The following is a 288,358-nucleotide window of genomic DNA, read 5'->3' as shown; positions in this document are numbered from 1 at the left end:
ATGCCACAGAGCAACAAAGCCCGTGTGCCACAACTACTGAGCCTGCACTCTAGAGCCTGAGAACCACAACTACTGAAGCCCATGAACCTAGAGCCCATGCTTCGCAACAAGAGAAGCCACCGCAATGAGAAGCCCGGGAACCACAATGAAGAGTGGCCCCCGCTCACCGCAACTAAAGAAAGCCCACACACAGCAACAAAGACCCAATGCAGCCAAAAATTAATTAATTAATTATTTTTTTAAAAAAAGACATTCTGCCTTAAGGATCTAATCAAAATTAAGAACTGATTAATAGGAAAGTCACAGTACTAAAGGACTGTTAGTGAGCATTAATCCAACTCAAGGCTGCTTACAAATGACAAATCTAAAAGAAAATGAGGTATAAACTAATAGGCTGAATAAAGCTATACCAGGCAAAAGTAGAAAAAGAGAAGGGGAAGATGGTATTGTACATACAAAACATAAAGGAATTCAAGACAAAAATTATTAACTAGAAAGGGTTACCTTCTGAAGGTTTTCTTTTCTTTTTGTTTACGGTTTCCTTTGCTTTGCAAAAGCGTTTAAGTTTAATTAGGTCCCATTTGTTTATTTTTCTTTTTATTTTCATTATTCTAGGAGGTGGATCAAAAAAGATCTTGCTGCGATTTATGGCAGAGAGTGTTCTCCTTATGTTCGTCTCTAAAAGTTTTATAGTATCTGGCCTTACATTTAGGTCTTTAATCCATTTTGAGTTTATTTTTCTGCATGGTGTTACGGTGTGCTCTGATTTCATTCTTTTACATGTAGCTGTCCAGTTTTCCCAGCACTACTTATTGAAGAGACTGCCTTTTCTCCAATGTATATCCTTGCCCCCTTTGTCATAGATTAGTGACCACAGGTGCGTGGCTTTATCTCTGGACTTTCTATCCTGTTCCACTGATCTATATTTCTGTTTTTGTGCCAGTACCATGCTGTTTTGATGACTGTAGTTTTTTAGTATAATCTGAGGTCAGGGAGACCGATTCCTCCAACTCTGTTTTTCTCTCTCAAGATTGCTTTGGCTATTTGGGGTCTTTTGTGTTTCCATACAAACTATAAAATTTTTTGTTCTAATTGTGTGAAAAATGCCATTGGTAGTTTGATAGGGATTGCATTGAATCTGTAGATTGCTTTGGGTAGCATAGTGATTTGTACAATATTGATTCTTCTAATCCAAGAACATGGTATATCTCTCCATCTGTTTGTGTCTTTTATTTCTTTCATCAGTATCTTATAGTTTTCTGAGAGAAAATATTTGCAAACAAAGCAACTGACAAGGGAATAATCTCCAAAATATACAAACAGCTCATGCAGCTCAATATCAAAAAAACAAACAAGCCAATCCAAAAATGGGCAGAAGACCTAAATAGACATTTCTCCAAAGCAGACATACAGATGGTTTCAAAAGCACATGAACAGATGCTCAACATCACTAATTATCAGAGAAATGCAAATCAAAACTACGATGAGGTATCCCCTCACACTGGTCAGAATGGCCATCATCAAAAAATCTAGAAACAATAAATGCTGGAGAGGGTGTGGAGAAAAGGGAATACTCTTGAACTGTTGGTGGGAATGTAAATTGATACAGCCACGATGGAGAACAGTATGGAGGTTCCTTAAAAAACTAAAAATAGAACTACCATATGACCCAGCAATCCCACTACTGGTCTTATACCCTGAGAAAACCATAATTCAAAGTGAGTCATGTACCACAATGTTCATTGCAGCTCTATTTACAATAGCCAGGACATGGAAGCAACCTAAGTGTCCATCATCGGATGAATGGATAAAGAAGATGTGGCACATATATACAATGGAATATTACTCAGCCATAAAAAGAAACGAAATTGAATTATTTGTAGTGAGGTGGATGGACCTGGAGTCTGTCATACAGAGTGAAGTAAGTCAGAAGGAGAAAAACAAATACCGTATGCTAACACATATATATGGAATCTAAGGAAAAAAAATGTCATGAAGAGACTAGGGGTAGGATGGGAATAAAACACAGACCTACTAGATCATGGACTTGAGGATATGGGGAGGGGAAAGGGTAAGCTGTGATGAAGAGAGAGAGTGGCATGGACATATATACACTACCAAATGTAAAATAGATAGCTAGTGGGAAGCAGCCACATAGCACAGGGAGATCAGCTCGGTGGTTTGTGACCACCTAGAGGGGTGGGATAGGGAGGGTGGGAGGGAGGGAGATGCAAGAGGGAAGAGATATGGGAACATATGTATATGTATAACTGATTCACTTTGTTGTAAAGCAGAAACTAACACACCATTGTAAAGCAATTATACTCTAATAAAGATGTTAAAAAAAAAGACAAAGTTTCAGTTATGCAAAATGAGTAAGTCCTAGAGATCTACTACTGTACAGCATAGTGTCTATAGTTAACAATACTGTATCATATACTTATAAATTTGTTGAGAGTGTAATCTAATGTTGTGTTCTTAGGAGGGAGGGGTGAAGGAAGAGAGGAAGGGAGGAAAGGAGGGAGGAAGAGGAAGCTTTTGGAGGTGATGGATACATTTAAGGCAATGACTGCAGTGATGGTCTCAAAAGTGTATGCTTATCTCCAAACCCACCAAGTTACATACATTAAATATATTCAGCTTTTGTATGTCAGAAAAAAGTTTTATACACAGAAAAACGAGGAGTAAGAAAATCTGCCAAAATTAAATCCATAATTGCTATCTTTCTTTTTTGTCTTTCTCACTCAGAAAATCGTAGGATGTCAAAGGTAGAAGGAACCTCATTCTGAGGTGCTCAAACTTCAGAGCACATGCTTGGTCAGCCTGTTCAAAGGAAGATACCTGAGTCCCATCCCCAGAGGTTCCAATCCTGTAAGCCTGTGTGGAGTCCAGGAATCTCGACTTTTAACAAGCCCCCCTAGTAATTCTGATACATATCCAAGGAATATATTCTGAGAATCATTGATCTGGTACAAGCCCCTCTACTGCCAGATGAGAAAGCTGAGGCCAGGACAATAAAAGTCATGAATCTAACCGCAAGAAGTTCCAGAATTCAAACCCTAGGTTCCCAATTCCCAGTAATCTTTACACTACACATCTCTTACTGCCCCCAAACAACCCGAAGTCAGTGTGGGCCAACTAGATGAAACTGGAATAACCAATCTATAAGAGACACAGGGTCAAATTCTGAAAGCAAGAATTTTTGGGGGGTGGCTTTGGTCTCATGCATGCAGGTGACAGCACATTCACCTCAGCAGTAGACCCTTCTCAAAGTGTGTTCACATTCTGGTAGGCTGTTCATAGCCATTCTTCTTTCCATGCCTTGGGCAGCACTTGGTTGGCCCATTCCAACAATGAGCTCAGCAAATTGCAAATACCCCAAACCCCGGGTATCAGCCATGTCATATAACTTAAACTCTTAAGAGTCAGAAACTGGTGGGAAATATTTTGCAACACAGCATTTGACCGTTAGAGCTGTGGGACTGAAAGATGCTAAAACTGCAGCTAACTACTTATAATTCACAACCTCCTTATGCCTCAGTTTCTTCACGTATCAAAAGGCCATAATGAGACCTTTCCTACACACCTCAGAGACATGCTGTAGGAAACAGGTAGCTGTGAAACTGCTTTTCCAAGTTTTAAAAGGACTATACGAAAAGGTAAAATCCTTTCTTGTCTACTTCAGCTGCCACTATTGGATACTTTGAGAGGTCCAGGCACAAGGAGAAGCATCTGGAAGAAATTTGCTTTTGGTTGGGCTTTAAAAGAAGGAGAAGTGAGTACTGATGGAGTGACACTGAGGATAAAGAAAATAAGGTGGACAGAAGCAGAGACCACAGAGTGGGCAGTCTGATAAGACTGCTGACAGAAATTAACTTTTTTTTTTTTTTATTCCTATGGGCTCTTGGCTTTCATAAGGCAGAATGTACCAAGAAAATAAGACACAGAGGAAAGACCTTTTTTCTCGAATTCTGGCTACTTACTAAAAGCTATCTATAAGATAATATTTCATTTTTAAAATATTGTATTTAAAATTAGGTATGGCTTGATTGTTAAAGGTTTTAATGTGAGGAGGTGTGTTGATATTGAAGGGAGTTTCTCAGCTTTTGTATCTCTTGACTCCAGCATTTCAAATTAACAAACCTTACGCTGCACTCGTGTTTTCACTCTATAAAATACACATGACTTGTTTTTCTCCTATCTAAACAGGCCAAGACAACTTTCATCAAGTCATCATCAAACAGCATTTTATTAAGCCACCACCTGTGCACATCATATAACACTGCAGTAAGTTAAGGAGCCTGAGTGAAGAAAGGACAAGTTCACATCACAGCTACTTCCAAAAAGTAGGGAGAGTTTTGAAAAGCATACACTTGTTAAGCTTTGGCACAGTTTCAATAAGATGATGAAAACTGAACTAGACCTTACTGGTAATCTAATTCAAGCATCTGTTCTTTTATTTTCACATCTTTATTGGAGAGTAATTGCTTTACAATGGTCTGTTAGTTTCTGCTTTATAACAAAGGGAATCAGTTATACATATACATATATCTCCATATCTCTTCCCTCTTGTGTCTCCCTCCCTCCCACCCTCCCTATCCCACCCCTCTAGATGGTCACAAAGCACCCAGCTGATCTCCCTGTGCTATGTGGCTGCTTCCTACTAGCTATATATTTGACATTTGGTAGTGTATATATGTCCATGTCACTCTCTCACTTTGTCCCACGTTACCCTTCCCCTTCCCCCTCCCCATGTCCTCAAGTCCATTCACTAGCAGGTCTGCATCTTTATTCCCGTCTTGCCCCTAGGTTCTTCATGACCTTTTTTTTTTTTTTTTTAGATTCCATATATATGTGTTAGAATACGGTATTTGTTTTTCTCTTTCTGACTTACTTCAGTCTGTAGGACAAACGCTAGGTCCAGCCACCTCACTACAAACAACTCAGTTTTGTTTCTTTTTATGACTGAGTAATATTCTATTGTATATATGTGCCACATCTTCTTTATCCATTCATCCAATGATAGACACTTAGGTTGCTTTCATCTCCTGGCTATTGTAAATAGACCTGCAATGAACATTTTGGTACATGACTCTTTTTGAATTATGGTTTTCTCAGGTTATATGCCCAAAAGTGGGATTGCTGGGTCGTATGGTAGTTCTATTTTTAGTTTTTTAAGGAACCTCCATACTGTTCTCCATAGTGGCTGTATCAATTCACATTCCCACCAACAGTGCAAGAGTATTCCCTTTTCTCCACACCCTCTCCAGCATTTACTGTTTGTAGATTTTTTGATAATGGCCATTCTGACTGGTGTGAGATGATATCTCATTGTAGTTTTGATTTGCATTTCTCTAATGATTAATGATGTTGAGCATTTTTTCATGTGTTTGTTGGCAATCTGTATATCTTCTTTGGAGAAATGTCTATTTACATGTTCTGCCCATTTTTGGATTGGGTTCTTTGTTTTTTTGATAGTGAGCTGCATGAGCTACTTGTAAATTTTGGAGATTAATCCTTGGTCAGTTGCTTCATTTGCAAATATTTTCTCCTATTCTGAGGCTTGTCTTTTCATCTTGTTTATAGTTTCCTTTGCTGTGCAAAAGCTTTTAAGTTTCATTAGGTCCCATTTGTTTACTTTTGTTTTTATTTCCATTTCTATAGGAGGTGGGTCAAAAAGGATCTTGCTGTGATTTATGTCATGGAGTGTTCTGCCTATGTTTTCCTCTAAGAGTTTGATAGTGTCTGGCCTTACATTTAGGTCTTTAATCCATTTTGAGTTTATTTTTGTGTATGGTGTTAGGAAGTGTTCTAATTTCATTCTTTCACATGTAGCTGTCCAGTTTTCCCAGCACCACTTATTGAAGAGGCTGTCTTTTCTCCACTGTGTATTCTTGCCTCCTTTATCAAAGATAAGGTGACCATATGTGTGTGGGTTTACTTCTGAGCTTTCTATCCTATTCCACTGATCTATATTTCTGTTGTTGTGCCAGTACCATACTGTCTTGATTACTGTAGCTTTGTAGTATAGTCTGAGGTCACAAAGCCTGATTCCTCCAGCTCCGTTTTTCTTTCTCAAGATTGTTTTGGCTATTCGGGGTCTTTTGTGTTTCCATACAAAATGTGAAATTGTTTGTTCTAGTTCTGTGAAAAATGCCAGTGGTCGTTTGATGGGGATAGCATTGAATCTGTAGATTGCTTTGGGTAATAGAGTCATTTTCACAGTGTTGATTCTTCCAATTCAAGAACATGGTATATCTTTCCATCTATTTGTATCACCTTTAATTTCTTTCATCAGGGTCTTATAATTTTCTGCATACATGTCTTTTGTCTCCCTAGGTAGTTTTATTCTAAGGTATTTTATTCTTTTTGTTGCAATGGTAAATGGGAGAGTTTTCTTAATTTCACTTTCAGATTTTGCATCATTAGTGTATAGGAATGCAAGAAATCTCTGTGCATTAAGTTTGTATCCTGCTACTTTACCAAATTCATAGATTAGCCCTAGTAGTTTTCTGGTAGCTTCTTTAGGATTCTCTATGTATAGTATCATGTCATCTGCAAACAGTGACAGCTTTACTTCTTCTTTTCCTATTTGGATTCCTTTTATGTCTTTTTCTTCTCTGATTGCTGTGGCTAAAACTTCCAAAACTATGTTGAATAGTAGTGGTGAGAGTGGGCAACCTTGTCTTGTTCCTGATCTTAGTGGAAATGATTTCAGTGTTTCACTATTGAGGATGATGTTGGCTGTGGGCTTGTCATATATGGCCGTTATTATGTTGAGGTAACTTTCCTCTATGCCTACTTTCTGCAGGGTTTTTATCATAAATGGGTGTTGAATTTTGTCGAAAGCTTTCTCTGCATCTATTGAGATGATCTTATGGTTTTTCTCCTTCAATTTGTTAATATGGTGTATCACATTGATTGATTTGCATATATTGAAAAATCCTTGCATTCCTGGGATAAACCCCACTTAATCATGGTGTAAAATCCTTTTAATGCGCTGTTGGATTCTGTTTGTTGAGGATTTTTGCATCTGTGTTCATCAGTGATATTGGCCTGTAGTTTTCTTTCTTTGTGACATCTTTGTCTGGTTTTGGTATCAGGGTGATGGTGGCCTTGCAGAATGAGTTCGGGAGTGTTACTCCCTCTGCTATATTTTGGAAGAGTTTGAGAAGGATAGGTGTTAGCTCTTCTCTAAATGTTTGATAGAATTTGCCTGTGAAGCCATCTGGTCCTGGGCTTTTGCTGTTGGAAGATTTTTAATCACAGTTTCAATTTCAGTGCTTGTGATTGGTCTGTTCATATTTTCTGTTTCTTCCTGGTTCAGTCTTGGAAGGTTGTGCATTTCTAAGAATTTTTCCATTTCTTCCTGGTTGTCCATTTTATTGGCATATAGTTGCTTGTTGTTATCTCTCATGATCCTTTGTATTTCTGCAGTCTCAGTTGTTACTTCTCCTTTTTCATTTCTAATTCTATTGATTTGAGTTTTCTCCCTTTTTTTCTTGATGAGTCTGGCTAATGGTTTATCAATTTTGTTTATCTTCTCAGCAAGCATCTGTTCTAAAGTTCAACTTCTCACTCAAAGTAAAACTCCCACTGCCATAGCATTAATTTATGACTACCCTCTCTCTGCTTGGAAATGTCCAAAAATGGGATGCTTACCACCCCAAATGATAGGTCATTACACTTTTTATCAATTTTAATTAAAATAATGTTCTTTTATTTGCTGTTTACCTGTTCACCTCCCTGCAATATAACTTAATGAAAAAAGCAAGAGTTTTAGAGTTATACAGGATTGGGTACAATCCCCAATTCTGCCATTTACCGGTTGTTTGACCTTGAGTAACTTCTTTAAGCTCTCTGATCCTCGATTTCCTCACCTATAAAATGAAAACAATAACCCCCTACCTTAGTGGTTTGTTGTGTGAAGTAAACTATGTATATGAAAAGTAAATTGTATGTGAAAAGTGTTTAGCAGTGTACATGGCACTTAACAGCTGCTCAATAAACAAAGTATTATTCCACTCATTTGTTCTAGCTCTGTCATTTGCTGCTAATGTTTTAATTCCTCTTTTATATGCATATAAGAGTTGTTTAAACATATGATGATGGTGAACTTCTTCTTTCCTAACACTGGTCTTTAACCATCTCCAGTTCCTGCCTTGTGTTCTGTTGCCACTTAATCCCAAGTCACTACGCTGCTGGGGTCATAGGGATAGTCCAACATAATGCGCTATAGGTAGGTGATTGGGTTATTCAGTGACTTGGAACATCTTTCCACCAAAGGATATGATACAATCCAGATCAACACTTCAAACCATGACAAGATGGAAGAAATAAATCCAAATACAGGTATAACTCATTTTATTTTACTTCGCTTTACTGCACCTCACAGATACTACATTTTTCAACATTGAAGGTTACTCTGCATCAAGTAAACTCTATCAATGCCATTTTTCCAATAGCATTTACTCACGTCATGTCTCTGTGTCACATTTTGGTAATTCTGATAATATTTCAAACTTTCGATTATTATTTGCTACAGTGATCTGTGATCAGTGACCTTTGATGCTACTGTTATAATTATTTTGGGGCACCACAAACTGCACTCACTTAAGATGGCAAACCGACTCAATAAATGTTGTGTGTGTTCTCACCGCTCCAGGCTGTCTCCCTTTCCTTGGGCCTCCTTATTGCCTAAGACAAAACAATATTGAAATTAGGCAAATTAATAATCCTACAATGGCCTCTAAGCACTTGTTCAAGTAAAAGGAAGAGTTGCACATCTCTCACTGTAAATCAAAAGCTAGAAACGATTATTATGCTTAATGAGGAAGACACATCAAAAGCAAAGAGAGGTCAAAAGCTAGGCCTCTTGCACCAGTTAGCCAAGTTATGAATGAATGCAAAGGAAAAGTTCTTGAAAGAAATTAAAAGTGCTACTCCAGTGAACATACCAATGATAAGAAAGTGAAATAGCCTTATTGCCGATGTGAAGAAAGTTTGAGTGATCTAGACAGAAGATAGTATCATCCACAACATTACCTTAAGCCAGAGCCTAATGCAAAGCAAGGCCCTGACTCTCTTCAATTCTGTGAAGGCTGAGGAAGGTGAGGAAGCTGCAGAAGAAAAGCTTGAAGCTAGCAGAAGTTGGTTCTTGAGCTTTATGGAAAGAAGCCATCTCCATAACATAAAAGTACAAGGTGAAGCAGCAAGTGCTGTTGTAGAAGCTGCAGAAGTTAGCTAGAAGATCTAACTAAGATCATTCATGAAGGTGGCTACACTAAACAACAGATTTTTAATGCACATGAAACAGCCTTCTATCGGAAGAAGATGCCATCTGGGACTTGATAGCTAGAGAAGAGAAGTCAATGCCTAATTTAAAAGCTTCAAAGGACAGGCTGAATTCTCTTATTAGGGGCTAATGAAGCTAGTGACTTGAAGTTGAATGAAGTTTAAATGACCATTTCAAAACTCCTAAGGCCCTTAAGAATTATGCTAAATCTATACTGCCTGTGCTCCTTAAATAGAACAATAAAGCCTGGATGACAGCACATCTATTTACAACATGGTTTACTGAATATTTTAAGCCCACTGTTGAGACCTACTGCTCAGAAAAAAAGATTCCTTTCAAAATATTACTGTTCATTGAGAATGCACCTGGTTACCCAAGAGCTCTTATGGAGATATATAATAAGATTAATGTTGTTTTCATGTCTGCTAGCACGACATCCATGCTGCAGCCCATGGATTGAAGAGTCATTTCCACTACCAAGCCTTAACTATTTAAGAAATATATTGTAAAGTTATAGCTGCCATGGGTAGTAATTCCTCTGGTGGATCTAAGCAAAGTAAATTGAAAACCTTCTGGAAAGGATTAGCACTCTAGGTGACATTAAGAACATTTGTGATTCATGGGAAGAGGTCAAAATATCAACATTCACAGAAATTTGGAAGAAGTTGATTCCAATCCTCATGCAATGACTTTGAGGGGCTCAAGACTTTAGTGGAGGAAGTAACTGCAGATGTGGTAGAAATAGCAAGAGAATTAGAATTAAAAGTGGAACCTGAAGATGTGAATAAATTGTTGCAATCTCATGATAAAACTTTCACAGATGAGAAGTTGCTTCTTATGAAGGAGCAAAGAAAGTGGTTTATTGAGATGGAATCTATTCCTGGGGAAGATACTGTGAAGATTGTTGAAACGACAACAAAGAATTTAAACTGTTACATCCACTAAGTTGATAAAGCAGCGGCAGGGTTTGACAGGATCAACTCCAGTTTTGAAAGAAGTTCTACTGTGGGTAAAATGCTATCAAACAGCATTGTATTTTACAGAGAAATCGTTCCTGAAAGGAAGCATCAATCGATACAGCAAACTTCACTGTTGTCGTATTTTAAGAAATTCCCACAGCCTCCCCATCCTTCAGTAACCACCACCCTGATCAGTCAGTAGCCACCAACACTGAAGCAAGACGCTACACCAGCAAAAACATTACAACCTGATGAAGGCTCAAATGATGGTTAGCATTATTTAGCAATAGAGTAATTTTTAATTAAAGTAGCTACATTGTTTTTGGAGATATAATGCTATTATTGAACACTTAACAGACTACAGTACAGTGTAAACCTAATTTCTATATGCACTGGAAAGCCAAAAATTTCATGTGACTTGTTTTACTGTGATATTTGCTTTATTGCAGTGATCTGGAACAGAACCTGAAATATCTCCAAGCTATGCCTGTATAACGTTAATCACAATCAATGTAAATGGACTTGACTGTCTGGTTAAAAGACAAATATTGTCAGATAAGAGTAAAAAATAAAATGCAACTCTAAGTTATTTGTGAGGGACACACCTAAAGCTTAACACACATAAATTTAATGTAAAGTTTATGAAAAAGATATTTCAAAAAACACTAATTGAAAAAAAAATTGGTAAAGCTGTATCACTATCAGACAAAATAGATTTAAAGGCAAAAGGATTATTGATATGAAGAGAATCATTACCAAAAATGCTCAGTTTACTAGGAATATACAACAATTTTACATGTATATGTACTTAATTACATGGATTCAAAAGTACATAGAGCAAAAAATATGTCTGAACTACAGAGAAATGGGCAAATCCACATAATAATGGAAGATTTTAACATACCTCCTCAGTAACTGACATATCAAGCAAAAACAACAAAATCAGTAATGATATAAAAATCTGAACAACACAACAAACTTGATCTACTGTGTACCTATGAGACAATACATTCAACAACTTGAGAATATACATTCTCTTCAAGCACACATGGTTATAAAAATTAACCACATTCCAGGCCATAAAATAGATCTCAACAAATTTCAGATTCTCTTATCTCACATACTGTGTTATCTGAAAGCAAATAGTTAAATTAAAATTCAGTAGCAAGAAGAACTATAAAAGGAAATTACATATTTGAAATCCAAAAACACACTTCTAAATTATCCAGTGGTTATAGAAGAATTAAAATTAGAAAATACATAGAAAAATACATAGATCCTGAACTGAACAAACCAACTACAAAAGATACTTTGGAGACAAATGGGACATTTGAATATGGATCAAGTATTAGATGATGTTAAGGAATTTCAGCTCATTTTAATGAGAGCAGTAATAGGACATGGTACTTCAGGAAATAGTCATATTTTTAGAGAAATATGTAGGGATGATATAACACTAGCAATAAAACAAAAATGATGAAGCAAATACGGCAAAATGTTGACAATTATTAAATCCAGATGATGTGTATATAGATATTCAGTATTATATGCTAACTACTTTGTTTGAAATTTTTCATAATAAAAAAATAATTTTTAAAATTCTCATCCTTGAAAAATAGGCACAGCTAGAAAATACTCTTTCCTATAATGAAGATTTCCATAGGAAAATGCTCAGGAAATGTGAAACCAGGATGTACAAATATACAAGGTGCGTAAGGCAGCCACAGGATGAGTGTCTACACTATGCCCAATGAAACTCTCTCCACCCTTTTACCCACCCTGCATGGGAAAAGTGTTGTCTCAAGGTGCACACACATGGCTTCACACCTAACAAGGAATCACACAAAGCTCTTTAGCATACTCACAGAGTTCCATGGAGGTCCACCCCAGCTCAGCTATAAGACTCCCTGTCATTTCCCAGATTTCTTGGAAGTCATTGGTTTCCACTGGTTATTTAAATTTGTGTGACGGGTATTACATCTGTTGTGACGCAAACGTTCTCCCTACATGTAGGTAATCTAGGTGCTGATTCCATCCACAAATGACATAATACCTCCAACAGGACATGCGCTTTGAGTTCCTTTTTTGCCTAGTGATGAGGGATTTCTCACTCTCTAATCTGATTCTTCTTGAGCCTGAAACCATACATTTGCCAGACAGGCTGAGCCTGGAAGTCCCTCCTTCGGCTTAGTTAACAGACCTGTGTGGGGATCAAACACATGACCCTGTGCTCTAATGAACTCCACTAGCTCAATCTCAGGGACCACATCTACAATCCCACACCTGGAAGACCAGCACGGCTGGCTCAGAAAATATTTCTGATACTGACTCAAGAACAGAGAAAACTCTGTGATTTATAAAGTGCTTTCTTGGTTTCCCAAGATGATACTGACCACATCTACCCTCAGAATGTGTCAAATAATCCCAAGGAAAGCAAAGGTTTTCTGTTTCAAGAAGGCTATGCCCAAAATGCTCAAAAGCCTAAAATCCACAAATCAAAAGGTAGAGAAAATTCTAAGAAGGTTAAACACCGTTTTTTATTAAAAAAAAAAAAAAAAAAAAAAAGGACTGCTCTTTAGCCTATCAATCTATTAGGATAAGAGGAGGGAAAATCCGGAGTCACCCGATTCACATTAGAGCACAATGAAGCAGAGAAACCCTAAAGGGCAAAGAGGTTTAAGAGTCACTGAATAGGGCTTCCCTGGTGGCGCAGTGGTTGAGAGTCCGCCTGCCAATGCAGGGAACACGGGTTCGTGCCCCGGTCCGGGAAGATCCCACATGCCACGGAGCGGCTGGGCCCGTGAGCCATGGCCGCTGAGCCTGCGCATCCGGAGCCTGTGCTCCGCAACGGGAGAGGCCACAACAGTGAGAGGCCCGCGTATCACAAAAAAAAAAAAAAAAAAAAAAAGAGTCACTGAATAATAAAATGCTGGCCTCTTTTACTTTTTCAACAGTTAAAAAAATGTATCCTTCCATATAACATTTCTCTTCTACTAAAAGTATCCAAAAAAAAGTCAGGCCTCCCAAGCACCAGCATTTGGTAAAAGTACTTAAGACAAGCAGTAAGGCTAAGTGCTCAGACATTGTCCTGCCTGTTCTCAGTACCAGATGACTTGGAAGTCAAGGTTAACATGACAGCCATTTCCATGAAGTATCACCCCAAGGGATAGGTGACACCCGGGTAGGAACAGCAGGATAGGGGCTGAGACCAGGCAGTAGCCAAAGCACAAGGCAGATAAGCCAAACTTTGAGGCAGAGGTGACAAATGAGTGATCTGCGGGCTGCATCCAGGTCAGATATATTTTGTTGGGCCTGAACAGTGTTCATCCAAATATCAAATCAATTAGTGACATTAAAAGGTCAGGAGATTCCACATAAAAATCTGGATTTATATTTTTTTCTGGAAAAATCAGAAGACCTGGGAGCAGCCCCATGAGAAGTGGCTAACCGGTCATCAGGTCACCAGTCCCACTTCTCCTGATGGTGTCACCCTAATCCTGGGTCACTCATTAATGTTCCCATCCTGTATCAAATAAGCATTTGAATGTGTCATCCCTGGTTCAAGGAGCCCTCAGCTGCCAAAGGGGAGGAAAGACCAGGTATCTGGAAGTCAGTGAGTCTGTGAGTTACCTTTTTACAACATGTAGCTGCAAGCTAAGGGTCTTTTGAAGCCAGAAAGCTAGGTGAGATGTAAAAGAACTGTCAGGACTCAAGGAGCCAGAAAAATCAAGACAGCAGCACCACAGAGCACAGCAGTGAGACTAATTCTGAACAGGCACTAACGGTGTTTTTATACCTATGTCAGAAGCAGGACGTGCTAACCAGACCAATTCAAAATTCTATTCCTGGAGATGCCATAAACAGTGGTTTTCACTCTTCAAGGATACTACAAAGGTGCCCATATAGAGAGGGAGGGATGGGGTAATAAAACAGGGACCAAGTAGATAGGGATCCAGCGCTAGCCCTCTTAAACCACAGCAGCTCCCTTTATGTGTTTTATAAATTGAGCTTCCTCCTAAGATTTCATTTGTTGGAAAGATTTCATTGCTTATAACAAACAGAATGAGGGGAGGAGAACTTAAAAGCCACCAGTCTAAATAACACTCAACTAAGAGGATAAGTTTTCAGTCTACAGATCTTCCTCAACTTCCTCAGCTTGGGTTTAGGTCCTGATAAACCCACCATAAACTGAAAATATCTTAAGTCAAAAATGCATTTAATACACCTAATCTACCAAACTCATAGCTTAGCCTAATCTACCTTAAATGTGCTCAGAACACTTACATTAGCCCAGAGTTGGGCAAAATCATCCAACACAAAGCCTATTTTATACTAAAGTGTTGAATAACTCATGCAACTTATTGAATACTATACTGAAGGTGAAAAACAGAATGGTTGTCTGGGAACAGAATGACTGTAAGAATATCAATTGTCTATCCTCGTGGTTACATGGCGGACTGAAAGCTGCCCACAGTACCGCTGCCCAGCATCGCCAGAAAATATTGTCCACATATCCCTAACCCGGGAAAAGATCAAAATTCAAAACTGAGTGTATGGTTTCTACTGAATACATATTGCTTTCACACTACTGTAAAGTCAAAAAATCATAAATGGAACCACCATAAGCTGGGATGTACACATAAGGGTTTATAAAACAATCCCCTGTGTCAGGGAGATCATTCAGGTCATTTAAGACATTGCTGTATTTCATTTAATATGCGTGACTGACATATTCTTGGACAATTGTGTCAATTGAATATTTTTAAATAAAATAAATTTTTTTTTTTTTTTTTTTTTTTTTTGCGGGCCTCTCACTGCTGTGGCCTCTCCCACTGCGGAGCACAGGCTCCGGACGCCCAGGCCCAGCGGCCATGGCTCACGGGCCCAGCCGCTCCGCGGCATGTGGGATCTTCCCGGACCGGGGCACGAACCCGCGCCCCCTGCATCGGCAGGCGGACTCCCAACCACTGCGCCACCAGGGAAGCCCTAAAATAAATTTTTAAAAACCATTAGATCCTGATTTTAAAAGAAAGTGATTGAATTCTTTAAAAAAGATATGGACTATCTGTAAAGAATGGGCATGGCTGTGTTGCAATAAGACTTTATTTACAAAAACAGACAGCCAGCCAAATCTGGATGTAGTTTGTCAACCCCCACTATAGACATTTCAACTTTTCTTTTATGATCTCTGGATACACAGCCTGAAGAAGTGAAGATTAAGAAACCACAATAGCTATTCTGTATATCTGAAGAGCAGTCAAATGAAAAAGGAAATAAGCATGATCTGTTTATCTATTCATTCAACAAATAAATATTAACAGAATGCCTATTCATGCACCAGGCATTTTATAAGCATTGTGGATACAGCACCAGACAAGACAGATCAAATCCCCGCCTTTATACAGCATATTTCCTAAGGGAGTAAAGAGGAAAAATAGAACTGTTAAATAATTACACTAAGCTAGTGTATGAAGCATAAAGAAGGGGTTCTGTCCTGGTACAAGTATCTGGCGCTTCTCAAAAGTTCACTTTATACCACTTTGCTTTTACAAAAGACCTACATTCGTACCGGTTTTTGCTAACCAAAAGAAATTCAAAGAGGAATTTCACTTTTATGAGAAAAGGCAAAAAGCAAAGGTTCAGTGTTTGTTTTGCAGCAAACTGTATAGAGGCAGCACGCACCCCAAGCAGTGCACATGGAGCAGTGAGTGGCTGCGCTAAGCTCCTTCCGTGGGAACCGCACTCAGCATCTCAGCATCAAGCCGCTATAGCTTTGAACCGTGTCTGTGAGCATGTGTGCTTTATCTCAATTTACTTTATGCATCTGTTAGCAAGATACGCTGTAACTGCCTTTTCGCATCATTTCGGCTTCACAGGTTTCATAGGAGTGCTCTACTTTCAGATAGCAGGAAACCTATATTGGCCTTCCAGAAAAAGATAATTCTGGGCTGCAACCTAAAGGAAGAGCAGGAGTTAGCCAAGTAAGGTGGGATGTCAGGGATGTGGGGATTCCAGACACAGGAAAATAAACATACAAAGGCAAGTGACAACAGTGCACAACTGACAACTGGAAAAGATCAGTGTGCCACATACAAGTGTTCAAGATAGGGCAACAAAACCCAAAGGTGGAGAGGAAGATACGGGATGAATCAAAGAGGGAGGACCATGAGTCACTTTAGAGAGTCTGAACTTTTTCCTACAGGTAAGAGAATTATTCCTAAGAAGGGTTTCCAACAGTGAAATTACAGAAGAGATTGGTGTTTTAGAAAGCTCCCTCTGGAAGTTGTATGGGGGCTGAAAGCAAGGAGACCAGGAGACTAGTTAAAACGCTATTGTTTTAATCCTAGGGCAATTATTATCACCTGTACTAGCTATGGATGGGGACTAAAAGAAGTAGAGGAAGGATTACTGCTCCCCATAGAAGTCAGAGAGACTGGAGTTACTGGTACAGGACTAACCCTCCCACCATTGCCACAGAACCATAAAACTGAATAAGGGTAACAATTTTCAGACATTGGAAAAGAAGCAGTACAAGACTGCAATCTCTGAGAGAAGAAAAATTTGCAAGGTGACCCCAATTGTCCAGCTCTTTGCCTAGGAACAACTTAACCAAAAACAGCAAAGTGAGCTAGAATCCAAGCAGAGCACAGCAGGCTCACTGAATTGAGAAAACAGAGTTCTGAATTTGAAGAGTTGGAATCTGCAAGGCAGGGCACTAGAGAGGAGGAAGCTGTATAACAAGGGGTCCTGGAAGTCCATGTGGTGTCCCTGCAAGTCCTTAGCTGAGGGCTGGACTGTACAGCCCAGGTGAGACTACCTAAAGCTTCCCAGAGAGTGGCTGCCATAGGGTTGAAAAAGAAACAAAAAAACTAGAGTTTGAGCCTTGGTGGAGGACACTGGCATTCTGGCACAGCCCGAGAGGAAAAATCTCATTATCACCTCATAAATCCCCTGGGCATCCAGCAGAAACACCAAAAAGGCTTCACCTTACCAACAGGGACCACACCCTCGGACATGTATGCTCAACAAGGATGATATCAATAAAAGGGTGAAAATTCATTCTGGGAGGAGAGGGGGAGTGAAAAACATCTTAGATATTACACAGCTCATAAGCAGGTATATAGTTATATCTGTGGTATTAAAACTTCACAAGAGGAGTGGGGAAGTGGGGGCAGGGTCAATGACAGGGGGAAGGAGTGAAAATGTCTAAAAAGTCTTGATGGGTAATAATTTTAAAAAGATTGAGAAACACTGCCTTAGAGTACAGACTACTCTAGACCTTCCCAAGAAAAGCCTAAAACTAAACCTTAACACGATCTTCAAAGGAAACAGAGTTTATAAATTAAGTCCCAGTAAGTTAGAGAGGCTGAGGTAACACATAGAGCTTTCCAAAGAACCATTCTAGCAAAGCATAACCCAAGCTTATCCAAGTTCAAGGTGATCAAGTGACTTCTAAAAAAAACACTGCAACTGCCTTCTAAAAAGAAAAAATACTCCTCAGAGGAAGATATTTTCAGAGGAAGATAACAGACCACATAATATCTAAAATGTATCACCTGCAATATCTAGCATACAATCAAAAATTGCTAGATCTTCAAAGAAAAAGGAAAATGTGGTCCATAGTGAAGAAAAGAGTAATCAATAGAAACTGACCCCAAGATGGCCCAGGTGTTGGATTTATCAAAAAGTTTTAAATAATTATTATAAACGTGTTCAAGAAATTAAAAGAAAATATATATGCTCAGAGAATTCAAGAAAGAAATATGGTTTTCATTATTAAACAAATGAGACTATAAGTAGAGAAATGGAAACTATTAAAAATTTTTACATCCTAGGACTGAAAAGTATAGTTACTAAAACGAAAAAAGTAGACAGACCTGACAGATATTTTAGGAGTTGTATATTTTAGGATATCTAATAGTGGTGAACAGAGAGACAGGACTCTGAAAAATTTTGCTCAGACAACTGTGTGGGTGGTAGCACCATTTCTTGAGATAGTAACACCCTAGGAAAAGTATGTCTACATTGTTCCAGAAGTCAGAACCAGAGGGCTACTGTGTAGAGATGATAAAGGACCAGATGACAGGATGACAAAACAATTAAAGTTATACAACAGTGCAACTGATTTTGTTGCTAAGTAGGGAGTACCCTTCATAGGAAACTATTGACAGACACTAAATGAACCATAGATTCTATAGAATAGAATAATACTTTACGGGATAGAAGATTGGGCTAGGTATCATATAAGGTCCCTTTTAAAGTTAAATTTCTATTGTTCTCAAATCATTATGAGAACTGTACTGTGGTGAATGAAAAACAGGTAGAGGCTCAACAAATAATGTGAAAAAGATGTACAGGGCTTAGCCTGCCCTTTCCCTAGATGGCTCCACGTTCACAAGACGTTGTGGTACGCAGAATAAAGCACTAAAGCATCTAAATAAAGATGTCCAACTCTTAATCTCTAAACCTATGAATATGTTAGATTACACAGAAAGGGGGAATTGGGGTTGCTAACCATCTGACTTTTAAACAGGGAGATTATTCTGGATTATCCAGGTGAACCCAGTATAATCAGAAGGATCCTTAAAAGAGGAAGAGAGAGACAGAAGAAGAGAGTCAGAGAGAGACAGAACTATGGAAGAAAGGGACAGAGAGATGTAACACTGCATTAAAATGGAGGGGAGGAGCCATGAACCAAGGAATGTGGGCTGCTTTTAAAAGCTAGAAAGAGCAAGGAAATGGATTCTCCCCAGAGCCTCCAGAAAAGAAAGCAGCCTTGCCAGCACTTTGATTTTAGCCCCATGAGACCTATGCCAGACTTCTAGCCCACAGAACCGTAAGAAAATAAAATTGTATTGTTTAACCCACTAATTTTATAATAATTTTTAAATGCAGCAATAGGAAACTAATACAATGGTCTAGAACTGTGCCATCTAAGATAGCAGCCACTATGCACATGTGATTACTTAAGTTAATTAAAATGAAATAAAAATTAAAATTCAGTTTCTCGGTCACAACAGCCACATGGCCAGTGGCCACTGTACTGGACAGTGCAGACAAACACTTCTGTTATCACAGAAAGTTCTACTGAACAGCACTGATGTCCTCAGTGACTCTCTTCAATTATGCTTTCAGGCCTATAACTTTGTGCAGGGCTATTTTTAAAGCCATAAGCCTCCTTTTCTTTCCTAGGTCAAAAGTAAAAACTGTATGTTTCCAGGAGAAAATAAATAAAATGTCATAGATACAACTAAATCAAATAAGTTCTGGGCCTACTACAAAAAAGGAAATGCCATTCTGGTTTTACTGAGTCAAACCATGGGCTTTGTGGAAGATATTTTCATTGAGCTCAAAGGTTTTTATTTCAGTTTTCTCCTATATTTGTGGCTATTCCAGAAGGTTATGGTTGTAAGAAATAGGCAAATTGAGTAGCAAGATCACTACTGCAATTTAAAATTTGAAAAAATGTAAAAGGGATGTAAGTAATGGCTATTGAATTTTTAAAAAATCAAAATCACATCCTCCTCTATAACTCTTCTGGGTTTTATTCACAGTACTAATATAATGAAACCTGAAGATGTAAAGCAAGTTAGTGTCAATGAATAAGGTCATATTATTCAAAATTATACTACTGCTTATGAATCATAACTTCCCAGTTTAACATTAGGCTGTCATCTTAAATGTATGCCTTCAAATGTTTTAAAAATTGGTCTTCACTCATGTAGACAGAACTTCATGTTCATCTTGATTTGAAATCAGTGAAATTTATTTCGTTGAAAGTCCCCCTCCAGAGTAGCCCCTAAGACTCTCTACCCCAATACCCTACACACGCTCACCCCCCAACCCCCAAAAGCTAAGCCCCACTCTTCTCCAGTCACACAGGTCATGCTGATGCTTTTCCCCAAAGCAAACAAAATGTCCAATCATCCAAGTCACTCTGGAGATGAGAAATGTAACAGGCAGCACAAAAGATAGCAGGCAGAGGCTGAAAAACACACAGCTGGCTTAAAAGAACAGAGGCATTGGTTCAAAACCAGGGACTTAAGAAAAATTCCACAGGTCAAGTAAGCATAAAATTCCACAGGTTAAGAACAAAACACTAAGTCTTGAGAAAAGAAAATTCAGGCAGCAAAGATCGTGAATTAAAGCAGATTCCAGGCAACAAGGACTGGATCACTAGCTGACAGCAAGGTTTCAATACTACAGCTGTTGCTTCAGCCCAGGAAAAAGAGCCAATCTCCAAACATGGACATGGCAGGCTATGCTAGCACAGACACCCCCGCAGGAATGAGGAATGACGGGAGGGCAGCATGGCCCACTCACCTTCCCACATCGATCATATTAGCGTTATTAGAGACATTATCAAAGAGAATACAGAAACCTCATTCATTACCAAAGGTAAAAATTGCATGAAATGAAGTAATATATTTCAGAATGAAACATGGAGAAGAGCATCACTAACCGTACAAAAATATAATTAAAACCTGAGGGAAATCATGCCTCTAATTGTGAAACATATGATCCTGTGATTCTTTGGGCAAAGGAAAAAGAAGGATCCATATAAAGTTAGGGAAAGTGGCAGTACACAGTCAAGAAGTAGATAGAGGACTTCCCCTGGCGGTCCAGTGGTTAGGACTCTGCGCTTTCACTGCAGGGGGCACGGGTTCGATCCCTGGTCCGGGGAACTAAGATCCCTCAAGCCACGCTGCACAGCCAAAGAAAAAGGAGAGATGCAAAAGAGAGAAAAGGCCTACTGGTAGACCTGCGCAGGCCAGGGTTCTGAGGTGGATACCAAACTCTGATGCAGCAGCTTCTGCAAATAACTTCTAGCAGCCATAGGTCTTAGGGTAGGAGCAAATCCATGCAAAGACAGCATAGATGAAGAATTTGGATGCCTCTGCCCCCAGAAAGTTTCCCATATGCTTGCTGATACCTGAAAGTCACCGTTTCAGTTATAGACAAAATTCTTAAAAGTAAGTGTCTACGGTTGCCATACAGAGAAGCTATGTGAGAAAAACTCTGCTTTCCGTTCTTACTCATCTTTCCTAAGGAGGATCTTTATTCCCACTCAAACACAGACATATTCCTTGGCTACTAAGCTGTCAGTGTGCTAGATGCTAGGGTCTCAAGCATCTAGTTTTAAAAGACAAAGTCCTGGCTCTCAAGGACAATAGAAGGAATGGACAAGAAAATGAATCATTAAAATATGGTAAGTTAAGTTGAATTCCAGTAGAGAGATTAGGCTCAAGGTAGATGCAACTATCTTTGGGTAACTGACAACAAAACTGTTTAAAGAGGCTATAGAAATTGGTGTAAATAACTCAGCCCCCCCTGCTTTTAAGATTCTTCCCTGTACATCATTTTTTTTTTTTTTTTTTTTTTTGCGGTATGCGGGCCTCTCACCGCTGTGGCCTCTCCCGTTGCGGAGCACAGGCTCCGGACGCACAGGCTCAGCGGCCACGGCTCACGGGCCCAGCCGCTCCGCGGCACGTGGGATCTTCCCGGACCGGGGCACGAACCCGTGTCCCGTGCATCGGCAGGCGGGCTCTCAACCACTGCGCCACCAGGGAAGCCCCCTGTTCATCCTTTCTGTCGAGTCTTTAAAGTTGAAGTTCCCCAAGACCGAGACTCTCTTTTTTTAAGTCTATGCTCTCTCCCTAACCAATTCATCAATACCCTTGACTTCAAATACCATCTACAGTGCTGTCACTCAAATGTGTATATTCACTTCAGACCTCTTCTCTGAACCCAATAATATGTATACACAATTGTCTATTTGACATCTCCAACTGGAGATGTTTTATAGGTACTTCGACTTCAAGATTTCCAAAACTGAATGCCTGATCTTCAGAACCACAAAAGGTCACACTTATTTGTCTCCCTCCCATCTACAGAGCCACAAGATTGATTTCCTGTTTACGGTTCTTCAGTTGCTTCTCACTGTTCACAGGATAAAGCTTTAAATCCCTACACACAGCCTGAAACCCCTCAATGTCCTGCCCGCTCCTACCTCTGTAGGCTCTTCCCATGTTTTCTCCTACTCTTGAACTCCAGATATGTTGACTTTATCTCACACACCCAACATGCCACGCTTTGTCCCGATTCCTCTGCCTGGAATATACCCTCCTTGCCGCCTTCAGTCAATTCTTACTTCTTCAGAGTTCAGTTCCATCAGTATTTTCTTAAAGACACATTCCTGATTCCTTGCACTAAGTCAAAATCTCTAGGAATACACTGCGTAGCATTACCACAATTATAATTAAATAAGAACCAACATTTATTAAGCACCCACTATTAGACCAAACACTATTCTAGGTGATGAAGATTCAGCAACAGGAAAACAAGGTCACTACTCTCTTTGAGCTACATATCTATATGAAAAGAGAGACAGACAATAAGCAAATAGACCCCCCGAAAAGCAAGATAATGTTATGTAATAATATGGGGACAATAAAACAGGTGATGTGAGAGAAACTGGCTGGGTTAGGAACAAGGCCAAAGGAGAGAGCACTTCTCTAATCGGATTGTTCAGGGTCTGCTTTTCCTGAAGGAATGTAAACTTCAAAAGGCACAGGCTTTCTCTGTTGCTATATCCCAAGTGCCTGGACATAAGAGGTACTCAATGAATATTTAAGGAATAAATAATGAAATGTATTGCTTTCTACGTAGGACTATTTTCCAATATGCCACAGAACAGCTGCAATCTCAGGGAAGTCACATTTTATATATTATAAATTACATCACCAAAATACTTGTTCAACATACTTGTTGAATAGATGAATAAATGAAACAAAAATATCCACGTCCATAGGTCCCCGGGCATTTATAAGGTTCTTCATGGGCCAGAATCCCTTACATAATCTACCTCTCCAAGTGGTGATTCTTGACCTCTGAACCCAACAACAGCCAAACAGACTACAGGGTATCTACACAAGTAGCTGATAACCTCTTTGTTTATCAAAGTGCTCTTGGTAAATCAATAGTGCACTCTTATCCAAGCCAAATGGACCTTAATCTTATCAGACAGGACTAAGGGAAATAAACAATCTATACAGCAAACCATAAAATTCCATTCAGAAAGTCCCAATAGCCAGATTGGGAAACTGGATTATATACTATATACAAATAGTATATAATCAACTAGAAGGCAACTTAAAGGTTTTATGGCTTACCTAAAAAGAAAGAAAATACTGATTCCCAGATCAATTCATGTATTTCTCAAGATGTCAAATACTAGACTAGGTTATCTTGTAGGTATGAAGCATTCACTTATTCATTTATGCACTCGTTCATTCAATAAGCATTTACTGAGCACCAACCACTTGCTAGGGACCATGTAAGATATTGTGTATGGGATTTTAGGAAGTGAGGAAACAAAACCTGTATAGCACAGTGGCAGTGTTTAGCAAATTGACAACATGGCTTAGAATGATGGCTGTATGTCTAGCCAAACTTAGAGGGCAAGGAGATATCTGTTATCTTCTTTGCCAGAAAGAGATATATAATCGAGTCTCATTATTCATGGTAGTTATGATCTATAAAGTCACCACAAACACTGAACCATAGCACACTGAATCATGGCTCCTAGGGAAATACAGGGTTAGGTTCCTGTGAACCTCCGGTTACAATGTTTTTGTCAACTTATCAATATACAACTTTGTTTCATGGGTGTTTCTTTTAAAGACACCACATATAACACCTATTGATTCATTAACATCAAACTTACAGCCGGTAGCACTATAACTCATGCCTGAACAGAGCTTATCTAACACACGTACTTTCCACGTAAGGCCTCCTTGCACTTAGGGACAGTGGAAAGGACTTCAGCACTACACTCGAGGGCCATTTTAAACAGTGTAATCACCCCCCAAAAGAGCACAAAAATGTGAGAAACATGGCATGAAATAGACCACAAAAGACACTTGTTTACAGTATGAGTGAAGAGAGAAGGAAAGAGAAGGAAAGGGAGGGGAAGGGAAGGAACCGACCATCCACGGGCAGAAGAAGCCCTCTTGTGAACTCCGCCACTCTGCAACTGACCCTCCCCATGCCAGCAAGGGGCTAGAGCATTGCCAATTTGCCAGCACCTCAGTTTCCAGTGGGTCACCAAAGAATCCAGGCCCCAGACAAAATAAAGAGAGAGACAAGGAGCCAGGTGAGAATGACCATGCCAAAGCGGGGGCCTTCTCAGAGCAAGCCTCCCACGTGCATGGCTGAGCTAGAGGGTGTGGAGAGGAAGCCTGGGCCAGGGCCAGTGAGGAGAAGGGAACAGATACAATGGCCATCACACATACAAAAGTTCCTTGGGTTGGGGATAGGGAAGCGGTCGGGAGCAAAGACACTCGAGCCAAGCCCAAGTGGCAGGGCTTTAGCTGGCAACGTGAAACCCCCCTTTTGCCAAGGTTGCCAAGGAACACGCTTGCAAAGCTGAGAGCACGTCATTCAGAGCATCTTCCCGGTGAAACGTGTGTGGCACATTTGCAGGCTGGCAGAAGCCCGGCCTCAGAGCTTCTCTTTGGAGCTTCCTCATCTTTCTGATCAGGACAAGAGGCCCTTTTTCACGGTTTTCATAGTATTAGATTCCAGTGAGATACGTTTACACTTCCAAATTAAGCAGAAAAATGCTTTGAAACGGTACTGCCTTCATTGAAAAAGATAGTTTGGGATTTAGAAAACATCACAAACGTAGCAGATCCGACACATCTAACTAACTGCAAACGACATTTGACAGCTACATTGGCCATTAGTTCTTGACTTATCACATCTGTCCCGAATTATAGTAATGACCACCTTTCAAGGATCTATGCTGTGGCCATCACGCTAGACACTTCCTAGAACTTATTTCATTTCATCTCCCCCCAAATGTCTGGGAGGTTGACATTACAACCCATCCCCATTTCACAGTTAAGAAAACTGTGTGGACAGTAATTTGCCAAAAATCATGTGGAAAGTAAGTGGTTGAGCAAGGTCCCAAACCCAAGTCAGCCTGACTTTACTATCTATATCCTTTCTATTATATTGTACATAACCAGGTAATTGTATGGTCTGCACTCAATGGAACACGGACTGGAGATGGTTTTATTTTCCCCAGTCCCTCCTGACAGTTGTGCTACAAAGCACCGTACCTTACTGTCCCTCAGTAACATCTGGGTGAATTCCACAGCTTTCCAATCATTTTCAGTTATTAGAAGAGGCTCATTCCAGCTTTTAAGATTCAGACCTATTTATTTTTTAGATTCCTGTTTCTCATCCAGTTTAAAGCGTTCCCTCTTTCATCTCCCCAGGGCCAGCCCCGCTTCAGGGCAGGTAGGGGCTTAGAGGGAGCAGAGGCGCTGGTCCGCTCTTCCCCCCTGTCCACGCTCCTGGTAGAGAGGAGACATGCTCAGTGTGCAGGGTACCTCCTCCCTTCCCCACCTCCCAGGCTTCCGGCGGCCAGTGCTTCGGGGCAGAGAGAGTGAGATCCGTGAGGTGGCAGGGCTTGACTTCTCAGGCCAGCTGCCTCTGAGAGGCGGACAGCTTCAGGAGTCTATTCGAGTGTCCACTCTAGTGGGTCTGGTTCTCTCTGCTGCTGGTGGTCTTCGCTAATTTGGCAGTTTCTACCAAGAAGGTGCATGTGGTTTACTTGCAGAGATGCCTTGCTTCACTTCATCTCCGTCCGTGACTGAGAATGCTCTCAGAGAGTGGGGCAACTGTGTTTCCATGTTGTCTTTGCCAGAGGTCCATGCCCCCAAGCATCTGCCCCATCCCCTAGCTAGATGTCACCTGATTATCCCAAAACTCATGCCTCCCATTCTGCATTCTATGCTTCTTCTGTGAAGCCACGGGAACCAAGAAAATCCTCTTCCGGGCCTTCCAGGTAGGGTGGGGGAGTTCCTCTGCCTTCTTAGACACTTACCCTGCGGTGTCTCTATCAGCTTTGGCAGACTACCAGAGCCAGGCGAGAAGCAGCCATCAATCTCCAAGTTCACACATGCCCCTACCCTTCAGGGAGCCATGCCAGCCTCTCTCCTTCCTTCCCTACACTTAGCTCCACTCCATGCTAATGACAGCACCAAGGAGGGCCTCTGCTGCCTCATCTCATCCACCATCTAGCCAGGGTGAGAAGCCAGTCTCCTGGGACACACCCAGGCTCTCATCAAGTAGTCCACATTTCACAGGGCTTTGAGGTCAGCAGGAAGCCTCCATGGGGGAGGGAGGGAAACACCGTAACATTTGGATATTTGGTCAGCAACTCATAACTGTAACTTTCTCCTCTCTACCCCGTATCTTCTTTTATCATTTGGAAAGGGATGGGGGAGGTATGAGGTGATAGTTTAGAATGGGAACAGTTTGGCCACCTCTTACTGAGCTCTGGGGAAGAGTCTGACTTCACTTATTTGCATCTCACTTTAAAATAAGAGGTGTTTGATATGTGGGCCTTAGATACCGATTCCAAGGTAATAGGAAAAGTTCCACTCAATACATTGGATCATAAATTCTGACCAATTGCCCCATGCATTTCAAATTTTGGTTGAATTTAGTGGAGTACAAATATGAAGCTGTGGTTATAGATTATTTCAAAAGATGTTGAAAGTCTAGTACCTCAGTGAAGACTGTATTTTACTGTTGTCAATTTGTCAGTGGAGTCAGAAGAATATCACTCAAATTGAAACTGACGAAGACCAATCTCCATCATAAGTGGTAGTCCCAAATAAAACCAGCCATCAAAAAGCCAAACTGGCCACACAAAAGGCATCCTCAGCCCTCATCTAACAGGGCTGACAGACTGGTGGCCAAGGGCCAAAAACTGCCAACAGGCATTTTTGATTGAGTCACACAGCATTTTCAAATATTGGAAACAAGTGCCAGTTGATCAGGAGGTTTCATGTAAACTCCAAATCTCCCAGGATGGGTAATACTGGTGTTCATCCACACACAGTGACAGCTGCAGAAGCCGAGTAGTGGCTTTCCCCGTCAGCCTGGGCAGGAGCTCTCCAGTTCAGGACCAGCCCTCTTCAGTCACTGGTGCTATCCTGACCTCCAGAGATGTTTGCTTGTAGATCATGGCACTTCTCCTTTGCCTGTTCCCTCTGCAAATGCTTTTTTTAAACTCAATTACTCTTGCATCAAAACTCTAGTAATCAAATAAACTCAACCCACATTTTCCCTCAATATCTTCCTTGGCTTCCATTCTCTACCAGAATCATATCTCCCAAAAGATTAAACCTCTTCCGTACAGCAGAGCCCAGAAGACCCTGACCCCATACGTTGCCGGTTCTGGGGGTCAAGGCTCTGCTCTCCCCTTCTCTGGCATTCTCGCTCATGGAACCACCCCTGAAGGAGACATCCAGAGGGAGAACGTCCCTGTTCCTGCCAAGTAAACTCAGCCCCACTTGTCCAGATCCTGTCTACCTTGGCCAGTTTCATGGCACCTCTCACTCTTACATCTCTAGTTCCTGTCTCCAAACTGTTTCCTTCCACTCTCTCACCTGGTGCTACCAATCTTCTCTGCCTGGTAACAGAGTTAGTTGACTGGACCACCTGCTCGACTTGCCATTCATTCCATTCCTTCCTTTCATTGCCACGCTTCTCACCATGGCTCCATTTCCTCCCCACCCTCCTCCTCCTAATTCTCCACAATGTGCCTTTCAAGGCCCTCCAACCAGTCATATACCCACAGTGCTGCGATGTGTTATTAAACGTCAGGAACTCCAGGTTGCCAAAAGGCCCTTCTCCTGACCTCTCTGAGCTATGGGTTTTATGGGTCAATCATGCTTCTCAAAATTTTCTCCTACTTTCACCCCAATGACGCCAATCTATCCTGGTTCTCCCATCTCTGGTGGCTCCTCCTCTGTATTCTTAACAGACTCCTCTCCATCTCCTTCCTTCCCTCGATCCACCTTTTTAAACCCTATTAAGGCCAAGTCTCACAACAAAATGAATGGTGGCTCTCACTGTGAAGTATGGTAAAAACTCACAGGCTATGGAAGGCTCACCCTTTATTAAGAACTACAACTTCAGGGCTTCCCTGGCGGTCCAGTGGTTGGGACTCCAGGCTTCCACTGCAGGGAGCACGGGTTTGATCCCTGGTCGGGGAACTAGGATCCTGCATGGCATGCAGTGTGACCAAAACAACAACAACAACAACAACAAAAAAAACACAACTTTATTCAGAATAATCCTAATATTCACTTACAAGTAAGTATGCAATCTTGCACTTCTACTGGAAGCCTGAAGGAGTCAGCCAGACCAGACCATTCATTTGTCGTTTCAAGCTTGTCTTAGGTACATTCCTGCCTTTACTAATGTCATAGTCACTGCTGGAATACCCTCTTTCTCAGTCATATTGTACCCTTCCTTTCAGATTCAGCTCAAGATTCATTTCCCAGAGACAACTCCAACCACAGAGACCTTGCCCTTCTCCAAAATTATAGGATTTATTAATAGCATCACTGTCTTACATTTAATCATATGCAATTGTGTGTTTTTTATAAATCCCAGCTCCTTCACTGGTTTCCAAAGGAAATCCACTCCACAAACTTTTATCATGAGTTTTATGGTTTTACTAATATAGAGAGAGAGAATAAGGAAGGGTCACATTGCAGAGAACACAGAATTTCACATGAGAAATACCCATTTGGCTTTCCTCTCTCTAAAGCCACCTCTCATACCACCATCAATGACCCTCTTGACCATCCTGCCTTTTAAATTCATTCTTGCAGAAGCTTGAGGACTAGCCCAGCCTTGGCGCCTAATTCCTGCCCAAGCTTATCAAAGCATCATCTCAAAAAAGACATTTCTCCTAGAAAAGTAATTCTTACACCAGTTACCAAGATGCTCCACTTTTTTAACTTATTATTATTATTATTTTTTGTTTTGTTTTGTTTTGTTTTCGGTACGCGGGCCTCTCACTGTTGTGGCCTCTCCCGTTGCGAAGCACAGGCTCCGGACGCGCAGGCTCAGCGGCCGTGGCTCACGGGCCCAGCCGCTCCGCGGCATGTGGGATCTTCCCAGACCGGGGCACGAACCCGCGTCCCCTGCATCGGCAGGCGGACTCCCAACCACTGCGCCACCAGGGAAGCCCTTAACTTATTTTTTAAACTTGTATCATTGTTCAAATGTAGTTCTTAAGTCCTCAATTAAATTATAAACATCTTGAGGAATACTGGTAATTAGTAGTAGTAGTAGTAGTAGTAGTAGTAGTAGTAGTAGTAGTAGTAGTAGTAATGATACTAATAGTGATAGTAAACACTCTGAAACCTCTAGAACAGTGTTATTCACAAAGGTAGGATTCTGTAAAGGTCTGAACGTACGAAGGGAGGTGATGCAAATAGAAACACCAGTGTAGTGCATTAAACCCCAAAAAGTTTTGTACGTATCTTAACATCCAGAACCTAACTGAGACCTTACTTGGAAAAAGGACCTTTGTGGATATAAAGTTAAGGATCCTGAGATGAAAGCAGCCTGAATTACTTGGGGGGGGGGTGTCTTAGATTTAATGACAAGTGTCCTCATAAGAGACAGAATAAGAGATGCAGAACACAAAGGATAAGGCCACGTGAAGATGGATGTAGAGATGGGGAATTATGTAGCCACAAGCTAAGGAATGCGTGGAGCCACCAAAAGCTGGTACATGCAGGAGGATTCTCCTCTAGAGTCTCAAGAGGGAGCACAGCCCTGCCAACACCTTGATTTGAGACTTCTGCCTTCCAAAACTATGAATGAATAAATTTCTGTTCTTTTGAGTCACCAACCTCGTGGTAATTTAGCAGCTCTAGGAAACAAATACAACCAGCTTCTACAGATTTATTCTTCCACTAGAAAAATATTCCTCAAGAGGTTGTTATATACAAAATAGACACTGTGCTAGCATTTTAGATACATAAATATGTCTTACACATGGATCTTGCCTTGGAAAAGTTTATATTCCTAAAGCAATTATGGTTACCTCTCCTGGATTTGGGGTATCAGTTGCTAGCAGGACATTTTATTTTGTGTTTCATAAAAGGCCACAGATATAGTCATATATTTATGTTGTGAGAACAGGACGTCATAATGTGGCTCTTAAAAGATACATGGGAAGAGTACTCTAGGCCAGCTTTTTCCTAATTCCTGCCATTATCAGGAGAGACCGGGAGAGTCTAAACAAGTCAACAACTACAGCATCCAAAAGAGCAGGGCACACATCATTCCCCTTGTATTAGACATGTGAACCTGTGTCACAGCTCAAACAGGGGTACAGAAGGATGTCAAAGAGAGCACTTGTGGCTATAGATCTGAGACAAAATCAGCAGAGGACAGTTTTCCAAAGTGCCGCACCCTGACAGAAAAAACTAACAACCTCTTGCTTGTAATGAATAGTAGAAGCATGAAGTGGCAGTAGATTTCCTGGACCAAACTTAGCACAAAAGAAAGAAGGTGGCTGGGAATAAATAACAAATTAAATATACAAGCCATATTTTCAGAAAGCTAAAGATGAAGGATTGGGGAAGAAAGTAAAAGCTAAAAAACCATACTCACCTATAAAATCCCATGTCACAAAGGACAATAGTTGTTAGCCTGGAACATGGCATTAGTCCCTCTCCCTTACAAACCTTATACAAATAACTGATCCAGAAAGTGCATGCCTCATTTAAAGATGACTATAAAAAAGGGAAGGGAATTCCCTGGCATTCTAATGGTTAGGACTCAGCACTTTCACTGCCAGGGCCTGGGTTCAATCCCCTGTCAGGGAACTAAGATCCTGCAAGCCACATGGCACAGCCAAAAAAAAAAACAAAAAATTACATGAAAGCCACAAAGGAGGAAAAAAAAAGTGACATAAAAAAAATATTGCCACAGAACAGATAAAAACTGTGGCCAAATGTAATGTAACAAAACCAAAACTAAGCAAATGCCTCTATAAAACAAAAATTCAATGTAAATATACAAGAGCTCAAGTTAAATAAAGGAAATAGAAAGAGATGAATTATGTATTGATAAAATTCATAAATAGAAGAGAAAAATCAAACCATCAGAGAAATGAAAATCATATTCAAGACAGCCCAAAGAGACTGCTGAAAACAAAGTAAGGATCATGAAGGACACAAATGAGAAAAGTGATCAGAATGAAATGTAAATGCAAGTTAAAAATAATTACAACAAAAATAAAAATTTTTAAATGGTTACAGCTAAAATAAAATATATGGAATTCAAAAAATGGAATCAAACATATGCATAGCTAGTGTCCCCAAAGAGCATAATCAAAACAATGGAACAGGATTCAATCCATATTTACTTCCCTGTCTAGAGAAAAATTCTCAAGGAAAGACATTAAGACCAAGTATTTTGTATCCAACAAAAATGTTGCTGAAGTATAATGACACCTGACAAACATTTTTTGAGCGTGCAAGGACCCAAATAATTGATTCCCTCCCTCCTCTTCACCATCCCTAGAAGAAATGCTAGTACATTAACTTTAGCCAATCAAGAAATAAATGAAAAAACTCTGGCAAAAATGACTAATAGTAGTACTGAAGTCACAACAACTAAGACCAAAAAAATATATACAGATTATGGTTTTAGGATAGAATGAATAAGTTATAAACCCTAATATGCATCAATTTATAATCAGCAAGTTAAGAGAACAAGGGGGCAAGAAAGTGGTAATATCCTTCTGCTGGTTTCCTCATCTTAAAGAGGCAGGGGTAGCAGACACCTATGTGTAAGTCCCACCTACACAAATCTATCCTCCCCTGCTTTTTTGTTGGTAGAGCTAGGAGGGGCTCTCCCCTGATGCAGGGAATGGATCTAAGCCAGGCTTTGTAAGTCTATTTGCCTTAACAATAATGCTTTAGCATGAACATCTGATTCAATTCTAGCCAATGAGGCATGAGGAGACATTTGTTTCTTTGCTCTTATGAAGAAATGTGAGAGGAGCTTCCCTGGTGGCGCAGTGGTTGAGAGTCCACCTGCCGATGCAGGGGACACGGGTTCGTGCCCCAGTCTGGGAAGATCCCAAATGCTGCAGAGTGGCTGGGCCCGTGAGCCATGGCTGCTGAGGGTGTGCGTCCGGAGCCTGTGCTCCACAATGGGAGAGGCCACAGCAGTGAGAGGCCCGCATACCAAAAAAAAAAAAAAAAAAAAAGAAGAAATGTGAGAAGCCGAAACAGCACACTCTTCTCTCTCTTGCCATAGCTTCATAGCTGCCCCATGCCTATAGTCGAACCAAAAAGAGATAACCATGAAAATAAAGCCTACATGCTGAGAACTGCAAAGCGGAAAGATGGAAAAACCTAGGTACTGAAGACACCGTTGAGATACTAGAACTATCCTTCCTCTGGACATTTATTATTGAGATAACAAATGTCTTTATTGATTAGGCAATCATTAGATGGATTTTCAGATACTCATTGATGAAAACATTCTGATATACTAGCAGTCAAAAGATATCATTTAAAACCAATAAATCAAGCATTAGAATTATATGTTTTAAATGTATGAAATGTATTTAAATGTAAAATTATATTAAATGTAAAGAGATAAACACAAAGAAATATAATACCATCAGTCTGGGGGTGGAGGTAGTGGAAAGAAGTGGAAATTCCCAAGTTCATCAATGTTCATAGTGAAAAGAGAAAGAACTATGTAAAGATATGGTCATAAGGGTAACTGTTAGAACAAAAATACAAATCTTCCAAATTATCATAAAATATACACATACCCATAAAAGCAGAAATACAGTTCATAATGTAAATTTTAAAACAAACAAAAAATGACAGAACTGAAAGCAAACATTTATTTCCAAAAATACACATGGCCCAAACATAACTATTAAAAGAAAAAAAGGACTCAGACTGAATCTCAAAGCAAAATCCAACTATCTGCTGCATATAAGAGGAGACTGAAAATAAAAGGAAGGGCAAAGGCTCTAACAGGCCATAGCAAATAAAAGAAAACAAGGTTCATGATATTAATATCAGATGAGTTTGAATGTGGAGTAAAATGCATTAAATGAAAAAAAGAAACTTTATAATGTTAAACAGTACAATCCAGAATGAAGATTGTTACAAATATCTACGTACCCAACAATATAGCATTGCTATAAAGAAAAACCTACAAAAAATTCAAGTTTTAAACTAGAAAATATAATCTCAGCAATAGGAAACTTAAATTCTTTTCTTTCAGTACATCACAGAACAAGTGGACAAAATATATTTCAGAATAAAGAAAACATAAATAAGATAATGTATTCCTAAGTGATATACTCTGAAAATAGAGAATACACCTTCTTTCCAAGTTCCCATGATACATTTACAAAACTGACTATCTGGAAACAAAGAAAACTTTAGCAAGTTCCAAAAAAGGAGAAGCAATATAGACATCTGTGATCCCAATGCAGTAAAACTTTAAAATAACAAAATTAGAACATAAAAAATACTCTACCATGAGATATTTTAAAATTCTGTTAACTTTTGGAACCTTCCTACACTGTAGGTGGGAATGTTAAGTTGGTACAGCCAGTACAGAAAACAGTATGGAGGCTTCTCAGAAAGCTAAAAATAGAATTACCATATGGGGCTTCCCTGGTGGCAGAGTGGTTGAGAGTCCGCCTGCCAATGCAGGGGACACAGGTTCGTGCCCCAGTCCGGGAAGATCCCACATGCCACAGAGCAGCTAGGCCCATGAGCCATGGCTGCTGAGCCTGCGTGTCCGGAGCCTGTGCTCTGCAATGGCAGAGGCCAAAACAGTGAGAGGCCCACATACCGCAAAAAAAAAAAAAAAAAAAAAAAAATTACCATATGATCCAGCAATCCCACTACTGGGAATATACCCAGACAAAACAATAATTCAAAAAGATACATGCACCCCTATGTTCATAGCAGCACTGTTCACAATAGCCAAAACATGGAAACAACCTAAATGTCCAACGACAGATGAATGGATAAAGAAGATGTGGTACATATATACAATGGAATACTACTCAACCATTAAAAAGAACGAAATAATACCACTTGCAGCAACGTGGATGAAACTAGAGATTATCATACTAAGTGAAATAAGTCAGAAAGAGAAAGATATCACTTACATGTGGAATCTAAAATATGGCACAAAAGAACCTATCTACAAAACAGAAACAGACTCATAGACATAGAGAACAGACTTGTGGTGGCCAAGGGGGAGGGGGAGAGCTAGAGGGATGGACTGAGAGTTTGGGGTTGGTAGATGCAAACGATTACAGCTAGAATGAATAAACAACAAGGTCCTAATATATAGCACAGGGAACTATATTCAGTATGCTGTGATAAACCATAATAGGAAAGAATATTTAAAAAGAATGTATATATATACAAAACTGAGTCACTTTGCTGTACAGCAGAGATTGGTACAACACTATAAATCAACTATACTTCGATATAAATAAATAAATAAATAAATAAAATTCTGTTAAATTTTGCATCAAAGATGAAATCAAAACTGAAGATGTAGAATATCTAGAGGATAATGATAGAAAAAGAACTATATAGATTTAAAACACTACATAGAAGAACAGGATAACTATATTTTTTAGAGGATATAGCTAAAAATATTAAGAAACAAGGAAGAATGAAAGAGATGATTTAAGCACTCAACTCAAGAAGGTAAAATAAAGGAAAGAAAGAGAAGACAGTAAGAAGAAATTAATAAAAATAAATATTGAAATTAATGAATTAGAAAAACAGAACATGGTAGAATTAACAAGTAAACCAAAGAACTATTTCTTGGGTGAAGGGGAAGGGGGGAATACAAAAGAAAACCTTTAACTTACCTAATTTTTTTAGTTAGGAGGAAAGAACAATGATGAGAAAAATCACAAAACATAAGAAATTAAAAGAATCCTAAAACACCATTTTGCTAATTCCATGTGAGTAAATTTGAGAACTAAGATGAAATAGATTATTTTCTAAGAAATCTCACCCCAGATGCGAATGAAAATTTAACAGACTAATGTCCATAGAAAAAGTAGGACAAGTTGTCAAACATTTACTCCTACCAAAATAGTTCAACACACAGCTGGTTTCACAAGGGGAATCCTGCCAAATCCTTAAGAAACAGATAACCCCACTGCCATTTAAAGTGTTTCAGAGCACAAAGAAGAAAAGACTCAAAATTATATTTATGAAGATATATAACTCCAATAAAGGTAGTGTAGAAAAAAGAAAACTACAGCCCAAACTCATTTATGAATTCTGATGAAAACTTCTAGATGAATATTTGCAAACAGAATCCAGGATCACATTAAAGTATATTAATACCATTACCAAGTGGAGTTTATTCCCCAAATAAAAGAATAATTCAAAAATTAAAAATTGATTAAATAATTTTCCATTTTAATAATAAAAAAGAAAATTAAATGACCATCTCCATAGACCGTGAAAAAGCTTTTACTGAGGTGAAAAGGAAATCCTTGGAAAAAGAGCTCCAAACAAGAAAGCTCAGTGTAGTCAAGCAGAATTGGTAGCAGCAACAGGACCCAAAGTGAACTTCTAACAGCATTCGGGAAAATAAGAAACACAGGAATGGTGCCCTGAGAACCCTTCTGAGTTCACTGTTTTCTCACCAGTTTGGAGGGCCATTGAACCAAGGCAGCCCTAGACCCCCCTTGGAAGGGACCTTACCAAGTGGTCATGACCACTGACACTGCTGTGAAACTAGAAGCTTTGGGTACATATCTCACAGCTAAAGAAGGCTTCACCTGACACCTGTACAAACCCTGAAGGCCTCCGAATCAAACTCTGAAGGCCTCCGAATCAAACTGACAAGGAGGAGAAGTAGCTGATGTCAAGGTAGATTGATTCTACCCAAGATGCTGGGTCAAATTTTCATACTTTAACTAAACATGAAACCCTTTCTTCTTTTTCTTTCCTTTATTCTGGCACTGACCTGGAAAAATAATGCCATCATCTGTATCTCCCAGGGCATTGCTGGGGGCTAGGGAAAATCTAACTGACCCCAGACTTGAAGGGGCAATTATGACCTGACAGAATTTATCTTTGTCTGGGGTGGTTATCATTCTCCTTGAACCTAGATGGTTAGTGCACAGCTGGGCAATGCCTTTTAGGTTATCTAGCTGTGTCCCTAGCTGTTCTAGAAAGGACCTATTGGGATACTTTCCATGATTCAAGGTTCACTAACCTTGGTAGGGCCCTACTTCCCTGGTTAGGAATTAATACAAATGACAATATGATCAGGAACCTTTCCTTAACTCTTAGAGACACTGTAGATTCTGTTGCTAGACACTAGCTGCCCAACAAAAATCTTTAAGATTCTCTGGCTAAGGGTGTTCTTGATAATAAGATAGCCCTTGATTCTCTTCTAGCTGAGCAAGGAGGTGTCTACACTGTGGCCAACACCACCTGCTGTACCTGGATTGACACTTCTGAGGAAGTTGAAACTCAGTTACATAAGATCATGAAACAACCCACTTGACTTAAAAGAGTGACTTCTTCAGTAGGGTCTTCCTTTGATTGGTTTGAGTCTTAGGAACCATGGCTCCGAAGTGCACGAGAAACATAGCGAATTATCCTGCTTATTATAATCATGATAATCTCCCTGGAGCACTGTATTCTCTCAAAAACTTTAAATATATATATGTTCACGGCCACTAACCACCAGGCAATGATCTCCCTAAGACCAGAACACTGGAAAAGGAATGAAGAGAATGACCAACTTAAGTCATGTGAACCTGGAACTGTGATCTATGGATGTCATGGGAATTAAGCAAAAATACCACACCACACCAAGGATCAACAAAGCTTCAGAGTAGCTGAGAGTGATGCTAATACCTTAATTTTTTATCACATCTCTCAATCAAGCTGAGAGTTTGACAAAAGGGAGGAATTATTAAAGAGAAAACCATAGGCCCAAAATAGTGTTACTTGTGCCAAAGCCCACGTCAGCAAACCAAGACTTAATACCTGATTTAATTGCAGTTTCAACCTTCCCCAGGAATGTAATCTTAATCAACCAGTCTGAAATTTTCCTGTGGGAACCAAGGAGGTAATCTGTCACACTGGGCCCTTCCCCCATCCACCCCTCACCACCACCACAGGAAGAAGAGTCAATCTGCATGACAAAACCCTTGACAATCCCTTGCCCCACAAAAGAAGGTGTCTTGACCTAAAAATAATCCTTTCTTTTCTTTTACTAATAGCTCCCCTTGCCCCACCTTTCCTGGGAGCAGCTCTTCTAGTTTGCTAGATGGGATGCCATCAGATTCATGAATTGTTGAATAAAGACAATTAGATCTTCAAAAAAAAAAAGGAAGGAAGAAAAGGAAGGGACTGAGGGTGGGAGGGAGGAGAAAGAAAAGTTTTTGCTAAAATTCAACATCCTTTTTGACAAAAATTCTTACTGTATACTATACTAAGAATAGATGATTTCTCACTTAATATGATAAAATATCCCTATTGCATCTCAAAAGCCAGCATATCATGCTTAATGAAAACACTATTAGTATTCTTATTAAAGTCAAGTTGAAGATAAGGATGTCTACTATGACCACTATTAATTTTTTGAAGGTCTTGGATAATAAAATATAAAGAAATATTATCCAATATTTGTAGACAATAAAAAATAATTAGGTATAAAATTTTAAAGCATAAGGTAAAATTAACATTATTTTCGGATAATATGATTAGTTACCAGGACAACACTGGAGAACCAACTGAAAAACTATATAATCAATAAGAGAATTCACTAAAGTAGATAAATATAAACATAACATAGTGACATAACTACTCTTCATATACACAGACAAGACTGATAGGAGTTTTAAAGGAAGAGTACATTGCAACCAAAAGCTAAAATAGCTAGTTTCACGTGTACAGCAAAGTGATTCAGTTATACATATACATATATTCATTCTTTTTTAGATTCTTTTCTCATATAAGTTATCACAGAATACTGACTACATAGTAGGTCCTTGTTGGTTATCTATCTTATATGTAGTAGTATGTGTGTGTTCATCCCATGACTGATAAATCCCATCCTGATTTATCCCTCCCCCCTCACCTTTCCCCTTTGGTAACCATAAGTTTGTTTTTGATATCAGTAGGTCTGTTTCTGTTTCGTAAATAAGTTCATTTCTATCTTTTTTAAAAATTAGATTCCACATATGAGTGATATCATATGCTATTTGTCTTTCTCTATCTGACTTACTTCACTTAGTATGATAATCTCTAGGTCCATCCATGTTGCTGCAAATGGCATTATTTCATCCTTATTTATGGGTAAGTAATATTCCACTGTATAGATGTACCACATCTTCTTTATCCATTATTCTGTCAATGGACATCTAGGTTGCTTCCATGTCTTGGCTATCGTAAACAGTGCTGCAGTGAACATTGGGGGAAATGTATCCTTTCAGATCATGGTTTTCTCAGGATATATGCCCAGGAGTAGGATTGCTGGACCATATGGTAGTTTGATTTTTAAGTTTTTAAGGAACTCCATACTCTTCTCCATAGTGTCTGTACCAATTTACATTCCCACCAATAGTGTGGGAGGGTTCCCTTTTTCTCCACACCCTCTCCAGCATTTATTGTTTGCAGACTTTTTGGTGATGGCCATTCTGACCAGTGTGAGGTGATACCTCATGGTAGTTTTGATTTGCATTTCTCTAATGCTTAGCAATGCTGAGCACCTTTTCATGTGCTTTTTGACCATCTGTATGTCTTCTTTGGAGAAATGTCTATTTAGATCTTCTGCCCAATTTTTGATTGAGTTGTTTGTTTTTTGACATTGAACTGCATGAGCTGTTTGTATATTTTGGAGATTAATCCCTTGTCGGTTGCATCCTTTGCAAATACTTTCTCCCATTCTGTGGGTTGTCTTTTCATTTTGTTTATGATAATGCTTTTAAAAAGAGACAAAAGATATGAACAGACAGTTCACAGAAAATACAAATGGCTCTTAAATTTAGGAAAAGATGCTCAACATCATTCATGATGAGATAAAAACCAAAACAGTATACAATTTCCCTCCGTCAGATTGCTAAACATCATAAGCTTTGGTATACATGGTGGTGAGGGGGGAATAGGGAAATAGGCACAGTTACATACTGCTGCTGGGAGTGTACCATTTCTATAGAGAGCAAGCACTTTTTAACACAAGAATTCCTCTTCTAGAAATTATCCTATAGATATACTTAAACAAAATGATCTATACACAAGGATATTCATTTTTATATAGTTTATAATAGCAAAAGTTTTTGGAAAAGCCTATATGCCTGCGTATAGTAGACTAAGTAAATTAGGGTATATCATAAGGTAAAACATGAAGCTATTAAAAAGAATGAAGTGCTCTCTCTGAACAAATATTGAACAGCCTCAAGATGAAATGTCAGAAAAACAAAACAAGGCACAGAAAAAAAGTGTATAGTAAGCTACCATTTAACTACCAAATAAAAAAGAATATGCTATCTCCTGAAGAATACACAAGACACTGATAACAAGGGGTACCTCTTAGAACAGGGGGCACCTCTCTGGAGAGTAACCCAGCAGCTTAGAGCAGGAGGAAGTGACATTTCACTACACACCCTTTTTGAGTGGTGTTCCACTTGCATATATTACCTCAAAAACTATAAAAGTTTAAAGCCTTCTTTATATGCTTTCTTTTATCTGGCATGTATCTTCTCAAATTCTCAACAAATATGCACTTAGTGTCTGTTCTTCTAAAGAGGGTGTCACCTTTGTGGGTATTCTTGTTTTGTTCCAGGGACAAGCCAGATAAATTCCATGTTTAAGGGTATCAGTGTTTCAATTTTCAATGTGATTATGATCTCCAGGATTAAAAAAAAAAAAAAATAGACGATACCGCCTCTTTTTTAAAAGCCTTTTAAACCATTTCTGTTCTTAAGCAAATCTGTTGCCAAACATCAAAAGATGTCTTTCTACCTTTACAACCAGATAAACTGTTTTTTCAAGGGCACTCCTTATTTTACTAAAAACAAAATAAAAATCAAGATTCCCACTTTTGTGGGATGTAGCTGTATCAGGGTACAAAGGGAATGTCTCCTTCTTCAAACAAAAGAAAAGGAAGATTTTGTTCACATTTTGTTTGAATCTCTTTCTTCTTTAGAACTGCTATGCCAAGTTTCAACCCGAAAATATGTGCCTGTCATGGATGTGCTGACAGACCTTTATCTAGAGAAATGTTTATCTAATGCAATAATTCTTAGCCAAGTAAGACAGGTAGTTTTTCATCATATTAAAGTCTCTGCAAACATTCTTTAAGGAAACTTACAACCTTGGTACCACTAATTCAGGGTAATATAAAATTTACTTGGGTCATGAAGTCTTAGAGACTACAAAACGGTACTATTCAGCCATGTAGATCTGACTTTAATGAGACTAAACAATCTCCATAAATCCACAAAAGTGTTTTAAACACAACATCATTAAGGAAAAAACAAAAAGTTCAGAAAATCCACGCATTTCAGTCCCTTCTACTTCTCAGACTCCTTCCTCTTGCAGAACCTCTTCTGTTTCCAACTGGTTTTTCCAGTTGGAATCCAAGCTGTAACAGGTATTCTGGGTATTTTGCGATGTTGAAAAATTTAAGATACCATGGTAATGGTTAGTATATTATTGCTTTACCTACTAAAATAGATCTCCTATGATCAGTTTCATTGTTTCTAGTACAACCATTATTTTAGATACAAGACTGCTTTCATTACAAGTCTCTATCCCTGACCCCTCCACCTCTACTATCTTAAAAGTAACAGACAAGTCTCATCAGGTGTTGTATGTGTGTGGTTTGGGGGTTTTTTTCTTTTTTTCAGTCTAACCACCCTTTTCCCCGGTTGCAGCCTTAACTTAGTTTTTTATTGCTAAGTTACTTCATTGTGGTATTTGAGCTGCTTCCTTACTAGCAAGGCAATGTGGTACTCACACCAAAGCTAGCTATCAAACAGGATGTTCCCCTGCTTAAAGCCCTCAAATTGTTCCCCATCTCGCTCAGAGTAAGAGGCAAAGTCCTCAGGATGCCCACAAGGCCCCTGCTCCTTTCAGACCTCTTCTCTACTACTCCCTCCCTCTCCTCCAGTCACTCTGACCTCCTTGCTGAAGTACAAGGTTCCCACCTCAGAACCTCGGTACTAACTGTTCCCTCTGTCTGGAACACTCTTACCCAGAGGGAACATAGTACCTTCAAGGCTATGCTCAAAATTCCCTTTTCAGTGAATCTTTCCTTGACCACCAGATTCAAAATTCCCATGACCCCCTGCTCTAGCAGTCCTTTTCCACCTCCCTCAATTTATTTTCTGCATAGAACATGCCACTTCTCAACATACTATAAAATTAACTTACCATTTAGCTTATAGACCATATTCCCAGTCTAGAATGGAAACTCTATGAGGGCAGGGACGTTCATCTGTTTTATTCACTGCTGTATCCCCACTACCTAGAACAGTATCAGGCACATGGTAGGTGCCAGGGCTGCTACACAGAACTGAGCTGACTATGTAATACATGACCCCAGAGGACATCAGTCACATGGTCTAGGAGAGGTGCAATGCTGCAGTCCTGTCCAGGCACCTGGAGTTTGTTGACTACCTGCTTTGTGATCTGTAACACAGAAGCTTTCACAAATGGCTTCAGATGTCTATAAAGCTTTTTTTGCCTCCTTTTTACTTTTATGGTTTCATTTTTATTATGTAGTAAGCTGGTATTGGATACTGCATAGAAAAACAATTATCTGGTTCTATAAAAGCAAAAATCTTCATCTATTACACCTAAATCTGTAAGAATTACTCTAAACCATAAGATCTGATAGAATCTATTTTTCTGCCACATCCCTGAATACCAGAATAGTGAATTACCACTCTAGCTAAAACTTAGTTGTTTTAATTAGATCAAGAAAATTAACTAATAATTAGGAAATAATCTAAAATGCTGAACTTTCACATACTCCATAAATACAAGTCAAGAAAAAGTTGGCAAGAATTTTCTTTTCTTTTTTTCCCTAATTTTTGGAAATGAGTTGTAGATTCTTCATTCATTTCAAGCTCTAGAATTACTTGGAAGAATTCTTTTAAATGTAATCCATTACAATAAACCTCAAATTGATAGGTTCCTTGTTGCAGCTGCCAAACCTTAGATAGGCCATTTGTGTTTTTTTTGTTTTGTTTTGTTTTTTTGCAGTACACGGGCCTCTCACTGTTGTGGCCTCTCCCGTTACGGAAAACAGGCTCCAGACGCGCAGGCTCAGTGGCCATGGCTCACGGGCCCAGCCGCTCCATGGCATGTGGGATCCTCCCGAACCGGGGCATAAACTCATGTCCCCTGCGTCGGCAGGCAGACTCTCAACCACTGCACCACCAGGAAAGTCCCTGTTTTTCTTTTGTTTTGCATAATTTGCATGGATTTGACAATACAATGGTTAGTAATGTAGTGAAGCTACATATCCTGAGAGAGGGTATTCTTCTTGGCAAGAGCTGAATAGGATTACAAATGCCACTTTACACTACTGTATAGCTCTTACAATTTACAATGGAACATTAGAAATATTGAAAAAGAATTACGTCCACTCCCTAAGACATACTGGCACATGCTTTTCACAAACACACACACACTCACTCACTCACACTTTAGTTTGTATATACTATAAATTGGATGCTTCTATATTGTATTCCTAATCGCTCCAGCTACCACAATGCTGGTTGATTTTCAAATACTGAACCAGTCTTGATTCCTGGAATAAACCTTCCTTGGTCATGATGTACAGTTTTTTTTCTGTGTTGTTGAATTCTATTTGCTAATATTTTGTTAAGGACTTTGTGTCTATATTCATGAGGGACATTGGTCTGTAGTTCTCTTTTTTGTACTGTTTTTGCCATTTGGTATCACAGTAATACTAGATTCATAAAATGATTTGGGAAATGTTCCCTTCTATTTTGGGGACTGATGTGAATTCTTTAAACATTTGGTAGAATTCTCTATAGTGAAACCATCTGGGGCTAGAGATTTCTTTCTTGGGAGTTTCTAAATTATCAATTCAATTTCCTTTATAGTTATAAGGCTACTCAAATTATTTGTTACATATTGAGTAAATTGTGGTAGTTTGTATTTTACAAGAAAGTGGTCTGTTTCATCTACACTGTCAAATTTATGTATGTGAAATTGCTTGCAGTATGTAGTCCCTTATCAACCTCTTAGTGTCTGCAGTTGGTGATTTTCTGCTTCACTCCTGGTACTGCTATCTGTGTCTTCTCATTTCTGTGCTTTTTGTTGGTAATTTTACTGTTAAAATGGCCTCAAGCATAGTGCTGAAGTGCTATCTACTCTTCCTAAGAAGCTATGATTTGCTTTACAGAGAAAACCTGTGCTAGATAAGCTTTGATCAAATATGAATCATAGTGCAGGTGGCAGTGAGTTCAAAGTGAATCAACAATATATACTCAATAACGTGTCTTTAAACAGAAACACATAAAACAAGAATATGTATTGATCAGTTGACAAAAATGTGAACAGAGGCTCACAGGCACCTAACCCTGCATTTCCCTTAGAAGCAGCAGTTCAGTATTTTCTAATTCAGCATTCATAGTAACTTTATTAGCTACCAAAAATAATGATAATCAACTGTTTATAATTTTCCATCCTTTTATTTTCAACCTGCTCATATTGTTATATTTCAAATGAGTTTCTTGTAGACAGTATACAGTGGAGCACATTTTTTAATTGTCCCTGCCAGTCTCTGTTTTTTAATTGCTATATTTACACCATTTACATTTAACGTAATTCCTGATATGACAGAACTTAACTCTGCTGTTTTACTTTTTGTTTTCTATTTTTCCTCTCTGCTTTTTGTTTCTGTTTTTTTTTTCCCCTGCCTGCCTGTGGGTTACTTGAACATTTTTTAGAATTCCATTTTTACTTATCTGTAGTGTTTTCAAGTATAACTCTTTGCATAGCTTTTTTAGTGGTTGCAATAGGTGTAACATCATATATATATACATCATCTATATATCATATATGTCATATATATATATATCATCACTGGTAAAATATTTTACCAGTTTGAGTGACGTATAGAAAACTTCCCTATTATGTCCCTTTACTTTTCCATGTTTATAATATAATTTTCTTAAATATTTTCTCTACATACATTTAGAATCACATTTAGAGAGTGTTAACATTTTTCACCTCAATCGTCAAACTTAATTAAGAAAACTCAAGAGGAAAACAAAAGCCAATTGTATTTACTGACATATTTGTTCATCATGTTCTTTCTTTCCTTCCTAATATTCCTTCTTTTAGCATTTCCTTTCTGTTCGGAGAACCTCTTTTAGCCATTCTTCTAGGGTAGGTCTGCTTAAGGTTGTTTCTTTTACCTGAGAATGTCTTGATTTTCCTTTTATTCCTGAAGGATATTTTTGCTGGATATGATATCTAAGTTAACAGTTATTTTCTTTCAGCACCCAGAAAATACTGTGCCATCATCTTCAGACCTCCTTAGTCTCTAGTGAGAAATATACACTCATTCTAATTATTTTTCCCCTATAGGTAAAGGTGTCATTTTGCTCTGGCTGCTTTCAAGGTTCTTTTCTTTGTCTTTAGTTTTCAGAAGTTTAATTATGCTGTGTGTTGGCAGAGATCCCTTAGAGTTTATCCTGTTGCAAGTTTGCTCAGCTTCTTGAATCTCTAGGTTTATGTCTCTTATCAAATTTGGTAAGTTTGCAGCCATTATTTCTTTGAGAGTTTTTTTCAACTCTGATTTCTTTCTCCTCTACTGAAACACTGACAGCATGAATGTTAGATCTTTCTTACAGTACAATGGCCTCCTGAGGCTCTGTTCCTTTATTTTTCCAGTCTATTTTTTCTCTGTTGGTCAGATTGGGCAATTTCTATTGCTCTATCATCCATTTTACTGATTCCTTCTTCTGTCACCTCTGTTCTGCATTGAGGCCATTCACTGAGATTTATATTTTGCTTATAGTATTTTTCATATATAAAATTTCTGTTAGATTTTTCTTTAAATCTTCTATTTCTTTACTGAGACTTTCTATTTCTTCCTGAGGCTTTCTATTTTTTCATCTGTTTCAAGCATGTTTGTAATTGCTCATTAAAGCATTGTTATCTGGTTGTGTTATAGTCCTTATCAGATAATTCTAAAATTTCTGTCATCTTGGTATTGGCATCTATTGATTTTCTTTTTTCATTCAGTTTGAGATCTCCCTGGCTCTTTTGTTATGACAAGTGATTTTCAACTGAAACACAGACACTGTTGCATTATGAGACTCTGGATCTTTTTGAAACCTCCTATTTTAGCTGGTTTCTTCTGATACCACTGCAGTGGAGGAAGGGGGTAGGAGATGTTGCTGCTGCAACACTGACAGTGGAGGTAGCAGTGCAGATTCCCCACTTGGCCTCCATAGACATTCAAAGAGCGGGGTCTCCTTATAAATTCTGAAGGAGGATGGGAGTTTCAGATACCCCACGTGGTCTTCACTAACTATGTAGTGAGATGGTCTCACTACTGCTGACAATGGTGAAAGTCCTGACTCTCCAGGATATCCCCTCTGACACCATGCCAGCAGGCAAGTGGAAGGGTACATTGTTGCCAAATGGGTCATAGTCCCCACTCCCCACATGGTCTCTACTTACTCTACAGGTGGGGCTGGGGGTGTGGAGGCTCATTAGTGGCTGGTGGGTATGAAAGTCCTGACTCCCTGCTTGGTCTTCTGTGACACCACCCAGGAGGCATGTTGGGATACCCTGCCTAAGCTATCCACTCAGTCTTTGTTGAGTGGATAGATGGGTAGAAGTCTAAGCTATCCACTCATTCTTTGTTGACATGGGTCACACAGGGGGTTCCTTTTTTTCTGTAATGTTTGACTGGATTAGAGTGATTACTTTCTAAAAGTTTTCTGTCTTGCTAGACTCTCCCTTTCCTGGTCCTTTGACTAGAGAGAGCAGGCTTTTGTTGGGTTTTTTTGTTTGTTTGTTTGTTTTTTGCCTGTACTCATTGGCATTTCCAAGTTGCCAGCTTTTTCAGCTTCAAGTCTGAGATATATAACACAAAAAGAAAACCCAAGGAACTCGGGTCCCAATGTCCCTAGCTGGTGTACCTTCTTTCCACCTTTCAGAGTCTTATTATGTTTGAGTAGGTAGGTAGGTAGGTAGGTAGATAGATAGATAGACAGACAGACAGACATGAGTTTTTAGATTTTTTCAGTTATACTTAGCAGGATAAATAGTAAAATGTACATCTACCCCATCTTCCCAGAAGTGGAAACTCTCCAGCATGTTAATTTTTAACAACACACTGTGTAAAATACAAAACTATAACAAAGTGAACAAGTGTGTCAATGCTACCTCCCTGCCCACTTCATTTTTTTCCTGAATGTTATCTCCTCTGTGAATCCTTTCCTGAACTATCAAGTCAGAATGAATTGCACCTTTCCTTGTGTGTCCACAGCATACTATTTACTTTTCTATAATGCCTTATAATCAACCAATAATGTCATCGTTGGTCATTTAAGCAAAGCAAATTAAGGATGTGGGACCACGTGGACTTCCCTGGTGGCACAGTGGTTAAGAATCCACCTGCCAATGTAGGGGACACGGGTTCAATCCCTGGTCCGGGAAGATCCCACATGCTGTGGAGCAACTAAGCCTGAGTGCCACAATTACTGAGCCTGTGCTCTAGAGCCCACGAGCCACAACTACTGAAGCTCACATGCCTAGAGCCCATGCTCCACAACAAGAGAAGCCACCGCAATGAGAAGACAGTGCACAGCAACAAAGAGTAGCCCCCACTTGCCGCAACTAGAGAAAGCCTGCGAGCAGCAACAAAGACCCAATGCAGCCAAAAATAAATAAATAAATAAATTTATTAAAGGATGAGAACCATGTCAGAGTCATGTTTTGATTCTCAATGTCTGAATGTCTAATAGGTTACATGTATTACAATAACTCACACAGTGTGGGGCATATAGTGGATACTCAATAAATATTTGTTGACTGAATAAGTGAACAAATGAACGTTTATTCAGCACTTGCCATATGTTCCAGAACTCAATAAGGGTTTGTTAAATTGTTTCCACATCTGTCAGTCTAATCAATCCATAATTATTTCTTCCTATGGGGAAAAGAGAGGCTCACTAAGCATATCCAAAGTGCAATTATTGCAGGTTAGCACTTTTTCCCAATTAACAAGTAATTAACTACCAACTATTTATTTAAACTTATATGACCAGAACTATGCATGGTACAAAGATAGTAAAAGTCAGGATTCCTGCCCTCAGAAGTATAAAATACATTGTGGAGACTAAAAGATAAGCAAAAATTAAAGAGTAAATAATCAGTAGTGAAAAATGAAGTATAAGGAAAAAAAAGAGAATATGGGTGACCTGAATAATTAAAAAGGACTTCATAAAAGAAGCGGGACTTCAGTCAGGCCTTTAAAAAAATGGTTAAGATTTAGTTGCCAGGAGAGAAAAGAGAAGGGTATTTTAGGTTTAGGAACAGTAGAAAGATAGAACCAAATGTGGGCTAAGCATGGGGATAGAGAGGAATTCACTTAAAAGAGGAGATAAGGCTGAAAATTAGAGTTTGGAAAAGACTTAGAATTCATACAGCATAGAAAGAGAAATAAAGAAACCACCATCATCTGAACATAACAGTTTACAAAGATTTTTGAAACAAGCATTTTCTCATTTAAGCCACAAAATGTCTCTAATGAAATGCAGAGGAGGAACATGAAGTGACTTGAATTTAGATCATCAGACATTCACCCTTGTGCCATGTACACACCATTCTCTCTATATAATGTTCAAATAACTGGGGGTGGGGGGGGTGATCCTGGGGAGTAGGAGGTGATTTTTCCCCAGTGAGATATATCTGACAATATGAAGAAAGATGGATTAAAAAGAAGAGACTAGAAAAGTGATGAAGATCCTAACTAGAATGTCAGCAGCAAATATGCATGAGAAAGGAGTAAATCTAGGAGATATTCAGAAGAAGTTAGATGACTTGAGAGAGGGAGAAGGAAAGGAGTCAAGAAAAAGCTAAATTTTTTGTTGTAAGCATTGAGGAAAACACTGGTACCTAGTCAAAAGGATAGGAAAACATAAATAATGAGTTTACATGTGGTCACTGAGTTTCAGGAACTCTATAGGCTTGTAGAAATGCAGGATAAAGTCAAGCCAGGGAACAGTGCATGTTGTGCAGTGAGAGTTGCTAAGGCAAAAACAAACCCCTAACTTCTCTGAAGTCTAGAAGCCCAGAGCCACATTTGAACTGCCACCTGCTCAGCTCAACCACAATGGCTACAGGCATCTTGTAAAAGACTACAGTAGCTATAGTTTTTGGCTTCCCAGTTTACTTTCCCACTTTGCTTTCTTTTTCTTTAAGTTTATCCTCTGGTCTAGATTGGCTGTCAATCACAGTACCATTCCTTACCCCACACTCCATACACAAACTACAGAGACAGGATGACTCAAGCAAGGCCAATCAGAATCTTCCCTGATATTGATATACAGTAAAATAGCAAATACAGTTTTTTATTTTCTCTATTCTTGATGCTCTGGCAACTTGGACCTCACTGACTGGAAGAACTGCCCCCTCCTAGGGTTAGTTAATTCTTAATGAACACTTCTTTCATATGCAAACCAACCAATCTAAAGCCCATACTGTTCAATCACTTCCTTTATCTAATTCTCACAGGCCAAACCAATTTTTCCCTGCTCTAATCAACCCAGGGCCAGGTACCAAACAACTTGGGATAGTTCTAATACCTGAGAGTCCACTGAAATTTTTCACACTAGCCAATGCTAAGCCTGCTTACCCAGTCTAACCCATTCTTTCTTGCCAAAACCACAATAGAGTCTTTTGCGCATGATTTCCCTTCATTCCTTTTGCCTCCTAACTGACCCCACTGCTTTCTTATGTGACCCTGCATGGCATGGCATGCCCCTCCTCCTGGGAACTGTGAGCAAAAAACTATCTTTTCAATGGCAATCTTTTCCTGATCTGTTGGCCTCACCATACATGAATAATGATAAAATAGATTTTAAAACATACAGATGTTGCAAATAAAATTGTTACTGGAGGTCCTAGCCACAGAAATTAGGCAAGAAAAAGAAATGAAAAGCATTCAAATTGGAAAAAAGAAGTAAAACCATCAGTATTTGTAGATAACATGATATTGTATATAGAAAACCCTAAAGACTCCATCAAAACAACTGTTAGGGCTTCCCTGGTGGCACAGTGGTTGAGAGTCCACCTGCTGATGCAGGGGACGTGGGTTCGTGCCCCAGTCCGGGAAGATCCCACATGCCGCAGAGCAGCTGGGCCCGTGAGCCATGGCCGCTGAGCCTGTGTGTCCAGAGCCTGTGCTCCGCAACGGGAGAGGCCACAGCAGTGAGAGGCCCACATACCGCAAAAAAAAAAAAAAAAAACTGTTAGAATAAACAAATTCAGTAAATTTGCAAAATACAAAATCACACATATCTACTGCATTTCTATACACTAATAATGAATGAAATATCAGAGAGATAATTTAAGAAAACAATCCCATTTGCAACTGCATCAAAAAGAATGAAATACCTAGGAATAAATCTAACCAAGGAGATGAAAGACATGTATACTGAAAACTATAAGACATTAATGAAAGAAACTGAAGAAGACACAAATAAATGGAAAGATATTTTGTGTTCATGGATTGGAAGAATTAATACTGTTAAAATGTTCATACTACCCAAAGCAATATACAGATTCAATGCAATCCCTATCAAAATTTCAATGGTATTTTTCACAGAATTAGAACAAATGATACTAAAATTTGTATGGAACCAAAAAAGACCTCAGACAGCCAAAGCAACCTTAAGAAAGAAGAACAAAGCTGGAGGCATCATGCTCTTTGATTTCAAACTATATTATAAAGCTATAGTAATTAAAACAGTATGGTATTTGCATAAAAACAGACACATAGATCAAACCATGCATATATGATCAGTTAATTTACAACAAAGGAGCCAAAAATATACAATGAGGAAAGGACAGTCTCTTCAACAAACAATGTTGGGAAAACTGGACAGCCACATGCAAAAGAATGAAACTGAACCACTATCTTCACCATATACAAAAATTAATTCAAAATAGATTAAAAACTTGAACGTAAGACTTGAAACCATAAAACTCTAGAGGAAAACATAGGCAGTAAGCTCCTAGATGTAAGTCTTAGCAATTATTTTTCATATCTGACACCAAAAGCAAAGTCAACAAAAGCAAACTAAACAAGTGGGACTACATCAAACTAAAAAGCTTCTATACAGCAAACGAAACCATCAGCAAAATGAAAAGGCAATCTACTGAATAGGAAAAATATTTGCAAATCATAGGGCTAATATCCAAAATATATAAATAACTCATACAACTTAATAACAAAAAAACAAACAATCCAACTAAAAAATAGGTAGAATATCTGAGTAAGTATTTTTCAAGGAAGACATACACATAGCCAATAGGTACATCAAAAGATGCTCTACATCATTTCATCAGGGAAATGCAAATCAAACCCCAATGAGATATCATCTCATGCCTGTTAGAATGGCTATTACCAAAAAGACTAGAAATAACAAGTGTTAGCGAGGATGTGGAGAAACGGAAACCCGCGTGCACTGTTGGTAGGAATGTACATTGGTGCAGCCACTATGGAAAACAGTATGGAGGTTCCTCAAAAAATTAAAAATAGAACTATCATATGATCCAGCAATTCTACTTCTGAGTATTTATTTGAAGAAAACAAAAGCACTTGATATATGTACTCCCATGTTCATTGCAGCACTATTTACAATAGCCAATATATTGGAAACAACCTAACTGTCCACCCATGGATAAATGGATAAAGAAATTGTGATTTATATGCAATGGAATACTCTTCAGCCATAAAAAGGAATGAAATCTTACCATTTTTGACAACATGCTTGGACCTCAAGGGCATTACACCAAGTGGACAGAAGGACAAGATGGCAGAGTAGAAGGACTTTGAACTCACCTTCACTCTTCAGCACACCAAAATCACAACTAACTGCTGAACAACCATTGACAGAAAAGACTAAAACCTGCCAAAAAAATATTTTACATCCAAAGACATAAAGAAGAAACCTAACAAGACGGTAGGAGGAGTGCACTCATGATATAATCAAATCCCATACCCCCCTCCCCCATGACTCACCCACCGACTGGAGAAGAATTATATCACAGAAGTTCTCCCACAGGAGTGAGAGTTCTGACCACCCCCAGTAGGCTGTCCAGCCTGGGGATCTGGCATCAGGAGAAGGAGCCCTCAGAGCACTTGGCTTTGAAGGCTTGATTGCAAGAACTCCACAGGACTAGGGGAAACAGAGACCCCACTCTTGGAGGGCGCACACAAGGTCTTGTGTACACCAGGATCCAGGGCAAAAGCAATGACTTCATAGGAGCCTAGGCCAGACCTACCTGCTGGTCTAGGGGGTTCTCCTGGGGAGGCAGGGGGTAGCTGTGGCTCACTGTGGAGACAAGGACACTGGTGGTGGAGACATCAGGGAGTAATCAAGCGTGAGCCCTCATGGAGGCCACCATTTTGGCACCAAGACCTGGCCCAACCTAACTGCCTGTGAACTCTGATGCTGGGATGCCCCAAGCCAAACAACCAACAGGTGGGGAACACAGCCCCACCCATCAGCAGACAGTCTACTGAAAGACTTCCGGAACTCAGAGTCACCTCTAGACACACCCCTTGATGCGGCCCCGCCCACAAGAGGGCCGAGGTCCAGCTCCACGCACCAGTCGGCAAGCACTGGCCCCTCCCACCAGGAAGCCAGACACCAGAAGCAAGAAAGCTACGATCCAGCAGTCAGCGAAACCAAGTTCACAAACACAGATCAGAACCTACCCTGGGGGGACTTCCCTGGTGGCGCAGTGGTTAAGAATCTGCCTGCCAATGCAGGGGACACAGGGTCAAGCCCTGGTCCGGGAAGATCCCAAATGCTGCCGAGCGACTAAGCCCATGCACCACAACTACTGAGCCTGCGCTCTACAGCCTGCAGACCACAACTACTGAGCCCTCATACCACAACTACTGAAGCCCACGTGCCTAGAGCCCGTGCTCCGCAACAATAAAAGCCACCACAGTGAGAAGCCCACTCACTACAATGAAGAGTAGCCCCCACTCACCGCAACTAGAGAAAGCCTGCACGCAGCAACGAAGACCCAACGTGGGCAAAAATAAAATAAATAATCTTTTTTTAAATATGTATATTAAAAAATAATAATAACCTACCCTGGAACCAGGTGGTCCCTGGGCCTTGGGTAAGGAGAGGGGAGTGTACTGCTGGAAGACATAGGACATACCCTACAGACAGCCACTTCTCCAAGGTCAAGAAACATAACTAACCTTCCACATACATAAAAATACAAAAAGAAATTTAGAAAAAAATGAGGGTATTATGCCAAGTGAAATAAGTCAGACAGAGAAAGACAAATGCCATATGATCTCTCTTACTACATGTGGAATCTTAAAAAATTAAATTTAATTTAAAAAAAGAAAAGCTCATAGATACGTAGATTGGTGGTTGCCACAGGCTAGGGTTTGAGGGTGGGAGAAATGGGTGAACTATTTGTTTTTTAAGTGTAAGAAGGAAGGAAGGGAGGGAGGGAGGGAGAGGGGGAGAAAGAAATAAGAACCTCTCCTTGCAATTAAATGATATGAACTCAGACATGTCTCTATCACTGGGATTTGTTTTCTAAATGTTCCTTTTGTGCTGACATTAGATGCCTCTAAGATCTACTGAGTTAAGATGCCTCTAAGATCTACCGAGTTAAGATGCCTCTAAGATCTACTGAGTTAAGATGCCTCTAAGATCTACTGAGTTAATTTTTTTGTTATTATTCTCCTACCCAATTGTTTTCTCACCCAATTTATTCAGTGTCTCTTTGAATCTAATCCCAAAGCCTGTGTTTGTCTTCTCAGACCAAACCTACGGTCTCAAACGACTGCATCGCATCTCAACCTGTTGATGCTTTCAAAACCTACCTAAATTCATAACCCCTTTTCCTCTACGTCTTCCTAGATTCCCTATTTCTGATAGAACACACCATCCTTCCAAATAGAAATTCTCAGAACTTGGTGGGCAGCCTTCCCTTCTTTCTTCCTCAAAATCCTGCACACTGATAGGTCCCTGCATTGCTTCTGCCCTATCTCTGTGCAGCCCTTGGAACCTCCCTCCTGGACCAGAAGCAAAGCGTCTCTGCTCTGTGGCTCTCAGAGTCTCCTGCTCATTTTCCTCCCGAGGATCACTGCTGATCATTTTGCGTATTAGGTATGCATGGTTGTCTCTGACACTAGACCATGACTGTCTTGAAGAAAAAGAGCTTTGTTTCATGTATCTATGTATTCTGATTTCCTCCACATTACAGTCTGGAATCAAAAAGTTGCTCAATAAATGCTGGTTGAATTACTTCTTAATTGCATTGACTGCAATAAATGCAATGGCAAATGAAGACAATGTAAATACAATATTTAAAAGGGAGGATTTTCTTGAGTCTTCTGATTAGTGAAAATTAACAGAAAAATCTGATGAGTGGGGTGTGATTAGAATGGCATAAATATATAAAGGGGTAAAAATTCAAGGAACTTGGTAGAAAGATGTTAAAAATTTAGCAAACAGTTTCTTAGATTGATGGAAATAAATTTGGAAAATACAAATGTCTTTAACTTCAAATTATTGGAAGACAATTATAGTATTGCTGCCCCTCAATCAGACTACATTGAAGATTGGACATTTGAAATAATTTGTTTTTAAAATTATAATTGAGAAAAGGTAAAATAAAGTCTTCATGTATAAAATTAGAAATAAAAAAGTTGTTTCCTCTGGGATTTCTAGGATGCAAATCTATAGCTATAGGTACCCATTTTGCCTACTGTGTGCTGAGAACCTGTCTGCAAAATGAAACTAAGCAGGACAAGGTAAGCCAAGAGATATAGACAACGGGGATAGAGATGCACCTATATCACATCATTTGTAACCTGGATCCTGCCATGCCTAAAGCCAGCTGTATCTCTGAACTTTCCAGTTATGAAAGTTACAGATTTCCTCTTTTGGTTTAATATCATTTTAGTTGGATTGCTTTCACTTATAATCAGATGTTCTGGTTCAAAATCTCTAAACTCATCATCTCCCCCAAAATCTTCTCTAACCCAGAAAGAGGATTTCCCTCTTTCTGTTAATGAAAACATAATTGTCCCTATCATTCAGTCTTATCTATTCATTCTCCCACATATTCACTCAGTCACTAAATCTCATCATTCTATCCTCTTACATCTCTTTCTTCTATCCCTACCAACAAAAATTTTACCACTTTAATTCAGGTCTTCTTTATTTCTCTCACTTGGCAATAGTATCATACATCACGCATCTCAATGATCACCTTCTCTCTGGAAACTTTTTTTATCTGCCCTGGCCAAAGCAGTCCTCTCACTCTACTTGTTCTCCACCCCTACTCTCTTTCAATCATTCTTTTTTTGTTTTCCTGTCACATAATTACCATTTCATTTTAATGGTGAAAACATTTAAGATCTCCTCTCTTAGCAACTTTCAAGTATACAATACAGTATTATCAGCTATAATCACCATGCTGTACATTAGATCCCCAGAACTCATTAATCTTATAATTGAATGTTTGTACCCTTTGCTTCAATATCTCCCCATTTCCCCCCACCCCCCAGCCCTTGGGAACCATGGCTCTACTCTCTGTTTTTCTGAGTTCACCTCTTTTAGATTCCACATAGAAGTAATATCATACAGTATTTGTCTTTCTCTGTCTGACTTATTTCACTTAGCATAATGTCTTCAAGGTTCATCCAAGCTGTCACAAATGGCAGGTTTTCCTTCTTTCCCAGGCTGAAAAATATTTCAGTGTGTGTGTGTGTTATGTATATATGTGTATATATGTATAATGTATATATACACTTACACATTATATCTTCTTTATCCATCTGTTGACAGACACTTGAGTTGTTTCCTATCTAAGCCACAATAGTCTTTCAATCATCTTGAGTCAACTCAGGCAGTTTTTTCCAGGATGCTTTTCCTGACCTGGTTCCTCTTCTCACAGGTTGTGTTGAATGTCCTCTTCTACAATTTTCTAGCACCCTCTGCTTACCTCCTTCAAAGTTTACCACAATCTGAATCGAAATTATCCAGACTATTTCACTAGTCTTAAAGCTTTTCAAGGGAAAGATCAATGTCTTTCCACCCAGTATATAGTAGAAGCCCAAAAAATGCTTTTGAGCTTTCAAAGTGAACTGTGTTTTCTTCATCCTTGTATCCCCACCACTCAGCACATGTGGCACAGAGAAGCAGCTAGACTGACGCTAAGTGAAGAGCTTCCTGCAATAGACTGAATGTGTCCCCCTAAAATGCATATGTTGAAATCCTAACCATAATGTGGTGGTATTAGGAGGTGGGACCTTTGATAGGTAATTGGGTCATGAGGGTAGAGCCCTCATGAATGGAATTAGTGCGCTTATAAAAGGGCACCTTCTTCTTTTGCCATGTGAGGACACTATGAGAAAGTGGCAGTTTGCAACCCAGAAGAGGGTCTTCAGCAGAACCTGACCATGCTGGTACCCTGAACTCAGATTCCTAGCCTCCAGACTGTGAGAAGTAAATTTCTGCTGTGCATAAGCCACCCAGTCTATGGCACTTTGTTACAACAGTCAGAACGAACTAAGACACTTCCTCGTCTCCAGTCTGACTGTACTTCTCTCCACCCAACTCATCATTTCAGATTAATCTTGGTTCAAAACCTCAATTGGTAATTAATGACTCCAACAATGCTTTCATTAGCACCTTAGAATACCTTTGCTTTTCCTCCTCACCCAAGTTGCCAATTCTTCAAAACTAATTTTGAATTTTCTCTGTGCGTGCTCCAGAATACCGTCATCAACATTTACTTCATCCTGCCGAATATCTCCACATGAACGAAAGGCTGTCTGATCTCAGCTGGGTCCCTCGCATTGCTCGGCAACCCTTGTATTTATCTTCAACGGACCCCTATCAAATTCCCCACAGCAGCTGCTACAAAGTTTTTCCACTCTCCTTAAGCCCCAGAATCAATCCCTACTCCCCTCATGCTCAGCAAAAGCTCTCCTCTTCTACAAAACTGAGAATACGATATTATGACCATGAGATGCCTTGGCTTTCTTCATCCTCAACTCAAAACTCTTCTATCCCTTTATCTATACAGCTCTTCTCAGCTCACGTCCCAGTGAAAGAATTGCTCACCCTCCTTTCCAAAGCCAAAATTCTCTATCCATACTGTACCAATTATTGGGAGGCAGAGATACTGAATAATATCCTCCAAACTGACAAGGAACTTGGAGACAGAAAAACAAAGCAGGCGATTCCATAAAGTGCAATTATGAAGTTTGTCGTGGGTAACCTACACACAGGCAGGAAGGGCCAGGCAGACGGGATGATCCAGAGGCATTCGCAGCTGCACTTTGCACCATGCGAAGGGGTACCGGGGGACCTGAAGGGGCCAAAGCTAAATACGGAATCTGACTACCAAGTGAGAAGCATGACCACACCGACGGGGACCGTGGATTTTCCCCTCCCCCAGGGATCTCAGGACCACTAACCATCTGTGTCAGCATAAGCCAGTCTTCCAGTTTTCACAGCAGATGAAGATAAGGGTAAAAGCTGATGGGGAACATATCCTTGTAAGTTAAGCTAAAGCTGAGTCACCCAGAAAGGGGAGGGGGTAGGGCTGTGGACCTAAGATGGAGATGACAAAATGGAGTCAGTGTGGTTCAGCCACGCATGGCCATGCCACGTGGCTTGTGCATCTTAGTTCCCCAACCAGGGATTGAACCTGGGCCACGGCGGTGTAAGCACTGAGTGCTAACCACTGGACCACCAGGGAATTCCCTTAAGAAGAATTTTGTCTGAATAAGAAGGCCAAGATTGGGTCCAGAAAGGAAGAGCATACAACAATATCAGCTGAAACTCCTTCCCCATCAGAAAGGCCAGGGTGACACCAGGTCAGCTGAGGAAGTGTTTAATTGGACATTTTGAGACTCTAATGTCATGTATGCAGATGCAAATGTTTGAAATGTTTGAGTTGTTTACAGTGTAGTTTGTGCCAGACAGGCTCCCATGCCAAGCCAGAACACAGCCTCTCATTATTCCGCTGGGCTCAGTTTCTAAAGATGTTTCAGGACTCTCTGAGACTTGTAAATTTCCACATCCAAAGGCTCATGGGTGGGATAGGGAGGGTGGGAGGGAGGGAGATGCAAGAGGGAAGAGATATGGAAACATACTTATATGTATAACTGATTCACTTTGTTGTAAAGCAGAAACTAACACACCATTGTAAAGCAATTATACTCCAATAAAGATGTTTTAAAAAAAAGGCTCACTTGTGTTTTCAAGGCAGAGCCATTCTTCTCCTCATGAGCAGACATCAGTCCTTCCCCTGCCAATCTCTCTTACTGCCTGCTCCGGTTCAGAAAAGGCTTTGGAGAAATTATTTGAGAGGCAATTACTCCAATCTCTAGAAATTTTAGTAGTTTGGGGAAAACTAACACAAAGGAAAAGTCAGACTCTTGATCCCTGCCTGGAAATTGGGTCTTAGCTGATGTTATTATTTCGAGAACTGTTTCTCTTATTCACTGACCCAGGAAAACACAGCTTATTATTAGCTCAGCGAATAGACAATTCTACCTTAACATACCCCCTATAAGGCACACCACAAGTGGACACTAGGGAATCCGTTCATCTTTAAGAATTGAAGCATCCACACTCTGCCTTGAAAATGCAACGCAAAAAAAAAAAAAAAAAGATTGTCATTATCACAAATTGTTATGATGCCTTCGCTATATATCCTCTTCCTATTATCAAATACCTTCTTCAAGAAAAAATTTTACATGTTTAAAGTTCTAAATTGGAAATACACATGAAGACCATTGTTCATGTATCATGTTAAGGATACTCAATTCAAGAATAAAAATTTGCCACTAGTTTTACATTTGATAAGCTTATTTGTTTTATCCAATGGTCTCCATTGGATAAAAAATCATAAGAAAATTATTAGCATTTATTAATGAGTTCATTCATTTATTCATATTACAGACATTGATTGATTACCTATTATGCTCAAAGCAACTGCAACTGTTTCAGATATACAGAGATAAAGAATATGTCGTCCTTGGGCTTCCCTGGTGGTGCAGTGGTTGAGAGTCCGCCTGCCGATGCAGGCGACGCCGGTTCGTGCCCCGGTGCGGGAAGATCCCACATGCCGCGGAGCTGCTGGGCCGCTGAGCCTGCGCATCCAGAGCCTGTGCTCCACAACAGGAGAGGCCACACAGTGAGAGGCCCGCGTACAGCAAAAAAAAAAAAAAAAGAATATGTCGTCCTAGGCCTTAGGAAGCCAGTGAAAGAGGAAGGCAAATGACTGCGATACAAAGACAAAAGGAAACAGATTCTCAAGTACTAACAATAAAGTATAGTTGACCCTTGAACAACATGGGTATGAACTGTGTCTGTCCACTTATATGTGGATTTTTTTCAATAAATACTGCAGGTACTACAGGATCAAAGGTTAGCTGAATCTGAGGATGCAGAACCACAGGTAGGTGGTGCTAACTGTAAAGTTACTCTCGGATTGCTGACTGCTGTGGGGTTGGTGCCCCTAACCCCCAAGTTGTTCAAGGGGCAACTGTAATGATAAAGTATTGCAGGATTATCACAAGGAAGCAATAACAGAGATGATATTTCAGCTCAGCCTTGCAGGATAGATGAATTTGCATAGTTATATGGTGGGAAGGGTATTTAAAGAACAACCATGCGCAAAGATGTGAACATTATGTTTCCCAGAAATGATTTTTTTTTAAAAATTCTGGCGTATAAAAAGCTGAAGTATTACAAAGCACTAGGGAGAAATTTAACCATACACATGCATACAAGAAGTGTATTCCCAGTCCCATTTCAGACATGGTGATTCAGAACCCACAGAGTTAGGTGGAGACCAGGAATCAGTATTTTTCAAATCTTCCCAGGTCGTGATGTACACTCATGATGTGATCTGATACACACATATAGAATACATGGAGGGATCTAGTAGGTGTTATGGGCTGAACTGTGCCCCACCACAGTTCATATGTTTAAGCCCTACTACCCAGTGCTGCAGAATGTGACTATATTTGCAGATAAGGACTTTAAAGAGGTAATTAAGTTAAAATGAGGGCATGGGGGTGGGGCTAATGCAATCTGACTGAGGTCCTTATAAGAAGAGGACATTTGGACACACAGAGACACCAGGGATGCACACGAACAGAAAAAAAATGACCATGTGAGGAAACAGCAAGAAGATGGACATCTGCAAGCCAAGGAGAGAAGCCTCAGAAGAAATCAAACCTGAGAAATGATGAAATGAGAAAATACATTTCTACTGTTTAAGCCACCCACTCTATGGTATTTTGTTTTGTCAGGCCTAGCGACCTAATACAGTAAGTGAATGCGCAGGAACGTACCGAGAAATACATTTTAAAGCCAAATCTTTAAGAACCTTAAATGCCACATTAGGAGTTTAGACTTTATTAGGAGTTTAGACTTTATTCCACAGACAATTTCTCAAAATGTAGGTCTTTTGAGAAGGGAAGTAATATGATCCAGCCTATGATCCAACTCTAGAAGCAGTGTGGAAGACGAAGTAATTTAAAAGATTCTGCCTGGCCAAGGCAAGAGACAATAAGGAACATGGCTAGAGTCATGATAGAAAGGATGGGGGGGATAAAAAAAAACAGAAAATTTCAGGTTCTATCACAGGTAGACACAACAGCATCTGGTGACTTAATAATGTGGGAGGATGAGGAAAAGGGAAGAGTTAAGGCTAACCTCCCAGATTTTGATCCTGTTTTGTACCCTATATTTCAGATACATCACATCACCTGCTATCTCATAGATTGAGATGCCATTAACCGAAATAGAAAACCCAGAAAGCATATTTGGGAATGAAATTGATGAGTTGAAAACCAGAGAACAGAAATCAGAAGAACATCAAGTGTAGAGCCAGAGATCTCTTGAGAACAGAGGAGCTCATTAGAGCCACATGGCAATGAGAGCACCGAGCTCACTTCCGTCATCACTCCCGTCCTTACAGCAACAAATAAAATGAGCAAACTGAAAACCAATGACTCTCCTTGGAGCAGAGAAGTGAGGGTGCAAAGCAAACCACCACTCTAAAATCTAGAGAGACAGGAAAATCCAGAGAGTCACAGCCCAGATCTGCTTATCTGGCGCAGAAGCCACTGCACCCATAAAGTCTAGGAATACCTAAACAGTAATTTTAACAAATTGCTGGAGACTGAGTATGGCCTACCTTGAGAGTGAGAAACTCCTAAGGCCACAGTCTTGGGGAAGGAGGGGGGTGATTTCCAACAATTTCAGGTAATCACAAAACAGCTACTTACAAAGGTGCAAAGACAGGAGGGAACATACCAGTGAAAAAAATAATAAAGATAGTGGCTAAGAAAGACTGAGCAGGCCTGTCCTAAATGTTTATATCCCTTAACCCTACAGCAAACCTATAGGATAATGCATTGGTTTTCTATTGCTGCTGTAACAAATTACCACAGAATTGGTGGCTTAAACAATACAAAGTTATTATCTTACAGTTCCGTAGGTCAGAAATCCAGCACTGGACTCATCAGGTAAAATCAAAGTGTTGGCAGGGCTGCATTCCTTCCGGGGGCTCTAGGGAAGGATCTTTGCCTTTTTCAGATCCTAATGGCCACCCATATTCCTTGTCTCATGGCCTCCTTCTTCCATCTTCAAAGCTGACAACATTGCACCTCTCTGGCCATTCTTCCATAGTCACATCTCCCTAACTCTCTGATCCTCTTCTGCCCCCTTCTCCCACTGTTAATTAGGCCCACCACATAATCCAGGATATGGATTTCAAGTCAGATAATGAGCAATCTTAATTCCATCCACGGCCTTAATTCTCCTTTGCCACATAACCTATCATATTCAGAGGTTCCAGGGATTAGGGCAGGGGCATCTTTGGGGGAGGAGCATTATTCTGCCTACCACTGATAGTTATAATTTTTTTTCCCATTTTACAAAGGAAGAAACTGAGGCATAGAGAGGATACGTAATTGGTCCAAGGTCACACCAGTGTTGGTGACAGAGCTGAAATCTGAAACCAAGAAACTGACTTCAGATCCTATTTTCTTAACTGTTAAACTACAGCAAATACAGGGTGCTAGTGAGTGGTTAGTTTAAGTGGTAAACCCTAAAATTTAGGCTGAGTAAGTAGTGAAATGAAGTCTGAATAGTGCTGACTTCCATGATTTGCCCTCTGCTTCCCAAAGAACTAAATTCGGGTTTGTGATCCTCCATTCATTCCCTAGTCTTCCTATGGCCCCTGGTTTTCTGTAAGTCTTATCTCAGAAAAGCTGATGAAAAGAAAAACCCTATGAAAGAACAGCCAGATGTTTCAGATGGTAAATTTTGCAATACACTACACACGGTATTAATGAATTAGAACATTCAATCAAATGTAACAAATGCATCTTCAGATTAGTCACAGATAACATAGATCCAAAGTATTCTGATAATGGTAAAAGAACCTCAAAACGATGTTCTGGGAACAAAAAGGACATATGAAGGTGGAAGATTAATTATATGAGCCACTCGACAGCATGGTGAAAGAGAAGATGTTTTCTTTTTACCATTTCAATCAATTACAAAGCTAATTGAAAACATGGGCTAAACCAGAGGATCAAAGCACAAGACCAGCAGGACTCTCGAATTCACTGAATTCTTCGTTAAACATTTTTTACTATCTTTCATAAATGTTTGAAGAAGAAATGAATTTTCTGTGAATAAGAGACCACATATATACATATATAATCATATATCTTACACATATATAGTCATATAGAACATAAAGAATTTTTTGATAAACATTTAATATACCATATTATTGAAACTTTCTATATCCCTTTTCACTCTTATGAATTATATTCTTCAAACTCATGAATTATATTATTCAAATCTTACCATTTGTCTTTGTACGTTACCATTTGGCTTTTGTCTGCTTAATATGTCATATACAACAGATTTTTATTTATTTATTTATTTTTTTTTTGCTGTACGGGGTCCTCTCACCGTTGTGGCCTCTCCCGTTGCGGAGCGCAGGCTCCGGTCGCGCAGGCGCAGAGGCCATGGCTCACGGGCCCAGGAGCTCCGCGGCACGTGGGATCCTCCCGGACCGGGGCACGAACCCGCGTACTCTGAATCGGCAGGCGGACTCCCAACCACTGCGCCACCAGGGAAGCCCTAAACAACAGATCTTAAACTCTCCTATAAATTGTTTTGGTCAAGTCAGACAGAGAAAGACAAATATCATATGATATTGCTTATATGTGGAATTTTTAAAAAGGCTACAAATGAACTTATTTACAAACAGAAACAGCGTCACAGGTGTAGCAAACTATGGTTACCAAGGGGGAAGGGGGGAAGGGATAAATTGTGAGACTGGGATTGACATATACACACTATTATATATAAAAGAGATAACCAATAAGGACCGACTGTATAGCACAGGGACCTCTACTCAATACTCTGTAATGACCTATATGGGAAAAGAATCTAAAAAAAGAGTGGATACATGTATATGTATAACTGATTCACTTCGCTGTACAGCAGAAACTAACACAACAAAGTAAATCAACTATACTCTAATAAAAATTAATTTTTTAAATTGTTTTGGTCATTTTCTCATACTTCTGACCATTTCCTTTATATTCTTTGAAGATAAATATGTTTAAATGCCTAGCCCATAAAAAGTCACAACTATTCTGTCTTCCTTATAGATTTTATCTTTTATCAACTCTAGATCTGGTATAATGCTCTTTGCTTTGAATTACACTTGGTTTCTTTTTAATAATGATGTGGAACTTAAGGTCAGTAAAGGTTTCTGGATTTCCCACCCCAGCCCACTATGTTGATGGGTTTACACTGATGACTGTCTTTTGTGGGTCCCACCAGGGGCAGTGCCTGTGTTGGGCTTATCTCTCCATTTCCCAGCTGAGCTGTGGCTAGTGTCCTACCTGTAGGTGCTTCATAAGAAGCAAAGGTAGCTAGATGGATTTAATTGAAAATAATTACATTCAATGTGTTGTAAATGGCCTCAAATAATTAGGGGATCCAGGTCCACATCCCCATTTTCTCATTTGACTCAACTTGGAAACGTCTTCACATATAATACAATCAATGTAGACGCAGCTTACTGCAGATGTATCTTGCTTTAAGCAAACCTCATATTGAAAGTCTGGATTTTTCCAGATAATATGTTAAGGAATGATTAATAGTTCACTTTGTAAAGGGGTTATTTGCCTCTTGGAAGATCTAATCATAAGATTTTTTTATATTGCAGACTCTCCTATTACATTTTAAGTATTATTTGATTTCCACAGCAATTCTCTATATCCACCCCTTCATAACCATCCCTACTGCACATAGCAGAGTTGGTGCTAAGGATCCTTTCCATCACTGCCTGTCTCCCCAGAGATCTGGGCTCTGTTGGCCTTCAAATATCATCTGCTTTATTCTTACTTTTACATGGTGGACATGGTGGGAGGTGGAGGGGACTCATTGTAAAACGCCAAGGTTCCAAGGCAAAGCAAGGTTCCAATACAATAGACAGAGCAGTGGGCTGAAACTCAGAAGGCCTAGAGTTCTTGCCAGTTATGGGATCTGAGGCAAACTACCGCCTCCTTAATACCCAGATTTTTCATTTATAAAAGAAAGATAATAGTGCCTGCCTGTACATGCTTCTGCGGGTTCATATAAAAATTATTTTAAAATGTAAGGTGCTATGCTAATATATCCTTTTTTCCCAGCAAGTTTAATGCCACAACCCTAAGAGAACACTACATCAATCTAACGTCTCTGTTAGCTACTGTTTCTCACAGAATTCGTTAAAAGTTCTGAAAATTCCTCCTAATCATTATCCTTTTCATTTTATCTTACTCTACTTCTGTTATTCTTCCCTCAGTTCAAAGTCTCCCAACACTTTCTCTGCAAAATAAGATCAAACCCTCTGCACAGCACCTCTAAACAATCACCTATTTGTCTCTCCCTGACAAGCCGAATAAGATGAGAAACCAAAGCATGTGATATTCTTACCACTAGAGAAATACATTATTTGGAAGAGCCAGCTCAAATTTCCTCTCTGTATTCCAAATCTGCCTACACCTGTGCTTTATATGTCTGCTACACTCCTGCCATTTGCTCATCTTTGTTCCTTTCAACCACTCCTGTCTGTGTTGCTCTGTTTTGGTTTCTCTTGATGGTTTATAATAACCCCTCATTATCTGAGTATCTAACTTTGTTCCTTCACTAGAACTTACATAACATTTAGAGTTCTAAAGATCTCACCTGAAATATAAGGGTCATTAGTTAAGTCTAATGTGCTTTTTTTCCTTCTTTTTAAGTGTTTTATTGAATTGATCTGTCTTTTTAGACTGCGGACCTGTCGTAAAGTTTGGCCAGTCTTGGCTACATGATGTCACAGTACAGCTACAGGCAAGGCTGTACACCAGGGATCTCCCCTGGATGTTCCAAAGTTGTCGCACTGTCTTTCTGCCAAAACCTCTTCCTCATCTGGTGTTTATTACCCTCATCAGTGTCATCTCCACCCACCCAGGTAAGCAATTCCAAAACCTCAGAATTATTTTCCACCTTATCTCCCATATGCAGGCTAGTCATTAAATCCTGCCTTCCCTATATTCTGAATATCTCTCAAACTTATGCTAGTTTAGATCCTTATCCTATTGCATTTGGACTACAGCAACAGCATCCTCATTTTCTTCTGGCCTCCTGGCTTTTCCCTCTCTAGTTCATCTGAAATACTACTGCTGGAGCTATTTTCTAAAGGAAATCCAATCATAGCACTCCTCTGCTTAAAAATTCAGCTTAAAAACTCTTAAAGATTATCTAGGCTGTGAAAAAGCCTGAATAACATGACATTCAAGGACCTTCCCTCTCTGGCCCCAACCTCACAAGACCTCTTTACTACAGATGCACCCAACCCCTATCTCCCCCTGGGAGTGCCACGCTCAGACTGCTTCCATTTCTTTGCCCATGTAGTTCTCTGTGCTTAGAACAAACACCCTTCTCCCTCCTCTTGGCCTTCAGGCTTCGAAATCCAGTTCAAAATTCACCTGCTCTGTGAAGTCTTCCTAAATTCTGACCATACCTCTCTCCTGGGAGAATGAGTGGCCACTACTTCCACATCACCCTGTGCTGCAATTATCTGTGGATGGATCACTTTCCTACGTAAACTCGGTGTCTCATTCATCTTTATCTGGCACATAGTATGCACTCATTAAATGGTTACTGAAATTAAGATGCACTGAGTAAAAGAATAACTAAAGAAAAATTCCATAGATCTAAAAGCACACCAGTCCTCCTTCTTAGCTGCATTCAAGAAACAGGGCCCAGGGATAAAGAAAAGGACTAAGAATCTGAGCTTGAATGGGTTGTTTGTTTTTAAAACCTAAGTGGTTTAGGGAGGGCAGGGGGAGAAGAAAGTATATTTTAAAGCTCTAGCTCCAGGGCAAGTAATAAAAATTGTTGCTTTAATGTTTTTTTCATAATATTGTGAGCAATGGGAAGGTCTATTCCATCACACCCGCCTTCAGGGCTGAAAGTTTCAGCCTCCTGAGCTAAATCAAACTGGCACTGGCTCTCTGTTTTTCAAGCAGCCCCAACTGGTCTCTGCCTTCTATGAGACTAAACTTCACTGACAAAGAATAAACAAAATAATTTCCCACTTACTTTATGGGCCTCTCTTTTCCTCTTTTGCTCTTGTCCATTAATTATAAGAGTGCTGGAAATTCGTCTTGCATTTCTGCCCCTACATTAAACTGAGGTAGGCACTGTACTTTGTCTGCGTTGGGAGTTGTCATTAGGTTGGGAGGCAGCAACTCGCCCAAGAAACGACACTGTTTGGTACTCAAGAGTTTGAAGCCCTTAGGTGCCACTCACCCACACAGCTTTCGATGTCATCCTTTTTATACTCCCTGGATTGTTAAATCTGAACACGTTTAAAATTAGGATGCATGTGCATCTAGGTCAAAATATCAGAGTCTAGAGTACCAATGGAACTCAATAATTTTCAAAATGATTTAACAAACAATTCTCTATAGTTCAGTCTTAATCTTTCCACCCCTGAGCTCCCATTCTAAATTTACTTACCCACAATGCCCGAGAGTTTAATATACTACCTGGAACACGCACAGAGACCACATTCGACAACATTACAAGGCATTCCTAGCAGGGATTGTCTATATTTCTGGCAGAAACCCTGCCTCCATCTGCCTGTGTTTTGAATGCCTGACGTTCCCATTTCCCAAGCACTCTTTCCATTTAGGATGGTTGAATAGGGATGACAATTGTACCCAGCACTTAGGTTTATAGTGAGGAATAAATGGGGCAATACAAGTAAAAAGGTTACATATAACAGTGCTTGGTGAGTGGTCAGTGCCCCATAAATATCACCTCTGTTACATTCCATGCCGGAACCACATGTGACCCCATAATTGGATCTTTGAGAAAAGAATCAGAGAAAGTTGGTCTTTTACACCAAGCACCATGTTTGACTTCACTTCTCCCAACAGACTTGAAAGAACTGAAGTAGGTAACATTAATTTCACCTTACTTAACATGTTTGGGACTTTGTGTTTGTGAAGTGTAGCATGCAATAAATATTTCAATATGTATGTAAAATGACTTCTTAAGTGCCTTAAAAAAAATCTCTAAGGTCCTTCCGTTTCCAAAATGCTGTGATCTATGATAACTAATCTCAAATGCAGGCAAATTAATAGTGATGTAAATCCCTAGATATACTGAAAATACATGGCATTGTCAGGCTGGTTGTATTGGAAACAAGTTAGACCCAGGACCAGGAACCTGGGGCAGTGCACAAAACAATCTTGCCCTTCTTTCTCTCCTCCAGCCCAGAGTCTATAATTCTCATCTCAAGCTCCCAGGTCCTTTTGTAGCAGATGTGGAGAGGATGAGGAATGAGTTGGAATTTGCAGAGAAAACAGTGGAGCCAAAATTCTACAGAATCCCAAGCAGAGCAGCTGAAGCGAGCAGGCTTCATGAAATCACGTGCAATTTCACCTTTTAACCGATAAAAGAGAATCCTCGAAGTCTAACTCAAGAAGGGGCCCTACCTAACCTCCTGCATCTTGGAGATTAAGACACTGAGACCGAAAGAGATCAAGTAACACATCTAAAGTCATTCAGCTTTTCTGAAACCTGGGTCTGGAAACCTAGGAGTGATGCAGTGACCAATCGAATTAAAGCAGTCTCAACCTATGTCACTTCCAAAGTGTCTGCAACACCGATAAATGTCTCTCTTTCCTCTCTGAACTATATTCAGCCTTCTTCAGTCACCCACAAACAAGCCAGCACTTGTCTCAGGAAGACAGACAAGATCCTCCACAATCCTGAATTCAAAGAGACATCTGGTTTTACAAACAAGTCACTAAAAGCAGAGTCATGTGGTACTACCTTCAGATTCATCCTTATCTTTCAGAAATACATTAAATAATATTATAGTGACAATGATTCTCCAAAGTAGAAACCAAAACTCAAGAAAAAAAAAAAAAAAAGCTTAGGCATACTTCACTTTAAACAATGCATACAGGAAAATCTACTTAGAGTGGAAATATGAGGGGGTGCTTCTGGTGATTATTTTCTTTTAAAACAGCATAGAATATAACTTTTAAGTAGCCACAATCAGAATGACTCCATTTACAAGAGTGCCACATTCACACAGCTTTTGGGAAACTACCAGAAGATAAGAGTTGTAAGCCTGTGTCTCCACTGCCTCCTCGTCGTGTGTATTTATATCCATTCATGTATTCCTTCATTCAGCTCTACTTCATGTGTACTCATTCATTAATTCACCAGTTCTCCCTCATAGGAACTCACTCATTCATTCAATTGCTCACTTGAGTACTGCCGAGTACCTGAGAAGTCCGACAGGGGCTCTGCCCCCGTGTAACTTAAGAGCCTGCGTGAAGCCTAGACGTACACACCAAAAATGAAAGTACAAGATAAAAGACGAAAAGAACCACAAAGGAGACCCGATAAAGCAACCTGGAGGCTCAGGGGAACTAGGTGCTGGTTCCAGATGCGGGCGAGGGAAGCTCCTGGGAGGCTTGGGGCGGGGCACCTCCCCTCCGCGAGACGAGAGGGAAAAGGAGACATCATCACGCCCGGCTCGCTGCCCTCCATGCACAGCATCTCCCTCCATCCCGGCGGCCGCACGCGGCTTCCCCATTGCTGGGCCCTTGTCGCGGAAGCCGCACGCCCGGCCCGTCTCCCGGTGGCCTCCCTACCCCGTCCGTCAGTCGCTCCCACGAATGGGTGACTTGGGAAGTCCACACCGGGGCCGGCACCGCCTCGGCCCGCCCGCCGGGAGGAGCCGGGCCCAGCCGCCCGCGGGCACGGCCCGGCCAGCGGCGCACGCACCTGGTCGGCCGTTCGGGCTGCGGCGGCGGCGGTGGCGCTCAGCACGCTGCCGGGTATCCGCGGTCCTGCCGGCTGCGCACTGGGCGGGAAGGCGGGGCGCAGCGGCCCGGGCGGCTGGGCGCGGGCGGGAGGGCCCGGCGGGGCGCCGCCTCCACCACGCCCGAGGGCCTCGCTGCGCCGCGGGAGACCTGAGGGCCGCGGGCGGACCAGCTGGTACCTCACCTTCTGGCTCTGGCTCCCGTTAGAAAATCAGTGTCCCACCCTGGGCCCTGGGCCCCGCGGCCTTGCTTCTTTATTTAGGGGCCAAAGCGCCCGAGCGTCGCCCTCAGGCCCTCGCGGGTCTCTGGGCGGCGGGGCTTCCAAGAGCTGTAACCTCCGGTGGGCCGAAGGGCTTGGCTGAGGTGTCCTGTGTTTTCATGAGTGGCCCTGCAGGTAGGGAAGGAAGGGGTTGTGGAGCTGAAAGGAAAGCGTGAAAGTGTTGCCCAGTCTCTGCGCCTGCATAAGGGCGTCTGGAAACCCCACGCTTTGTAAGCGTGGGTAGGATATGCTGTTATTAAACAGCTATTGTCCCATCCTGCCGGGCAGGATTGTTGGAGAGGCGGTGATGATGGAAGGTGGACAAGAGGACCCGAACTGGGAGATCAGAAAGAGTCCTGTCTCTGGTTAATGCGTTAATTATATGAGGGTGCCCAAGAAGAGAGGAGACTCGTCTGATTACCCCGCGTAGCTTAATCTCAGCGAGTCACTCGCGTCGCTGGTCACAAAGCGTGTGCTCACGTAGTTTCAACGTTTTCTGTTTTGATAAATTTGAATTCCTTTGTTTAACCACACTCTTATCAAATACAAACAGTTATCGTTGTGAAACACGGAGCAATTCAGGTCTCCTCTTCAACCAGAAAAAAAAGCAAACAAAAACAAACAAAAAACCTTTTAATTTAAAAAAAGAAAAGAAAAAAACACGTGCTCACTGGGAACTTTAAAAAGTACAAAACTTGCAATGTCCATTTACCTGCATACACTTGACCCCCAGGTAACAATCTCTCTAAACTTTAGTAACCCCGTTGCCCACCGAATAAAGTGTGAACTCAGACATACAAAGTAGTTCCTCACAATGTGACTCTGGCCCACCTTTCCAGGATCATCTCTTTGGTGCTATATCCAGCTCCATTGAGTTACTTTTTTCTCAAACTATCTGAGGTAAAGGACAAGTTTTATTATTTCCGATAAGTTATGGACTGTCATTCTTGTAATATAAATTTAAAACTTGCTAGAAAAGTGAAAAAAGACATAAAAAACTACAAGCCCCAATTTTCATTACGGGTATATAACAAGCATACAAAAATAAAATTAATGTCAATTTATTTTTGTTTTCTTTTAATTTCTAAGTGTTTACTCTCAACTTCTATATTTATCTCATCCCAGGCCAGTAAAAACAGTTCATAGATTCACACTGATGACCATACTTAAAAGTGCCCTTTGACTTGCTGTTCTTCAAATGCGTCAGATGCTTTTTTTTTTTTTTTTTTCCTTTTTTTTGCGGTACACGGGCCTCTCACTGTTGTGGCCTCTCCCCTTGCGGAGCACAGGCTCCGGACGCGCAGGCTCAGTGGCCATGGCTCACGGGCCCAGCCGCTCCGCGGCACGCGGGATCCTCCCGGACCGGGGCACGAACCCGTGTCCCCTGCATCGGCAGGCGGACTCTCAACCACTGCGCTACCAAGGAAGCCCGCGTCAGATGCCTTTTGACTTTGGGGCCTTTTATTTCCTTCAGTGCCAATCAAAGTTCTTCTCACTCAAGGTTCAACTCATAACGTCATAATAACAATAATAGCTTCACGTTTATTGGGTACTTTATGCCAAAACTTTACATGCATTAACTGTGAATTCTTATCAACGCTATGAGTTAGGTATTATTATTATTACCACTTTACAGATGAAGGCACTGAGGATAAGGGGAGTCAAATCACAAAGCTAGTGAGGTGCAGAGTTAGCACTCTGACCTGAGCAGGCCTATACTGTCAACCTTGAGGTGAGCCCTCCTCCATAAAGCCTCTGCATTTGCTTTGGAGTTGAAATGAATCACCCCTTGGTCCCTCTCCTACAACATTTTTCCCCCACTGGTTTGTGGTTTTTGTTTTTGGGGGGTTTTTTGGCCACACCACGCAGCTTGTGGGATCTTAGTTCCCCAACCAGGGATTGAACCTGGCTCCCACAGTGAAAGCCTAACCCCTGGACCGCCAGGGAATTCCCCACCACCACCCCCATACCCTTGTCTTTTATTGATGTCTGGCGTTAAGCTTTAAGCTCCTGAGTCAGTGTCATTTGTGTATCTCCACACCTTTCAGTGCTGCTTTCTCCAACTGGAATTTCCTGTATGCTTTATAAACGGTCCGGCAGAGTAGGTATTATTTTATCACCATTTGACCCATGAGGAAACTGAGGCACAGAGAAGTTACTAGTAAGATGCTAGTAAGTCGCGGAGTCAGCCTTCCAAGCCAGGCAACCAGGCTCCAGAGTTGATTTCTGAACCGCCATGCTATGCTGATTTTCCACTGCACCATGAGCTCTTCCTGCTCAAAACACTTCAGTGACTTTCCATGACTCTTAGGATAAAGACGAAACTCTTTGGTGGGACCTACAAAACTCTGTGTGGCCTCCACTCTGCAGCTGCCTCTCCCAGCAAGCTTCCTGATTCCCGTCTGCCACGCTTATCCTATTTCCCTTGCCCCTGGGGGTCATCCTCCCTCCATGTTGTTCCCTGGACCTGGAATGTCCCCTCATCTGGTTCCTTCCTAAACGTAAACTCATCCTTCATCCAATTTTAGCTCAAGAAATCCTTCCCGGACTAGGTCAAATATCCTACTCTAGATTTTTAAAGCATTTTTAGGTCTTAACATAATTATCATTTTTAATGTAGTTTATGTGGATATTTGACTAAGGTCAGTCTCCCCCATTCAACACTGTCAGCTCCATGATGGCAAGGATTATCTTATTTTCCCACCTTTATATCCTCAGCAACAAAAACAGTATCTGACATGTAGTAGGCAGTGGGTAAACATTCATTGAATGAATGAAGTAAATGGTGTTCCAAGTGTTATGAAAATATAGGAGGGGCACAGTGTTGTTCCAGTAAATGTTTATTGATCAGTTAAAAAAAAAAAAAAAGTCCTGGTTTGTACCATTTGTCATTTTCCCTGATGCAAATACTCCCACAATGGCCAATTTCGAGATGCCAACACTACGTCCCACAATGCTGAAACCGGGACGTGATGCGAGCAATCGGCTTTGAGAGCCTGTTCCAGTTGGCTCCAGCACACCACTGGAAGGGCACCAATGTTAGTAGGACAGAGAGTGGCTCACAAAGCCCAGGCAAGCTGCCCGGAGATCTAAACTGAGACCTCAAGTGTGAACAGAAGACAGGTTTGGGAGGTGGATGTGTGTGGGAGACAAAGAACTGGCAAAGTGGGTGGGACTGGAGAAGAAAAAGGAGAAAGTTCAGTAGGCCTGACATGTACCTTTGAGAAGAGCCTGGTGAATCTTGATAAGAGGTTGAGACTTCATCTTTATGGGAAGCACCAGACTGGCTTAGGCAGGTGAGGGGAACGATGAAGTTAGCATTTTGGAGAGATCGCTCTGGCTGCCTTTGCCAAATGGATTGGGCACTGTGCAGTCACCCAGAGGAGAGATGCTGGTGAACAGAACCAGGACAGGGATGGAGAAAGTGCTGACAGCTGTAAAAGGGAGCCTGGCAGGAGGTTTTTGATGTGGAGATGTGGGCAAAAGGGCAGTCTGGCAGTGAGCAGACCTACACTACAGCCTGAGTGTCAACAGGTGGGACCCCATGCCCCAGGGAAGGGAACCAGTACAAGTCTGGAGACACAGGGACTACAGCTGATTATAAGCACAGGCTTTAGAAACAGGGAGCAAGGCTTGGGTTCTTTTTTTTTTTTTTTTTTTTTTTTTTTTTTTTTTTGCGGTATGCGGGCCTCTCACTGTTGTGGCCTCTCCCGTTGCGGAGCACAGGCTCCGGACGCACAGGCTCAGCGGCCATGGCTCACGGGCCTAGCTGCTCCGCGGCATGTGGGATCTTCCCGGACCAGGGCACGAACCCGTGTCTCCTGCATCGGCAGGCGGATTCTCAACCACTGCGCCACCAGGGAAGCCCAAGGCTTGGGTTCTGGTTTAGTCATTTACTACCTGTGACTGGTCAATTAAGCCCTCTGGGTTTTCAGTTTTCTTATCTGTTAAAAAAGAGGGGGTACGATAAAAACACCTCATATGGTAATTCTGATGATAAGACATGTCAAAGTAACTAATATAGTGCATGGAACATAAGTAAACAATGAATATTTTTCCAGTTTAACGGGAGAAAAGAAATGTCAGTCACCCCTTTGTTTACAAGAGCTGTCCTCAAATCTGAATAATGTTCCCTTGGGGGACCACATGGGGTACTTGATGGGGTGATCAATAATATCCTCCAAACTGAGATACTTAGAGAGTGACAGCGGTGCTGTTAAAATTACGCCAGGACAACAGGCATAAACTGGAGTGTGTAGTCATCCTAGTGCTGAAGGAATTTCTGAGGGACAGACAGGCATGAGGGGTCTTAAGATCCAGAAGCTCAAGAAAGAATTCCTCTCACATATCCCACACCTCCCTAAAGTGCATTGTCCTGAGGGAAAAGACGTCCCAGAGGCCAAGCTAAGGGACATTTTATTTTAATATATATATTTATTTATTTATTTATTTATGGCTGTGTTGGGTCTTTCTTGCTGCGTGCAGGCTTTCTCTAGTTGCAGCGAGCGGGGGCTACTCTTCATTGCGGTGCATGGGCTTCTCATTGCCGTGGCTTCTCTTGTTTTGGAGCACAGGCTCTAGGCACGTGGGCTTCAGTAGCTGTGGCACATGGGCTCAGTAGTTGTGGCGCACGGGCTTAGTCGCTCAGCGGCATGTGGGATCTTCCCGGACCAGGGCTTGACCCTGTGTCCCCTGCATTGGCAGGCAGATTCTTAACCACTGCACCACCAGGGAAGTCCTAAGGGACATTTTGATAATGCCCTTAATCAGAGTTCTATAGATTCCCATGACCCCCATCTGTCTCATGAAGATTCATTTACAATATCTTACATTTGTGTTCAATAATTATTGAATGTGTATATATTTATGTTTTAATAAATTATGAACTACTAGTTATTAATAATGATAATTCAACTCAGAAAAAAAATGTTAAACAAGACCTTATTCAGAAAAAAATTTTTAAACAGGAAATTTTAGGTGTATTCATTATTGTAGAGAAGTATGATAGGACAACAAACAAAATATTTTGAAGCATTAAAACTAGGGTGATAAAATCCTGGAATAGGGGCATTGAGATGGAAAAATAACTTCATGGAAGGAAAGGAACAGTGTAAATTTATAACTATTGCGAGTTTTTTCAATTATTTTTTTTAATGTATTATGGTGAGTAGACAATCACTGTGAAATTTAAATGCCTTTGGGTACATTTAGAAGAGTGATATAACAGTTTTATTTTGAAATGCCAATATTCACAATGCTGGAAATTGTATTCTTTGTAACTACTGTACTTACAATTAAAACTATAGAAGTAATTTTTTTTAATGTGCCAAGGAATATATTAGCAAAAACATTTGAAGACCATGGGTTTACATGACCTAGAAGTTAAAGTCTGGCTCTGCCATTCGTTAGCTGTTAGCCACGGACAAGTTGTTTAACCTCTCTAAGTGTTAAATTTTTTAATCTATAAAATGGGAAATAATAAACCTACTTTGAGGATTAGGTTGAATAAACTTTATAAAAATTCCTAGCAAACCTGGCACTCCAGCCTGGTACTCAATAAATGGTACACAATTGTACTCAATGTTAACAATAGCTAATATTTCTTAATCACTTACTATATGCTAAGCACTGAGCAAATGCAATTTAATTTTCATATGACTCTCTGAGGTAGGTTTCTATGAATCATAGATGAAGAAATTGAGGCACAAAACAGTGTCATTTTGTTTTTTAAGTACTTTACAAAACAGTTTCTTAATCGTAGAGTCATCATTCAAAATCAAGTAGTTTGACTCTAGAGCCTTCCCTAGAAACAACTAGACCCTTCTTTTCTTCCCTAGAGGCTCCTCTTGCCCATCCAGGAACCTGGGTTACTATCAGGATTTAAGAATAATTCTCATTTATAAGTGGAACTTTTCAGTGTGCTAGGGGTCTCTTGCTATTTTTTCTCATCACTGACTTTCCAACCCTTTGTACATTACTTCACACAGAGAAAATGATATCTGCAGGAAACAATGGATTGAAGGATTGAGGTATCTCACTGTAGGAGTGACCAGCCCAGTAATCACATTCTCTTCAAGCCTGGCTTGACCACCTTGAAGGTTGAGTAGAACCCAGGCCTCCATACACATGTAATGCATTCCCAGCATGCCGTGTGCCAAAGGCACACAGATTGGGCAGCTCTAGTACAGGTACTACTGAAGAGAGGTCTACACCTTCTTTTCCCCTTGACATGGGCTTGCAGGAATAACTGTTGGGTCCTTATTTTGGTGGGTCCTGATCAATTTGGCATTATGGAAAAGTGTTTTTTTGTCAAAGTTGGCGTTATCAGAATATTGCAATTAGGGAAGATGTTATAATCAAATGCTATCTGTCAGCTAAAAAAAGTCAATGTTGTTTTGATTCTTCAAAGAATGCAATAAGAAGCATTGCTTATTCTCTTTCATCACTCACTCCTAACTACTCTCCCAGGTATGTGAAAAAAGAAGTCTACCTAAATACGAATGGCTGAAACTTATACCAAGACACTTATCTTGTCTACTGAGAATCCAATGGCAAAAAAAAAAAAAAAATGCATGTCATAGTAACTAAAAGCAGTACAGGATCAATGGATTTTGATTATATTTCTCTGTTTCTATGCAATCATTTTTAAGTAAGAATACGTTGAATAGTATAAAGAGTCTGCTGGTAATTATGAATGCTAAATACCTGTATAACTCAATGACTTTTAAAAGTGAACACACCTGTATAATCAACACAAAGATCAAGAAACAATATTACCAGTAGCACCAAAACCCCCTTCATGCCCTTTCCAGTTACCACCCACACCCACAAGGATACCCCATGACTTCTAACACCATAGATTAGATTGTTTTTGAATTTTATGTAAATGGAATCACGCAGTTTATATTATTTTCTGACTCCTTTTATTTAAAAATATTTGATGGCTTAGAGACAGACTTATAGACAAATGGCTTAGAACAGAGAGCCCAGAAATAAATCATCATGTATATGGCCAGATGTTCTTTGACAAGGGTGCTAAGACCACACAATGAGGAAAGGACAGTCTCTTCAACAAATGGTGCTGGGAACCTGGACATCCACATGCAAACAAATGAAATTTGACTATTACCTTATACCATATACAAAAATTAACTCAAGATGGATTGAAGACCTAAATGCAAGACATAAAGCTATAAAAATCCTAGAAGAAAACAGAGGGAAAAGACTTCATGACACTGGGTTTGGCAATGATTTCTTGGATATGACACCAAAAGCACAGGCAATAGTAGCAAAAATAGATTAATTGGACTTCATCAAAATTTAAAACTTCTGTGCATTGAAGGACACAATCAACAGAGTGAAAATTTATCCCTGAAGAACAGGAGAAAATATTTGCAAATCATATATCTGATAAGGGGCTCACACCCAAAATGTATAAAAATTCCTATAACTCAAAAACAACAACAACAAAAACAAATAGCTGGATTTTAAATGGGCAAAGAACTATCTAAAGTAGTCAAATCCATAGAAACAGAAAGTAGAATGATGGTTGCCTGGGGCTAGCAGAAAAGGGAAATGGGGAGTTGTTGTTTAATGGGTACAGTTTTTCAGTTTTGCAGGATGAAAAAGATCTGGAGACGTATTGCACAACATTGCAAATACACCTAACGCTACTGAACTGTACACTTAAAATGTACACTTAATAAATTTTGTTACATGTTTTTTTACCATAATTAAAAATATTTCTTAATGTAAGTATGTTTGGGAGATTCATTCATATATTGTACATAGCTATGATTCACTCAGTCTCATTGCTATTCCATTATATACATATACCACAATATATTTACTTATTCTACTGTTGATGGGCATTTGGGAACTATCTAGTTGGGGCTATTGCAATTAGTGTTACACATAGTATTTTAAAACAAGGAAAATAAAAACCTATCCGATTTTTAGGGCCTTAGAAGGCATTCAGAGAACACTCATAATGTATTTTGAATACGTTTATGTATCCTCACTCTAAGTTTATATATCCAGCTGCTAACTACTCCACTTGAATATCCAACAGGTGTCTTGAACTTATTATTACACTGCTCTACTTATTTTTTCCATAGCACTTATCATTTTCCAACATACTATATAATAATATTTATTTATTATGTTTATTGTATACCTTCTGAAAATTCCTCAAGGGCAGGGAGTTTTCCTTTTTTACCTACTGTATTCCCAGCGCCTAGACCACTGTCTGACACATAGTAGGCACTCAATACATATTTGCGTTGTAAGTCCTAGTAATAGTTAAGACTGAGCTGGCCAGGATAACCAGGAGAGTAAAGTCAGTTGACTTGCAGGCCATGTAAGAACAGAGAGGTAAAATTAAGTATAAGGGAATGGATTATACTTCCAGAATCCTAATCACCAGCCGTTCCTCCATTCCCAGCAGAGTACAGCACTAATGGTAGAAACCATGCTTGAAATAAAGCATTCAGCTCATGTAAGAAACCCCAAATGGTAACGTGTCCCATAAGTCAAAGCCAATGTATGAGTTGAGCTAAACTTCATCATAATACTGTTCCTAATTATAGTGAATCGCAGCCAAATTACATACCCCAAAACCAAATAAATATAGAATATAACAGGTGGTGGCCCTGTTTTCCAACACCAGAATTTCAAAGGAATTGCTTGATATTTATTTTGAATGTATTATGCTGCAGTTATCTGATTAACAATTTCGTTTTCCCAGAATTGCAGGACCAAATCCATTTGGGTTATTTTTCTTGGTCTTGTTGGTCATGAGATATTCTATACCTTTAAAACATAATGATAGTTTAGGATCTTCTAAAATATTAGCCAACAAAACTAAGCCTGACTCTCCAGGTCAATAGAGTATTAATTTCAAATTGTCTGTAAACTGATTGGAACAATGAAGTGCATCCAAAAAGGAAAGATATATTTGAGTGCTTTAGAAAAATTATATAACTTCCATACTTGAAAAACTTCCTAAAATGCAAATGATTAATAAACAAAAATATTCAACTTCACCAGTAATCAAAAAAGGCAAATTTAATAAGGAGTCTTTTCAAGTAAGGTGGTAAACATGTTTTTAACGTTGACCATGGTGTGGGCTTTCTCATACTTTGCAAATGAGAATATATATTATCAGTACCTTTTAGACAGCAGTTTAAAAATATATACAAAAATAAACTGTACAAAGATATTTTAAAGTGTGTATTTTTTATTAGTCTGACAACATTGATCCAAAAATGTATAATGGCTCAAACAAAATAAAAGTTTTCTTCTTGTTCATATGATTTTCCTGAACTGCTTCAGGTTATAGTTGTGTGTGTGTGTGTGTGTGTGTGTGTGTGTGTGTGTGTGTGTGTGTGTATGAGAGAGAGAGAGAGAGAGAGAGATGCTCAGTACAGTCACTCAAGATCCTGGGAATTCATGGATCCTTGGCCCAATTTAATGGAGACGTTGAGAGTCATTCTACAGAGTTGGAGACAATACATAGAACTCTGCATGTAATGTTCTATGGCCAGGCCTGGAAGTAGCTCTCATTCCTCTGGCCAGAACTCCGTCACGTTGGCACACTTCACTGCAAGGAAGGTCAGGAAACGTATCTGGATGTGAGTCCAGGAAGAAGGGGCAATGTGTTTGCTGAACAGCTCACAGTCTTTGTCGCCCAGTAATGCACTTCTAAAAATCTCTTCTAAGGGCTTCCCTGGTGGCGAAGTGGTTAAGAATCTGCCTGCCAATGTAGGGGACACGGGTTCGAGCCCTGGTCTGGGAAGATCCCACATGCCGCGGAGCAACTAAGCCCGTGAGCCACAACTACTGAGCCTGCGCATCTGGAGCCTGTGCTCCGCAACGGGAGAGGCCATGACAGTGAGAGGCCTGCACACCGCGATGAAGAGTGGGCCCTGCTCGCAGCTGGAGAAAGCCCTCGCACAGAAACGAAGACCCAACACAGCCAATAAATAAATAAATAAATTTATTAATAAATAAATAAAATAAAAATCTCTTCTAAGGAAATGATTATACAGGCAGCAGATTAATTTAGTATAATAAAACACTGACAATATATCGGATGACTAATAATACCAGAATTCACAAGTTTACGTAGGTTCACAAAGTGAAATATCATATACAGCAATTAAAAATTAGGCTTAAAAAATAATTTTTCATGACATGGGAAATATCAGCATATAATTTAAAATTAAAAAGCTTGATACATGGCCATATTTACAATGCTTTAATTATATAAATATATGTATTTCATCATATACCATACATCTACCCCCAAACAAGGATATGATTAAGTAGGCAATACTCTCATTGCTGTGTAATAATGTCAATATTATAAATACACTTATGCTTAATATTACACTTAATAATATTACATTTAATATTATATTCACAAGGATTAAAACAGTGGAGGGCTTCCCTGGTGGCGCAGTGGTTGAGAGTCCGCCTGCCAATGCAGGGGACGCGGGCTCGTGCCCTGGTCCGGGAAGATCCCACGTGCAGCGGAGCGGCTGAGCCCGTGAGTCATGGCCGCTGAGCCTGCGCGTCTGGAGCCTGTGCTCCGCAAGGGGAGAGGCCACAGCAGTGAGAGGCCCGCGTACCACAAAAAAAAAAAAAAAAAAAAAAAAAAAAAAAAAAAAAAAAAAAAAAAAAAAATCAGGTAAGAAAATGCTTCCCGAGGCTTGGAAATGAAATGAACCAAAATGTTAACAATGGTTGTCTCTATGATGGGTTGAATGTGTATATTTCTTCTTTCTTGTATGAAATTTCTAATTTTTCTAGAACTAACTTTTATTACTTTTACATTGGAAAAAACTTACCTCCTCAAACAGATTGATCAGTCAGAGGACATCCTTTAATGAAATTGAGTCTCTACTGGAAGGTTGTGGTAACAATCCTAGAAACAGAAGGTAGAGCTTTCTTGCATCCTCTGCCTCTTAGGAAAGAGGAAGGGAACAATCACTAGTCATCGGCACTGATCTTATCTCCCTGAAGAGCTGGCTGTACAGGAACCCTTGAACCTGGGAGTAGGGGGAGGAGAGGACACCAAGGAAACGTCAGTAACTGGTGCTGAAAGATCCCCCAAACGTTGGAATAGGGCCTGAGCTATGAGTGTCCTGCCAGAGCCCCTTTGCTGAACCTCTCTGTCCTGTTCCTGTGACAAGGGGTGGTGATATTGGGAAGCAGAAAAAGAGAGCACATGGCTTTTCCCCAACATCACCAAGGAATCTAGCTGCCTTATTTGACTTCACAGAGATTGCTTGTTACAGTAGAAAAATAACTACGCCAACTCTCAAAAGACATGAATTCTGACTCTACGACTAACCCTTAGCTGTGTGGTTCCAGCTCCAACTCCAATTCTGAATTGCTGAAAGTGGTTCAGCATACCACAGCACTCCAGGCCTCTGTGCCTTCATTTCCCTAACTTCTGGAAGTACTGCTGGCAGACGATCAGCCCGCAGCTGTTAGCCCTCTTCCAGCATTTCCTTTGTTGCAGTTGCTTTATTCATGGACTGCTTCCTTACTTTTTAGCACAAAAAGAGGGTGTGATGTATTAGGGAAATAGGGAAGAAATTATAAGAACACTGGGATTGAGGGGCTGTGCAAAGACAATAGACAGTGGCTGAGAATGATTAATGTATAATCAAAAGATAAGTGTAGCCAAGAGTGCTCCTTTGGTGGCATATAAAGAGGTTTCATTGCTACACAGGAGAGCAGAAAAAGCTGATGAGCCTCTTTAATCATTAGAGAAGAGCTTCAAAGAAGGTAAAATTCTCACCCGAGGCAGGTTTCCTATGCAAAGGTCAGGACTCTGGTTGGACTGGGCTGGACCTTGTACAGGAATAAGGGTTTATTCCCAAAGTTGAGGCAGGATCTGACTACTATGTATCAACAGGAGCTTGATCAATATGGTACTGTCCCTAATGATGCAGGATCAAGGAGGGCAGAACACAGAGATAAGTAAGAGAGAGTTTGTCAACATGGTAGCACTTTCCCCTGAGATAGGATTTAACATATGGCAAGGACCTCACAAGAGGATACTAATACGCAGCTAGGTTAGTTTTTTGGGAATCTTGGAAAAAGTGATGCCCCACACTACAAGTGCCAGATCTGCAAGGCAGATGGTTTAGGAAGGGATCAAAGGTTCAGAGAGGTGGGCATACTAGATAGATTACCTAAGGCTAGAAAGTCCACCAGCCAACCATTTACCGAAGCAATAAGAATGGGCTGATGAGAGGGGCAAGAACTCCAAGATAACATAGGTCAGGCAGCTGCAGTTAAATGTCAGAAGGAGGTGTGTCCAATTATCAAAATGTAAAATTGTGGCAGTAGGTTCAGAGTGATACAAAGATCTACAGGATGTAGGGGTGGTGGTCCCCACTGTATCTCCATTTAATTTTCAGCCTGGTTCCCTCAAAAATTAAATAAAGTTAGAGCATGACAGTGCACTGTTGTAAACTCAATCAAATAGTAACCTGAGTGAAGCTGGGTGTTCCATGTGGTACCTTTGCTTGAGCAGACTATCATGGCCTTAGACATGTGGTATGCTGCCATTAATCAGATACATATAGTCTCTTCCATTCTCATTAGAAAGGAAGATCAGAAAAAAAGTCATGTTCATTTAGAACGAACAGTCTTACCCCAGGGCTATGTTAATTCTACCATCCTCTGTCGTAATATAGTACAAAAACACATAGGCCAGCTGGCCATCTCACAGAACCTTGCACTGGTCCGCTATAGCAATTACATGATACTCATTGGAGAGGATAAGCAAAAAAGGCTGAGAGGTAGCAATACTGTAAGACACATGAGCTCTAGAGAGTGGGAAGTAAACCTAAACAAGATGAAGGGACCCACTACATCAGTAAAATATTTGATGAGCGGTCTGGGCTGTGCTGGGACATCCCTCCAAAGTAAAAGGCAGATTATTGAATCTTGCATTTCCCACCACAGAGAAGAAAGCACAATGCTTGGTAGACTTCTTTGGTTCCTTGAGGCAACATTTCTATAACTAGGGATTCTCTAACTCATACACTGAGGGACAAAAAAACACTGCCAGGTTTGAGCAGGACCAGAGCAGGAAAAAGCTCTTCAGCAGATCCAGACTGCAGTAAGCACTGCCATGAAGTTGGGCCACACAACCAGGCAAACGCTATGATACTGGATTTATCAGTGTGGGAAAACACACCATAGAGAATTTATGGAAATTCCTAATGAAAGAACCACAACATAGTCCCCCAGGATTCTGGAACAGGTCTATGTCACCTTCAAAGAAATATAATACACACTTCGAAAACAGATGGCTTTCCCAGACCACATTCCTAGTGAGGAAAACTGGAAAGAGCCATCCTAGCTTCAGAGCTTCCCATAGAGTTAGCTTCTATCTTATCCTGCTTTCTTCCCTGCCCTTTCTTTCCACAGGTGTTGATCCCTCCAGCCCTCCCTTATAATCTTTCTGCATGGTAATTTCTCTCTTAGAGTCTGCATCCTGGAAAACCCAGCCTGTGATAGGTGTTGTGTTGGTTGGTTTTAAGCATATTGTATGATTTCATTATAACCTCTGCAAATGATTCCAGTTACACCCTGGTCGAACAAACAATGCTGAGTTTAAATACTTTACTGCTTCCTTTGAAAATTCTTACGGACAGTATGTCCTTAATCCAAACAAGAATTTACTTAAAACATAGTAGCAACCACCTCATATGTCATGCCCTTAAGGATGTCAAAAAAAAAAAAAAAATTAGAAAGAATGTGGAGAAATTGAAGCTTTCATACACTTTTGGTGGGAATGTAAAATGGTAGAGCCATTATGGAAAACAGTATGCTAGCTCCTCAAAATATTACAAAATGGAATTGCTATATGATCCAGTAATTCTACTTGCAGGTATTCAAGGGGATCAGAATGGAGGTTCCTCAAAAAACTAAAGATAGTGTTGCCATATGATCCAGCAATCCCACTCCTGGGCATATATCTGGCCCAAACTATAATTTGACAAGATGCCTGCACTCCTAGGTTCATGGCAGCACTGTTTACAATAGCCAAGACATGGAAACAACCTAAGTGTCCATCAACAGATGAATGGAGAAGATAGATATATACAATTGAATATATATATATATATACACATATATATGTATATACACAATGGAATATTACTCAGCCATAAAAAAGAATGAAATAATGCCATTTGCAGCAACATGGATGGATCTAGAGATTATCATCCTAAGTGAAGTAAGTCAGACAAGGACAAATACCCTATGATATCACTTATCTGTGGAATATAAAATATGACAAAAATGAATTTATCTATGAAAGAGAAACAGACTCATAGACATAGAGAACAGACTTGCGATTGCCAAGGCGGAAGGAAGGATTTGGAGTTTGGGATTAGCAGATGCAAACTTTTATGTATATGTAGAACTGAATCACTTTGCCATACACCAAAAACTAATACAACATTGTAAATCAACTATACTTCAATAAAATAAAATTTTAAAGGAAAAGAATGTGCTACCAAAAAAATATGCCACTTTAGCATAAGGATTTATTTGAGCTGAAGACAACTGACAAACAGCAGGTGCAGGGGAAAGCTCTCTACCCTCCCCTTTCTGCCTAAAGGGAAGGTACAAATTTTCCTTTGTGAAGAAGTCCCCACTCCCCTCTCCTGTACCAAGAGAAGGAAAACAACCTTCATTGCTAGAGATGGCCCTACAATGAACCTGCACAAACAAACCTTATTAAAATAAGACTTATCTTCCATTAGCTTCCTGCATCTATTTACCTTCCTACAATTTACCTCCCCCCAAATCCAAAACCTCTTTTATTTTGGCAAGTCTCCACAAATTTATTGCTCTCTGTTAAAATAGTATACAAGCCCCTGGGTCTAACTGCTTCTTTGGGTCTTCACTTCTTTTCTATGAAGTCCTCTATATGCATACATAGTAAACCATTTCTCTTGTTAACCTGTCTTTTGGCAGTTGAATTTTCAGGGTCCCAGTCACCAAAGAAGGTAGAGGAAAAAGATTTTTTTCCTCCCCTGCAGTTCATACCCAAGAGAATTGAAAGTAGATTTTTATATACCCATATTCATAGTGGTATTATTCACAGTAGCCAAAAACTGGAAGCAACCCAAGTCTCCACTGACAGATGAATGGATAAACAAAACGTGTTGCATACATAAAAGGAAATATTGTTCAGGCTTAGAAAGAAGGAAAATTTGATGCATGCTATAAGGATAAACCTTAAGGACATTATGCTGAGTAAAATAAGCCAGTCATAAAAAGAAAATTACTGTATAATTCCACTTATATGAAGTACCTCGGGTAGTCAAGCTCATAGAGACAGAAAGTAGAATGGTGGTTGCTAGGGGATAGCGGTAAGGGAGAATGGGGGGTTATTGTTTAAGGAGTATAGAATTTCAGGTTTGCAAGAGGAAAAGCGTTCTATGGATGAACAATGTTGATGGTAGTAAAACAATGTGAATGTACTCAGTGTCATTAAACTGTACACCTAAAAATGGTTAAGATGGTAAATTTTGTGGTATATGCATTTCATGACAACTAAAATTTCAAAAAACAAAAACATAGTGGCAGCCCTTAAGTAGTTGGTAGGAGCCCGGGGATCATGTACAGTTTAAATCCTTCTCTTATTGAGGGAAAGAGCCTCTTCAAAGATACAGATGGATTTCTTAGTTTGGGAATGTTGTAAGTGATTGCTTGATATCTCATGCTTTTGTTTAGTATTTGTTTCCTGCGGGGGTGGTCCTCTAGCCTAGCATTGTGCTGGATTCCAGGAATCAAGGACAAATGAGACACTGTCTCTGCTCTCAAGATATTAGAGGCAGGTGGAAGAGACAAGCATGTGAAAAGATGGTTTCAATTGGTGTGACAAGGGCTAGACTAAAGGTGAGCACACTTAAGGGGGCATCTAAATCATCCTGGAGGGCAGAGAAAGCTTCCTGAAAGAGGCGATGTTTTGTTTCATCTTGAAGAATGATTAGAATTAATTAGGCAGGGGAGTCAAGATATTCTAGGAAGAGGCTGCTGTGTACACAAAGACATGGAGGTGTGAAACACTACAACCTATGTGCGGAGGGAAGGTAATGAGTGTGCAGAGGAGATACAGTGGACAGTTAGGCAAGGATCAGATCCAAGACTGTCTGGAGATCAGTTAGAGCATGGACTTGATCATAAAATCTACAGGGAGCTTTTATAAGCAGAATAATTACATCCCAATTTCAGGACAATGTAATATTTCCACAGTGGCTAAAAAGTGTTCTAAGAGATTGTTTCAGCCAGCTACTGATGTATAACAAACCATCCTAGCATCTTAAAACAACTCATTTATTCTTGCTCACATGTCTTCAGGTTGGCCAGGCCTATACTAGGCTGGGCTTAGCTGGCTTCTCTGCTTCAATCCACAAGTCTGTCTGGGCTCAGTTCCTCACTGTACGTGGACCTCACATCTCCATGTGTGTTAATTCTGGGACCTGGGATAAAGGGGAAGTACTACCTATGGGGGCTTCTTCTCATCCTCCTTGGTGCAGTTGACCATCCAGGGCATCTTCTTTCCATGGCAATGGCAGAATCCCCAGAGAGAAGGCAGAAACTCTGATTCTCTTAAGGCCTAGGATCAGAACAGGGTCATAGTGATGTCCACCCACATTCCATTGGGCAAAGCAAGTCATATAGCTGAGTCCAAAATCAAGAGGCAGGGAAGTACACCATGCCTCTAGCGAGACAAATTGTAAACTCACTTGCAAAGAATGTAGATACAAATAGAGGTGAAAAATTGGAGTCAACAATTCAATCCACAGTAGAGGCCATTTTTACTCAATACTTTGAGGCTACAGACAAACTATTATCTAATATCTCTGTGGCCTTCTACAAGTTATTTAAAATTCTCTAGACATCAGTTTTCTCATCCATCAAATCTAGATTTGTATCTCCCCCATCTTGTGATTGCAAGACTTGCATGTCATATTGTCCATGGACTTTGCATTTTGGGCACCACTGCTAGCTATAAGTAGCATGCCATGACTCTATGGATAAGATCTATGGGGAGAGAGATCAGTGGTTTGACTCTGGTGCTGCAAAGTCAACATATTGGAGAGAAACAAAAATTCCATAGAACACAGAATACAGCATTCCCCTCTCTGCTGGCAACTACAACTTTTTGTCTTTGGGGAAAGATGTGTCTCCCAGAAGAAAGCCAGCCAAATGATATGTGTTTGGTCTGACAGTTCTTTTACACATCCACTTTATTCCTCAGCAGTTTGAATTTGTGGTTCGTGGATAAGAGGGGTATTTACCCCAGAAGTGTCTAGGACAAAGTTGGACAGGAGGCAAGTGGAAAAAGCACCTCCTGGCATTGCTTTAGAGAGGTTCTCCCTGGGTCTGTAGCTACTGCTCTGTCCAGATGGCCTCCCTTGGCTGAAGCATTGTGCCAAAGACAATACCCAAAGTGTTCTTATTTATCTTCTCAGATTGAGAGCAACTGGCCCAACATCACACAGCTCTTTGGACCCAGTTCTCTTGAATCCCACAGCAATGCTCTTTCTCCAGTTGGTACAAATTAGATAGGCAAAAGGCTAAACTGCTGTATTAAAAGACACCACAAAACATAGAAACTCAAATGATATTGACATTCATTTCTCTCTCATATTGTCCAGAGATGGGCAGGCAGTCAAAATGGGTGGGAGGCTGAAGTCCAAGTGGACATCCAGGAATGCAGGTTTCTTTTATTTTCTTGCTTCAACATCCTCAAGCAGCCCTTCCCAATTGAGAGAATTAAGCTTTAAGGCTTTAAAGCATCCATTGTGGTGATGAATTAACCTTTCTTTTATGTATCTGGAATAGTATAGCTTTGTACCATCCTTGGAATAATGGAGATAAGGGTTACTTAAATCTTTTTCTGTAAGGTTTATTTCTCTTACAGGAACCCCATTTGAGATAGGCTGGTGGAGTGTGGTTCTTACCCCGTGGGTGAAGCTGGACCCCAGCACCACATCTGCCCATTCTAATGCACGGGAAGGGAGACAAAAAACGTGAGAGAAAGGGGATTCTTAATCAACTGACCTGGGAGTTGCATGCATGAACTTCTGTTCACACCTGATTGGCCAAAATATAATTTCACAGCCACATTTAGTTGCAATGGTGCTGGGGAAAGTAGTTTCTACCTTGGCAGCCATATGCACAGCTAAAACTTTTGGGGATTCTATTATTAATAGGAAGAAGGATGGAATAAACAGGGAGACAATTATCAGTCTCTGCCACATTTGACTATTATTCACTAGAGAGTAAGTTTCATGAGAGCAGGAACTGTGACTCATTTGCTAAGGACAAATAAATAAGTATATATATTTTTAGTATAGTATCTAATACATAGAAGATTGAATTCCTTTTATTTATATCACATTAAGGTAGTTCAGAGGACTGTCTGAAATTATAATTTTCAAAAGGCCCAAGGACTAAATACTTCAGTGAATACTTATTCAACATTCTTTTTTTTTTTTGGCAGAGGAGGGAAGGTAAACTTGATTTGCCCTGAGGTAAGTTTCTCATTGTTAGTTGTTGTTTTTTTCTTTTTTGGAGTATAATTGCTTTACAATGTTGTGTTAGTTTCTGCTGTACAATGAAGTGAATCAGCTATATATATACCTATACCCCTCCCTCTTGGACCTCCCTCCCCCCCACCCCCCATGTTAGTTATTGATTACTTTGACTTTACATTATTGATTACTTTGACTTTCAAATGTTCAGGATCAATTTTTGGACTTTCATAAATCTGCAGAAAAAAACCTCTTTCCTCAACTGTGACACAAAGGGGACTGTTAGGATATGAAGATTATGTGGAATAAAGGAGCTGGTATTTGTAAAAAGCACTTAAAATGATGCCTGGCACATGGTGAGTGTTATATAAGTGTTATAGATGATAGAAGATAAATGATGATAGATAGGTAGATAGATAGATGGAATGAAGGAAACGCAATGAGAACCAACCTGATATTATCTGCCTTATTTGTGAGTATATTATAATGTTTTCTACTAAAGGCAGAAATTGTCACTAGGCCTCTTGGGCAGGAGACATCTCACCAGAAACCTGAAGATTCATTTCTTTGCTTGGCCAAGCCTGGATGTACTTTGCCTATTACATGTACTAGAGTCAAGATAACTCTTACCGATCTCTTTTGGACACTAAAATGACAAGCAAAAATGGATGAGAGTGGACGTTGGTTTAGCAGGTAGAGACAGGGCCTGACTCAGAAGGAGGCCAGTGCCATGGCAAGAAACTCTAGGAGTCCTCAGACCTAGTCTTCCGAGGTCCTTCTCGGGCACATTAGAGGTAATCTAGCACACAGACAACTTCAGGACATAAGATGACCTGGGCATGTAAAATGTGCCCACCCCTGGTTTTGGCAGAGCAGTCTGGAATGGATGCATGGAAGGTGGGCCAAACCAACCTCTGGCAACAGCACTTTGCTGCCCTTCTAGGGACCCACTGCTCTCTCTTTCCACATGATTTTTGTACGGTTGTGCCCACGCCTCCACCACACCCAGAATGAGTACGCCATCTTCCTAACCATGTGACTGGTTTGGAAGTGGGTATATGACTCAAACTGAACTAGAGTCTTCCTTAAAATGTAATACAGACACTGGAAGAGAGAGGGTGGATTCTTCTGGCCAGATAAAGGAAAGTGGAAGTTGATCTATTTGAAAACATCTATCCTAGCGCTAGAAAGGACATATGTGTTGAAAAAATGCAGCCAAACCAAAGAGGGAGGCAGGGTTGAGCCGATATCAGTTGGAAAGTACTGATACAATTTGAATGCCAAGATCCAGTTGTTCCTGAAGCTAGATTTGCCCCTTTCGGCTACATGCACCGATAACTTCCCTTTTTATTTAAGCTTATTTTAGCTAGTGTTTCTGCCATTTGCTTCCAAGAGAGTCCTGATTCATAGAGTACATGATTTGGTTGGATTACCCTAACAGGTATAAGGGATAAGCTCACCCATGGCTGAGACTGCTGAGGACCTACAGACAGCTCCAAGTTATGTCCCACTGGTTCAGAAAATTGCCCCAGGTTCCACTTTGTACTTTCCACTCTAAAACTTCTTCTCTGGTTCCTTATCTCTACTTCTGTCCTGTGGTCTGGTACCTGGATCTCTTTGGATTGACACTTCATGGTACATTGAGCCTGGCCGCCTATTTCAGTCTCACCCTGAATGTAGCTCCTCCAAAAACCCTGGGCTGCACCCTTTGTATCCCATGGGCCAATGTCTCCAACCTCCGCACCCGGCCCAGGACCCCTGAACCAGACCTCTTTCTATAAGCGAGAACCACTGAGTCATTTTGTTTCCATTCTGTGGGCCCTTTGTTTCCTTGCATGGGCCCCTTAATACATGTTCCCCTTCTTTTGGTGGTGTTGCCCTTGGCTTTAATTTATGTTATTCAGGAAACTGAAAGGTCAAAACTTCCTCTATAGCTGAACAAAATATTCAGACTATTTTCCCCAGATTTGTTAATAGGAATTTTTGATGGGAAAGGATAAGAAAGAATAAGCTTTTACAGAGAGGTTAGTCATTCAAATAAGGAAGTCTTAAACGTCTGTATCGCGTAAGGCACTCTGGCCACTTTTAGCCTTACATAAGACTTTTAGCCTTTGGGAGTATGTTCCTACTGTAGACTCAGTTGTGTCCCCTCGAATTTCTTCCTAATCCCCAGGGCCTCCAAATGTAACTGTATTGGGAGATAGAATCTTTAAAGAAGTAATTAAGTTAAAAGTCAGTCATTAGGGTGGGCCCTAATCCAATATGTCTGGTGTTCTTATTGCAAGAAGCGATTAGGACAGATAAACAAAAGGAAGACAAAGTGAAGACATGGGGAGAAGACGGCCATCTCTAAGCCAAAGAAAGAGGCCTCCGAAGAAACCAGCCCTGCGGACACCTTGATCTTGAACTCCTAGTCTCCAGAACAGTGAGAAAATAATGTCTGTTTTTTAAACCACTCAGTCTGTGGTACCTTGTTATGGGTTCCCTTGCAAACTAATCAGTTCCCTACTAATTATTAGCAAACTGGCATCTCTCTTCACCAAATTCATTGGGAAACAACAGATATCTTTCCCTGGCTCTCTCTCTCTCTCAAAAAATACCCACAGGAAAGAAACCCATGGTATTTGTGGAATTACTGCTAAACACTTTCTTATCCAGCCAGTAATAAAGGTGTGGATCCGGGGTCTTGATCATTGGTGGGAGAGGATGATAGTACGGTATTCTCTTCCTCCAGAGTCAATTGTGGACCCTCTTCCTTCTCTTCTTTCCCTTCCTCTCTCCTTCCCGAACAATTTGTGCAAAAGCCGTCAGATAGAGCTGAGCAAGTAAAGTGTGTATGTGTGTGTGTTTAGGGCCTAGGGGGATGGTAAGCTGTGGTGGCCCAGAGGACGGTGCTAGTGTCTGGGTGGAAGGAGGAGGGTACCCACACAAGGGCTAAGCCTAGCACAGTGTAGCCTGGCCCGGGAAGGGTGAAGAGGGCATTTATGTAGATGAGCTGCCCGTGTAAGGAGTTGAAGACTGAGTGGGGTGAGGCAAGACTCCATGTAGGAGGGTGACCCAGTGTGGGGTGTCATGGCCAGAACAAGGTGAGAAGGATGTCTCTTCCCCACAGAGGTGCAACCCAGCGTAAGACATTAAAGCCTGAGCAAGGTATGGAAGATGTCCACGTTGCGGGGGGTGGAGGGGAGGCTGGGATGGGGTTGGAGCTCCAGTGGGGTGAGGAGGATGCCCAGCGAGAAGGGCGAGGTGGTGTGAAGTGGCAGAGCTTGAGCTGGGTGAAAAGAACATCCACATGGAGCCCAAGTGGTATAAGGAGAACAGATGAGAGACTGGTTACATAGAGGTGGGTTGATTAAATAAGAAAATGTATTAAGGACAAGGAAAGCTAGATGTCTCATGGTTGGAGAAGGACATTATAAATATGGAAAAGGGAAGACTAGAATGAACCCTGTGGTGCTGGATTAGAGTTGGAGATGATGGTGTGAACACATAGTTTTCAAGACAGATATATAGAGGATAAACAGATAGATAGATGATAGATAGATAGTTGATAGATGATGATAGATAGATAGATAGATAGATAGATAGATAGATAGATAGATAGATAGATAGATAGATGATAGATAAAAAATGTAAATGTGTACATGCACAAATACACATTCCCTAGCTCTGTGCACTAAGAGCATCTGGGAGTAGTGATACTCCAATATCAGTGACCATCCTAAGTGCCTGGATTTTGGTTTCTAAACACTATTCTCCACTAAAAGACACCAGGGACCCTTGGATAAAGGGCTGATGCCAGAGCTGGGCTAGGAAAAGTACAAGATAACCCTGAAACCTATTTTTGTACCAGAAAGTTAAAAAGTGATCAAAGAATTGAGAGACATGTCACACCAAAAAGACACAGAAGCCAGCTTGAAGGGACGCTCACTAGGTGAATATGGAACAATAATAAGCATGAAAATAAAGATAGTTATAGATTATGACCCATTAAATAAAAGAGGAATTCATGAACCTATACTGACATAAATAAATAACAAATTGAAGGTATGATAAGAAACAGGGGCTTCCCTGGTGGCTCAGTGGTTAAGAATCCACCTGCCAATTCAGGGGACACGGGTTTGAGCCCTGGTCCGGGAAGATCCCACATGCTGCGGAGCAACTAAGCCCACGTGCCACAACTACTGAGCCTGCGCTCTAGAGCCCGCGAGCCACAACTACTGAAGCCTGCATGCCTAGATCCCGTGCTCTGCAACAGGAGAAGCACCCGCAATGACAAGCTCATGCACCACAAGGAAGAGTAGCCCCTGCTCTCTGCAACTAGAGGAAGCCCGCACGCAGCAACGAAGACCCAACACAGCCAAAGATAAACAAATAAATAAATTTATTTTTTAAAAAGAAAAAAGTAATAGGATAATGAGATATTTCCCTAGTCTAAAAGTGCCTCCCCATTAGATACTGACTAATTACAAAGAGAAAGATGCCTGGGTGGCAGATTCTACAATCATGGTTATTGTTAACAGCATCAGTAATGGGACAAATCTAAATCTCAGGACACCTGATGGGATGTAGTGAGAAGAATGCAACATCAGTTCTGTGATATTTCTGCCAAAGATGAATAGCCTGAATCTAATCATGAAGACACATCAGACAAATCTAAATGGAGGGACATTATACAAAATAACTAGCCTCCAATCTCCACCAATGTCAAGGTCATGAAAGTCAAGGAAAGATTGAAAAATGTTCCATATCAAAGGAGACTAAAGAGATGCGACACCAAAACTCCACACGTTATTCCAGACTGAATCCTTCATCTGAAAGGCTTTACGGGGGTAATTAAAGAAACTTGAAGGGGGTCTGAAGATTAGATGGTAGTGATGGATCAATGTTAATTTCCTGATTCGATGGGGGTATTGTGGTTATGTAGGAGAATGTCTTTTTTGTAGGAAATATACACATACATGTCAGGATGTGATGGGGCATCATGTCAGCAACTCACTCTCACATACTTCAGAAAAAAAATACAAATTATTTGCACTGTAACTTTTCTGTCAATTTACGATTGTTTCCAAATTAAAAAAAAAAAAAAAGTCAAGGATGCAGAACAACTGGCCCAGTCTCTTCAAAGAATTTGTGTCATGAAAACAGGGATAGAATAAAAGAGGCTTATGGGACATGACGAGCAGATGCAAACACGGTCTTGGATGAGATTCAAATTTGGATAAACAGCAACAAAGCACATTTTGGAAACAACTGGGTAATGTAAATATGGTTTATTATTAGATGAGATGAAATGTGTTGAAATGGAAAAATGGACATCATTGACCAGAAAAGAAAAAAAAAAAAAACAGGTAATAGAACAGTGGTAAGCATCATGGGATCTGATTTTGTGGAAAAAAGAGAAATACAAGTAAAGTTCTAGAAGGATAAATAGAGTACTAGTACTCATTGAGTGGAGGGAATACGTTTTTATTCTCTTATTTTTGCTCGTCTTTATTTTCTAATGTACAACAATGTCTATGCCCTTTTCCTGTAGTAGTAAAACATAATTTTTAAGTGAAATTTAAATAATAGAATTAGGGGGAAAGCATCAGTGGGGTTAGTGTATACAACTTTGAATAACCCACATTTTTATCCTCTGGGACATGTTAATGTTACAGAAAACGTTTGGACAAAGTGCCTGAAGTATCTCCTTGTCTCTGGCATAGGGTCATCACCTTGGCTCCATGTGTCTGAGGGGTGCCTAAGGGTGTGTCTGGCTGTACCAGTCCATTTTACTACCAGATAGAAACGTTTCAGTTATCTCACCTGTAAAATTGGAACTAATGCCTTGCCGCAGAAGGTTATTGGGAGTACTAAATGAGTTAATACATTTGTAAAGTGTTAAACAAATTATTACTAGATACCAATACCACCTCATTTATACAACTACAAAATTTGTGATCATCTCATGTTTTTGTTTCATAGAGAGAATAAAAGGAAACAGATATAGCCTCCCAGTTCAGGTCGGAACATGGCGTTTATTTTAATTCATGAACTCTTATATTGTACCTTCTGTATGCTAGGCACTATTCTATGGGCTTTACAAATAATACATTTTTAATCCTCATAATAATCCTGTGAGGAGGGTAATCCTATTACCTTCCCTATTTTATAGTTGAAGGAATTGAGCCACAGAGAGGTTCAGTTGTGTAAAGTCACACAGCCAGTAAGAGGCAGGGACAGGATTAGAGCTATGCAGTCCATGCTCTTAACCTCAACCCTTGTAGCTGCTCTTACCACCACATAACCAAAGTACAGGAGTTGCTGGTACATTTATGCACCAGTTGCTATCCAAAAGCTCACTTGTAAGCTAGTATTTCAAGTTGAATGCATTTCCCACCAAAACAATACTGCAAATTAGGTTTGGTTCCTGGGCCAACCTATTTAAATAGACCAAACTTTTTTTAACAACTTGGCTGATTCAGAACAACTATGGCCTCAAGACCAGTGTCCTTCCGGGCAAAGGAGAGTGAATAGGTTTTATCTCCCAACTCAATTCCAATCAATGACTGTGGCTGCACAGAACCCAGACCACTGTCTGGAGAAGAATTCTGAGATTGGCCTTAGCAGGAAAGGATACCAGTATCAATTAATGATGTCTTCCATGAATGGAGAAGCAGGAAGAGAGGCCCCAAAGCCAGGCCTTTGCCATCTCTGCTCCAGACCCTTTTACACCCTGACACTAAGCTGTAAGGTAAGGCTTGCGACCCTGTCTCTGGATATGTCTCAGTCTAGAGCCCAGAGGAATCCAGGGAGTGGAAGAAAGGGAGAGGGCAGGGATTCTGAGAGCAGAAACTGCTCGAGGCTTCCGTTGACATGTGCGGGGCCTGGTGAAACTACTGGCTGACACTCCTCTGATGGGGTGACAACAGCTGTTCAGAATTATGGGTAACTTGCAAGTTGAAAATGTGTGTGTCAACCACGCCGGCCTAGCCCTTCCTCAGACTCACAAACATCACTCCAGTGATCCGCACACCAGCAAGCCCAAGGGAGGCAAGTCTTTGTCTACTCTCATGGCATTTCAAGAAGTTGTCAGAATGGTTAAATGATTCATTCCAGGTCATACAGTGAGATCAGTCATGAGTTATATATAAAAGCAATGTCAGAGTAGAATGAAAATGAGTACCTAGAATCCAGCAAGATGATCCCACAAACCACCAGCTTACATACAGGGCTGTTAAACTAGGGTTTGGGATGGGTGGATCCTTGCTCTTTCTGCTGAGGTTTTCAGAGAGGAACATTAGAATGTGAAATAGACTTTGCCTGTGGTTTGCCGAGGACTTATTTCTCAAGATAAAACTAGAAAAAGTTAATTATATAAAGCTAAAAGTGAGTCCCAGGCTAGGTTGCATTTGACAGAGAACTGTAGCCCAGCAGGCCCCCAAAATGTCATGTCAGCTTTCGAAGGCATTTCACAGTTGCTGCAACAGCACCGTTGGAATAAAGCCAAGCAGCTTTAGAAGCAGCCCAGTCCCTTAGACACAGATGACAGTGCCAAGAACAAAATAAAAAAAGGGCCGTGGCATCTGGGTCCTGCAGCTGCCAAATCATATCCATTCACCATGCCAAAGTCATCCTCAGAAAAATTCCCAATGAGAGGCCCAGTGGCCCAGCGAGCTACAAAATCACCGATGATCCGGGCAAGCAGTGGGTTCCAGTTCTCCAGCTTCTGTCAATATTTCCAGGCAGACCTGATTAAGCAAGTCAGTAGGATGATTTCTTTCTTGTTCATAAAATGGACACTCCACTCCTAGTATGTGTGTGTGTGTGTGTGTGTGTGTGTGAGAGAGAGAGAGAGAGAGACAGACAGACAGATAGACAGACAAAGAGACAAGGAGAGACAGAGAGTGCACTAGAAGGCAATCATAAAATGAACAAAAAAACTTTTTAAGGAATTCCCTGGCAGTTCAGTGGTTGGGACTCCGTGCTTTCACTGCCGAGGGCACAGGTTCAGTTGATCCCTAGTCAGGGAACTAAAATCCTACAAGCCACATGGCCAAAAATAATAAATAAATAAATAAATAAATAAATAAATAAATAAATAAAAAATACAGTTTTTTTTACAAATTGTCCAGAAGATAGGGTTAACATGATTAAATGAACTAAAAAGAGGAGTGGGGAGAAAAAGAAGATGCTGGCCATTTCCTTATGCCTTCTCCCAGTACAGCAGAAGACTGACACAGGGACTGAAATCCCTCCCTGAAGGAAGGAAAGTCATGCCTTCCTCTGCTGGGGAGGTAAAAGAAAGCAAAGTAAGACTCAGAAAACTTGGCCAAGCCAGGCAGAACCTTCTCCCCCACCTGCATATCTGCCTTGGGCTTTTCTTCTTTTCGCATTGTTGCAAGAAAACAGATGGCTGTAGAAGCCTGAATTTTAAATTTATGAATGGAAATTTGAACAGATGTTAGCAATCAAGATGGCATATAAGAATTTTTTTTCATATCGTGTTTACAGCCCAGCCTCCTTCACATAAATGGGAGAGGGGGTCATAAAAAGGGTAGTTTTTGATCTCAGGACAGCATAGATCCAGCTTGGTGATTATATGGCACAATAACAGAAATATTGAGAGAACAAAGCAAGAAAACACTAATCAGCTCCCTGTATAAATGCTAAATATTTATCTACAAGATGATAAAATATATCTGCAAGAAAACCATTAACTCATCAAGAGCACATTCTGTGTTTTAAGTGGGTGACGTTCAAGCCCAGGGTCTTAACAAATGTCTGTGAAGACCTAGTTGCTTGGATTCTGTTTAGATTTTTGATGTGATATAGATTATTTGGTTTGGTTTGGTTTGGCTGAATGTCCCAGACATATGGGGCCTTACTAAATTTCAGGGAGGAATTGAGTAAGAGCTAGTAAGAGAGCTGATGATATGGGCATTCATCCATCATCCAATGCTAGGAACTGGGCTAGGTGCTCAAGGTGGGTCGAAGTGGCAAAATGAATCAAAGCTGATCTAGGCCCCCAACACAGAGAGCTGAAGGAAAAAGCAGGTATGTAACACAAGGCTGGAACAAGGTATGTGTTGAAGGTTATAGGAGTGAAAAGAAAGGAGTGGGGTTGATTGGGGAATGGATCATGACCGTGGTTCCTGATATCCTAAGAAGGGAAGAGTCCAGGAGCTTGCGGCCATCTGGGAGAAGAGCATCACCCAGGCTTTGTTAGCAATTTCTGTTGACTACACCTTCAAAACATGGGGTGGCCATAAAGTCTGGGAGCATGAATCATATAATGTGATCAGGTGTTATAATAGAATGTCAATAAACCATTTAGTATGTATTCACTTGGGTTTCCAGACTTTGCAGCCACCTTGGCTCTCCAGAATACATCACTTCTCACCACTGCCATCCACTGTGGTTATATCTCTCCGGGAGGACTGCCACAGCCTCACAGGTCTTCCTGCTTGTGTTTTTGCCTACATCCATCACCCACCACCAATCTATTCTCAACACAATAATCAAAGCAATCTTTTTGAAGCAGTGGTTCTCAAAGTGGGGTCCTTGCTGGGAAAGTTGTTGAAAATGCAAATTCTTGGGTTCTCTTCCCCTATAGAATCAGAAACTCTGGAGGTAGGGTCCAGAAATCTGTGTTTTAACAAGTGCTCCTGGTGATTCTGATGGTGCTAAGGTTTGAGAGCAAATTGTAAGCATAGGTGAGTTAATGTCACTCCTTGGCTCAAAATCCTACAACTCTCCAAGGCCACTACAAAGCTACAAGGCCATCCATATACCATCTGGCCTGTGGATCTTTCACTGACCGCCCATCGCTCTAGTCTCTAGCTTACCTGCTCCTTGGCTATACTCAAGGTCTTGGCATTTACTGTTCCTTTGGCCTGGAATGTTGCCCATTCCCCAGGCCTCCTACCCCACCTATCATGGCTCAATCCCTCCTCACCTTCCCCCCACCCTGCTCAAATGTCACTTTCTTGTTGATACATTACATATTCATGGTCTGTCTCTTCCCACTAGAATATAAGTTACTTGGGAGCCAGGATGTTGTTTAGTTGACTCCTGTATTCTCAGAGCTGGAACTGTGTACCTGGTACTTAGTGAGTGCCCAGGAAGCAGCTGGTGAAAGAATGAATAAATGATCCTGTATTGAGGTCCTACCAGATGCCAGATATTGTTCTAGGTACATCACCTCATTGAATGTGCCTCACTGAATTCCCACAAGGCATACGGTGTATGTTATCATCTTTATTTTACACATGAAAAAGTGAACTAAATGAGAAAAAAGGAGGAGAAACAGATACTAAAAAATAAAAGGAAAGGACTGAGATACGAGGTTATCAGAAAAGGAAACTTTTCATAATCCCCAAGTTCTGGGTCTGACATGGAGCCAAATCCATCTACATTTTGTACCAACTTTACTGTTTTTCCTTGAAATTGGTCTGGGCAGAGGACATGCCAGCTTACTCTGGTATTTACCTAAGCAGAATGTAATTAAAGAGGCAAAATCCTGCTTTCAATGATCCCAGGACAAGGCTACAAGTAGGAGAATTGCTGTTTTATTTGCTGCTATTTTCCTATTGGAAACACAGATGATAGAGATATTTCCTGAATATTCAAATAGTTCTTACTCTTCCTCCCAATTACTTCCCTCAGTTTTAAAAACAGTTCATAGTGTATGTTGTTAATGACCTGGTAGAAGTGGATACTTGAACATGCTTATTAATGTGCCTGAAAATGATCTCTCTATCAAGCCTCACCGGGATTTTTTTTCCCCCCTGGCCATTAAACACTGTGTTCTCTGCTAAAGATCTGCCAAAACGAAAATCCAGTCCTGTGACCAGTGCTAAAGAGTGAATCTGGTAGTGGTTCATCTACAAAGAAAGACTGTGCGAGCAGGCCGACCCAGGGCCACGGTCCTTCTCTATCTGTGCACCTCTCCAGATGATCTCATTTAGTCCCATGGCTTTTAACACCATCTACATGCTGTTCACTCCTGCGTCATCAGTCGGGGTCCAGGAAGGAAAAGAGAACCCATGCTGGGTAACACAATGGAAGGAATTTATCCAGGGAGTTAGTTACAAAGATGTTGGAAAAGCTGTGTGGGTAAAAACCCGGGAGGGTGAGATAAACCAGAGAAGAGCAACAGCAGGAAACTGTGACCCTCCCTGAGGCTGGAGAGACGAAAGGGCCACAGTGGTGTTTATGAGAGTTTAGGGACAGTGTGAGCAGGGAACTTGGAGGAGAGTCAGACCAGTGGGATCTCAAACCATAGAGGAGACTCATTAATGCTACGGATGCTGCCCAAAGCAGGGCGAGGGGAAAGAATGCGGGCTTTTCCATTCCTCCTGACCTTTACTGTTCTGCCAGTACCTTCCATTGGCCAGATCTTCCCAGGAGCCAGTTGGCAGGGAAGCTTGGGAAATGTAGTTTGCATGGGTCACCCCCACCCGAACTTCAATACAGAACAGAGCAGGGAAGAGAGGGACATGAATCAGAGTGCCAACAGGCAATGATGGACACTGTTCCCAGATTAACATCTCCAGCTCAGACCTCTTCTCTGAGCTGCAGCTTCTTACGTTCAGTTGTTCCCCTGACACCTCCACTTGGGTGTCTAATAGTTCTAACTTAACAAGGTTCAAAAGGAACTTGTTTTACCAGCCAACCCCCTCCGATATTCTCCTTTGCAGAATGTGGATCACGCAGCTCTGCCAGAAATATGGGTGATCTTGGATTCCTTTCTTTCCTTACTCCCTATTCCTTCCAACCTTCCAACCCACTGATTCCGTCTCCCAAAGAGTACCTCTCCAGCCTGCTGTGCCTTCACGATTACCACCTCCGGCCAAGCCACCATCATCTCTCTGACAGGGAACAATAATGACATCCTAAATGGCCATGGTACTCCGCTCCCCACCCCGTCTCCTTACAACGCATTGCCCAGGGGTCAGTTCCTGAAGGTCCGGGGGGCAAGTGTAAGGAGTCGGGACTTTATTCTAAGTGCTTTAGGAGCCACTGAAGGGAGTGACATAAATAATTTATACCATAAAGAGATCAGCTTAGGGGCTTCCCTGGTGGCGCAGTGGTTGAGAATCCGCCTGCCGATGCAGGGGACACGGGTTCGTGCCCCTGTCCGGGAAGATCCCACATGCCGCGGAGCGGCTGGGCCCGTGAGCCATGGCCGCTGAGCCTGCGCGTCCGGAGCCTGTGCTCCGCAACGGGAGAGGCCACAACAGTGAGAGGCCCGCGTACAGAAAAAAAAAAAAAAAAAAAAAAAAAAATTGAGATCAGCTTAGCTTCTTTGTGGGAAATAAAATGTGAGGGCCAAAAAGCGGAAGGAAGACTAACTAGGAGGCAGTTACACTTCTCAGCCCTCTTACCTCAGCTCTTCCACACCTATTCACCTGCTTGGCAGCCACTCACCTTCTCCCTGGGCCTGCAACATGCCAAGCCCCTTCCCTCCTTAAGGCTGTCCACAGCCTGGAACGCTTGTCTTGATGTCAGCACAGCCGGCTCCACATCATTCAGTCGCTAGCCTCTCAGAGAACTTTCCCGACCAGGCGGTAGTAATCACAGCTGTTCACAGACGTCCCATCTGTCTCCATAGGGGCACAAAGTAGGATTGCACTTCTCTGCGCCTGGGCAGTTAGTTTTAGCCACGTGACTTGCTTTGGCCAATGAAATGTGGGCGGAAGTGATATACGTCACCACTGGGTGGAAGCCTACGAGCCACTGCTGTGTTTCACCACGATTTTTCTTCGGCCACAGAGACTGGCAGCGTACCAGATAATGGCTCCTCCACTGGCCTGAGACCCAGACTTAGGATGATGATTGTTCAGGGCAGAATTCTCTGCCAACCTACGGATACGTGGCATGAGCAAGAAATCGATCTTCCCTGTTTTAAGTTGCTGAGGCTTTGAGATGGTGACTGCAGCATACCTAGCCCATCTGGGCTGAAAGAGTCCCTCAGTCCCTTTCATCAGCCTGCTTCAGGGCCATCGTGGAAATACCACCGAGTGATCATTTCTACTTGCTGGTTTTATTCATTAATTTTGTTTCCCCTCTGCACCCCTCCCCAAACCCCACGAGAGCGGGATCTCTGTTTACCTAGCTTCTAGAAGAGAGCCCAGTACAAGTCACTAGGCAAGTATCTGTTGATTAAAGCTCCAGTGCATTGCACCTAGCATTTGTGCCTTATGTGTTAGTTTGCCAAGGCAACTGGAATGAATGGCTCTTGCACTCAGCACATCTGAAGCATCGAGGCCTAAAGCTTCACTCTATTTACCGGTTAGGACAGTTGCTTGGGTTACACCCTTCCCAATTCACAGGAAACCAAGTTTCCCAAAGTCACCATGATTCCTTAGTCAGAAAAAGCTCTGCTAAAGACCACATGCAGCAGATAAACAAAAAGGAATGAAAGCTTGGAACTATAAATCATGAGAGTGAAGCCACCCAGAGTTAGGAGACAGAGTGGAACAAAATTCATTTTGATACTATTTTACCAACGTTACTTGGCAGACAGTTGTTCTATCTTTTTTTACAGTTTTCTATGCCAGCTAAATCTAATTCCCCAGAAATGACCAAACCTCCAATTTCACTCTGGTCATAAAACACTGGCATGGAAAAAAACCTTAGTGATTACTTAATTCAGACAACTCCATTTATCAGCTGGCTTGATTCCCTTTATTTGGAAACCTCTTAGGGTCTCACTGTTGTCTGCCAGAGGCTTAGAACATAAAAACTCAAGTTAGAGATTGTTTTGTTTAACGTCATTGCCTTTTTAAACCAAATATATTTTAAAACATTTTTTTCGGGGCTTCCCTGGTGGCGCAGTGGTTGAGAGTCCGCCTGCCGATGCAGGGGACACGGGTTCGTGCCCCGGTCCGGGAAGATCCCACATGCCGCAGAGCGGCTGGGTCCGTGAGCCATAGCCGCTGAGCCTGCGCGTCTGGAGCCTGCGCTCCGCAATGGGAGAGGCCACGGCAGTGAGAGGCCCGCGTACCACAAAAAAAAAAAAAAAAAAAAACATTTTTTTCTAGCATTCCATTATATAATTATAATAGAGCTGTAAAGAAGATCCTAATTACAAAATTGACCCTGCAATATTTGTAGGTTTTATATTTTTGCTCCTCACTTAAAATTTTTCCTTAAGGTTTCAAAATGTCTGAGATATTGAAGAAATAAACTTTTAAAATCTACAAAGTTATTACTGCATCTGTTCTTTCAGGAAGTAGCACCCTTTGGTTCTTTAGGGCAGCCAGGAATTAATTATGTTCTACTTATTTAGCTTAGTCTCTTAGACCCTAGACAAACAGGCTGTATCCTCAGTAAGCAATTGCATTTTGTCTAACTTGCCAAAAAAAAAGAGCAAATATCAATTCACTAAACATTTGATCTGAAACTATCAACTTTTAATGTTAATAGATGGCAATTTCTGCAATCTTGTCCAAATCAATGTTATTAACCAGGTCCTAATCCTGAAGTTCAGGTACTAGGCACTTGCAGGTGAAACTTTTTTTTAACAAATGAGCTCATACCATTTCCCCCACATGCTGAAAATGGGACAGTTTGAATATTGCAAGTCTCTCAAACAAAGCCATATTCACATGCAGGAAATCATTTAGATGTTGTTAAGTAAACAGGAAATTTTCACATTGGCTTTAATATTTATATTTTTACCAAAATTTTCCTGAACTTGGTAATCAATACTAACACTTCTTATAGTACTATTTACTGCATCTTAAAAGTAAAATAACTAAGCAGAAAATGTACAGTTGAAGAAAACTGGATGTCACTCTATACAATGATATTTTACTTTCAGCACGACAGACTTTATTTTGGCACTTTAACAAATATTTTGCTTTACAGCAGTGACAAAATATTTGCCAGAAATCTCCTTTTCCTGGCATGGATACTCCAAGCAGTTGTTATTCTACGAACTGAATTTCGCTATGCTTTGCACAGGTAGAGGTATACCCACTACATTCTTAACCTCTGTAACCGAGGGACATTGTGCAGCTTTAAGAAGGTGCTATCACTTCCTTTTAATCACTTCAAAGTGGACTGATTGTGCAAGTGACTGGACAGGAATTTGAGAATTAAGGCCATTAAGGATTGACGTAAACACTGTTCTGAGTGCTGCATTAAAAAAAAAATTTTTTTAAATGAGTTCTGTGGCAATTCTGGGGAATGTTCTCTAAATGAAGGATTCATACTTCATTAAAAGTAAATTACATGTTGGAAAGGTTGCTGTTTTTGCTGTCTTCCTACTTTGGCCGCTCACAGTTTAAAACAAAATTGGTGGTAAAATAGAAAAAGTAAATGTTCAGTTAGAAGGCAGTCCCCAGACAGGGTACTCTCCTATTTCCAGCTCTTCCTCAGGCATCGCTGCTTTCTGGCAATTGCATTCCTAAGCAGTGAGGCCCTCCTTTTAATGCACAGAGCCTCCCTGCCTGACTCTTCTTACCTACAGTGTGAACTATGGTATTCCATCTATTACCTCTTCGGTTAAGCTTCAGGAGAGATTTGGAGCAGTTTCGAAGGTAAAACAATCTACAGGACTAAACCAGACACCGATGTCAGGAAAGCCCCCTTTAGTCCTTGGGAATTTATGGTCCTAAAAGTTACTTGCAAGAGCAGGCATTCGTCTCAATATTGCCATCAGCTATCTCCATAACGTTTGCAAAAGTCACAATTCCCTCTCTGGCGGCCTTTCGATATCTACATTCAGACATACACAGGATGATACATTCAGATTTCCTCTGGCCAATTCAGAAGTGAACCTGGTAATAAACAGCCTCATCAATGAGCTCTTTGGTTTTTGATTTACAGACACTGTGGAACACTCAGAAATCAAACCCACGTCATCCTTGACAGCAGACGGTCGTTAGCAAAGGGGAGGTGTACATTTGATCGAAAATGTACAAAATTTATAACAGTGACATTTTCAATATTAGGCCACATGATTTATTCAGTAGTTTTTATGTTCCCAAATTACAATTTACGTCTATTCGTAAGACTACAAAAGTTACCATTAGAATCGTCTGTTCTTATAAAATACCAACTTTTTTAAACTGTTATATATACTCATTAACACCAGTCTGCGAAGTTACATAGAATCATAGGCACTTCAAAGGCTTTAAAAAGATGTTTACAACTTAAATGCATTTTTAAGAACAAAAACTGATTTTTTCCTTAAGTCCCTACTCGTACCTTCAAATTGCAAGAAATTAACAAATACAGTGGCCAAAGGAATCTGCAGCAACTTCTCAAAATACTGTTATCATCTTTGGGTTTGCTGAGGCTTGTCAGTAACTCAAATCCTCCCAAAAGAAGATCTGATTAGATAGACATGACTAAACAGTTTTGTGGTGATAATCCAATTTTACACATTAATTTGCTGTTGCAAATCTGCCTGAAGCTACAGGTAACGAAAAAACAAAGCAAGTGTAAAACGGATAGTCTGACACTTAAAAATTTATACAAAGTGGAGGTTAAAGTTTATATATTTGAAATCACATATACACTAAATTACCATTATCTGAAATATCCAAAGACAAACTGCACCGTAACAGCTACAAAAGGCATAGAGTTTTGTTTTGTTTTCAAGGGGACAAGAGGGGCGAGCAAAGCAGAGGGGAACGACAGATAAATTAACAAAGTAAGACGAACTTGGTAAGGTCAATCTGAGACATGCAGACTCAAATGAAACAGCTTTCATCTTCAAACCGTAGGATAAAAACAATCTTTTCATGTTTGCACATAAAAGTTTAAACCGATTCCATGAACATTGAGGGTTTTTATAACATAATATTTTGCCACTGCTATTCACAGAACACTGCAGATGTTAAATTTGAATTTTTATGTTGTTCTAAAGAAATACATGAAAAGTTTTAAATACAATGGGATTTTATCATTAAAGTGCCAGAATGGCTCTTTAATGAAAAAAAACAAAAAAAAAACAAAGATCTTCATTATTCTATGCAAAAGCTTTATTTTTAAAAGTTCAGTGATCTCATAAATAGAGACACTAAATGGGAGTTTTCACGCATAAAACTCCTTAGTAGGTGCCTTCTGATAAGCAGCACTGGATGGTTTGCGTTCTCCAAGGTCATAACTTCCTTCATCCTTCTTTCTCATGCGATACACCAACAGCAGGATAAGGAAAATTGCAAAGAGAAAGCCGATAACTCCGCCAGCGATGACAGCTGCAACACACCAGAAGGAAGATTACTCTTAGAAGAGATTCAAGGGTGGCAGAAATTAGCTTTGTCAAGCCCAATCTATCTACACTTTCATAAAAAGCTTAATTTAAAAACCCCAAAACTGGATTCAATGAAGCAACCAGGTAATTATGCAAATCTGACATTCCTCAGGAGGTATAATACTTTCTTTGATTAATATGAATAATATCCCCCAAAAGCCTCAATAAGAAAAAAATCTGGCTGTGACCTCAACTAATTCCATACTTTAAAACTCTTGAGTCTTTTCGGTATTCACATTTTGTAAGTCTAATCTTCTGATTGCTTTTTTCAATGAAAACACAAAACATGATATAATCGACTTAAATTCTGGAAAGGAAAATAAATATGAAAAAAGCATGCAAATTTCCTTTCTAGTCTTGGATTTGGGACTATCCTCTTTCAGGTATCAAGTGTTGTACAGACATAGAGAACAGATTTGTGGTTGCCAAGGGGGGTGGGGAGTGGGGGATGGATGGACTGGGAGTTTGGGATTAGCAGGTGCAAACTATTATATATATGTATAACTGAATCGCTTTGCTGTACATCAGAAACTAACACAACATTGTAAATCAAATATACTTTAATAAAAAAAAATTTTAAAAAGGATTAAGTGCTCTAAAATCTTGCAACTCTTCCCCTTTAAAATCAAATGTTAATACTTTCATCAGTAAGTTACGATTAGAGACAACATCCTTTAATACCATGGGCACTAATATCAATGGGCCTCCCCTTCCTTCTCTTAAATTTGTTTTGAAATCAGGATGAATGACTTGGATCAAGACTGATAGATTTTTCATATTCTGCCACCCCCGACGCCCCATTGTTCTGGACCAACTCAGGCCTTAACTTTCTTCTTCTTGCCTCTCCCCACACAGCCCCAAAGGCTGCCCAAGGGGTAGGCTGAGGGAACTGACAGAAAATAAAGACAACATTTGCCTACCTCTTGCCTCTCACTCTGGAATGAGACAGGTGCTCAATGCGGTTTTCAGTACTAAAGTAACATCCAGCAAGCTTTGCCAATACCTCTGAATATCACTTAGGCAAACACAGGCCTATTTAAGGACCTGCCACCTGATCACTGGGCCACTCACCTGCCAGGACTTCTGTTCGTTTAAACAGATTGTCTGAGTGCTTCTCAGTATACACATTTGTAGCCTCTTCAGCTGGGTCCATTTTCCTGTCTGAGTCAGAGAGGTGAACTTTTTCCTTATCAATTTCTTCAGGTGACTGGGGGAAAAAAAAAAAAAAAAAAAGATTATGAAGATTTTCTTTTAATGTGCTGGAAAGAAGAAATAGTAGATAAGCACATTCCCAAGTTCGTTCTTTTCAAACACTGAGTTTAGGAAAGAATTGCAATAATCGCTTTGTGTGATGTGCATACCAGTGGGTGAGTCCTATGGTGGACCCACGTTGTTCATGGTTTTATAGAACAGCCGTCTCGTGTATAGGCAAAACGGATAGTTAGTGAGTTCATAATGATCCTAATGACATGGTTAGGTTGTTTTATTCGACATTTCCTAAGATCTCTTTCTCGCCACCCTTCTGACTTTAGGCCACCATCCCCCGCTGGCTCCTCCAACCCAAGAGCACCGCCCCAATTCTCCTCACTCCTTATCATCTTTTTGCTACACAGGGCACTGTGATGACAGCTTCCTTGTTGGCATTCTCTCCAAGTGTTCTCCCAGGGCTCTGCCTGCTACCACTCTGTGGGGAGCAGCCCCCAGGCTTCATCTATAATGCTCCCCTCTATTTATTCACTCTTACAATACCTTCACCAAACCCTGGAATACAAAGAACTTCATGGGGCCTGGGTTCTGCAAGTAGCTCCTATGTGGTCCTGATCAAGTCATACCACTTTTCTGGACTTCATTTTCTATATCTGTCCAATGAATGACACTCTCAGGTTCCTGAGTATTCTGCAAGTCTAAAGTATACTCTTCTCATAGAAAGCCCATCACTATTTGGATACCTGGTAGAAGGACAGACAACTTGACAGATGACAGAATGAATTATCTGGGTTCTAATCTAGGAGCCTTTTCACTATGCGTTAGCAGTCAGGGAAGGGTTAGGAAAGGGAAGAGAAAAATAGGTTAATACTCAGGTTTGTGACTAGGGAAAGAGGAAAGCAAGTTCTGGTGGCGAATGAGGTGAGAATAAGTAGCTATTGTGATATCAGAGACTGAATTTAACTCATCCGTATCACCTTTGACCCATGATTGTGACGGATCACATGAGTCCCCTCAGGTTTTTTCAGTCCCTGAAATCATTTGAGAGAGCTGACATCGCCTCGGACTCAGCTTCTGATCCAGCAGCCAGGAAGGAGCTTGCATTTCAGGGGGTCTGTAGGTGTGGGAACAGGAGGTCTCCACAGAACTGGGGCCACCACGTACTCATAGGAATGGTCCACCAGTGTACAAACTTCCGGGTGCTCTGGATGGAACATTCACTCTTTAAATTTAAAAGTTTTATTGTATGAAAGTAAGAGTTTGACTAATAAGAATTCTTTCAATAGTATAGAACTAACCTAAAATACCTTAACTCCTGTATAGATGTACAAAGTCAAAGTACGAAAAGGCAGCAGAGGTAATTAAATTAAGCCAATTAAAGATCTGTCACATCCATGTCTGGTTGTTTGGATGCCGTGGAAATGTGATGGAAGTATAAGATGATGAGCAATGCCCCGATTGAACAAACAACTGTGTTCTTTTTATTCTGTCACATAAATTTATAACAAACTAGACGGAATATCTGTAACAGTGACATTAATGCCACAGTGATGCCCATTCAAAAGCAAAGTCTACTCTAATGGTATCCTAGAGGCAATGTTTAATTTAGCTGTGCCATGTAACGACAAAATAGAAAATTTAATCACCAGTATTAATATTATTCATTATCAGTATTATCATGATAAGTACCTTGAAAAGTGTTTGACACAATGAGTAGCACCCAGTAAATCTCCCACAAATGGATGAATTTTTATTATTACTACATCGAACACAAATGATACCAGGAATGCAGTAAGAGATTTGGGGGTCCTTAATTTCTGAGCTCATCTGCCAAACATCTATCTTCTTTATTTTAATCTGACACAATTACTTCCTTAAAACCAATTCTTAAAAACTTAAACCAATTTTCAATTCATTGTTGTCAACTGACCAGAGAGCTCTACGTCAAACTAGGTTTTGCTTAGGATAAACTCCACCATGAAAAGCCAAAACTGAATTTCTTGTCTCACGCTAGTGAGTCCTAATGGTTCCTAACGGTTCTTGACTTCAAGGGATTCAGTTATGACAAGTGGTCAAATAAACAAAACCAGATGCATCTTTCAGCAGCCACACTGGCTGACCTACCCTCAGCTGCACCTGTTATTTTTCATTGCCCCTCTTCTCCCTTCTTCCTTTAACTCACTGAACTGAATCCATTTCTGGAGCAGCTACCGTGCACGGAGCCAGGTGTGTCTGCCTCAGTGCTCAGAGCTTCTCCTTCCTTTCCTATTGCCTGGCCTGTGAAGTCAGTCTACTGCTAACGGTAACGAGCCCTTCTCCATCCGACACACAGCACTCCAGTCTGGAGAGGGCTGACCTGACTGCTCCACATCTGCAGAAACCCATCCAGCCTGTCCCTCACCACCCTGTGCACATGCGCTGGGAGGACAGCAGGCGAGGGTAAGAACAACTGCATTCTGGGAAGGGGAGGGGCATCAACAGGCAGGAAGCCTGCGTGCGTTCCGGCCTGCAGAGGGGTGCTCCTTACTCGGGAGAAGGCCTGTCCCTACCTTCGTGACACAGCCTTCCACAGCCTGTCTGCTGCTAAAGCTCAGCAGCACCTCATTTCTAACCAGCAGACGGGTGAGCTCCAAAAGGGGGCCCTTGTGTTTCCAAGTTCTCATAAGCGGCATGCTACCCCCAGGCCGTCTGCAAAGTCTCTGGTGAACTGCCTCGGTCTCTCCTGCTCTAACCGAATTCAATGAAGGCTTACAAAACGCTTACTGCCTCTCAGGTGCCATGCTGCATGCCCTCACATTTAACCTTCTCGAGGACCCATCAGGAATGCGCTCAGAGAAGCTAAGAAACTTGACCAGATCTAGGATTTGAAACCTAGGCCTTCTTCAGACTTTAATATGCATTTTCCAACTTAAATAGCTTACCTAGTAGTGGGCAGTCAGCTAGTTGCAGCAGCATGCTAATAAGGCCAAAACCATTGGTCTCACAGTTTCCATTAACTAGTAGCTTTGCTCTGTTCTAAGGCCAAAGACCTTATTTCTTAGTAAGTCAGCTCTCAAAATGAATATAGGGAGGTACCCGCATTCATCATTATCATTGGAAGAGGTCAAAGTCTACGTACCACTGAAGGTGGGCCTGGAAAATCTGAGAAAACACTTATTGAGACTAGTACCTGGAGCCTCCTTAGTCCGTAACCTGTTTCAGCAGATGTAAAAGTTCACAATGGTTTTAACTCAGAACAAATTCTTTTTTTTTTTTTTTGCGGTACGCGGGCCTCTCTCTGTTGTGGCCTCTCCCGTTGCGGAGCACAGGCTCCGGACACACAGGCTCAGCAGCCATGGCTCACGGGCCCAGCCGCTCCGCGGCATGTGGGATCTTCCCGGACCGGGGCACGAACCCACGTCCCCTGCATCGGCAGGCGGACTCTCAACCACTGCGCCACCAGGGAAGCCCAGAACAAATTCTTTATGAAATAAAAACAAATTTTCTTAGCATGAGCCAAACAAACTGAAAAGGTTTTGCTTCTTAACTGGGCTATGAGTTCCTTAAGAAGGGGTACCCTGTACAAAAGATTTGTTTATAAGCTACGCCTGGGTGATAAAAGTACTATAGGTAGAATTAGCTATCAAGCCATGAACAGACGTGGAAGAACCGTACATGCATGTTACTAAGTGAGAGAAGCCCATCTGAAAAGGCTACATACTGCATGATTCTAACTATGCAACATTTTGGAAAGGCATAACTATGGAGGCAGTAAGAAGATGAGTGGTTCCTAGGGGCTGGGGCAGGAGACATGAATATGTAGGGTACACAGCATTGCAGGACAGTGAGACTATTCTGTAGGCTACAATAATGGTGGGTACATGCCCATTATATATTTGTCAGAACTGACAGGATGTACATCACCATGAGTGAACCTTAAGGTAAAACTCTGGACTCTGGGAGACTATGACCTGTCAGTGTAGGTTCATCAGTTGTAAGAAGTGTACCCCGCTGGCACAGGATGCTGATGGGAGGAGGCTGAGCGTGTGTGGGAGTCTATGGGAACGCTCCATACTTCCCACTCAATTTGCTGTGAACCTAAATCTGCTAGGAAAAACAAAGTCCACCTAACAGCAAGAACAAAAAAGCAGTGGGTGGACAAATGTCAAAACAAGCATAAAGAGTAAGGAAGAGCCATTTACGATACAATGAAAAGACCATTTGTCCTTATACAGTTTTTTTTTTTTTTTTTTTTTTGTGGTACACGCGCCTCTCACTGCTGTGGCCTCTCCCGTTGCGGAGCACAGGCTCCGGACGTGCAGGCTCAGCAGCCATGGCCCACAGGCCTAGCCGCTCCGCGGCATGTGGGATCTTCCCGGACCGGGGCACGAACCCGTGTCCCCTGCATCGGCAGGCAGACTCCCAACCACTGCGCCACCAGGGAAGCCCTGTCCTTATACAGTTTTAAAGGGCGCCTCTTAAAAGGCACAGTCTGTACAATTTCTTTAAAAGGCACATTTACAAGAACCTGAGAACGCAATGGAAAACAAAATACACCTTTGTCTGAGCGGGGATCTTATTCTGTATCTTGTTCAGAGTTGTGGTTTCCACTCTGGGAGCAGCACTAGTGAACGGAATCTTTGGAAGGGGTCGAGATGTGGTCAGCTCTGGACTCTCTCCGTCCTCATCAGCTCCTGGCAAAATAAGCAAAGGTGAGCTAAGCACACGAATCAGGACACAGATATCTACAGTATCAGACAACATTGTCTAAGGTTGATGATGACAGAGCCGTGTTCTTTCAAAATACCTGCTCCTCAAGAACTTAGCACAAACCTTCCTGCAGTCTTCAGAGCAGTGAAGAGTGATTTCAAGGTGGATCTGTGGGGGAGCCTGGCACTTTTTCTATATTATTATTATCCTGAATGCTCTCAAGTAGCCCTTCTTTTACTTCCATGTTCAGTCTGTCCGACTCAAGAGATTTCTTCCCTTCTATGCTGAAAGGTGCTACATTTTCCATTTTAAAACACAACAACAAAAAAGGAACACTGACCCTTTATCTCTGTGAGCTGCTGCCCTCTCTCCCCTTTTTACAACCAGATTTTTCTAATGGTGGTATGCAGACTCACCGGCCTCTTCCCTCACCATCTACTCCACTCTGTGCTCTACTCCCCCTAGTCAGGTATTCTCTGTCACCACACTACTGGTACTGTTTGGTTAAGGTCACCATTCCCCTCCGCGTTCCATATCCAGTGGCATTTTCCAGAGTCCTCATCTAATTGAGCCTCCTAGCGCCGCCACTGGATGCGTGTCAACTCTCACCTCCTTCTTGATATACCACCTTTGGGTTTCTATGTCTTTGACTTCCTGGCTTTCTCCCCTCATCTCTCTGGCTATTTCTAAGTCTCCTTTGCAGGCTCATTCTCTTCTACCTGGACATAAAATATGAAGAGTTCCTTAAGGTTGGGCCCTAGGCTGCTTCTTACTCCACACTTTCTCTCTCACCCATGGCTTCAATTACCATCTAAAGACAAATGAAGCCTAAGTTGACATCATTAGCTTCTACCACTCCTCTGAAATGTAGACCTACATATCCACTGGCCTACTTGGCATTTTCACTTGAATGACTCAAAGGTACTATATACATCTCTATCATGTTCAAAATACAACTCACGGAACAGACTTGTGGTTGCCAAGGGACGGGGCGGGGGTTGGGGAGAGAAGGATTGGGAGTTTGGGATTAGCAGATGCCAACTATTATATAGAGAATGGATAAATGACAAGGTTCTACTGTATAGCACAGAGAGCTATATTCAATACCTTGTGATAAACTATAATGGAAAAGAATACTGAAAAAGAATGTGTGTGTGTGTGTATATATCTAATTATATACTGAATCACTTTGCTGTACAGCAGAAATGAACACAACACTGGAAATCAACTATACTTCAATAAAATTAAAAAAAAAAATAGAACTCATGATCTCCTTGCCTCTCGCCCCTACAAACCTGGTCTTCTCCCCATATTATCTTGCAGTGAATGGAACCCACCATTCCTATAAATCACAGCTCTGGCCCCCTTCCCTCTTCCTTAGCACCACAATGAATCCATCACCCAGTTCTGTGGATTTTACCTTTTTATTATGTCTCCACTCTTACACCTTTCTATGGTTCCAGGGCCACCGCCCTCTTCCAAACCACTGTAATCTTCCTGTCAATCACTGTACCTACCTTCTTCCTAACGGCTCCCTTTCAGTCCACAGTCCACAAACTGGCTGTGACCACATCATCCTCCTGTTTAAAGCTATTACAATGGCACTCCACTGATTTCAAGGTGCATATAAAATGCCTCAACCTATTAGCCTTGTGTGGTCTAGCCCTGGCCTATCTTTCCAGCTTCCTACAGCATCGTTTTCCCTGCTGTCCCCTGTGCTCCAGCTGTGGTCCCCGATCTTTGGCCAGAAGCCTTTGCTTAGTTAATTACTATCTCACCTCCAGACCTCAGCACAAATGTCATTCCTTGGAGAAGGCCTCCATCCCATATTAGCTTAGAGTCTTCGTTAAATGGTTTTTTTTTTTTTTTTTTTTTTTTTGCGGTACGTGGGCCTCTCACTGTTGTGGCCTCTCCCATTGCGGAGCACAGGCTCCGGACGCGCAGGCCCAGTGGCCATGGCTCACGGGCCCAGCCGCTCCGCAGCATGTGGGATCCTCCCGGACCTGGGCACGAACCCGTGTCCCCTGCATCGGCAGGCGGATTCTCAACCACTGCGCCACCAGGGAAGCCCCTAAATGGTTTTTTTAACACCATCTTTCTTATCCTAAGATTGCATTTATCAAAAGTTTGTAATGATGCTTTTGTTTGTGTAATGATTGACTGAAGTCTCCCCTACAAGACTGAAGCTCCATATGGCCAAGGGATTGTTCACCAAGTGCCTAACAGAGTCCCAACACCTCCAGAGTCTGACCCAGTATTTGTGCAGTAAGGACTGACCACTGACTGCCAGCGGGGCACTAGGTTTTTTTGTTTGTTTGTTTTGCTTTTTTATCAGAAGAATTTGAGAATTTCTCACATTCAAATATAATACTTTTTAAAAACATCTTTATTGGAGTATAATTGCTTTACAATGGGGTGTTAGTTTCTGCTGTATAACAAAGTGAATCAACTATACATATACATATATCCCCATATCTCCTCCCTCTTGCGTCTCCCTCCCACCCTCCCTATCCCACCCCTCTAGGTGGTCACAAAGCACCGAGCTGATCTCCCTGTGCTATGCGGCTGCTTCCCACTAGCTATCTATTTTACATTTGGTAGTGTATATATGTCCATGCCACTCTCACTTCGTCCCAGCTTCCCCTTCCCCCTCCCCGTGTCCTCAAGTCCATCCCCTAAGTCTGCATCTTTATTCCTGTCCTGCCCCTAGGCAATCTTGAGAAAGAAACACAGAGATGGAGAAATCAGCCTCCCGGACTTCAGACTGTAACATTCTTTTTAAGCTGACCATTCGTCAAATTTGTAACAACTGAAAAAAAACTCAAAGTCTGTAACTCAAACTAACCTGCTTCCTCGGACAGGAACAAATGATGAATAGCCCCAAATTCCTCACAGAATCATGTTACAATAACAAGCGGTTCAAAAAGCAAGAGGTAAGATACTGGGAATAGTGCAAAGCTATGAATAAGGCTCATTTAAAAAATATTTTAATATATCGACTGCCTCTGGCACGTACAGTCATTATACAGAGAAGAAATGGTGAGGGTCTATTGGAATAAATATTGGATTTGGCATTAAAGAAACTTAGTACTGATTCTGGCATTTATTATCTCTGTGACCTTGGGCAAATAATGCTTGAGTCAGTTTCTTCACCTGTAAAATGGGGATAAAAACAACTAAGTCTCAGAGGTGCAAGCATAATATGTATATTTGAAAGCATTCTGTATACATAAAATGTTACATAAATGTAAGTTATTAATAATGATGGCTCCAAATACACTGCTCTTTCATATCAGTCTCCCTGATTTTCCATCAGAGTTTTATACATAATATGATTGATTTGCTTCTTACAAAAAAATTCAATGAGAAGTGAAAATTTTTCAATTAAGGGCTTTCAAGACTCCCTTGGTTCATAAGAGTTACAAATACGAACTGCCAAATTAGGAGTGTGGAGAACTTGTTGTGAGAGAAGAGATTTTGTAAAGTAGAAAATTCCCTCAAGTTGGCACTTCTTAAATTAGAGACAGGTGAGTGACCCACCTCAGGGGCTCTTCCACTGCATTTATTATCTTTATTAAAAAGATTGACCCTCTTGCCCAAACCAGAAATCTGGGGTCCCCCTTTCAGCCCGCTTTGCCTGAGACATCCCAGCCCAGAGCCCAGAGCCCAAAGCTCGTTTCCACCTGGGAAACTCCTGCTTACACTTTTACACCCAGAATCAGTGTCATCCCCTTTCCATCCATCGTGGAACTGTTTCTTTCTCTATGTTTCCACTGTTCACTAAGTCTCTTCTTTTTTAAAAAATAACATTTTCTTCTACTTATAAAAAGAATACGTTTTATTGTTTTGTTTGTTTGTTTGTTTGTTTTTGTGGTAGGCGGGCCTCTCACTGTTGCGGCCTCTCCCGTTGCGGAGCACAGGCTCCGGACGCGCAGGCTCAGCGGCCATAGCCCACGGGCCCAGCCGCTCCGCGGCATGTGGGATCTTCCCGGCCCCGGGCATGAACCCGTGTCCCCTGCATCGGCAGGCGGACTTTCAACCACTGCGCCACCAGGGAAGCCCAAGAATACATGGTTTAAAAAAATACATTTTTCATGGATGATACTGGGAAACAGAAATACAGGAAGGAATAAATAAAATTATCCCACCACCAGAGAAAGCATCATTAGTTTTTATTTACTGAAGTGTTCCTAGCACCTAGAATGGTATCTGTTCCCCCGTGTTATGGGTCATTATTAAATAGTTGTGGAATGAATTGAATAAATATCTGCACATCATTGCATCTCCTAATGAGTTTTTCATCTCTTAGATGACAGTTCCACCCTCCAAGGACTCTTGCACTCTCCGAATGTTCCTTTTTCAAAGTATCCTCTTCTTGTTTCAATGTTAAAGAGCCTTATCTCTCCAACTGTAATAAGTTTTTCTGTAAGTTATCTTCTCATGGTGAGTTTCTGTTCTCTTCCAATTTGGGGGTGTGGGAAGGTCTCTATCTTTCAAAAGTTACAAGTTCTCCTATAAATGTCTGGGGAGCCTTGGTTGTCTTCTTGTATTTAAGAAGGAAAGGCTGAGAAGCTGACTAGAAGCTCTGAGCACACAGGAGAGGTGTGTCAAATGTTAGCATCATCAGTTAGATAGACTTGTGTGTTTTGTTGGAGAAATTGCCAATGCTAGTATCTTGGGAGTTGTTTCCTTTGAGTTGGTCCAATTTCCAGGAGAGGGTAAAGGCCAGCCCGTCAGCGTTCCGGGAACTGACTGGGAGAAGACAACTGGGAATATCTCCGTATTAAATAACTCTTAGTCTAAGAACTTGTATTTCCTGTTTTCAGTGTGGGGTCCCTTGCCCCATCTGTGCCTGGTACACTCCCAGTCCAAAGACCTTCTGTTTTGTCTTCTCCAGATAATAAACCTCCAGTTTTCTCTGAGGTTGGGAGCATCAGTCCCTTTGCTGCGTTACGGTGGGAAGGAATTAGGGAATCTACCTGCATCTTGAACAGACTTTCAACCAATCATCCAGAGTTTAGTACCATTTTCACGCTCCATCTAGTGCCATGAATTCCGGGGCCCTACGGGGATTCTACTGTGTAAAGTGGTTGCCTCTTGGCTCTCTCCACCCCCACTACTGGCTAACTCAGCTTTCTCACGTCTGCCAAGTCTGTTACTACTAGCCCATCTGCTTCCCAGCTTTCAAAACATTGTGGCCTTTTTCTCCTGTACTGTTTTGTTTGTCCTTGTGAGTTTAGGCCCAATTCCTTTATTGTTGGTTTAGTTGCGTATTGAAAGGTATATGTGTTCAATCTGCCATCTTTAACCAGAACTCTGCATTTCACTCTTACATTTTTGTTGTATAGCGCCTTCTTATGTTATATCACCCATGATATGGTATAACAATTATTTTTTTCTTATTTCTGCGTTTTTCTCATCAGACTCTTGGTTCCTTGAGGACAAGGATATAGTTTTTCATCTGTGTCCCAAGAACACGGCTTAGTGTCTGGTCCACAGTGAATGCCCATGAAACATTTAAATGAATGGTTGAAGTTCTCATGTCTGCCAATGCCCACCCCTGAGTGCACATATATAGTCTGGTACCATCTTCTCAGCTGGGAAGCACCCTCTAGGCCTCTGGCCATTTTCCTCCAGTCCCTTTGCTTTTCCACTGGAGAGCATGACGGGCATAAGGACAGAGGGAACAAAACCTTCTGGCCAAAACCCGGGGGATCCCAGTCTCCAGCTGGGACAGGGCATCAGCAGGGCGGGGGTCTCCTCATTCTGGAGTAGAGTTTTAAGACACAAGGAGGCAGTAGAGCAAAGGAGTGAAAGAGAACACACTCTCAAGCCCAACTCCCTGGCCTCTATCCCAGCTCCATTTCTTTCCAACAGTGTGATCTGAGGCAAGTTATTCAATCTCCCTGAGCCTCAGGTTTTTTCATGTGAAAAACAGAGATAATACAATCTCTCTTTACAGAGATGTTATAAGACTAGGAACAGTGCCTGACACGCAGTAAGGGCTTTACAAATTTTAGTTACAGCTTCTATTACCTTTAAGCTGAAAAGCAACACCCCCAGTGCAATGCAAGGAGGTTTCCAAAGTCCAGAATGATACACCTTTTTTTTTAAATTAATTAATTAATTTTTAAAAAATTCTTATTTTTGCAGTACGCGGGCCTCTCACTGTTGTGGCCTCTCCTGTTGCAGAGCACAGGCTCCGGACACAGGCTCAGCGGCCATGGCTCACGGGTCCAGCCACTCCACGGCATGTGGGATCTTCCCGGACCAGGGCACGAACCCGTGTCCCCTGCATCGGCAGGCAGACTCTCAACCACTGCGCCACCAGGGAAGCCCTAATTAATTTATTTTTTAAATTTATTTTTGGCTGCGTTGGTTTTTCGATGCTGTGCGCAGGCTTTCTCTAGTTGCAGTGAGCCGGGGCTACTCTTCATTGCGGTATGCGGGCTTCTCATTGAGATGGATTCTCTTGCTGCGGAGCACAGGCTCTAGGTACACAGGCTTCAGTAGTTGCACCACACGGGCTCGGTAGTTGTGGCTCATGGTCTCTAGAGTGCAGGCTCAGTAGTGGTGGCACAGAGGCTTAGTTGTTCTTCAGTATGTGGGATCTTACCGGACCAGGGCCCAAACCCGTGTCCCCTGCATTGGCAGGTGGATTCTTTTTTTTTTTTTGGCTTACGGGCCCAGCCGCTCCGCGGCATGTGGGATCTTCCCGGACTGGGGCACAAACCCCTGTCCCCTGCATCGGCAGGTGGACTCTCAACTACTGCGCCACCAGGGAAGCCCCGGCAGGCGGATTCTTAACCACTGTGCAACCAGGGAAGCCCCAGAATGATACACTTCTTTGTAGCAATGATCTGCCTAAGGCTGGAGCCAAGGCAGAAGAAATGTGGGCCCACATTTAAGCCTCAGCTCGATCCATCTGATGAATGGTTCAGGATTTCAAATGACCCACTCTAATCCCCTTTCACCTGGATGGGGGGGGAATGGGGGAGAGGAGGTGCTGCCAGAGGAGCAGGACTGAACCTGAGTCCTTTATATTAAACTTAGGGACAATCTTGGCAGAAATCAGCAAAATGACTTAGACAACCTGCACAAATCTCTAACAGCTCTTAGATTCTAAGATCTGTGACATGGGGACCAAAACGTATCCATATTTATTATTTCCTGGGACATTTTGCAGAAGACAGTTACAAAGCACTTTTGAGGTGCTAACGAAAGGAAAGAGGTGCCATGAGTGAACGGTATTAATAGAGTTGGGGACTATGGAGAACAACTTCTCACACTCTTCCTGCGTGTGCGCTATATACCACTTTCCCCAGAATAACTATTTTTACATGAGGGCTATTTTTACACGAGGACTGCACTGTAAGCTCATTGTTACTAGGTCAGCCACCACCTCCCTTGTCTTTCTCAGACTTGCTGTTTCCCAACCTAAAACACTCACTCTTATGTAGCTAGAGCTCTCCTAAAGACACAGCTGATTTTAATTTCCTCTGGGTCATTCTGAAGCCCAGGCCGATCTGATCGTGAGACATCTACGTTCAGCGTAACTTTTACCAAATGTTGAACATAAAATGAAAACTCAAATCAAGGAAGATCCTGGATAAGGCTTACCTAGTGGGGTGCTGACTTCGAGTTCCTGACTGGATCATTAACATAGGCACAAGCTCTTCTTCTTTCTCTGCTACCTGGGGGCCAATCCTGGCACAGGTGAAACATTTCCCGGGTATGGTAGACTGCAAAATTGGCCAAATCCTTTATTCCCCCTTGTATCCACATCCTCTGCAATGTGGCCCTGCAGCTCTTTTCATTGAGAGGCGGACTCTGGCCTGGCCTTATAGCTGGCTCTGACCCCTCAAATATGGTAGTGAAGTCGTGCCAGCTCTAAGCCTTGGCTTCAAAAGATTTTGCTCACTCCTGCTTGCTGTCTTGGGATCTCTGCCTCCTCCCTGTGGACAAATGGCTGGCCTTCTGGAGGATGAGAGACCGCGTGACCAGAGCCAAGTCTGCCCCATTGCCCCAGAGATAGGACAGAATCCAGGAAGCCCAGCAAAGCTGCAAACCCAACCTGCAACTGACCATTGACATGTGGGGGAGACCAGTCAGGCCAGCCTAAATTGCCACTCTGCAGAGTAATGAGCTGAATAAAATGATTGTTGTTTTTAACCACTACACTTCGGGGTGGTTTGTTACGAGTCATTACTGTGGTGATAGATAACTGATACACCACTGGAGTTGAGGATATCACTGTACAATCTTTTTTTTTTTTTTTTTTTTTGCGGTAGGCGGGCCTCTCACTGTTGTGGCCTCTCCCGTTGTGGAGCGAAGGCTCCGGAAGCGCAGGCTCAGTGGCCATGGCTCATGGGCCCAGTCGCTCCGCGGCACGTGGGATCTTCCTGGACCGGGGCATGAACCCATGTCCCCTGCATCGGCAGGCGGATTCTCAACCACTGCGCCACCAGGGAAGCCCCTGTACAATCATTTTAGCCGGCTACTACGTTCTCCCTCCTACGTTTGAGCAATACACTAGGAGAAAGAAAGTATAACTCTTCTTGGTCTCACCTATAATCTTTAAGGTAGGGTTGGCAGCTGTATGAAACCAGTGTCTCAGGGATCTCTTTAAGGATGGTTTCCATGACATCACTCTGAAAGCCTTAATAATAAAATTAAAAGCTAATGTTGACAGAACACTGACTACATGCCAAGCAGCATACTCTAAGAGCTAAAATGTGTTAACCCCTTAAGCCTCACAACAAACCTATGTGGGAGGGACTATTATTACCTTCCACTCTATAAATGAGGAGACTGAGGCTCCGCCAAGTTAAATACATTCCCAAGATCTCACAGCTCAAGTGGCGGGGAGCTAGAATTCACACCCAGATGCTGTGACTCCACAGAGCATGCTCTTAACCGTCATGCATCCTGCCTGTCTCCTCGAAGTAAGTTCCACGTGTGCGTGCGCGTGCTTACACAAGCACAGAGAACAGAGGTGAGTGTGGACGTAGCCTGCCTTACCCGAGCCTGATGCAGAAGCATAGTCATCGTCATCGATAGGATACACTCCCGAAGCTTCTTCAACGGAGCTGTTGTCAAGGTACATGTCTTTATCAGACGTCAGCTCTGCCCGCTGAGAAAGGAGAGAGAAGGGATTCAGGATGGTGAGAAATTAGGAAATGAGCTTATTCAACTCACTGTGCAGGTTTACACCTCGGCAACTACCCGTCCCTCTCCCCTGTTCCTTGGAACCCACATTTCTGGCCCTACCCCTCCTTAGGACACCCTGACAACTCATATGACGTCAAGGGCTGACCACAGACAAATGCCCCCGAGGGAAGCCTACAGAACCCAACTCAGTAACATGAAGATGGCTCAGAGGCCGAAGTACCTATCACGGGCTTATCTCCTTACATCCCACTAAAACTGTCTGAGTTCCAGGGCCCCAGTGCTAATTGGAACCATCTCAGGCATTCCTGTTGTCACAAAGTCACCATGAGGCTCCTTTACTGGAAAGGCTACAAGACGTTCAAAATCGTTTAGGACTTTCTTGGGGATGTATTAGGGTGCTTGGGCAAAACCACCACCCAGGGATCCGTCAAGGCCCCTTGGATGTTTGCAGGCCTGGCCACACTCAGAGAGGCACCACCGCAGCCAGCAGCTCGTGGTGGCGGGCGGGCTGTCCCAGGGCTTCCTGCCACAGCCCAGACGCAGGCAGATGCCAGCACCACACCCCTCGAGGAGCAGGGCCTGCGAGGCTCATGGACCGGGGCGACAGCCCACCGTGAGCGGCGTCTGGGGCTCACAGGCTTAGCAGAGCCTTAATGACAAATGCAGATAAACCCACACGAGCACGTTCTTTTTATATTCCTGGCACTTGGTAACGGCAAATCACACACTGAATATGGAGAGGGCTCATTCACTAAGTCGACCAGGTCCACAGCTTCTTAGCTCTTCGGTAAGAATTTTAGCATTACAATTCAACCTAATCCTACCAAGAGAGCAAGTCGCATGAATTGGAGGCCGAGTAGCTGTATAATTTTTTCTTAAATCGTTTCAGTAAATTGATATTTTACCACCAGTATCTCATGAAAGCCCAGAAACAAATACAGCAATCTGTCAGCTTCTAAACAACATCTGTGTTTGCAAAAAGGTAACACTCATTATTGTCCTATTTTTCAAAATCAAATGGAATGTCTCTTCCTAATAGGAATGACAAAAAGTGTCTCCCTCACCACACAGGCTTGCATTAGATTTCCTTTAAAGCCTTCTGTTCCAGCTGTCACTGGAACCTTCCTAGGAGGAGGCTGGCCCCGCCCCCCATCACAGCAACACCGTCTTCCCTCAGCTTAGGGCCGCTGGCTGGAGAGGCTGAAGTGTCCTCAACCCGAGTCCGTGTTCTCCAGGCGTCAGGGACAACTGACGGGCGCCCACTCTGTGTGAGCGGCCACATGGGCACATTCCGAGAACTGAGGCTTTAATCAGGGACTGGTTTCCCAGTGGCCTGGCCTGCAGGCACTGAGTAACCACCCTGAGCCAAGAGTGTGCTGGAGTTTCCCAACTAGAGCAGTCAGAGCTTAACTCCGCCCTCTGAGGCCATTCTGCAAGACATGGGTCTCCAAGGGTCTCCCCAGTCCAGGCCTCGGGTGTTTTCCCAAGCTTGTGAACCGACCGTATCAGGAGCCCTGGTTTCCACAGCCCTGCCATCAGCGTCACTGAGTCACAGTATGCAGTCAGCTCCTTTGAGGACGGGGACTGCACCTCATACACCTTCAGTCCGCCCCAACTCCCCACAATCATGTATCTGGCGTATAGTACATGCTCAGTAAACACTGCTTGGGCTGTTTCGTTTGTTGTCCTGCTTGTATTAAACTTTGTCCTGTGAACTTCATCTGCAGGACCATGTTGTTCTTTCTCTCAAATCCTGTCTACAAAACAGGCTCTGACTTCTCCAGTCCTTCCATGTCCCCTCGTTCCAAACTATTATTTTGGATGTTGTAGCCTATGAACAGTTTAAGACAAACTCTCAGTGTTATTTATTTTTTAATATATACACATTTTTAAATTGTTTTTATTTTATTTTGGGGGCTGCGTTGGGTCTTCGTTGCTGCGCGTGGGGTTTCTCTAGTTGCGGCGAGCGGGGGCTACTCTTGGTTGCGGTGCGCGGGCTTCTCATCGCAGTGGCTTCTCTTGTCGCGGAGCACGGGCTCTAGGCACGCGGGCTTCAGTAGTTGTGGCACGCAGGCTCAGTAGTTGTGGCGCGCGGGCTCTAGAGGACAGGCTCAGTAGTTGCGGCGCACAGGTTTAGTTGCTCCGCCGCACGTGGGATCTTCCCGGACCAGGGCTCGAGCCCGTGTCCCCTGCATCGGCAGGAGGATTCTCAACCACTGCGCCATCAGGGAAGCCCTCAGTGTTATTTTAAATTGTTGCCCCTCAGCAGAGCAAACTTGGAGAAGGCAGGGCCTCAATGCCCTGTGTGTGCTCCCCGGGCCTCTAAGACTGCATGGGGACTCAGTAAATATTTGACAATTGAGATTACCTAAGACAAATTGGCCTTTGACTCAGGCTTCAGAGATAACACATGTCACAAAACCCCTAAAGTTGAAATCTTTCCATCTGAAGCCTGGGAGATCACTGGCCCCAAACCTCCCACACACATGGCATGGCACCTGGCTTAAGGGACCTTGAGTCTTAAAAGCAGAAACCCGTCTGCCTTTTCGTAACATTGAAAGCCTTTTTCCTCCTGGCTCTGTCAAAGAAGTTTGAGGCGGCACTGGCCACACGAAGATATTTAATCCCTCCTCGTAAACTGCATTTCTATTCGTTAGGTGACCCAGTTGTCGGATGGACATGTCTGTCACACGCACAGGCAGATGGGCCAGAACCGTCTCCCAGAGGATTCTGGCCGCCGCACAGTTCAACCACACAGGGAGGCTTGACAAGCAACTCACTTCTCCGGGACAACCGGCTCCTTAGGAAGAAGCTGTCAGACCTGAATTACTGTAAGACTTGGGGTCAGGATGCATATAGAGAAGCTGGCCTGCCCTCGGGCTCTGTGGGGCTCCAGGGTGGTCCTGCGGCTGACGGGATGTTTAATGCGCTCAAAGGCAGCAAAAAGTATTTGTTCCTCCAGCATCCGGTGCAAATAATGATGAACTCACACTAAAAGTTAACTCCTGCTCTGATGTCAGGGTCACCAAGCACCTAAGAGGAATTACCAATATCCATCCTTCTATAGAGTCCAATTTAAGCAGGCTCCTTTTCACTCGGTAGCAGATAATGCTCAAAGAAACACCTCCACTGTCTTTCCTTTTAAACAAAAAAAACACCTTCACAAACATGACAATTCCTTTGGTGAAGCCCCTGCAGTCTGTGGAAAGGATTGCGACAGTTAACATGCCCGGAGAGGGAAAAGAATTCTGCACTGACATTCCCTGGGGGCAAGATGTGCATCTCTAGAAAGCCAAGAGAAGGGGTGACTCCAGACTACTGCTTCTACACCAGGCAACTGCGACGTGCCTCACTGAGCAGAAAACCCCAAGACACACTGAACGCTCTCGTGTTCGATGAGACAGAGCCACTGAATGAAAGGAACCAGGAGGAAATGGGCAGAGGCACAGCCCAGGGTGTGGAGATGCAGCCTGGCGGTAGGATTTCGTAATGAATTTGTTTCACTGGGGACCAGCCATCTCTACGAGGCAGCACCAATACTGTTGGCTAACAGGGCTCAGAGTACAAGTTGGGAGAATAACAGAGCTGGTCTTTCAGACCTTTTCCCCCCTTGGCTGATGCAAGACATGCATGCAGGAGAGCAAAGGGAAGTTGTAGAGAGCGACTGGGTACACGAGAAGGAAAACTGACCGCAGCACGACATGGAGGTTCAACCGTGGAAACTGAGCACTAAGTTGCCTTCATAGGGGAAGCAGCTCCTCCCAGAGGAGAAGGCCCACTGCCTGAGTGCTGGATCCCCACATGCCTGGAAGGCAGGCAAGATACACGTTTGTCTCCCAACTCCATCCCTCCTTTTCCAGCCTTCGAACTAGAGTAACGTCACCATCCCGGGTCCAGACCATTACAGAGGCCTCCGTGCTTAGCCACCCCTCAAGACGTTGCCTTTGAATCCACTGTCTGCTGAGGGACGATTCTTAAACATGACCACGTTGCTCCCCTGCTGAAAAAAACCCTTTCGTGGCTCCCTATCACCTATAGGATGAAAGAAAAATGCCTTTTCCTTGAAAGAATACCATACAACCTCACCTGCATTTCCAGTATCAGCTACTGCCACTTCCTCCACCCAAACCCTGGGCTCCATGACAAAAAAACTCCACTCAGCGACCTGGTGACACCAATTTCCTTTATACAAAACCCCTAAGAGGAAATAAACTCCTCTAAGGACAGAAAATCGAGGAAAACTGTGGTGATCTAGGCCTCACATACTTGAGAATGGTGAAAACTTAATATTCTGACAAGACGGTCTGGCCCAAACATACATGGTGTTTGTAATTAAAAGGAACGGAGAAAATGCTGATCCAGTGCCTGGATCAAGTGCACTCATCTCGATTTTAGTAAGCAATATCACAAACCTGCCCACTTTCTCAGCAAAGAAAATTGTGGGATGGTAACTGAACAAATCTACTTGTCGGTTTTTCCTTGCGAGGTAAAGCTTACGTCGAGCAAACATCATGTTTCAAACTGCCAGGGTGGAAATCTGTTATTTAGAAATTAGAGGTCTTCCTTGAAAGATACACGGCCTTATCTACTAGATGAATGTCCTCTAAATGCCTTAAACGAGTGCAACCGATAAATAGTGGTCAAGATGATTAAAGCTCAAAGCAGTAGGTGTTAAATTCACCTTATGGTGGCAACTTAGGTTGATAACAAAGTCAGAAAGTAGAAAACCTAACTATTTATGGATACCACTCCCAGACCCACGCTTCAGAAAATTATCCTTTGGACATAAAAATTAAGTATTCATGTGACCTTCTATGACATTCCAAATCACATCTTAGATAACAAACACCCGGATGGTATCTCTTAGTTTTAGGATAAAGGCACATCCAGTCCGGACTTAGACTCAAATGTATATTAACTTTTATGGTGATTACAAAGCACCAAACTGGCTGTAACTTTAGCTTATTTTTCCAAAGGTGACTTAATAAACTATTTTATTACTAGCTAACACACACTGTAAAAGAAATAATAGTTAAAATTTTCTCCCACATAGTCCCACAGAGATGATACACTTGCCCTTAAGATGAACCTGCCAATACTGGCTTAGGTAGAGCCCAGAGGAACATATCATCTTAGAGCTTGACTGGACACTACAGGTATCCAGATGACCTATTTATTTCAAAAGTGAAGACACAGAACACCACAGTGGCAAAGTCACTTAAAATCATCCAGTCTAGTTGGTGGCCAAACTAGAGCCCAAAACTTTTGCCTCCTAATTCTTAACTATTGCACTGTAATGTCCTACAACATGAAGCTATCAGAGCCAGTCAGCCTGGGGTTCAAAAGGATTAGCTGTAGCTAATGGTTAAGTGTTTATTATGTGCCAGGCATTCTGTGCTAAGTGTTTTATAAGCACTTGCACATTTAATCATGTCAACAATCTCCACTGCTGACCAAGGGACTGAGGCTTGTCCAAAGACAGACAGCTCAGAAGTGGGGGGCAGGGGTTCACATCCAAATCTGGGCTTCAAAGTGTGTGGTCGCTGAGAGTGCTGGCCATGCTATGACTCCCCCGCAGCCCCCCTTGTGATTCACACACAATAAAGGTCCTGAGAAGAATTGTACTAAAGAGTCCTGTTGAACTCTGCTTGATCCAGGACTTTCAAACTATGGCCATGGAAATTCTTCAAACCCCTCCCCCCACCGAAAATCTATTTAACATCTTTTAGAACTAGTATTCTTGGCATCATAGATGGGGAAAAAAAAGTGTGAAGAGTTATAATTCTAGCTTAACAATTTCTTCTCTGCCTTCTTGCAAACTGCCCACGTGAAGGATGCCAACTGCCATTCATTCATTTTTAGTGATATCTTCATCTCTATCAGATGTCCCATCCAAACCAAAGATGTAATGGAAGGAAAGAAACCTATGTTTATTGTTGGGAAAAGATACTGCTGTCCTTGAATATGTGAGATATGACTGCATTATATATTTCCAGGCAAATGTCATTGTATTTACCAAGCACTTGTTTACAGAAAACTACCTGGTACCTAACAACGTCCTAGGCATATTCTACTATCCTGTATGTAATTCCCACAAAAGCTGAGGTCGGGGCTTCCCCGGTGGCACAGTGGTTGGGAGTCCGCCTGCCGATGCAGGGGATGCGGGTTCATGCCCCGGTCCGGGAAGATTCCACATGCCGCGTAGCGGCTTAGCCTGTGCGTCTGGAGCCTGTGCTCCGCAACGGGAGAGGCCACAGCAGTGAGAGGCCCGCGTAGCGTGAAAAAAAAAAAAAAAAAAAAAAAAAAAAAAAAAGCTGAGGTCAAAGGTGAGGTCACATATGAAAGCAAATTCTTAAATCCTTACTTAAGAAATCCTTAAGAAAGATCTTTAGCTCAGACCTGTTTCAAACACCTAGACTAGTCCTTAAGTACCAGTCCTTTTAGCTTTTTGCTAAAGTCTCTGACTTTAAGAAACACTTCAGCATACCTTCCATAAAGTGGGGATTTAGTTTAAATTATTTACTGGTGCATATTAGGAAAATAAATCCAATTCTGAAAAGAAAAAAAATCAGGTTTATGAAGGTAGAAACACATTCGGGTATGAATGAGGCAAAAAGATGACCGGGCTGCTCATAAAAACATCACATCAAAAAAGAAATTCTAAAAAAGTCAAATCATCGGCAACCGTGGAAAACTTCAACTAGTTCCATGAACCTTTTGAAACAAACCAAAGCACGACAGATGACAGAATTCCTACCGTTATCTATTTACAATCCTCCAGGTCTGAACCACTCATTTGGAACTGACCAGTCATGGTGGATTTTCCTGCTGGACACTCTGCACACAGAGTGGGAATCTTATCTCACCACTTAGAATGTACGTTCCTTGAAGAGGTCCAGGAACCAGGCGCAGGTCTGATGTTTTCTGTATCCCCTACTGCTTTAGAGCCAGCATACGGTAAAGGTTCAACAAGGAGTAGGAGAGGTCACATTTTTCTGAAAGGCGAAACCCAAGCTTTAAGCCATTTGGTGAAAGGAAATAACCATGTATTTTAAATAAGGTAGCTGGTTACCTCACATCAAGGAAAACTCAACCGATGTACTCTTACTAGGTCTCTTTTTAAAAAGGGAGACCTGGAATTCAGCCTTTTACTGTAAGGAGGACTAACAGAAAGATAAGTATGACCTTAGAAGAATCCACCAACTCATTAAGAATGCCTCCAGGGTTTCCCTGGTGGCACAGTGGTTGAGAATCCGCCTGCCGATGCAGGGCACACGGGTTCGTGCCCCGGTCCGGGAGGATCCCACGTGCCGCGGAGCGGCTGAGCCCGTGAGCCATGGCTGCTGAGCCTGCGCGTCCGGTGCCTGTGCTCCGCAACGGAAGAGGCCACAACAGTGAGAGGTCCGCGTACCGGAAAAAAAAAAAAAAAAAAAAAAAGAATGCCTCCAATGAGCCGGGTACAACACTAATTTAAATGGCTAGAAAGTGTTTTTAAAAGTAACACCGAGTTAGTGTACTTCACAGTAGAAATTTTCCTCTTTGTTTAAAAAAAAGAACTGAATGTGGTTCAAAGTACTTAGATTTCCTAGCCAACAAAGCTCAAATAAAATCTTTCTCTAATAAAACGCTCAGTCCAATAATCAGCATGTTAAAAAAAAACAACAGCAAAATAATCTTGCCAAAGGATTACTTGGCTCATCTCAATTTATATTTATGATTCAATAGAATCCATATCATTTTCACCAAACATGCCTCACTGTAGGTATACTGTTGTAGCTGGAGCTTCAAAATTATTTTTCTCCCTACAACGTTTGTCTGTTGAGTCTACAGTACGGTACCTGGCTCAGTAAGTGGTTTGTTGGGTAAATTTCAACCAGCCTCTCAGATAGGAGGACCCAGAAAATCCTGTACGCTTATTTAACTGAATGATGCAACCCTCCTCTGGCCCCAAGCACTACAACACACGGAACAGGCAGGAGGCAGGTCCCCAGTCCCATTTCTCTTTAATCTAGACCTTGGTAACAATGAACAGCCCTGATTACACAGACTCGTTGAGAATATGCTCATCTACCAATAATCATACCACTGGCATATCACTCTACAAACCCCCATGTTCCAAAGCCCTTAGTTTCTACAAGCCACCATTTCATGAAGAAAAGCCCTCAACTAAATCAACCAAGCAGAAAGAAATCTAAACCTTGCACCCAAATTCTTGACATACTTTATGCTTTGTCACCTAGAGAAACTACAGGGACAACTAATTAAATGCAAAATCTCTCACCTGGAGAGAGTTTTCACTTTATGTCCTTTCATAACATCTATACTACAAAATTCAATCAATATGTTTTATTTATTTATTTTTAATCCTCTTCCTGAGATTGGTTTACTGCTAATAGTAAACAAAAACCAGTCTTCCTCTTCGGGAGCAATGAAGTCAACCAGGAGGTAGGGGGTTTGGGGTAGGTAGTGGGGGACAAAAGCAGAACACACCAAAACTTCTTACTTCTGTTTGTTGTAAAGCATTCGGATTCTTGATCCAGAGAGAGAAGGGAGGCCACCTTTGTCTTGAATTAAATGTGTCGGCTACAAAAACAGGGCTCTATGAAGCAATGTATATTAAAGCAACGCCTGGGATGCGGAGTGGGATTATGTTGAATATGCATGACACACAAAAGGAAAATGTTCATGACTTACAGATGTGCTCCAAGTTGTGCTTTCTTCCTTTTTTGGAATATCAAACAGAGGGAAGCAAGAGGTTTGCAGCCATGTTATTATAAGCACTGCTGCCTCTCCCCCTCCCAAACTAGAATATTCCAGTTTTTATTTTGCCATCCATCTGACCACAGTTTAGACTAGGGTAAAAATAGAAGCCGTGTGGGCCTAACCTGAAAACTCCCAAGTGCTGGAGAGGGTCAGTATTAATATATTCTAACTGAAATAACGAGATTCTGTTTCCTGGTGGTGTTTGACAGGAGAGGGGGGGGAAAGGGGAGATTTGGAATTTATTTCTCATTCAGAAGTGTTTTGTAAAAACTACCATAATGGAACAGACTCCAAATCAAGCACAGGAAGCCAACAGGCTCTGGTTTAGATTTAATAATTCACTCTAAAGGCTTTTCATCTGCTATAATTTTAGGCCCCAAGGCACAACCACGTATACTCTCCACCCTATACGGGAGCTGACAGAGTGCCACAGGATGCCTACGGGACAGAAAAATGGGAAAGGCCGGTCCAAAGGGCATACCACGCCCTTCCAGGCTGCAGCTGATGCTGGAGAATGAACCTGCTCTTGGCAGTGCGCAGCAGTCGGTGGATGGAATTTCCAGCTGAGCCTGTGTTTCAGGTCTAAGCTAGCACTGAGTTTGAACGTTGATAGGAATATGGGAAGCTTTACTGCAGGCCTGTCAAGAGAAGCTTTATTTAAAAGATGCCAGCTAACAGAAATGGGCACAAGTCTTTTGGGAAGCACACTGGCAATGTGTTTTAAGAAGATATGAGGGGCTTCCCTGGTGGCGCAGTGGTTGAGAGTCCGCCTGCCGATGCGGGGGACACGGGTTCGTGCCCCGGTCCGGGAAGATCCCACATGCTGCGGAGCGGCTGGGCCCGTGAGCCATGGCCGCTGAGCCTGCGCGTCCGGAGCCTGTGCTCCGCAACGGGAGAGGCCGCAGCAGTGAGAGGCCCGCGTACCGCAAAAAAAAAAAAACCCACAAAAAAAAAAAAAAAAAAAAAAAAAAACCACACTATATTTAAAAAGCATATATTGCTTTAACATTTTCTAATACTACAACTCTTAAAATTTCATATCATTTGGTTAAGCATTGAAAGGGGAGTGGAAAAATGAAGAGAGTTAATTGGTGAGGGTGGTGGCTTGTGAATGATTTCATTGCTCATTGATATTATTGTTTATTTTCCAACATATATATGCCGCTAAAGGCACAGAAAGCACAAGATCAATGGAAAGGGCCAGCGACCAGCTTCCAAACATCAACAGTAACTTTTAACAGTTAATGCATTCAAACAGACAGGTACATACATACATAGAGAACCTAAAGAAAGCATCATGGAAGTATATGGGTGTGTAAGTGACAAACACTAACAAAAAAAGTGCACACTTCATAAAAGTGCCACAGAATCATACCACAGTGCTTGGGCCACTTCCGATCCAGTTTAACTGAAGCCATAAAGGAAAAAGGTATAGTAAAATGGATATTTAATTACAAGATTCTAGGTTCTAAAATGTCCGGGGTCTAATTACCCATCTCATTATCTACTCTTTGCTCTTGAGTTATTTAAAGCAAGGAAGACACTCCACATCGAGGTGAGGCTGTCGGTGCCGCAGTCAACAAGCTCCCTTCCAGCTTAGTCCCCACCTGCAGTGGCCACTACCTGACCTGGGAGCACTGTGCCCCCGAAACACCTCCAGGGCTGACGTGCCAGTGAGCCCCCAAGATGTTTCGTGTTGTTCCTGGTGCTCAGAGCCCATTCTGTTACACTGATCTCGTCTGTCTGCGAGGGGAGCCTCTTGTTCTATCTCTCCTGCTGATTCCAGAGAGCCTTGGATTGGCACAGTGACTACCTGATCTAGGAGACTTTTTCAATGAAGAAAATGACATGAGGCTACTTCCTTACGCTGGAACACTGAGAATGTGTCAGCACTCATCTAAATAAAAGGAACAAAGCTACACAGAAAGGGATACACCCAAAGGGGATGAGAGCACGGATTTCAAAAGTGGAGTCAAGCTGTTCTGAACATGGGCTTTTTAAAAATTCTTAATTTTATGTTGGAGTACTGTTGATTAACAATGTTGTGTTAGCTTCAGGTGTACAGCAAAGTGATTCAGCTATACATATACATGTATCTATTCTTTTTCAAATTCTTTTCCCATGTAGGTTATTAAAGAACACTGAGCAGAGTTCCCTGTGCTATACAGTAGGTCCTTGTTGTCTATTTTAAATATAGCAATGTGTACATGAACAGTGGCTTTTAATACCTAGTGCCAAGTCACAGCGGCGGCTGCGGCGGCTGCACCATATGCCGAAGGATTATTCACATTCTTGATTATCTACTGGAAAAACACTCTGATTCTGCCCAAGGCACATAGCCCCTGGCCCTGTATTTCTTCTTGTTATATAAAGGAACTGTTCTTGAGGGAACTTTCCAACCAGTAAACAATGAAGGCCAAGCAGGTTTTAAAGAAATGATTTCCTTGACAGAGGAAGCGGGGGGAAAAGTTTAAAGGTATTAGAGTCCCATTATGAAATCCACTGTGGACCCTGCATGGAATTTCCCAAGAAATGAAGCCTGAGCTCCCAGACAAAAGCACCTGTTTCACAAGGACTGTTTACAGTCATGTGACCTGTGCCATCTCTCAAGCGAATGCATTTTAGAAAGCGCTCCTGTTGGTGTTCTCAAGTGTTGTTTATGAGTTATTTATCTGAAGACAACATTTACAGTCTTGCCATAGGAAGAGGAGAGGAGATGTGTGGATAGTCATATTTTTTCCCAAAAAACAATAAACACTTTATTGGCTGTTCAAACTAACATGTGTGCAAAGCCTTCAAAAATCCAAAAGGTAACCTAATCCACCCCAGTGCTGCCTCTCTTTCTGGTCTACCTCCAACAGAATCTATCTATGAAGACATTCTGACATTCTGCCGACGGAATCGTAACTCTTATTCTTAAAATACGAGGATGTCTAAGATGAAGGGAAAAACAGAGCCTGCAAGATGGTAAAATTACATACTCAGTTAAAAAATAATATTTAAGAAGCTCTTTAGAGAATATATTGAAAAGAGCCTGTCATTTTTTGCACCCCATTAAATGAGGGCAATTCATGGTAATTTGCTAGTGATAATTAAAAGTCTCAGCCGGAACACACATTCATAAGTACCATTTCATAGGAGACACAGCACTTCGTTTTCTAAAAATATGGAAGATGAGGAAAAGCAAATAGTTAGGAGTCAAAAACATATCAGATCATCGCAAGGAATTTTTATTTTCTCCAGGTGAATCCAGTAATAAAAGCAGCTTACTAGCTGATTCCATCAGTTCTGAAGCAAGCCATACCAAAAGCCCCGGAGGTGATTTAGCACCCAAGTGTGCTAAATTATTTTCTAAAACTTCCCATATTCCCCAGGATCTTCCCAAATTAATGGGCCACCCCATGCCTGCAAATGCCTTCTGCAAAGTAACCAATGGCAAGATCTATGTAAAAAGCCCTGCCTTTTCGGATGACAGCCGCCTGGAGCTACTTGTTACATCTTCATTTCCTAGAGAGCACAGGGTCTTACTGAGAATTAAAGCCCGGGGAGCCCAGTCCACATTCATGGTTTCTCACTTTGGTCCTGTCACAGCCTTTTGGGATGGGACCGGTTGCGAATAGATGGAACTGCTCCGGGCACCCCGCTGCCACATAGCGCCTCTGCCCACAGAGTAGAGTTTATTATTTAATTGGTACAAGATCAACAGGCAGCATGAGAAGAACTCTAGATTAAGCTACTCTAATGCCATCGCACTTTCCTACATCTGGCAGAGGGGGCATACCTTTATGTCAAATTAAAAGTCAATGAAAGTTAAAAAAATCTTAAAAAAAAAAAATTTGTCGGGCTTCCCTGTGGCGCAGTGGTTGAGAATCCGCCTGCCGATGCAGGAGACACGGGTTCGTGCCCTGGTCCGGGAAGATCCCACATGCCGCGGAGCAACTAAGCCCGTGAGCCATGGCCGCTGAGCCTGTGCGTCCGGAGCCTGTGCTCCGCAACGGGAGAGGCCACAGCAGTGAGAGGCCCGCATACCGCAAAAAAAAAAAAAAAAAAAAAAAAAAAGAACTCTCTCCTGGGGCTCAAGAGTAAGAGACCCACGGAAGATGCATCCACTCCTCACCGGCCTCCAGGTCACAGCTGAGGATGTGGAAGCTCGGGGGCTATCAGTTTCCATCCTTCCTAACTCGGACTGGACCTACCTGCCTTTGGCCAATGCTCTGGAACAGAGATATATGGATACTTCCATCTCTCTCTTCCAGCTGGTAGAAAAACCACTTGCTTCTTGCCCCTCCTGCTTTGGAGGCTGAGGAATTCGGCTGACTGATGGTAGCTGCCAGGGAGGCCAACAACCCCTCACCACCTAATAGCCTTCCCCCGCCAGGCTGCCCTGGCGCTCTGGTGGGGCCACAAGCCCTTCATTCAATTGGTCACATGGCAGCGCAGTCCCCCGTGGAAACCCGCTTGGAACTGTTCCAGCTCATACCAAAGAAGGAGGCTTTTAATACAGATTGTTCTTTTAAAATCCTTCACAAAAACAACTGTAATCAATCGTGTGGGGGGGCTCTGTAAAAAACCGCCACTCGGAAAGCCCTAATATTGATTCTTTCCCCTTGCATGGCTTTTAAGAGAACAATCCCATGCGAAGAAACTGTAATCAATTTCTTGAGATTTTGCTGACACGAAAGTGTCTAAATTAAAATATACTTTTTAAAATTAAAGGAAAACCATAGTAAATATAAGAAATCCATCCGTTATCCTGCCTTTTATTCAAGCGCCAACGTGTTTGTTTTCAAAGAACAGTCAGTTGAACAAATGCAATAATTATTAAATACTGATTAAATCTCAGCAACTCTTCTAAGAGTTGTTTAGCAGGTGACCCTAGCCTGAAAGATTAAAGGGAAATCTGTCTTCATTTGAGGTCTGGCATTTCCAGTTCTTCATTTGCAAGATAATATACTATTTTCTCTGTGCCTATTCTTAGAGAAAACTATCAATTCTAAGCCTGTGTTTACAGACAGTCATGATTCCAAGCGGTCACATCCTGAATGGACGTCCAAATACCAGAATATTTTAAGTCTTTTCATAGGAATTCTGGTAAATATATTATTCTGTCAAATTTGCCTTTCCACGGGCGGCCCTCTTAGAAACCCAAGCATGTCAAAAGGTGAAAAGTCCATATTTAAAGCTACAATGTGCAAACAGAGCCATTTGGTGTTTTCAGTTGAAAATTATATTAAAAACCCTCACCAACATCAACAGCCAATTTCCAGATTAAGCATTAAGGAAAAGCACAATATGTCTGTTATCTGTACTTCTATTTAGAAGAAAAAAAAAACCCTGAAGACTTTATTAAAATGCCGTACATAAAATGCATATAGAATTGAAATCTAAGTAGACTGAAAAAACCTGTAACACTGTGTCAGCATGGCACTTACCATGTGAATGAAATTAGATCTGATCACATCCAAAGAGCTGGCAAAAAAGAAAAAAAACCAAGAAAACTTAACTGTCATTTGCTTTGCTCCCAAATAAGAGTAATCTCAATGTCAAGGGAATGAGCTACAATTTCTGCGGCAAATATCTGATATTTGTTCAGGTTTCACATTCCTGGCATCCAAGGACCATAGGCGTTTGCTCAGGGGTGGGTGTACAATTTGCAGATTTATCAGTTGAGAAGTTTAACTCCCTCTCCACACCCAACCCAACCCCTCAAATTAGAGAAGCCCCCTGCTTTTTCACCAAACTAAATAAGTAAGAACTCAGAGTTCTATAAAACTCCGTAACACTAGCTGATCAAGGGACTAAACCTTTGGCAAGCTAGACCTCCTGGGGTTGTCACACAAGGAGGATTTCACAGCTTCACTGGCCTGGGCAGCCTTTTTATCCCCAGTAAGTTATTTTAAGCAACTTTTTTCTCCAGCAAACAAATCTCTGGCCTTCCTCTCTTCCATTGTAAAAATGTTACAGCTCAGAAACAGCTAAGCATTAAGGAGAAACCAGAATCGGCCTGGTCAACTCATTTCAATTCCCTCCTTCCACCTGAATGCTCTAGATCAGGGCTGTCCGATACGATTGTCTGTGATTGATGACAAGGTTCTAGACATGCCTTCTCCAAAATGGGAGCCACTAGTCACATATAGCTATCGAGCAATTGAAATGTGGCTGGTGCAACAGAGGCACTGAATTTTTTATTTTGTTTACTTTTAATCAATTGAGATTGAAATAGCCACACGTGGCTACTACAATGGACAGCGCAGTGCTAGAGAGAATGTTTAAACTGTTGTTGGAAGCCTGGGCATATCAAAGCTCTCTGCAGCTGCGGGGCTAAGCCGCTGCCGGGTTAAATGCTCTCTCCTTAAACAATAACTGCATATTAGCAGAAATCAATGCCTAACACAGAACTGCCGTTTCCATCACAACATTCCCTTTGCACTACACACCGGTGAAAAAGTAAGGATTCAATCTAACTAAGTCATTTAATAACTATTGATTTACCAAACACCTAGTATGTGCCAAAATGTTCTATCATCTATTTAAAAATAATGATGACCTAGAGGGGTGAGAGAGGGAGGGTGGGAGGGAGGTTCAGGAGGGAGGGGATATGGGGACATGTGTATGCATATGGCTGATTCGCTTTGTTGTGCAACAGAAACTAAGACAGCACTGTGAGGCAATTATACTCCAATAAAGATGTATTTAAAAAATAAATAAACAAAACTGTAAGCTTTGTGGATAAGCAAAGTGTAGGAGAGCCAAACAGTGGAATAGTATTCAGCAATAAGATAAAATGAGCGAGCTATCAAGCCAGTAAAAGGCAAGGAGGAAACTTCCATGCACATCACTAAGTGAAAGAAGCCAGTCTGAAAAGGCTACACACACTGTACGATTTCAACTATAGGACATTCTGGAAGAGGCAAAACTATGGAGACAGTAAAACATCAGGTGTTCGGGGGGAGGAGGGACAGAGGAACAGATAGGAAGTGAGATTTTTAGGGCAGTGAAACTATCCTGTGTGAAGCTGTAATGGTAGGTACATGACATTAAGCATTTGTCCAAACCAACAGAATGTACAACACTTAGTGTGAACCTTAATGTACACCGTGGACTATAGCTAATGATAATGTACCAATATTGGTTCATTAATTGTAACCAATGTATGCAATAATAAGGGAAATGGGCAGGGGCCCGGGGGATATATAAAACTATACACTATCTGTTCAATTATTCTGTAAATCTTAACATGTACTCCCCCAAAATAAAGTCTATTAATTATCATGACGTCCAAATCTCTGGTGAATTCCTAAGGCCTGCCCATGTACCTGTACCGAGCTATGCTCCTTTCTAGAATAAAAACACACGTTTTTTTGGCAAACCAGCACACACGAGATGGTTCCTGGGTACTAACAACGCGTGTCTGGGGCTGCCTCACCCCAATGACAATTAGGTTCATGAAAGAAATGAGACCGTCCAGACTTCTAGGAGTGATAAGTGGCCCATTCACAGTGGTGATGGGTGTCTGCATTCATGCTTATCCGTTCACTTTTGCCTACACTGGCCGCATCAAGCAAGTAAGGAAACTGCCAACAACAGACAGGCAAATGCAGTCTTCTCCTGGGGAACTGTCTACGTGACTAACAATGTCTGCACCACTGTTCTATCCACTGAGCCGTCACAATCATCCAGATATTCTCTGATGCATTAATAAACTACCAGGAATAAAAACTCTAGTATACCGTGTTTTTTTTTTTTTTTTTTAATGTAAAAGACATTCGTAGGACAACTGGGGAAAACTGAATGTGGACTGGATATTAGAAAATATTATGGGGTATAGTTCATCACTGATGGGCCAAGAAAGTGCTGTTTTCCTAACAAGGGGGAAGAGTGAACTGCACTTGACTGAAAATTACACCAGCCTGTGTTAAGTTGGCTTCAACTAAGTGGACCCACAGAAGACGGCATGGGAGGAGGGGAGGTGATCAGACAAATCTTCTAGAAGAAAAGAAGGCCATGAACTTGAGAGATAAACTACAGCCCTAAAGAGTTTCCACCTCTGAAGACAGAAAAGGGGAAGACATAGGGGTAAGAGAGGCATTGTCATAAGGGGGGGAAATCCAATCTAGGTAAGGAACTCCCTTATCAGAACCACGTGTGCAGATAAACTCTTTGGGGTCCTTTCTTCGGACAAAGAAGTAGGACGGGAGCAGGCCACCTTTATGTATGGGGGCTGCACTGGAATTCATCTGTGTATCCAAAAGGCTAAAGCAACAGAACCGGGGACAAAAGCTACAGGCTGTGGAGCACCAGGAAACAAAACGTGGCCTTCTTGAGCATGTGAGTAACAGGGAGGTTATTAAACAGCTGTGTCAAGAGAATGGAATTCAGAACTTCATTCCCATCTCCATCCACACCGACCCCTTCATTTAATTCAATGAGAAGCTGGTGGTGGCACCAAATCCTATTAATCATTATATATTAATATATGAAAAGGGCAACTTGCAAATTCAAGCTGTGCACTTCTGGTTTGTGTCCTCTTCTGATGGCGTTATACTTCAGTAAAAAGTTGACTGAAACACACCAGCATAAAGACAGCAACCTATGGGCTTCCCTGGTGGCGCAGTGGTTGAGAATCTGCCTGCCGATGCAGGAGACACGGGTTCGTGCCCTGGTCCGGGAAGATCCCACATGCCGCAGAGCGGCTGGGCCCGTGAGCCACGGCCGCTGAGCCTGCGCGTCCGCAGCCTGTGCTCCGCAACGGGAGAGGCCACAACAGTGAGAGGCCCGCATACCGAAAAAAAAAAAAAAAAAGACAGCAACCTATGTCTTAGAGAATAAATCCTTTTCCCTGGTCACAGCCTTCTCTTTCAGACAAGTCTGCATTTCCAAGATCCATAACAGGTGGATCGTGGGGTCCTTTTTTCAGGCACTTCTGTATATCTGAGCACGAAACTCAGAGATATCAACACTCGCTTGGGAACATAGTTAACAGGTTTTGCATCTTTTTTTTGGTGGTGGGGGGGCGACGAAGCAAATCCCCATAGTTCTATGAAGGAGAGAGGCTTGGATTTCTAGTGGTTTCAAACATACATGTAATGCAATGAGTTTTCCATGCTTCTCGAGTTTTCCAGAGCATAACATACGGAGGGAAGCGTTAAATGTCTTTCTCACAAAACAATGAGACAAGACTAACGCCTCACAACCTTCTGTGGAAAGCTGTCAGATGACTCTGGACAAGTGTGATTCCAGCCACAACAGGGTAAGCGCCCACGGCCTGTAGGGCCAGCAGGCCTGGCTTTGTCACTTTTTGGCTGATGGAGATGGCAGGCCTGGTAACCACGGATAATCGCTCTCAGCTGGTTGTTGATGGGGTGGGGGTGGGGGGAGGATGTCTGCTTCTGCAGGGAATATTTAGGGACAATTATGATGTAAATTCTGAACAGTCAAATGGCAACTCTGGATAAACTCCTGGTGGGACAGCTGCTGCTGTATACACTTGAACCTCAGGTAGGCTTTCTTGCTGTGATGAAGTGGATGAATTGTGGTGACGGCGACCTCATTTCTATTCACCCCAAGTTCCCAGGGGCAGACTCCAGGCCTCCTGGTGGCTCAGCTACCAATCCAGGGTCTTCCCCTGAAGATCCAGTCTGCGTCCAGCCTTGCCAACCCCCGAGAGACGCTGGAGACTTGAGAGGACCCTGGGCTAAAGATGCTGGCCACGCAGTATCCACTGTAGTAGTCCGTGGCATTGAGTACATTCATATTGTCAAGTAACTATCACTACCATCCATCTCCAGACTTTTTTTTCATCAGCCCAAACTGAAACTCTGTACCCATCAAACAATAATTCCCCATTTCTTGCCCCTCCAGCCCCTGGCAACCACCATTCTACTTTCTATCTCTAGGAATCCAATTATTCCTCATATAAGTGGATATACAATATTTGTCCTTTGGGGCCTAGCCTATTTCACCTGTTATTTATTTAGTATATTTTATTTAATCTAATACATAAACAATTTATTTTAAGATGTAATCGATGTAAAAATTGCGATGTTGATAATTTTCTTTTCATATTAAGTCTCTAAACTGCAGTGTGTATCTTACACAGCACTTCACAGTGTGGACTGGCCACGTTTCTAGTGCTCAGCGGGCGCGTGGTGCGCGGCTGCCGTAGTGGATAGTATAGGTCTATCACATCACCTTTCAAACGTTTTTCACTTACTTTTCTCTAGCCAAAATCATTTTCTTCCTTATATGTCTATGTGCTTTTTTTGTCTCCCCTCAGCGTAATATAAGTTCCTCAAGGCAGGGCCTGTGTCTTCTGTTTTTTGTTTTATTTTGTTTTCTGCTCTAAGCCAAGCATGTATTAAATAGAACAGAATCATTTAAATATTTCTAGACGAATTTCTTTAGAGCAGATGCTTTTACAAATGGAAGAAGCCGTCTCCAAAATATCACCGAGATCCTCTACTATCTGGAATAGGAGCATCCCTGGAGACCACCAGTAATCGAATGTTCCCTTTTACAGGAAGACTCAGCGCAGCAAGGATAGGGGTGAAGAGCCTGGACTCAGCCTTGTCTGGACCTGCCATTTACCATCTATGGGTCCCCCCTGAAGCTCAGGTTCCTCTTCTATAAAGTGGGGATGATCGTAACAGTGCCGCCCCCGTAGGGTAGCTATGAACATTAAATCAGTTAATATTTGTAAAGCACTTGGAACAGTGCCTGGCACATAGGAAGCGCTCCGCCTGTTTGTTAAGTCAATAAATCATGCTGATATGTCTTGCCAGCGCCGTGTCAGGGATGACTGCCCCGCTTTGCACAGTCCGTCTACACAACAGTGCCAGGATTACTTTCCACGGGCACACACTCCCCTGCTTAGAGCACTCACAGCCTCCACCGGCTCCAGGAGCTAGTCTAAACTCCAAAGCGGGGCAAGCAGGGAGCAAAGTGGGTGAGAACAAGACTCCGGATGCAAAAGACGAGGGTTGGGCCAGGCTCTGCACTTATAAGCAACCTGTGAGGACCGATTCAACCTCTGTGCTATAGGTACTATAGGTACTATATAGGTACTATAGTACCATAGGTATTATACAGGTACTATAAAACAAATAGTACCTACTTTCTGGGTTGTTGAACAATTAGAGGCGTTAATACATATCAAGTCCTTTTATAGTGCCTGGCACATAATAAGCATTCAGTAAATACCTATTATTATTACAGGGCCCTCCCTAACTGAATTCCAACCTTTATAGCTTCAATTAGCAAATATTTAAGCACCTACTAGGTGCAGGGCCCTGTGTCTACATGGCCCTTTCTCTCACGGGAGCTTATAGTCAGGTAAGAGTCACTTATAATCCAGGGGGTAGATGTCTGCTATGGGTGGTAAACTGTACTCTAGGACCCCACAACAAGGGAATCTAACCCAGTCCTGGGATGCGGGCATCAGGGAAAGGCCTTCATGGAGAAAAGGGTAGCTGGGCTGAGATGATAAGAAGGAAAAAGGGGGATTGAGAACGAAAGAACATTCTACCTAAGCACCAGCCACATGTAAGTCCTCACCTTTCCCCGGTCACACAATGACTTCATTACTCCTTACGACTTTTACTTATATTACACTCTGATTTATGTCTGCCTACCCCAACAGATAAAGAGTTCCCCTCATCACCTGCTTCCCTACTAAGCACAGAAAACATTCAGTAAATGTTTATTGAATGAATCCACTTCTCCCCTATTTTTCCTTATGAGTAAAGACCCACTTTTCCAAAATGGCAGCCTAAGCTATGGTCCTAGAGCAGGGCTACACCAACCAGCTCCTGGCTTCAGCGGACGCGTGCTCGGTTTACACTATCAAACCAGCAGATACAAGAAAAGATGGCTCTAACTCAATCCCTGTGGTATTTATTTCTCACCTACGAATCAAGAACACCAAGTGAGAGTTCCACCTCCAGGTTTTCCCTCAGGCAAGTCATTGAACCTCTCTGATCCAGATACATCACCTCCTCCAGCCACGTTGCTTGTCTAGCTAATACAGACAGAGCTTCAGGGCTCTATCACCGCGTACTAATCCAACTGTTTTAGCAACTGCACGATTGTTTAGTATCTTCAACAAGTTCTGATTAAGTTTTAAAGGTATATTATGAAAAACAAATTCGTTCGAGGTGCTTCCCCCCCTTTTGTTTAAACCAACTTGTTGGACTAACAATTTTATTCATTAGAGTTACCATTTCGTTTTTCACCCCCACAAGACATATTGTTTCACTATAAGATGTGCCAAATGTAATTAAGAACTTCTGAGGAAGAGAGGAAAAACCCACAGGCTTCGTTGCAGACAGAGGGTTTACCTGACCCCTAACTCATATAACTTTTAAGACAAAGCAAAGAAAACTGAGACAATTCTCCTTTAAGTGCAGGATAAGCCTTACTGGAATATTAGATAAAGAGTTGGCAATTTATGTCTCTACAAGGAAACAGTGGAAAAATATGGACATTCAGTGTGCAGGAGACCTAGGTTTGAATGACAGCAAGAGTTCACAGGAGTTTCCCCTGCTAAAAAGTGAAGATTATACCCCTACAATGGTAAAATGACACCTGCACATAAAGTATCTTAACAGTGCCTGGCACATAGTAGGTACTCAAATGATGTTACTCCCGCTCCACTTCTCAGAATACAGTCGGGATGTGAGGCTTTTATGGCAAAAATAAGTTTAGGAAAAAATATCTATGACAACTAAATTATCCTTGTGAACGCTCAATCAGATTAAAGATAGCAGAACATGCCAAAACTTAAGACTTTCATAACAGGACACCATTTTCTCTGCAAACTGCAATTGAGAAATGAGAATTCTTCCCTATCTTTTTGCTACTAGAATTGTTGAAGTCAGCCTTTGATGACATTTGATAGATACACTTGAACATACACACACAAACACATATACAGACCCCCTCCCTAAATATAAATGCTTACAAAGGGATTAAAGTATGAAAATAATGCCCATGCTTCTCAAATTGCAGGTCAGAATGACCTTAAAACAAAAAAAACCAAACATCTTAGGGAAAGTAAGATCAGCAAAAATATTTTCTGGTATGTTATATATGCTTATTAATTGTCTTTCACATAAAACTAATAAGTACAATAGTTATTATAAAGGCGTCTTTAGACATGTAAAATATGCCCAGATAGGGGCTTCCCTGGTGGCGCAGTGGTTGAGAGTCCGCCTGCCGATGCAGGGGACACGGGTTAATGCCCCGGTCCGGGAGGATCCCACGTGCCGCGGAGCAGCTGGGCCCGTGAGCCATGGCCGCTGAGCCTGCGCGTCCGGAGCCTGTGCTCCGCAACGGGAGAGGCCACAGCAGTGAGAGGCCCGCGTACCGCAAAAAAAAAAAAAAGCCCAGATAAACTCTATTATGGTTCATGTTTCATTATTTTCCCAGAAATGTTGTGAGTAGAATGATTGAAAACCCTTTCACAATATTCCTTATCATTCTAATGAATTAGCTGTAGCCTTTGCTTTCAGAGCCATAATAATATTACTGGTTTTATAACTCCAAAGCATTAAGATGAATTAAATGCTCTTAAATAAGCAAGAAATAATTAAAGGCCAGGAGAGAGTTTAAGTGTTTAAGTTCATGAATTTACCATAAAGTCAACTCCGATGCTCTTACATGAAATGTGCTTTTAAATTAAAATCCCCTATGTCGGGCTTCCCTGGTGGCGCAGTGGTTGAGAGTCCGCCTGCCGATGCAGGGGATATGGGTTCGTGCCCCGGTCCGGGAAGATCCCACGTGCCGCGGAGCGGCTGGGCCCGTGAGCCGTGGCCGCTGAGCCTGCGCGTCCGGAGCCTGTGCTCCGCAACGGGAGAGGCCACAACAGTGAGAGGCCCGTGTACCACAAAAAAAAAAAAAATCCCCTATTTCTTTAAGAGAAAGCATCTAAGAAACCCACAGTAAAGTCAGCCAATATAATAAACATATACTATAACCACGACAATTATCATGATAAACACCAGACATTTCATGTGGCTGCTTTACGTCTAACGCCACACTTTCGCGTCCTCTAGGGAGATGCTCCCAGCACCCAGATGAGGCAGACCAGGCAGTGGGCACCACCGACATCAAAAAGGATGCTGTCTCTTTTTCTCCTCCATCCTGGTGTGTGCAGTAGAATCTGTTCCTCACCAGGTCTACTCACAAGATTTTCAGGATCAAGCGATTCCTAGCCAAGAAACAAAACAGAATTGTCCCAATTCCCCAATGGATTTGGATGAAAACTCGTAATATGGTCAAGTACAACTCCAAGAGAAGACACTGGAGAAGAACCAAGCTGGGTCTGTAAGGAGTTGCACATAAGCTGGCACACATATTTACGCTGTTACCAAGGTCACTTGTATCTTGACATGTCACTCTGAAAACATTGCTACTATCTGGACAGCCAGATGTGCTTTATTGGGAAAATGATTTTTCTCTTCATTTCAATGTTTCTGCACTAGTGGACTGGCTTGGTAATAAATACGTAAGACCTTTCATTTGAAAAAAAAAAACAAATGAGTCTACAGAGTCCTACTCAAGATCGCACAGCTACTAAGTGACATAAGGGGCGGGAAAGAAGGCAGACTCAAGCCCAGGTCTTCAGGGCGCCACGCCCAGGTATTCTTCACTCACAGTATGAGTCTTCTGGGGGTAACAACTCAGATATTGCAACTGGCTGCAGAACTTCAACTCCACAACTTCTGGGTCATTGATTCCTCCATTTTCCACCCCTGGACCCTTCACCTCCCGCCCCCAGGGGAAACACATCATTACATTCTAAATGTCTCCCATTTCATCATGGCAGTTATCTATGAGGCCTTTTTCATCAGACACACCTAGGGTTTGTGGAAGGAAATGCAGTTTTCCCCAATCTTTGCGTGATGTGGGTGTGATGGATGTCAGGGAAAACTGAGACACAGCCACAAGGTGACACTCTATCAACAACTACAGCCATAGGAGCAGCTCCTGCCGGTGTCACAGATGTTCACGTCTGACCCCCCTTTTCCCACTGCTGCCCACCCTGTCCTCACCCTAATGGACAAGGCCACACAAGAACACAGTGTTAGGATTTACGTATGTTAGGCTCTGTTTATCCAAAACCCTACGAAACTAAGACTCAGCCTAAGTTCATTTCTTCTGCATAGAGAAACAAGGAAGATTTTTTTCAGTATGATGATCCCGTAGGACCTGAGATATCTTCTGAATAAAAGATCAAGTCAGATTCAGGGTGGTTTCAGCAATCGGTGTGATTTATCAGGACCTCACTGCACTTAACTATAAAATGAGAGACTGAGCATTTCTAATAAAACTTTCACCTCTAGAAAAAAATTCTGACAATTAAAAAACATTGATGGGGCTTCCCTGGTGGCGCAGTGGTTAAAGAATCTGCCTGCCAATGCAGGGGACACGGGTTTGAGCCCCGGTCCGGGAAGATCCCACATGCCACAGAGCAACTAAGACCGTGCACCACAACTACTGAGCCTGCGCTCTAGAGCCCGCGAGCCACAACTACTGAGCCCACGTGCTGCAACTACTGAAGCCCACGCGCCTAGGGCCTGTGCTCTGCAACAAGAGAAGCCACCACAGTGAGAAGCCCGTGCACCACAATGAAGAGTAGCCCCACTTACTGCAACTAGAGAAAGCCCACGCGCAGCAACAAAGACCCAATGCAGTCAAAGATAAATAAATAAATTAAAAAAAACAAAAAACAAAAAACATTGATGACTTACAAAGAGCAAATGTACCCACTTAGCCAGACTATTATTAAACGAAAATCTCATTTCTAAAACAAACTTCAGAAATAAGATCTTAGTGTATTAATGCATACTATTCTTTCATATAATAATTCATTCATATAATATTCAGTCATAAAAAACTGTAACTAAAATACTTGATACGTTTTATGCCTTTACTGTAATGCTTAACGCACTGTAATTTTCCTAAAAACGACTTTCCTTTCCTCAATGTACAATTTTTAAAAAATAAATAAATACACCTGGGCAGAAAAAGATACCTACCTACCCTTTGATAAGCTTGCTAACTTATCAAAGGTTATGAAGTAGAGTGAAAAATGGACAGAGGAAGACTAAAATGCAACAGAAGACAAGTCAGTTTTCCAAAAGATCACAAAGTTCAACTCCCAAAGCAATGGGCAAGGTGATTTCCCAAAGCACTGGCAGGGCTGACCTCGTCACTTACTTACGGGAAACAATAAAACTTGTAAGATGAACCACAGAAAAAAATCTAAAATCTGATGGCATTTCCTTGGAATGTTTTATTTTGGGTTAGATATCAAAAGTCCAGAGGTGTATAAGGGAAACATCTTAGGTATGTTCATACAACAGCAAGCACTCTTCAGGCTTTCCCTTTAGAACCCTTCACAAATGAAGCCCCATTAAATGAGAGGTCCTTTACCTCTCTGTGTGAAGCCAGGCCACAGGCAAGCAATGTTTAAGGGGCTGCAGGCTAGACCTGCAGAATGTAACTGCAATGAGAAGAGGACTGAAATCTATGAGGTATTGACTACCTTTTCAGGAGTTCCAAACACCCTCCTCAAACTGCATTCACCCTTGGACCTGCCCTTGCAAAGTTAAAAGCATGAAGTGCCTCTTACCGGGTTGCAGGCCACACTGCTTTCCCACCCCTCTCTTTTCCCACCCCTACTGATGGTACAGGCGGCTTACACAGCCATTTTAAATGGGACAAGGACAGATCCCTACATTTAAAAATAAGACTAAAATGTAAAACCTTCTCACTAGGACAGATGAGGACACCTGAGTCTTTAACAGGGTGTAATTACCAAGCCACCAAGCTACAAGATTATGCCTAGGCCTGGTAACAGAAAGAACAACCAAGATGCTGGCAAAGCTTTCAGTATACAGGCCTGTAGTTTGGTAATTGGCAGTTGACTGGCTGTAGAGCCTGTTGGTCTGTAATGACAGAGCGAGGTCATCGGTGGCCTGAGAGTAAAGATGACAAGTGTCCTCATCCAGTATGTAGGGAGGAAACAGAAGTATAACCCTCAATTCAACAGTGTTTTTACAGGCAAAGGGCCTGTCAGATGGCACAGAGTAAGAGCTTAAATTATACATTTTTTAAAGTTCAAAACTCAATTTTAGCACTGTTGTAAACAGACTCCAGTGCACAGATCTGAATAACTGACAACTTCTTAAGAGTTAAATTTATCTTTTAACCCAAATGGATTAAACATGGACTGTAATACTTCCACATCAGCTTTGAAAATTGCTTAGAAGAGCGGTTCTCAAGGTATAAGGTGGAGTTCTGTACCATCAGAACTGGCATCACCTGGATACTTGATAGAACTATAAATTCTCAGACCCCACCCCAGACCTACTGAAACAGAAACTCCAGGGTGGGACGCAGTGATCTGTGCTGTAACCAGCCTACCAGGTGGGCCTGATGCCCACTGAAGTTTGAGGACCACTAGTTTAGAAGAGAATGAAGACACAAAAGTGAAAAAGTATAAGATATTTATAGGAAACAGGAGTACAGAAAGAACACTCAGCTTAGTTAGGCAGCAAACAGCATGAGGGAATGTACTAGAAATAAAAATGAAAGTTAGGTAGAAAAGCCAGGAAATTCAAGTTGGTTGAGTGCCAGCCTAGGAAGCCCAAACTCTAGCTGGGAATTGTGAGCTCTTGAAGGTTTGGGAGCAGGAAGTGAGATCACGAGAAGGGTGGGTTAGGAAGAGCTAGGAAGACTTGACAGAAAGCTGTCAAGAAGGCTACTCTAGAGCAAGGTAATGAAATATGGACAAGGGAGGGATTTATAAGGTGTCAGGACTGGAAGTTTAAGTAAGACTTGGCAACAACAGAGACATCTCACCGACACCATTTATAGAAAAAGCAATGAAAAAGATAAGTTTGGGAGAAGACCAGCCAATGTCGCTTTTGGTGTTTGAGGTACCAACAGAGTGTCCGAGGAAAATGTCTACCAGGTGATTAGAACAGTGAAAGAGAAAAGAGCATAGAGCCAGAAAAACAAATTAGGGATAAGGTGTGCATGTGAAAATGATGTGAAGCCACAGAGTTAAGTGATATTGAGAAAAAAAAAAAAAAAAAAGAATGGAACTCTACAGTGAACTGGCCCCTCTCTTAAATTCACTAACTTATAACCAAATTAACCTTGACCTCCGTGGTAGAATCATCCAAGTCCCCAAATAGGAAATCTGGAATTTAGATCAGCCTGCAGATAGAGAGAGAGAAGTGGGGTAATTTAAGCACAAAAGCTCTGCTTGAAAACAAGGCTAATTTTATTTTAGGTTTCACTAGAATGAAGAATTGAAGGTGAGGACTACCAATTATATTTGTATCAATGGATACAATTATCCATCAGTATCCAATGGATACTGATAGTTATCTTACCAGTGAGAATGAGTGTGCTAAGGAAAGGGGAGCCTGCAGAAGAGAAGGAAATGAGGCTTGGACTCATTGTTATTCTACTGATGCAGAACCTCTGGTAACAATCAGTCCTTTCCTCAGAAACTCCCAGAGCTCCCAAGACCCACAGGGAGCGTCCTCCGTGCCAGCCCCCTGCCAGCCCGACTCCCCCATGAACCACTGCCTTCAGAAGGTCTGCCAAGAACAAGCAAGGGAGGCCAGGCAGCTCCGGCAAACATACCACCTCTGTCACTTACCTTTAAGTCACTGAAAGGTTGTGGCCCAGAAACAGACCAGCAGAAACACAGCTGACCCTTGAACAACGCAGGGGTTAGGGGCGACAACCCTCCTCACAGCTGAAAAATCCACCTGTAACTTATAGTTGGCCCTCTGTATCCCTGGCCCCCCATATCCACTGTCGCCAGTATCCTCTGCATCCGTCTGTCACGCCAACGATTCAACCTACCACGGATCAGGCAGTAGTGTAGTATTATATTTTACTACTGAAAAAAATCCACGTGTAAGTTAACCCGCACAATTCAAACCCATGTTGTTTAAGGGTCAACTGTATAGTCAGTTGAGTTTTAACAAAGAGGCAAAGGCAGTACAATGGAGAAAAGACATCTTTTTGACAAATGGTGCTAGAACAGCTCGACATCCACCTGCCCCCCGCCCCCACCAAAAAGTCTAGACACAGACCTTACATCCTTCACAAAAATTAACTCAAAATGGATTACAGACCTAAATGTAAAACATAAAACTATAAAACTCCTAGAAGATAACATAGGAGAAAATCTAAACGACTTTGTGTATGAGAATGACTTTTCAGAGACAACATCAAAAGCATAGTCCATGGAGGAAATAACTGATAAGAATTCGTTAAAATTTAAAACTTCTGCCCTGTAAAAGACACTGCCAAGTGTCTTTGAAGACAAGCCACAGACTGGGAGACAATATTTACAGAAGATATATCTGATAAAGGACTATGATCCAAAAGGTTGTGCAGCAAGTGGTCTTCTTATTTGACAGGGGCCACCTGGCCATCCTGTGTTTACTCGCATTGATTCGCTCTCTGCTCATTTTTTCTCCCCATCGCGACCCTCTGGGCTTTGTTCTCAGTCAGATCCTTTTACTGCCGGTACCCAAATATTTTCCCACAATAATAAACATTTCCAACTACGGGAAGGAACTGGGAAAATAGATATGATAAGGCAAAAATTTGCTTTTGCCATATGGTAAGAACTTTGTTAAATCTACTAAGGGATGGCGCACCATGGGGCCATGGAACCACGATGAAATAAACAACAGTGGAGCGGTATCAAGCGGCTTGTGAGTAGCAGCTACCTGGAGAATAAACTCAATCAAGGCCATCATCCCACTCACCTTGCACAGTAAGGCTGTTGTGAATTCCCACTTCTCCACAGTCCTTTGGGGATCCCAATGCTTGTTTATACAAGGGTTCTAGAAATGGGCAGGACCGGGGCGGGTGGTGCTTACAGTCTGACAGATGCTCTGGTTGTTTTTTCTTTTTCTCACCAGCTCTCTCTTTCAAGGACACTACCCTTCATTTCTTCTCTATGTGAAATGTGTGTACATTTCTATACCTAGACGAAAATCCACCTTGCTTGGCCAAACACATACTGGGCACACTTGGACATGGATACTAAAACGTGGAGGGTAAATAAACACACTTCAAGCTGATGGCTGTGTTTTCCTGCCAATGCGTGGGACTGTTCACTCCAGTTTTGAAGAGCTATTTTATCTCTCTTTTAAAAGACTAAGGGCTCTCAATCTAGTACGCAGGGAGTATATGGATGGTTTTAAGGGATCCATCAGCCTCCTGATTTTTAAAAAAATAAAATCAAGTGTATGTGTACAGCTTTCATCAAATTCTCAAAGGAGTTTGTGATCCAAAAATAGCCCAAGTACCACTACACTAGGTTCTGCAGGGAAATCCGGAAACACTTCTTCCATCTTAAAAGTCAAACCCTAAAGTCACATAAATAATAAAACTATAGCCTTAAAAACATAAACTCTGTCCTTTTATAGACAAACAGTTGTTATGCATCATATTATGTTCCACCAACTATTTTAAAGGATCAATACTTGAGACCCTTTAGTAATTCAGTTACACACCTCCTGTGGAACAATGAACACATACATCACTTAACACTTTTATATAAACATCCTTCAATCTTCACAAAAAGCTGTGAAGTAGATATTATTCATGTTTCAAAAGTATGAAAACAGACTTACAAAGTTAAACTTTTTTCCCAAGGTCACAGTACTAGTAAGCTGGGGTTTGAACCTAGGTCTTCTGATGCCAAAATCTCTGGTAACATTCTGTAAAATACTAGTTTAAAAAATCTCAATTGGACTATAGAGACCGAAATTTGATTATGGTTGCCTAGAGTTGAGGAGGGGGGAGATGGAGAGAAGAGGTGAGAACTGCTGGGAGGTGGGGGGAATGACTGCTAACGAAGACAGGTTTTTGTCAGGGGCCTGATGAAAAAGTTCTCAAATTAGAGTGTGGTGACGGTTTTACCCCTGAGCTGTGTACTTTTTAGATGGATGAACTATACGGCATGTGAATTACATCTCAGTAAAGCTGTTAAAACATCAATTGAAAACTAAGGGAAGGAATCAATTTTCAATATTTTGTCAGCTTTAAGATCAAAGTAAATACAACTCAGAAACTCACGGAGGTATTTTGTTTCCCCAAATATTTACAATTCATTCCACATTAGCAAGTTCAGTAGTAACTGGAAGAGAAAAGATGGCTTACTATTCCTGGATTAATTCCAGCTTGGTTAGAATTCGGCTGCAGAACTCCTGAGTTTCCTTTACCTCCCCTCCTGTAGAGTGGGGACTCAACTACTTATTTACACTCTAACTTAGAGAGGCATAAGAATGGAGACAAAAGCCTAATACTCAGAAAGGTTTAATCCCTAAATCATTACTGGTCATGAGGGGTATAGAAACAGCAAGTTATACTAATGTCATGAGAAGTACTCATGAACACAGCAAATCAAGCTTATCTCTAAACCACAGTTTCATTCTTCCACTTCTCTTTTCAGAAATGTTCAATGGTCTCTCATTATTTATCTTATTAAATCCCATATCCTCACACTCCACTTCATTGCCCACCTATTACAATAGCCTCAAGGTCGCTCACCCTCCTCAGTCTCACAATCAACTCCATCTCCAAATTAGTGGAGATTCCCCAGCAATCCCTTTCATTCTCTCCTCCAGCCTTCAAACTCCTAAATCTTTTAAGCCCCACCTCAAATCTCACCTCCTTCTTGGCCATTCAGCCTTGACTCTCCTCTCTCACATCATTACATCCTATCCAGTCACCACCAGACCTTGTACCAAATACGGCAACCTTGTTTCCACCTTCATTCTTTGGGGAGGAGGTCCCACATGACAAGCACCTAGACCAGAACTGAGTATAAGGTAGATAACTTAGTCATTAAATTACCATGAGTAGACTTACTCCCCAACTCCAGTAAGTCATGCAAAACAGTCTAAAAACAGACCAGTTCCTCTACGAGCAATCCATGAAATAATCTGGAAATTATATTTATAAGTGACATTTAAGATAATGTGTGATTTAAGAGTTTTCTATTGAGGCGCTTTACTAATATACATCACTTAGTTTATTACACAGTAATAAAAAAATTCATATGATTTATGGAAATGCTTCAAAAACGGATATTTGATTTATATGGACTTATCCCATTTGAAAACCACATCCGTTCTTCCATTCAATAAATATTTCAGAGCACCCACTAGGCGTCAGGAACTTAATCATCAGAATTCAAGCCAATTTCAAGAGGTAAAATTCAGAAATGCAGCATCATTACCTTCACTTTGAAAAGATTTCCTCCACACACATCAAGGATGCAATTGAACAACAACCAGAAGGTCCATCAGCTTCCTGACACAATGCCACCATCTGCCATCTCTCTCGCTTGAGCCTAGTTCCTGCTTACCCAAACCTCGAGCCTGAATCACAAACCCTCTTCTCTCCCAAGAACCAGGGCAAATCCAGTTACTTTCCTCTCACCCCATCTCCACCCACCAGAAAAGCAGCATGTCTGAAACCCTAGCAAACCATTTCTAAACGACACACATCTCTACCCTACACTTATAATCTCCTCAACCGCCAAGAACAGAATGGATCCTTCTCAGACGGGTTTCATGCAATTAGAACAGCTAACTACTCATGCGTATGTATGGGCTTTATTTACAAAGTACACTGAGTGTAGACACGGTTTAGACATGCCCTGACATCTATCCTCAGTATCGGTTTAATGTACTTACGTTCCTCTTGTACCTGTGTATCTTCTTCAAAAAAAAATCCCAGCCTGGCATTCTTGCACCTTTCTGCTACACAACACAGCCGTTTTGGTTTTGGGCTTGGGGCAAGTATCAAAGAGACAAAAATATTGTTTAGCAAGAAACAACACATATCTTTACATATGGAGAAACAACACTCCATATATAAAGATACGGAGTGATCACACATATGACAAAATATTCAACTGATCCAATCTTAAAATTGGTTAAAAGTTAAAAATCCACAGCGTGAGAGCAGTAGTGTGGCCAAAGAGGAGGAACAATTTCCATGTTTAGTTTCTTTTTCTTTTAAACATAATAAAATTTCTGAAAGCTGGCTTATATGTAGTTAACCTCTCAAATGATCAGCCCCAGAGAGGGAAACATAATGGTGAAAAATCTGAACTAACATTACAAAAATAATCCAAACCATAAATTTTCTAATTCAACTTGGACTTCCAAGTATGTCACTTAATCACATTCGAATATACGTGTATGTGTGATATTCTGAGAATTCACTCCAAACAAACTATGTTTTAACAACCAAGCTCAAGAGGAAGTTGAGAGGTCCAGCTTTCACTAAGTTTAACAATTTATTACGGCTCAAGCTGGACATATACTATTCTTAGACCATGAGAAAATTTATACTATCTCAAACCTCTGCAACAGGCATATAAGTTAAGCATGTGGATTTATTTGTATGGATGCCTCAATTTCCAGGGCCAGTAAAGGGAGTTTGAGAGATGAACAAAGGAAGGACATTGGTGTAGGAAATGCTATTAAATTGGAAGAGTGTGTGTTGGCAGGAGTAACTGAGAAGTGGCCTCATTTTCTGAAAACTTCCAAGACCATGAAGTATTATACACCAAAGGGAAAAAATTTTAATCTAGCCCACTTTATCAAATTCCACATTTGCATTTAAATGTTTATGCAATTCCCTTAAATAAATACTAGTATTTATTAGCTGTGCAGTTTTACCTGGTGGCTTCCATCAGCTACTTGAATCATTCTCATTGCTCTATAAACATGAGTAAATGCTAAGATGGAGACATCAAAAAGACAACAGAGCTACAATACTTCACACCCTGTCTCATACGCAATAGATATTGGTTAACTGATTGGAGTTGGAAATAAACAAAGCATTTCTAATTTGTTCAAATCTGGCCAAGTGCCATACCAGCTACTCTTTTTTTTGGTGGTGGGGGGGGGGGGGCAGGGGGCTCGCTGCATGGCTTTCAGATCAGGGACTGAACCCGGGCCACCGCAGTAAAAGCGCTGCGCCCTAACTACTGGACGCCAGCGAACTCCCATGCCAGCTACTCTTAATGGATGCTAACCGAATCCCATGAGCTCCCCATGATTCTAATGGCCTAAGAAAGAAGACAAAACAAATCTGCACCATCCATCCATCCATCTACCCATCCAGGTATGTGAAACCTCTTACGTGTTGGGCACCAAGCTAAGGGCTGAGAATATAATGTGTGTATAGTAAATTTTTCCAACTTCTTATTTTTCTTAGGCCTCAGCATCCCCCAAATAGGCTGCCAACACCTTGTCCGGGTGACCAGTTGCACCACTACAATATAGCTGGTCTTACCACAAGTTCTCCTTCCTGTCCTTCCCCGACTGCGAGCTAGTGACATTCAGACATACCAAGGGACTCACCTCACGTCCTGTACTTGTGTACTCCACCTGAGCCCAATAAAGGCACCTGCCCGTGGGCCCTCTCTCCCCCTGGGCCCCCCACCTGCCTGGCTGAGTGTGCTCCCTGGAGCTCCTCTCACACGGTCCCCTGAGTGGCACGTGGGGCCTCCCTCTTCTGGGACCTGGGAGCGTAGTAACTCCTCTACTTTCATATGCCTCTCCAGGGGTGACTTCTGCGGCCATTTGTGATGATCCTTAAAGACCCCACAAGGAGGCCATACTCCCCCGTTGATAACACAGGGTGCAAAACTGGACAAAATCCCCATCGTCTGGAGCTTGGTCTAATGAGAGACAATCAAGCACCATGAAAATAAATTGTAGAAAAAAGTGCTTCCAAGGAGAGGTGAGCAGAGCTGTGCAAGTGTGTACGGTTTGGCTTTTTTTTGGGGGGGGGGGGGCGGGGGCGATCAAAGAAGACTTGCCCCGAGGCCTGAAGGATGGTAGGTCTTTACTAAGGCAAGAAGGAAGAAAAGGAAGAGGAAACGGGGAAGAAGAACGTTTCAAGCAGAAATAGCAGTTAACGCGAAAGTCCCTGGAGGAAGGAAGCAGCCCACAGGAGAAGCTGAAAGCTGCCCACATCACTGACTGACAGGAAGGCAAGCAATACAGGTCGAGAGGGCAGAGAAGTAGGCAGAGGCCAGACCAGCAGCATCTAGTTCAGGATGTGTCTTTATCTTAACATAAAAAAAGAGAAAAAACAACCCCCCCCCCCCGCAAAAGTTTCATATAGCACAGTAAAAAGTGGACTGGATCCCAAATCAGACCAGTGATCCCCAGTCCCCAGTTCCAGAGCAAAATCAGGTGGGTACCGACCTCTGCCCCACTCAGTGTGTCAAACGAAGATATCAAAACCTATCTCAGGGCTTCCCTGGTGGCGCAGTGGTTGAGAGTCCGCCTGCTGATGCAGGAGACACGGGTTCGTGCCCCGGTCCGCGAAGATCCCACATGCCGTGGAGCGGCTGGGCCCGTGAGCCATGGCCGCTGAGCCTGCGCGTCCGGAGCCTGTGCTCTGCAACGGGAGAGGCCATGACAGTGAGAGGCCCACGTACCACAAAAATTTAAAAAAAAAAACAAAAAAAAAAAACTATCTCAGAGCACCTTGTGAGGAATAAATTAGGTGAACGATGTGAAAATGCTTTGTAAAGTGTTTGGCAAATTAACAGCATTATAGGAGTATAGATTATTTTTAATTACATGCTGTAAAAGAAACCAGGATTTGCATAAAATCTACTTTCTCCTTTTAAAATCACAAATTAGGAAAATGTGCCCAAAGATATAATCATTTTAAGAGTAATACTCTCATACTTGTGCTTCACTGAAGGAAATGATATTTACAAAACTGAAGACCTTATTAAATTTCGGATGTTAACCTGTTCTATGACCCCTTACGGATGGATGGCCGGCTGTCCGGATATTCATTTATTATATTTCAGTGCACCAGAATCTTATATCTTAAGTAATCGCCATGTAAACCTCCCTAGAAAAAATATCCCTGGTACAAATCCAGAATTGTATGTCATCAATCAATTATCTTATTACACAGAGAGCTTGGAGCCAAACTAGACAGAGAGCTTACCTATTCCTGTATACAATTAAACATAAATAAGTTGAAGTACAAGTGGCTCTCATGGTCTGAAGGCAATATCCTGAAGTATAGCAATAAAGCAGAAAGAAAAGAATACATCCGTGGTTCTTTACGGTGGATAAATAGCTGTATCATCTACTCTATTTTTGGTGGGTGAAGTTCTTGCTGCCAAAAGAGAGCAAGCAAGGGAAAAAAAGCAAGGTGCTCTAAACTGATGTTGGTATAAGGTTAGCTTATCTCTACAGCTTCCCATTACCCTTATCTCTTCCTAAAAGGAAAACATTAAAGCAATCAAACTTTAGCAAGAAGAATGACTCAGTAGACACACACACACACACACACACACACACACACACACACACACACACACAGAGCCCTCAACTGTTTAGGCTATTTGCATATTAAACAGTGTAAACTTCTAGGTCCTTTACAGTTACAACTGCTGCAGTTATCTTCAAAAAATTATTTTAAAAAAATCAAAATAATAAACCTGTATAAAATTTTATAAAAGTGCATTCTCATACAACTCATGTGTATAGTATTCTTATAGATTTGTTATCAGAATGGAATGCCTGTAATTAATATTTTCTGAAATTAATACTGGTTTACAGGGGTTAAGTCTATTTAAAAAGTGTGCCTCATAAAACACATTTTTCTTACAAATATTTATCAAATGAAACTTATTTTATGCCTTTTAGCAATTTCTCCCTCAAAGTAGAAGAGCATTTTGTAAAATAGGCGTGTCAGATTTTTGCATCATTTTTAAAATATCAACCTTGCATTACATATTAACTCCAAGCCTAAAACTGCTTTTTTTTTTTTCCATCAGTCTGATTATAAAATAGCTATTCTGGAATTCCTGAAATACCTACAAGACTTTCATTCAATACCAGAAAACTCTTACAAGCTTAATGAATTGGAGAAGCATTACCCGCTAACAAAGGCAAGAAGCTTCAAGACTCCACAGGAATTTCATCATTCAGTTTTCCAATGTGGGATGGGGGAGGGGAGACCACACTCCAGGAAAAGTTAACTAAATACACTGAAGGATTGTAAAGTATCCCTTCGACAGAAAAACAGAACCACAAAACAAAATAGAGAGGCTTTAAAACAGTATAAAAATACTTTTAATTATACGTTAAAAGTTAGTGACAAAAGCCTAAAAACTCCTTTGTCCCTTTTAGCCTTGAAAGCAGAGGAAGACTGCCTATAGGTAGGACTATTAGACAATTTTATCCTGAGTAAAACTTAGGACTTTACAATGACATTGAATCAGAATAAACTCTTAGATACGGCAAACACCAAATGTATTGAGTGAATCAGTCCAAAGCGCAAACTGATTTTACGCCAAAAGACAGTGGCTGGACAGAATTCCTTCCTTTTAGACGTTGGATAGAATTCAAACAAATGCACGGTAACGACAAGGCACCATTTACTTCTCTCAATTTTGAAACCCCCATTTGCCAAGATCAATAACATGGAATAATTCAAGAACTTCAATATATCAAAACAAAAGAGGGAAAGAAGGTCCTCGGGGCCTCTGGATAGAACAGAGTCCCAAGATGGAGCTCAGAGTAAAAACAAGTTAGAGTTTTATACTAGATACTAGAATCTGTATTTCATTCCTCATTTCACCTGGAAGCTGAGACATTCACTGGAACAAGGTCTGGGTGAAGCAGGGGTTTTGGCCAAGCCTCGCTGGAGAAGAGCGTCATCAGATCAGAGGCAAGCCAAATACATACCAATGTCTCGCAGCTTCTGTTGAAGAATGTTGAAGTTGGTTACTTTCCCCAAATCAGGACACATCAAGCCCTCCCAGGAGGCAGCAAGAACTGGCCAATCAAGTCCCTGACTCATGGGGCGCATACCCTGCCCCCCCCCCCGCCCCGAGTGAACACAAGCTGATCTTGTTCAAGAAAAAGGAAGGAGGAAGAGAAGAAAACATCTGAAGGAAATGGAGATATCCAAGAAAACCTATTCCAAGAAAAAGGAAATGGGCACAAGAGGAAGAGGCACCCAAGTTCATGGGGGTTGGAATCAGCGTGGAAGGAGAGAAGTCTCAGAGCACTAGGCCTGCCAAACTCGCTGAGCTGGTCAACAGCTCTTTCTGTTACTGGCTTCTTTCTTGATATCTCTCCTCCGTAGATTCTCAAAATGACCTGCCTAGTCTCAGAAATAATCAAACTCAATCACCTGAAAAGTCCATTAGAATCCAAAATTAACCACCCTAAAACTAGCTTGCACTGGACGACAAGCAGTGCAAGAGCTTAACAGCCTTGGAACTAGATAGGCTGGGTTAATTCCTGCTCCTACCAGCCCAGTGACTTTGGGCAGGTGACTTACCTGCCCCGGGTCTCTCTGGTTAACTCACCTGTAACCCGGGGTGGATAGCAGTATACCTGCCTCCCACAATGGCAGTGAGGATTCCAGACATAGATTGCTTAGGAGAGCTGCTTGGCACCTAAGTAAGCGGTGCAGAGCATTAGTTACTAGTAATTATTTCCTGACGAAGTCATCGGTTTTCTACTGTCCTATGAAGAACAGATGGGTTTCATAAGGAAAATTATAACCACAGGCAGATTTTCTCTCTTAATCCCATTTAGTGGGTGAGAGGTGAATTTCTTGGGGCTTGTGGGAGGGATGTGATGCAACCCACAACAAGCACGTGACAGGTGTCTTCTCTGCACCTACACCACCTGCCTAGGCTAGGTGTGGGCCAAAGAAAGCCTCCCCCGGCTAATGGGCTAATGTGCTCAAATAGCTAGAACCAAGCGGGAGCTTCCCAGGGACAGTCACCTACTTTCCCAGTAGCCCTGCTCGCGGGTGGAACTGGGGTGACAGTGCTGATCACTGGCTGGGCAGGAGGCAAGTTCCGAGTCCTCCTCAACAGTAACCTGCGAGCTGTGTGCAACCCAGGGAGCTCGTCAGACCAATGATCACGGAGACCATATCAGGACTAGAAAACAACGATCAGGGCCCCCATCGACAGGAAGTAATTTGACTCCTGTAACTCCAGAAGCGAGACCCACACGGGAGGCTCCTGGGGGCTCCAGACGCCAATGAGGAATAACCACAGAAGGGCAGTGGGCTGTTACGATCGGCCAGTTTAAATAAGAATCACTGTAACAGACTTCAGTGGAACACTTTATTCTTTAATAAAATGTACCTAGAGAAGGGAGGTCAGGGGACTTGATTTGGGCTAAGTTATTTCCCCAGGGTTCTAGGGCTCTGCGTGTTGGGTGGGAATCAGCCCAAGTCAGTGCGCTTGTTACACATGCACAGTGGAGAGTATCCAAACTCCTTCCTCACCAGCACCGCTGACACACGTGCGGTGCCAATAATGATAGTATTATTGGCCATTAAGCTTTCTTTTTCAGTAGAATTTGTCTCTCTCTGGGAACGACTGTTAGCATTCTCCATCAACTGCTTGAATTATCACTAGATTCTATCAAAAATCCTACAGTGAGACCGGGGCAACCATCCCGTCCTCCATTTTGACTTTAATTTTTATATTTTACATTATACACACTTGTAAATATGAGATCGTTGACAAGCTTTTAAGGTTCAAATTTTTGTGTGAGCAGAGAGGGATCCCAGCCTATCTAAGCTAGACTATACACTGCTAGGGAAACCCCCAAAGCCCAAGTGTAAAATTTCAAACCGAAAAGAGAGAGAGCAGTCTCAAAAGCGAGCTGGGGGCTTCCCTGGTGGCGCAGTGGTTGAGAGTCCGCCTGCCGATGCAGGGGTCGCGGGTTCGTGCCCCGGTCCGGGAAGATCCCACATGCTGCGGAGCGGCTGGGCCCGTGAGCCATGGCCGCTGAGCCTGTGCGTCCCGAGCCTGTGCTCCGCAACGGGAGAGGCCACGACAGTGAGAGGCCCGCGTATCACAAAAAAAAAAAAAAAAGAAAAGAAAAGTGAGCTGGATTTCAAAACTGATGAATCAGACAAGTTCTTCTAACTCTATTCTTTTAGCTAAAGGACTACTAATCACTACAACAGTTTCTAGGCTCTGGTTCAACCTAAGGAAATAGGCGTTACTTGTTTTAAACACCGCTCATTAAATTTTAACAAATCAAATTCAGTAATATTCGAGTAATTATTTGAGTAATATTCAGTACTTATTGAGCCCCTATACAAAGGCATTTCCGGGTATGCAAACATATGGGAGTTATTACTATAGCCCTCAGAAGAGAAACTGATATTAGGGCTTTTAAAACCATATTGTCCCTGATAGGAGGCACCAAGATAACAGCCTGATGAAGATACTCCAGACAAGGAGAAACAAAGGGCCAATTAATAAACATTCCCCAAATTACTGGCTCCAAAGGGCCTACTGGTGAAGGACAACTGCGTCTATCTACCAGGGGTGTTAAAGCTTCCTAGTGTTGCTGTCAGGTTTGAACTTCCCCTTTCCCAACAACTCATAAGCCACTCATTTCTAAAAAGGCTGCTCAGTTCACAGCAGTTGCTGGACAGCTCTCAGAGGTAAAGACTTCAGTCCCATTTTCAGGGTTACCTCCAGATAAGCGTTTTTTTTTTGTTTTTTTTTTTTTGTGGTATGCGGGCCTCTCACTGTTGTGGCCTCTCCCATTGCGGAGCAGAGGCTCCGGACGTGCAGGCTCAGTGGCCATGGCTCACGGGCCCAGCCGCTCTGCGGCATGTGGGATCTTCCCGGACCGGGGCACGAACCCGTGTCCCCTGCATTGGCAGGCGGATTCTCAATCACTGCGCCACCAGGGAAGCCCCAGATAAGTGTTTTGTTATTCACTTATACCACACCCTTCAGGAGAGCCTCAAGCCACCCAGCTAGCTGTTCAGGGGAATTGTGGTTCAAGAGCAGGAAACATACAGGAAACATTGGGGAAAACATTTTTGTTTGTTTGTTCCCCATGTCAAGGCTTGGGAGGAAAATGAATGCAAAGGAGAAAAAGAGGGGGAAAGTTTTAGAAATGTATCAAATTGGTTTCAAATAACACTCTTCCCTAAGTTTTCTCGAAGAACTAAGGATCTCAATTTCAGTATAAAGTGTTCTGTTAAACACTCCATTTTTAGATTCCTATACTATGACTACCCAAGAAATGTTTCTGACAGAATTTGAGATCCCAGAGATAAAAGGTACACAGGCGCATGTGAGTTCACAACACATAACATGCTGCAGAAACCCATTAAATGATGTCTACTCATGTGCACACTATTGTCTAGCACGCTCTAAAGTTGGGAATCAGAGCTTTTTTGTTGCTGTGGTCCTACTTACCACCAAAATCGACATCAAGACAGTAAACTGCATGCCCTCAAAGCTGCAAATTCCCTGTTCCGTGTTCATTGCAAAGCAGATTCTCACCGTTAAAACTGGCAGTTTAGGGCTTCACTGGTGGCGCAGGGATTGAGAGTCCGCCTGCCGATGCAGGGGACGCGGGTTTGTGCCCCGGTCCGGGAAGATCCCACGTGCCGCGGAGCGGCTGGGCCCGTGAGCCATGGCCGCTGAGCCTGTGCGTCCCGAGCCTGTGCTCTGCAACGGGAGAGGCCACAACAGTGAGAGGCCCGCGCACTGCAGAAAACAAACAAACAAACAAAACTGGCAGTTTAAACAGAAGGTTCAGACCAGAAATTTCATTGGTCCATTTCTAGTCATAGCTACTTCCAGTAGCTCCTCACCTTTCATGAATATTCCTGTCACTTCAAAAAGAAAAAAACGGAAGCACAGAAATGATGGGGTAAAATATAGGGTAAAAAACAGTGAAAGGATGGCAGCTCGCTCCCTGCAGGGAAGACTGCCTGAAGGTGAGAAGAATCCCTCTATCAAGATGGATCATGTTGTACGTCTGTCTGCAGGAAAAAGCATCTGTGATCCTTAGAACTTTCTTCCTCCTTGACCTTTCATGTCTGGGGAAAGACAAATAGTGGATATCTCAACTGCCTCTATTATTGCTGTTGTTGCTAGTGTTAGTAATAAACGTCTACGAAAGCTGCAGTATAATTTGCATAAGAAGTCAAACCAGGACCCACTCAAGTCAGGCCAGATATCGAGACAAACAAAGCACCCTTTAAATCCAGACCCCACAGTTTTGTGTAAAAGCCACTTTGATATCCTCGGTCAGCAGGCAAAAATAATAATAATAATAATACCAAAAAAACTTTACCCAGGTACACCCTGACACCACGTATTACCATGTGCAAACCTTATAAAGAGCCCAGACTGGCCTCAAGATTGAATACTGGGATGCGGCGAATGAAAATAGATCCTGACAATCGCCGGTAGCTTCTTCTATAAATAGTGGGTGGAGAGCGCTGGTGGGGAGGTGGTCTCCAAGTTTATGGGTGAGCTTGAGTCATAATTAGGCCTTCTAGATCCAAATTTACCGACTGTGACTCACACTGTAAGTGGGGCTGCAGGAGTCTTTCAGAGGATAAGCTACTGAGCCAGATTTTTACATGTACATCCAAGGCATCTGATGGTAGTAGACCTTTCAACAGCAGGGGAACATCACTGCCTAAATGTCATCAACTCAAACCTTTGAGACACAGTAATAAATTGAAAATAGCCTGCGTTTTCCCCTCAACTCAGATATGAGACCGTTCAATCTGACACCAAAAGGTTTTGCAAATCAATAGGCCATTTAGAAATGGCCTGTTTTCATTCTAGCACGGTGGCTTTTTAAAAATGGTCACACCCAATAGAGCAGGCTACAGGCTGCGCGGAAAGTGCCAGTTCAGAAAAGCTTTGCTCTTTGTGAAGGTTCCCATCAGCAGAGGGAATTCACAGCGGGATGCTCTGCTGGGCCCATTAATCAATATATGGAAATTCAAACAAAAGGCTTGTGGAAGCCCTCTTCCCCAAAACAGTTTTTAATTCCACAAAGGAATCAGAGGCGAGATTCTAGTTGGTTAGAGGGCTAACCGTTCTGACAAATCTTTAATGAAACACTTGAGAAATCCATTCACACGTAGTCCTGTTTCACACACCAGCTTTTTCCCTCAGTTCCAAACTGGATAGCAGTAACTAGTAATTCACCTCCCTGTCGTTAAAATAGCCCTTTCTTTGTACTTCAGATGAGACCACTGAAATTGCTCCATGAGGAACAGAAAAATTCATCACACATTCTACAAAAGGCTCCCCATTCCCCTCTTCCTCCAGTTTACTATGATGATGGCATTCCCATCACAAAAAAGCAAAGGGACGGTCTTCTTTATGGAAGTCCACGGCTCCTCTATCACTCCATACTATGGACCGGAGTCTTCTCTGTTCTCTTGGCTAATTTTTTCACTAATAGGAACTTTGTTTCATATTTTAAGAGAGAAGAGACAGAAAGCAAGCCAGCCAATCGGCCAAGTACTAAATTATCTTACCCCAAATCCTAGTAAGGGCTCCTCTGAGAACATGAAGGAGACTACGGACCCTCTCCCCCAAAACTGTGTGTCCACACAAAATTCTACAGTTTTTGGCAGTTGATTCATGAAATCCTTAGGTCCGTCCAGGATTGACGGATTCCTAGTCAAACCCCAAGACTGGACCACTCTCTGATCTTAGTCTATTTTGGATGTCTGTGAGGGACCACTGACAGACCCTTCGAAGGATGGATGAAAAGGTTTACCTTTCTAAAAAATTGCAACAGATTGTGAAATGGAAAATTTCTCTGCAATTTCTGAGCAGTTTACAGCAAACTCCTTTTTCAGCTAATATCTTCTTCCGAGTTAAACTTCTGCCCTTTAATTCCTGATTCTCCCCTCTCCCTGTCCCCTGCCTGCTTGTAACTCCTCACCAGGATTACTCAGCAGCCCTGGAACCGACCCCCCAGCCAGAGCTCTGGTCTCCCCACCTTAAACCCCAAAACCTCATCCAAAAATGGAAGGGCTGCCAAAATGTAGTCCCTGCTATCCTGTCAGCTTATCTTCTTTACTCCACAGAGCAGGAGTTCCATCCACTGCAGGGAGTCCAAGGTCATTTGGATGTCTGTCAGAAATGGAGATGCCCAGGCCACACCCTAAATCTCAGAACACCCCAAACTGACAGAATTTCAGAGTGGGGTGCAGGAATGTGCATGTTTACAGAGCTCGTAGACATTTCTCCTGCACCCACAGTTTGTGGACCGTTGCTCACAAATCCTCCTCCATTGAAGCCTGGGTAAGATCCTCCTTGCCTGCCTCCCTCCTAATATTATGTGAGCATTGTCACCTTAGACTTTTATTCTATTTCTTACCTCTACATGGAAATATTCTCCACCTACCTAAATCTTACGCATTTCAAAAGGTCTATCTCAAAGCCCCTCCTTCCCCGCTACTCATCTATTCTGATCTCTCTCGAGGTGAATTTTTCTCTGATTTCACACATCAGAATTACCTTGTCCTTAAAATACTAATTATTAGCCCAGTCCTGGTGCTACAGAATTGGTGGAACATGGAGTGAAATGTAAATATGTAAACGTTAAAAAATGAAATAGATGAAAAACTGAGAGAACTCTCAAAACCACCAAAATCTTGTCTGTTAAATTTCTACTTTCCAAAAGTCCTCTAAAATACTTCTGAGACCAAGGCCAGGCAGAGAAGAGTTAAAAGTCTTTAAACCTGCTCTCTCAGCTAACGCAATAGATGCCAGCTACCAGAGAAAAGCTAGTCAGGTGGGGACAGCTGTGCCAGGGCTTAGCCTAACAGGATATACTGACAGCACAAAGAGCCAGCTCACTGAGCTTCTAGAAAAGACCTCAACTCTGCCCCTGCCCCCTCCTCACAGCAGTGTCTCAAAAACCCCTATGCCATTTAATTAAACCACAGGCCCATAAAAAGTAGTGCGGACTTAAAACTGCGCATGATGACCTGCTGCATAAAAATATACAATTATTTTTTAAAATTATGCACAAACCAGGTGATAATTACAGCGATAATAAGGTTCCCTAGAATATGCATGTGTTATAAAAAGCTTCAGTCCCCAAATCTTATGAGTGGGCATAACCATCGCTAAACCCATCCATTTACTTAAAAAAATTAACTGCAAAGCTTCCTAGGGATGTGGCAATTGTGCTATAACTGCAGTGGGGACACCAAGATGAAAGAGAAATGGTTAACTGCCCTGGAGGAGCTCAGCACAATCTTGTAGGAAGGAATCTAATAGTGCAAAGCAGTGTGTGATAAGTGCCATGAGAGAAAGTCAAGGTACTAGAGGAGAGAAGGAGTGATTACTAGAATAAACAGAGAAAACAGCACGGAGGCAGCAGCAGTTCACCTGGTTCTTGAGGTTAGAATTGAGAGGACAGTCAGCATGCGAGAAGGGCAAGAGCTTAAGAACACAGATGGGAAAATCCTCTGCTCGGAATGGAATGGGATGGGATGGCAGTTGAGGCAGAGCTGTCGACAGGATAACTGAACGGACGCTCCTTGGCCTCTCTTGGGTATACCTGTAGGACGCGGATGAGTTTACAACGGTCAAGCCACTTTGCCGATGGGTAAACCACGTCCAATTAGCCTAAAGGCACCCAGGTTATTGCTTTACTAACAATAGTGCAGCCCAACCTCAAATTAAGCCTCCATGGAAAGGAAATTGGGGAAAAAACGATATTCTGCAATAAACTAGGTGAGAAAAAGTACCAGGGAGCATCATGGCTAGACCAATGGACGTAGAGTCAGAAGACTTGGGTTTGAGTTCAAGTTCATTTTGTCAGCTGCAACACTTGGAGTACGTCACTCACACTCTGTTTCTTTGCATGCAAAATACAAATGATAATTTCTCCACCCAGTAAGAGTGCTGCTGTTCCAACAACATGGATGTGAATGAAGGTCCTCTGTAAAATTATAAAGCTCTTTCAAAATGTAAGGCAATATTACTGGATAAGTTTTGAAAAGTTTTAGATTTTATTTTTTTTTTTTTTTTTTTTTTTTTTTTTTTTTTTTTTTTTTTGCGGTATGCGGGCCTCTCACTGCTGTGGCCTCTCCCATTGCGGGGCACAGGCTCCGGACGCACAGGCCCAGCGGCCATGGCTCACGGGCTTAGTTGCTCCGCGGCATGTGGGATCCTCCCGGACCAGGGCACGAACCCGTGTCTCCTGCATCGGCAGGCGGACTCTCAACCACTGCGCCACCAGGGAAGCCCCTAGATTTTATTTTTAAGTACACATTGTCGTGATTAAAAAAATAAAGTCCCTCAAATAACATGATGACTGTCCACAGCAAGGTGAGCGCTAGCTAGGCTCAGGCAGAAGCAGATACCAGAGATGCCAGAGCAGAAAAATGGAAATAAACAGGATGGTGCTGAAATTGTTGAGCTGCTAGAAAACCAACCCTGAAAGCACCCTACAGCTAGTCTTCCCATTTACTTATTAAACAGAGACACCTCCTTAACAGAAAATCAGTTCAAACTTGTTTAAATTGAAACCTGTGACATAAAAAAGTCCTAAATGATACTGGATTTAAAAAGAAAACACTTATTCTGTTCAGATTACATGACGTTCCCTCAATAACTAAAAAGATATTACTGTGGTCCTACCTAATTTCCTTCATTATCATCTTGGCTGTTTTTAAAAGCAAGGGTCAATCAATAATGAATACCCAATATACAATTATCTAAGTTAAATACATACACATACAAAACAGAACTTTAAAAGACTGAAATTCATTTTCATAGTTAAAGAAACATATGTAAGATATTCACACCCACTTGTACGTTACAGCGAACTCTTTTGCCATTAGCCATAAAAATGTTTGAAGCTCTGAGTAAATATATTAACCTGTTAACCTGCACTAAAGGAGTCTATAATGTGACTAATTAAAATAAATCTTCATTTGATGCCATGCAGCCCTCAAGACTTTCAAATTCTAACATATTAGACTAGCATGCTTATAATTTAAGAGTCAACTAATTTTTTCCATCCAAAGAATATCTAACATGCCAGACTACACAGCTATTTCTCAAATTCCTCACCTCCTGAATCTCTAGCAGCCTAAATTTCCCTTCCTCGTTCTCCCCACCTTCCCTTAATAACTGATTATTATCCCTTAATAACTATTATTAATAACCACATGTTCCTCCTTTTATCACAGTAGCAATAAAATTTATCATCAACCAGGGCACTTTAGAGAGTGAAAGAGGGGAGCAATTAATAATTAAGCCAGAAAAACAGGTATAAAAAACCGGGACATACAGTAACCCTACCTACAGCTATTATTCTAGGTAGAAGGAAATGTCTACTCAGGAAGAGGGAGAGAAGGAAATCTCTTATTTAATAGGCTGAACTAGTATGTAAATATTTGGACCCGGGAGTTTCCTGGTGGTCTACTGGTTAGGATCCAGCGCTGTCACTGCTATGGCCTGGGTTCGATCCCTGCTCAGGAAACTGAGATCCCACAAGCTGCACAGTGTGGCCAAAATAAAAAATAAATTAAAATTTAAAAAATAAAAGACTATCTTAAAAAAAAAATATTTGGACCCATCCCAGCCCTGATTTCCATCTTTGAACCATGCACAAGAAAGAAAGTTGCCCTGCTGCCCCATCTCTCCTCCTTTCTGGGATGCAAAGTCCAGGTCAGAATGTACCTGACTGCAAATTCTTTGGGACCACTGGCAAAAAAGCTTGAGGCCTTGTTTGTCCTCTGGTTTAAACAGAGGACTATCCTTCACTGTTAAAGAGGCATTACTAACCTTCAATTAAATAGGCATTAGCAATGTCACCTTCCAACTTCAGAGGCTCATCCTTATCCAAAACATTCATTAAATGTAGTTTACTGTGCTGGGTGCTGCAAAGGTCAAACGGCATAGCCCTCCTCCTCCCTGAATTTGCAGTCCAAGAAGGAAAATGACATGGGCTATACAGTAAGAGATACTCACACATCAAATAGGGGATACAAAAATGCAGGCCAAGGAGGAAGAGCAGAGCTGGATTTGGGAACAGAGCAGAAAGCAAACCAGTTAAAGGAGAAACTGGTTCAAATGATCCCAAGGGGGCTTCCCTGGTGGCGCAGTGGTTAAGAATCCTCCAGGGGACACAGGTTCGAGCCCTAATCTGGGAAGATCCCTCATGCCACGGAGCATCTAAGCCCTTGCGTCACAACTACTGAGCCCGTGCGCCACAACTGCTGAAGCCTGAGTGCCTAGAGCCCGTGCTCCGCAACAAGAGGAGCCACCGCAATGAGAAGCCCGCGCGCCACAACGAAGAGTAGCCCCCGCTCGTTGCAACTAGAGAAAGCCTGTGTGCAGCAATGGAGACCCAACGCAGCCAAAAATAAATACATAAAAAAAAATTATCCCAAGGCACTGGCTTTGGGGAGGCAGTAACAAGGCAGCACTACGTGTTGTGAGGGGAAGCTGGGCAGAAGTGGGAATCAGAGAACCACGTCTGGTCCCTTTTCATGGCTCGGTTCAGGTTCACCTGAGTTTAGGCCCAAATCATCCTTAACCGTGATGTGACTGGGCTGCTCATCCCAGCAGCAACCTGCCCTCACCTCTCCCGTGAGCACCCGCAAACCTGGGGGCTTTTGTGTCAGTCACTGGAGTATAATTGGCACCCAAAACACAGATGTTCAATATATACCTTAAAAAAAAAAAACCACAGTAAAATATGCAGAACATAAAATGTATCATCTTCGCCATTTTCAAGTGTACAGTTCGGTAGTGTTTACATTCATTATGTTCTACAACCATCACCGCCATCCTCCTCCACAACTCTCTTCATCTTACAAAACTGAAACTCTGCACCCATTAAACAACTCCCCATTCCTCCTTCCCTCAGTCCTTGGCAAACACCCTTCTACTTTTTGTCTCTACAAATCTGACTGCTCTAGGTGCCTCATATGAAAGTGGAACCATACAATATTTATACTTGCCTTCTGTGACTGGCTTATTTCACTTAGCGTAATCTCCTCAAGGTTCATCCATGTAGCATGTGTCAGAATTACCTCCTTTTTTTTTTTTCTTTTTTTTTTTTTTCCAGTACGCAGGCCTCTCACTGCCGTGGCCTCTTCCTGTTGCGGAGCACAGGCTTCGGAAGTGCAAGCTCAGTGGCCATGGCTCACGGGCCCAGCCGCTCTGCGGCACGTGGGATCTTCCCGGACCGGGGCACGAACCCGTGTCCCCTGCATCGGCAGGCGGACTCTCAACCGCTGAGCCACCAGGGAAGCCCTCCTCCCTTTTTAAGGCTGAATAATAACCCATTATATGTATAGACCGTGGACAGTTTTTCTATAATAAATACCTTTTGAATCGAAGTAGGTGTATCTCAGAGACTAGAACACAGTCTTCCCACATGTGAGGGAGTTTTAAGCCTCTTCTTTTAAACTTTATTTTTGGCTGCATTGGGTCTTCGTTGCTGCGTGCGGGCTTTCTCTAGTTGCGGCGAGCGGGGCCTACTCTTTGTTGCGGTGCACGGGCTTCTCATTGCGGTGGCTTCTCTTGTTGTGGAGCATGGGCTCTAGGCACGCGGGCTTCAGCAGTTGTGGCACGCAGGCTCAGTGGTTGTGGTGCACGGGCTTAGTTGCTCTGCAGCATGTGGGATCTTCTGGGATCAGGGCTCGAACCTGTGTCCCCTGCATTGGCAGGCGGATTCTTAACAACGGAGCCACCAGGGAAGCTCTAAGTCTCTTTCTTAGACCAGACTATTTGAAATTTCTTAGAGAAACAGAGATGAACTGGCAATTTAAAAAAAAATCAGGTAAGAAAATGCTTCCCGAGGCTCTCTTCTATTACCTAACACTCAAGGAGAAGGCGGGGCTTAATAGCTCACTTGGCCTGTGTGAACTGAGATTTTTTCCGGTGAACTGCCTTGCTTTTATCAGCTTATATTTTAATGCTTCCGTTTCATGGCAGGAGTAAAACCTATTTTCACGCAGGCCAAGAGGGTAGCCTCTTCATCTGGAAATAGAAAGCCGCTACAGAATGAATAAACAATTGCTAAATCTTTTCAAATCCTGACTTCCACAAACCACAGAAGTTTTAAAAAAACAGCTGTGTGGGGGGAGGGGCCTCTGGGCAGCCACTGTCTCCACAAGGGTGACCTCCCAAGGCGGGCAGGTGAGCACAGGGGGGCCTGCTGAAAGCTACTGTGTACAATTCTGAGTCATCCACCCCTGTAGGGGCTTCCCTTTTCCTCCTTCCCTCCCTCCATCTTGAGATTCTAAACAGACATCAGAAATGCATAATCACAGACAGTGTTCATAATGAACCCAACACTTTTTCTTCCTACTCCTTGGAACTTCTTGGAAGCTTGATCTAATTATCTCAGTGAAGCTAAATATAATGACTTGTTTTAGAAGCATTTCTTCTGTCAAATCTTCCTGTCAATATGGTCTCATTTTCCCAACCACATTAACTGGTCAGAACTGCTTCTGTTCATTCCTCTCATATGATGTCCCAAAGGGTAGGAAAGGGTTGAATTATACCTTGATCCAGAAAGGACACCTTAGAAAACTGGAAAACCTGAATAGGGGAGTGACCTATAAGACTAAGAATACCAGAAATGTTACCAGAAATGTTATCTAACACAAGCAAACTGGATGAATGAAAAAAATGGACGTAGAATGCACTGGTAGTGAAAACCTCATTAAACTCATGTCATATTGCTTTTTAATCACTAATAAGTGGTCAGGCGACTTCAAGGGAGTAGAGACCATTCCTCAGGTCTCCTTTGGATCCCTGTGGTATAGTGCTAGGCAAATAACTACTGTCGATTAACACATGTTGATCTATAGATTGATGTTTACTTGACCATGAGCAATAATGCAAGATTGTTGGTTCTCTTCCTTTCTTAATGTAATTCAGTTGCTTTTAAAAAACAAAAATTCTACCAGAAAGTGAGAGTCAACATATCCATAAATTCTTAAGTAATTTACCATGTATGCAACTCTACAAAGCACAAAATCTAGATGAGATGATCAGTAAGAAAAAATAAGTACCCCAAGATGTTTGAAGAAAATACTTTTCTATCATTTCGTTCACACTTAGATGTGTTTCATCTTTGACAACATGGGAGATAAAAAGATCTTCCTTTAATGTCATTTCTTCAGGTACTCCTACATGAAATTCTATGGTCAGTGCTGGTTATCACAAGTAATGCCAGGCCCTGCTTTGTTTTCTTATTTAAAAGGAAAACCAACAAATGATTACAGCATAAATTTGTTCTCTTAGCCAAAATTTATGTTTTGCTTACTTTCTTGAGACACAAACATACACAGATTAAAGGAGAACATCTTAATGATGTTTGGGCAGCAAACCCCAAAGACAGCTCAACTTGCAACTGCCTCTCCTCTTAAAAGATCCTTATGGGGATAACAAAACTGATGGCAATCAGACCCACAAAAGTCAATGCCTTGGTCAGTGAACTGGCCTGGCTGACACAGCTTGAGACAGCACATATCCAGCTAACTGTCTGCTCTAACCGTACTTAGGGAAAATGAATTTCTTTAGCAATTGCTCATTCTGAAGACTTGAATGAATTCTTAGTATTTCACTCACAGCTCAGCAAAGAAGATCCTTCTGAGATATCAGAGCATGGGTGGCTGCAGAAGTTGCCATGGCAACTGCCCCTCCTTCAACTTTCAGCAATTAAGAAACTTAGTGGCATTTCTAACAATTTTCATATGCAACAGAATCTGAGGCAGACAACCCTATCATATAACACAATTTTAAGGTCCTTGAAGCGATGGAAAAAATACCTATATTTGCTTAAGGGAAATTCAAATAACAAGCTTCAATCAATCCAACCTAAGCAGAAAAATTCCCCAAAAGTAACATTTATTTTACAGCAAAGCTTTTTTTTGTTTTACTATCTTTAGTATCTTTCATTTAAAATATTTAATGTTTCTTTTTTAAAAAGTGCATTTGTATTTCTGATATATTTTCACATCCATTTTGTTATTTTTAGTATTATAAAACCAACTTCCAGGAATGGAAGCCCAATACTTCACATAAGCTTTACATTTAACACAGCCTACAGGAAATAAGAGTTTGTGTTATGGCCATGCCTCAAGACTAAACGTTCGGGAACCAATTAGGTCTAAAGTCAGAGGTCACTTGTAAATAAAAAGATTTTAAAGACATATTTTTAAGTGTATTAGCCCTTAAGGAATAGGAGAATGAACTTTTTTCCCCCCTAAATTATCCTTAAAATTCATGGCTAGGTAATAGGCCCACTACAAAATACTAGGCTCATTAAAATAGCATTTGAAACCAGTAGAAAATAAACAAAATATCCCAAAGCAAAAATCTTTCAGAAGAAGTTATTAGTTTCTTTCAACTTCCCTGAACACCTAAAACCAATGATTTCTATGCAGTCTTTTTGACAGAATAACCACCTGATTTGCCTGATTAGCTATTCCCCACCCCCCACAGACAACCCTGGTGGCCCTAAAGAGTACTCCACTGCATGCATCTATTCCTTAAGTATATTGTTTTCAGAATTTTTGGAGAACTTTGTGACATCTCTGAGATATCTGGACACTGTGAGATCCCGTGAACTTCAGGCTGGGGATCTCAAGCAGCCCAAGAGGCTTCTAGAATACAGGCAAGAGTTCAACCTCCAAGGGGTTTAAAATAAGGCTTGGGCTTCCCTGGTGGTGCAGTGGTTGCGAGTCTGCCTGCCGATGCAGGGGACACGGGTTCGTGCCCCGGTTTGGGAAGATGTCACATGCCGTGGAGCGGCTGGGCCCGTGAGCCATGGCCGCTGAGCCTGCGCGTCCAGAGCCTGTGCTCCGCAACGGGAGAGGCCACAACAGTGAGAGGCCCGTGTACCGCAAAAAAGAATAATAATAAAATAAGGCTTATTTTTTTCTCTTATCTCAAAAAAATTTAGAAATTCCAGAACCACGGGCTTTCTCTGTTACTCTGTATCATTTATAAATTCTCTTGGTAAGGAAGAAAAACCTGTCACAGTACAATCTTTTTAGCCCCCTCAAATTTATCAAAATGTCATCAGAATTAATCAAATTTATCAAAATGTCATCAGAATTAATCAAGTTCCACCATTTTTCATAACAGTAGACCCCTACAAAAGTACTGCTAATGTACCAATATTAGGAGGCATGCTATATGACAAAAGATGGAGGGTTCCTTCATTAGTTTATGAAGATAGATTGACTGGCTGGTTGACTACCTATTTTATTACAGCTTGAACTGGCTACTGAAGATTCCGGTATAAAATTCCTCAACGAGGGACCTGAGGTTTGATGAGCTTCCCAAACAACAATGCACAGATAGATTTCCAGTGCTCTGGCCAACAGCAGACTCTTTGTCTAATTGAACAGAGGGAAAGCACATAGGAACCAATCCTAATTAGGCTCCCGGAGGCCAGGATCCCCTCCCAACCTGGTATATCTGTATTTCTCAAAGCACCCACATTGATGGAGCACAAACTCCATGTAGCTGGGACTGTGCCCATGTCACTCGCTGCTGCAACCCCAGCACCTACAGCCCTGCCAGACACACACAAGGCACTCAATAAATACGATGACCACCCACATCCAGCAGGTACTCCGGAAATATCACAGAGCCATCAGTGTAACCCCTATGTGGGAGCATTCTGGCCAGAACCAACCTTCACATAATTATTCCTATCCGTAGCTGTGGCAGCCCCTAGTTCTTTCTTTCGGGAGGGACATGAAAGGAAGAAACAAAAAGAAGAAAAAGAAAAGTTGGCATAAGCCATTCTATTTTCAAATTGCTCACCCATAAATCAGATTCCTTGTGGGGCAAGTCGATGTCATCCGATTACTTCGGTGCTCCCCATGGACGTAAGTGTTTCTATAAGTGTTCACAGTCGATGAACACAAATTATTCCTGTCTGGGTTTTCCCCTTCAACATCATGCCTTTGAGCTGCATGAAAAAAAGCCTTTTCTACGTTTCATAAAACTACCTGATGAACGACCATCTTTTTATAGTGTCAATCTCCCAAATCAAAGTAATAGATATGCATCTCGTGCCCTGACATCACAGAGGCCCCTAATAACTGTCAGACTCTCCTCTTAACCTGCGGCCATTTTCCTTTCTAGGAAGTCAAACCAACGCCTCGGGAGGTGCCCAGGAAGCCTCTCTTATTCCTGCTGATTCTCCTAAAGCCAAAAGATGCCCCTGCAGGAGTAAGTGACAACAGTGTCACTGGTACACGGTTGTCGGCCCTTGGAACAGGGATGCTCAGTTAAATCTGAATTTCAAATAATGAATACTTTTTAGTATAAGTATGTCCCACTTAGTGCATAGGATGTACTCATGTTAAAAAAATTGGGCGGCTTCCCTGGTGGCGCAAGTGGTTGAGAGTCCGCCTGCCGATGCAGGGGACGCGGGTTTGTGCCCCGGTCTGGGAAGATCCCACGTGCCGCAGAGCGGCTGGGCCCGTGAGCCATGGCCGCTGCGGCTGCGCGTCCGGAGCCTGTGCTCCGCAACGGGAGAGGCCACAACAGTGAGAGGCCCGCGTACCACAAAAAAAATAATAATAATAAAATAAAATTGGTGTTTATCTACATTTTAACTGAGAGTCCTGTATTTTATCTGTCAACCCTGTGGGTAGGAAAGTGAGACAGCAAGAAGCGCAGTGAGGCTAGAGACTGTGATGAGGGGCCTACGAACTTGGGTGACAAAAACTAAAGGGGCTGAAGTAACTTAGAATGATGCTCAAAACGTTTGTTGGGGAAGACGGCAGAGGACGAGGAGCCTGAGAACCATTAATTGAAAGCCACCATGGAAAGGCCACTGGAGTGAAACAGCCTCCCATGGGCCACCACACAGGACTGCCCGAAGACAAAAGTAAAAAATGCATTCTGAGTTCATTGTTGCACTCTGGCGACAATGAACTCAGAAAAGAGAAGGCGCATTCATGGCACCGCAGCCTACATTCCAGGCACCTAGCTAGTCTCTTACACCATATCCCTGGTGGCTCGCAACACCTCTAGCAGTTGGTTCCCGCCTGGAGGACTGTCAGAGACGGTAAAGGCACAGCCCAGGATGTACTCAGTCATATGTGGGCCAGAAGCCAAAGCCAGCTTGTCTGAATTCAATGCTCCAGCTCTTCTCCTCACACTCTCTGGGGGAGCACATGACTCAGAAAGTACCATGCCGTCTAGATTATTGGTACTTGCGGTCTTCGGAAAGCCAAAAGGTGGGATCTTTATCCTTCCTTCTTATTCCACGATATTCTGCACAATAATGACTAGGATTTCATGTTAACTATGGGGAAAAATATATTTACCCATGTCCCGGGAGGTAGGCTTTCTTTTTATCCCCCCCAAATAAGAAAGCCCAACAAAAAGCCACCTCAAAAGGCAGCCAGTTGCTGCCTGGCAAGAGTCACACTCCCTGGGGTCCCAAGCACTCAGTTAGGTGACTACTATTTATATAAAAGGTGTAAGTCTGAGATTAGCAAATTACAGTAGTTCTTAGCTACACCTGAAGACCCCAACTGCTGCCTTCTCAATGACGATAGTGGCAAATAATAACAACTAACATTTATTGTGGGTTTACTATGTGCCAGATGTTATTCTTAAGTCTTTGCATTTATAAAAAGTATTTGATCTGTGCAACAAGCCTAGCCTTCCCCCACTGTATAGATGAGAAAAAGGAGGCAGAGAGAGATTAAGGAACTTCAAGGTCATATAGCTGTTAATGGTAGGATGATGCTAGTCCAGAGCTACACATCTACAGGTAATGATGGAACAACTCGATCTGATGTCACGACTCTAGCATGCCATAAATTGTCCTAAATTGGCACACAGAGTTTGTAGTTCCGTCAAGGAACTGAAAATGAGATGCCGTGTTCCAGTGTCCATCTTGACTGGCACACACGTGGACGTACGTGAGGCTGAACCAAGCCACGAATATACTAGAATCATTGAGTCATATTAAATAGTCGGTCAGTAAATATAAGGATGGAGGTGATGGCGGTTCATTATGATATTAACATTTTTCATCTCCTTTTCCATCTTACTTTTATCTCTTGAATTTCAAGAGCAAGATGACTCCCAAACTTACAGGTTTTAAATGTTGAGTACATTTTTGATTTGTGTAAATAAAATATTTTTAAATGGTTTGGTGGTTTTTATGTATACTGGACTGTTTTTAGTTTCATAACCTTCATTTTGCTGTTTTTTTAAACAACCTTTTGTTCTTTGGATTGTTGAAAAGAAATATTCGTATTTTCCTACTCTTAAGCATGTACTTCTCTTTTAAATAATAGGGCAAAGAGATAATAAACCTTCTGGGAAAACATGCCCTATAAAAGGTCTTCATGACCCTTAATGATCTTGAAAAAGATCATTCTAGGTAAAACAGAAGTCATTTCAGACTCCGAAATGCTCCAAATTCTATCTACTATAACACATCACTAATTCATTGTATGACCTTGAACAAGCAAGCTATTTTACCTCTCTGGGGTCTCAGTGTAAACACAGACGTCTCATTTGTAAAATGGGAGGGTTGGTTTAGATCACAGTTCCCCAACTGGGATGCGCTGGCACAGCTGTGCCAGGATTCTGATGTCCCTGGGCCCTCAGGGCAGCTGGACAGAGGCCACACTGGAGGCCCCAGAACCATTACCTCCAGCCAAAAGCGGCCATTTGTTTCCCGGCAGTGGGCTGTGCAAACCGTTTCACTGTGTGCCATGATGTGAAAGTGGCTGGGAAGCCCTGGATAAGATGACCTCAAGGTCCATGCTACCTCTGACATTTTGTAGCTCTAAATTTTAAGTCTGAGCTACTGCCCGTGGCCAGCTACTAAGTGATTCTATCACCTGCAATGCAGAGCATGGTGCTGTATAATCAGGAAGCACTCAACAAATTTGTTACAATGGCTCAAAGTGCAGTGGCATCACTTAAGAAAATGACATTACTTTAAAAATTAAATATATAATTACAATGCTCTCTACTAGGGTTCTACCGACTAGAAATTTCTATTACTTAATACCTTAGTTTGTTATCTCTGCTCAGAATGTCAAAGCACCCTGTAAGACCCTAAAGTGTTATATAGAAGAAAGTAATCTATATTTAGTATAGTTTTAATATAAACAATATGATAGTATATTCTAACCTTTATAAGTAATTACTATATGCCACAGCAGCCTCACCATTAATCAATCTAAAATTCTGCTTAAGAATTATAACGGGGCTTCCCTGGTGGCGCAGTGGTTGAGAGTCCGCCTGCCGATGCAGGAGACACGGGTTTGTGCCCCGGTCTGGGAAGATCCCACATGCCGTGGAGCGGCTGGGCCCGTGAGCCGTGGCCGCTGAGCCTGCGCGTCCGGAGCCTGTGCTCCGCAGCGGGAGAGGCTGCAGCAGTGAGAGGCCTGCGTACCGCAAAAAAAAAAAAAAAAGAATTATAACGGCACTTCTCATTTCCCATGGGCCTGCCACCTCCATCACTTAGACAAAGCAATGACATTTTTCAGAAAATTAAAATGTTTGGAGTCGATCAAAAGTACCTGTTTAAGAAGCCAGAGAAAATAGGGTTTAAACAGATTTAATGTCTATAATGTTTATCCTCAAAGTAAAGCAAAGCCAACAAAGGGTGGAAAAAAAGCCCACATTCCCCAATCTGATTTAAACGAATAGGTTGGAAAGTTCCAGGCAACTCATTACCAGAAAGATGTAAATAAGCAGGAGGGGGCTGGGAGAGGAAAAACAGTAATGACTAAGGAAGGAGAAGGGCTGCCATATAAAGGACAAGTTAACAGAATCTCCATCACTTAGCTGAGCGGGCACAAGGGACATCTAACTAAATCCACACCGGGGACCAAGAAGATCAAAGAAAGAGGGATTATTCCGTAATTCCAGGGATCCCAGGGAAGGGAAAAGAGAGAGAAGAGAGCATCTGGGGAGGAATATGGTGAAGAAGACTTTTCTGGTGAGCTACCCTTCAGTAAGGAGAAGACTTCTACTTCCCTTGACAGACACGTCTTCTGCTTAAAGATTACTTCTCACACCTCAAATCAGCCCGAGCAAGAAACCCTGGGATGAAAATGCCCGGGGATATTTACATAAAGAGAAATGGGTCCAGGTTTGGTGTTTTACTTTTGTTAGAATCTTAACACTGACAGCCTGTACTTATGGAGTTTGGGGATATAAGGATGGCTACAGGGAGGATTTGTTTTTAAAGACTATTCTTATTTTAAACTTAACCCATTCCTAACACAGCAAATTTAAAAGATACAGAACATTATAAATAAGAGAATAAAATTACCCACCACCAGAAACAATTACTGATAACATTCTGATGTATTTTCTGCGATTCATTTTTTAACACCCTATTGAATATTGAGTGGAAAGGATGAGTGGTTTATTATGATATTTGAAATTATCTCCTTCTCCACCTAGCTTTCACCTCTTGAATTTAGGAATAGAACAACTTGCTTCACACAGGTTTGATGCATTAAGTGTGATTTGTGGTAGTATTTGCACGACTCACTAGGGGAAAGAAATGGCTGCTCTTGGCTGGAGGTGACGGAGCTGTGGTCTCCACCACAGGCTCTGTCCAGCTGCCCTGAGGGCTCAGGGGCAGCAGAATCTCAGCACAACTGTGGCACGGCATCCCAGTTGGGAAACTGTGAGCTAATCCAACTCTCGCATTTTTACAGATGAGGATACTGAGACCCAGGGAGGTAAAGTAGCTTGTTCAAAGTCACACTGTGGGGCTTCCCTGGTCGCGCAGCAGTTAAGAATCCGCCTGCCAGGGCTTCCCTGGTGGCGCAGTGGTTGAGAAGCCGCCTGCCGATGCAGGGGACACGGGTTCGTGCCCCGGTCCGGGAGGATCCCACATGCCGCGGAGCAACTAAGTCCGTGCGCCACAACAACTGAGCCCATGCACCTAGAGCCCATGCTCTGCAACAAGAGAAGCCACCACAATGAGAAGCCCGCACACCGCAACGAATAGTAGCCCCCGCTCGCCGCAACTAGAGAAAGCCCGGGAACAGAAAGAGACCCGACGCAGCCAAAAATAAATAAAATAAATAAATAAATAAGAAAAACGGGAGAAAGAAATGAAGAGTCATTTCAACGAAGAGGTAACATATATGGCCAATGCAAATCAAGACTGTGAGATACCATTTTATACCCATTTAATTGGCAAAAATTAAGAAATCTGACAATACCAAATATTGGAAAGGATATGAATGAACAGGCTCGCTTGTACATTGCAAGTAGGAGTGTAAATTGCTACATTCATTCTGGAAAACAGTTTGGCATCATCCCGTAAAGTCATGCCTCGTGACCCAGCAATTCTACTCCTAGGCGTATACTTGTACGTTACACCAAACACTCATATTTTCGGGGATAGAAAAAAATGGATGTTCACACTAGCAGAATAGATAAATTATTCTGTGACATGTTCACTCAACAGAATGAGTGAACTATAACTACCCACAACTACTGGATGAATTTTAGTCACATAACATTGAATGAGAAAAGCAAGTCTGAGATAGAAAATAAGCAAAACTGGGACTTCCCTGGTGGCGCAGTGGTTAAGAATCCGCCTGCCAGTGCAGAGTTCAAGCCCTGGTCCAGGAAGATCCCACACGCCACGGAGCAACTAAGCCTATGTGCCACAACTACTGAGCCTGCGCTCTAGAGCCCGTGAGCCACAACTACTGAAGCCCACGTGCCTAGAGCCTGTGCTCCACAATGAAGAGTAGCCCCAGCTCGCTGCAACTAGAGAAAGCCCGCACACAGCAGCGAAGACCCAATGCAGCCAAATATAAATAAACTTTAAAAAAACACAAAAAACAAAGTCACCCTGCGACTTACAATGTGAACATTTCAGAAACTGGAGTCTAGTGTGACTTGTATTTTATATAGAATGCCTCATTACGGTCTTCCAGAATATTAAGGATCAGAAATCCCCTTCATAAGGCATGTTTTCCCCGATGGTTTATCTCTTTGCCATATTTTATATGGAGAGGTAAATGATTAATAGAAGTAAATTATAGGTATCTCTCTTTTGGACAACCCAAAGGCCAAAAGGCCTTTGTTATTTTAAAAAACAACAACAAAACTAAGATGAAAAACCAAGGTTATAGAACTAAAATTAGAGATTTTCATTTTTAAATAATTTACACTCGTTTTTTTTTTTTTTTTTTTTTTTCTGTGGTACGCCGGCATCTCACTGTTGTGGCCTCTCCCGTTGCGGAGCACAGGCTCCGGACGCGCAGGCTCAGCGGCCATGGCTCACGGACCCAGCCGCTCCGCGGCATGTGGGATCTTCCCGGACCGGGGCACGAACCCGTGTCCCCTGCATCGGCAGGCGGATTCTCAACCACTGCGCCACCAGGGAAGCCCTACACTCGTTTTTAAATGGTAACATTCCCCCAGTATACGTAAAATCCAAACCACTTAAAAATATCTAGAATTTATTTTAAATTACATTTCTTTCTAGAAAGGATGTATCCTAATGAGTATTGGGTATTTGTATTTTCTAAAGCTTGTCTAACGTATGATAGAACAATGAACACTTGTTTGGGTTTGTATTTTTGGGTACTAGTGATCATTATTGTCATTTGTAATTCCTCGGTAAAAGGAATAATTTTCTGTATTCAAGTTGAGCAATCACTAAGTTTCTTGCGTTCAGGCTTTAAAAGATATCCTTGTTCAGAGATCAAATATCCTTTTTTTTTCTGTTTTATATAAAAATATATAACCCAAACCACATGAATATATTTTGGTGATGACCTGAGGCAAGGATCTAAATAGGTTGTGTGTGTGTGTTTTTTTTAAACTATCCAATTCCACGACCTCCTTTACAAGATGATCTGTACCTTCCCCCAAGAACTTATGGTGGAATTGCTATTCCACACTGAAAATTTCTGAGAGGTGCTATTCTGTTTGATTGTTTGTATATTTTTACTCCCACATCATCCTCTTTTATTATAGCTTTACATTAAGTTTTCATCTCCAGTAGTACAAGTCTCCATCTCATTCCTTTTCCAAAGTAAAAAATATATGTGTGTGTGTATATATGTGTGTACCTACACAAACATATATATTCTTCCAGATAAACTATAGAATCAGTTGAAAACCACTTTTTACTGAATAGAGTTTTGAAGACTATATGCAAAGAACTCTTAACATCTCAATTTTCTCTGGTCACTTAACATGAATTATTGCACTCCTGTTCCAAACATTCAATGACTTTTTTTTTTTAGTGTACCTTGCCGACTTGTCCCAAATATATTGATTCTCAGCTCATTTGGAGACTCAGCACATCTAATTCCAGGTTTTAAAATTCCCTGGTTTTAAACCCAGCAGATCTTATTCCACAGATTCAAGCCCCTCCCTCACCCCCCACCAAATAGCCTGCAGGGCTGTCCAAGGAGGCCCTGGGGTATCACACAGCGGAGGCACCAAGGCCAGGTCAGAGGGCCCTGTGCCGCAGCAGCAAGGAATGCTCTGCACTCCTTGGGGGCGATAGGAAGCCGCTGAGGGCACTTAAGTAGTAAGGAAAGTGCCACGATCAGATTTCTCTTTTAGAAGGATAAAGATAGCCGTGAGAGTGGACAGCTAGCTTAGTGTAAAAACATCCAACAGAGGCACAAGAACTGGGAATCTCCCGCAGTACCTGTTCTAGACAAACAGTGACCAGGACAATGGCAACGGAAAACAAAGAATGATTTCGGTGATATTTATGGCACTGCAGCATCGCCTCTGTTGCTACATAGGGTACATCTGAACGCTCCAGAAGCAGAAATAATGAAGCTCGAAACTTGTCGCCAGGCACGGTCTCTCCCCACATGTCAGTAAGCACACTGTCCTTCTTCCCCGTGGGGTACATTCGCTCAACCAGTATTCACTGAGCGCCTACTATGGGTCAGGCACCATGCTAGCTGTTGAAATGAATCCTGGATGCGTCGGTGCCAAAAATCAGCAGGAGTCACAAGAGAACGAAGAATATGACTCTGACATCCAAACACCAAGTGTTAGGAACTGGCGTCACCCAGACATCAGGAAGAGTGTTGCACGGAGCCACCATCTTCCAGAGGACACCTGCCTCTCCACTCCAGGCCAGTGGCCAGGCCCCCATCTCCCCCTGCAGATCCAGGAGCCCTGTGAGTGCCTTTCAAGCCTTCCTTGAAGCAGTATCACCATCCCGGTCTTACAGATGGATCAACAGAGACAAGCGAAGTCAGGCACCCCGACCATGCCTACATTCAGGGGGATCAAAACAGAACCCAATTTTGGATTCCCTGGCTTGACCATTTTGTCTTTGTGACGGATCCCAAGTACTTACGAAGGCCCTTAATTCTCATGAAGAAAAAGGAAGGGCTTTTCTCCACTTTCTGCTCACTGTTTAATCTCCTCCCCTTAATGGGGGTGTGGTTTCCACAGCTCTCTGGGCACAATCCACCCTCTGTTAACAGAAGACCACCCTCTTGGCACTCCTGTCATCTAGAAAGAGGTTTCTCTATTTCCCCCATAGCACTGAAAACAGACTAGAGACATATACTCCACCTTTTTAACGTCAAGGAAGGGAGGGAAGAAATTTCTGCATTTAATGGTCATGTAAGGCATAACAAGAATCACATATTGTTATGTAATAACAGGGTGGTTTTGGCAACTGCTTTAAGGAGATCAGTTCTGTACATCAAGCATGTAAACTTGTAACCTTTTTCTCTGGTTTATGTAAAATGATTTTTGATACTTCATTTTCTATAAGACTTAAAAGTCTGCATTCCCTTTAAAGAGTCCTATGTTTAAAATCAGGAATCACAAATAATCAGTATGTATTCACTGAATTCTAACCTCCTCAGACCTATAACAAAAACAGGTACAGGGCTTCCCTGGTGGCGCAGCGGTTGAGAGCCCGCCTGCCGACGCAGGGGACGCAGGTTTGTGCCCCGGTCTGGGAGGATCCCACATGCCGCGGAGCGCCTGGGCCCGTGAGCCATGGCCGCTGAGCCTGCACGTCCGGAGCCTGTGCTCCGCAACGGGAGAGGCCACAACAGTGAGAGGCCCGCGTACAGAAAAAAAAAAAAAAAAGCCACTTTGGGGAGGCTGCCAGGCCCAAAACATCAAGAAAGGCAAAACATGCCTCCCACCATGCGTCATGTCCAAGAGCCAAGGCCATCTCTATCATTTGATGCTTCCTAAACTTCAGACTGAATGCTCAGTTTTGCTAAGCCTGTCCTTCAACCTCGCAAGGAGACTGCTTTCCTCACCTGTGAAACAAGGTCAGTGATGCCCACTCCACAGGGTTACCGTGAGGAATGACCTTGGTAAGTGTGAGAAAAGCTCTGTAAATTAGGAAGAGCCATGAAAACATCCTAGATCCTTCCCTCTGGAGGCACTGTGACTGCCCCCCTTTCAGTTACATGAGTTAGTTGTCTTATTCTGATTTTACTTATGGAGAAACTAAGGCCAGACAATGCTTTTTCCAGGGCAGGTGGGAATCTAATAAATCAAGAGAAAGCCCCCAGAAATCAATAAAGACTGGGGAATCCAGTTTGTAGTAAGGTATGATCTTAGAGGAGTCTAACCCTTCCAAGCACCACGGTTTCATCTGAGTTCAACAAACTTGCCTGGACGGTAGACCAGCAGAGGAAGACTTTATTACAAGAAAGCTTTAAGGAGAAGACAAAGACTCGAGGAATTGGGCCTGACTTCTAGCTCCCAGGGCAAGAACCTGGTCCCTGCTCCCTAAGCGGCACACAGATAATGCAGTCCAACCAGGACAGCAGGGGTAGGAGGCAGTGCAGCCTCACTCTAACAGGAAGGGGGTTCTGTCGAGGAACTTGTCCAGTGACCTAAGTGGACTGCCCAGTGCTACAGGGAACGAGGCCCACCAGTATGAACCAAGCACAGGTGGGAGGCTGAACGTGGAGCTGCTGTGGAAAGAAGGCCGCATCAACCCCAAGGAGGGCATCTTCCAAGGTGAGAGGCAGAAGCTTCTCTAGGATGACCAAGTTCAAGACAAGGCCATCTCCTGCCCTAAGTGACATCATACCCAAACCAGAAGCCTCACCACTGCTTGCCTCCAGACTGGCCAAAGATGAGACTGAGGGGTCTTCCCTGGGGGCGCAGTGGTTGTGAGTCCGCCTGCTGATGCAGGGGACACGGGTTCGTGCCCCGGTCCGGGAAGATCCCACATGCCGCAGAGCGGCTGGGCCCGTGAGCCGTGGCCGCTGAGCCTGCGCGTCCGGAGCCTGCGCTCCGCAACGGGAGAGGCCACAACAGTGGGAGGCCCGCGTACCGCAAAAAAAAAAAAAAAAAAACCCACAAAAAAGATAAGACTGAGGATGCCGTGGGGAGAAGGAACGGGCAGCCAGGAACGCTCAGGGAGAAGCCATGAATGACTGGGATTTGCCTGAAGAAGGGAGAGCAGGGTTCCAGCCACTTCTCTGGAGGAAGTTGAAGGACAAAGTCCAATTTTATATTATTGTGACCTAATTCCTCCGATATCCCCCAAGCTCACATGGAAATTCGGATGACTTGTTCAATAATGGCCCCAGTCCTGTCTCCTGCAGATTCTGATCCCATAAAAGACTGTAATTATTGGAAAGTCTTCAGACCTCACAGCTTTTCAAGAGTGAGCAGTAAACCACACAAAAATAAGAACCACCCGCCACCCACTGAAGTGCACATGACACTCCATTAGGTCCCATTAAACAGCCCAGTGAAGTCTGAGGGATTTATTAGGTGTAACCACAGCCATGCTCTGACTCCTATTGGAAAGGAGGAGAGGGAGGGGGGATGGTTTTTAAATATTTCTCGAGCACGTTGATAACAAGCCTTGCAGCGCTGGCTCATTATTCCCAGCCGCCCTGCAATCATTAACCCGGGCAGCGGGTGGGGGGAGTGGGTGAGGGGGGTGGGAGGGAGCAGCCGGGGCGGCGGCGGGGGGGGGGGGGAGGCGCGGGGGGGGGGAGGCGCGGAGGGGGGCGGCCAGACAAAGGCACCCAGTCCCCCGCCCAAGAAGCCTTCCTGATGCTGCCTCCAGCTATGACGTGCAGGAAGCCCTAACGTCTACATCTGAAACGAGGAGAGCTGAGACCCTAAACTGGAATAGCTAACTGAAATTAGTTCTGACTGGTTTTCATTAAATCTTTTTAGCCAATTGTCAGTGTGCTTCAGAGGGAAAAAAAATTTAGATATATATACATATATATATATATATATATATATATATATATATACACCCCACATGTTAAACAGATGTGGGCCGAATCAAAGCCGAGCTGAGCAGAGAAGCAGTGCAACTCCCCCGAACAAAAGGTCAGCCACAGATAATGACATTCCCCCGAGTGATATATGTGCACATTAGAAAGTTAAATTTCATGAAAAGAATGTCCAATAAAGCCATCAATTTTATTTTTGGTTCATCTGGCTTCAGTTTCTGCCTCCGGTCATTGGGCTCCAGGAAAACAGCCCCGGGCAGGCACCTGGATTCACTTGGGGACGGGGGCCCTGGTCCGTGAACTACGACATTCCGCACATACTTTCCCAAAGCGAGCACTGAAAGGCCTGCTCCCTACTTCTTAGCTCACTGTCTGTACAACATTCCCTGCCCTTTGATGTGAAAGAAAAATACTCTGCTTTACAACATTCCCTTCGACTGGGCTTTTTCTGAAAGAAGCCAAAACATCCCCACCGGCGTGGCCACCCTGTCGGTCCCAACACCTTGGGAATGAATGGCTATCTGAATGTTACAAACACTTGGATCGAGTTTACATCCACTAAATCCTGTTACCCTGGTAATATTTAAGGGGAGAGAGATCATTAGCAGAATTCCCCACAATTTTCCTGGAAAAAAGCCCACCTCTTTGGGGGGAGGTGAGGGTGGATTCTAATCCCACATAGTTAAGAATTCCTCCATCTTTCTTAAAATGCCAGAGTAATTTGCTTTTAAATGCACATTGAAACCAACATTTTATAATGTTGCTTCTGTTTTCAATGAGTTTCCTCCCCTTCCTACCAGGCATTTTGGGCTAGAATAGCTGTCCTGTACAGTCACCTCCTACTGAATAATTATAATAGTGGGCCAATTAAACTAATCACCTTTCTGTGTATTTTTATCCGGCTTACAGATGTAAATCTCCCCCAGAACGCCAAGAATGAAAGGCTCCTCTCTAACAGTACCTAGGACTCTGAGTACCACTCCTGGAAGAGGCCCAAGGCACCAGGGGCAAGCTTAACTCCCAGCCAAAATTAATAAGTCACATTTTCAAACATGGGACATTCATGTATATTCACCATACATTCCTCTTTCTTCTTCAAGGAAATCTAAAGGATCTCCCGTTCTTATTCCTTCACTGCTTCTACACTTCAAAAGCCTGAACTCCATGTTAATGTGGGTTAGCTGAAGCAGCCAAACAACACTAAATCCTCTAAAAAGAGATTACAGACAATGACAGTGCGATGCAATGTGGGATATTTAGCGGCTTGGAAATCCATTGTATACACTTTGGGAAGAAAAGGAAAAAAAATTTTTTTAAGAGACTTCAAATTCAGAGGTTTATCATTGCAGTGCCAGCTCTTTGCTACGGAGCAACTGAATTAATAGCTCCTTGGAGAAACTTCTCTTGATGAACTACACAGAATCTTCTAGCTCTGAAAGGGAGGACACATTTCCATTCAAAGGCCAAGTGACAAGCAGTGAAAGGGAAAAATTCCAGCCCTAGGCAAAGAGCAGCAGGTGGCAAAGACACTTCATTTGTGTGAAACTAATCCAGAAATAGACATGTATATCCCCTTCCCAGAGAAAGCTTCCACCTGAAGAAGGTTGCTTCTGGGCAAGGTGACAATTCCGAGGCAGTACATACACAAAATTCATCTTATGCTACACATCCTGAAACTGCCCGTTTTGCTCAAAATATCCAATTACAGAGACTAGTAACTATCTCAAATAAAGATCATAGATCCTTAAGCTACTGCCCCTCTCTTACGAGTCTAAATGGCTCTTCAAAAAGTTTTATAATATATCATAAACTGGAATAATTGCCTTCAGAGAAAATCACTTTAGTTGTCTCCTTTGATATCATTACAGCATTAGAATAGCATTGAGAAAGTGTTTTTCTCAAAGGTACAAAGAGCCACTGCTATCAATTAAGTGAAACAAAGGAGGAAAGGATTCATTACCTTTTGATAACCTTCTCTTTCCAAAGTACCCAAAACTCTGTCTTTGGTGAAGAACATGGAAAATAATATATAGCTTCTTCTTGTGCCCTCACTGTTCTCCAGTCGAGGGGGAAAAAAAAAAAATCAGGTAACCACTTGAAAAATTCACTTGCAGGCAACAGGTACTTCAAAAGCTTGTCAATCAATAAACAGACTCAGGCATGTCCCAATTAGACCACTAAATAAAAGACATTTCCAAGGCATAGCTCTAAAAGAAGACTCTCACATTTGCCTGTTTGGGATATGCTCCAGACCTCCCATCAACCCCTTTCTTTTCAGCTGTAGATATCACCAAAATCCTAGAAAGAGAATAAATGCAAAGAAAGACATTCCACTGTTATCTCAGTAGGGTATCCTAAATGTAGTATTTTCTTTTAAGTCTTGCAGAAAGGATGGTGAGACATAGAAAAGGATGCTCAGCTCACAAGCAACATAACCTTTAAAAGTGAATAAAGTAATTAAAAACCCCACTATTAAAAAGTATAAAAATAGGTTCCAGGGACTTTCCTGGTGGTGCAGTGGTTAAGAATCTGACTGCCCATGCAGGGGACACAGGTTTGAGCCCTGGTTCGGGAAGATCCCATATGCCACGGAGCAACTAAGCCCGTGCGCCACAACTACTGAGACTGCGCTCTACAGCCCGCATGCCTAGAGCCCGTGCTCCACAACAAGAGAAGCCACCGCAATGAGAAGCCTGCGCACCGCAATGAAGAGTAGCCCCAGCTCGCCGCAACTAGAGAAAGCCCGTGTGCAGCAACAGACCCAACGCAGCCAAAAATAAACAAATAAATTTATATTAAAAAAAAAAATAGGTTCCAATCCACTTGGCATGTTAGTGAATAAGATCATCCTGATTTTTCTCTCTTGCTTAGTCAAACTCCCTTTTAGGTCAACAATGATACCCAGTTCCATTATGCCAAACAAAACTCTACCAGTTCAATCCTTTAACTGGGCAAGAGGGAAAGCATTCACATTTCAGTGACATCCCTGGATTTAATGTATTATTTCCTACAAGAAATTCGCTTCTCAACCTTTAAAAGGAAGAAAACTGGGTATCTTGTTTCACCTACAGAGCAGGGAAAATTCTCACTTCCCAACACAAATGTGAAACAAACAGCCACACATAACTCTCCAAGAACTCTAGACAGCCATCTTCTTTGACAAAGCCTTTTGTTACCTGGACACCGTTAGGCTCAAGGACCCCACACACATTCTTCAGCACAGATAATGTGAGCCCACCTACCTTCTCCAGACTGGAGGCCATTAATCCTCAGAGGTGGCAGCCCTGCTCCAGACACCACCATTGTTGCACAAAAGAGTTCTTTACATAAACATCCTTCCTAGTTTTCAGAACAGTCTTCCTAGACTCAAATTTTCCCTCCCAACACCTCTCTAATATGCCTGCTCTGTCTTCAGGAATCATACACAGAATCTACTGCAATAATCTATATACTGGTCCACTTATTAGGATTGACACACTGAGGAAACACTACTGCTTTAAAGAAAAATCTGAATGTGGCTGGTTAGCTCATAACTCCAAATGCCTTTTTAAAGTCCCTTTTCTTTCGGCTCAATTTTCAAAAATATACAACGTATTACGTACATTGATGTGAGAATCGTGTCATTAAGAATGTGGTGCTCGGGCTTCCCTGGTGGCGCAGTGGTTGAGAATCTGCCTGCTAATGCAGGGGACACGGGTTCGAGCCCTGGTCTGGGAAGATTCCACATGCAGCAGAGCAACTGGGCCCGTGAGCCACAACTACTGAGCCTGTGTGTCTGGAGCCTGTGCTCTGCAACAAGAGAGGCCACGATAGTGAGAGGCCCGCACACTGCGATGAAGAGTGGCCCCCGCTTGCCACAACTAGAGAAAGCCCTCGCACAGAAACGAAGACCCAACACAACCAAAAATAAAATAAATAAATAAATTAAAAAAAAAAAAAAAAAAAAGAATGTGGTGCTCTACAAAACAGCTGTAATCTGGGTGCGAGCAGACGTGGATGTCAGTCCTGCCTAGTTCTCTTTGGGCAAGTCACTTAACTTCCCCAGCCTCTGCTCCTTCCTCTGTAAAATTAATGGGTCTTAAAAGGCACAAATGCAGTTCCGAACTTCTGCAATCATTTTGCTTCCTAGATTGTTTTCTCAAATCCAATCTTCAAACGCTCCACCTTCTTTTAACCTCCATATTGTTTTGGCTTTTGCCCTTGGGTGTCCAGGGGAAGAGTCTTTTGTTTAAAAGACAGCCCTGATGTTCCCTAGGGGCCCAAGGGTTAAGGCAGGTCTCCCGGAGCAGGATGTGCATAATCAGACTCCGACAGCAGCTGCGGAGTTGGAGATAATCCTAAAAGGACTACTTCAGACCTCCTCTTTCTCTCACAGTGAAATTGCCTGGCACCAGGCCTGTTCCGGCTGTTTGGACCTTATGTTTTCGGCACATTGCAAACAACATCTTCTGTGGATTCAACTCTCAAAATGCCAATGGATTTTTCTGTTTTGCTTTTTCAAGCTGGCTCTCCAGAAGCAAATACTTAAAAGACATAAGCATGCACAGTGTCCACACGCTCATCATATATAAACAGCGCGGGATGAAAAAAAGAGAGTCTTTGAGGGGCAGGGAGGTAGGGCTCCTTATTAAAGGGATCCTTACTGTCCCTCTGTTCACTTGGACAGACAATCTTTCATGAAACAGTAAAAGTGACTAAAACAACAAAAATCACCCATTTAGAAATTGCTAAACTTACGGATCTCACACTAATTCCTAATAGTGACCTAGTGTTTCCACAAAGTCAGAACCTCTCTCCACTTCACTTCCATGGCCCTCTGAAGTAAAAACAGTTCCAACTTGCTTCCCCGGAAATACAATGTGAACAACAGCTTAGCTTTGAAAATGGGTTCTATTTGTAGATTCAAGAGAGCTTTTTACAATGTGTTCTTTTAAAAGCAAAAAGGTTGTCATTACGAAGTTTTCTTGGCAGCATTCTTATATCAGCTCTACCTGGCAAAAGTTTCTTGTTCCAGGAAGTCCTGTGGGAAAAGTGAAGAGGATGTGCTATGAGAATCACTTAGTTTCGGAACACAAGTGAGGCCTGCCGCAGCCAAATTAGTGGTCTGTGTGAATTATAAGAAGCTATCGATTTGTTCATAAAATTAAAGTTCTACCACTAACTTCCAAAAATAACATAAATTAGGATTTACATTTCTTTGACACGAAATGTAAATTTAAGATTTATTTCTCTCCCCAAGGTATCCAAGGTAAAAGAGGTTATCTTTTAACAACCTGATGTAATTGCATGTTCTCATATGAAATCTATTTTGTCGTTTCTTTAAAGTTTCTCAGAATACTACTTCCATCCAAATCACTGTTCAAGAATACATGTTTTTTAATACTTCTTCTCTCTCTCTCTTTTTTTCTTCTTTGTGGCCACGCCTCACGGCATGTGTGACATCTTAGTTCCCTGACCAGGGATGTAACCACGCCCCCTGCAATGGAAACACAGAGTCTTGACCACTGTGTCCAATACTTACTCTCTAATAAATATTTACCACTTAGAAAAATTTCTCTAAGATGGAGCCATGGAACATGAACTCCACCAACAAATTGTCTTAATAGTTTGGAATTTGAAGACTTTACAAAAAGCAAGCTGGGAGGGATAAATAACTTATAAAAATCAGCTTTCTGACTTGGGTCTACTATCCAGGGAACAGAAAGAGTTTTTGATCCCAAGGAAGTAACAAGTGCCACAATGGGGTTCAGCCCCCATTCACAAGCGCTTAATTCAAGCTCACTGCCTCTCCTAACAAGGCTCCCATCTCCATCAGGTAGGGCCCAACTGCAGGGGCCACATCTGAGGCCGCAAGCTCCCCAGATATGCTCGATCCGGGCTCGCGCTGCATCTGCTCAAGGACTCTGTGTAGTGAGGATGTCTGGATGGATTTTGTTGAGTACGGGCTGCTTTTGTGTATGTGCTTTTAGGTGGAAGACATTAAAATCAAACCATGGAAATCATTCTAACAAATTGGCAAGACAAGGCAGACACGCACACTTCCTGACTGAAAACTAGGACGGGCCCCCTCCTAATGTTCCACTGGAAGACGCTGCCGGACTTCAGATCACAAACATTTCGTGGATTAAAACTAACCACTTAAGAGGGTGAACCATATTGTTCCTAATTATTATTACCACTATATTCACGCACCAGCTGTGAACAACTGAAAGCCTTTATTTCTAAAATTCCCACGAACTCAAGAATAAAATTAAGACATTTCTGAAAGAAGTTTCAGCTATTTATCTGTAAGTTAACTGCTCTCAAGGTAAGGCAGTCTCTCTAACTATATCCACAAGGCAGAAGTACACAGTGTCACAGCACAATTTTGTTTTTTCCTTTTTCTATGTCATGCATTTTATCGTTAAAAATTAAAATAACCAAGAAGTATTATGAAAGCACACGACTAGGCTTTTTATACCATTAAACTAAGAGAACTGATCACTTCAATCCCACCATTTATGTGCTTCCCAGCCTCTTCTCACCAGAATCACCAATAGAGAACATTAGTAGGACACGTCTTTACTCTTTCAATTATGTGTCTAGGCGACAATGGTAAAACGTACCATTTTTTTTTTTTTTGGTACGTGGGCCTCTCACTGTTGTGGCCTCTCCCTTTGCGGAGTGCAGGCTCCGGATGCACAAGCTCAGCGGCCATGGCTCACGGGCCCAGCTGCTCCGTGGTATGTGGGATCTTCCCAGACCGGGGCACGAACCTGTGTCCCCTGCATCGGCAGGCGGATTCTCAACCACTGCGCCACCAGGGAAGCCCAAACGTACCATTTTTTAAAGGGTGGCCAGGCACAAATATCACACAATTTCAAGCTGACTTGGCGAGAAGCATCAGAATCTACTCAAGCTCCTTCATTTCACAGCTGAAGAAACCCAGCTCAGAACTGTAGGCAGGGTAGGTAGAGGCAGTCAGAGCTCAGGAAGGTCACCTAACCAAGTTTTTACTGGCAAGGCTAAGCCAGGCACCACAGACCTAAAATGTGCTCCACTCCAAACATTCAGAAATGCATTCCATTTCAGAAGGGAGAAAAACAGAATAAAAACTAACAGCAATCCGACCACTCTGCTACCTACCCTTTGTATCCCTGGCAAGTGGGCTCAACGAGGCTTGAGGGACCTCATGGCCAAGTCTCCTGATATAGTTAATGTCTTACATTCCTACTTTTTAATTCATCCCATTTCCTAACCACCTAAATTAAAGCCAAAGGAAAGACATCAATCACAACCAAGTTTGTTTGAAGATTCCCTTCCATATGTGTGTCTATAGAGAGAGACACACACATATTTATGTACATAAATATGTACATATAGTACTTATAGATCATACAGATAAATGGAATAAAGAGTTCAAAAATAAAGCCTTACATTTATGGTCAACTGATTTTGGACAACGGTGCCAAGACAATTCAATGGGGGAAAGAATAGTCTTTTTAATAAAATGTGTCGAACCAACTAGAGACCACATGCAAAAAATGTTGTACCCCTACTCCACAACACATGCAAAAATTAATAATTGACTCAAAATGGATTACAAACCTAAACGTAAGAGCTAAAATCATAAAACTATTAGAACACATAGTAGTAAAGCTTTGCAACCTTCAGTGAAGAAACAGTTCCTTACATATGACACCAAAAGCAACAAATGAAAAATTAGATAAACAGGACTTAATAAAAATTAATACTTCTGTGCTTCAAAGTATACTACCAAGAGGATGAAAAGACAATCCACAGAATGGGAGAAAATATTTACAAACTGAATATCTGATAAAGGACTTGCATTAAGAACATCTAAAGAACTCTCGAAACTCAGCAATAAGACAAATAACCCAATTTTTAAATGGGCAAAGGATTTAAACAGACATCACTACAAAGAGGAAATACAAGTGGCTAATAGGAACACAAACAATGTTCGATCGACATCGTTAGTCATTAAATGCAAAACTACAATGAGGTACCATATCACCCCCACTAGAATGACTATGATCAAAAAGGACAGAAAACAACAAGTATTAGCAAAGATGCAGAGAACCCTTGTGCACCGCTGGTGGGAATGTAAAATATGCCAGCCACTTTGGAAAACAGTTTGGCAGTTCCTCAAAATGTTAAACAGAGTTACTATATGACCCAGCAATTCCACGCCTAGGTATACGGCCAAGGGAAACAAAACCACATGTCCACACATAAACCTATACAAGAATTTTCGAAACAGCATTGTTCATAATTGCCCAAAAGTTGAAACAACCCAGATGTCCATCAACTGATGAATGGGTAAACAAAATTTGGTACCTCCATACAACAGAATATTATTCAGCAAAAAAAGAGAAATGCAGTACTCATCCAGGCACCAATATGGATGAACCTTGAAAAGTTTATGCTAAGTGAAAAAAACTGGTCACAAAAGACCACATATTATATGACTTCACTTACACAAAATGTCCAGAATAGACAAATCTATAGAGACAATCTATAAAGACAGAAGGTAGATTAATGGTTACCTAGGAGTTGGTGGGGATGGCACGAGAGGTCACTGTTGATGGGTAGAGGGTTTCCTTTGGAGGTGATGAAAATGTTCTAAAATCAAATTGGGGCAAAGTTTGCACAACTGTGAAAATACTAAAATCACTAAACTGTACACGTTAAATGGGTGACTTTGTGGTATGTGAGTTATAGCTTAAGAAAGCTATTAAATTCTATATATGTATGTACATCAACTGCAAGGATCATAAAAGAAAGACTGTTTGCCAGTGATCCTATTGCACAGCCAAATAAACTATTTTTTTAATAACTAAATAATTTCCCGACAATGCAAGGTATGTTTTGATCCTGAGCTCAGTGTCAAATTTTGCATTTTGTAGAGGACCTCAGACCAGAACTAAAAACACCAAAAAGGTTATTAGCATAGAGGTGGGGTCCACAGAATGTCCTTCCAAGCCTTCTAGTTTTTCGGCCAAAAGCAGTTCATTCTGTAACTTCAGTGTGTTTAGACATTAAAACGCAGAGTCAAGGGTGGGAACCAAGAACGTGCATTTTTAACAAACCCCCCTTTCCCTCCCCCAAGATGATTCTAATCCAGGCACTGTGAGGACAGCACTTTAGACAAGGAGACCCATCCACCTGGAAAGCCTCCTCTGGGCAGTCCTGGAGCTAATGAGCTGTAAATCGGTGGGGCCAGTCGTGATCACAGTTGGGCAGCATTTTTCATACTAATACTTGCCATCAATTTCATAGGCATTTGGGAGATAGTCAAATTTGAAAGTCTGTGGATAAATCATGCTCGGTGAAATGCTCACCTTTAGAAGAGGAGGTTCAGTCACTCCTTGGGACCCCCAGAATACCATGCTTGAGCTACTCAAAGTCTCAGTATCTTTCTAGAGTTCAGTCACTTGCACAGTTTTTAACAGAACTATTAGATTCCAGGACAAAGAAACTGTATATCTAGTGTGTAATGTTCAGAGCACCAAAATGAGGGGAAAAAATCTGCTGGAAATTGCCATCCACAGAACAAGGACAGCTGGCCTTCACACCCCAGTTGTTTCCTGTCTCTAACAGGTGGAGAACATTCTCCCTACTGTGAGAACTTCGCCTCCTACTCCAGCTTCTATTTCCCATACTCAGAGGCAACCTCCATCCTCCTATCTGGGAGGAAGAAATCTGAGCTATAACAGCTAGATGGAGTGGCATCCCTGAGAGGAAATGGTTAGTCATGAAAGATTATAGCATTCTAAATGACAACTGTAACCAATTCACTTGGCTGACAAAGGGGAAGAGAATAGAGCAAAATGTTAAAATGTGGACTGGAATTTTAAAAACTTCATTTCAAGGCAATAGGTAGAAAAGAGAAAAAAAATATTTCCTTAAAAAAAAAAAAAAAGAGTGCAGCCATTATAGAACCATAGCACATTTGGTGGCAGTGATCAGCAGGTTTTACACATGGGGAAAATGAGACAAAAGAGGTTGAGTGATGTGCCAGAGGTCACTGCTGGTTCCTGGCAGAAAAAGGCCAGCTTATAAGAACCCAAGTCTTCTGGCTACCTGGCCAGCATTCTCTTGCTTCATGCAGAATAAAGAAGTAAACATGAAGGGGGTGCTATTTGGACGAGAGTAAAGAGGTAGAGAAATGGTTCCTAACCTAGAGGTCTTTTGCCCATCATTTGTTTCAGTGGTGTTTTTCACAGTGGTTGCTTAAGCCTCATAAGGAAAGCTTTGTGCTATCACCCATGGGTCATGGGTGAGCGTGACACAGCATGACCATCTCATTCAGTCGAAGAAGAGGTACTTGGTTCATGTCACAAAGTGATGGGGCAATGAATGCTTGGGAGGCTAAGCCTACCTTCCACATCCCTGACAGCCTGGGACAGTGGCCTCTTTGCCTGATACTCTTCGTGCTGGCTTGGAGACCATCTGCCTCTCCTCCTTTGAAGACTCTTCCGCTGCCCTCAAGTCCTGGTCCCTTGCTGTTGACTTGAGTTTGCCTCATCTCCCAGGTCCACACCTCTCTGGCTCACATCAGACAGCCAAGCTGGCCATTCTGCCTGATTTAAGTACCTGTCAGGGTCACTTGAAGTTTGAGGCAATGGCAAATTTCAATAGTTACTTGTCCCCTCAAGTTGGCAAATAGACATCTTGCCAACAGTTTAACAGAAAATTGGCCCTAGAGTGCCATACTCCTTCAACTAAGGCAACAAATGATGTCTAGTCTAAGACCAAGGTATCAGGAAATAAAATATATTTTAAGTTGTTCGGCGTTTAACTTGAAAATATTTTAAGAACAATAGAATCTAAAGTTAGAAGGAAACTATACAGGTCAGCTCATCTCCCAGCCAGCTAATGCTTTGAATCTCCTCTGAAAGTCCCAAAAGGCCATCCAAGCACATGCTTACTTACCTCCAGGCTGGGGCCCTCACTACTTCTGAAGTGGTCTATTCCATCCCTGCCTGCCTTTTAGAAAGGACTTCCTTTTATTCAATCAAAATCTGTCTCTTTGGAAGCTACCACCCCTTTCATTCCTAATTGTCCAAAAGAATATAAGATCCAAGAAGGCAAAGGGGCAGATGTAAGTCATCACATTATATCTTCCCAGTGCTTGTTAGATGATGATGCTTTCCAGAAAATGCTGTTATTTTTGTTTTTTAAATTTCCAGTAAAATAAACATAAGCTCTTGCACATGTAGAGGCTAAAATAAAGTAGTTTTATATGAAATAGATTAAAAGGCTTTCCTGAATGAATACTAAACACATCTGCGAATAGTTTATGGTATGGAACTGGTTTGAATCTTCTAGGTTTTCTGTCTCTATTTATACATCAAGGCACAAAACAACAAAAGCAGTTTGGTAAAGACTCACAAGAGTAGTTAATGCCCAGGGAGAAAAATGGCAAACACCAGGAGGTATCTCTTAATATTTATTAAACCAACAATAGTGTTTTGGGTAAATCTTATTAACGCAATACACAAAGTTCTGGGCAAATGAAATTTTAATTCATTTACATCAGATGTGCCTGCAATCCACATTTTTATTAAAAAGGACAATAATGCAATAAGCAATAAGCATTCAGTTGAGAGGCTTGGAAATAGCATGTTTTATGCATTATTTTTATATCATTTAACTGTTACAATTTTTTTAACATGGTATGCTTTTAAAATGCTCCTGTTTCATATAATTCAACCACATATCATTTCTTCTAAAGTTTGTGGAAAAGTTTGCAGTCTTGGAAATCACCTCAAATCTTCTATGCAATGAGTAGGTTATTTAGAAAAAAAAAATATATATATATATTAAAGGAAACAAAACCTTGAGAATGAGAGGTAAACACAGCACAATTCATCATTTTTATAACACTCATCACTGTTTGATGATGGCCTCTATTTATACAATCTTTTGCAGTTAAAGATGCAAACCATTTCATTTAGAATATTTTTTAAAAAGTTTACCAATCAGTCAAAGATAAACAAATTTATCTTTTCCTTTACCAATATTTACCAATCATTAAAATAAGACATCAAAAGTACATTGCTGCAGTCTCTTATGTTTATTAAACTCATCAAAATATTTATTTTTAAATGCCTTTTATCTAATATGCCAATAATCTTCAAATATTCCATACACGACTAAGTTGACAGTAAATACTCCCCCACCCACGGCTTTAGCACCCTCAAGTTCTCCACTTCCCTTTCTTGTCTAGGTCCAAATGCCAGTTTAAAGAGTAAGCTCACTGTATACTATGCCTGCTATTTAATTTGTCACTAAATAGATGGATACTGGAGTTTTTACCTGGACAAAGGGCAATGCCTGAACCCACATCCAAGTTATGACCTCCACTTCCAAGCTATGACCCCCTTCCCAGTTTTGACCCCCCCCTTCCAAGATATGACCCCCCTTCCAAGATATGAACCTACTTCAAAGATATGGTCATCAGGAGTGTAAGCCCCAAGGCAAACTGTTGTGTGTGTCAAATATCTTAACCTGGCAAAATCAGGAAAGGTGAAGGTCAGCCTTGAAAGAGGAGAGAAAAGTTACTGTAGTAAGAGCCAGAGCACAGGTGAAGGGAAAAAAAGGTGTCCCATTTTGACAGCATTCATCCTCCTCCCTCAGGTAACAGTCACTCCATTCTTATCTGGGGAGCCAATCCTTTCCTATCACGTCCAAGGGAATTCAGGCTCTTCCTCCACTTGTAGTTCCAGGGATGATGCATATGACCCAGGCCAGAGGCAGTCGGTCAATCCAATCAAGAGTCAATGATGGGACTTCCCTGGTGGCACAGTGGTTAAGAAGCCGCCTGCCAATGCAGGGGACACTCGTTCGAGACCTGGTCTGGGAAGATCCCGCATGCCGCGGAGCAATTAAGCCCATGTGCCGCAACTACTGAGCCTGTGTTCTAGAGCCCGTGCTCTGCAACGAGAAGCCACCGCCGTGAGAAGCCTGTGCACCACAACAAAGAGAAGCCCCCGCTCTCTGCAACTAGAGGAAGCCCGTGCACAGCAACAAGGAAGACACAACACAGCCAAATAAATAAATAAATACATTCATATTTTTTAAAAAAAGAGTTAATGACAAGCTATTTTCGGATTCTTACTAGAATAACTGGGAAAGAGAAGCTCTTTCTACCACAACTGCTGAGAAGACGGGCTGTTTGCTAACCTGAAGGTGCCATACCCCATCTTGCCACCACAAGGGGAGTGGTTTCTCCTGGTTGTCATCAATATCCAAAATCGTCCCTTCTTTAGTAATACTACCTCTCCAGATTCTTACTAGGCACGTGGCTGCCCACGTAGAGACATTTCCCAACCTGCACTGCATCTTGTGTAGCCATGACTATACTCTGACCAATGGGATGTAAGTGGAAGTGACGCTACAATTCCAGGCTGTGGCCGAAGGAGGAATGTGCACGTCCACCCTTTGACTCTTCCTCCTGTGGCTGGGAGATGGGAACAATGAAGCAGCCACCTTGGAGCCCAGATAAGAGCTGAACGCGAACATGGTAAATCCACCCCACCAGCTCTGTCTTTGGACTGTTATGTTGAAGGGAAATAAAAGAGCTATTTTAAGCCACTGTATTTGGGGAAAATCTCTTTTTAACAACAGCTGAGCTGTTGCCTTAATTAGCAGAAGTCCTGGGAGTAAACCTAAGAAAGGAAAGTTGCACTGAAAGCCATGTAAAACCCAAGACCTGATATTTAAGCCTCTTGATGCAGCCCAGCCTGAAGACAAAACTACTCCCGGACTTCGCCATTATCTTAGCCAAAATGTTTCTTTTTATTTCTTATGCCAATCTGAGTTGGGAGTTTTGTTGCTTGCACCTGGGAGTGTCTTGACTGCTTAAATGATGATGGCTTATGGGCTACTGTTACACCTAGTGGTCCCAGGATCTCCTAAGCAGTAGCTATCGAGCCATCCCTTGCTTCCTCATCAGTGCCTGCTTCCCTGAGTCAACATCAGACAGAAGCCAAAGCAGCTATTCTGCCTCCCCTCAAAACTGTAAATTAAGGGCATTCTAGGGACTGACTTCTTTAAAGGAAACTCACTATTTCTATAAAGTAGTGTTCTACCAACTATAACGTGGCTATGAGTCACTGAGAGTCTCGCTAAAATGCAAATTAGAAGTCAGCAGTCTCAGATGGGGTTTGGGATTCTATATTTCTAATGAGCTCCCAGGTGATGCTCAGGCTGCTGGTACAGTGCCCACATTTTGCCCACGTTTAGCGCCCTAAAGCAGTGGTCTACAAGCCTGCCTGCACGGTAGAATCACCAAGGCAGCTTTAAAAGAACAAAACAAAACACTGGTGTCTGGGCCCCACCACTAGGGGCCCTCCTTTAGTGGTGCCTGTACCGTCAGGTATGAGAACCATTTCTCAGTAGTTCTCAAACTCTAGCATGCCACAAAAATCACCCGAAGCGCTTTTAAAAACACAGATTGCTGGGCCCCATCCCCAGATTTCTGACTTGGTTGGACTGGAGTATGGCCCAGAACCCACATTTCTAACAAGATCCTAGGTGATACAGATGCCGCGATCCATCCACACTTTAAGAACCGCTGGTCAAAAGCGAGAGTTAATGACTCCTGCAACAGACCTCAATTTCCACTGAGAACGAATGCCTTTATCTGCCAATTTTATTCTATTAATGCTCCGGAACATCTATCAGGGGATACACTGGGGGAGGGGAGTAGAATTCACATTTCCACTTCCTTGATTTGTAAGACTAGTCTCTGTGCATGCTTAATACTTTGTAAAGACAGATTTAACCCTATTGTTGACAAAATAATAAACAGTAACGATAACTTTTCTTCTGGATATTACAGACTCATTGGGTTTAAAAGCCTATGAATCATAGCAAATGGCTCACTTTAACAGCTTGCTCAGAATAATACTTCTTCCATCTGTATTGCAGGACAGATACATGTTGAGTGGTAGTTTCTAAAGGGTCAGCATTTTAATGTTATCCTGAAGAGCTGTTTTTAAAAGCTTTGAGAACTCCAGAATTCTTAAACAAGGTTCTTTTCCCCCTGAGTCAATTAAAGAGATCCTCTTTCATTCAAGGGATGGAAAATTGTGTTCAGAGTTGCGTGAGGGCAAACATGCTCCCAAATTAGATATCTGAACAAAGTAAACTATGAATAGATTAGATAATGGGCTGCTGCTTTTTTACTTAAGAAAGAACTAAAGACAGCGCAGATGTCTTATTCACAGGACAGCCTAAAGCACTCTCTCTTCCCAACTTCAACCGGAAACAGTCTATTTCCATGGAATTAATTTGACTTGAACCAGGTTCAAGTAGCCGAAGTGCAGTTACAATAGAAGGGCCATCATTAAGACACGTGTGCTCGGTTTATACATGACCAGTGCATTCAGACAAGCCCTAGAATACATTTTCAATCAGTAAAACACACCATCTCTCTGCTCAAAGCGTGAACTCAGGCAAATCTAATAAGCTGACCAAACATGCTTTTCTGCAACCAGGCCAAGAGGACAGGCATCCTTTGTTCCACCAAGGAGTGTTCAAAAGGCAAGGGAAATATTTCCAATTTTTAAAGACATCCTTAGATAAATTTCATTTATACATGTATAATCTTCTGTCTAAAGAGCTGTCAAATGGCATCCTAATCCACCAACATAATTATCAGAAGAGTATAGAGTATAACCCAAGAGAAAGAAAGAGATGTTGAAGAGAAGGGTAGAAGAGGAAAAAGCTCAGACGGAGCGAGCACTTCCCAATTCTACACAGCGTAGACTGTGCCAAGCAGCAGAACTGTCCTGGGAAGCCACCGTATTCCACGTGGCTGGGTCACAGGCAGTGGAGAGCATGGTTTAAGAAGACAAAATCTTGCGTGCCCGACTTCCTCCGGAGCTGGAGGAGACCACAAAAGCATGCAGAACAGTTCTCTTCTCAAATCTTCTAGAAGTTAGAATCACCTGGGGAGCTTTCCAGCTGGCTGGGCCCCATCCCCAGAGATTCTGGTTTAATTGGTTCAGGGTGGGGCTCCAGGTACAGAGAGCTTTGAAAAGCTCCCGGAATGAGTTTAACATGCAGGAAAAGCTGCGAACCACTGGCCTAGAACCTGCTCTTCACTCTCCAGATGAGAACAAGAGCTGAAGAGGCAAAACACCACCTCTTTTCACCGAAAAACAACAGCCACAAAAAAAAAAAAAAGAAAGAAAGAAAAACATTCAGCCTCTCCTTTTGTCTTTCCCATCTGGTCAGTGGCACCATCATTCTTCTCTGTCTCAGTTTCAAAACCTCAAAAGAGGATGCTTTCTTCTTTGATCAGCACACCTAATTAGCCATCCATTTCAATTAGCGTCAACAGAAGACTAGTGCCTATTCTGCACCAGGCACTTTCCTAAATGCAGGAACTCTAATCCTCATAGCATCTCGAAGAGCTGCTACGTGACTCACCTTCTTTTCACAGATGAGAAAACTAAGGCCCAGAGAGACTAAGTAACCTGCTGAAAGCCATACAGCCAGACACCAGCAGATCTGGTATTTAAAGAGATTCCTATTCATTCTACACTCAGTTCTCCCATTCTCTCCACAGACAGAAGCTTGTGGAGAGAAGCCTTTGAGGTAAGGTGCTAAGTGTTGGTAAAGAAATCAGGAAATGGGTGACCTAGAATATTAGCCCAACAATGCAAATGAAGGGTCTGACCCATCACGAATGGGGGCTGCACCCATCAGACTGCTTTAAAAAGTGATTATACATTTAAACACTCTCACTGCTCTTTTGAAAGATTACAGTATCAAGCCAGGGCTATTTAAAGCTAGAAAAACTGAGGATCTGACTTCTGTTCTGTCACCTAAAATACAGCCATGGCAAGTAATACCGCCTAGCAGTTGTGAGACAATTATAGGCAATAATAAATGGGAGGGCTTCCCTGGTGGTGCAGTGGTTGAGAGTCCGCCTGCCGATGCAGGGGGCACGGGTTCGTGCCCTGGTTTGGGAAGATCCCACATGCCACGGAGCGGCTGAGCCCGTGAGCCCTGACCCTGTGCGTCCGGAGCCTGTGCTCCGCAACGGGAGAGGCCACAACAGTGAGAGGCCTGCGTACCGCAAAAAAAAAAAAAACAATAAATGGGAAATGCCTACCATAGTTCTAAGCACACAGTAGGAGATCACTATAGTAATTTCTCATGTTATTGTCTTTTAACAAAATTCAATTCTTAAAAATATCATCTCACAGACTTATTTTCTGAAAAACTAGGACTCAAATATATTCATGTTATTACACTAAGATTTACATCAGTACTCAAGAGAAAAATGTTAGAAGATCATCCAATGCTGGCAAAAAGTGCTTCTACCTGGGCCCTCCGTTCCACAGACATTTTTCCCTGAAGGCTCTGACATAATTTTAGTATAAAAATCCAAAGAATGTTCTTCTCCCCTCAACCTACAACAGCAGTTTGCTACCTACATAAAATGTGGTAGTAATTCATGAGGATTTTGCTTCCAGTTTTGATTCTTATCTCCATGAAGTTTTTATCTCCTTTTCTGCCTGCAAGTCTCCACAATCTTCCCAAGATTTACAAATCAACTTGACTTCAAGTCTTTCTCTCTCTGGGTCTTCCATATCCTAGTGCTCTCAGCCCTCCTCCCCTAATCAGCCAAAAGGTTCACAGACAATAAAGAAGTTAGCGGGAGCACGTTTTTTGCTGGAAATTCTGAAATTATCTCAACATCACTTTAAATATTCACTTTGCACAAAACACACTGATGCAGAGTATATAACATATAATGTATGTTCCACTTGCAATTTCATTTATTTATCAAACATGTGGCAGAAGTAAGTGTATTAGGTGCTAATCATTAGTGTAGGGAATAAGGGAGAGGAAGGAGCCAAAAAGGGAATGTGTTATGGTAAGAAGAAAACAGCAACAAATTAGATAGCCTGGGCCCAACTTGTAACTCCACCACTAACTATGTGATCTTGGACAAGTCAATTCTAGCTCCAAAACCCATTGTTACATACTGAAAAGGCAGAATCCAAAAGAACACAGTGAAAATCATCCCAACACTTGTATACCTCTTTCATTCATCAGCTAAGACTATTTGATCCACTGAACACATAGTATAACGTCTAGCTCTCCCCTTTAAGAGTCCAAAGCTTATAAAGTACGGAGAATTAAACTGGATGAAATGTAAGATTTCTTTCTCCCCTGATATAAATATCAATAGCCTATTCAGGTTCTAAACAATTTCTTGCTCTTTGTATCTTTCATACATTTTAATATTCGGAAGTCTTTGCTTGCAGAGCAGGTGGAGGAAAACTAAAAAGTATGAAAATCCAGTGTCTAATTCTGGTTTCTCTCTAGCATACTGTGACACTTCAGGGAAGGCTTTTTTCTAGGAAAGCAGTAACTTCTCTTCTACAAGGGGTTCTTCTTATCCTTCTCAATTGTAGTTCTTATGCAGTTTTGATTGCTAGATATGTCTAACTAGATTCAGACAAAAACAAACTGATCCATAGTTTACAAAGAACGCATATGTTAAATATGGGCTCAACCCAGGTGCAATTACCCTAAACAATCAAAAGGTAGATAATAGTTACTTGGAGGTAGGTATCATGTCATTTCTTTTTACCCTGCAAGACAAGAGCTTTGCCCTTGTTTGATGTGCAGTAACATGAGTTAACTATTAACTGACTTACGAAATATGAACCTTCATCCAATAACTAATCAGGACAATTACAAAATCTAATCAACGCAAAAATAAACAAAATACTCAAACCAAAATACTCTGTACTCTTATCTAAATGAGTTCAGAGGTGAGACATAAATGAAGTTAAGATTTTAATTCATTAGTAAACCTAACAGATAAATCAGTGTTTATAAGACCTCCTTTAAGCATTTTACAATTATAATCCCAAGTACTATGTTAGATTTTTGAAATCTCAACTAAATTTCCAACCCGTATGCAAGTCTATTTTGAGCTTTACTTGAATGTAATCCAGAAAACGGATGATGCAGGAAAGAAAAAATATAATTCAGCATCACAACCTGCTTGGTGAAAAATAAACTGATCATAAATGTGTGAAAATATATGTCCCTTGGTGCCAAGGGTCAGAATGAAAGCAAGAAATAAGAAACATGCATACATATTTGTGCATATATAATATACTCGGGAATCACGAAACTTAAAGCTGAAAGGAAAGAGGATCAAATGAGTTTATAACACCTACTTTGGGTCAGGGTTTTTGTTAGAAGTTTTCAGTCATTATTGAGGCTAATCTTCAAAATTAACCCAAAAGCAAAATATTATAATTCCCAATTTTACACTGAGAAAAACGAGCTCAGAGATGATAAGAAACTTCCCCAAGGTCATGTGGCTTTTAGGTGGTAATACCAGAAACTGAACTACAGCATACCTGACTCATCATCATACTCTTCAATATCATCTCCTGTGTTATCTTAATTTGGGAGGGCACACAAGTGAAACATGACAACGCTAGAACTATGACTTCATGTGAATTAGGATCTATATATGTTATGACCCATAATTTACTGCACTGTCACACACCTGTCATCCATGCAGTGGCTGTTGCCTAACAACTCAGTACACAGTGGCTTTTTGGTTCCTAAACATGTCAAATGTATTGAGTCTTCAGCACAGATGTACTAACCCTAATACAGTAAGCCTTCAGTTAACCAGATATTAGACCTTTATATGAACATTTTTGTAAATTTTTATCAGATGCTTTTCTGAATCTGTTGAGATGACCATACTGTTATCTCCCTTAAACTGTTAATAATTGCATTGCTTTCTGATGCTGAAGCATTCCTTGGATAAACCCTACTTGAACTCACCGTTATTCTTTTAATAAGCTGCTGTACTCGGTTTGATAACATTCTATTTAAAATTGTGGGATAGGGAGGGTGGGAGGGAGATGCAAGGGGTAGGAGATATAGGGATATATGTATATGTATAGCTGATTCACTTTGTTATAAAGCAGAAACTAACACACCATTGTAAAGCAATTATACTCCAATAAAGATGTTTAAAAAATAAATAAATAAAATAAAATTTGGGCATCTATGATCACAAGTGAAACTGGGCTAAAGATTTGTTTTCTTGTGCTTTCCTTGTCTGGTTTTGACACAGAATAATGCCAACCTCATGAAATCTTCTGTCATTCTCTAAGCTTTGGAACAAGTATCTGTTCCTTGAAGGATCAGCAAAACTTATTTGTAAAACCATCTGGGTCTGGTGCCATTTTTTTTAAGGTTTTTTTTTTTCTGATGTGGACCATTTTTTTTAAAGCCTTTATTGAATTTTTGTTACAATGTTGTTTCTGTTTTATGTTTTGGCTTTTTTGGTCTGAGGCATGTGGGATCTTAGCTCGCTGACCAGGGATTGAACCCACACCCCCTGCATTGGAAGGCAAAGTCTCAACCACTGGACTGCTAGAGAAGTCCCCTAGTGCCATTTTTTTTAATGGAATTTTTTGTTGAGATAATTGTAGATTCACATGCAGTTGTAAGAATAACACAGAGACTTCTCTTGTACCCTTTACCCAGTTTACCCCAATGGTAACATTTTATAAATATCAAAATAAGGATACTGACATTGATACAATTGACCAATCTTATTCAGATTTCCCCAGTTTTATCTGTGCTCATTTGTGTTTGCGTCTGTGTGTATTTAGTTCTATGCAATTTCATCAATGCACAGGTTTGTGGATACATAAATACATAGTATATACATATATGTGTAGTTATATTTCAATTTATTCAATATAACCAGGGTTTTACTATACATAGTATTTTTATTAAAGTATAGTTGATTTACAATGTTGTCTACACATAGTTTTATATCTGACTTCTTTTTCTATTACAAAAAGTTTCCAAGTTATAAACATTCTTCCAATACATTTTTAATGGTTGTATGATATTTAATGTATAATTTAGAATCTTTTATTTAACCATTCTTCTAGTATTATACACGTAGGTTGTTTCCATTTTTTTAACTATTATAGGTAAGGCTTCAATAAATACATTTACCCAGCTACAATTATTTCCTTTGGAGAGATTTGTAGAGATAAAATTACTGGAGAAACTTTTCATGGGCCAGAAATAATCGATGACGTATTCTTTCACATCACACACATTTAGAGAAAAGGGTGAGTACAGGCATACTTTGTTTTATTGTGCTTCAAAGATACAGCATTTTTTTTTAAATTAAAGGTTTGCAGCAACCCTGTGTCTCGCAAGTCTATCGGTGCCAGTTTTCTGCCAGCTTTTGCTCACTTTGTGTCTCTGTGTCACATTTTGGTAATTCTCACAATATTCAAACTTTTTCATTATAAATATATTTGTTATGGTGATCTGTGATCAGTGATCTTTGATGTTACTGTTATAATTGTTTTGGGGACAAACCTCGGCCATATGAAACAACAAACTTAATAACAGTTGGATGTATTCTGACTGCTCCACGGAGCAGTTTCCCATCTCTCTCCCTCTCCTCGGGCCCCCCTATTCCCTGAGATACAACAATATAGAAATTAGGCCAATTAATAACCCTACAGTGGCCTCTACATGTTCAAGTGAAAGAAAGAGTCTCTCACTTTAAATCAAAGGCTAGACATGATTAAGCTTAGTGAGGAAGGCATCTCAAAGGCCAAGAGAGGCCGAAAGCTAGGCCTCTTGTGCCAAACAGCCAAGTGGTGAAAGCAAAGGAAAAGTTCTTAAAGGAAATGAAAGTGCTACTCAGGTGAACACACAAATGATAACAAAGCAAAACAGCCTTATTGCTGATATGGAGAAAGTTTAATGGTCTGGTTAGAAGATCAAACCAGACACAACATTCCCTTAAGCCAAAGTTTAATCCAGAGCAAGGCCCTGACTCTCTTCAAGTCTACGAAGGCTGAGAAAGGTGAGGAAGCCGCAGAAGAAAAGTTTGAAGCTAGCAGAGGTTGGTTCCTGAGGTTTAAGAAAAGAAGCCATTCCCAAAATATAAATATGCAAAATGAAGCAGCAAATGCTGATGTAGAAGCTGCAGCAAGTTATCCAGAAGATCTAACTAAGATAATTCATGAAGGTGGCTACACTAAACAACCGATTTTCCATGTAGATGAAACAGCCTTCTATTGGAAGAAGATGCTTCTAGGACTCTCACAGCTACAGAGGAGAAGTCAATGCCTGGTTTCAAAGCTTCAAAGGATAGGCTGACTCCCTTGTTAGGGGTTAATGCTGCTGGTGACGTAAGGCTGAAGCCAATGCTCATCCACCATTCAGAAAATCCTACGGCCCTTAAGAATTATGTTAAATCTACTCTGCCTGTGCTCTGTAAACGGAATAACAAAGCCTGGATGACAGCACATCTGTTTACAACATGGTTTACTTAATCTTAAGCCCACTGTTGAGACCTACTGCTCAGAAAAAAAAGATTCCTTTCAAAATATTACTGTTCAGTGACAATGCACCTGGTCACCCAAGAGCTCTGATGGAGATGTACAAAGAGAGTAATGTTCTTTTCACGCCTACAAGTACAACATCCATTTTGCAGCCCATGGATCATTTCAACTTTCACGTCTTACTATTTAAAAAACACATTTTGTAGGGCCATAGACAGTGATTCCTCTGACAGATCTGGACAAAGCACATTGAAAACTTTCTGGAATGGATTCACCATTCTAGATGCCATTAAGAACATTTGTTAAAATATCAACAGTCACAGGAGTTTGGAAGAAGTTGATTCCAACCCTTTGAGGGGATGACTTTGAGGGGTTCCAGACTTCAGTGGAGGAAGTAACTGCAGATGTGGTGGAAATAGCAAGAGAACTAGAATTAGAAGTGGAACCTGACGATATGAATGAATTGCTGCACTCTCATGATAAAACGTGAATGGATGAGGAGTTGCTTCTTATGGATGAGCAAAGAAAGTGGTTTCTTGAGATAGAATCTACTCCCGGTGAAGATCGTTGAAATGACAACAAAGGATTTAGAATATGACATAAACCAAATTGATACAGCAGCACCAGGGTATGACAGGATTGACTCCAGTTCTGAAAGACGTTCTACTGTGGGTAAAATTATCATACAGCACCAAATACTACAGAGAAATTGTGAAAGGAAGAGTCAACCTATGTGGCAAACTTCACTGTTGTCTTATTTTAAGAAATTCCCACAGTCACCCCATCCTTCAGTAACCACCACCCTGATCGGTCAGCAGCCACCAACATCCAGGCAAGACCCTCCACTGGCAAAAAGATTACAATTCGCTGAAGGCTCAGATGATGGTTAGCATTTTTAGCAATAAAATATTTTTAAATTATGATAATGTACATTGATTTTTTTAGATACAACACACTACACTTAACAGAATACAGTATAGTATAAACATACTTTTATATGCACTGGGAAACCAAAAAACTCATGTGGCTCATTTTACTGTGACATTCGCTTTATTGCAATCTTTGCTTTTTTGTGGTGGTCTGGAACCAAACCCACAGTATCTCCACACAAAAATACCCCCAATATCTCGAGGTAGAGCTAGGCCTCCCCAAGTCAGGGAAAGAACCCCAGCTATGAAAACGCAGGCTCAATCATGTAGTTTCCGGGCTACCCTCTGGGCTGGAGCTTATCAGATGAGCCCATAGAGTGTCAAGCCCCCACTCTTTAGGGAAGCAGAAAACAGAGTATCAGTAACTAACATGTGACACAGAATGGGAAGATGCCACTGTGTTAAAAGCTCCAGTGTGTTCTGCCCCATGTAATCCTAAGAACCTATGTGATGATATTCCATTTTACAGATGAGAAAACTGAGCACAGAGAGGTTTAGAAACTTGCCCAAGTTTACACAGTAAGTGGATTCTAACCCAAGCAAGTCTTAACTCCAGTGCCCAGGCTCTGAACCACTGTACCATACTGCCTGCTCATTTAAACTCTTGCTATGGTCTCCACAGCACTAACGCTGGCCTCTGCTGCTATAGAAAGGAACCAAAGGGAAGGCAGTTAAAGAGGCCCCTCTCTGGAAATGAAGGTCAAGGCCAGAAACCAAATGAGAAGCCTGAGACCCTCAGTGGCTTATGCTTCAAAAGCCCTCCAGATTACATCAACAAGTCATGTTGTCTTCTTTCTAGAATGAAAGTGAGTTCCATCACATCAACTGCTCTTGCTGCTACATTGGCTTATACCAGAAAATATATGGGAAAACACTAGATATTAGATCATGAATATTCAGAGCAATGTATATAATCCCAGTACATGATGGATAGTTAGCTCAAGTTAACTGATTACCACCAGCATTTTACCAGTAGCATTACATTTCTGTAATGTGAATAAATTCCTTGCTCCAGTAATAAAATAGTAAGTATTTGGCAGGAGCTCAATAATCACTTATTGATTAGGTTAATCTTAACATTGCTCCAATCATACCCTGAAGCATATAGAAAAAAATAAATATTAAAGACAGAAAGTTCTTCTAGTTCATTTTATCATTTTATAGATGGGAAAGCTGAGGTCCCACAGGGATTAAGATTGTTAATTACATGTGTGCAAAGCCTCTCTTTTGCCTTCAATACTGTACATTTATTTTCACTGTCTTTATATTTAACAATACATTGTACAAAAATACATATTTAACTCTTACTCTTTTTTGATAATAACTTTAAAAAAATAATTTTCCTTTAATATGTGTATATCTTGCTCCATGTGTCATTCTTACCGTGCGACTAAACTCTATTAATTGTACATATTCCTTAAACATCTGTACTATTTGTATTTAATATACCTGTATAAAGATAAGAAAACATCAACATGCGTTGTAAAGGACACATTTTACTGCATCTTTGTGACATTTTTCACAGAACAGATTCAACAACAGAGGAGAGAAATGTGAAAACGTATCTTCTCTTTAATAATATTTTTCTATAGCTTAGAGTCCAACACCATGACCTGACTCTCACATCACCGACTGGGGTACCAGTTGGCCTCACTGCTGATTCAAATGGGAAATCTCCAATGACCTTCTCCTAGTCCCACCAATTCTTTGTGATACCCAAGAAAAACAGATGTACACAGTCTATTTCAACAGTGTCCTTTCCTACTCAGCCTTATTGTTAAAACTAATGTTGCCCTAGAAACAGACTCATCAAAACGCAATGGAGATTTGTAATAGTAGGACCCACATCTCAAATTGCTAAGAGAAGAAATTCTTCCATGCATTCCTACTCTTAAAAAATAAAAATCCTCCCTACTGTTACTCACAGCTCCCCAACATTCCCTGACCTCCTGTGCCACCTCATTCTAGACACCCAGTGGCACTTCAGCATGCGATGCTGCTGTAACCCTCTCCTTCCGACCTGCTAGAATCTCAACTCAGCCAAAGGACATGGACACGGGAGGGAGCAGGAATGTAGGCTGATGGGAGGCACTGGATTTGTCTTTTTATTCTTCGACACCACAATGCTGATGAAACTGAGGTCGAGAGTCAAAACTTGCCAAACTAACCCAGGTCCAACCCCAAGCTGGTAGATTCAGCGGACCCCAGACCACACTGTCTTCAGTGGCCCGAGCGAAGGGGAGCTTCAGCAGGACCAACTGACCCTGACTGCCCCAGCCATGGGCACCTGCCCTTAAGTATGGAGCATCAACAGGTGTTTACCACAGGGGTCAAAGGGGTGGAAACAAGGACCTTCCCCTCAGATAGTACCAATGTCCAAAACATCAGAGGGCTAAGGGGCCCCAAGAATATCATATATGGCTCTCTCATTTCATAGTCAAGAAAACCGCCCAAGAAAGAAGAAGGAAAAAAAAAAAAAAAACCACTTTCTGTGCCTCAGGTACCACTCCCATGCTCCCTCATTTTATCCTCACAACAATCCTGTTATAAACGCATTCTCAGGTGCAATTTATATGCACACGCACATATGTATTTTTTTAAGTGACTCCAAGTGTCAGTATCTTGTCCAAGTCCTAACACGGAGTAAGCGGCAAAGTACCAACATCTCCCCCACCCCAACCCTCCATCTCTACGCTGGTCCCTCAGGGTCACAAAGCTTCTTACCCCTGGGAGCCCCAGGACTACCACAAAATAGCACGTAGAAGGGGTAAAGTGTGTGACTAGACCAGTGGTTCCCAAATGTGGCTAATTCATTAGCATCATCTGAGATGCTTTATAAAAATACAAATTTCCCCACCCCCTTTAGGCTTCTGATTGTTAGAAGGCCCTGAAATCTCTATTTTTACATACTTACAGTGATTCTGATTGTCAGTCTGCCTTACTATTTACAGAAAGAGAAAAACAATGGCTAGATCAGTCATGAAAGGCTGTCTGGAGCTTGGATTTGAATCAACAGAATTTAAAAGGAGAAACACTGAAGAGGTGGCTATGTCCAGGGAGCTTCACAGAAGTGAGATGAGTAGGCGAGTGGGCGGAGACATGATGGAGGGGGATGGGCGCAGGGGGGTGGGACTAAGGAGGGAGGAGCAATATCCCGGAGCATCACATAAATCGGGCAGAGGTATTTAGACTCCACACCATGATAACAAGGAGACACAATCCAAGTGGTATGGGGTAAATCAAACAGCAGGTGAGCATCTGGGCCAGGAAGGGCAATGGCAAGGCTGTTGACATGGGGCACATGCTGGCAAGGTGCCAACGAAGAAACACCTGAAGGGGAACACTTCTTGGCTGCCTGGTTTGATTACGCCTTTATCTTGAGCACTTAGGACAAATAGATGCTGAAGAAATATCATGGAGTGAACAACATGTAGGTGCATACAGTGGCCAACTGGTCACGAAAGTCAACAAAGATGACCTGACTTCAAGATTCAAATCCGATTCAGATCTAGAATTAAGATGCTCGTACTGGCAGAGGTGACTAAAAAAGAGTAGCTTGTTTTCAGCGAAAGCTCTTCTTCATTACTTCTTGCTTTTCTCTAAAACTTTATTTTGGCTTCGGGTGCATGAAAGAATCAGGTGGTTTTGAAATACCAGAATGTACCCTCGACAGTGGCGTGAACAGCAGGTCTTCTGTCTTGGGAAGAAGAAAACGATGGGCAAGATCTTTGGGTTTGATTTTTGGCAAAGGAGGAGAGACAATCTCGTGAGAATCTAAACTCAGATGACATTCCTCACATGACCTAAGATCACTGCCAGCTGACATGCCGATAGCACTGTGGCGTTAAGCCACCGGACTCCCTGTAAACCTGAATGACAGAGCCGGCCGGGCTCTGTGTGTGGCTTGGTTAGCCTCAGGCTTTGCCAACCTGAGGAGACTCCGGCCCCCCTGAAGCTGGCCAGTAAGGCCTCTGGGGGCTTCTAGGAGACTTGAGAACTAGTTCTACCCAGGAGAAAAACTAGATGATCTTTTGAAATGCCTTCCAAACTAATGATTATTCAAGGTGCCTTGTGTGTAATCATAGTCCACAGTTCCTCAAATGGCAAGCACCTTCAAAATTATACGTTCCAGGTCCCAGAAGCAGGAGTTGGAGGGTGCACTCAAATTCCTCTGGATGCCCATCTTCCACAAGCCTGATCTTAATAAGATCTTTCCTTCTCAAGTGACATCAACCTACTGCTAATATCCAACTAACAGAGAAAGAGCCCTTATTTCTGTAAGATTCCCTAGCAAGTATGACTTGCCACATTACTAGAGCAGCCAAAATGTGTTTTTTTTAAAGAACTGCAAAAGGTTATATGGTTCCAATTTAATTTTTCCTTCAAATGCAAGCTTTCCAATGCCTGCCTTTCATAATACTCGGAGACGTAATGCATGGGTCCAAATGACTTGACGGTTTCTTTTAATTTACACACATCTGAGCATGTGCAAAAGATTCCACTAGTTCAAAACGCTTCCTTTTCTTAAACATACTTCCAGTTCAAATCACGTGTTTATGGCAGTCTGCAATGTATTATTTCTGAAGATAAACAGTCATGTAAAAAATTGATAGAAAAGCAGCAGCATATCACTACTGCCACACTCTGTCAGTCTTTTCCTCTCGCATGCCAGTGGGAGGTATAAATGCATCGCCGTGACCAGGCTCGCCTTGCTGTCTCCAGCGTCCAGGAAGGCAGGGCCACCAGTTCCTTTCCACAGACAGCTTTGAGCCTTGGTTGCTGAGAACCTCTTTTTTCCCACCCTTGAAGTTAGTATAAAACTCAAGAATGCACTAACTGCGGATGTTTTTCCTTTTAAAAATGAGAGGCTTTAAGCTCAGATGATCACTACTTCTAACTCCCAGAAAACAGTTGCAGTTTTCCAATTAAAATCAGAAGTACTGGAAATAATGTACTCTAATAACTAAATGTTGAAAAGTGAAGTCTTTCAACTTCACATACATTTATGCTGCTACATGTGAAACAGAGGCTGAAAAGTAATTTAAATGGACTATTGGCTGTCCTGGGCCTTGAAAAAGCTTCTACTGAGAAAAATTGACTCACTGCCTAACAAAGACTCTCTGCTACAGTCTTCAAGTTGACATTTTAAAAATATCTAATCACCCTTTTGAATGATATTCCAATTACTGAAAACAGTATCTACCACAGTGAAACAGCTCACTTGGAAAGCATCCAATTCTGGTTGGAAATGAGAAATATTAGAACCCCAAAAGCACAGAGTTGGGGGTAGAGGTGTCACCAGAGAAGAGAGGTATAGTTCAGCCAAAAAGCTTCCTTAAGAAGCACTGTCAGAGGGAGATCAGCTCGGTGCTTTGTGACCACCTAGAGGGGTAGGAAAACCTTTAGATGGAGTTCTCCCTTTGCCCTGTTTTGCAACAAGACGAGCAATATTGTTTTTCTGAAATAAACAGAGAATCGCTCCCTTTCCGTGTGCAAAGAGCCAAAGTTCATAACTGGCTGGGAGATTACCAATCCCAAGGGATAAAACGATCTTTTGCCAAAGCGAAATACTGATAAGTTTCGAAGTTCTATTCTACAGCCGGAGCACCCAAATTCTCATCTACTGTAAACTGTGTTCAGTTTACAATCCTACTTGCTCTCCAATCTCGCCTAAACGTTTGGGCACCTGCTAGCACACACAGAGGCTCCCACACCGATGAAAAATGCCCATCTGCTGCTCAGTGCCAAAGAGGTTTCCCAATCCTAAATCGCATCAACTCAAAAAAGGGGGCTGGGGTGGGGGCAGAAGGGAGAAATAACACGCCAAAGGCGAGGGGGGAAAATTCACAAAACCACCTCTAAAGATGACACTATTTGTCTTCGAAGAGGCGGTTCAGTTTATTAGAAATGGACAAGTTATTCGGTGGCAAAGGGAGGAGATATGGGGAACTGGAAGGGACAGAAACAGCTGCACTCCCTAACCGAGGCCCCGGACCGCACTGAGGCTGCAGACGGGAGCGCGGACAAAGCTCAGGACGCCCAGGTAGGGGCCGCCAAGCACAAGTGAAAGCCCAGGAGGCAGTTCTCTTTAGAGGGCGCTCATTGGGCGTCTTAAGGAAACAAGCTCCAACCCCCCGAAACGCGACCCAGAGGAGGAGAAACCAAGTTCCCACGGCCGAGGCCGGGGAGGGAGGCTGGGTGCCCGCAGCCGGCCCCGCCGGAGAAGAGACTCCTCCGGGCCTCGCGGTACTCCCGCCGGGTCCCACGAGGGCAAGCATGGCGGGATGGAAGCCTCAGTCTCCAAGCGGCCGGGTGACCCGAGGCCGATCGCAGTGTCACAGTACCCCGCCTCGCCCCGCTGCTGCACTCGAGTGCAATCCATACTGAAATGCCCTCCTGTCCCTAAGGGCCCGTGAGCTGCCCCCCGCCCCACAGGAAGCACGGGTCGCCGCACCACCGGGAGTCCAGCTCCCGCACCCCGGCATTTTCGGGCGCGTGCCGCTCACCCACCGCGGGACCGAGGAATGTGCCTCCGCCGGTAGGGTTTCCACGTAGTGTCTGCCCCCTCGCCCCAGCCAGAGGAACATCAAACAAAAGAACTTTTTGCAAACTTTCCTCTCCGGACACTCGCGGGTTTCTTAAAACGGAGCCCCATCTCCCCAGAACCTGCATTCAATCGAGTAGGAAAGCTGGCGTGGGGGTTGGGGGGGGATGGTGTTCAGGAGAAGGAACCCCAAAGTTTCCAGGGCGTCTCCGGGTGTCGGGGAGAGCGCGGAGGGGACCAGTTCCCTCGCAGCCCTATCCGGGCTTCCTCTCTCCGGCCACCCTTCCCCATCGGTCCTTCCCGGCCACGCAACAAGAGCCTCCGACTGCGAAGAAGTTGGGAGTGCCTTCAGGGGCCTCTGCGGTTCGACTGAACTGCAGTACTCTTGCCCTCATCCCGGGGGACCTCGGGACAACTCCAGCGAGCGGCGCTTTTCTGCGGGAAGTGAAGGGGGAGAGGAGTGGAGGAGAGAGCTCATTTGTCCCAGCAGGTCCCCGGGGGCCGTGGGGCACGTCTGGGAGTGGGGGGCATCCCCCAGGTGGCGCTCCCCGATTCCCCGCGGGCTCTGCGGACTCTGCTCGGTCTCTGCACCCAAAACGGCGCGCGCGTCCCCCGCCTGGCCCACTCACCGACTCCGCCGACACGCAGGCCACCAAGCCCAAGGTGAGCAGGATCCAAGCGCGCCGCATATTCCCCGGGGACCGGCTGCTCCCAGCCGCCGCTTTACAACGAGGGAAAAAAGAAGTCTCTCGCCCAGCGCCCGGCGCAGTCTGCGCAGAAGGACCGGAGCAGAGCAGCCGCAGCGACCGCGGCTCGGGCTCGGGAGCTCGGGCTCCGGGCTCTCGCTTCCTCCTGCTGCGCCTGCGGCTGCGCCCCGGGAACGCGGCGCCTTCTCACTTGTTGGTTCCTACACAACCGATGCCTAGCTGTTGCTCCTGTGAGGCAGCTCTCTGGAGCTCTTCTTGCTCTGCTGTTGTTTTACTCCTCCGCGGACTCCTTCCCCGTGTCGCGGCTCCGTTTCTGATTTTTGAGGAATAAATTAGGTGGCTTGGAATGTAGCTGCAGCTGAAGTTTGGGTACAGAACGGTGGGAGCGCCTGATCCGCGCGGCTGGAGCTCCCGGAGTATCTGGAGAGAAGCGCGTCGGAGCGGAGCTAGTGGCTCAGCGGCTGTGCCCCTCCTCCTCCCGCGCCACCGCCTCCCTCCCAGGGTCCTCCTCCACCTCCTCCTCCTCCTCCTCCTCCCTTCCTCCTCCTCTTCTCCTCCCGCTCCCACCCTCCCTCCGGAGCCCGCTTCCCCGGGCTTCTCCGGGCGTCTCGAGGAGGGGAGGCGGCAGTGTGACTCCCAGCTAAACCCGGGAGAAATTCCTACAGGATTACGCCCGGATTGGCAGCTCCGGGGACCAGTGGCCACCAGCAGCTCCGCGCTGTGGCTGCTCTGGGTCTGCGCGTCCGCAGTCTGTGCTCCAGTGCTCTAGTATTCCTTCATTTTCTGACTCCCTCACCCGCCCCCCCCCCTTTTTCTCTCTCCTCCTCCGTGCTCCTTTTTTCTCTGTTTTCTTTTCTCTTCACTTTCACTTTTCTGGAGAAAGATCAGTGAAGCGACGAGAGACATGTTTAGCTTTTCTGCCTGTGAGAATCAGACCAGTACGAAGAAACCGCTTTGAGAGTTGGAAAAACACACACAGGAACTTTACAGATGCGTTCAAGCAATGTGAAGTTGTTCATAAAATGGCTAGTTCATGAAAATTGTATTTTAAGAGAAGACAATAAATATAGTAAACGTCTATTGAGTATTTCCCACCCTCCCTACCCACCCCCCCAAAAAAAAGTAAGTGAAAGAAGACTCCCATAAACCCAAAATGCAACACTTTCCAAAGCTCATAATTTCATTAAGGGCTTAAATACCATTTTTGCCTCACACACTGTTTAAATCCCTAACGCATTTTATAGGCTCCATTTCAGCACAGAGGTGTTAACGTTTGGAAGCTACAAATAGGGCAATTTGATGAGAAATTGGATAGAGATCCTGAATAATAACAGACTTAAGAGAACTTCAAAGAAAAAAAGGATAAAGTAATTTCTAGTTTGAAGAAAATAATGAGCATGTATTTCCTGAATGGAAGTAATCGACCTGAAACATTTTCCTGTGAAATCATTTTTTTAAAATTCTGTGTCAATAGTACACTACAGAACATGGCAAATGCATACTCCCTTCCAGTTTCTAGCACGATTTTTCTCTCTGACTTCTGAAGTAGATAATTCTATGGAGCCATTCTGCTCCTAGAATGCCTACTCTAGAACCAGGGATCTTTCTGTCTTGTTCACTACTGTATTCTCATTCCGACTGCATAAAGATACACAAAAAAATATTTCTTGGATAAACTTTCATCTAAAACTCAACCTATACTGCATAAGAGTTGTGAGTCTTTAAGAAACATAGATGTAGACATATAGATACTAGACCTTGAGATTTTTTGAACTTAGAATAAAATACAGTCATATTCTAAGTGAGGATTACAATGTCCTAGTAACCTTTCGTGTAAGAAATACCAGATAAAGAAATTTAGAGAACTGGAGAGAACTTTAGAGAACACAATCTCTGAGACGTCTGCCTCTTTGGTTTTAAGTCCCAACTACCAGGTTCCCAAAGGGCAAAGCTAAGTCATTGGCAGCCAAGAGGTAATTTGGAAAAATGGAAGAGTAGGCAAAAAAGAAAGAAAAGAAGAAAAAGATCAGGAGACTGGGCGTTGTAACATCAGGATGTTTCTGATTCCACAGAAACTGAGCTGGCACCTGGGTGGGTCAATGTGGGTCTGGCGTGGTTTTTGGAAGAATGAACTATGACTATATTTTTCAGATGGATTCTTTGTGGGTTGAACACGGCTGAACATGGCCGTTCCTGCTTCTGCAGGGCTGCCAAACTAGGGCCCACCGTCATCCTGTAACTTGAATGAAAGTAATCTTAGCCCCTGCTGCAGAAAAGGGTCCAGCTACACACGCTAAGACAGCAGCTTCTAAGGAGGGAAACTGAACCCGGGTCTATGGGTTTCGGATCCTGTGGGTTTGGTAGAATTTATTTGTGGGTTGAAGAATTTCTTGAGATGGGAAGACTTCTGAAAGGAGTTTTCCAAAGGACAATGAACAATGTGAGAGAAATGCACAAAGCCAGAAAATGTCACCTCTACTCCCCAAAGAGACCTAGTCTGCTCTCCAGGCTTTGGGCAAGGTCATACCCCTTTTCTCCCCAGCAGTTAAGAACCCATCAAATAAATTAGAATTCCAGTGAAAGGGGAAAATGCACTTCTCCACTGGCTTTCACAGCTATTGCTGTTTATTGGGGCATCCACCTAACAAGAAACATGGTGGCTGCTCTCTGATTCACCTTGGGCAGGCAGTGATAAAAATGAATTAGCAGATGCATCTGTTGAGGGAATGTAGCTGTGCCCCTGAAGATATACCCCAAGGCTCTTGGTGTTTATGAGACTCTCAGTGACTGGGTATTTTTTATCAATGGTCATGTAGCATTGAGAGTTTATGTAATAAGGCGATGGTACTATTTTGAGAGTCACAGAATATCAGATATATGATAACAAATAAATATTCAAGATCTTGTGCTCAAATGCATGAACAGCCGTGGCCAAAGGATAATCTGTGTAAAAATCACGACCAGTGAAAGTACTTACACAAGAGCTGGCTACAAAAAAGTTACCCATGCTGAGTGGGAGTGGGCCTTGTCCCCCGGTGTTAGAAGCATGTCTGAACTTGGAAACGATGAAGGCCTGTGTCTTAGTCTGTTTGGGCTGCTATAAGAAAAATATCATAGGCTGGGTGGCTTTAAAACAACAAAAATTTATTTCTCACAGTTCTGGAGGCTGAGAAGTCCAAGACCAAGGCACTGGCAGATTCAGTGTCTGGTGAGAGCAGGCTTCTCGGTTCATCATAGACAGCTGTCTTTTCATTGTGTCCTCATGTGGTAAAAGAGGTGAGGGAGTTCTCTGGAGCCTCTTGTAAGGGTGCAAGTCCTATCCATGAGGGCTATGCTCTCATGACCTAAACACCTCCCCAAAGGCCCCACCACCAAATACCATCACCTTGGAGATTAGGGTTTCGTCGTATGTACTTTGGGGGGGGACACAGACATTCAGTCTATAGTCACCTATTTGTGTGTTTTGCTAACTGGAATTTTTTAAAACTGATGAGGACTAAAATTCAGCAGAATTTTGTGGAGTATATCTAATACACTAAGTGTAGCTTGTGACTAGAGCCAGAGGCTCCTCTCTAATACATGTTTTCAAGTCCTTCATTTGAGGACTGTGCTTTGAGGGGCATAGCAAATACAATAGCAAAACTCCTCACTTCCCAAACAGTGTCACCGATTGCTAAAAAGTGAACGCCCTTCCTCAAGAATCTTAGAAGAAAATATAACAAATGAACAGACTAATAAATGTGAGAGACTAACATGCAGAAATGTAAAAAATAAGAAATAATGAGAACCAGACAACATGAAATAATAAAAACGAAAGCTACTAGAGACATAGTTTTAAACCCAGGCTGACACATTGGATTCTATCATTATGGTGTCTAAGGATATCATATTATAACTGTGGACAAGCAGGTGTATGTTCCAGGGTGACCTGTCACAGCAGGAAACTGCAGAGGGACAAACATGTCACTTGGTTGTTCTCGGTTGTTCTTCCACTCGCCATGCCCTGGAAAGTTCCCAGGGGTCCAGGCTAGAAATCCATTTAATAGCATCATTCCTGATTAAATTCACTCAAATTATGATAGAACCTGAGACTAAGAGGAAATCCAGCTAGCCAGCTATTAACTACCCATGCTAATAATGGCAAGTGAGCGGAGACCATGATAAAAAAATACCAGCAATCCAAATAATCTATTCTTAGCCTCAGTCTTTCCACCGTTCTCTCCATTCACCTCTGTCAACCCTTTGCCAAGGACGTTGGCTGATTTGAGTCTTATAATTTGATTTGGTGCTAATGTTGAACAAAACTGTCACATTTTGGGCAGCAGGACACAGGCAGGAAAGTCAAAGTTGTATAATACATAAATTGTCCCCTGAATAAAACAGGAGGCAAAACACTCTTATCAGTTTCCCTAACAGACTGGCATGGTTCTTGAAAGACTGGCAAAACTTGACATTCACTCATTTGATAAACATACACTGATCACCTGGCATGTGCCAGGTGCCCATGGCGTAGGAACATGAATCTTCTTGAAATGTGTTAGAGTTAATACATTTTACACTAAGAGTTTTCCTCAGTTCACAGGTCTGTGACTAAGGTCCAAGTCAAACTTCATCCTATGAAAATGGAAAGAAAGCATTATTTATGGAATACATTGTTCCTGGCCATCAGACAACATTTTTCTAAAAGCCATGCTTGGATATGTGAATTTAGAAAGGTTCCATAAAGGCATCTTGAAATGATTTGCATTGCATTTGTATATGTCCAGCTGGACAGGAATATCTAATCTTGGCTGATTTTATGTAAAATGTTACTCCTCTTGTTACTACTATCTGTAGACTATTACTTTAATGGCAGCAAGCCCTACCCCCTTTACTATTTTTAGAGATCCATCCTCTCCAAGGCCCTGGAGGGGAGCCCTACATACTATATACTAAATGGTCCCACACTTCCTTGCTCACAATTATTCAGACCGGGGCTGGATGTGGGGTGAAGCAATTGATTAGTGGGCCAGCGGAACTTCAGATCATTTAAACCAGGGAACTCAGAGTCTAACTCAATTGTACATTGACCTGGGAGTCATCCAAAACTAGTAGGGGGTCCTTGTGTGCTGAAATAGAAGTGGCTGATCTGCAGCAGAAAGAATAAAGCAGGTGAACAGAGAGAATCAGAAATAGAGAACACTTGACTCCAGAATTATGTGGCTTCCTGATTTTTTGTCCATTTCCTTTCCTAGCCTCTTTGGAGACCCAAATCAACTTGATTCCTTCAGGATCTATGAGATACTCTGGTATCTTAAGGTAAATTCCTCATTTTTTCCTTAGCTCGTTTAAGAGGATTTCTGTTCCTGGTAAACAAGCGATCCCAAAGACAGAGCTGAAAATGAGGCAGAGTTTTGACTACCTTACCTTCACTTGGAATAGAACAGAATCCTTGTCATTTAGTGTTTTATATACATATATGAGTAAAGGACAGTTAATGAAAACAACCTACTATAAAAACTATTTAGATTTTCAGAAAAAATAGGAAAAAATGTGTTTAAATTATTGAATTACCTTAGGGAAAATATTTTCCCCACTCAGTAGAGTTAGGTATCTTAAAATTTCTAGAAGCAGAATAGAATACATAGATACTTCTCTGAATAGCATAGTATTAATACTGGGACCACCTGCAGGTTAATGCTGGAAATTGCTTCACTGAACATTTTTCTGAAAGATCTAGAAGGCAAGATGCACAAACATCCAGGTGTGAAATGTTACAAAATTCTTTCAGGTAGTGAAATGTGAAGAAGGTAGTATGGTCATGCCTGGGTGAGTTGTTAAGTAACCCAATACACTCAGGAGACAGAATGCAGCCTCTTACACCTGCAGTTAGGGGAAGCTGTACACTATAGCAGGTAATAGCTCAGGCTTTGGCAACAGACAGACTGGAGTTTGAATCCCAATTCCACCCCTTACTCTTTGTGTGTGTGTGTGTGTGTGTGTGTGTGTGTGTATGTGTGTGTTTCCTATTATTTATTCATTTATTTATTTTTGGCTGCGCTGGATCTTCGTTGCTGCACACGGACTTTCTCTAGTCATGGTGAGCTGGGGTTACTCTTCGTTGCAGTGCGTGGGCTTCTCATTGTGGTGGCTTCTCTTGTTGCAGAGCACGGGTTCTAGGCACACGGGCTTCAGTAGTTGTGGCGTGCAGGCTCAGTAGTTGTGGCTCGTGGGCTTAGTTGCTCTGCGGGGTCTCTGGGGTCTTCCTGGACCAGGGCTTGAATCCATGTCCCCTGCATTGGCAGGCGGATTCTTAACCACTGCGCCACCAGGGAAGTCCCCTTATTGTGTTTTGGTTTTTTTTTTTTTGCGGTACGCGGGCCTCTCACTGTCGTGGCCGGCTCAGCGGCCATGGCTCACGGGCCGAGCCGCTCCGCGGCACGTGGGATCCCCCCAGACCGGGGCACGAACCCGTGTCCCCTGCATCGGCAGGCGGACTCCCAACCACTGCACCACCAGGGAAGCCCCCTTATTGTGTTTTAAGAGGCCTTGACACCCGAGCAGGCCACTGAATCTAAGCCTCAGTTTCCTCATCTGTAGATTGGAAATATAGGGTTAATGTGTAGAATCTGTGAGCTAATGCATCAAAGAGGTTATCGAGTTACTTTGTACATAGTGAATTTCCAATAAATGCAGGTTGTCTCAATAAATGCCATTGCCATTATTAGTATTTCCTCTGCCTGGAATAACCTATCTGTTCTCCCAGTTCTCTGGCTAGTTCCTACTTGCCCCTTCAGTGTCAGTTTAGAAGCGTCCTCACTGGAAAACATTTGAATGCCTATTATGTGTCACACACCTCCTCCAGGTAACCTTTCCTGATCCACCTCAACTGAATAAGAGAACTTTAAGACAATTAATTCTCGGGGCGTTCCTTGTGGCGCAGTGGTTAAGAATCCACCTGCCAATGCAGGGGACATGGGTTTGTGCCCTGGTCTGGAAAGATCCCATATGCCATGGAGCCACTAAGCCGTGTGCCACAACTACTGAGCCTGCACTCTAGAGCCTGCAAGCCACAACTACTGAGCCATGTGCAGCAACTACTGAAGCCTGTGCACTTAGAGCCTGTGCTCCACAACAAGAGAGGCCACCGCAACGAGAAGCCTGCACACCCAAACAAAGAGTAGCCCCTGCTCGCCGCAACTAGAGAAAGCCCATGTGCCACAACGAAGACCCAACACAGCCAAAAATAAAGAAAGAAAGAAAATAAAGAAAGAAATAGGAAAAAAGAAAATTTTTTAAAAGACGATTAATTCTCACCTATTAATTATGACCTAGGATAGAATATTTGAGTATTAATAAAATTTTCTCATAGAAACATGTTCTGTTGTGGCTAAAAGTACAAACAAAAAACTGAATAGCATCAGTAAGGGCATAGGAAACAAGAGTACCCATCAATCTACCTTTAAAAAAATGGGCACCATAACAAGTTTAAACCTGAATAAAAACCTAGGGAAAGAGTGTAAAAATCTAAAGTTGCAAATTCTGAAATAGAAGTAAAGAGAAATGAATTGTTAAAACAAACACAACAATCTCACTCTTTTGAATTCAGATAGAAATAAGGAAAATGCTTCTGGGAAGGAAAAAAATACAATCTATCATAAAGTCAGAACTGAATATGTCTGATTTTTGCTCTTTTTTCTTGTAGCTGTTAGTGATTCATGCAGCAAAGGAAGGGAAGTTCTCTGCAGATTTCACTCCAGGGTTGCATTGTAAAAGCAACTCTTCATGCTCACCAATTCACCGCATGCCAACACCCCAAGATGGCCTATGTGAACAGCCCCGTCTGAATGTCTCCCTTTCCCTCCCTTCTCATGTAACCCTGTATGGAAACACACACACATACATGACACACACATGAGTTTTTTGTGTTTATTTTGTTCTTACTGTTTTACAAAATAGTATCCATCCATTAAACACTTTCTACATCTTGTAGAAATTCCTTCAAGTCACTTGACAAAACTTTCATGCATTTTTTTTAATGGTTGCATATTTCCCTTTGGTGTGGGTATTTCCTACTCGATTCAGCCATTTCCCTATAATAGGCATTCCTTCTGTTTCCAGTTGTTTCCTACAAACAATCTTACAGGAAATACCTTTTATATATTTCCTTAATTCTTGGTGATTTTCTTTCTGAAGGCTAGATTCCCAAGAGTGGGATTGTTGGGTTGGAAAGTGTAAACATTTTTAATTTTATCAGATGTTGCTTGACAGTTTCAGAACAACAAAAAGTTTTCACACTTCCACCAGTGATGCTTGAGATCATGCTTTTCCTTTCTCTATGCTGCAGCCAGCAATAGATGTTAGCTTTCTTTTTATCCATTTGATAAGTATGAAGTGACAGCTCATTGCTAGTGTTATGTGCATTTTCCTGAGTACTAGTGCTTTAGAGCATCTTTTTATGTATTTGTTATATTTGGAATTGGTCTTTTGTGAATTATCTGTTGATATCCTTTTCCCATTTTCTACATGGTAACATGCCTTTTTCTTATAAGAGCTCTTGCATGATTGCTATAAATATATCCATCTACAACTATGGTATTCATCAATCTTACATATATTTATATATATATTACAATCTATTTCCAATTCTCTATTCTATTCACTGATGTATTTGTCTGTTTCTATGTCATACCATACTCATTTAATTACCTTGAAGATATAGTACCTTCTGAAATTTCCAAAACCATTATTGCTACTCTCCCTAACATCACACTGTTTTCTTTTCTTTTCCACACTTTTTTTGGATATCTTTGGGTATTTTTTCATCCATATAAGTTCGAAGAATATTTTAGACAATAAAATAAACCATTTTAGAGGGATGTTCAAGACAGCAGAGGAGTAAGACGTGGAGATCACCTTTCTCCCCATAAGTACATCAAAAATACATCTACACGTAGAACAGCTCTTACAGAACACCTACTAAACATTGGCAGAAGACCTCAGACTTCCTAAAAGGCAGGAAAAAGGAAAATCCCCACATACCTGGGTAGAGCAAAGAAAAAAGAAAAAATAGGGACAAAAAATAGGGACAGAACCTGCACCTCTGGGAGGGAGCTGTAAAGGAGGAAAAGTTTCCACACACTAGAAAGCCCCTTCACTGGTGGGGACAGGGGGTGGACAGGGGGGAAGCTTCAGAGCCTTGGAGAAGAGCCCAGCAACAGGGCTGCAGAGGGCAAAGCGGAGAGATTCCCGCACAAAGGATCGGTGCCAACCACCACTCACCAGCCTGAGACACTTGTCTGCTCACTCTTCGGGGCGGGCAGGGGCTGGGAGCTGAGGTTTGGGCTTCGGAGGTCAGACCCCCCAGGGAGAGGACTGGGGTTGGTTGCGTGAACACAGCCTGAAGGGGGCTAGTGTGCCACAACTAGCTGGGAGGGAGTGGGGGAAAATGTCTGGACCTGCCGAAGAGGCCGTTAGTTTAGGGGTGTGCAAGGAGAGGGGATTCCTGCTCCATGTGCCCACAGCAGGCAAAGCACCGCCTAAGTGAACTCCAGAGATGGGTGCGAGCCGCGGCTATCAGCTCAGAAAGCAGAGACAGGCAGGAACCGCTAAGGCTGCTGCCGCTGCCACCAAGAATCCTGTGTGCAAGCACAGGTCACTACCCACACCCCCACCTAGAGCCTGTGCAGCCCCCCACTGCCAAAGTCCCGTGATCCAGGGACAACATCCTCTGGAGAACACACAGCGCACCTCAGGCTGTTGCAATGTCATGCTGGCCTCTGCCGCTGCAGGCTTGCCCGCATTCCATTTACGACTACTTACCCCTCCCTACCCCCAGCCTGAGTGAGCAAGAGAGCCCTAATCAGCCGCTGCTTTAACCCCCTCCTGTCTGGGCGGGAACAGATGCCTGAGGGCAACCTACGTGCAGAGGCGGCTCCTGAACCCCAGGAGCTGTGCGAGAAAAGAAGAGAAAGGGACATTTCTCAGTGCAGCCTCAGGAGGAGCAGATTAAATCCACACAATCAACTTGATAAATGCTGCATCTGTGAAATACCTGAATAGACAACGAATGTTCCCAAAATTGACGTGGTAGACTGTGGGAGCAACTGTAGACTTGGGGCTCACATCTGCATCTGATTTGTTTCTGGTTTTATGTTTACCTTTGTTTAGTTTTTAGTGCTTGTTATCAATGCTGAATTCGTTTACTGGTTTGGTTGCTCATTTCCTTCTTTTAATTTTTAATTATTTTATTTATTTATTTTATTTTATCCTTTTTTATCTTTTTGTGAGTGTATGTGTATATTTCTTTGTGTGATTTTGTCTGTTTAGTTTTGCTTTTCCCATTTGCTTTGGGATTCTATTTGATCATTTTTTTCTTTTCTTTTTCATCCTTTTCTTCAGAGCCACGTGGCTGGCAGGGTCTCTGTACTCCGTCCAACTGTCAGGCCTAAGCCTCCAAGGTGGGAGGGCCAAGTCCAGAACATTTGACTACCAGAGACCTTCTGGTCCCACGTAATATCAATCAGCGAGAGCTCTCCCAGAGATCTCCATCTCGACACTAAGACCCAGCTCCACCCAATGGCTAGCAAGCTCCAGTGCTGGAAGCCCCATGCCTTACAACTAGCAAGACAGGCACACAACCCCACCTATTAGCAGACAGGCTGCCTAAAGTCATACTAAGTTCACAGACACCCCAAAACACACCACCGGACCTGGCCTTGCCCACCAGAAGGACAAGATCCAGCCCCACCCACCAGAACAGAGGCACCAGTCCCCTCCACCAGGAAGCCTACACAACCCACTGAAACAAACTTACCCACTGGGAGCAGACACAAAAAACAACGGGAACTGTGAACATGCAGTCTGAGAAATGTAGACCCCAAACACAGAAAGTTAAGCAAAATGAGAAGAAAGAGAAATACACAGCAGATGAAGAAGCAAGGCAAAAACTCACCAGACCAAACAAATGAAGACAAAATAGGCAGGCTACCTGAAAAAGAATTCAGAGTAATGACAGTAAAGATGATCCAAAATCTTGGAAATAGAATGGAAAAAATACAAGAAACATTTAACAAGGACCTAGAAGAACTAAAGAGCAAACAAACAATGATGAAGAACACAATAAATGAAATTTAAAATTCTCTAGAAGGAATCAATAGTAGAATAACTGAGAGAGAAGAATGGATAAGTGACCTGGAAGATAAAATGATGGAAATAACTACCACACAGCAGAATAAAGGAAAAAGAATGAAAAGAATTGAGGACAACTCAGAGACCTCTGGGAAAACATTAAATGCACCAACAATTGAACTATAGGGGTCACAGAAGAAGAGAAATAAAAAAGGGACTGAGAAAATATTTGAAGAGATTATAGTTGAAAACTTCCCTAATATGGGTAAGGAAATAGTCAATCAAGTCCAGGAGGAGCAGAAAGTCCCATACAGGATAAACCCAAGGAGAAACATACCAAGACACATATTAATCAAACTATCAAAAATTAAATACAAAGAAAAAATATTAAAAGCAACAAGGGAAAAAACAACACTTAATATACGAGGGAATCCCTGTAAGCTTGACAGCTGATCTTTCATCAGAAACTCTGCAGCCAGAAGTGAGTGGCAGGAAATATTTAAAGTGATGAAAGGGAAAAACATATAACCAAGATTACTATACCCAGCAAGCATCTCATTCAGATTTGGCAGAGAAATTAAAACCATTACATACAAGCAAAAGCTAAGAGAATCCAACACCACCAAACGAGCTCTACAGCAAATGCTAAAAGAAGTTCTCTAGGCAGGAAACACAAGAGAAGGAAACGACTTACAATAACAAATCACAAACAATTAAGAGAATGATAATAGGAACATATATATCGATAACTACCTTAAATGTAAACAGATTAAATGCTCCAACCAAAAGACATAGGCTGGCTGTATGGATAAAAAAACAAGACCTGTACATATGCTGTCTACAAGAGACCCACTTCAGACCTAGGGACACATACAGACTGAAAGTGAGGGGATGGAAAAAGATATTCCATGCAAATGAAGATCAAAGGAAAGCTGGAGTAGCAATTCTCATATCAGACAAAACAGACTTTAAAATAAACATTATTACAAGAGACAAAGAAGGACACTACATAATGATCAAGGGATCAATCCAAGAATTCATATAACAATTGTAAATATTTATGCACCCAAGATAGGAGTACCTCAATACATAAGGCAAATACTAACAGCCATAAAAGGGGAAATCGACAGTAACACAATCATAGTAGGGGACTTTAACACCCCACTTTCACTAATGGACAGATCATCCAAAATGAAAATAAATAAGGAAACACAAGCTTCAAATGCTACATTAAACAATATGGACTTAATTGATATTTATAGGACATTCCATCCAAAACCAGCAGATTACACTTTCTTCTCAAGTGCTCATGGAACATTCTCCAGGATAGATCACATCTTGGATCACAAATCAAGCCCTGGTAAATTTAAGAAAATTGAAATCATATCAAGTATCTTTTCTGACCACAATGCGATGAGACTAGATATCAACTACAGGAAAATATCTGTAAAAAACACAAAGGGAGGCTAAACAATACACTACTAAATAACCAAGAGATCACTGAAGAAATCAAAGAGGAAATCAAAAATTACCTAGAAACAAATGACAATCAAAGCACAATGACCCAAAACCTATAGGATGCAGCAAAAGCAGTTCTAAGAGGGAAGTCTATAGCAATACAATCCTACCTCAAGAATCAAGAAACATCTCAAATAAACAACCTAACCTTACACCTAAAGCAATTAGAGAAAGAAGAACAAAAACCCCAAAAGTTAGCAGAAAGAAAGAAATCATAAAGATCAGATCAGAAGTAACTGAAAGAAGGTCGTTTTTCAGAGACACTAGTCTGCCACCTTCTTGGTCTGCCGGTTTGTTGAATGAAGTCATATTCCTTGCCTCAAAAAAAAAAAAAAAAAAAAAAAAAAAAAAAAAAAAAAAAAAAGAAGAGAAAAGGAAAAAAACGAAGTAAATGAAAAAGAAATGAAGGAAATGATAGCAAAGATCAATAAAACTAAAACCTGGTTCCTTGAGAAGTTAAAAAAAATTGAAAAGCCATTAGCCAGACTCATCAAGAAAAAAAGGGAGAAGACTCGACTAGAAAAAGAAATGAAAAAGGAGAAGTAACAACTGACACTGCAGAAATACAAAGGATCATGAGCGATTACTACAAGCAACTCTATGCCAATAAAATGGACAACCTGGAAGAAATGCACAAATTCTTAGAAAAGCACAACCTTCTGTGACTGAACCAGGAAGAAACAGAAAATATAAACAGACCAATCACAAGCACTGAAATTGAGACTGTGATTTAAAATCTTCCAACAGACAAAAGCCCAGGACCAGATGGCTTCACAGGCAAATTCTATCAAACATTTAGAGAAGAGCTAACACCTATACTTCTCACACTCTTCCAAAATATAGCAGAGGGAGGAACACTCCCAAACTCATTGTACGAGACCACCATCACCCTGATAACAAAACCAGACAAAGATGTCACAAAGAAAGAAAACTACAGGCCAATATCACTGATGAACATAGATGCAAAAATCCTCAGCAAAATACTAGCAAACAGAATCCAACAGCACATTAAAAGGTTCATGCACCATGATCAAGTGGGGCTTATCCCAAGAATGCAAGGATTCTTCAATATATGTAAATCAATCAATGTGATAAACCATATTAATAATCAGAAGGAGAAAAACCATATGATCATCTCAATAGGTGCAGAAAAAGCTTTCGACAAAATTCAACTCCTATTTATGATAAAAACTCCAGAAAGTAGGCATGGAGGGAACTTACCTCAACTTAATAAAGGCCATATATGACAAACCCACAGCCAACATCGTTCTCAATGGTGAAAAATTGAAACCATTTCCACTAAGGTCAGGAACAAGATAAAGTTGCCCACTCTCACCACTGTTATTCAACATAGTTTTGGAAGTTTTAGCCACAGCAATCAGAGAAGAAACAGAAATAAAAGGATTCCAAATTGGAAAAGAAGAAGTAAAACTGTCACTGTTTGCCGATGACATGATACTATACATACAGAATCTTAAAGATGCTACCAGAAAACTACTAGAGCTAATCAATGAATTTGGTAAAGTAGCAGGATACAAAATTAATGCACAGAAATCTCTTGCATTCCTATACACCAATGATGAAAATCTGAAATGGAAATTAAGGAAACACTCCCATTTACCACTGCAACAAAAAGAATAAAATACCTAGGAATAAACCTACCTAAGGAGACAAAAGACCTGTATGAACAAAACTATAAGACACTGATGAAAGAAATTAAAGATAATACCAACAGATGGAGAGATATACCATGTTCTTGGATTGGAAGAATCAACATTGTGAAAATGACTCTACTACCCAAAGCAATCTACAGATTCAATGCAATCCCTATCACACTACCACTGGCATTTTTCACAGAACTAGAACAAAAATTTTCACTATTTGTGTGGAAACACAAAATACCCTGAATAGCCAAAGCAAGAAAAATGGAGCTGTTGGAATCAGGCTCCTGACTTCAGACTATACCACAAAGCTGCAGTAATCAAGACAGTATGGTACTGGCACAAAAACAGAAATATAGATCAATGGAATAGGATAGAAAGCCCAGAGATAAACCCATGCACATATGGTCACCTTGTTTTTTATAAAGGAGGCAAGAATACACAATGGAGACAAGTCATCCTCTTCAATAAATTGTCCTGGGAAAACTGGACAGCTACATGTAAAAGAATGAAATTACAACATTCTCTAACACCATACACACACAAAAAAACCCTCAAAATGGATTAAAGACCTAAATGTAAGGCCAGACACTATAAAACTCTTAGAGGAAAACATAGGCAGAACACTCCAAGGCATAAATCACAGCAAGATCCTTTTTGACCCACCTCCTAGAGTAATGGAAATAGAAACAAAAATAAACAAATGGGACCTAATGAAACTTCAAAGCTTTTGTACAGCACAGGAAACCATAAACAAGAAGAAAAGACAACCCTCAGAATGGGAGAAATTATTTGCAAACAAAGCAACTGACAAAGGATTAATCTCCAAAATATATAAACAGCTCATGCAGCTCAATATCAAAAAACAAACAACCCAATCCAAAAATGGGCAGAAGACCTAAATAGACATTTCTCCAAAGAAGATATACAGATTGCCAACAAACACATGAAAGGATGCTCAACATCACTAATCATTAGAGAAATGCAAATCAAAACTACAGTGAGATATCACCTCACATGAGTCAGAATGGCCATCATCAAACAATCCACAAACAATCAATGCTGCAGAGGGCGAGGAGAAAAGGGAACACTCTTGCACTGTTAGTGGGAATGTAAATTGATACAGCCACTATGGAGAGCAGTATGGAGATTCCTCAAAAAACTAAAAATAGAACTGCCATACAACCCAGCAATACCACTGTTGGGCATATACCCAGAGAAAACCATAATTCAAAAAGTGTCATGTACCACAATGTTCATTGCAGCTCTATTTACAATAGCCAGGCATGGAAGCAACCTAAGTGTCCATTGACAGATGAATGGCTAAAGAAGATGTGGTACATATATACAATGGAATATTACTCAGCTATAAAAATAAACGAAATTGAGTCAATTGTAGTGAAGTGGATGGACCTAGAGACTGTCATACAGAGTGAAGTATGTCAGAAAAAGATATACAAATATCATATGCTAACACATATATAGGGAATCAAAAAACAAAAAAGGTTCTAAAGAACCTAGGGGCAGGACAGGAATAAAGATGCAGACGTAGAGATTGGACTTGAGGACAAGAGGAGGGGGAAGGGTAAGCTGGGATGAAGTAAGAGAGTGGCATGGACATATATACACTACCAAATGTAAAATAGATAGCTAGTGGGAAGCAGCCGCGTAGCACAGGGAGATCAGCTCGGTGCTTTGTGTCCACCTAGAGGGGTGGGATAGGGAGGGTGAGAGGGAGACGCAAGAAGGAGATATGGGGATGTATGTATATGTATTGCTGATTCACTTTGTTATACAGAAGAAACTAACACACCAATGTAAAGCAATTATACTCCAAGAAAGATGTTTAAAAAAAGAGAGAGAGGACTCAAATCAATAAAATTAGAAATGAGAAAGAAGTTACAACTGACACTACAGAATTATAAAGGATCATAAGAGACTACTATATGCAACCATTTGCCAATAAAATGGACAACCTGGAAAAATGGACAAATTCTTAGAAAAGTACAACCTTCCAAAACTGAACCAGGAAGAAATAGAAAATATAAACAGACCAATCCCAAGTAATGAAATTGAAACTGTATTTAAAAATCTTCCAAGAACGAAAGTCCAGGGCCAGATGGCTTCACAGGCAAATTCTATCAAACATTTAGAAAAGAGCTAACACCTATCCTTCTCAAACTCTTCCAAAAAATTGCAGAGGAAGGAACACTCCCAAACTCATACAGGCCACCATGATGTGACTGAGAAGGGATTAGTCTTCAAAATCTACAAAGAGCTCATATGGCTTAATATCATCAAAACAAAGAACCCAATCAAGAAATGGGCAGAAGACCTAAATAGACATTTTTCCAAGGAAGACATACAGATGGCCAAGAGGCACATGAAAAGATGTTCAGCATCGCTAATGATTAGAGAAATGCAAATCAAAACTACAATGAGATATCACCTCACACCTGTCAAAATGGCTATCATCAAAATATCCACAAACAATAAATGCTGGAAGAGGGTGTGGAGAGAAGGGAACCCTCCTACACTGTTGGTGGGAATGTAAATTGGTACAGCCACTATGGAGAACAGTATGGAGGTTCCTTAAAAAACTAAAAATAGAGCTACCATGTGACCCCACAATCCCACATCTGGGCATATATCTGGAGAAAAACATGGTCCAAAAGGATTCATGTACCCCAGTGTTCATTGCAGTACTGTTTATAAAAACCAAGACATGGAAGCAACCTAAATGTCCATTGACAGAGGAATGGATAAGGAAGGTGTGGTACATATATACAATGGAATATTTCTCAGCCATAAAAAAGAATGAAATAATGCCATTTGCAGCAACATGGTTGGACCTAGAGATTGTCATTCTGAGTGAATTAAGTCAGATGGAGAAAGAGAAATATAATATGATATAATATAATATAATTAATATAATATAATATGATATCACTTATATGGAATCTTATGTTATACAGAAGAAACTAACACACCAATGTAAAGCAATTATACTCCAAGAAAGATGTTTAAAAAAAGAGAGAGAGGAATCTAAAAAGAAATGATACAAATGAATGTATTTACAAAACAGAAATGGACTCACAGACTTACAGAATGAGCTTATGGTTACCAGTGGAGGAAGGGTGGAGGGAAGGGATAACTAGGGAGTTTGGGATTGACATGTACGGATAACCAACAAGGACCTACTGTAGAGCACAGGGAAGTCTGCTCAATGTTAAGTGGCAGCCTGGATGGGAGGGGAGTCTGGGGGAGAATGGATACATGTATATGTATGTCCAAGTCAAACTATCACAACATTGTTAATCAGCTATACTCCAATATAAAATAAAAGGTTAAAAATTTTTTTAATAAATAAAAAGACTTTTCATAATATTGAAGTGTCAATTAATCAGGAAAACATAATAATCCTGAATATTTATGCAACTAGTACCAGAGCTTCAAAAGACATGAAGCAAAACTGTCAGAACTAAAGGAAGACAATCATAGCTGGATATTTTAACACTCTTTTATCAGTAGTTGATAGAAGAAATAGACTTTAAAAATCAGTAAGGAGGTAGAAGATATGAACAAAACTACCAATCAACTTAACCTTATTGACATTTACAGAACACTATACCCAACCACTGCAGAATATACACTCTTTTCAAGGGACATTCACTAAGGTACACCATAACCTTTGACATGAAGTAAGTATCCTTAAATTTCAGAAGTGATTTAAATCATGCAGAATATGTTCTCTGGCCACAGTAGAAACTATTCAGAAACTAATAACAAATTAAAAAGTAATAACAATTAGATACTTAGAAAAGCCCAAACTTTTGGAAATTAAACAGCATACTTTTAAACCAATAAGTCAAAGAAGAAATCATAAGATACATGAGAAAGATTTTTCAAGTGAATGAAAATTCTGTATTAAGGTTTGTGAAATATAACTAAAGCAGTGTTTAGAGAGAAATGCATAACTTTCAATATTTATATTAGAAACAAAGAAAGGTTTCAAATCAACTCGCTAAATTTCCAGCTTAAAAAGCAAAATGAACTCAAAGGGGTAGAAAAAAGGAAAATAGTAAAGTCAGGAATAATAATATAGAAAATAGTAGAGAAAATTAACAAACAGTAGAGAAAATTAACAAAGCAAAAAGTCAGTTCTTTGAAAACATTAATGAAAGTATTAATCCCTGAAGCAAGATTGATTAAGAAAAAAAGTAGACCCATAAGCAAAAATGAAAAACTCAAAGAACTATGAAGTCATTGCTGCTAATTAGGGGAAGTGTGCACTGGTGTGCTGTTGGGTATAAAGCTAAAAGCCTAAGAAGTCATTTTTCTAGGCTCACCACTGTTTTTCAAGAAAAACATTGAAGTATTTTCTTTTCTACCCATTTTCTCAACTGTAAGCCAACAAGGAAACGGTAAGAAGAGATAAAGTAGGGAGAGGTAGATAAACATACTGTTAAGTAGTATAGAATCTGTGAATGGAGATTTGTCAGATACTTTATAATACTTGAAATATCATAAAAGTGCAAATAAACCAATTGTGAAAACACTTGTTTTATTTTTTATTTCTTTTGGATGCTTAGGGGGACCTTATATATACAAAACCAGGTTAATCATAATCCTTGGTTCACAAACACTGTCCTCTTTGGTCTGGGAATAACTATCTTTTCTTTTCAGTTATGATATTTTTTCTCCCCTGTTGATTCATATCCTTTCTAATATTTGGTATTGTCAGATTTCTTAATTTTTGCTGATTAAGTTGGTATAAAATGGTATCTCACAGTCTTGATTTGCATTGGCCATTTGTTACCCCTTCTGTGAAATGACTCTTCATTTCTTTTTCCTGTTTTTCTATTGTATTATTTGTCTTTTCCTTATTAACTTGAAGGAGTTCTGTGTATGTCTTAATAACAATATTGTCTGTTATATGTGTTCCAGATACCTTCCCTCAGTCTTATCTTTTCACTTTTGAAAGGTCTCTTTTGATGAGTCGAAGTTCTTTGTTTTAATGTAGTTGAATTGCTCAAGCTTTTATTTTATGGCCAGCACATTTTGATATATTTAAAAGATCTATGGTCAGAAAGATAATCACCTACAGAACTCTAAAAGTTTTGCATTTGACAAATAAATAATTCATGTATTGATAAAATTGATTTTTGTGTTTGGTATGAGGGAGGGATCCAATTTCACTTTGTTTCCCTTTATAGGTAATTGTGTCTGTCTTTATTGTTTTCAGGTAGGAAAAGTGACAGAAAGTCTAAGAAGAAAATCTCGCAACAGATATTTTTCTCATTGGAGTCAAAGGGGAGAAGGCCATGTCACCCATTTGAAAGAACACAAATCTAATGTAATGTTCAGATTTATCATCAGATTGCAGGAATGGGAAGAGCCTTCAGAGTTATATAATTTATCACTCAGCCTCCAGAGATGCTTCAACTAAATCTCTCAGGACAAATTAGTATCTGACTCGCATTTTGAGATATCTCTGGGAAACTATTTCTCATTCCAACCCTTGATTGTTTTTCTTAGGAAACTTCTCCTCTGCCTAGTCATAGAATCATGCTCATTTCCTTTACACTAAGCCCTACTGGAAAATAATTTACTGTAATAATAACTTGCACATGGATCAAAACTCTCCCCAAAGATCATAAACTCAGATTAGTTTAAATTAGCATTGTAGATAAAGGTTTTGAATCCTTGTCCATTATAACTTTCACTGGCCTATAAAACATTTGCCTCTCTTTTGGACCAACAAAAGAGTCAGAGCACTGCTGTGGTGATGGCAGGGGTCATTAATAGCATAGAGAATATTGGTGGGGGTTTTTTTTCAATTGAAAAAATATCACAATCATTTAATTTTATTTAAGTCTAACTCAATTTATTTTTGCCCTCCTAGAGGAGGGAATAAATACAGGAATAGAGTTAGAAATGGTAACTGTTTTACACAATAACAACAGCAACAAAAACTGAAAGATGAGTTGCAAATTATGAGTTTAAACCTAATTCTCAGGTTTTGGAACTTCTAGAGATAACGGGGAAACAAGGGACAGAAATAATTAAATAGGCTGTGGTTCCATTTTAGCCAATTACATGCTGAAAATAGTACAAGAAAGCCCTTTTGACAATTCAAATACAAGGTCATACTCTTGGATAGATATTTTATCTAGTAATAAAAGTGATAATTGTCTTCATATTTGTAAAGAATTAAGATAAAAGTAAGTCAGGAAACCGACCTCAACCTGCTAATTCTGAGAAAACCATAAATTATTTCACCTCTTTCTATTATGTTCTAGTGCTCTTCTTCCCTGGTGAAGTTTTCTTCTTGGTATGTCTCAATTTGCTTGCCTTTAACATTCTCACTGCAGATCCTTTCTCATTGGCTGACAAAGCATACTTTTTTTTAAAGGGCAGGGTTTGAGTTATGGTTTTCCTATGCAGCTTTAGTGCTCTCAAGATAGGTACACAAGAAGTGAGTCATAAAGACACACATCAGTTTTAGGTGGAAGTTATTGATGATGGCTTTATTGCTTTTATGGACAACTGGAAACAGCAATGCACATTTAGGGGTGGGGATAGAGAGATGATATGTAAACATCTAATTTCCTTTTCTTTTTTTTAAACATCCTTTTTGGAGTATAATTGCTTTACAATGTTGTGTTAGTTTCTGCTGTATAACAAAGTGAATCAGCTATATGTATACATATATCTCCATATCCCCATATCCCCTCCCTCTTGCGTCTCCCTCCCACTGGCCTCCCTATCCTAACCCTCTAGGTGGTCACAAAAATCTCTTATATAGCAATGCTGCTAATAGCGATCTAAATGAAGCCTTAATTGAGGCTTGTACTAAAATCATTCAAATGCTGAAACAGACTTTAAAACTGGAGGCTGCATTCTCTGGGAATTAGTAAATGGACTAGAAGTTATAGTTCTGTTTTTGTTTTATGTTCAAAGATGTATACTCACAACTCCCTCCCCATTATACTGGAAGGTAAACAAGCTCTATTGGGTTCAGATCAAAGAGTTCTTGGGTTCTTGCTTTGCCTCTGCCATAATGGGATGAGTTTTGAACAAATCACTCTATTTTTCTTCTGTTTTTGTTACGATATTAAATGGAGATGACCAACATGTTTTACAAGGCTTTTGTTAGAAATAGAAATACTTCAGTATGTTTAACTACTACATGCTATGTTCACTAGCATGATTCTTCATTTGCCCTTGAAGTAATTTAGGAGGCATCTGGATTCTGGTGTATCTCCGTTCTTGGTTTAGAACTAAAAAGAGTAAATCAAATAATTATAAAAAAGACTATATGAAAGCCTAAAGCATATATTAATGTATATTTTTAAGAGAGAAATGAGAGGAAGGAGTAAAAGCATCTTTTTTGTCATTTTCCTCCAAGTTTCAACTTTATACCCTAAGAAAGCAAAAATCAAAGAATTACACTGGGGACTCTCCATTTGAGTGTCAAAACATACATGCCAGTGTGTTTCTGAGTGAGAAGTAGACAGAGGCAGGTAAGAAGTCCCTTCTAACTCCCCCTTTCATACGTAAGCACCTCTGGTCCAGGGTGGAAGACCTGTAGCCTTTCAGCCACCCTGGCAGGGCCAGGCTCTCCAGGTGGGTTGCCCAGCAGGGCTGGAGTGGCTGTGTTGTTGAACTGAGTCAGTTTAGGGCCAGTTCCCACAATTCAGTTTGGTTTGTGTTTGGTTCCTGGCAACGGTCCAGGAAAGGTAAGGAACTGGTGGGTAAGAAGGAAGGGGATAAAGAAGCAGATGTGTAGTGGAGAGTCCACTAATTACCATTTTTCTGTCCTATTCAGAGGCAAATGATTGGTCTTTGTTGGCTGTTCCTTTCAGTGAACACTTATGTGCTGGGGAAGACACTGTCCTTCAGATTCTTTAATTTTTTTTAATGAGTGTAGTTGATTTACAATGTTGTATTAATTTCTGCTGTACAGCAAAGTGATTCAGTTATATATACGTATGTGTGTGTGTGTGTGTGTGTATATATATATATATATATATATATATACACACACACATTCTCTTTTTAAAATATTCTTTTCCATTATGGTTTATCATAGGATACTGAGTATAGTTCCCTGTGCTATACGGTAAGACCTTGTTGTTCCCTGTCCTTTAGATTTGTTATCTGCACCTCCAATGGAATATATAGTCAGTGTTTTTTTCAGTGAATTCATATGATATTCTTATGACTCCCAGAATAGCTTGCCAACGGCCATAGTTCTTTTGTTTAAAAATAGAAAATGTGTGTGTGGGAAGCATCTGTATGGATGGTGTGAGAGAAGAGTTTGAATGGGGGCAGGAGTTGCGTTGGGTAGCGGAGGATGTCAGAAAGAATAGAAGCATGTAAACCACAGAAAGTGTAATGAATTAAAATTCTGAGACACAATGGCAATAAATGCTTACATATTAAGCAGTATATCACCTAAAGGGAAAATAAAACAAAAAGATCATAGTATGAATTGCTGAGATGTCTCAGAACTTAATGGTTTATTTTGTCTTTTTTTAAAAGAAATCTATTCAGGAAAAAACTACAAACCTACTTGTCTTAGAAACTTTTTATTTGGTTTCCAGGTGCAACAAAAATTTGAGCTTTTAAGTTTTACTTTTAACATTGAGGACCTAAGGGGTAGAAGCATTATTGCTTTTGAGCAAAAAAAAAAAAAAAAAAAAAGACTTTGTGACAACTAAGCTTGAATTGAAAATAGTGTTACGCATTCTGCATACATAGGACACAAGCCTGGTCTAAAAGGATGCTTTTTTGATTAGGTGCGTACAACCGGAATTTTGGCCCAGGTCAGCCTGTGACGCTTTCCCTGCTCCTCCAGCCCAAATCTCTCCTTCCTCTGCAATCCCACAGCTTCTTATTATCATCTCCCAGGTCACCTATCATGTGCCCTAAACAGCCCCTACTAAGTGTCTTGAGAACTTAGGCCATATTTTAGATTAAGCTCCCTAGAAACAAAGCCAAAGACAGAATTTCATGTGCAAGTGATACATTGAAGGAGTTCTCTCAGGAGGCATCTGTAGGGTAGTGAGGGCAGCCGAACAAGGATGGGGAAGCATGTGGCTTCCATCAGATCCTCTCAAGCTTTGGAGCATAAATTGTACTGTAGAGTCTGTCCTACCTTGAAACAAGAGAGCAAGACGTTTATACCCTTCCCTTGGGCTCCTGACATTGGAGGAGGGTATCTTAACTTTGGGCAAGGTGGCTTCCATTGCCCAAGGGCAATCCTCTGGACAAGGTTGCATGGGTGAGCCTTTAGCCAAAGCCACAGCAGAAGCTAGGGGGACAAGCACATCAACCAGCAGGTAAAAGGGATTCCAAGGGATCTGGGTGAGGGTCTGATATCTGTTTCAAATTGGTATGGGAATCAGCATCATGCTTCCAGAATGGCGGGAGCATTCTGGAGCAGAATTGTTAACTGAAATACAGACAGACCTGGGTTGAGGGCTCACTTGGCAGGAACCAACATGGACTAATCAAGGCCTAAGACCAGATGATAATAATAAGAGTAACCACAATAATAGCTAATAGTTATAGCATGTTTACTGCATGTCAGGCCCTGTTCTAAGCCCTTTACTTAAATGAACATATTTATTCTTCACAATAACCCAAACAAGTAGGTACTGATCTTATTCCCAATTTACAGATGAGAACATTAATTTACAGAAGAGGAAGTAGCCATTCCTGGAGAGGTTCCATAAGTTCACTAAGGTTACAAAGCCAACAGGTGATTGAGCTGAGTTTTGAATCCAGGCCGTTTCTACTCTGAGTTCCTGTGCTCTATATCACCTCTCTGTATCACTGTCGCCTCCCCTGTCCAGAATCTAGTTACCAGGCCAGCAAAGTGGAGATGGTGTGTATTAGTCTCCTATTGCTGCTATAACAAATTATCACAAACTTAGTGGCTTAAAACACCACACACTTATGATTTTACAGTTCAGGAGGTCGGAAGTCTGAAATGGGGTTTCATCAGGCTAAAATCAAGGTATCAGCTCAGCAGGGTTCCTTCTGGAGGATTTAGGGGAGAATCTGTTTCCTTGCCTTTTCCAGCTTCTAGAAGTCTTCTACATTCCCTGTTTCATGGCCTCTTCTTCTTTCTTCAAAGCCATCAAAGTAGCATCAACAAATCTCTCTCTCACTCTGACTCTCCAGCCTCCCTCTTTTAAATTATAAGAACCCTTAGTAATTACATTGGGCCACCCAGATAATCCAGGATAATCTTCCCATCACAAAATCCTTAATCATAACTGCAAAGTTCCTTTTGTTAAGGAACTTTAGCATATTCATAGGTTCTGGGCATTAGGATGTGGACATCTTTGGGGGCCACTATTCTGCCCACCACAGAGTGGCAAGGAGCTGTCTCAGATTTAGTTTTGGCCACCTAGCCCAGCAGAAGGAAGGTTTAATATATTTTTTCATTGTAATTATGGAAGAATAAACTCACATTTCTTTCACATCTGAGTTTATAAACTGATATTCATACCTGGTACTATGGCTTGTATACACATCTTATAAACCACACTTATTCATTCATCCATTTAACAAACATTTATTTACCACCTGCCATAGACTGTTACATGAAAGAAATGATCTTCTATTATGTTGTAGCCACTTTACATTTTGAGGTCAACTTGTTGGGGTCTAGGCTACTCCAACTAGTACAACTAAATTTGAAGTGCAACTTTAAATGTGAGCACTAGAGGGTAGGTTCCTCAAAGTCTAGCAGATGCCTTGTTATTTGGGTTAGATCATCTGTAATTTTAAAAAATTGTGATAAGACACACATAAGATAAAACTTACCATCATAACCATTTTTAAGTGTGCATACAGTTCAGTAGTGTTGAGTATATTCACATTGTTGTGAAAGAGATCTCCAGAACTTTTTCATCTTGCAAAAGTGAAATTCTATACCCATTAAACAATGGCTCTTTATTTCCTGCTCCCCACATTGCTGGCAACCACCATTCTACATTCTGATTCTATGAGTTTAACTACTCTAGATGCCTCATATAAGTGGAATCATACAGAATTTATCTTTTTGTGACTGGTTTATTTCAATTAACAAAATGTCTTTTAGGTTCATCCATGTTTTAGCATGTGTCAGAATTTCCTTCCTTTTTAAGACTGAGTAATATTCCACTGTATGTATATCCTACATTTGTTTACCCATTCATCTGTCGATGCACATTTGAGTTGCTTGTCTGTAACTCTTTCAGGGTCTAGGAGCCATCTCTATAGGAGGAGGACCCCACAGGCAACACTGGAGTTTGGCTTTTTATTTCTTCACCTCCTACAGACTCTTGCCACTAACTGAATTCTTTTTTCTTTGCCTCATCTTTATTTTAAAAAAATTTTTATTTTCATACAGTTTTTAAAGTTACTTTCCATTTACAGTTATTACAAAATATTGGCTATATTCCCCATTTTGTACAATACCTCCTTGAGCCTACCTACACCCAGTAGTTTACACCTCTCACTCGCCCACCCCTACCAACTGCATTCTAATTCTGAAGTGACAAATTTAGGGATTTAGGAATGGTAGTCGAATTAAAGTATATACAGATGCAAAATATGTTTTAAAAAAAAGTACTTGAGGAGTCACTAGTACATTTCTCCCTATATTTTGTTGTTCCATGTATAAAAAACAAATCTACAAAAAATGCTTGAAAATATGAGTAATGAAGGGCATTACTATAAGATGTAAAGCCTGAACTTGACATCAAAACACCCCAAATTATATTCATTACTTTGAAAATTTTTATTTGCCTCATGCTGGAGAACAGAATAGAATTTTATAGCTCTTTTATGATTACTCATAGCTTTTTGGTCTATTATCCAAAATAGAAGGCCTGTAATTTATACCTCTTATCTTTAAAAAAGATGTTTTTCAACTTTACATTAAAACAGAAAAAGAATGTTTCAAAAGGCAATTTAGGTCAGAAGTTTTTAGTAGTTAATAAAGCTTGGGTTTTTAGTTTTTAAAAAAGAACAGTGACACTCTACTTTTGGTATCCATCCTATAGAAACGTATACATGGTTGTATAAACAAAGATATTCATTGATTATTGTTTGTATCATTATAAAGAGAACAGAAATGTCCTAACCATCCAATGATAAGAGAATGGTTCTATAAATCACCATACGTCAATACTATAGAATAATGTGTGTCCATTTAAAAGAATGTAGCAGATCACTATACGCTTATCTGGAAATAGCTCCAAACATATTGTTAAGTTAAATAAAAGCAAGGCACAGATTAATATATATAGTATTCATTTCCTCAACCCATATTTTTTGAGAGTGAACTGCCTAATAGCTAGTTGTGAGAATTTAATGAGGTATAACTCATGCAAAACTTAATTAGAAATCATGTAAAACTTACTTAGAACACTGGCACATATATTAAGTGCTCCAAAATGTTAGTTCTTTTACTAGACAATATTCTGCTTGTATAAGACAAATATGCATAATAACATAATAACAAAATATGCAGAATAATCTCCAAGAATAAGTCTCTAAGACATGATTCTTCCACTTCCTTAAACAGGGCCAGTCCCTGGTGAAATTATGGACTTGTTCCTTATCATTCCCTTACTCACTTTGCAGACCTGCTACTCTTCAGACTTCCAGAGTCCTTGGGCTATAGTACTTCTATCCCCTCATGTCCCATCACCCCATCTACTCAAGATGCCTCATGTGGCCCTCATACAGACCTAGCATCTTTGAGCTGAAGATAAAATATCTATCTGTTCTGTGTCCTATGTCCATAAGATCCCGACTGAATTATTAGCTAATCTGGAAGAACCTGTTTATACCAGATCTACCAGTCTTTGCTAAGAATCCTCATTTTTCACAAAGATGTCACCATTTTGGAAACACATTCTCCTCTTACGGCATAAGTGCCAGACCTCTACCACTCCTGGTTCAGAGTACATGGAGGACGGGGTTTGTAATCTTGGTTTTGCAGTCCTGTGACCTGGCTCAGAAACCCAAATGCACAACTTGTTCTTGGCTCTGTGGTCTAGCACAAATTAATTACTTTTCCTAATTAAAACTTCTTCATCTGTAATTGAAGATAATATGTACTTTCTAAAAGTCATTGGAAGGATTTTTTTAAAAGTAGATGTAAAGAATTTAGCATAGGGTGGGGCATATAGGGTACACATACCAACTGGTAGAGGTATGGCTGTCTAGATAAATGAGTGGATATCTAGACAGTAAGTTTCCTGTGTCCGGGTCACTCTCTCATTAACATGTATGTTGATCTCATCTCCTTATTATGGCTGTAAGCTCCTTGAAGACCCTACCTTCTACTTAATTTTTTCCCCCATGGCTAAGGTGACTTGGTTCCCAGATCTTTCAAGGAATCTTTCCTGATCTCTTTGAGACACCATGGTCAGGACCATGCATTCATTTTCTGGATTGGACAGTATGGCCAGCAGAATAACATAGAAGTTAAGGCTATGCTCCCTAGAGTCCAACAAGATATAATTCTGCCACGTACTCATTGTGCAGTCATGGACAGATTATTTAACCCCAATAAGCCCCAGTTTCCTAGGATGTGAATGTGACCAGTAGAAATTCCTACCTCATAAGGGTTGATGTGAGAATTAAATAAGATTGTGTGTGTAAAAGATGTGACAGAATGCCTGGTGTATAATAAATGCTGATAAATGTTAACCGATATCATCATCTTCAGCATCATCATCCCCATCATCGTCATTGTCATTATCTTCCTCCTCATCATAATGCTAGAAAACTAGCCCTAATATTGAGCATATAGTTCTCATTCCTTCATTGAGACCATTGCTTAAGGATTGTCAACTATACCAAGAACTGTGACGGGTGCGGTAGGATATATAGATGAATGAGCATGCCGCTGAAATCACTTTGCTCACTCAGTGAAGGAGACAAACACATAGACAAAGCGGCGAGTTAAATGACAGGGAGGTGGTAGCAGGGAGCAGGGTAGAAGGAGGATTCTCTGGATGAATTGAATGGGCATAGATGTGCTCTCTGGAAAGGCTGACCCATCATTTCCATTTCCTCTCAGATCATGAATGTACGTTTTGTCCAGGGCTGGGGAAAACACTCTACCTTCACTGCCTGGCTCTTAACAGAGGCTGCCTGGGAGGGCTTCTGGACAAATGGGAGGAAAATGTGACATCATGACACAGGAAGAGATGTTCTGGAACAGGTGGAACTCTGTAGTTATCCTCTGGACCCTGATGCTGGCAGTGGCAGTGCTGGATTGGGGGCAGGCCCTCACTCATTCATTCATTCATTCATTCATCCAACTGTCTCTGAAACTTCTTGAGGTCAGTCTCTCATTAGTGTCAGTGGTTGGGCTCCTACATAAACATGTGATGCCTAGCATGTTCCATGTTTACAAACACTCCAAACCTTCTGTCAACTATTTACTTTTTAAAGGTTTGTTTATCTTCTATGTTTACAAATTATGATGCTATATACAGACTTTCATGTATAGAGAAGAGAGCACATGATTTGAGTCATAAAACTTAGATTTTCATCACAGTTCTGCTTTGGATGTCACTTTAACTTTCTGGGCCACACTTTTCTCATCTGTAAAATGGGAGTGACATCATTATCATTGCTGTTACTAAAAAGAACACATTTTACATTTGTAACTGTTTTTTTTCTTAAAGAATAGAAAGATTGGTGAAAAATCAGTGGATAAAACATCTTGATTTGCCAGCTGCTGGTCAGTATACATGTTTAAATCACACTAAAAATGTGATTTGCTCTAGATATGCTCTAGAATGCTCAAATGGGGTGCCCGAGAGCGGCGGACTCCAACATTTTTGGCACCAGGGACCGGTTTTGTGGAAGACAAGTTTTCCACGGACTTAGACAGGGGCACGTGGTTCAGGAGGTAACGCGAGTGGTGGGGAGCAACGGGGAGCGGCAGGTGAAGCTTCACTCGCTGGCCCTCCGCTCACCTCCTGCTGTGCGGCCCAGTTCCTTACAGGCTGTGGACTGGTATCGGTCTGCGGCCCCCGGGGGCTGGAGACCCCTGCCCTAGAGTATCAAGGTGCAGTGATAGTTTTGCCAGCCAGTGATAGGCATTGCATACAGGCCTCGTCATTTTTAGCATTTTATTACAAATGTTCAATGAGAACATTGATTAAAGAGATTCTGAATGTGGCTTTTAATAAAGCAGAGATGGCTGGCTTCTGCTGGCAAGATAGGAGGATATGAGTGTATGGTGACTTCGATCTTTGAAGAAATTTATACAGAAGGATAAGAAAGGAAGAAGAGGAAGGAGCAACAATATTAAGGAAAAAAAAACATCAGTTAATGAGGAGCCAGGGCAAGAAATAGATTCCAAGTCCAGTTCCATGTCTGTGGCCAGGGAAATGGATCTAAATGCCATTAGAAATGAATTATATTGAGTTCTGTTAATATTTGGGTTTTGCCTGAGCAGAAAAATGCTGTAGAATTTCTAACTCTATTAACCTTGAGATCTTCATTTTTGAGCAGGGGAGGGTTCAAATTATTTTACATGTTTGTTATATTACAATTAAATTTAACCTTGAGATGAAATGTGCATCTGGGGAAATAATAAGAGTTAGAATCAGATCATTCTGGATATTAATTCCTCTGCAGCATTCACAGAGAGGCCAAGCCTCTCCAAGGCTGCTCCCAGACAATAGCTGAGCATGGTGAGGCATGGGGATATAAGAATCCTGGTGATTCCTACCCAACATGGGGCTCCTCTAGCGGGAAAGTTTTGTTCTAGAATTTCCCCCATAAACCTGGCTGAGATTTTTCTCAGACCTGTGCTACAGTCTGAGTCTCCTCCTACTTAAACCTCCTTCCTTACCCCCTTCTTTCACCGGGTCAGACCTTTTGCAGCATCATGACCTGAAGGCTTTCCCTGTTACTCCTGCTTCCTCTCTCTTTCATCCTCTATAGAAATTGCTCACTAAAACTTTTGCACTTTTCAATCAATGTTGACATCTGCTTCTTGGCAGGCTTGAACTGACAGATCCTCAGAGGTCTTTTGTGAAGATTAAATGCAATCATTCACATAAGGTGCTTGGCATGGTGTTGGATTCATAGCAAGATCATATTGAAAACTGGCTGATGAAATTCTGAGAAAGAAGAATAAAGTTAGAGGAATCACACTACTTGATTTTACGACTTGTTATAAAGCTACAGATATCAAGACAGTGGAGGCATTGGTGAAGGGATATAGACACACTTGTCAATGGAAGAGAATAAAGAACTCGGAAATGGACCCACACAGATACAACCAATTGATTTTTGACAAAGGTGTAAAAGCAGTTCAATGGAGAAAGGATGGTCTTTTCAACAAAGTATGTTGGAACGATTGGACATCCATAGGCCAAAAAAAAGAGAAACTTGACCTAAGTTCACACCTTATACAAAACTTAACTCAAAATAGATCATAGATCTAAAACTATAAAACTTTTAGAAGAAAACACAGGATAAAATATTTGTAACTTGGTGTTAGTTTTTAGATATGACACAAAAGCATGATACATAAAAGACTATAATCATAAGTAAGATTTCATCAAAATTAACAATTTTTTGTCAATGAACTATATTGTTAAGAGAATGAAAAGAGGAGCTACAAACTGGGAGAGAATATTGGCAAATTAAATGTTCTACAAATGACCAGAATATGTAAGAACCCTCAATACTCAACAGTAAGAAAACAAACAAACGAATTAAAACACAGGCAAAAGATGAACAGATACTTCACCAGAGAGGATACAAGGATGGCAAAGAAGTATAAGAAAAGATTTTCAACATTTTTAACCATCAGGGAAATGCAAATTGAGGTCACAATGAGATATTACTGCATGTCTAGTAGAATGGTTAAAATAAAAATTACTGACAATACAGCCTGCTGATAAGTATGCAGAGCAACAGGAGCTCTCATTCATAGTTGATGGGAATGCAAAATAGTACAGCCACTCTGGATCTTTCCCATATGAGCCAGCAACTTTACCATATGAGCCAGCAATCCCACTCCTGGGCATTTATCTTAGAGAATTGAAAACTTGTGTTCATATAAAAATCTGTACACAAATATTTAGATAAGCTTTATTCCTAATTGAAACTGGAAACAACCCAAATGTCCTTCCACAAACGATGCATAAACTTTGGTAGAGGCATGAAATGGAATACTACTCAGCAATGAAAAGGAGCCAACTATTAATACATGCAACAACTTGGATGAATCTCAAGGCATTATTCTGAGTGAAAGAAAATCTCAAAAGTTTACATACTATATTATTCCATTTATATGACAGTCTCTAAAAGACAAAACTAGTGATACAGAACTGATCAGTGTCCAGGGGATGGGGTCGGTGAGGGTGTGACTACAAAGGGGAGCATGAGGGAGTTTTCTGAGGTGATGGATTTGTTCTGTACCCTGATTGTGGTGGTGGGTATGCGAATCCCTACATATACTAAAATGCATAGCACGGTACACACACACACCCACATACACATAAACAACACACAGGTTGATTTTACTACATGAGAATATATATTTTTAAAATTTTATTAATTTATTTATCTATTTTGGCTGTGTTGGGTCTTAGCTGCATCAGGGAGGATTCTCACTGTGGCATTCGGGATCTTTTGTTGTGGCACGCAAGCTTAGTCATCCCACGGCATGTGGGATCTTAGTTCCCTGACCAGGGATCGAACCCACATCCCCTGCATTGTAAGGAGGATTCTTTACCACTGAACCACAAGGGAAGTCCCCCTTACATGAGAATTTTTAAAATAAAATTAATTTTAAAATTAGTCATTAATGTTATTGATATCACTGAGTGTTATGTAAATAATAGTTGCACTGATTGTTGTCTAATTGTTTTAAGTGTTCCTGTTTTTCACTTCCCACACCCTGCTAAACCTACCATCAGGCTCATACTTGCTGTGTTCTAAAGTGTCATTCAGTCCCATGGTCAGAATAGGAAGATTTTGTTCAGAAAATTGGTTCAGTAAAGGATAGCTATCGATTGCTATGAAGGTTGCATAGTCGATTTACTTGAAGTTAGTAATGATGACAGTGATGATGCTGATTATGATAATGGTGTTCTGAAGCTCTGGAGCATTTTCTCAATGGTTCATATGTGTAAGAAGAGCCTAAGAGATATTAACATTAACTCTTCCCATTGGCATGAAAGTCAGCAAGTCATGGCTCAAAATGTGGTGAGGACTTCCTGGGGAATCCCTGGAGCGACACATCACTGTTGCTTTGAGGAACTAAATGATTCTTTTGGCTTCCTAGAAAAACTCTCAATGGGTCTGCACGGGAGAGTGGAAACCACAGAAATAACTGTGAGACTTGATTCCTCACCTTTTTGCTTGTCACTTTCTAATCAAGCCCTGGCTTTTTGTCAGTGGCTGACCCTGCTTCTGATGATCAGGCAGTGTCGTCACCAGTTTCCTCTGGATGGCAGATGGTTGGCCCTAGCCCAGTGGCGGAACATAAAGGCTGGCATGGAGGTACCTGGGTACCACTTGTATATGGAAAGTGTAGCCACCAGACCACCTTCGCCCCCTTTGGATTGTCAGTTTTTCTCCAAAGCCCACCCGGCTCATCTACCATCCACAGGCCCGCTCTGAGTTCGGAGTCCCTACGCGAGGCTAACGATTCCCTGGTGGAACATAGAATTCCGCAAACCTTATTTATGCATTCATTGAAAGCCCATCCACCTTCAAAGGAAAATTCACTAAGGATAGAAATGTGAATTTTGTGTGTACGGAGAATACTGTGGGTGTCCCTTTGATGACATCATATTGTACAACAGATTCCCAAAGTGATTTCTCAGTGTTTTTTCCAAGAGACGTGTTCGACAACACTGGTATCAAAATAAGAAAAATTAATGACACTGAGTTATTATATTTTTCATTTATCAAATTGGCAAAGAATAAGAAATGACCTTGTCCATACCTTCACTCTGCAAGTTCGCAGCTTGACTGGTCTAATTCTCAGGTCCAGCCAGTGCCCTCTTCCTGCACACAGCCTCATATTTTAATTTACTATTAGTTATTTACTATTACTGAATAAAGCTTAATGCTTTTCTATTATAAAAGCAATATGTGCTCAGTACAGAAAATAGATAAAATACCAAAAACTGCAAGGAAACAAAAACAATTACCTGTAGAGAACAGATTTGTGGTTGCCAAGGGGGAGGGGGTTGGAGAAGGGATGGAGTGGGAGGTTGGGATTAGCAGATGTAAGCTATTATACAGAGAATGAATACACAACAAGGTCCCACTATATAGCACAGAGAATTATATTCAATATCCTATGATAAACCATAAAGGAAAAGAATTTTTAAAAATTACCTGTAGTCTCAATAGCCATAGCCGATCACTGTTGAAAGGTCGAAGATATTCCTCACAACTGCTTTTGTAAAGCGCACGTGTTCCTATTTTTAAATAGAGTTAGTATGACATGAAATATAGTATTCTGTAGCTTACTTTCATTTTCATGTAACATCTTATCAAGCATAGTCTTGCTCCTACACATTCACATCATTTAAGCAGGGCAGTTGGCAGTTCTGTCCCCAGTGATGATAGTCATAATGCCTCATCATAAAAACTCTCATCCCCATGGCTGTCCCACTGCCAGGTTAATTTCCTTACTCTGTTAAGACTTTTGTGCTCTCTCTTTCTGTCCGCTGCCACAGGGAGGGGGAGAATTAATGTTTATGTGGGGTTTTCACTTCCGGTTAAAAGCTTTACAGCTGACAAACATCTCCCTACCTTAAAGGGCCTCTTGGGATGCAATTCTGTGTCTCTTAGAGAGCCTAGGATGTGTCCATGGAACACCCTGGCATCTTTGCAGCAAATTTCCAAGACAAGAGGAGATACTCATCTGAGTCTAGTGTTACCAACCTTATTAATGCCTAATTTATTCTCTGAAATAACACCACCTGCCACAGTTTAGAGTTTTGTTTTCTAAAGCCCTCCTCAGTGTTTTCTGGAATACCCAAGAAAAACAAATGCCTGTTTGCTACAATCTTTCAAATCGGCTTCCTGTAAAATAATGACAATAGAGGATTCCAGCTGCTCCACTAAGTCTCAGAAATGACGTAAACTTGTTGAATCTCATTCAGACCTGTACTTCAAAATTAAGAAAGAATAAAATTATAAAACTTTATAAAACTTTACTGCACATCTGAAGACAATGCAGAAAAAATGCAAAGTATCCTGAATTTACAAAAAAGGATCTTAAAGGATCTTGAAGACCCAACCCAAGCACTCCCGTTCAGGGAAGGCTTCCCAGAAGAGGTGATATATGAGTTGAAGAGTTAAGGATGAGTAAGAGTTAACTGGGGTGGGGTCAGGGGCAAAGAGTGAGACCGTCTTGGCAAGGAGTGTGATATGAGCAAAGGTACAGAAGCAAAAAGCAGGGAGGTGAATCTGTTCAGTGTTCTGCTATTAAAGAATAAAGTACGAGGTGGTGTGGTGGGTAGAGGGAGATTGGTCATAAGTGAGACTAGAAACCTAGGGAGGGAACAAAAGAAAAACCCACACTGGTCCAGGCTGAACACAAAATGTTTTATTCCAGTGGGATTTATTGATTTGGTGACTCTGTCTGCCACAATTTTGTACAATATGAAAACCCTTATATGTAAACTGAAATATGAGCAAATGTATTTTAGCAATTTTTACTCCCCAAATTTCTCCTCAATAAGAACCTATCTTCAAATATTTTCTATCCTTTCTTGATGTAGAGTTTTGTGTAAGTTTATATCATTTGTAAGTTTCACCCTAATGGTAAGAAATAAGCTTATATTTGAATTAGGGTATACATGTACATATATATACAAGCGTGTGTGTGTGTGTGTGTGTGTGTGTGTGTGTGTGTGTGTATTTGTAAGGTGGCACAATAAATATACTTTGTACTTCATTCCCTAAATATCCTTTCATATCTCTGTGGCTTGATGCATGCTATTCCTATGCCTGAATGCCTTTCCTCCCAATTCTTTGCCACCTGATAAATTCTTGCATATTCTTCAAACCCAGTGCCCCCTCCTTGAAGCCATCCATCATGGCCCTGGCTGTGTTTATTGTTCTATCTGTGCGCCCAGGTCATGTTCTATCACTTTTGTAGCACTTAAGACAGTAGTTCTCAACTGTGGCTGTATGGTAAAAACATTGGGGTTGCTTTGCAAAAATACCCTTGCTTGGATTCCACCCCTAGGGATTTTGATGTCATTAGTCTCGGGTGGGGTCCAGGGATCAGTATTTTCCAGGTTCAAATGTGAAGCAAAATTGAGAATCATGACTTATCTAACACTAACTTAACTTTATTTCACAAATTTTGAAATGTTGTAGTTTTATTTTCATTCAATTCAAAATATTTTCTAATTTCTTTTGAAACTTGCTCTTTGATACATGGATTATTTAGTAGGATATTCTTTAATTTCCAAGTATTTGAATATTTTCAGTTATATTTTTGTTATTGATATCTAATTTAATTCCATATGGCCAGAGAACTTACATTGTATGCTTTTAATTCCTTTAAATGTTGAGGTTTGCAATAGAACCCAGAATATGGTCTGTCTTGGTGAATATTCAATGTGTATTTGAAAACCATCTGCAGGCTTTTGCGGTTGGAAGGATGTCAATTTGATGTAGTTGTTTGATGGTATTGTTCAATTCTACTATATCCTCATGGATTTTCTGTCTACTTGTTCTAACAACTACTAAGAGAAGAGTATTAAAGTCTCCAGCTATAATTGTGAATTTTTCCATTTTTCCTTCCAGTACTATCAGCTTTTGTTTCATGTATTTTGAAACTGTTGCTAGTTTCATACACATTTAGACTTATGTCTACCCGGTGAATTGACACTTTTATTGTGGTGTAATGTCCATCTTTACCCCTGGTAACTTTCTTTTATTCTTTTTGTTTGAATTTATTTTATTTATTTATTTTTTATACAGCAGGTTCTTATTAGTTATCTATTTTATACATATTAGTGTATACATGTCAATCCCAATCTCCCAGTACATCATCCCACCCCCACCCCACCACTTTCCCCCTTGGTGTCCATACGTTTGTTCTCTACATTTGTGTCTCTATTTCTGCCCTGCAAACCGGTTCATCTGTACCATTTTTGTAGATTCCACATATATGCATTAATATACGAAATTTGTCTTTCTCTTTCTGACTTACTTCACTCGGTATGACAGTCTCTAGATCCATCCACATCTCTACAAATGACCCAGTTTCATTGCTTTTTATGGCTGAGTAATATTCCATTGTATATATGTACCACATCTTCTTTATCCATTTGTCTGTCGATGGGCGTTTAGGTTGCTTCCATGACCTGGCTATTGTAAATAGTGCTGCAATGAATATTGGGGTGCATGTGTCTTTTTGAATTATGGTTTTCTCTGGGTATATGCCCAGTAGTGGGATTGCAGGGTCATATAGTAATTTTATTTTTAGTTTTTTAAGGAACCTCCATACTGTTCTCCATAGTGGCTGCATCAATTTACATTCCCACAAACAGTGCAAGAAGGTTCCCTTTTCTCCACATCCTCTCCAGCATTTACTGTTTGTAGATTTTCTGATGATGCCCATTCTAACCGGTGTGAGGTGATATCTCATTGTAGATTTGATTTGCATTTCTCTAATAATTAGTGATGTTGAGCAGCTTTTCATGTGACTCTTTCCTTTCCCATGTTAGGGAAACTTTCGACTATAATCCCTTTAAATATTTTCTTGGGTCCTTTCTCTCTCTCTTCTCCTTCTGGAACCCCTATGATGTAAATGTTGTTGATTTTAATATTGTCCCAGAGGTCTCTTATACTGTCTTCATTTCTTCTCATTCTTTTTTCTTTATTCTGTTCCATGGCAGTGATTTCCACCATTCTGTCTTCTGGGTCACTTATCCGTTCTTCTTCCTCTGTTATTCTGCTATTGATTCCTTCTAGTGTATTTTTCATTTCACTTATTTTGTTGTTCATCTCTGTTTGTTTGTTCTTTAATTCTTCTAGGTATTTTTTCTTTAATTCTTCTAGGTCTTTGTTAAACATTTCTTGCATCTTCTTAATCTTTGACTCCATTCTTTTTCTGAGGTCCTGGATCATCTTCACTATCATTTTTCTGAATTGTTTTTCTGGAAGGTTGCCTATCTCCACTTTATTTAGTTGTTTTTCTGGGGTTTTATCTTGTTCCTTCATCTGATACATAGTCCTCTGCCTTTTCATTTTGTCTATCTTTCTGTGAATATGGTTTTTGTTCAACAGGCTGCAGAACTGTAGTTCTTCTTGCTTCTGCTGTCTGCTCTCTGGTGGATGAGGCTATCTAAGAGGCTTGTGCAAGCTTCCTGATGGGAGGGACTGGTGGTGTGTAGAGCTGACTGTTGCTCTGGTGAGCAGAGCTCAGTAAAACTTTAATCTGCTTGTCTGCTGATGGGTGGAGCTGGGTTCCCTCCCTGTTGGTCATTTGGTCTGAGGCGACCCGGCACTGGCACCTACCAGGCTCTTTGGTGGGGCTAATGGCGGACTCCAGGAGGGCTCATGCCAAGGAGTAATTCCCAGAACTTCTGCTGCCAGTGTCCTTGTCCCTACGGTGAGTCACAGCCAATCCCTACCTCTGCAGGAGACCCTCCAACACTAGCAGTAGGTCTGGTTCAGTCTCCTATGGGGTCACTGCTCGTTTCCCTGGGTCCTGATGTGCACACAACTTTGTATGTGCCCTCCAAGAGTGGAGTCTCTGTTTTCCCCCAGTCCAGTCGAAGTCCTGAAATCAAATCCTGCTAGCCGTCAAAGTCTGATTCTCTAGGAATTCCTCCTCCCATTGCTGTTCCCCCAGGTTGGGAAGCCTGATGTTACCCCTGGTAAGTTTCCTTGCTCTGAAATTTACTTTGTCTGTTATTAATGTAGCCATTCTAGCTCTCTTTGCATTAGTGTTTGCATGGTCTATATTGCCCATCCTTTTACTTTTAACCTACCTATACCATTGTATTTAATGTGGGTTTCCTGCAGACAACATGTAGTTAGGTCTTTCTCTGTTATTTACTATGACATTCTCTTTCTCCTAAAAGATGCAGTTAGACTACTTAAATTTTCTGTAATTATTTATGCATTTGAATTAAGTATTCCACTTTATTATTTGTTTTCTATTTGATACCTCCCCTGATCTCTCCCCTCTGCTGCTATCTTTTTAATTATTTGAATATTTTAAATGATTTTGTTAGTGGTTGCTCTAGAGATCACAACATATTACTTAACATTCACAACCTACCTAGAATAAATATTTTAGCATTTCAAGTGGCGTTCAGAAAGTTTGCCATCATATAAGTCTCTTTACTCTCCTCCCTTTATGTCAGTGGTCCCCAAACTTTTTGGCACCAGGGACTGGTTTTTTGGAAGGCAATTTTTCCACTGGGGGAGGGGGATGTTTCAGGTGGTAATGCGAGTGATGGTTCAGGTGGTAATATTAGCACGTGATGGGGAGCGATGGGGAGTGATGGGGAGTGGCAGATGAAGCTTCGCTGGCTCATCCACCACTCACCTCCTGCTGTGCGGCACCATTCCTAGCAGGCCATGGTCTGGTACTGGTCTGCAGCCCGGGGCTTGGAGACCCCTCCTTTATGTTATAGTGGTCCTGTGTGTAACGTCTATATGCATTGAAAACACCATCGAATAGTGTTATTATTTTTGCTTTTAACTGTAACATATTTAAAACTTCACAATTATTCTATTTACCCAGATATTTACTACCTCTGTGTATTGATTTTCTTTCCTTCATGAAGGTTCACATTTCCCTTTGATATCATTTCCTTTCCATCTCAAGAACTGCCTTTAGCATTTCTTTCAGAGAAGATCTGCTGACAACAAATTCTCTTACTTTTCCTCCTCCTGAGAATGTCTTCACTTCGCTTTCATTCCTGAAGGATATTTTCACTGTATACAGAATTCTAGGTTGACTGTTCTATCCTTTCAGCCCTTTGAAAGTGTTCTGTGGCTTCCTTCTGGTCTCCATGGTCTCTGATGAGAAAGCTACAGTCATTCTAATTCCTGTTCCTCTATAAGTAAAAGTATCATTTTTCTGTGACTTCTTTCAAGATTCCGCCCCACCCTTTTTAGTGTTTTCAGCTTGACTATGATACATATGAGCATGGATTGAGTTTACCCTGTTGGGACTTCTTGAACCTGTAACTGTTGAATCCCAAGTTTACTCTAATTTGAGAAAATTTCAGCCACTATTTCTGCAAATATATACATATATGCTCTTTCTCCTTCCTTTCTGGGACTCTGATGACAAAAACATCAGGCCTTTGTGTATTGCCCCATAGATCCCTGAGGTTCTGTTCATTTTATTTTTTTATCTTTTCTCTCTTTATTGTTTGACTGGATAATTCCTGAAGTATTATCCTTCAAAATAGGAAAAATATGCTAAGGTTAACTCTCAGTGATTTACTACCCTGTTTTACAACATACTGTGGCAGCAGTGAAACCCGATTCATTTCTCACCTGACAATCCTGCAATCACTGATAGTAGATGATAATTCTTAACACTTACATGGTGACACAGTTTACAAAAAGTCTTCCCACACATACTGATCCCCATAGCCTTCAGTGAAGCATTATGTATTATTCTCATTTTTTAGGTAAGGAATTTGAGAAGCAAAATAATAAGTAGCCAGTCTAAGATAGCAGAGCTTGTAGAAATTAAAATGGGGACCACTTGATTATAGACTATACACAGATTCCTCCTTTATGGCAGTGGAATTACAAGCTAACTTTAAAATTAGGAATGTGTTTTCAAGCAATATATTAATACAACTGCAGTATATAAATGAACATGAGCAGAGTGGCTCTGGTTGCAAGATTGGCTTGTAGGACATTATACTCTGAGTGATAGAGGGTGAAAACCACTGCCATGCATCACAATTAGGCTTTGAAGGACTGAGACGTGACCACTGAGAACATAGCTTCTTCTCACCAGAGGTGAAGCCCATCTGTCATGCATTCTTTATTTCAACAGATTTTGTCAAGTTCAATAAGAGTTTCTCCTTGTGCACACTAAAGGTGAACCCATTTTTCTTATTTTACTTCAAAATTGGAAAGAGAGGGGGCAACCTGCATCCTGACAGACTACCACCCTCAGTAGTCTTTGTTAATTTATGAGATTCTCCCCTAGATTTACTAAAGAACAGCAGAGACCAGATTAATCTTGGGCAATGTTCATTGTAATCCTAAAATTTCTGGGTTTTCAGCCATTCTTCACATTCCTGAAAAGGGATGCTTAGCAAGGAGTAAAGTTGAGAAGCAGAAAGGCTACAGGCAAGGGTCCAAAGGCAGTCAGTGATATGGTGGTCCTATGTCTCACTTGCAATGACTCATTAACAAGGCTCAGTATTTTAGTGTGACCTTGGTGGGCAGCATCTCACACAGTAATGTTCCAGATTAAATTTAAAAATTTATATTGCTATTATTTTTAAGTCTCAGGTCTGGAATTTAGTATCTATTAATTCCTGGGGAAGAAAGACTAAGTGGCCTCCACAGCCACAGCTCTTGTTGTCACTGTCCCCTGCTCCACACCTTGAGGTATAACCAGATAAGCATGTATAAGACTGAACAGCCTGCATCTCAGGACTTATTCCAATGCTTGTCTCTGTTCTGTGACTCTCTGTTGGCAGCTCTCAGGGCTAGAATAGTAGCTATTCCAGCATCATTCCAGAAGACGATAGCCTTGCAGAGTGTTTAACCACCTCCCTCAATCATGCAATGTCAAGTCCTTCATGGAAGCAAACTATTTGATTTTTATCAAAATTGTAAAGTTTTATCTTCTATGTTCTTCTCTTCCATATTTTCTATCTCTGCTTAGTGTTACATTTCAGGTAATTTGATAGCATCAGTCTTCCAATTCTCTAGTTCCTTCTTTAGGGACAACTGTGTCTAGCCTAGCCTAGTCTAGCCTAGTGTTTTAAGGCCTTTACCATTGGCTTCTCCCCCAGACAATAGTAACTAGCTAGTATCTACTCTGACAAAGACAAAGCAGAGAGAACTCTCTACTAAACATTTATTTATTATTTCAAAACAGAAAAAAAAATTGTAGGGTGAAAACCTTACTAACAAGCAAATGGATTAGTATTTTTTTGTAAATCTGTATTGGAGTAGAGTTGATTTCCAATGTTGTGTTAGTTTCAGGTGTACAACAAGGTGAATCGCTTATACATGTATCCACTCTTTTTTTTTTTAGATTCTTTTCCCATATAGGCCATTACAGAGTATTGAGTAGAGTTCACTGTGCATATGAAACAGTATTAAAACAACCATGCACTAATCTCTTTTATTCTTTTTTAGGAGACCAGTCAATGCTGGTAAGGAAGTATGGGAATAGATATTTCCATATATTTCACATGTCAGCATAAATTAGTACAACAATATTAAGAAGCAATTTAAAAAATATGTATCAAGAAGCTTTACCCAGGTTTATTGGAACCAGGATGGTGGAGTAGAAGGATGTGCGCTCACTCCCTCTTGTGAGAACACCAGAATCACAACTAGCTGCAGGACAATCATGGACAGGAAGACACTGGAACTCAGCAAAAAAGATACCCCACATCCAAAGACAAAGGAGAAGCCACAATGAGACGGTAGGAGGGGCGCAATCAAAGCAAAATCAAATCCGATAACTGCTGGGTAGGTGACTCACAGACTGGAGAACACTTATACCACAGAAGTCCACCCACTGGAGTGAAGGTTCTGAGCCCCATGTCATGCTTCCCAACCTGGGGGTCTGGCAATGGGAGAAGGAATTCCTAGAGAATCAGATGTTGAAGGCTAGTGGGGTTTGACTGCAGGACTTTGACAGGACTGGGGGAAACAGAGACGCCACTCCTGGAGGGCACACACAAAGTAGTGTGCACATTGGGACCCAGGGGAAGGAGCAGTGAACCAAGGGGATACTGAACCAGACCTACTGCTAGTGTTGGAGAGTCTCCTGCAGAGGCTGGAGGTGGCTGTGGCTCACCGTGGAGATGGGAACACTGACAGCGGAAGTTCTGGGAAGTACTCCTTGGCGTGAGCCCTCCAAGAGTTTGCCATTAGCCCCACCAAAGAGTCCATGTAGGCTCCAGTGTTGGGTTGCCTCAGGCCAAACAACCAACAGGGAGGGAACCCAGCCCAATCCATCAGCAGTCAAGCAGATTAAAGTTTTACTGAGCTCTGCCCACCAGAGCAACACACAGCTCTACTCACCACCAGTCCCTCCCATCAGGAAACCTGCACAAGCCTCTTAGATAGCCTCATCCACTAGACGGCAGGTAGCAGAAGCAAGAAGAACTACAATCCTGCAGCCTCTGGAACAAAAACCACATTCACGGAAAGACAGACAAGATGAAAAGGCAGAGGGCTATGTACCAGATGAAGGAACAAGAAAAACTGCAGAAAAACAACTAAATGAAGTGGAGATAGGCAACTTTCCAGAAAAAGAATTCACAATAATGATAGTAAAGATGATCCAGGACCTCGGAAAAAGACTGTAGGCAAAGATCTAGAAGGTGCAAGAAATGTTTAACAAAGACCTAGAAGAATTAAAGAACAAACAAACAGAGATGAACAATACAATAACTGAAATGAAAACTACACTATAAGGAATCAATAGCAGAATAACTGAGGCAAAAGAACAGATAAGTGACCTGGAAGACAGAATGGTGGAATTCCCTGCTGCAGAATAAAGGAAAAAGAATGAAAAGAAATGAAGACAGCCTAAGAGACCTCTGGGACAACATTAAACGCAACAACATTCGCAGTATAGGGGTCCCAGAAGGAGCAGAGAGAGAGAAAGGACCCGAGAAAATATTTCAAGAGATTACAGTTGAAAACTTCCCTAACATGGGAAAGGAAATAGCACCCAAGTCCAGGAAGTGCAGAGAGTCCCATACAGGATAAACCCAAGGAGAAACACTCCGAGCCACATAGTAATCAAACTGGCAAAAATTAAAGAAAAAGAAAAATTATTGAAAGCAGCAAGGGAAAAATGACAAATAACATACAAGGGAACTCCCATAAGGTTAACAGCTGATTTCTCAGCAGAAACTCTACAAGCCACAAGGGAGTGGCATAATATACTTAAAGTGATGAAAGGGAAGAAGCTACAACCAAGATTACTCTACCCCTCAAGGATCTCATTTAGATTTGATGGAGAAATCAAAAGCTTTACAGACAAGCAAAGTTAAGAGAATTCAGTACCACAAAACCAGCTCTACAACAAATGCTAAAGGAACTTCTCTAAGTGGGAAACACAAGAGAAGAAAAGGACCTACAAAAGCAAACACAAAACAATTAAGAAAATGCTCATAGGAACATACATATCGATAATTAACTTAAACGTGAATTGATTAAATGCTCCAACCAAAAGACACAGGCTTGCTGAATGGATACAAAAAAAGACCCATATATATGCTGTCTACAAGAGACCCACTTCAGACCTAAGGACACATACAGACTGAAAGTGAGGGAATGGAAAAAGATATTCCATGCAAATGGAAATCAAAAGAAAGGTGGAGTAGCAATACTCATATCAGATAAAATAGACTTTAAAATAAAGAATGTTACAAGAGACAAGGAAGGACACTACATAATGATCAAGGGATAAATCCAAGAAGAAGATATAACAATTATAAATATATATGCACCCAACATAGGAGCACCTCAATAAATAAGGCAACTGCTAACAGCTGTAAAAGAGGAAATCAACAGTAACACAATAATAGTGGGGGACTCTAACATCTCACTTACACCAATGGACAGATCATCCAAAATGAAAATAAATAAGGAAACAGAAGCTTTAAATGACACAATAGACCAGATAGATTTAATTAATATTTATAGGACATTCCATCCAAACATAGGAGATTACACTTTCTTCTCAAGTGCCCATGGAACATTCTCCAGGATAGATGACATTTTGGGTCACAAATCAAGCCTCAGTAAATTTAAGAAAATTGAAATCATTTCAAGCATCTTTTCTGAACACAACGCTATGAGATTAGAAACGAATTACAGGGAAAAAAACACAAAAAACCCACAAACACATGGAGGCTAAACAATACGTTACTAAATAATGAAGAGATCACTGAAGAAATCAAAGAGGAAATAAAAAAATACCCAAGAGACAAATGACAATGAAAACATGACGATCCAAGACCTATGGGATGCGGCAAAAGCAGTTCTAAGACGGAAGTTTATAGCTATACAAGCCTACCTCAAGAAACAAGAAAAATCTCAAGTAAACAACCTAACCTTACAAGTAAAGGAACTAGAGAAAGAAGAACAAACAAAACCCAAAGTTAGCAGAAGGAAAGAAATCATAAAGATCAGAGCAGAAATAAATGAAATAGAAAAAAAGAAAACAGTAGCAAAGATCAATAAAACTAAAAGCTGTTTCTTTGAGAAGATAAACAAAATTGATAAGCCATTAGCCAGACTCATGAAGAAAAAGAGGGAGAGGACTCAAATCAATAAATTTAGAAATGAAAAAGGAGCAGTTACAACAGCCACCGCAGAAATACAAAGCATCCCAAGAGACTACTATAAGCAACTCTATGCCAGTAAAATGGACAACCTGGAAGAAATGGACAAATTCTTAGAAAGGTATAACCTTCCAAGACTGAACCAGGAATAAATAGAAAATACAAACAGACCAATCACAAGTAATGAAATTGAAACTGTGATTAAAAATCTTCCAACAAACAAAAGTCCAGGACCAGATGGCTTCACAGGTGAATTCTATCAAACATTTAGAGAAGAGCTAACACCCATCCTTCTCAAACTTCCAAAAAATTGTGGAGGAAGGAACACTCCCAAACTCATTCTATGAGGCCACCATCACCCTGATACCAAAACAAAGATACTACAAAAAAGAAAATTAGAGACCAATATCACTGCTGAATATAGATGCAAAAATCCTCAACAAAATACTAGCAAACAAAATCCAACAACACATTAAAAGGATCATACACCATGATCAAGTGGGTTTTATTCCAGGGATGCAAGGATTCTTCAATATACACAAATCAATCAATGTGATACACCATATTAATAAACTGAAGAATAAAAACCATATGATTATCTCCATAGATGCAGAGAAAGCTTTTGACAAAATTTAACATCCAGTTATGATAAATACTCTCCAGAAAGTGGGCATAGAGGGAATCTATCTCAACATAATAAAGGCCATATATGACAAACCCACAGCAAACATCATTCTCAATGGTGAAAAGCTGAAAGCATTTCCTCTAAGATCAGGAACAAAACAAGGATGTCCACTCTCACTGTTATTATTCAACATAGTTTTGGAAGTCCTAGCCTCGGCAATCAGGGAAGAAAAAGAAATAAAAGGAATACAAATTGGAAAAGAAGAAGTAAAACTGTCACTGTTTGTACATGACATGATACTATACATAGAGAATCCTAAAGATGCCACCAGAAAAATACCAGAGCTAATCAATGAATTTGGTAAAGTTGCAGGATACAAAATTAATGCACAGAAATCTCTTGCATTCCTATACACTAATGATGAAAAATCTGAAAGAGAAATGAAGGAAACACTCCCATTTACCACTGCAACAAAAAGAATAAAAGAACTAGGAATAAACCTACCCAGGGAGACAAAAGACCTGTATGCAGAAAAGTATAAGACACTGATGAAAGAAATTAAAGATGATACCAACAGATGGAGAGCTATACCATGTTCTTGGATTGGAAGAATCAATATTGTGAAAATGACTGTACCACCCAAAGCAATCTACAGATTCAATGCAATCTCTATCAAATTACCAATGGCTTTTTTTATGGAACGTCAACAAAAAATTTTTTAATTTGTATTGAGACACAAAAGACCCTGAATTGCCAAAGCAGTCTTGATGGAAAAAAACAGAGCTTGAGGAATCAGACTCCTTGACTTCAGACTATACTACAAAGCTACAGTAATCAAGACAATATCGTACTGGCCCAAAAACAGAAACATAGATCAATGGAACACTATAGAAAGCCCAGAGGAAACCCACGCACCTATGGTCAACTAATCTATGGCCAAGGAGGCAAGGATATACAATGGAGAAAAGGCAGTCTCTTCAATAAGTGGTGCTGGGAAAACTGGACAGCTACATGTAAAAGAATGAAATTAGAACACTCCCTAACACCATACACAAAAATAAACTCAAAATGGATTAGAGGCCTAAATGTAAGACCAGACTATAAAACTCTTAGAGGAAAACATAGGAAGAACACTCTGACATAAATCACTGCAAGTTATTTTTTGATCCACCTCCAAGAGTAATGGAAATGAAGACAAAAATAAACAAATGGAAAAAAAAATGGGACCTAATGAAACACAGCAAAGGAAACCATAAACAAGATGAAAAGATAACCCTCAAAATGGAAGAAAATATTTGCCAGTGAATCAATGAACAAAGGATTAATCTCCAAAATATATAAACAGCTCATGCAGCTCAATATTAAAAGAACAAATAACCCAATCCAAAAATGGGCAGAAGACCTAAATAGACATTTCTCCAAAGAAGACATACAGATGGCCAAGAAACACATGAAAAGCTTCTCAACATCACTAATTATTAGAGAAATGCAAATCAAAACTACAATGAGGTATCACCTCACACCAGTTAGAAAGGTCATCATCAGAAAATCTACCAACAGCAAATGCTGGAGAGGGTGTGGAAAAAAGGGAACCCTCTTGCACTGTTGGTGGGAATGTAAATTGATGCAGCCACTATGGAGAACAGTATGGAGGTTCCTTAAAACACTAAAAATAGAATTACATATGATCTAGCAACCCCACTACTGGGCATATACCCAGAGAAAACCACAATTCAAAAAGACACATGTACCCCAATATTCACTGCAGCACTATTTACAATAGCCAGATCATGGAAGCAACCTAAGTGCCCATCGACAGACGAATGGATAAAGAAGATGTGGTACATATATACAATGGAATATTACTCAGCCATAAAAAGGAAAGAAATTGGGTCATTTGTTGAGACGTGGATGGATCTAGAGACTGTCATACCGAGTGAAGTAAGTCAGAAAGAGAAAAACAAATATCGTATATTAATGCATATATGTGGAACGTAGAAAAATGGTACAGGTTTACCGGTTTTCAGGGCAGAAATTGAGACACAGATGTAGAGAAGAAACGTATGGACACCATGGGGGGATAGTGGCAGGGGGGTGGGGATGGGGGTGTGATGAATTGGGCAATTGGGATTGACATGTATACAGTGATGCATATAAAATTGATGACTAATAGGAACCTGCTGTATTAAAAAAAAAAAAAAAAGAAATACCAAAAACAAAAACAAGGAAGCTTTACCCAGTGTTTATGCTCATGGAACATACAGACCATATGCAATAGTTTGGAAATAACATAACGTGTGAAAACAAAATATAAATTATAAATGGACTACGAATTATTACTCTGGAACATAAACTGGAACAAAGTGCGAAGGGTATTTGGTTTTGGATGGTGCAACTCTGGGGAATATTTTTTCTTTCTGCTTCTCTTTTTTATACATTTTCTTGTACTATTCTTTTTTAATTGAGGTAAAATTCACTTAACATAGAATTAACCTTTTTTCTTTTTGGCTCTGCAGCATGTGGGATCTTAGTTACCCAACCAGGGATCGAACCTGTGCCCCTGCAGTGGATGTGTGTAGTCCTAACCACTGGACCACCAGGTAACTCCCTAAAATTAACTTTTTAAAGTATACAACTCAATGGCTTTAAGTACATTCACAATGATGTGCAACCATCACTTCTATGTAGTTCCAGAACATTTCATCATCCCAAAAGGAAACCCTACACCTGTAAAGCAGCCTCCTCACACTTCTCCATCCCCCCCAGTCCCTGGCAACCACTGATCTACTTTCTATCTCTATGTATTTACCTTTCTGGATATTTCATATAAATGAAATCATACAGCATGTGACATTTTGTGCCTGACTTTTCACTTAGTATAATGTTTTCAAGGTATATCCATGTCATAATATATATCAGTACTTCATTCCTTTTTATAGCTGAATAATATTCCATTATATGGATATACCACATTTTGTTTATCCATTCATCCATCGATGAACATTTGGGCTGTTTCCACCTTTTGGATATGGTGATAGTGCTGCTATGAACATTTGTGTACCAGTTTGTGTTTGAATACCTATTTTCAATTCTTTGGGGAATATACCTAGGAGTGTTTTTAGAGAATTGGAACTAGTTACTCAGTGAAGGCATATTATTAATTTTTCTCTCTAAATGTGTGTGCAGCATCTTAGATGTGATGGAATACATGAAAGGAGAACCATATAGTAGGTTATCCCATCCCCACAGGTAAGTGTGTGAGCTCTGGTGGGCTGCCATATTGGTCCTAAGGAGTTGGTTCTCTAATTTAGTTCTATTCGAAATGCAGGCTGGGAGCCCAGTGCCAGCGTATAAACGATGTAGCACCAGTCAGGGACTGGCATTTTGAGCAGTGTTGCTTAGCATTGGTAATGTGCTAAGCACTGATAAGAATCTGGGGAGCTTTTGTGATGAGACTATTGGAGGTCCAGGAATCTTTGAATGAGGGTTAGGAAAAGTCGTGTCTTTAGGTCTTTAGGGATCTACTAGGTTTCTATTAACCTTGTATGGCATCCTCAGGCCATATCTGGAGATGGGGAAGGACAAGAGGAGTTTGCACTGCCTTCTATCCTGGCAGCCCTCCTCTCCATGCCATTTATGACTCAGGGCTGGCTCAGTGGATGGATGGTTACCCAGGCAACAGATGTTGTACGGCTCTCATCCATAGTTCTGCTCTGTGTGTGACAACTTGGTCAGGAGCATGGGGTTTTGCCATGTTCATCTGAAACAGCTGGGTCTCTCATCTGGGATTTGCTTCCAGTTTCATCACAGAGAGCTGATCCCAGAGTTACATATGTGGCCTGAATGCACCTCTACTTCTGTTTCTTGCAAGAAGAAAATAATTTTAAAAATGATTACAAATGGATGGGAAAACTCCCTCGGTGAAATGGATAGAAATTCATTTACCTTTTTTTTTTTTTTTTTTTTTTTTTTTTTTGCAGTACGCGAGCCTCCCACTGCTGTGACCTCTCCCGTTGCGGAGCACAGGCTCCGGACACGCAGGCTCAGTGGCCATGGCTCACGGGCCCAGCCGCTCTGCGGCATGTGGGATCTTCCCGGAAGGGGGCACCAACCCATGTCCCCTGCATCGGCAGGCGGACTCTCAACCACCGCGCCACCAGGGAAGCCCTACCTATTATTTTTTGAATGTCATATATTTAAGTCCACAGGAGCCCTTGGAAGAATATTACAAATATATTGCAGCCAGAAAAAAAACAAAAAACCTACCTGGGAAATAATTTTTCCTCTTAATGGGATGTGGAGGTTAATCTTATTTGGGCATCAGGCATCAGCCAAGTGCTCAAAAACTTGAGGTAGAAAGCGAGGCAGGTTTTAAATCAAAGTCTGGCTGAGTCAGAGTGATGTTTCAGGTTAGTTTAGCCTAACATATATGTTTCGACCAAAGTTGGGTAGCCTTTAACATTTCTCCTTAACTGAAGAGTGCTTTAATTAGGGAAAGCAAAGCAAGCAGCTTGTGTGAGTCTGTTCAGCTGTTAAGTTTTCTATGCCAAGGCCCAATTTTGGGCACTTTTAGTAAGGTTTCAGTACCATTCTGGAGTCTGAATTTGGGGTAGTCAACAAGTGTTTACCAGCAGTAATGGTGAAATTTCTGCACAAGAGTGGAAAGAAAAAAAAATAGAAGCCATCCTGACCGCAGGTCCTTTTCCTTAGGTAAGCATTAGCCTCAGCTTTTTAGCAGCGGAATGCTCAGGTCAATAACTTTTTCCCCCTAAGGCAACCGAAAACTTGAGAAAATTCAAATCATCCTTCCTGAACCTCTGGCTCCGTGAGGTTCCTTTAGAACTCCTCTGGCTCTTCCAGATCCATTTTCTTCTTCTATGTGGCAAATAGGTTTCAGATCTGATCCACGGGGGTCCTGGAGTGTGAGACTGGGAAAGATTCTAAGGCCACTTCAGGGACCAGCAACAAACGATACCATGTGCCTGCCTCAGACCTGGGAAGGGATTTCTACACAGGCCTTTTCTGTCTGACTTGAGTCCACAGAGGTTTCCCTCTGCCGGGAAGGTGATGCCCTTGGCCTGAGATCCCATCCCGCAGCCCACCTGCCCAGGCCTGCCTGGTTCCTCAGCAGTGGGATGAAGTCGAATGGGTTTGGGTACAAACCAACCTCATTCAAACCCCAGTTTCGATACTTATTAGCTCTGTGACTCTGGTGAGAGAATTAATTGAAATGAGGTAAGTAAAATATCCAGGACAGATGTTCTGTAAATTATGCTCTTCTTTTGAGACTCAACTTGTTCTTGTTTTGGGAAGCTACTTCTGGCTCTCTTCCCTCTCATGGCCTCCTATGTACCTTTCTCCTCTGGTCTTTTCCCATTTTACTGTCATTGGTGTTCTCCTCACCTCCCTCCCTCACTGGACCAAGCCATTTGTAGTGTTTACATTAGTTGTTCAAGAAATGCTGCTTGCTGATTAAGGGATTCTAAGCGACTGGTCCTTACTCATCTGCGAGGGAAAGGATCGGTCCATAAGGCTCCTTCAGCACTGTCAAGGGTAAGGGAAGCCCTAGCAGCATCTGCTCTTCGCAAACAGAAATGAGTCAACAACACAGAATGTGAAGACAGCCTTAGTTGTTTCCAGACCATCAAACTATAAAAGAGCTCTTCCGAACTGCTGTTTGGCCCGAGCAGACAAATGCATCCAGTGACAAGCTTCGTGGTGACTCACAGAGCCTGGCTGCTCACTGAGTCACTGGGATGATAGGACTTTGGATGCTGCTGGAATCAGAATCCCGATCTGGGCAGAGGGTGATGCTTCTATCCAGCTTCTCTTCAGCAATGCAAAGCCTCCACTAAACACTTAACTCTCCTAAATTAGACCTCAGGGGCTTAAGCTTGGTGTTGGGTGAGCTTATAAATAAAGCAAGCCACGAAATGTGCTCTGTGCCAGACTTCAGTGTGGGGAATTGCGTAGGGACTTTTATATTTTAGGTAGGGTCAACGCTGTTCACCGCCACTGTCCCTCCCTGTTCTACCTTAGCAGGGAAGGGGTCTTTAGTATACAATACAAATTATTCTGTGGGAGGTGATTGGTTTTAGCTGCAAAGAGGCTGGCTTATGCAGTGGGTGCCCTCCCTGAAGAATTTAAAAACACAGGCAAACAGGACCTCAGTCACGGATTTGTGGGAAGCCCTGAGAGATGACATTTACTAGCTCCAGCTCAGGGCCAATGGCAGGATGAAGCCAGGACCCTGGGGAGATGAAAGTGGATGGTGGGAGGGTAGGTGACCAAGGAGAAGGGCCTTCCGGGTGCCCACATAATACTGAGCCAGCCCTTGCTGAAAAGTAGCCCCAAGGGCAGGTAAATAAGTATCTACGCAGGCCTTTAGGAGCCCCATGTGTTTCAGATAAGCCACGAGGAAGACTGGGTTCTTCTGGGGGTAAACTAAGAGGATCCATCTTTCTAGACTTCAAGGGGTTCGGTGGTGGCATTACATGGGCAACGTCTAGTTTCAAAACAAAACAACAAAAAGCAAAACTCCTGATATCTTATGTGCCTGAAAAATTCTCACTTTCTCTTACCCACATCGTAACAATAGCTTTTCCTGCAAGCCACATGCTTCATTGGGTTTTAACTCATTTAACCCTGCAAGTGTTATCATTTCACCATTTTACAGCTGAGGAAACCGAGGCAGGGAGGGATGAAGTAACTTAACCAAGGTCGTACGAGCTCATGGGGGCAGATCTGGGATGCCAACCATCTGAGACGGGCCCGTACCTAACCCCTAGACCACACTGTCTCTCCTCAGCCATCCAGACCCTCCAGCAGCTTCCTTTAGTCCTGACCAGGCTCATCTCCCACCTGGGTCCTCCTCTGTAATCCCACACCTGTGCACGGGGCACTCCGAAGGTGGCTCTCCTGTGACTTGGTGGATCTATGATTCATTTTCAGAATAAACTAGGACATTAGGATATTTAGGAGGATATTTATGCTGCTTAGATATTTAGGAGCATGAACCTCACCTCCTAATCATTTTTGAATTCTTGGTGTCAGGTTTGGTAATAGACACACAGCTAGTCCTGGTAAATGTTTGACAAATGAAATGAATGAACAAGAATAACAGTCATTAATATCTATTGCCCACTTGCTATGTTCTCGGCAGTGTGCTGGGCACTTTTCATGCATCGTCCATTGAATCATCAAGACACCCTCTGAGGTAGGTTCTGCCCATTGAACATTTGAGGAAAGTAAGGCTCAGACAGATTGAGTTACTGGAGTTCACACGGCTAGTAATCTGTGGAGCTAGGATCCCAACTCAGATCTGTCTGATGCCAAAATCATCGATTTCAATCTTCACAATCTTCTCCTGCTGTTCAAATCCCTGCCATGCTAATCTAACCTTGTGTACTTGTGAAGGAACAGAGCAGAGCCTTTTCCAGCTGTGTTTTTATAGTCCCACCACCTTTGCTAGGATCTCCCCCAAAACAATGCTGCATGTGGTCGTCTCAAAAAAGCTCTGTTTCTTACTGGTGTTACATAATCATCTCATTGTTACTACTGCTGGCTACTTCATGCTGAACCCTGACTCTAAGTACTTTCAGTCTTTAAATGCACTTAATCCTGACAACAACTACATGAAGAAGGTCCTTCAGTAAACTCCTTTGACAAGTGAGGAAATTGAGACCCAGAGAGGCAAATTAAAACTTGCCGCAAATTCCACCATTAGCGAGAGACAGGTTGGTATTTACTCCCAAGCAGTCTGATTCCAGAGCCCACCTTCTCAACCACTGTGCCGACCTGACTGCCAGCAGTTCTGGGCACTCCACATCCCAGCCCAAGGCTGCTGAGTCTTTAATTAGCAGGGGGTCTTCAAAAGCCAGGGCTGGATCTCTTATCGTGGTCATCTGCATTTTAATCCTGGCCAGATGTCCTGCAAACGACTCACAGATCTAGGCCCTTGGTTACCAAGGAGACCAGGTGAGGATGGATCAATGCCAGTCTCCCAGCACCATGGGGAGAACTGTGCTGCAGATGAAAGCTCAGAACTAGCTTCTTCATGTCATTAAAATACCCATTAAAAACTACGTTGGTCAGTGAATCTGGCTTACTTGTTTCTCCACTGTCTGTAGACTCACAGAACGTTGGCTTTTGTATCCATGATTTGTCAAAAGGGTCAAATTCCACACCGTCCATTTCATCAGAAGGGTAAATACTGTGTGTTTAGATATTTGCTGTCTTTAGACTGAGAGAGAGTTTTTCACTGAAAGCTTTGAAGGTTTTTGGACAGAGGATAGTGTCACAAGAGGCTTTGGGGCTCAAAGTCCAGCCCTGACGTTTTATAGATATGGGAGGCCTGGTTGGTGGGTTCTGCATCCACGCAGCTAGTGAACAGCAGACCCAGGACTGGACCTCCCACTTGCCACTAACAGGCCAGTTGTGATTGAAATTATGCTCGCTCAAAAAAAAAAAAAAAAAAAAAAAAAAAAAGAAATTATGCTCGCTCAAAACTCTTCAGGAATTTGTTTTGGTTTCATTGGCAAGGTCTGAGAATTGAAAATGGCTGTTTCCCCACTGGAGAAGGAAGAAGGCTGTGCTATCAGGGCATTCGCATCTGTATAGTCAAAGTGAAGTGAAGAATTGGTCGACTTCCTGGCCAATTTGATCATTAAGGTGGTGAACAGGAAGTTATTTCCGTAAATATTCGGGTCCTATATTTGAATTAACTACATACTGTGTATTAATTCTGTGTAACTACATGTATTTCACTATGTTTCTGTAGATACAATCACACTGAAGTTTGTTTTTTTATCCGTTATCCTTTCCTAATAGGAAAATTGTCACACCATTTAATATCTTTTTTTTTTTTTGTATTTAATAGCTCTTATGTACCAATTATCTTTCACAAATCTTTGCACACAAAATAAGTCTGTCACTTTAAAAACAAATTTGTAGTATGGGGTGTCCATTTGGGATAATGAAAATGGAACTGGGTAATAATGGTGGTTGTGCAACATCATGAATGTACTTGATGCCACTTTAAGATGGCTAAAATGGTAAATTATGTATATTTTTCCATAATAAAAAAATAAATATATAAATAAATCTAATTATTGGGAATTTAAAAAGTTAGATCAGTTGAAAATAATATATTTCATTGATTTATTCAATAAATATATATGGAGTATTAGCTATGAGTCAGGTGCATATTTGAAGGATATTTTGAATTTCTTCCTAACTGTGACGTGATACGAACATGTAAGATATGTGTTTAACTGTGTCTGTGTTTGTGGTATGAGTGCTGGATATAGTCCAGTCACTCTTTCTTTTTTAACATCTTTATTGGAGTATAATTGCTTTAAAATATTGTTTTAGTTTCTGCTGTATAACAAAGTGAATCAGCTATATGTATACATATATCCCCATATCCCCTCCATCTTGTATCTCCCTCCCACCCTCCTTATCCCACCCATCTATGTGGTTGCAGAGCACCAGGCTGACTCCCTGTGCTATGCAGCTGCTTCCAACTAGCTATTTTACATTTGGTAGTGTATCTATGTCCATGCTACTCTCTCACTTCGTCCCAGCTTACCCTTCCCCCTCCCTGTGTCCTCAAGTCCGTTCTATACGGCTGTATCTTTTTTTTTTTTTTTTGCGGTATGCGGGCCTTTCACTGCTGTGGCCTCTCCCGTTGCGGAGCACAGGCTCCGGACGCGCAGGCTCAGTGGCCATGGCTCACGGGCCCAGCTGCTCCGCGGCATGTGGGATCTTCCCAGACCGGGGCACGAACCCGTGTCCCCTGCATTGGCAGGCGGATTCTCAACCACTGCACCACCAGGGATGCCCTACGTCTGTATCTTTATTCCTGTCCTGCCCCTAGGTTTATCAGAACTTTTTTTTTTTAGATTTTATAGATATAAATATATATGTGTGTGTGTGTGTGTGTGTGTATGTTAGCATATGGTATTTGTTTTCCTCTTTCTGACTTACTTTACTCTGTATGACAGATTCTAGGTCCATCCACCTCACTACAAATAACTGAATTTCGTTTCTTCTTATGGCTGAGTAATATTCCATTTTATATATGTACCACATCTTCTTTATCCATTCAGCTTTTGATGGGCACTTAGGTTGCTTCCATGTCCTGGCTATTGTAAATAGAGCTGCAATGAACATTGTGGTACATGACTCTTTTTGAATTATGGTTTTCTCAGGGTATATTCCCAATAGTGGAATTGCTGGGTCATATGGTAGTTTTATTTTTAGTTTTTTAGGGAACCTCCATACTGCTCTCCATAGTGGTTGTATCAACTTACATTCCCACCAACAGTGCAACAGGGTTCCCTTTTCTCCACACCCTCTCCAGCATTTATTGTTTGTAGATTTTTTGATGATGGCATTCTGACTGGTGTGAGATGATAGCTCATTGTAGTTTTGATTTGCATTTCTCTAATTATTAGTGATGTTGAGCATCCTTTCATGTGTTTGCTGGCAATCTGCATATCTTTTTTGGAGAAATGTCTGTTTAGGTCTTCTGCCCATTTTTGGATTGGGTTGTTTGTTTTTTGATATTGAGCTGCATGAGCTGTTTGTATATTTTGGAGATTAATCCTTTGTCAGTTGCTTCGTTTGCAAATAATTTCTCCCATTCTGAGGATTGTCTTTTCTTCTTGTTTATGGTTTCCATTGCTGTGCAAAAACTTTTAAGTTTCTTTAGGTATCATTTATTTATTTATTTATTTATTTCCATTTCTCTAAAAGGTGGGTCAAAAAGGATCTTACTGTGATTTATGTCATGGAGTATTCTGCCTATGTTTTCTTCTAAGAGTTTGATAGTGTCTGGCCTTAACATTTAGGTCTTTATTTTTTATTTTTATTTTTTTTGCGGTACGCAGGCCTCTCACTGTTGTGGCCTCTCCCGTTGTGGAGCACAGGCTCTGGACGCACAGGCTCAGCGGCCATGGCTCAGGGCCCCAGCCGCTCCACGGCATGTGGGATCTTCCCGGACCGGGGCACGAACGTGTCCCCTGCAACGGCAGGCAGATTCTCAACCACTGTGCCACCAGGGAAGCTCAACATTAAGGTCTTTAATCCATTTTGAGTTTATTTTTATGTATGGTGTTAGGGAGTATTCTAATTTTATTCTTTTACAGGTAGCTGTCCAGTTTCCCAGCACCACTTATAGAAAAGGCTGTCTTTTCTCCATTGTATATTTTTGCCCTCTTTATCAAATATAAGGTGACCATATGTGCATGGATTTATCTCTGGGCTTTCTATCCTGTTCCATTGATCTATATTTCTGTTTTTTTGCCAGTAGCATACTGTCTTGATTACTGTAGCTTTGTAGTATAGTCTGAAGTCAGGGAGCCTGATTCCAACAGCTCCATTTTTCTTTCTCAAGATTGCTTTGGCTATTCGGGGTCTTTTGTGTTTCCATACAAACTGTGAAATTTTTTGTTCTAGTTCTGTGAAAAATGCCAGTGGTAGTTTGATAGGGAATGCATTGAATCTGTAGATTGCTTTGGGTAGTAGAGTCATTTTTACAATGTTGATTCTTACAATCCAAGAACATAGTATACCTCTCCATTTATTTGTATCAACTTTAATTTCTTTCATCAGTGTCTTATACTTTTCTGCATACAGAACTTTTGTCTCCTTAGGTAGGTTTATTCCTAGATATTTTATTCTTTTTGTTGCAATGGTAAATGGGAGTGTTTTCTTAATTTCTCTTTCAGATTTTTCATCATTAATGTATGGGAATGCAAGAGATATCTGTGCATTAATTTTGTATCCTGCTACTTTACCAAATTCATTGATTAGCTCTAGTAGTTTTCTGGTAGCATCTTTAGGATTCTCTATGTATAGTATCATATCATCTGTAAATAGTGACAGCTTTACTTCTCTGATTTGGATTCCTTTTATTTCCTTTTCTTCTCTGATTGCTGTGGCTAAAACTTCCAAAACTATGTTGAATAATAGTGGTGAGAGTGGGCAACCTTGTCTTGTTCCTGATCTTAGTGGAAATGCTTTCAGTTTTTCACCATTGAGGATGATGTTGGCTGTGGGTTCGTTGCATATGGCTTTTATGTTGAGGAGAGTTCCCTCTATGCCTTCTTTCTGGAGGGTTTTTATCCTAAATGGGTGTTGAATTTTGCCAAAAGCTTTCTCTGCATCTACTGAGATGATCATATGGTTTTTCTCCTTCAGTTTGTTAATATGGTGTATCACATTGATTGATATGCATATATTGAAGAATCCTTGCATTCCTGGGATAAACCCCACTTGATCATGGTGTATGATCCTTTTAATGTGCTGTTGGATTTTGCTTGCTAGTATTTTGTTGAGGATTTTTGCATCTATGTTCGTCAGTGATATTGGCCTGTAGTTTTCTTTGCTTCTGACATCTTTGTCTGGTTTTGGCAAAAGGGTGATAGCGGCCTCATAGAATGAGTTTGGGAGTGTTCCTCCCTCTACTATATTTTGGAAGAGTTTGAGAAGGATAGGTGTTAGCTCTTCTCAAAATGTTTAATAGAATCCGCCTGTGAAGCCATCTGGTCCTGGGCTTTTGTTTGTTGGAAGATTTTTAATCACAGTTTCAATTTTGGTGTTTGTGATTGGTCTGTTTATGTTTTCTATTTCTTCCTGGTTCAGTCTCGGAAGGTTGTGCTTTTCTCAGAATTTGTCCATTTCTTCCAGGTTGTCCAATTTATTGGCATATAGTTGGTTGTAATAATCTCTCATGATCCTTTGTATTTCTGCAGTGTCAGTTGTTACTTCTCCTTTTTTCATTTCTATTTCTATTAATTTGAGTTTTCTCCCTTTTTTTCTTCATGAGTCTGTCTAAACATTTATCAGTTTTGTTTATCTTCTCAAAGAACCAGCTTTTAGTTTTATTGGTCTTTGCTATTGTTTCCTTCATTTTTTTTCATTTATTTCTGATCTGATCTTTATGATTTCTTTCCTTCTGCTACCTTTGGGTTTTTTTGTTCTTTCTCTAATTGCTATAGGTGTAAGGTTAGGTTATTTGAGATATTTCTTGTTTCTTAAGGTAGGATTGTATTGCTATAAGCTTTCCTCTTAGAACTGCTTTTGCTTCATCCCATAGGTTTTGGGTTGTCATGTTTTCACTGTCATTTATTTATAGGTATTTTTAAATTTCCTCTGATTTCTTCTTTGCTCTTGGTTATTAAGTAGTGTATTGTTTAACCTCCATGTGTTTGTGTTTTTTACACATTTTTTTTCCTGTAATTGATATCTAGTCTCATAGCATTGTGGTTGGGAAAGATACTTCACATGATTTCAGTTTTCTTAAATTTACCAAGGCTTGATTTGTGACCCAAGATATGATCTACCCTGGAGAATGTTCCATGAGCACTTGAGAAGTATGTGTATTCTGTTGTTTTGGGATGGAATGTCCTATAAATATCAGTTAAGCCCATGTTTTTTAATGTATCATTTAAAGCTTGTGTTTCCATGTTTATATTCATCTTGGATAATCTGTCCATTGGTGAAAGTGGGGTGTCAAATTCCCCTACTATGATTGTGTTACTGTTGATTTCCTCTTTTATGGCTGTTAGTATTTGCCTTATATATTGAGGTGCTCCTACGTTGGGTGCGTAAATATTTACAGTTGTTATACCTTCCTCTTGGATTGATCCCTTGATCATTATGTAGTTTCCTTCCTTGTGTCTTGTAATAGTCTTTGCTGTAAAGTCTATTTTGTCTGATATGAGAATTGCTACTTCAGTTTTCTTTTGATTTCCATTTGCATGGAATATCTTTTTCCATCCCCTCACTTTCAGTCTGTATGTGTCCCTAGGTCTGAGGTGGGTGTCTTGTAGACAGCATATATACGGGTCTTGTTTTTGTATCCATTCAGCCAGCCTATGTCTTTTGGTTGGAGCATTTAATCCATTTACGTTGAAGGTAATTATCAATATGTATGTTCCTATTACCATTTTCTTAATTGTTTTGGGTTTGTTACTGTAGGTCTTTTCCTTCTCTTGTGCTTCCTACCTAGAGAAGTTCCTTTAGCATTTGTTGTAAAGTTGGTTTGGTGGTGCTGAATTCTCTTTGCCTTTACTTGTGTGTAAAGGTTTTAATTTCTCTGTCAAATCTGAATGAGATCCTTACTGGGTAGAGTAATCTTGGTTGTAGGTTTTTCTCCTTCATCACTTTAAATATGTTCTGCCACTCCCTTCTGGCTTGCAGAGTTTCTGCTGAAAGATCAGCTTTTAACCTTATGGGGATTCCCTGGTGTGTTATTTGTTGTTTTTCCCTTGCTGCTTTTAATATTTTTTCTTTGTATTTAATTTTTGATAGTTTTATTAATATGTGTCTTGGCATGTTTCTCCTTGGATTTATCCTATATGGGACTCTGTGCTTCCTGGACTTGATTAACTATTTCCTTTCCCATATTAGGGAAGTTTTCAACTATAATCTCTTCAAATATTTTCTCAGTCCCTCTCTTTTTCTCTTCTTCTTATGGGACCCCTATTATTTGAATGTTGGTGCATTTAGTGTTGTCCTAGAAGTCTCTGAGACTATCCTCAATTCTTTTTATTCTTTTTTCTTTATTCTGCTCTGCAGTAGTTATTTCCACTATTTTATCTTCCAGGTCATTTATTCGTTCTTCTACCTCAGTTATTCTGTTATTGATCCCTTCTAGAGAATTTTAAATTTCATTTATTGTGTTATTCATCACTATTTGTTTGCTCTTTAGTTCTTCTAGGTCCTTGTTAAAACTTTCTTATATTTTCTCCATTCTATTTCCAAGATTTTGGATCATCTTTACTATCATTATTCTGAATTCTTTTTCAGGTAGACTGCATATTTCCTCTTCATTTGTTTAGTCTGGTGGGTTTTTGCCTCGCTCCTTTATCTGCTGTGTGTTTCTCTGTCTTCTCATTTTGCTTAATTTACCGTGTTTGGGGTCTCCTTTTCTCAGGCTGCAGGTTCGTAGTTCCCGTTGTTTTTGGTGTCTGTCTCCAGTGGCTAAGGTTGGTTCAGTGGGTTGTGTAGGCTTCCTGGTGGAGGGGACTTGTGCCTGTGTTCTGGTGTATGAGGTTGGATCTTATCTTTCTCCTGGACAGGTCCATGTCTGGTGGTGTTTTTGGGGTGTCTGTGGCCTTACTATTATTTTAGGCAGCCTCTCTGCTAATGGATGGAGTTTTGTTCCTGTCTTGATAGCTGTTTGGCATAGGGTGTCCACCACTGCAGCTTGCTGGTCGTTGAGTGGAGCTGGGTCTTGGAATTGAGATGGAGATCTCTGGGAGATTTTTGCCATTTGATATTACATCGATCTGGGAGGTCTCTTGTGGACCAGTGTCCTGAACTTGCCTCTCCCACCTCAGAGGCACAGCCCTGATGCCTGGCTGGAGCACCAAGAGCCTGTCATCTACACAGCTCAGAATAAAAGAGAGAAAAAAAAGAAAGAAGATAAAATAAAATAAAGTAAAATAAAATAAAATTATTAACATAAAAAATAATTATTAAAATTTTTTAAGTAATAAAAAATAAAAGGAAAAGAAAGAAGAGAGCAACCAAACCAGAAAAGAAATCCACCAATGATAACAAGTGCTAAAAACTATACTAAAAAAACAAAACAAAACAAAACAAAAACGGACTGACAGAACCCTATGACAATGGTAAAAGCAAAGCTATGCAGACAAGTCACACACAGAAGCATACACATACACATTCACAAAAAGAGAAAAAAATATATATATATCATTGCTCTCGAAGTCCACCTCCTTAATTTGGGATGATTCGTTGTCTATTCAGGTATTCCACAGATGCAGGTACATCAAGCTGGTTGTACAGATGTAATCTGCTGCTCCTGAGGCTGCTGGGAGAGATTTCCCTTTCTCTTCTTTGTTCACACAGCTCCTGGAGTTCAGCTTTGGATTTGCCCCTGCCTCTGCGTGTAGGTTGCCTGAGGGCGTCTGTTCTTCACTCAGGGTTAAAGGAGCTGCTGATTCCGGGGCTCTGGCTCACTCAGGCTGGGGGGAAGGAGGGGTACAGAATGTGGGGCAAGCCTGCGGCGGCAGAGGCCAGCATGACGTTGCAACAGCCTGAGGTACGCCGTGCGTTCTCCCGGGGTAGCTGTCCCTGGATCACGGGACCCTGGCAGTGGCGGGCTGCACAGGCTCCTGGGAGAGGAGGTGTGGAGAGTGACCTGTGCTCACACACAGGCTTCTTGGTGGCTGCAGCAGCGGCCATAGCGTCTCATGCCCGTCTCTGGGGTCTGCGCTGATAGCCACGGCTCGCGCCCATCACTGGAGTTCCTTTAGGCGGTGCTCTGAATCCCTTCTCCTCGGGCACTCCAAAACAATGGTCTCTTGCCTCTTCGGCAGCTCCAGACATTTTCCCGGACTCCCTCCCGGGTAGCTGTGGTGCACTAGCCCCCTTCAGGCTGTGTTCACACAGCCAACCCCAGTCATGTCCCTGGGATCCGACCTCCAAAGCCCGACCCTCAGCTCCCAGTCCCTGCCCGCCCCGGCGGGTGAGCAGACAAGCCTCTCAGGCTGGTGAATGCTGGTTGGCACCTATCCTCTGTGCGGGAATCTCTCTGCTTTGCCCTCTGCACCCCTGTTGCTGTGCTCTCCTCCGCGGCTCCGAATCTTCCCCCCTCCGCCACCCACAGTCTCTGCCAGTGAAGGGCCTTCCTAGTGTGTGGAAACCTTTCCTCCTTCATGGCTCCCTCCCACTGGTGCAGGTCCTGTCACTATTCCTTTGTCTCTGTTTCTTCTTTTTTCTTTTGCCCTACCCAGGTATGTGGAGAGTTTCTTGCCTTTGGGGAGGTCTGAGTTCTGCCAGCGTTCAGTAGGTGTTCTGTAGGAACTGTTCCACATGTAGATGTATTTCTGATGTATTTGTGGGGAGGAAGGAGATCTCCACATCTTACTCTTCCACCACCTTGAAGCTCCCCTCCTATAATTTCTTCATATATTTTCTCAGACCCTTTCTTTTTCTCTTCTTCTTCTGGGACCCTTATAATTTGAATGTTGGTGTGTTTAATGTTGTCCCAGAGGTATCTGAGACTGTCCTCAATTCTTTTCTTTCTTCTTCCTTTATTCTGCTCCCTGGCAGTTATCTCCACCATTTTATCTTCTAGATCCCTTATCTGTTCTTCTGCCTCAGTTATTCTGCTATTGATTCCTTCTAGAGTATTTTTAATTTTAGTAATTGTTTTGTTCATCACTGTTTGTTTTGCTCTTTAGTTCCTCTAGATCCTTGTTAAATGTTTCTCGTATTTTCTCCATTCTGTTTCTGAGATTTTGGATCATCTTTATTATCATTACTCTGAATTCTTTTTCAGGTAGGTTGCCTATTTTCTCTTCATTTATTTGTTCTTGTAGGTTTTTACCTGGCTCCTTTGTCTGTAAGATATTTTTTTGTTGTTTCTTTGTGTGTGTGTGTGTGTGTGTGTGTGTGTGTGAGGTCCTATATTCCTCTCTTACTGGTTGTTTGGCCTGAGACTTCCAGTACTGGAGTTTGCAGGCAGCTGGATAGAGCCAGGTCTTGGTGCTGAGATGAGGACCTGGGAGGCCTCACTCCAACTGACATTCCCTGGGGTCTGAGGTTCTCTGTTAGTCCAGTGGTTTGGACTCAGAGTTCCCACCACAGGAGCTCAGGCCCAGCCTCCGGCCTGGGAACCAAGATCCCGCAAGCCGATTGCTGGGCATTCCTCCTGTCCCTTTAGGTGTCTGTGGTCCCTCACTGGTGCCTGGTAAGTGCCCTAGTTGTGAGGAGAGGCGAATTCCACGTCCTCCTAGTATGCCATCTTGATTCCACCCTCCCGTTCACTCTTTACCCTTCTGCCCCTTGCTTTGTGTTTTGGGAGGCTCTCCCGAAGGGACTGTAGCAATAGATTCCTTACCATTTGGCTTCCTATTAGGTTTGGCCAATGGGAGATGCCAGGAGAAGAAGAGAGGGAGGGAGGAGTGTGAGGCTGGGACATTTATTCCCTCAACTCCCTTTCTGATAGGTCTTGTAAGTTGGCTGCATCCCTCTACCAAAGGCCAAGGCTCCTTATGGTCAGCCTTCTCTGGCAGAGTTTCAGAAACTACCCTCTCTCCTTTCCTCTTCTGGCCAAGTTTTGTAACATCTCCCAGCCGTTGCTAGACCCAGAGTGCTGCTGCAGTCCTCCTTGATTCCCTTCAGCCCTGCCTAAACAGTTGTGAATGATCCTTTTATTCAACAATCCTCAAATACCCTGGCATTTTCTCTGCCCCAACTCATGTTATCTAAAGCCATTGGAAGTGCATAAATTAAACTTTGCCATATCCAAGAAATTCAGAAGTATTCAGAATAGAGAGAAAACTGAGGGTATTTTTCTTTTTAAAAAATTTTTTTCTCTACAAATGAGAGAAACTGAGTTTTAAAGACTCTTTCCACTTAAGGTTGCTTTTAGGTTTTTTTTCTAATCTTTTTAGCATTATGTCCCATGATTTAAAAGGTGACCATTCTCCAAATGGGTTAACATTTTCTAAAAACTCCTATTATTTTAGAAAAAAACAGACTTTGAATGAACAGAGTTTTGAAGTACACAATCTCTTTGATTATAAAACAAGAAAGCACATTTCAACTTGGGGATACTGATTGCTTTAAACGACACACTTTTCAATAAGCCTATATAAGTTTAATGAACTTTTCCTGTGAGTAGTATAATTTACTGCAATTGTGTTCAAACCTCAAATTATGGGTATTATACACATGAAATACAGCACTGGTGTAAGGCAATTGGTTTAATCACTTTCCTGATGTGAAATGAAACAGGGACTCTACAGGGCAGGGCTGCCCATTAGCATATGATGTAAAGAGGCCAGCCCTCCTTATTGGTCTTTGCAGTGCAGATTCTTACTTTCTCACAACTGCCATTGCCCTTGTATGTGTAAGATGCACATGGTATGTTACAAAGCAATACTGCATATAGTGGTGCTTATTGCTGTTAATCAACATCTTCAAGCTGTGTAGTTCAGGCCTTCCTCATCACTCACCTGGACAACTGCCAATATACTTCTTCATACGATCATGCACTGGGTTCATTGCACAAGGATGCCTGGGCTGAAGCAGGGCTTAAATCTAGTACACCCTGTTCACCAAGCTTGTCTGGGCAGCTTCTATGAAGAAAAGTTGCCTTTTAAAAATTTACTCTAGGGCTTCTCTGGTGGCGCAGTGGTTGGGGGCCCGCCTGCTGATGCGGGGGACGAGGGTTCGTGCCCCGGTCCGGGGAGATCCCGCGTGCCGCGGACCGGCTGGGCCCATGGGCCGTGGCCGCTGGGCCTGCGCGTCCGGAGCCTGTGCTCCGCGATGGGAGAGGCCGCGGCGGTGGGAGGCCCGCGTACCACAAAAATTAAAAATTTACTCAAAAGTGGCAACAACAGCCCTGTTGCTAGTGTCTCCTGACTAGGCTCACTTCTACTGGTCTTGCCTTCCTTTCATTATCCTCATTCAAGAGTAAACTTCTAAAATGCAGGTTTGAAAACAATGATGAAAGTAATTGAAGACACACATCAATGGAAAGATATTCTGTGTTTATGAACTGGAAGAATTGATATTGTTAAACTGTCCATACTACCCAAAGTGATCTACAGATTCAATGTGATCTCTATCAAAACTCCAGTGGCATTTTTCACAGAAATAGAAAAAAAAATTCTAAAATTGACAGGGAATCACAAAACCCCTGAATAGGTGAAGTAATTTTGAGAAAGAAGAACAAAGCTGGAGGCATCACACATCCTGATTTCAAACTATATTACAAACCTATAGTAATCAAAACAGTATGGGTTCTGGCATAAAAACAGACATATAGCCCAAAGGAACAGAAAAAGAGAACCCAGAAATAAACCCTCATATATATGGCCAGGTGATCTTCTATGAGGGTGCCAAGAACACACAATACGGAAAGAACAGTCTCTTCAGTAAATGGTCCTTGGAAAACTGGATATCAATATGTAGAAGAATGAAATTAGATCCTCATCTCACTCCATATACAAAAGTCAACTCAAAATGAATTAAAGACAAATATAAGACCTGAAACTGTAAAACTACTAGAAGAAAACATAGGAGAAAAGGTTCTTGACATTGGTCTGGGCAATGATTTTTTGGAGATGACCCCAAAAGCATAGAAAACAGAAGTAAAAATAGACAAATCGGATTTCATCAAACAAAAAAAACCTTCTGCATAGCAAAGGAAACAATGAATAGAGTGAGGAGACAACCTAGTGGAATAGGAAAAATATTTGCCAACCATATATCTGATAAAAGGCTAATATCTAAAATATACAAGAAACTCAAATAACCAATAGCAAGAAAACACATAACCCAATTAACAATGGGTAAAGGACTTGAACAGACATTTCTCAAAAGAAGACATACCAATGGCCAACAGATATATGAAAAGATGCCCAACATCATTAGTCATCAAGGAAATGCACAATGAGATATCACCTCAAACCTGTCAGAATGGATATTATCAAAAGACAAAAGATAAATGTTGGAAAGGATGTGGAGAAATAGGAACACTTGTACAACGTTGGTGGGAATGTAAATTGGTTCAGCCATTATGAAAACTAGTACGGAGGTTCCTGAAAAAATTAAAAATAGAACTATCATATAATCCAGCAGCTCACTTCTGAGTATAGTGTATCCAAAGGAGATAAAATCAGTATCTCAAAGAGGTATCTGCATTCCCATGTACATTGTAGCATTGTTCACAATAGTCAAGAATGGAAACAACCCAAGTGTGTCCCTCAATGGATGAATGGATAAAGAAAATGTGATATATATATATATATCTCACATATATATATATAATATATGATATGATATTCAGCCTTTAAAAAGAAGGAAATCCTGTCATTTGCCACAACAAGGATGAGCCTGGAGGACATTATGCTATATGAAATAAGATGGGCACAAAAAGACAACTCCATCTCTACTCATGGAGGTAGAGAGTAGAACGCTGTCTGCTGGAGGGGTGGGGTGGGGCAGTGGGGGAAATGGGGAGATGGGGAGCTGGATAAAAAAATGAAGGAAAATAAGAAAAAAATGTGAGTTTGACCATGCTGTTTCTGCTTAAACCATTCAATGGCTCCCCATTCTAGAGTAGCGGTCCCCAACCTTTTTGGCACCAGGGACACGTTTCATGGAAGACAGTTTTTCCACAAACGAGGGGTGGTGGGGGGAGATGGTTCAGGAGGTAATGCGAGTGATGAGGAGCGATGGGGAGCGGCAGACGAAGCTTTGCTCGCGGCCCAGGGGTTGAGGACCCCTCTTCTAGAGAGCAGTGCGTCTCACACTTCTATGTGCAACATGAATCACCAGAGCTGGGGTGGGGAAGTGGGGTGCATCTTGTTAAATGCAAATTCTAATTCACCGGGTCTGGGGATCTGAGGGTCTGCATTTCTAGCAAGCTCCCAGATGAGGCCAATGCTTCTGGTCTGCTGACCACTCTGAGTAGCTGGGTTCTAGAGCAGCACTGTCCAATACAAATTCCTACGATGATGGAAATGTTCGCTATCGAACTGTCTAATATGCTGGCCACTAGCCTCATGTGACTATTGGGACTGAATAATGAAATATGACTATTGAAATATGGCTTGTGTGACTGAAGAACTGAATTTTACATTTTATTTCATTTTTATTCACTTACACTTATTTATTTTTAATTTATTTTTTATTGAAGTATAATTGATTTACAATGTTGTGTTAGTTTCTGGTACACAGCAAAGTATTCAGGTATACATATATATATTCTTTTTCATTATACGTTATTACAAGATATTGAGTATAGTTCCCTGTGCTATACAGTAGGTCCTTGTTGGTTATCTATTTTATATGTAGTAGTTTGTATCTGCGAACCCCAAACTCCTAATTTATCCCTCCCTGCACTTTCCCCTTTGGTAAAGGTAAGTTTGTTTTCTATGTCTGTCATTCCCTTACATTTACATAGCCACATGAGGCTAGCGGCTGCTGTATTGGACATCTCAACTGTAGAAGACACCACCATGCTCCTCACTATGACATACGGTGATCTGGATTTTGCTCACTTCTTGCTCCTTGTTTCCTGCCCTTCCTTGTTCCTTATTTTTTATGGTACAACATCACTTAACAACCATGATTATCCAAACAGACCAAGTGGTTTTATGCCTCTACTTTGCCTATGCTACTCCCTTTCCTTTGAAATGTCCTTCTCCACGTTTTGTGCCCAATAATGTCACATTGTTTTCCTGGTCCAGTCCCAGCACCGGCTCCTCTGTGAATCATTCCCTGACCTCATCCTGCTAACAGCATCATTTACCATCTACAGGTATTGAAGGCCCTTCATACACATTATTTCTTTCAATCTGTACATTAAGCCTGGTATAAGGAAACTGAAACTAGAAGTGGCTTGCCCAGGGTCACAGAGCTAGAAAGCAGATCATAAATTCAAACGTAGATCTGCCTGATCCTGAAGCCCATTCTTTTCCCTCCACGTCATGGTGCCTTATGCTGGTGTGGTGCAGTGATAGGCATAGCACTCATCACACAATGGTGAAATTATTTCTCTACAGTTTCTCTTCTCTACTCAATCATAAGCTCCTAGAGGTCACAGATGAGATATTTATTTCTGTATCCCTGGGGACTGGCACATCATGAGTGCTTGATATCTCTTGCAGAATCAATGTGTATGTTTCTGCTCTCCAGCTCCATTGTCATATCCATGAGTGCAGCGAGTATGTTTATTTCACTGATGTGCTTGGTGCTTGACAGGCCTCTAGTAAGTGTCTGAATAAAAGAATGAATAACTAAGTGAACCTGTTGCCTATGGGCAACATTGGCAAGTATTCTTTTAGGAACCTAAGGGTACAGATTCTTGCTAAGCAGCTTTTGGACTTCAAAATAAAACACTCATTTTCATTCTCTTCCTAATTTACCAAATGCCATTTTTCTACACTATGTCACTTTCTATCTCTTGAGATATTTTGGATCAAAATTATACATTTGAATTCATTTAACTTAGCTCATTTAACAAATGTGTCACCAACAAAACTCTGTGCTAGGCCCTAAGAGTATAGAAGAGTATAAATTGAATCGGACATGTTCCTTACCTTCAAACCTGTTAAGACAATGCAAGAGAGAGATGGCTACCCAAATCGTGCCAAGGAGAAAACAAAGAGACAGAATAGAGGGGTGTGAGAGGGCTGAGGATGGAAGGAAACTGGGATGATAAAATTTTGATGCATACTTCCCTTGAAATTTGCCTAATTAGTATTGCAGTGTTCTCCTGCATTAGCATCTGGTAAGGTACACTTTATTGAGAAGGTGAGAAAATGGAAATGCTTTTACACTGCCAGCAGGACCCAGGGGTATAAATTGGCATGACCTTTTAAAGGTAATTTGGAATCCTATTCAAATTCTTTAAAAACATGCACATGCATACCATTTGTTCCAGTAATTCTACTTGTAGGAATTTACCCTAAGATAATCATCATGGCTATGGACTGAGTTTTATTGGCAAAGATGTCACTGTAACATTGTTTATAATGATTAAAAAATTTCTAAACCAGAGGGAATTAAATAAATTACTCAAAATTCCTATGACTGAATACTATTTAATCATAAAAAGTCATACAAATCTATATAAATTGATATGGAACAACATTGTTATATATTTTTAAGTGAGGAAAAGGAGGTTAGAACATAGAATATGCCATGTGATTTCCTACTTTGGGGGGAAAGTTTGAGGGTGCTTTTATATGCACAGATTAACAAAGACTCTAGGGAAAGACCCAGAGTCTCTGGGTGATGGGATTAGATTATTTGTGTCTATGCTTTTCCTCTGTATGTGCCACTTTTTACGACAGGAAAATAAATCTACAAAAAATGAGGACACCAGTCTGTTCAGTGGTGTCATTTTAGCCTGGTCTCTAACTACAGAATATCTTCTTAAAGATCCAGGATACCTCACAGGAAATCCCTAGGGGGACAACTGCTTAGTGAGGTCTCTGGCTTGGAGAAGCCCCGTTTCTCTCCTGTCATCATTCAGCGTCCTCATTCCTCAGTTGCCAATGGCCTTGATTGTCCTGTCTCTGCTTTCAAACTCAGCCTAGATTGAAGCCATCTCATCTTTGTCCAGCCTTCACTTGATCACTGTCCCCCAGGTGTGGGCCACCTGTAGCAGGTGTAAGCCTTCTGGTGCCCAAAGGTTAGTGGCCCAGGCACATTTCTCACTGTCCAGTTTCCTTTGACATGCAACTTCTGTCTCTGAGGTCTCTTGCTCTTAGTTTGGGGGCTGTTGTTGTCTTTCCTTTCCTGTGCCGTCTCTTCCTGAGCTTCCTAGATGGTGAAGAGTGGGGGGTCATACGCTAAACCTTAATGAATTGTCCCAGGAGCCCCGTGAGTTGCAAAGGAAAACAAAGAAGTAATGAGAGCCTTTTCTAGCAACTAGACATTATTTGATCTATGAAACAGACATGTAAAAAGAGGGAAACAGGCTAAAGAGTAGCTTCCTGGTTTGTTCCAATAGCACAAGATAGGTTTAGAAGCATTACATTAGCTCCTTCAAGGAAATTCATGTTATCATCTACAAGAGTTTTTCAGCTTTACATAAGGTAGGAGAGAGATTTTTAAGAGCAAAATTAGAAAATGATTCAGACTCATTTTTTGCTGCTTAAGGAGTGTGGCTTCAGCCACCTGCATGCGTTTTCACAGAACTTTTATAACGAAGTCTGACTCCCTGATGTCACTCTACACAGCAGATTTGCGACAAGGGGATTCAGCAGAAAGCCAGGGCGTGAGGAGAGAGCTGTGTACGTGGGAAGTGCCAACAAGACCGTGGGGGTGTGCACCGGGTTTCTGTTCACCATTTGTTCCTAGCGCCTGGCACACAGGATGCAGTCAACAAATGTTCACTGAGGGAATGCGTGAACTCTGTACCAAGTGCCGACACAGCGGCTGCAGTGGGGAGGAAGATCCAGCCCCTGGCCTCATGCAGTTTTCAGTTTAGTGGGGAGACAGACAAGCAGACTGTTGCTATTCGGTGTGAAAGTGCTGGGAAGAGCCTGAACAGGGGTGGCGTGTTACCCAGGTGGGTGGGTATGACCCAGTCTTAGAGGTGCGGGAGGGAAGAAGGCGGGTGAGGTTTGGGGGTGGGGTCAGAGAAGGTTCTCTGGGGCAGGTGGCATCTAAGCAGAAGAACTGGTAGGTAGTAGGCGGGTGATGGCAGGAAGGAATTTGAGCACAGTCATTCCTGCCAAAGGGAACAGAGCCGAGACTTGAAAGGGAGTCAGGAACAAAACAGCAGAGGCCCAAGGGGACAGACACACAGATGGGAGGGGCAGGCTGCCATGCTCAGGGTAGAGGCAGTGAGGTTTACCCCTGTCTAAATTTACCTCTTTTGAAGAGGGGAAGATACTGTACAAAAGCCTCATCACACAGTAGAGACATCATCTATGAAACTGCTTTATTACAAAAAAAAAAGAAGAAAGAAAAGCCTGGTTGGGGAGGGGTCAGTTTGTAAGCTGGTGTAAGCCTGCATTTTCTGACTTCAGAAAGGCCCCTTGAAATGTTCCCAGGATCCTTGTTGATGAGGAGCCCGGGCTTCTAATTAGATGGGGCTGGATTCTGCTCCCGGCCCACGTGGCTGGTCACTCTCTCGAAGAGCCAGGCCTGCTGGTTAATGACTAGCAGTGAAGAGAATATTTTTATAACAGGACTTTTCTCCTCCTAAAAGCTAGCTCTGTTCCTGAAAAGCCCCAGTCCTGTGCCCCAACAGCTGACGCAAGGGGAGGCCCTCTTTATTTTTTATCACCTTCCCCACACCTTAAGGCTCGCAGTTACCAAACATACCATCCAGGAGTGTTAGGTGCCCCCTTGAGCTCCCCACCTATTTGAGGGAAATTCACAGTATTTGTGCTCCTGTTGTTCCTAGAATTGGCTTAGTTGTACTCTGAGAGGTACAGAGAAAGCAAAGACAGAGTCCTTAGCATCAAAGAGCTAACAACTAGTTGAGGATATAAAAATGTATGTATCTAAAGCAATTAGGGTATAGTATTAATTAAAGTTCTTTTATTTACAGGCAACAGAAACCACCTCTTCCCTCTTAAGCAAAAGGGGAAAATTACTGGGTGGAGACAAGGTAATCACCCAAAACTGAAGGAGAGTTTGACAATCAGGATGCAGTGTATACAGAATCCAGGGCGGCCCGGGGATCTTAGTAGTGGGAATGCGGACCTTATCTGTTGAGATTTGTCATATGGGTGTGCACTGGGGTAAATGGGAGTGGGGACAGCTTCTCTCATCTGGATTTGAGAAAACACTGGAAAATATAAAGAAGAAAATGAAACCCACCCAATATCTTACCTCCCAGAGACACCCACTGTTATGCCTCTAATACGTATTCCTCCGGTGTTATATTCTGTGAGACGGTGTGTGAGTATGTGTATTTCTCACGAGGTTGAGGTCTTCCTACACTTTATACTGTTTTGTGTCTTGCTCTTTTCACTTAGCATTGTACTGGAAACATTGAACTGTCATTGAAAGCTTTTTTGAAAATATGACTTTTAGTGGCTGAATAATTTTATCATGTGGCTGCCTTTAATTTATTTACCAGTCCCCTGGTGTTGGACATTTCCAATTTTTCATTGCTATAAACGACACTGTAATAAATATCACGGTACATTGACTCATTGAAATTTATGATTAAGAAAAAGGTTATGGGGCTTCCCTGGCAGCACAGTGGTTGAGAATCCACCTGCCAATGCAGGGGACACGGGTTCGAGTTCTGGTCCAGGAAGATCCCACATGCCACGGAGCAACTAAGCCCGTGAGCCACAGCTACTGAGCCTGCACTCTAGAGCCGTCGAGGCACAACTACTGAGGCCCGCATGCCTAAAGCCCGTGCTCTGCAACAAGAGGAGCCACCGCAATGAGAAGCCCGCGCACCACAATGAAGAGTAGCCCCTGCTCTCCACAACTAGAGAGAAGGTCACATGCAGCAACGAAGACCCAATGCAGCCAAAAACAGAAATAAATCAATCAATAAATTTTTATATATATATATTAAAAAGGCTATGACCAAGCATTTAAGATAGATCCTCACATGATTTTAAATACCGGCATCACTTGAAGGATTCTGCCCAGCCAGAGCTCTGTTCCATTACCTTTGCCATTCTAGAGGGGGTATCTTCCTCTGTGTGTGCAGGATGACATTCTGTAAATCACTGACTGCTTACTGTTCTAAACAGATCAACAGTCACTGGAAAGAAAGAGTGACCTCAAAGTCTAATCAGTAACAGGCCAATTATCTATTCTTGGTCCCCAGAGATGAATCTATGTTGTGGAAGTTAGGGAGAGTCAGCTGATTGACTCTCAGGGAAAAAGAAAATTAAAGACAATGTAGTGAGTTTCTAGATATGTCTAAATTTATTTAAAATAAAAAACTCAAAAAATGAAGTTGGACTCTTATCTTACAATATATACCAGAATTAATTCAAAATGGATCAAGGGCCTAAATGTAAGATCTAAAACCAGAAAACTCTTTGAAGAAAACATATGGGAAAGTTTCATGACATTAGACTTAGCAACAATATCCTGGACATGATTCTAAAAGCACAGGCAACAAAGGAAAAAAATCGATAAAAATTGGACTTCATAAAAATATAAAACTTCTGTGCATCAAAAGATACTATCGAGAGGGCAAAATATAACCCATGGAATGGGAGAAAATATTTGCAAATCATCTATCTGATAAGAGAGTAATATCCAGAATATATAAAGAAGTCCTGCAATCCAACAACAAGATGACTAGATTAAAAAATGGGCAAAGGACTTGAACAGATATTTTTCCAAAGAAGATATGTAAATGGCCAATAAACACATAAAAAGATTCTCAGTATCACTAATCATTAGGGAAATGCAAATTAAAACCACAATGAGCTATCACTTCACATTCATTCAGATGGCAGTTATAAAAAATGAAACAAAACAAAACAAAATATCAACTGTTGGTAAGGATATGCAGAAAGTAGAAAACTTGTGCATTACCCGTGGGAACTTAAAACTGTGCAGCCACTGTGGAGAATAGTATGGCGGTTCCTCAGAAAATTAAACAGAGAACTATCAACATGGAATTATGATCCAGTAATTCCGTGGGAAAAAACTGTCCACTGACAGATAAATGAATAGACAAAATATGGAATATACACAAAAGGAATATTATTCAGCCTTAAAAAAGGAGGACATTCTGACACATGCTACAACACGGATGAACTTTGAAGATATTATTCTGAATGAAGTAAGCCAGTCTCTAAATGACAAATATTATATGATTCCATTTGTATGAGGTACCTAGAAGAGTCAAACTTCTAGAGACAGAAAATAGAATGGTGACCGCCAGGAGATGAAGAGATGGGAGAAAGGGGAGTTAGTGTTTAAGGAGTACAGACTTTCATTTGGAGAAGATAAAAGCAT

The 288,358-nt window shown here is 41.5% G+C and overlaps 3 protein-coding genes and 1 long non-coding RNA gene across 6 annotated transcripts in view; 1 reads left to right on the top strand and 3 right to left on the bottom strand.

Annotated features, from left to right (window-relative positions):
• CPQ (carboxypeptidase Q) overlaps nt 1-68,900 on the bottom strand; it is a 438,744-nt gene extending 369,844 nt beyond the window's left edge. Inside the window, exon 1 of one of the 3 annotated variants that reach the window (XM_067017081.1) lies at nt 68,798-68,900. The gene's annotated coding sequence lies outside the window, so the exon portion shown is untranslated. The other 2 variants (XM_067017082.1, XM_059043627.2) reach the window with 2 other exon arrangements.
• Nucleotides 68,901-102,473: 33,573 nt separating this feature from the next.
• Nucleotides 102,474-215,033, bottom strand: SDC2 (syndecan 2). Its single transcript, XM_059043632.2, has 5 exons — nt 214,356-215,033; nt 119,846-119,957; nt 110,672-110,808; nt 106,001-106,136; nt 102,474-104,873 (listed from the first exon to the last, which is right to left on the bottom strand). Exons 1-5 carry the CDS (start codon nt 214,413-214,415, stop codon nt 104,710-104,712), a joined length of 609 nt encoding a protein of 202 aa, XP_058899615.1. The 5' UTR covers nt 214,416-215,033; the 3' UTR covers nt 102,474-104,709.
• On the top strand, nt 136,264-143,084 carry LOC131744183 (large ribosomal subunit protein eL39-like). Its single transcript, XM_059043554.1, has 2 exons — nt 136,264-136,323; nt 142,914-143,084. The coding sequence occupies exons 1-2, from the start codon at nt 136,264-136,266 to the stop codon at nt 143,082-143,084; spliced, it is 231 nt and encodes a 76-aa protein (XP_058899537.1).
• A 9,260-nt stretch (nt 215,034-224,293) lies between the features above and the next one.
• On the bottom strand, nt 224,294-253,395 carry LOC136792945 (uncharacterized). The gene is made up of 3 exons (XR_010837589.1): nt 253,308-253,395; nt 248,120-248,202; nt 224,294-224,363 (listed from the first exon to the last, which is right to left on the bottom strand). It is a non-coding gene; the product is annotated as an uncharacterized lncRNA (long non-coding RNA).
• Between the last annotated feature and the right edge of the window lie 34,963 nt (nt 253,396-288,358).

This window comes from Kogia breviceps, chromosome 17, assembly GCF_026419965.1.
Source record: "Kogia breviceps isolate mKogBre1 chromosome 17, mKogBre1 haplotype 1, whole genome shotgun sequence".
Classification (NCBI taxonomy): Eukaryota; Metazoa; Chordata; class Mammalia; order Artiodactyla; family Physeteridae; genus Kogia; species Kogia breviceps.
This window is presented reverse-complemented; position numbering and strand designations above follow the sequence as displayed.

Coding starts and splice junctions, on each gene's coding strand:
- LOC131744183 (XM_059043554.1), top strand. CDS start 136,264: ATGGGTGTCTGCATTCATGCTTATCCGTTCACTTTTGCCTACACTGGC. Junction 136,324..142,913: donor ACACTGGCCGCATCAAGCAA/GTAAGGAAACTG, acceptor TGTGTGCAGTAG/AATCTGTTCCTCACCAGGTC.
- SDC2 (XM_059043632.2), bottom strand. CDS start 214,415: ATGCGGCGCGCTTGGATCCTGCTCACCTTGGGCTTGGTGGCCTGCGTG. Junction 119,958..214,355: donor CCTGCGTGTCGGCGGAGTCG/GTGAGTGGGCCA, acceptor CTCCTTTCTCAG/CGGGCAGAGCTGACGTCTGA. Junction 104,874..106,000: donor ACGAACAGAAGTCCTGGCAG/GTGAGTGGCCCA, acceptor GGTGTGTTGCAG/CTGTCATCGCTGGCGGAGTT.